Raw genomic sequence first — 288,358 nt, forward strand, 5'->3', positions numbered from 1 at the left:
TTTCTAATGTTCCCCCTGCCCCAGTGTTTAGCAGGTTGTGGAGAAAACACTCTGGATATTTGGATGAGCAGGGGCAAGATCCATGATGAAATTCTCATCCAATTACCTGGTGCCCATAGACTCTGCCTAGGCATTTTCCATTTTAATTGGAAAAGTTTGCAGCTTCTTGCTTATAGCACAAGGGATAGGAAACCAGGCATGCTTATGTGAAATAAAAATAGAAGCAACTCCTCAATTTTAACTTCTGCAATGTTTCCCTTGAAATGGTGCCTACAGGCCTCTCCACCCAATTACTCGGCACCAGGCCTATCTAGCCACTATCCACAGTGATCAAGCTTGAACCAGATTCCACAGAATATTCAATAACTTCATTCCTCAGCTTGCAATCTAAGAACCATCACATTTTAAAATAATTTGACCCCATTGACAAAAGTAAAGGTGATAAAACTGCCAACCATAAATGCTCCATTATGGAGGAAAAGTTTACCTAATATTCATGAAAAAAAGTGATAGCACAATAAAACCTAACTCCATTCTTTTGTCATGCCAAAGAAAAGCTCCACCTGTAAGAACATACATATTAGTCAAAAACTAAACAAGCTCTTTCTCTCTTTCTTTCTTTCTTTCTTTCTTTCTTTCTTTCTTTCTTTCTCTCTTTCTTTCTCTTTTTCTTTCTTTCTTTCTTTCTTCCTTCCTTCCTTCTTTTCTTTCTCTCTCTCTTTCTTTTTTATTAGATATTTTCTTTATATACATTTCAAATGCTATCCCGAAAGTTCCCTGTACCCTTCCCCCACCTTGCTCCCCTACCCACCCACTCCCACTTCTTGGCCCTGGCTTTCTCCTGTACTGAGGCATATAAAGTTTGCAAGACCAAGGGGCCTCTCTTCCCAGTGATGGCCAACTAGGCCATCCTCTGCTACATATGCAGCTAAAGATACAAGCTATGGGGGTACTGGTTAGTTCATATTGTTGTTCCACTGCTTTGAGACCCTCCTCTTAGCTGCCTTGAAGCCAATCTTCTGTTTGTCTTCAGAACCAGAAGTCAAGTTGTCAGCAACTCCTGCACCATGCCTACCTGGATGCTACCATAGTCCCACCTTGTTGATAATGGACTGAGCCTCTGAACCTATAAACCAGCCCCAATTAAATGAGTGCTTATAAGAGTTGCCTTGGGAGCCGGGCGTGGTGGCGCACGCCTTTAATCCCAGCACTCGGGAGGCAGAGGCAGGCGGATTTCTGAGTTCGAGGCCAGCCTGGTCTACAAAGTGAGTTCCAGGACAGCCAGGGCTACACAGAGAAACCCTGTCTCGGAAAACCAAAAAAAAAAAAAAAGAGTTGCCTTGGTCATGTGTCTCTTCTCAGCGACTAAGACAAAACCCTAAGACAAGCTCTTATAACCATATTTATTTAAAGCAAACCAGGCAAAATATTTAAAGTCTAGTATTTACTATTTGACACAGATAAATGATTTCCACTAGAATTTCAGGACTCTTCTCCATCCTCTCCCTTGATAATGTTGCTAGAACAGTGCCAGCACACATAACAGCTGACCTTGCTCATTCTGCCTGTTTGAAGCTAAGGAAATTAATTGGCATAGTCACTGGGCAGAAGTGACTGGCAGAATTAAGCCTGAGGAAAGGGCCAGTGAAGTAAGAACATTGATTAGTTACAGTATTGAAATAATAAATAAGTTGAAAATAATTGAAAGTGGGCTTTCACTGTTGCAGGCATTACACGTACAGAAAAGGTAGAAGTTATACTATTGGAGTTTCCCAATGTCAAGTCATGATTTTTAAACAAACATGAACAGAAAACTGGAAGCGTGCATGTAGATATCTGGGCTCACACAGATTACCTCGACTTCCCTCTGCAAAGATGGCCTCAATACAATAGCATAGGGATAGTTAAGAGATTTGTCTCTTGATTTTCTAAATAAAGGAAGAGTCAAGTGTCTTGGGGAAGGAAGCAGCTGAATCCAGAGTGAGTACACAGAAACAAGGTACAACTTGTTTTTGAGCTTGGAACAACTTAAGCCAGAAAGTAAGAAAGTATTTAAAGAGTTGTTAACGGAAGTCAAAGGACAAAGATTTATCTTGAAGACACTTTCATTAGCAAAATATGGGATAATTCAATCTTTGAGATATATAATAGTAGCAGTAATTAATAATATATTATTAATTATTGTTTTGACATAATTGCCATGATAATTATATGGTCATATTAATTAATAAATAATAAGTGAGATTGATATTATTATTATTATTATTATATGTTATTTTCTTTTCTGTTGCAATGATAAAACACCATGACCAAAGCAACTCATGAAAGAAAGGGTTTATTTGGGCTTGTGGTTCCAGGATGTGAGTGTGGGACTTGGCAAGGAAACATGGCAGAAAGCAGCCAGCTTAACCAGGATGCTGAAGGCTCAGATCTTTAACCACAATCAGGAAGCAGAGGGAATGAACTGAGAATATCACATAGTTTTGAAACCTCAGAGCACATGCTTTGAATTCCAGTGCTCAGGAGTGGCAGGTGGATCTTTGTGAAGTCAAGGTCAGCCTTGTCTACAAAGTAAGTCCTTAGACACAGGCCTGTTACAGAGAGAAACCCTGTCTCTTCACCTTTCTCCCCCACATACTACTGTAAATTATTTGACAGTGTAAAAACCTGAAAAGTACCTTTCTAAACTGAATGCTCAGATTTAAACAGCATTTAACCTGAAGCATACTGACATCCCATACTTCCAGAAAATATCTCTTGAGGAACACATAGTAATTCTATCATACTTTTGCCAAAATGCATAAGTATCAAGTTAAAAAAAAGAGAGATTTAATCTAAATTTCTACATATTCTTCAAAAATGAAGAAATTAATAGGCAGATGTGTACATCTGTGTACAAAAATGAAGAAATTTTCAAGAATATCAAGGTCATAAAAGGCCAAGAAAGAACTCTGGAACTTTCCTTTTTGTGAAGAAGACTGAAGAAACATGTTGGCTAAGCGCAGCCTGCAGGCTTTTTTATAGGATCCTGAGGTCTACAAAACCCTTTTATTGCAAAGTTGGTAAAATTGAATGGGACTCAAATGTGTTAAATGGTAACATTTCCTGGCTTTAAAGGATTATCTGGGATTGTGTAGGGCAGTGACCTTGGACATGGGAAATAGTAAGTAATTTAGAGGTAGTTTCTTTAGCTTCATAAAAATAGCAAGATGTACACATCTGCCTATTATATGGGCATATGAAGAAAAATACAGCAGCAAAGTTATTAAGTGTGCTGGGGCTAGGGATGTAGTTCTGTCGGTACAGTACTTGCCTGGCATGAAAGACACTTTAGGTTGAATCCTCAGAACTGTATAAGTAGGCAAGGTGGGGCACAAATATAATCTCATCACTTGGGATGGAGGTCAGGAAGATCTGAAGTTCAAGGTCATCCTCAGCTACATAACAACTTGAGATAGACACAGTTATGTCACATACATAAACACATGAGTGCCCTTGTGGTAGTGTTGAGAAGTAGGACCACTAGGAGGTGATTCTGTCCTTAAGAAGATTAATGCCTTTCTCCCTGGGCTGAATTAGTTACTACTAGGGTAAAGTGCCTCTCTCATGCTTGAGTCTTCCTTACGTGCCTGCTTGTTCTTCTGTTTTTTTTTTTGTTTTTTTTTTTTTCTGCCATTATGACGTGGCATAGAGTCCTCACCAGATATAGCCATTGGACTTACCCTGTCTACATCTATAATTGTCTATGCTTTATAAATTATCTTGCATCTAATACTCTATTATAGCAACAGAAAACAGACAAAGACGTATGTTATGCCAGAGGTCTGTGTATTCATTTTGTGTGTTTTAAAATAAGTTTTAAAATTTAAAATCATTTCAACTGAAGTATAAGTGCAAAACCTCAATTTTCCCCAGTAGTGAATAAAAGAGGTAGACAAAACAGTTTTAAAAGATGTAAACACACACAAGAAACAATGGCTCAGAGAGTTGACCAAAGAATAATTCAGGGTTATAGCAAACTAAAACAAGATAAAAAACACTTGTCTATTTCATACTGTTTTATCTCCCAAGAGATGAATCTCAAAATTTGAGTTTGAAATTTATATGCACTTTTCTCTATTTCAGTGTATTGATTCGAAGTTCCTTTGAGAATTATTTTGGCAGATGTGTCCTTTTTCTAATATTTCTTAGTGAGGCCACCTCCAAATGCTCTGCTTAAGGTTTTATAAATGTTCCAGTGTGGCACATATATCTCCCCTATGTGAGAAAATAGAGAGATTTTTAAGTTTCTAGAAAATTCCTAGACAACAACTAGCATTAGCTTGAGATAGTGTAGATGATATTTTTTCTCCCACTAGCATCTGTACTTAAATGTGGTAGAGGAGAAGGGCATTGTTAGAAATGGTTCTCAGGAGTCAGACTTAATGTGCAATCCCATCTTTTGTCTACGGTCTTGGCTAATTCTGTATATCATGCTTCATGGTTTAACTGTGAAACTAGTTCTTAAACCTCTTATTAAGAAAACAAATCTTGGCCTCAATATTTATCTACGTTATGAATTGCAATAAGCAATTTTGTCATTTTAATGCTAACATTTAACATTCTTTAAAGTAGTTTGTTTGAGGAATTTAAAGAGCTTCCCCTGAAATAAACTAAATACTGTGTGGGAAAGATAAGACAATTGAATCTCGGTAGAAACCTAGACTGCAGAGAATGGGTCAAGGCGAGGCTATGGCGGCTCACAGCATCGTTAACCTTACATAACTCTATGAAGCTGGTACTATAATTAGGTTTGTTTTATTAAGTGGGAGAACTGGGTTACAGCAAGAACAATCACTTGTCAAAGATCGCAGAATAAATAAAAGGTGATCCAAGCTCCAAATCCAGGTCAAAATGTCCCTCTCACACCAACAGGGTTTGTGAACTACCAGTAGATCTTCCATATTTCCTCAATTTTCATGCATCATTTAGATCTCCCCATCTCTGTTCAAAGGGTGGAGGCTCTAAACTTGGATCTAAACTTAAAACTCTAAAGTTACACATTTTTCAGAGCCACGGGTCCTAGGCACACAAGGACACTTGAGTCAGCACAACTGAAGAAGCTAATCTGTTTTTTAATAGGAATCTATTTGTTTTCTACTATTGCCCCCCCCCCCTTTTTTTTTTTTTTTTTTTTGTTTGTTTGGTTGGTTTTTTTTCGAGACAGGGTTTCTCTGTATAGCCCTGGCTGTCCTGGAACTCACTTTGTAGACCAGGCTGGCCTTGAACCCAGAAATCTGCCTGCCTCTGCCTCCCGAGTGCTGGGATTAAAGGCATGCGCCACCACGCCTGGCTTCCTTTTTTATGATTCTCTATTCGTTTCTGCAATAAAAGGCGAGCCATGGGGAAAGTGAACAGCGAATACGCGCATTCTTCTGACCACATAGGCATTCGAACTGACAAGCTGCTGTTCTTCAACCTTCTCACAGGTTGGGAGAAGCTTGTTTGTGTTTTTGAACAGGTCTGGTGCACCAACCATTACAGCACTCAGTAAAAACACTTGTAGAACGAGTTCTTTGGGTCAAGCCCTTCATAAATATACTGTGAATTGGGCAAAGACGTCCCACTCTAGAGTCAGGCTAGAAAACAATGAGAGCAGAATAGGACCTGGGCATGGGGCAGGTCACATGTGAAGGTAGGAAGTAGACCGGAAGTAGAAAGGCACCACGGAGGGAAGGGGACAGGAAAAGGAACGACAAAAAAGCTTTGCGTGAAAATGCCATAATGAAACCTACTTCTTTAAAGCTAATAAAAATTATTTCAAGAGCCGGGCGTGGTGGCACATGCCTTTATTCCCAGCACTCGGGAGGCAGAGGCAGGAGGATTTCTGAGTTCGAGGCCAGCCTGGTCTACAGAGTGAGTTCTAGGACAGCCAGGGCTATACAGAGAAACCCTGTCTCGGAAACAAAACAAAACAAAAATAAAAACAAAACAAAAAAATCATTTCAAAAGTTTTTCTGTTCTCATGGAGATCAGTGCAGGAGGAGCATGAGTTTAATAAATTACTTATTAATTTATTTCCCACAGAGAAAAGAAGAGTGAAAGGTGTCAGCGATGGTAGGCAAGGGCTAAACAGCAGGCTGGAGTGTGAAGCAGGGACAGCTTCCAGGCGTTGTCATGGGAATCAGTCCAAGCTCTTTCATCTAACCTGTTCCCAGGCTGCTTCCACATGCATTGCCAATAAGTCACCATAAACTTGTGCAGATGAAAATTTCAAGTGGAAATAATTTAACTGGAATGACTTAAATTATTAATTGAATCGTATAACCTTGCATCTGGTGACACAATTGAGTGGTGAGTTAGAGAACTCTGAAGTTCTAAAAGAGGAAAAAGTCTCCTAGAAAACTCGTCCCGGCCGGGCGTGGTGGCGCACGCCTTTAATCCCAGCACTCGGGAGGCAGAGGCAGGCGGATTTCTGAGTTCGAGGCCAGCCTGGTCTACAAAGTGAGTTCCAGGACAGCCAGGACTATACAGAGAAACCCTGTCTCGAAAAAACCAAAAAAAAAAAAAAAAAAAAAAAAAAAAAAAGAAAACTCGTCCCATGGATAATGGAATTAAGGTTTAAGATTTAAATGATTGCCAGGCGTGGTGGCGCACGCCTTTAATCCCAGCACTTGGGAGGCAGAGGCAGGCGGATTTCTGAGTTCGAGACCAGCCTGGTCTACAAAGTGAGTTCCAGGACAGCCAGGGCTATACAGAGAAACCCTGTCTCGAAAAACAAAAAACAAAAAACAAACAAACAAAAAAAGATTTAAATGATTAAGGTCCAAATCGCAGGGCCAATAAATGGCTTAAGGAGAACTGAAACCTTTGTATCAAAAAGTTATTTTGTAAACAAAAGTTTCAATTTTTTTATGACGTTTACTTTTCTGTTTATTGTCTAGTAGGCACTTATGTCTTGTCTTAAAAGCCTGGAAGTAGGCATGTGCTAGCTGTGATTCAGCGGTCTGTGGTGAGCCAGGAACCTGAGTCTGGATTTCTCTTGCTGCCATTGTTCAAAGCAGGCGAGCTTTGTCTGTGACCTCTCAACTGTAAAAGGCTACTACGCTTTTAAGTACTATATGCCTCAGAAGCAGTGTAGGGTGGGTTAAAAGATCCATTCCACCAGCATCTCCGCATCATTATTCAGGAGGGAAAGCCCTACCTGCCAGGCTTCCTGTTATACCACATCACACGACAGATTCTAAACCAATTAGTGTATAAAACAGTCAATCAGCCCCAGGGGCTTGGGGGCAACTCCCACCCTCCCGGGGTCAGCCACCAACCCCTAAAACTCACAGGAGAATTGTGTTTACTGAGTCCACTATTAGCAGTTTGTACACTATGGGAACCCAGAGTTGCATTAGCTGTGGTATGTATATCTTCTTACAACGCCCGCCACTGTGCCATTAGTTAGTGTTTTACCCAGCTTTCTAGCATTTGTAGCAAACACGTGATTTGTCAATTTAGGAGGAGGAAAAGTCACTCTGGCCACAGCTTCTGAGGTTCTGTTCTAGGCTGGGGGTTGCGGGAGGCTGCTGCTTTGGGTCTGAGGTGAGGCATGTTGTAATAAGGACTGCTGTGATGACCCAAACTGCTCAGCCTAATGCATCCTGGAATCAAAGTGCAGAAGAGGGACTGGGGGTCCATGGATCTTCTAGAGCACACTCAAATGTGGCTCAGGGACTAATCTGGGGCCTCATTTTGTAAAAGTTTCCATGGCTTCTTAGTAGCTCATGGGTTGAGAACCAGACATGGGACTTTAGGGACACTTATTCAAAACATACCAATTATCTACTATTTTAATAAATACTTTTAAGGACATAAATATTAAAACATTAGAGGAAAAACTACATGAAATAAGATAATGAAGGAATGAAGTGAATAATATCTTGGATACCACATGTGAGATGAAGCAAAAAAAAAAAAAAAGCCAGGCTCACAAACCTGGTTATATTAAGGTTATTTCAAAATATAAACTTCACAGACTATGAGGAAGAGATTTATTACAATTATCTCAAAGAATAATTATACATGTGTGTATATTTAAGTAGATATGTGGGTATCTATGTATATATGTATATATGCATATATATATACATATATATGTATATATATATATGGGATTGGAATTGAAGGAGAATTTCCTCAAGCAACTTCACAATGTTAGCTCCCTTCTTACTAATATTACAAAGAAAAAAAAAAAAAGCCTCAAAGCAAAGACACCTAGCAGATATGACCTTAATCAAGGGGTCATGTTTAACCTCACCAGCAATGAGACAAATTGAAGTCAGGTGCTGCTGGATAAACTGCAAAGAGAAGATTATCTTGCCAAATGTGAATAACCTGCATCTCATCAAGCCTCTAAATGAGGGGCAGGCCACAAATTGCCTCCTCTCAGTCATCTTAAGTGTGAAGGTCACACAGGTTAGGAGGACGGGATTTGGCAGCAAACCTAAGCCAGAGACTGGAAAGTCATGGCAGCTGAATGCCTTGCCTGTCTTAAGGAAGAACAGAAACAAAATGACAATGTTTGACAGGGATTATGGGAAAGATGTAATGGTCATATTTCCTGATTGTGGTATCCATGCGTTTATTTTGGTGTCTTATAGGAGAATGCCTTTGTAAAAGAAAACACACACCAAAGTGTTCGGAGGTGACAGAACACTATAACAAGAGCATACTCTCAAGTAACTCAAGGGGGAAAATGTACTTTTCATTATTCTTGCAAATTTTCCATGAGCTTGAGACCATTCCAAAACAAACAAACCAAAACCTACTCCTTTACCATTCAACTGGTCCTCACCAATGTGAATCTTAGTAATGTCTGTAGAGTATTCCGCTGTGTAGTAGTAACTAGTTGTCTATGAATGGCATCAGGTTGTTCTCAGTCTTGTGCTGTTATAACCTATGTAGCCATGGTTATCTACGACCTTGTGCTATTTTGCACAAGTACTGCCTGATAGGGTAAATATTCATTCGGAAATCACTTTACCTGATTGTTAGTGAAACACTGCTATGATTTCAATGTATTCATTAAAGTTGATGTATTGAAATATGATTCTCAGTGCAGCTGCCGAAAGGCATGCCTAATTTGAGATGTCTGGGTCACAGGACACTGTCCTCTGTGGGTACTTGGTACCTTACTATGGAAGTGTCGTGGTATGGGGTGTGGCTTCCTTGTAAAAGAACAGGTTATAGCCTCTCTTCATTTCTTTGTCCTACCATGAAATGATTGCAATATAGGCCCTGGCCAAGTTGTAGTCATGTGATACTTTCCAGTATCCAGAACAGTCAATAATACATTTTGTCAATTACAAATTACTGGTCTCTATTATTCTGCTATATCGCTGAGAATATTAAGACAGAGATAATGTTCCAAGATAAATAGCATAGAATGCAATAGAGTGAAATTCACTAGCAGGATTTTTAGGATGATAGATCTGATTGAATATCTCAGTTCATTGATCCATTGACTCTTCCTTGTTCAGTCCTCTATAGCAAACTGTTTAGTCTGGGACTATAGCTGAAAGGAAGTGACATGACTACTCCAAGGTATAGTTGGGGAGAAGAGTTTTATTGTAGAGATGAAGGAGGGCATCCAGAGGCATCTGGAAGGATCTAGACTAAACTGGTATGAGACGCAAGATGGGGAAAGCAAGAGAGAAACATGAGAGAAAGGGGGAGAGGGAAGGGAGAAGAGGAAGGAGAAGAGGAGGAGGAAGGAGGAGGGAGAGGAGGAGGAGAGACTGCAAGCAGATCAAGAGAAGAGCGCTAAGAGCCAAGAGCAAGCCAAAAGCCAAGAAAGTGAGTGGCCAAAATGACTAGTTTATATAGAAATCGGAAGGTGGAGAAAGGAAAAGGAAGGCCATTCACTGTGCTGGAGAGGTTTAGGTAGAGGACAAGGGCAGGGTGAGAAGTGCTGGGAACTGAGAGCCATGGGTACTGAGTAAGACTTGGCCTGGGTTTCTGGGGGACCTGAAATAACCGTAACCTTTTTCTTTTTCTTTTCTTTTTTTTTTTTTTTTTTGGTTTTTTTGAGACAGGGTTTCTCTGTGTAGCCCTGGCTGTCCTGGCACTCACTTTGTAGACCAGGCTGGCCTCGAACTCAGAAATCCGCCTGCCTCTGCCTCCCAAGTGCTGGTATTAAAGGCGTGCGCCACCACGCCCGGCTCCTTTCTTTTTCATTTTTATTGGATATTTTATTTATTTACATTTCAAATGTTATCCCTTTCCCGATTTTCCCCCACAGAAACCTCCCATACCATCCCCTCCTCCTGCTTCTATGATGGTGTACCCCCACCCACTCCTGCCTCCCCGCTCTTGCATTCCCCTACACTGGGGTATTGAGCCCTCATTGATGCCCATCAAGGCCATCCTCTGCTACGTATACAGCTGGAACCATGGGTCCCTCCATGTGCATTCCTTGAGCTGGTTTAGACCCTGGGAACCCTGCTTGGGTTCTTCTTATGTAGTTGCAAACCCCTTCAGCTCCTTCAGTCCTTTCTCTAACTCCTCCATTGGGGACCCTGTCCAAGCTCACTCAGTTCAATGGTTGGCTGAGAGCATCTGCCTCTGTATATGTCAGACTCTAGCAGAACCTTTCAGGAGACAGGTATACCAGGCTCCTGTTAGCAAGCACTTCTTGGCATCCACAATAATGCCTGTGTTTGGTGACTGTATATGGGATGGATTCCCCAGGTGGGGCAGTTTCTGGATGGCTTTTCCTTCATAGGAGCAAATTCGGAGAGAAAGTGGAGCAGAGACTATAATCTTTTTCTCACTGGGATTCTTAAGCTTTTGAATCAAGCAGTCTAGAATGGAATCGTGTTTTCTTACTTAAAGTATGTCTTAACACTAATAATTTTTAATGGAGGTTTAAAAAAATGTAATAGTCTCTCCCCCGCCCCTCCCCCCGAGTTTATAATGAGGAAACTCTTGAGAAGTGGATAGCTTAGTAAATATTCAGTTCTTTGTGTTGCTATTAACACTTACTTTGCTGTTGTGGTGGTCATTTCCAACCAGTCTAGTTTATAGTATGCCACAGGGATTTCTGGATTTAAGCTTTATCAGTTTGGTCTCATCTTTTTTTTCTTTTTAATGTATTTTTTCAAGTTTCCTTTCCCCACATATCTTCCAAAAATAATTCAGGAGCAAAAACATTCATAAAAATATTTCAGACATAAGTGGAGGCCACTGAAGACACTCACTCCAGGAAATTGATACTTAGAGAGCTGACAAATTGCTCAAATGGCCTTTTATGGATATTGATACCAGCTGTGCAGAGGAAGCTCTCCACCAAGAATTTATCAAAAAGAGCTACAAAATAAACAACTCAAATCTCAGAGTATCTCTAGTCAGAGTAGTTAAGGAATAAATAATAACAAACAATTAGGACACAATTATAAGGAAACAAAAATCTCTTAAGGCCAGGAAAACAATTCTAAATCAAGGGTTGCAGTCAGACCTGTCAGCCAGGTTTGCAAGCCGACTATGATCTTTACAGAGGGTCTGGGTGAGGACAGGGTCTGGGATAGTATGCAGGAACACCTTGATGGCTTTATATTTCAGCTGTGGTGACTTAGAGTGGAAGGCTGTGATTATTTTGAATCAAATCTGGGTAAAAAAAACATGGCAGAAGATTGCATCATAGAGGTAGGACACAGACCTGAACAGGCAGAATCACTGGTGCTGACACCTGGGCAGTTTGCAACACTTTATCACTTTTACATTAGGGATCATGTTAGATGACATTTTCGTTAAAGACCCAGATGAGCTAGCTTCTTACCCCATGCCTGTCTTCACACTGCATCTAGTACATAAAACTGTAGAGAAAAGCCCACAACCCCCAATTACTCCCATACTTGTTTTATACTCATGTTCCTTTCAGTTGGAACTCTGCTTCCCTCATATTCAGCTGCAGGATAACGTCTTCCAAGCTTGGTCTTGCTCACTGGCATGTGCCTGTGAGCTTGGAGACGTGTGTGTATTAGGAGTGAGAAGGGGAAGTCCTATTGGAGGAGGGGAGTCAAGCAGGAAATTCAAGATGAGGCTTAGCCTGAGGGAGTCCTTCGGGGCCAGCTTGACAAGAGTGCTATTCTATCTATCTATCTATCTATCTATCTATCTATCTATCTATCTAACTATCTATCTATCTATCTATCTATCTATGTATCTATCTAACTATCTCCATATCTCCATCCTCTCTTTCTCTCTGGATTGAACATGCTGGATAAACACTATACCACTGAGGTATAGTCAAAACTGGACTAAATCTAAAAAACTAAAGAACATTTTAGTAGAAGCAAGACGGTCTGATATTTTTACTTAAGAAGATAATCTGCTGCAGTAAGGACCAATTAGAGAGGATAGCAAAGCCACAAATCCAAATGGAGCCTGACTGACTGATCAAGAATTTCTAGTGAGTTTTCTTCTCTTCTATCTCTCTGGTGAACCTAGTAAGGATGGTTTTTTGTTGTTGTTGGTGGTGGTTTCTTTTCTTTTTTTTTTTTTTAAAGCAAAAACAAAAAACAAAAAACAGGAATCCTGGAAACAGAGAAAGCATTAAGGAATGAGTGCCGTGGTCTCTGGGGTATGAGTCTGGCTGTGACAGTCTGGCTTCTCCTCAGGGTTTTGTCTCTGCCCCTTTCCCTTTCTAACGGAGAAGTCAAGGGGTGAGATAGTAGTGTATTCCAATTTATCATATTGGAGCATGGAGAGATAATTGAAGACTCGAATGAAGAAGGAGCACACTGATAAAGGCAGTTACCACTTTCACACGTGGACTCTGCTAGGAGCTTTCTAGCTTCTGAGTTCTTCAATTTTATCCTGCAGTTATCACTGGGAGGCTTATTAAGCTATAGACTGGGTAACTCTAATTCTGCTAACGGCCAGGGATGTGGCCAATAATTTGCATTTTTAACAAGATCCCTTGGGGGTCCATGATGTTGATCCTTGGGACCGCTTTTGAAAAGCACTGCCCTAATTTATTCTACCTTATTTTCTCAAAACCCTAGCAGGACGGGTATGACGGCAACCAAACTGCAAACTGTCTAAGAATGAGAGAATTAAACAAGCTGTGCTCTTCTGTACAGCAACTTGTAAGCCAGAAGCAGCCTAACTTCCACTTGCTATCTTGAGAAAAAGCCCATGCTTCCCCCACAGTTCCTTTTCTTCCTCAGCTGAGACTTCTTGGAGACGGTGGAGCTAAAAGCTGCTAAAGCTAGCCAGCTCTTTCCATCACTCAAACTGCCTGCAGCATCTAAGGGTGACGTGCACTTAATGGGCCTTCCTGGCCTTCAGTGTTTCCTTTTCTCCAGTAACGAGGCCTTTTCATCATTTCAATGCCTTAAGCTGCAGTTGCTCACTCCAGATACTGAGTGTGCTTTTGCTCTGACACTTCCTCTAACTCGGGTTTAGAAGGAAATACAGTGTGTGGAAGGGGTGGAACCTGTGAACACCATCTGCCTTCCGTGCCTCCTCCAGTGAACCCCAGGCTCCCAGACTTGCCCTGTGCCCCAGGCAGTACAGGCAAGTGCACAGTTGGGGGTGGGGTGGGGGCACTCCAATGTACTTGAGTCTTTCCAACATTTCCTAAATATTTCTGCAGGCTGGGGATGTCCTGCCCAACCTGCTCCTCCCTTTTGACCATTTGAGTGTTGTCTCTTGGCTGTTGTCCACTTTCAGATATACAGAGAGGAAGAGAATCCTCCCGAACCTTCTTTTTGTTGCTGTCGTTTTTGTTTTTTTTTTTTTTAATTGACTATAATTACACATATTCGTGGTTACAATGTGATGTTTTAACATCTGTTCAGTGTAGGAGATAGTTAAGGTCTAGACTTGTACAAGCAGCTTGTACAGCAAATTCTCCCAAACACGTACAAGGGCAAGCGGTGCTGACCTCCAGGGAACACTGCTGAGCAGCTGCCGGCACACAGGTTGGAATCACCACTTTTCTATGTCTGCCCTTTGCTCCTTCTACAGTTTTTGCCACATGCTTGTATTACCTTCACTTCACATTTAAGAAAATAAATACTTAAAATATTTAAATGCTTAAAAATACAAATTAATTGTTTCCAATCAAAATGCTAGAGATATCAGATATCTCGGGAAATCCCAACACTGAATTCTTGTATTTATGATGGTATAGCCAAACACTACTCAAAAACCACAGGATAAAGCAGTGCATCATGGAGCCAGGTGTGGTGGTGAACACCTTTAGTACCGGCACTAGAAGAGGCAGGTGGATCTCTGCAGCCTGGTCTACAGAGTGAGTTCTAGGAGAGCCAGGGCTACAAGAGAAACCCCGTCTCAAAAAAACTAAAACAAAACAAAACAAAAAATGCAAAAGGAGGGAAAAGAAAACCAAAGATTGTATTATAATACAGAGTGAAAGGGGCTTAGGTTCAAATCGGATGCTCTCAACAGCAGTGACTTTGGGCTAAGAACTTTTTCTCACGGATCATCCTTTTTCCTTATCACTAGGAAAGACTTTGTTTGGCAAGAGTTCTGGGTTCTGCTCTCCTGGGGATGAACCCTGTAAACGTCACTTGTTGCTCTTGGAGAAGTAAACGGCTCTCTTCAATCTCAGGCTCTTCATTTGCTATGATTGTTTTAGCTTTACATCAGTATATCCAAGAAGCCATGGATTACTTAAAATGTACATTTTATCTTCTAATAATTTCTAAGAATTACAATTGGAGTTACATCCTGATTTCAAAGATTTTTTTTTTAAAGTGAAAAACATGTATGTTAAAGTCATTGTAATATACTGACATTTAAGGGTTAAATACACACACACACACACACACATGCACACGCACACGCACACACGCACACACACACACACACACACACACACACACACACATGAGAGAGTGGCGGGAGGTGTCCAGTGGTAACTGAGAAATAAAGAGACAAAATTCAAAAAATCAGGCATGCATCAAGACATTCTGGGTTGTTGGGAAGAAAAAAATGGTATACAATGGAGAAATAAATATTTCCATCTTTACCCAATTTTGACTGTAGAAGCATAAACAATTTGCACATGCCTGTAAGTAAATTAAAAACATAACACAATAGTATTGAGATTGCTTCCCTGGGAGGTTGAAATGGTGTCAAGAAGCATAAACAAGAACTGAAAGCTGTTCTGTGTCTTGCAGTGACACGGCAATAGAAGTATCAGATGTGCAGTTTTAAGTTGGGCATGTAACCAGACAGCATCAGGGACTTCGTAGGTAAGCACAGGGACAGATCGTCTTAAGCCAGCATCTTAGTGGAATCATAAGAGACGATAAAATAAGAGGCTTAGAAAATAAGTCAACCATCACAGATATGAACTACAGGGAAACTGTGGGCCTGTGTACTCTCCTGTTGCTCCCATGAGACAGAAAAACTAAAAAGTAATGTAGGAGAGTGTCCAGGGCACCTTTGCAGCTCCCATGCCTGCCTGGTTAGCACCATAGACTGAACTTGAATCTAGAAAGACAGTCATTCATAGGAAGGTGACAGGCCACACCTTAGTGTCTCCAAGGTGACAGGGGTTCAGTTAGACCTGTGGGGAGCAGGTGTGGCAGCAGTCCCAAAGGCGCCAGGGACTGCAGCTAAGTCTTATGACTTGCACCTGACTTCCTCATATAAACCACAAACATCGTGAGAGCTGCGCAGGTGTACCAGGTTACTGGCGAAGCCATTTTGGTGGAGATATGCCCCTGCTGCCCTGATTAGCTGAAGCTGCGTACCTGGTGAGGCGATGTGGCCTGCTGTGAGTGGATGGGAACTGATAGTATATAAGAGTGAGAGGCCCAGGGCTCGGGGTCTTTTGCCTACACAGTCAATGCTCTCCCAATAAACATGTGCAGAAGGGTCCTATTGTGGTGTCTTTCTTGCTGGCGAGTCAGGCGTCCCACATAGACCTGTCCTTAATATCCCCATAGAGGATGGGTTTGGGGAGTCGGGTGACAAAGAGGGAGGGCATGAGCTATTACTTCCTTGAGGTATTGAAAGAAGAAATGACATCATTGTGTTAGGTATATGGTACATGCTCAATAAATGTTATTGCTAAAACATGCCTTTGTTGAGCACAAAATGAAATTCAAATATTTAGACTATATAATTTAAGAATCCCTCACAGTTAAATCTTGGGTCTTGGGGATCACAATCTAAATCTCTAAGCAATCGTGCCACACTATGCTTTTTTTTTCATGCACTATGACTTTAAACTGAACCCTTTTAAAATAAACTTTATTATATATGTTTGTGCACAAACAATGTTTTTGCACACAGGTGATGTATAGCTTACAGATATTTCCATAATACTTACAACATAATGTAACACAAAAAACGATTTTTTTTTCTTTAAAGCGCAAAGCCTCCACAATTCTTTTGAGTTTTGTTCTGTCGTTTGACTGCATTAGATCTCTGATGTTCAATTTGCGCTGAGTACATTATGGACTTCTCTAGGGAATGGAATTTTTTTTAAGTAAATGTAAAATGCTTTGATAAATCAAAACATGTGAGTGAAATTCTTTAAAATTTTCCAGTCTGTTTTGAGACTTAAAATAAAGCTTGGTCTTTAATATAATAAAATCTATTAACCTAACAGCAGCAACAGAAATTTTTTTTGAGAAGTAATGCATAAGGCATAGTTTAAAAGGTTAGTTAGATAAACTACAAGGAAAAACTTGCCATAAGCTAATTGTAAAGAAATAGAACCAAAAAAATAAAAAATAAAAAAAAATAAAAAGCCGGGCGTGGTGGCGCATGCCTTTAATCCCAGCACTCGGGAGGCAGAGGCAGGCGGATTTCTGAGTTCGAGGCCAGCCTGGTCTACAAAGTGAGTTCCAGGACAGCCAGGGTTATAGAGAAACGCTGTCTCGAAAAACAAAAACCAACCAAACAAACAAAAAAAGGGGGTGAAGAAGGGTGGAAGAAAGGAACCACCACAAAGTAGCCAAAGACAAGTAACACTCTCGTGTATTTCTCCAAGCTCTGACCCTCCCTGCTGTCTCAAAGGATGATCCCTCCCCCACCATGTCCTCCAAGTTATTTTAGAAGCTCTATTTTGAACATAATAAAGCTTCATCTGCCAGCATCTCCCAAACAACAATGCAGAAAAGCAGATACTTACTGACACTCCACCAAAGTAGTAGATAAACTCCACAGGTCCTTCATTTTACTGCACACTCGGCGAGCATAAACATTAAATGCCTTGATCCAAGACTATTTCTCCAAGGACATTTGTATAGCAAGCAACGCTGAAAGAGAAAGTCACCCTCAGAAGTAAAAGAGAGATTTGTTTATTTCCAGTAAAATAAAGATCATGTCTTTTGGGGGTGCTAAGGGCAGATTTGGGTACCCTGTATTCAAGGATCCTCATCTCCAATTCAAACTCACTCCATGAATAGCCTTCAACAGGTATGTCATACCAAAAGGACTTGAGGGTCAACAAGATGTTGCTTGCTACAAAATGAGTGGTACAGACATTATTCTCTCACATAAGAGTTTTTTTTTTTTTTTTTTTTTTTTTTTTTTTTTTTTGAGACAGGGTTTCTCTGTATAGCCCTGGCTGTCCTGGAACTCACTTTGTAGACCAGGCTGGCTGGCCTCGAACTCAGAAATCCACCTGCCTCTGCCTCCCGAGTGCTGGGATTAAAGGCGTGCGCCACCACGCCCGGGTTACATAAGAGTTTTGTGTCTTCTTTCAGCTTCCATGAGCCTGGAGCCAGCTAACCTGTGAGCCCTTGGGTAAGAGAACATCTCCAACATTCACAGTTCTTGGCACTGGCTCGCTCTCCCACATCAGAAAAACAGCAAAGAATAGAATAAGGAGTCATTGCATTTTGGTCACCTTTTATAAGCAGAACAGCAGTAGTTACATCCCAGTTTTAAAGAACAAACAATAGGGTATTAGAGTAAAGTACCAATGTCTGCCAAATAAAGAAGTAAAAAAATTAAAGAATACGAGTCTCTTAAATGAGGATTAAAACTAAACACATCTCTCCTGCAGCTCCCAAACTAAAGGGTGGTGCTATGATTTGAATACTTGTTCTTCCCTCTGTTTCTGAAATTTAATTTATCCCCAGTGCAATGGTATTAAGAGGTATGGGTTTGAGAAATAACTTCATCCTGAGAACTCAGCTCTCATAAATAGGAATAGTGACCTTAGAATTGAGCTTGGGGGTGGGGAGGTTGTTGTGCCTTTTGACCTTCATCCTTCTGCCAGGTCAGCAAAGGACAGTCTTGGGAGCAGAGAGCCCTCACCAAACACCACCCCTAGGGGATGTCAAGACCCTGCTCCGAGCCCTTACCCAACACTGACTCTTCTGCTGCCTTGATTTTGCATTTTTCAACTTCTAGAACTTAAGGAAATATGTTCTTACTGCTGATTAAACATGAAGTCCAAGGTATTACCCAGAATGGACTAAGACAGATAGCTTATTTATTTATTTATTTATTTTTAAAGATTTATTTACTATTATCTGTAAGTATGTACACTGTAGCTGTCTTCAGACATCCCAGAAGACGGTGTCAGATCTCATTACGGATGGTTGTGAGCCACCATGTGGTTGCTGGGATTTGAACTCATAACCTCTGGAAGAGCAGTCAGTGCTCTTACCCGCTGAGCCATCTCACCAGCCCCAGATAGCCAATTTATAAAATGTTTGTGACAATGATGTACCAGGTTCAGCTGTATTATAATACTGTTTTTACAATCTCACTATGCCACCCTAGAATCAAAATGCAAATTAATGTATTCATGACTCTGAGAAATCCTGATGTCAACTATTCACATTATTTCTCCAGCAGGATTTTCTAAAGCTTCAATGAAACCCAACTCACACTGACACACTGCGAGAAGAGAACTCAGTGCAATACAGAGGGATAGAATGCAGAGTTGGGTGATATCTGAAATCCCTCTATGATTCAAATGTCTGAAGTATGTAACAAGTGTTAACTTAATAAACAAATGTGGCTAAACACAGGCCATCTGGTGATCTATCTAAAATGTGCATTCAGGTTCAGGAGATCTCCACGGGGACTGGTATTCTGTATTTCTAACTCTCAGGCAATATCAACGTCCTGCTCCACAGAACACTCTGTGAGTAGCAAGGATCTTGTCCATGCAGGCTCTAGAAAAATAATAGTTAAACACTCTTTTTTTTTTTTTTGGTTTTTTCGAGACAGGGTTTCTCTGTATAGCTCTGGCTGTCCTGGAACTCACTTTGTAGACCAGGCTGGCCTCGAACTCAGAAATCCGCCTGCCTCTGCCTCCCGAGTGCTGGGATTAAAGGCGTGCGCCACCACGCCCGGCAGTTAAACACTCTTGATGATGGTTTAAAACTATTTAACACATTCCTAGACAAAGATACATTACTGCAAATACATTGTTGTTGTTGTTGTTGTTTTGAGGGGGTAGAGAGTGAGCCAGGGTCTTCCTTTGTATCCACAGACTGTTTTGGAACTCATTTCCTATCCCAAGCTAGTTTCAAATGTACAATAATCTTCCTACCTCTGCCTCCTGAGTGTCTCCCTGGCTGTCCTGGAACTCACTCTGTAGACCAGGCTAGCCTCGGGTTATATATTTAAAGAACCATCTCTACTAGACAACATGGGAGTGATTTCAGAATTTCTCAGTTACAATTAATGAATTCTGGGGCATTTTGGTTTAGTAGAAAACTTCTTGGATTTAGTATAGGATTCTGCATCCCTATGCAGTCCACTTCTCTGTGAGAAGAGCAAGAAAGGCAGCCAATCAAGACACTAATATGAGCTTGTGAGCAGGCCCACTAGAGAGGGATACTTACACGGTTCCTTATACACTCAGAGCTAAAAATGACTAAAAACTGTTCTTGCCAGAAGACAATTTTTTTTCTTTTGTTTTCTCCTAACTTAACTTTGAACTCCCTTAGCCCTCGTTTCAAGGATCATCTTTCCTGCTCTGCTCTAACTGTTATGTGGCAGAATGTTTCAGTGTAATAGAAGGCATATAAGATCATGTAGAAAGGTTACAAGGAGATGAGCTTTCCAGAAGAATAAAAAACTTAATATCAGCGAAGTGACTTCCAACAATGAAAATGAAGGGGAGTCTGGCATGTGCTAATTAAGGAGTTTGAGATGTGTGAATTTGTTTCCAATTATGAGATCTGAGTCCAATAATGAATTCTTTGAACCTGTTTCCAGAGTAACATATTTGGTCCCAGAATAAAATTTTATACCAATTCTTAAACAAAAATAATTTGCAACCTTTATGACATATAGAAGGAAGATGTCAAAGGTACCCTGCATGATCTTAATGGGAAAAATACCATATTTAAAATTATAAGCATCACGGAGATTCTCAATATAGCAAATGAAAAAAAAAAAGGAAAGGAAATGTACCTTCCTATAATTTTAAAGGTGCTGTTTAGCATGAGGGTCACAACTTCAGGAGAGAATTTCCCTTTCAATCTCATCTCTATTAATATTTTTTCCAGTAGTGGTAGAAACTTAATCATGTGAATGTGCCTCCAGAAATAGTATTATTTTTGTCAGAAGAACTTGGAACAATGCCATGTTTGTTTGGCTAGAAGTTTTTGTTGCTTTTATTTGTTTAATGTATTAGGATGGAAGAAAGGTTTATTGGTCAAAACTTTGTCATAATGCAAAAGACTGAACTACACATAGGGAGTAGATAATATATAGAGTGAAAAGGCACATGGCATACCCAGAATGAACAGTTATTGCCCGCGCTTTTGTGTCCCCCTGGTAAGAACACGCTCAGGGCAACCGGAATCTTCTGCAGCACAAGCTTTATTGCTTACCCCATCAGGAGCCAGTGGAGAAGAGAGCCAGAGAGAGAGCCAGAGAGAGAGAGAGAGAGAGATGGCGGAGCCCCCTCCCTTTTATGGAGGACTGTCCTCCGCCTCGGACGTGTCACTCCCTGATTGGCTGCAGCCCATCAGCCGGAGTTGTCGTCACGGGAAAGGCAGAGCACATGGCGTGGAAAGCTACCCCGGCACATGCGCAGCTTGCTTGTTTACTACTTAGAACACGGGTGTCAGTGCCATCAGCGCCATCTTGTAATGGCAAATGTGAAGGCGGCTCCTTACAAACAGTTGAGAGTTTAATAGACTGTACAGACTAAGAAAGGTTTAGAGTAACCAGCAAGGGATAATGCAGTTCCATGGGAGAAGGACTTGGATGTAGAAAGCTGTTGACATAAAAGATGCAAAAGTGGAGCATCCAGTGGTAACTGGCTTGGAACAGTCAGTGGGACAAACTACCAAAGGGATAGATGTAGCACATGGATAGTAGCTGGACAGGGAGAACCTAAGGAATTGGTACCCCAACCACACATCTCTGCTAATTTCCAGTTCTAGATCCTAACCAAAGGCCACATTTCTTGGTGAAGGTAACCTCCATGCCCAGAGAAGGGCTAGAGAGGGGTAGAATGAACAAGTCGAACACTTGTATGAGAAGCAGAGAGAGCTGTACAGCAGTGTAGGAAGCCAGCTGTGTCTCTGTACACAGGTTCACAGGCAGCCTGTGGCCAAGGACTTCCAGCTAATGCAAGCGAAGAGAAAACAGCTCGTTGCATGTTTCATTCTCCTTGTGTGTGAGAGTAACCATGCTGTGTATGCTTGGCCAAAATAAAACCGTCTCAAGCAGCCTGCACGCATGTCTCTATTAAAATCAAGGGCCAAGGATCTTAAAAATGAGAATTCTATCAGACTGTGATTTAAAAACCTGTCCCAATCACATTTTCTTATGGCATATTTTACATGTATTTTATGTATGATTAATCAATCATGCTTAGTCACCATGGTAACTTCCCCCCCCACACATAATTCTCTTTTGTGTTAATGATCATAACTGTCATATGTTAAATGTGTACTCTGTGTAGAAGTTCCTAAGATGCATCCACTATTATTTTCTCTATTTTAACATTACATGGATAAAAAGCTAAGGTGAAAGTAAGTCCATTAACTACTGCAAATCATATTGCCAAAAATGATTGATGGTTTGGAGTGAGTCAATCTACAAAGACCAGAATTTTAAATACTCTATTGCCTTTCTCTCTGGAAATATATTTTATTTTAATATTGAGGACGACAGTTGATAGCTTTCAAACTTTTTCTTGAAAGGTAATCAATAAAAGATAAAACTGTCGATGATGGAGGAAAAACAAGGGAAATGTCAGTCTAAGCAAGATGAACTGAGCTGAGATGGTAGACAAGGAAGGTCCTAAACTGAGTTCAGATGCTCTCTGCTCTGTGCCCTTCCTTCCATCCTTCCTTCCTTCCTCTCTTCCTTCCTTCCCTTTCTTTCTTTCTTTCTTTCTTTCTTTCTTTCTTTCTTTCTTTCTTTCTTTCTTTCTTTCTTTCTTCCTCTCTCTCTTCCTCTTTCTTCCTTTCTTTCTTTCTTTCTTTCTTTCTTTCTTTCTTTCTATCTTCCTCTCTCTCTTCCTCTTTCTTCCTTCCTTTCTTTCTTTCTTTCTTTCTTTCTTTCTTTCTTTCTTTCTTTCTTTCAGATTTATTTATTTATTGTACACAAGTACACTGTAGCTGTCTTCAGACGCACCAGAGCAGGGCATCTCATTACAGACGGTTGTGAGCCACCATGTGGTTGTGGGCTTTGAACTCAGGACCTTTGAAAGAGCAGTCAGTGCTCTTAACCACTCTGAGGCATCTCACCAGCCTATGCCTTTTTTTTTTTTTTTTTTTTTTTTTTTTAGGTTTTTCGAGACAGGGTTTCTCTGTATAGCCCTGGCTGTCCTGGCACTCACTTTGTAGACCAGGCTGGCCTCGAACTCAGAAATCTGCCTGCCTCTGCCTCCCGAGTGCTGGGATTAAAGGCGTGCGCCACCACGCCCGGCTAAAAAAATTTTTTGTTTTTTTGTTTTGTTTTGTTTTTTGAGACAGGGTTTCTCTGTGTATCCCTGGCTGTCCTGGAACTCACTCTGTAGACCAGGCTGGCCTCGAACTCAGAAATCCACCTGCCTCTGCCTCCCGAGTGCTGGGATTAAAGGCGTGCACCACCACTGCCTGGCCAGCCTATGCCTTTTTATTTAAACTGGATATTTGTCCTTCCCTATCCTTAGTGATTATTGCAAATACTTAAAAGAGGGAAGCCAACATTTTGATGTATCTGTGTTAATGGCCCGTATTCAAAGGTCTAACATAACATCATTGCCATAGGCCTTACATTCATTCTATGCCAGCCTTGTTCACTAACAAGGTAAGAAGTATGATGGAATTGTGTAATTCGAGTACAGCCATTATATCAGTCTGTGTGTTCTGTTACTCTACTCTGTTATGATATCATTTATAAAGCATGAGAACCAAAAACAAAAGTTTTGGGTTTTTTCTAATAGGCTTTTTCTCCCCAGCAGAACAAGATGCTTCTCTATCTCTGAATGGGTGGCTTATTTTCCTACTTATTTCATGGTAATTCAAATAATATGTACAAGTAGAACATTTCAGCCAGTTAATGAATTAAAGCTTGGACAAAAGAAGGTTGATGATGAAATTGAAATACGTATGCAAATGACACATAAAGGTTAACACTTAAAACTCAATTAACCATCGTATCCATCCGCGTGAAGATGAAGAAGTTGTTACAAACTTCCTAGAGCACAGGATGCTTCGAAGTTGAAGTATCCATCAGAAGAGATGAGCAAGAATTTCCTGGCTCATCGTTCATCTGATTTGTCTGGTGGCATTCTGGCAATCTCCATGGCGATAGATGTGTGAACTGTAGCCTAATAACACCAATCTTGTTATGGCACTCATCTTAGCTGCATTTGAGAAGAGACTTCATTTGCTCCAAATCTAAGCTTTTGAAAGATTGTAGTGGTCACTGTCATATTTGCCTCTGTGGCATCTCTGTCTTTTCCCCCTCAGATTTTCAGATTTTCAATTTCCTTTGTAGAGTTATTTTATCCCAATCTCAGATCAAGTTGTTTGAGATGTCTCCTGTGATTGATACTTTTACTACCAAAGCACTGAAATTCCTTGGCCATATTGACTTCCGAAATAGGCATATGAGCTAGACCATCTCTTCAACAAAATTACATCTGTTTGTGTGTATTGATTGATCTGGGGATGGGTATAAATCCAAAGTAATCTAATCACAGTGTTGATTATAAGTATTGAGTAAGTGTAAAATTTTAAGAATATTTTGCTCCTAACATGACTGGCATTACCTATAATATAATCAATCTTAAAACTAAAGGCGCCGGGCGTGGTGGCGTACGCCTTTAATCCCAGCACTCGGGAGGCAGAGGCAGGCGGATTTCTGAGTTCGAGGCCAACCTGGTCTACAAATTGAGTGCCAGGACAGCCAGGGCTGTACAGAGAAACCCTGTCTCGAAAAACCAAAAAAAAAAAAAAAAAAAAAAAACTAAAGGCAATTCACCCAGAGTTTAAGAATGGTGTCCATGAATATAATGGACATAAAGCAGAGAATCATGGTCAAACCTTCCCTGAAGATATAAGCAATACATTTTTAGACTGGCAGTCATTTTTTCTTTTATTTGCTTAAATTAGCTTGAAATAGTTTCATTTTTTTTTCCATTTGCAATAAGAATGTTCTAGAAAATATATTTCTTAACTCCATCTAGTGTCACTTGCTGGCTCTAGAAAAATCTCTCTATTGATTTCCCTTTTGGTCTAGCACTGTTGTGTTAAAGAAAATTGGACAATAAATCTCTGGTGTTGAGCTTGAAGAGCACAGTCTGTTCTCTGCCTTAACTTGGCTGCATCCAACTTGTAGTGTAGTAGCGTGAAGCCAGTTGAGAGACAGAGACAGAGCTTTAGGTGGAAATTGGTCAAGATGCTGTGGTCTGCCTGGGGCAAAGGCAGATTTGGTGGCTAAGAATAGAATATTGCAATCATTTTGAAAATCAGAAGTAAAATAAGTAGGAAATATTGGAGGCACAAAATAAATCTCTTAGAGACATCATTCTTGGAAATCATTTCAGCTCAAAGTTAAGTTTTCCTCCATCCTTTAACTCTTGAATCAGATAGATGGTACACAGAGAGTTAGGCATGTGACTAGGCCACCAGAGCTCATGTGTGAGAGCAACCAGGCTAAATCTACCTAGTGAGGGGATGTAGGCCACAGCCAAAAGCACTAACCCTGTTGATATCTATTCATGAAAATAGATAGTCCTGGGCTGAGCCCACAAACCCTTCATTAGTTTTAATTGGAGGAGACAGAAGTCAGGAAACAAGGTAGCAGCCAGCAGCTGCCACTGGCCTTCCTGTCCTGGTTAGGATTGGATGCTTTGGCCTGGAGAACAACTTAGACCTGGAGTTAAGCCCACCTCTAACTGCCACTTGTGTGATCTTAAGCAAATGCTTGTGTTCTCTGTTCTTTTCATCCACAACTATTTCTTTCCTTAAGTTATAATTGTGAGGATTAATTGACAAATGAATGACCAGTGCTTGGCACAAAGCATGCAGTAAATGCTATTTTGCCCTACCCTGAATGCTTCCATTGTGATCAGCTGGATACACCTTTCCGGTATATTCACAGTGCCTTCGATATCTATGTGGTTTTTTTTTCTTCCTTTATGTTTTCCACTGAAATGTTATCCATCCATTAACATTTAATTCAAAACTCCGTGTTTCATCACGCCTTACTCCCAGCTGGATGCAATCTTTCCTTTGACTCTGGCTCTTTGTGTCAGACAGAAAGTACATTCAGGGCAGTGCTTCTTAATCCTGGCTGCATATTAGAACCACTTGGAAATCTATTAAAAATATTGATGGCTGGGCCCCAATCCCAGAAATTCAGATTTAATTGGTCTGGGGTGAAGCTCAAGCACCAATATATTTATAAAGCTCCCCAGGTGATCCAACTGTGCAGCCAAGATTTAGAGTTACTGATGGGTGAGTAAGTACATTCTTAAATAATGTTTATCAATGAATTCAAGCTAGGATATTAATGGCTTAAAGTTTTAATAGACTAATCTTTAGAATACTTGCATTTTTATTAAAATCAATGCAATGCTATGATCCAAGAATACAAAGGTAAATAAGTTTTTTTTAAAATGTCTAGCCTAAAGGAAGAAATCACAATTTAATTAGATGGATGCAGATAGAATTGTAAACATAAGTGGTATAGTTACCTCTAACATATGTGTGAGGTACATCGGAAGCATAATGAGGAAATGGATGTAGCAGAGAAGACAGGAAAGGGACTTCAAAATGTGGATGACATTGATCTAAATATTGAAGATGTTAAACTGTCCCAGCTCATATCTCTTACTAACAGAGTAAGACCACAGTGAAAAGATGCTGAAAAGCAGCAAGCTCTTCCCCAAGCGCTTCTCATTCTATATATGTAACCTGGGTTTGTTGACGGGCTCCTAAAGACCAGCTCCTAGCTTGCACTGAAAAAGAAAAGAGTAAGAATCGACTTCCAAAACCCATGCATAGGAACAATGGATGAGACAAAGTGTGTGAACTATTGTAAAAGAGACTGGAGAGAGCTGAGGTTTTGTTTTCCCATTTTCTAGGTACTCTCCAGGTGTCAATTTTAGTGTCATAGGCTTGCTTTCTCCAGGAGGCCGTGAGTGAGGTCAGCTCCTGGATTCATGGATTCTCATGCCTCCCACTGTCAGAAGCATTTTAAGTGGCCTTCATTAAGCTGGATCATCTCCTAGGAAGGGGGAAAAAACCCGATAAAGTTGAGCTATGGGATAACCAAGAGTGGGATAGATATCCATCTCTGGATAATCACTATGGCCAGGGAAACAGAGTCTACAGTAAGTTTTCTGATAGTAGGGTCTAGGGTTAAAATAGGGACTTCTTAGAAAAGAGGTATGAGCAGCTTATAAAATAGCAAGACTGTTGAGAATATCTGAGTGATAAAGAGATCCTGCCATCTCTTGGTCACCACCTCTTTCAAATACTCTCTCCTCTTATTTACATAATTCCCCAAGTGATTTTGTGATTAACTGATTGGAAAAAATGTTTGTAGTTCTCCACTTTGCCCACAGTCACAGTATTTACTATATGATTTTGTAGTAACCTCCATCAAGAGGTGGAGGCTAAATCTGGGCACAATTACATGTGCTTATATTGACAGCTACTCAAGAAATTGAGGCTGAATGATTGCAAGCTCAGAGTCAGCCTGAGCTAAATATTGAAACACTCATCTCCCAAATGCTTTATTTAAAAAAAGAAAGTAGAGCTGGATCCCTGGATCACAATATGGGCCAGTCACTGGACCTCCTTTCTCTCAATCTCTTCTCTATTTTGTCCCCACAGTTCTTTTAGACAGGGAAAATTCCGGACCAGTTTTTGACTATGGGATGGCAACCACATCCCTCCACTTGATGCCCTGTCTTTCTACTGGAGGTGGACTCTACAAGTTCCCTCTCCCCACTGTTGGGCATTTCATCTAAGGTCTCTCCCTCTGAGTCCTGAGCATCTCTCAGCTCCCAGGTCTCTGGTACATTCTGAGGGTCCTTCCACTGACTGGCACAAACTGGGATCCAGCTCAAGGGAAGGCTCCAAGCCTGATATTATTACTGATGCTATGGTGTGCTTACAGACAGGAATCTAGCATGGTTGCCCTTCCAGGAGCCCAACAAGCAGCTGAAAGAGTCAGATGCAGATACTTACACTCAACCAATGGACAGAAGCTGGGGACCCCTGTGACTGAATTAACGAAAGGCTGGAAGAAGCTGAAGAGGAGGGTGAACCCATAGGAGGACCAGCAATCTCAACTAATCTGGACTCCCAAGATCTCCAAGACACCTAGCCACCAACTAGGCAACATACACCAGCTGATATGAGGCCCTAATACATACAGCAGAGGACTGCCTCTTTTGGCTTCTGTGAGAGAAGACACACCTAACCCTCAAGGGACTTGAGGCCCCAAAGAATGGGGAAGTCTGGTGGGGTGGGTGGGAACATCCTTGGGAGAAGGAATGGGATGAGGAACTGTTGGAGGGTGGACCCCAGGAGGGAAAAAATGGTCTGGAAAAAATGATTAAAAAATAATAAGAAGAAGAAGATCAACTTAATAGAAAATAAAAAGAAAGTAGAAACTATTTTCCCACATCTTTTGTGACTTGGGAAGGTCAGCAGACTAGGATAGAAGGGATTAATTATAGAGTAAATCTGATTTCAAGAGGCCCTATGTGCTTTCGCTTCTTTCAAAACCCTGCCATCAACATCAGAACAAGCCCAAGCTGGTTTGTGGAGGAGGAAAGATAATGTAGGCAGAGCCAGATGGTTCTAGATGAGTCTATTCTAGACCAGTAAACCACCAGCCAAACCACCAGTTGAGTCACAGACCTATGAGTAAGCTTAGCCAAGATCAGCCAAGCCTGGCCAAGACTAGAACTGCCCAATAAAGCCACAAACTCAAGAGCTAAAGAAAAAGATTGTTGTTTTAAGCTACTGGATCTTGTGGTTGAATGTTAACAGAATTTTTGTGGAAATAGATAACCAATATAGCCATGGATTTACAAAACAGAATAATCCCACATTTAACCACAGATATAATCATTCTACCTCAGTGCTACTAGTGTAATATCCAGAATCAGAGGGTGGTCTGATCCCATCCACAGCATGCAAATGTGATTCTTCCATCACTAACAGTTAATGCTGGTAGAAAATGACTACCATGACAGTCGAGACTGCTCAGTTAGAAATGGGGAAAAGACAAGGTCACAAGTTGCTGATTCTTAATACCAAATACTCCAAAGTAATTTGAGATCTCCCTCTCCCTCTCCCTCTCCCTCTCCCTCTCCCTCTCCCTCTCCCTCTCCCTCTCCCTCTCCCTCTCCCTCTCCCTCTCCCTCTCCCTTTACCTCTCCCCTCTCCCTCTCCCCCCTCCACCATGTGTGTGTGTGTGGTGTAGCCTTTGCAAGAAGGTAATTCCATTTTCACACACACACACACACACACACACACACACACACACACACACACTATCCAGCTTGATGAGAATAATAAGATAAATGATGGCTTTAGTAGGTGTCATTGGCATCACAGTGTTGAATCATTTTCCTGGCAATACATTGAGCTTTTTAATTGGCCAATCTGGAAACTCAGCTTTTGCCAGCTGGGCAGTTTCCCTCCTCCATTTTCTTCAGCTGCAACTGGAAGATAAAGGAAAGGAACTTGGGGAATTTTCATAGCCCTCTAGCTTACTACAGTTGATTCAGGAAAACTTAGAGGACCCTGGATTTCCTTAGGGATTAAGCAATTCCTGGCTCCTGTATTCAGGTTTGGGATTACTCTTGCAACATCACAATCAACTAGTCATCATTGCCAGAAATATAGTCCAGCTAAATATCACCCACACTCTTTTTCTCTTAACCTCTGTTTCCTTGGGGTTTAGTTTAATAAATCAGATCTTTGCCTATGTTGTGTGGTTACGAGGGTGGATAAAGGAAGATGGTAAAAACTAACCTCTCTCCTAACCCTAGCAGAGGACTAAGGAAAGAAAGCCAGATTAGACTTCTCAATTCTCCAGGGTTTTCCATAGAATTCCTTATCACATTGGACTGAAAAATAGTTTCTCAAAATTTGACAGGAATGGCAGATCAGCAGAATAGAACCAGTGCTGACGGATGCAAATGGCTCTGCTTGACAGTGATCTCTCTCTTCTGATGCCAGTGTGCTTTCCAAATGGGTGAAGTTCACCACTCCTTGTAGCATCGAACAGAATGTCCCAAGAGAAAAGCCCTGAAAGCCACTACTGTGACATTTTTCTACCACATCCTTCAGAACTTTAGCTTGATGGATGATACATAGTTTGAATTCCAAGATAGCACAGGCTAGAGTTTAAGCACCTCTAGCCTGTGGTATCTCCACAGATACCTTCATGGTTTGAAGGCTGTTTCCAGAAGCAGGGTGCTCTTTTTAGAACAAGTATATTCTGGGTAAACACAACAAATTCCTGAGCACAGCTTCATATGGAAGACTTCTCCAGAACTGACAGATGAGCTGCATCCTGAGTGGTACTGAGAGCAAGCCCAGATCATGTCCAGGTAGTATGTAAGAGATGCTCTTGATTAGTCAGTTCCATTTGCTAAGATCAAGGGGTAGCAGAGTAACACACTATGGTCATTTTTGATACTTCTGTTCTATATAAATTTAACTGAAGACCAGGACTGTTATGTGGCTTTGTCTTTACAGAATGAGAATTTACATGTTGATAAGCATTTGAAATAAAATCTAGAAAGAGTCTAATGAAAAAGAATCACCTTAACCTCCCAACAGAATACCATCACTTTTAAGAAAACGAATTCACTTGTATAGAAAATTCAATCCTGTTCAGAGTTTGTTTATATTTAAATATGCCATAGCCATTCCCAGCTGAAATTGTCACAGAGGCACACATATTTTTCTTTTTAAGTAAAAATTCAGATAATAGTCATATTCCATAAAAGCAATCTTAATGTTTTTGAGGCTCAAAATCCGTACTCTGTCTGAATCTGTTTGATAAAGATCAGATACACTTTAAAACTGTAAGAATCACGATAAAAGTTACATTTACCGCCGGGCGTGGTGGCGCACGCCTTTAATCCCAGCACTCGGGAGGCAGAGGCAGGCGGATTTCTGAGTTCGAGGCCAGCCTGGTCTACAAAGTGAGTGCCAGGACAGCCAGGGCTACACAGAGAAACCATGTCTCGAAAAACCAAAAGAAAAAAAAAAAAAAGTTACATTTACCGTTCTGCACTTGGAAAACTGTAGCGATGGGTATGTTATATTTACCTCTATGCACTTTTATATTTTTGGTGACTTAGCGTTGACCTGTTCTTTCCAGAGTCTTCCAATCTCCTGTGCCAGTTGTCAGAACATATTTTAGCAAAGTGATGGTTCTAGCACTCTATCTATAAAGAAGAGTGGGTCTGGCAAAGGCTATAATCCTTCCACTAACTCTCTGAAACTGACAGTATGTGGGCCCGTAAGAAAACCTAAAAGAAGCCGGGCATGGTGGCGCATGCCTTTAATCCCAGCACTTGAGAGGCAGAGGCAGGTGGATTTCAAGGCCAGCCTGGTCTACAGAGTGAGTTCCAGGACAGCCAGGGCTATACAGAGAAACTCTGTCTCGAAAAAACAAAAACAAAAACAAAACAAAACAAAAAACCAAGAAAACCTAAAAGAAACAGATGATGGGAGGAAGTTAGCTATGGCAGCAGATTTGGCCTCAGCCTTAGTAGAGACTGTGATAGTGGCAGTGTCCAGTCCATGGGACAAAAAAACATAGAATGTGCTCAACAAATAATTGCTAAAATGCTGACCTTGTTCTCTTTACTTTTATTAGCCACATGCTTATCCCATTGCTCCAGACAATGTGTCTGAGTTAAAGTCAGGAAGTGCTGTGCCAGTTAAACCTGTTCTCCTTGATGAAGGAGGTAAATTCTTTCCTGGAAACCATCATCCAGAAACAGAAAGGAAGTTCTATTAATAAAGAAGAAATAGATAAATGAATATTGCCTTGACAGCTAATGATGTATCCAACTAGGAAAAAGAATACCAATGAGAGCCGGGCGTGGTGGCGCACGCCTTTAATCCCAGCACTTGGGAGGCAGAGGCAGGCGGATTTCTGAGTTCGAGGCCAGCCTGGTCTACAAAGTGAGTGCCAGGACAGCCAGGGCTACACAGAGAAACCCTGTCTCGAAAAACCAAAAAAAAAAAAAAAAAAGAATACCAATGAGGCAAGAACTCTGGTCTCCTGACAGACATCCTGGGAGTCTGGACTAAGGAAATGAATACCCAATAAACATGAGCCCTAACCCAAGGGTCAAGGCCCTTCGCTCCAGCCCAAGTATAGATGTCCCTGCAGAGAATCGTTTCAGCTTAGAACCAGGCCCTATCTCTAGATATGAATGTGTAACCTCTGATGGGAGAAGACCTCTTCATTTCAAAGCAGCAGAATTACTGCAGTTCAGTAATTTTTCCAATCTGGCAGGATTCTTTTGAAGGCAGAGATGGTCCTAGGTGTTCAGAATTAAAGGCATGTTCCCCGACATGTTCCCAAAGTAGCCAGGATTCTTGTTGCTTCATCCTCCACTAACTGCCACCCAAGGGCCATCCCAGGCTCCTGATCTGGATCTGGCCTCTTCTTTCAGTGTGGACTCTCCCATAAGGCCCCACTAACCCAGCAATGAACCTTACCCCTCTAACCTTTCTCTGAGTCCACTTCCTCTGACCACAAGAACTAAACAGTTCCATGCTCTACCCCACAAAGGCTCCAAACACTGGGTCCGAGGAGTAACTAATAGGTTTTTTACAAGCCTCAGATAATCCAGACATTTAAATATTGATGTTCACTTCTGGGTAGCTATAAACACAAAAGGAGGAAAGAGCATATGTAACCACTTCCTCTCATTCATCTCACCACCGTAATGGCCTTCAGTCAATAAGCCCAGCTTCATAAAAAGAGGAGCCATTCAAATTCAAAGAGAAGATCCAACGTGCTCTGTCATCATGACACAATGGGCCATCCATTTTATGTCACTTGCTCTGCTTACCCAACACCTATATACCCAGATATACACAAGTGTACACACAGGGTTGGGAGTAGGAGGAGAACTGGAGGAATTCTGGTCCTGAGCTGAAGGAAAAAAGCCATGCAGATGATGTATATCAAGGCTGGAAGGCCATGATGTCATCAGTGAGGAAGATACGTACGGACTGTTAGGATGCCATGGGTAGACCACAGTGCTAACATGCCCCAAAGAATCCACAGTTCCATTTCTATTTCTCTCCCAATCTGCTCATCCTCTCTGGTCCTTCTCTGCTTTGGCATACTGATCTTAAACACACTTCTCTGTGTATCTCTGCCATCTGCTTATCTTTCTCTAGCTCTATATTATTTCTTGAAAGTTCCTTTGAGAAACAGACATTAATTTGTTGCAGTGCCGAAACTTCTGTTGTCACCTGTAACTGGCAGTTATGATTAAATGTTTATAATCCACTGAAATACCTGCTTGCTTCTAAACTAGGATCAAGGAATAGCATTAAGACCTCACACAGCAATCTTAATACCATCCTTAGGTTCAGTGAAAACACCATTAAGGTTACAGTTGATGCTCACAGAATCACAATTCCTTGACTTATTCATAACTGAAAGTTGATCTGCCTCGCACAGGCCTTCATGTTAATGGACACTTTATGCTATATTGATGTGGGTTTCCCTACTATCACTCATCAGAGTCTTTCCTTCTTGAGAGTGGTGCCTTCATTAATTACTCTGAGGCCAAGAGTCACAGATTCATTTATATTACCAACAGATCTTGATAGAAGCAGTTTCTCCCATTTTTCTATGAACTGATAAATACCTACCTAGGCAACAGAGATTTAAAAAAAAAAAAAAGAAAAGAATATCACTGGATTTAACAATCTGGGAGACTGCATCCTCTCTCTAGTTTCTCTGTATCAACACTCAGCCTGCTTAGGTGAAGTGCTCAGCCTTAGATTTCTGCCTTTGTTCCCAGTTCCTGCTCAACATCGCCTCTGGGTACAGTGGGAAGGCAGGGACCTATGGAGCTTTGTGGCAACAGTAAAAAGAGAATCCTCAGAGGCACAGAGTTTACTATGGATGCTTGTGGAATCTAGGGCAGAATATCTCTGGACTGAGGCGCTAATGACCAAAGAGGCTTAGTGCCCGGCCTTCTAGGACTGTCTGCTGCAGAATGATGGGGAGGCTGGTCAGTCAGCTCCTCTAGTTTGATTATTGTTATTCTCCCCTCTGATGGTTGAGTTCTGCGTTTGTCCTTGGTTATACTGAGCACTCTGAATGGACTCTTCTGACTGCCAGTTTTCAACTGTTGTTCTATCACAGTGACTGTCCTTTTAAATAGCATTTGGAAGTCTAAAACCTTTTTTTTTTTTTTTTAAGATTTATTTATTTGTTTTATGTGAGTACTGTAGCTGTCTTCAGACACACCAGAAGAGGGCGCCAGATCCCATTATAGATAGATGGAAGCTACCATATGGTTGCTGGGGATCTGTATCTTTGGGAAGAGCCGTCAGTGATCTTAATCCCTGAGCCATCTCTCCAGCCCAGTCGGAAACGTTTTATACCTTCTGGGTCTCATTCAAGCGACAGAAAAATAGAGAGCAGTTTAGTAGGCCTGTGAACCACCCCACCCCAACCCTGAGTGTACACGTATGTTTATGTTAACAAGGCCATGTTTGGTTGCCTAGATGGCCTACAAGAGCCCCATGTAGAAGTTTACTTTTTCTTCTTCTCCCCAACTTCACATGCCTCACTGAATTAATGACGTATTAGTTAGTTACACCAGTGTTCTGAATTAGGAAGCTCTGACTCACCCTTATTCATTCTCATTGGAAGCATGAGAAAATGTGCAAATGTGACGTCAGCGGAGTAACTCCTGCACCCAAAGGAGTCCTGCCCCCAAGTGGAAAGATGGTGGCCCGTCTGCACCTGGCTTCCCTTCCCCCTCCATCTCTGCATTTGGTGATGATGCAGTTTCGGGGTCTAATGGTGGAAGAGGAACAGGCTATGGGCTATTTTGGTTCTTGTTATATAGTCCTCATCCAATTTTTCTATCTAGCTTTTCCTCAGCATCTTGTTAACTGCATCCAACTCCCCATGTGATGGGTTTCATAAGTGTTTGATTTCAAAAGCCTGATTTCAAAGAATACCATAATTCATAACAAAGTTCTCTTTTGTACTTAGAATTTGAATATTAGCTCTTTTAAAAACATATTTTATAATTAGTGTTAGAACAATTCTTCCTTTTTGAAATTTTGGATGAGTAACACAATGAGGAGGAATTCAGCTTTAAAACAAACAAAACAAAACACCCATCAGGAGTGGGAAGATGGTTCAGGGCCTGAAGTGCTTGTTTCACAAGCCTGAGAGCATGTGTTCAATCCCTAGAACCTATGCAAAAAGCTAAGCATGGCAATGTGCACCATCGAAGCACAGGGAGGCAGAGGCAAGAGGACATGGGGAGGCTTGTCAGCCAGCCAGCCTACCCAAATTGGCAAGCTTCAGCTTCAGTGAGAGACACTATCTCAAAAAGCAATGTAAAGAATTAGAACAGGATACCTGATGTTGGCATCTGGCCTCCACATACACCTGCACACACCTGCACACATGCATGCACCTTCAAAACTTTCTGTTTCTCTTCTCTCTCTCTCTCTCTCTCTCACACACACACACACATAACAAAATATCAGAGTATATCAAATTCTGCAAAAATTAAAACTAAGCAAAAAGCAAAACCACATAAACTACTAACAAAGTAGTTTTTTTAAACGATTGATTTATTTTCTATTTTATGTGTATAAGTGATTTGCCTGCATATATGTCTATATGGATACCACATGCATACCTGATGGATATGGAGGTCGGAAGAGAGTGTCAAATCCTCTGGGACTGAAACTGTAGACTATTTTAAGCTACCATGTGAGTGTTCGGAACTGAACTCGGGCCCTCTGGAAGAGTAGAAAGTGCTCCTAACTACTGAGCCGTCGATCCAGCCCCCATATCACATGAAAAGGCCTTAGCATGAAGCAATGGACAGAATGGGCAGAAAGTAAGTTCTGAGTGAGAAACAAAAGGCAAATATCTCTCTCCTTACCTTCCCATTTTCTTCTGTAAGTTGGAAAGCAAACCCTGTATCATTGCCTTTCTTAGTACTTTCTCGCAAAGCTAAGTCAGCTCTTGTTTTCAAGGAATACAGCATGGATGGTGATTTAGGTACTGACCTCTTCGTGCTTTGCAAATTAATACCACCTCTCCCATGAAATGGAAGCCTGGGGCCCTAAATGCTTTTGTAGTCTTTGGGTAGCAATCTTTGACAAGAAATGAACATTTGATTCTAGTTGCTATTCAGTACTAATATCTCATAGGCAGAAAGAAGTTATATAAGAAAATTGATACTATATACAAATTGGACTTTTTAGCAGTATTTTGGAGCAAGCCCAAAGAGCTAGCCAGGGGGCAGGTATCATATTGTAAACGTTTTGTCTGCTACTGAAGCTTTTTCTCCTTTGTTGCTTTATGAAGAGACTCTGGGTTTGGAGATGCAGGCCTGTGATGCTAGCTACTCTGGAGGATAGGCAGGAAAACTGACTAAGCTCAAATTTTGCCTGGTCTGTAGAGTGAGTTTAACACCAATCTGGGAACCTAGTGAGACCCTGTTTCAAGAGTAAAAGCTAAGAACGTGCTTGATCTGATGATAATTACTAGATAATTAATCAATTGCTTTCTGATTGGATTAAAGGAATATTGCCTAGGAGGAAACCCATGCCTCCTACTATAATCCTGGCCAAGGACCCATGGCTAGGGCAGTCATACGCCCTTGGGGAGAACCTACTATTACTATTTTTGCAAAGTGAGCATAAGATCAAACTATAAACTGACTGTCTAAATACTTGTCCTATGTCTGTCAATTAGGGCAGCACTCAGCCCTCATCAACGAAGCTTTCTTGTTGTTCAGTAGATGCAGGTAATACAACTGGTCCTAGGGTGAAGAAAAAAGAATTGTGACCTGCTCAGCTCTAAATAGGACCTTTGTACCACAGTCTATTCTTATGCTTAGGGAACATCTTGGCAGAAGGGAAAGAAGAGAGATATGCAATTATCTTAGATTGGGGTTGGGGAGGACTCCCGTGAAACTGTGTCCTCTGGACATAATGTGACTGGTACACAGTCATTTGTGGCTGCCAGCATAAGACCTGTACTAGATCAAGACGGTCTACGTTTCTGCATGGCTCAGAAGGGGCGAGGCCCTCACACTCACCTGAAGAACTATTGGCACTAGGTGGTTTGTAAGGGAAGAGAGGGTCATTTTTCTCCAGGGCTGTGACCCACCCATGTTGTTTGCCTGCATTCTAGTGGGTGGTTCTATACATAAGTGCATATGGGCAGCTCTATTAGACTCAAAGGACTATTCCCTAAAAGAGCCTAGAGATAGACTTCAGCTCAGTGGTAGATTGCTCGCTGTGTGTGTGTGTAAGGGACAATGCTAAATCTCCCATATTACAGAGACAGAAAATAACCAACTAAATGAACAAAAGAAGAAGAAAAAACCCAAACTCTCCTGAGAATCCTGATTCAGTAACAGGCCGAGCTTCTTTTTCCGGGAAGCCATTACTTCGGTAGGAAGAATGTCTGATAAGGCCCAAACGTTTGTACAAGCCTCAGGGCACTGACAACAGAATGTAAACATGGTTCTTAAATTGGCTAGTCGATATATGATCATGGAAGATTTTAGGAGAGAACAGAATAGGATCGCCCAGATTTGTAAAGTACAAAGTCTTTCAAGATGATATGGAGTCTTTCTTCACATTGTGTTCTCAAGCCTCTTTATCATATTTTCAGTTGCAAAGCTTTAATCCTGCAGCTCCCATTTAAAATAGAATGTTTGGAACTGGGTGTAGTGGTGGATCAATGCAGTATGGAAGTTTCAGTGGCAGCCAGAGGATAGCAAGGTCATGGCCAGTTGGGCTACACAGCTAGACACTACCTGAAGCAAAAATAATAGAATGAAAAGAAACAAACCACCACCAACAACAACAAGGATACTTGGGAGGAGCAGATGCCTTTGTTTGTTTTTTCGAGACAGGGTTTCTCTGTGTAGCCCTGGCTGTCTTGGAACTCACTCTGTAGACCAGGCTGGCCTCGAACTCAGAAATCCACCTGCCTCTGCCTCCCAAGTGCTGGGATTAAAGGCGTGTGCCACCATGTCTGGCTCAGATACCTTTGATGATTCATTTGGACATGTATTTATTGGGCAAAATTGTGTGTGTATGTCTGTGTATCGTGGGCATTGCACTGACTCTCATAAGCCTGACTTCAACTAGACATTGTCCAGGATGGAGGTGAGCAAACTCCTAAAATTCACATCATAGACATCACAGAAATTCCTTTTGGATATTGATAGTCAGCTAAGCCACTGTCAGTCTTGCGAACTGATGGTTAAGATCCTAAAATAATGAACATTTTTAGTTAAATGATTGTCACATGTCTGGAAGAAGGGCCTTTCTTTTTTTGGCCACTCTGAATGGCTTCCTCTGGTGGTACATGCAATGTAGCTTTCCCTTATCCATTTCTCCCGCTGTTTGAGAGAGGGCTTGCATTTCCAACCAGCAAGTTAATAGGATGCAAAGCACAAAAAGGGCCAGGGAATCTGTTGGTTACAGTCTACTTCCTGAGGCTGTGGCTTGGGCACTGCTTGCTGAAGTAAGGGAAAAGGCACCACCCAAACATAATCCAAGGAAAATGCAAGCTGATGTAGCACAGAGATGCTTTGTTTAAGGACGGCACAGATTTCTAGCAACTATCTGCAGGATGGGAGGGAGTGTAATCAAATAGCAAAACAAACCCAAACTAAAAGAGAATCTTCATAAACCAGCACAAGGACACTTTGTTTTGAAGTGCACACAATGAATTTTAAAGATCTTTGTTCAGAAGGAAATAAAGTATTATGAAGGGCTGACATATTTGATAGATGGATGGTTTCTAAAAACCACATTAACAATTACTTTTTTTTTTTCTTATTTGGCTCCAGTCCAGTAATTTTTATTTGAACAAGCCACATGCTAGCATGGATTTGATTGCAGGAAGTGCCTGGTTGCGGCTAAAGGGCACTGTTTTACCGATGGGCTTATCTCTGCTGTCCCCCCTCCCCTTGCTGATGGGACTATGATATGAAAGACACAGCTTCAGTTGTTATAAACAGTCTAGGATTGTTTGCTAGACCCGCCTGTGTTTTGCTTGCAGCCTTCTGTGGTACAATCCAGGGGCTGCATCCAGCAGTGCTCTAGAAAACAAAACCTTGAATTCAGCTTCTATTTGTCTTTAACTTGGGGATGAAATTTTGACTCTACTTCTGCTGTGTCTCACAAATCTGTGCTGGTTAGCAAAAAACCCCTGAAGATATTATATCCTTTTAAAAATTTCTAGATTACTCTCTCAAGCGAATCTCGCTGAAGGGGGAAGAAAGAACAGTCACTCTAAAATGTCTTAAGATTCTTTTCAAGCAATACAGTGCAACTGTTCTAGCGTTGTCATTTTATCTTACCAAGACATGTATATTAGAACACTGTTTGCTAGTATAAGACACACAGTTAATTAAATAGTATCTTTAAGTATTAAGTATCCCCTCCCCTCTTTGACTAAGGAAGATCTGAGAACGATCATCAATTGGAAGGAGGTTACCTGTGACGTAACTGAAGACGCATTCAGGAGTATGGGTGTCAGGATTATTTGACCTCAGCTTTATGGCTGTGCTGCTTTTACATCAGCATGCCAGGAACTTACAGCATTTCTAAATTCCCAGGGCTACCAGGGAAACCCTAAGCTTTGGGTGCTTACTTAGGTATGCACCCTAGTTCTTTCTGTATTTTAAACACTAATTTTAATGATTATTCCTCTGCTGAGAATTAAAACATAAAATGATTATCTAGAGAATGGGCCATTTGATTATTCATCAGGACATGAGAACAATTTGAATGAATTAGAATTTAATCCTGTTCAATGGAAGAGGTATAAATTTAGCAGCCATTTGTTGATTTACTCTTCATAGGGCGATTCTGAAAGATCTCACATTATAAATACACACAGTGCTTTCAACTAGGTGTGGTGGTGCGTGCCTGAGATCCTAGTCTTTGGGAGTGTCAGGCCAGAAGTTGATAAATTCAAGGCCACATTGGACTACCTAGCAAGGTTCCTGAGCTTAGGATAACTAGCAAGATGCTGTCTCCAAAAGCAAAATAAAATGTATTAGTAATCACAGGTTAATCTTTTAAAGCAAAAACAAAACATAAAATATGTATATATGTGTTTGTATGGTGTGTCTATGTGCTTGTGTATACATGTATATATAGGATTTGAGTGTTTGCAGGAACTTGTATGTATAAGATTTGGGTTTAGGCAGGAACATGTATATATAGAATTTGGGTGTAGACACTCCATATATATGGAGGCCCAAGGTTGATGGTGAATTCATTCTCTACCTTGTTTCCTGTGATAAGAGTCTCTTACAGAATCTAACGACTGACTTTTGGCTGTCTAGTGAATTTTGGGATCACCTGCCTCCAGCTGTCTAGCACTGAAATAGGCAAGTTCGCCACTCTTTATGTGCCTCCCCTGCACCCCTGCTGTGCAGCAAGCGCTTCATCACCCAGCTCCAAAAAGGTCTTTTAAAAATACAAAATTATGTACAAAAACTGGTCATAATAGCACATCCCTTTAATCTCAGCACTCGAGTGTCAGAGACAGAGTGTACATAGTTTTAGAGCAGTCAGGACTGCATTATAAGACCCTGTCTCAAAAACAAAAATTAAAATACATACATGTCTTCTTCATTTCTGGCAACAAAGAGAGTGGTTTGGAAACCACAGGTAACCTTCTAGAAAATAGTCTCCTTTGAATCTGACTCAGTGATTTGCTAGTTGAGTGAAGTTAGAAAAACCTGTCCCAGACCCCACAGTTTTACTTGTAAAGGCAAGTGAGGGGAAACATAAGGTATTACATTCAGTTTTATTTTATTTTATTTTAGTGTGCTAGAAATTGAACCTTGGGTCTCACATGCTGTAGGCAAATGTTCTGCCATGGAGCTATATTCTTAGTTCTCTTTTTAATTTTTCTTTCTTTTTAAATCTTGAAGCAGGGTCTCACCAAGTTGCCCAGGTTGCGTTTCAATTTTCTGTAGTCCAGATACACCTTGACCTTTCCATTTCTCCCAAGGCACCCTCTTAGGTAGGTGAGATTATTGGCTGCCAAATCCTTGACACACTCTCAGAGACTTGGTCAGGACTGGGGCAGTAAGGGAATGAAGAAAAGACAAACAGATGGATCCACCTGCAGGAAGCTGGGGTCTGTTGGACTTGACTTTCTGATGGAGAAACTGCAGGACCCCAGGCCTCAGCATGTTTATTATAGAGATGAACAGGGAGGGGTGGGGCAAGGAAGTCGATGCTATGGAGTACAGCTGGCAAAGAGACACGGTTGTTACATACGGATAAATGATGAGGAAAGATTTATGATATACAGCTGGATCAAGCAGACAGGTTTAGCTGATGTAGGTGGGTGCAGTTTCTGTTAGGCAAACAGTCTTCAGATCGCAAGAAAGCTCTGGTGGACCTTTTCAGCACACACTATCCACATTTACACGTGGGCCAGAGGACGGCTTTGCCTTTGCCCTCTGAGACTCATGGCAGGGGAACAGCAGGGATGGGAGGCTTTGTTTTCAGCGATAGGTCTGAGGTTCATGGATCCTTGACAAGACTAGGTCCATGACAACAGCACGCAGGCACTCACTCTGGACTTCTCTGGCTCAAGTCTTCCTCTGTTTCCTACAACTGGCTTGTACCACCAATGCGATTGCTGCAGTAGTGCCTTGCAGTCTCAATAAATGTTAGGGATAGCATACAGGTCCTTTGCAGGGGATAGCAGAACACTCTTCCAAAATCCTAGGAAACCAGATCTTCCAACACTTTCTTTTTATACTCAAAAGTCAAAGTAAAATTGCATGTCCTCTTTTTATTACTTTTAAAATTCCCATTGAATCAACTAGTTAATATCTCATTTGACAACCCCTCTTCCTTAAGTGATGACTTGAGATGATTTGGGCTTAATTAGTAAAGTTCTAGTTGTATATGCAGTAGTTTTGCAGATAATAATGTTTTAATTAGAGTTACTTGACACACCGTTTATAAATTTTCTGAGCATTGCATAAATAATTAGAAAATATATGTGCCTAACATACACCATTTAACAAAAATGTAGTTTTCTCAAACTCTCAAAATCAGTGTTAAATACAGTTGTTTACATTGAATTATTGTAAACATTCCACCCTCAATCTGATGAGAAATGTAGTTAGCATTTGTTTTGCAAGCACAGTAGCTATGCGTAGCATGGGTCTCTGAATGTGACTATTCTTTGCAACGGGATTCACTTATTTTGTATTTTTGGAAAAAAAATGTTGGAGAATAGATAGATTGCTATATAGCAGTCTAATGTTACCAAAAAGTCTCCAAATTGAACTTTCAGTAAATATCTGGAAATTCTTTTACCTTGCCACTGTCTTATTAAAGTATATTTATACATGACAATTGCCATCATATTAAATAATTTTTCAAACAATTAGTTGTATTCTAGAAAATTTAAAGAATTTTCCGAGGAGTTAAAAATGAACCGTTTCCACTGGGCGGTGGTGGCACACACCTTTAATCCCAGCACTTGGGAGGCAGAGGCAGGTGGATTTCTGAGTTCGAGGCCAGCCTGGTCTACAAAGTGAGTTCCAGGACAGCCAGGGTTATACCAGAGAAACCCTGTCTCGAAAAACCAAAACAAACGAACAAACAAAAAACAAAACAAAAAACCCTGTTTCCTTTCTAGAAATCCTAAGTACCAGCTTTCTTATGCTTGTAAAGGAAAAATTGTCTACACAGCATACCTGCATAGTATTCAGGTCCTTCATGAACCTTCTTGGAAAGTGTATTATTACTTTCACCATGCCTTTCCTTTTCAAAGCCTTAATTCCTTCTTTAAATTCCTACTGGATAAATTATAAAAGGTATTTTGCTTTGAGTTTCAAATTGAGAGTGGGAAATGAGTGAGTTTTCTTCACCTCTTTTGTATATATGTTGCGTAAGTCAAATTCAGAAATCTATCCTAAGCTATAAAATACACTGCCCGGGATCAACTCTTATCAGAATATGTACACCAGTCCCACGGTCCGTGGATTTCGCCTTGTTTTTAGACATGCATAGGAACCATGTGGTCCACTCTTTGCTGAGTTGTGCTTACCATTTGGTAAGACAGTCACAATTGCCATTTGTTTTTACTTAACAGTTTTATAAGGGAACACCTCATAGCGCACAAGGCAATAAAATTATTGTACAGCCTTAAAGGGTAGCTTTAGTACACTGGAAAGATGTGGATTCTGAAAGCTCAGTCTTTATTTCCAGCTTGTTTGCTTACTACAGTTGTATAAGATTAAAGGGACTATTGGTTTTACAGAAGCTCTGTTTGTTAGGGTGTACAATGGGCATTTTAAGACTTGTTTACCTCTTGATGCTTGGTATATATTGACATATAATAATAAATGGTGGAACTCTGTAAACACTTATGATCTATTCAGTAGCCATCTCTCTTTAAGACATTGTGTTTAACAGATATCCGTAAAAGACCCTGGGAAGATGAGTTAACTGTTAGGATCACATAGGCTCTTTGGGAGAACCCAAGTTCTGAGCCTAGCTCCTGTACTGAGTGATCCAGGACTGCCTGCAACTCCAGTTCTAAAGTATCAGGCACCTTCCTCTGGCCTATGAAGGCATCTGTACTCAAGTTACATACACACTTATATACATTTAGTTAAAAATAAAGCTTTAAAAAAAAACTAGGATAGGACTGGAGAGGTGGCTTAGCGGTTAAGAGCACTGGCTGCTCTTGCACAGGATCTGAGTTCAAGTCCTAACACCCACACAGAGACTCTCAACTGTCTGTAACTGTGGTTCCAGGGGGCTCAACCCCCTCACACAGACACATGTACAAACAATACACCAATGTACATAAAACATAAATATATGATAAAAACTAGGATTAAAAGCATTCCAATTTTGTTCTATGTAAATGAAAACAGTGAAGGAAGAGGGCAGCTCTGAGTGAGAATTCCTAGGGTGTCAAAGCCTTTTCCCAAAGGAGTAGAGCAATGGGATGGGTACACTATTCATACCCATTCATACTCTCGTACAGGGATTGCTGTTAGAGGAAGGCATGGGATTCATCGGAGTCATCCTAAGCGGTATAATATTGAGAATGTGTACTAGACTGAATGATAGCAGTAGGAGCCCGAATACCACTGGCGTGACGATGACAGACCCTTACAGTTTAGGTTACATTGCAAAGCCATCACTTTTCCCCAAGTTGTCTTAAGCCCCACCCCCCCTCCCCGCCCCCCATCCACATCCCAACAGTTTATTTCTTGGGAGATTCGGGAAGATGGGCAGAAGTCATACTCACATTTAAAAAATGATCTTGACTAAAAGTCCTCTCTGAGTTAAGTTTCCCACTTCCAGCTGATGTTTTTAGAAGTGCCAGTGCCTGTGTCTAGGTAGGAAAGGGTGTGGAGACCACATGGATCTCCTCTAAGGAAAGACTCCATGTCCATGAGATCGGAAATGTTGCAAGCTGAGTAGATGATGAAGAAATGGGCTACAGGTAGAGGCTAAGCTATAAGGGACTTCCATTAATTACTTTCTTGTATAGAATGATGGGTTTAGATGTTCTTTCCTACACCTATCCCGTTCTCAAACTGCCAATTTCAGAAAGTAAATATGCAGTTTTGCTCCTGTAAAATCTGCCCTGCAGGTTGTTGTGATAGTTAGCGAGAGCGGGGCGTCTGTGTGAAGGCGCCATGATCAGCTGCACAGGTGTGAACCCCGCTGTTCTCTGAAAGCCAAAGTACTGCTTCAGCACCCGTTCATCTCCCTTGAATCTACTTATCAAGCCTTCAGACACTTTAAGCAGGCAACAGAGAGGGGGTGGTGCTTCCTGTGGCTGTGGGAATACTCAGTTTCTGCTTTTGCCCCGAGGCACCGGCAAGTCATTCCTGGATTCGCCTTCCACCCACATTCCAGCAATAAAACATATGTTTAAAAAGGCTTAAACCAGGCAGGTGAGCTGAATAGTATTTAAATTGCCTACTTGAATTGAATATCCACTTGTGGAGTTTGGGTTTATGCAAGGCGTGCTATAAGGAGGCAGGGGACAGGAGTTCTGATGTTCTTTAAGTGGTTTCAACTTGATGTTCTTGACCTTGGGCGAGTAACTTGTTTAGGGTCTTAGTTGTTTAGCCTTTAAAGTAAAAATAATGATACCGTGTTTGCATACAATCACAGGACAAAACAGAACAATTTATTCAATGTTCCTTCTAGATTCAAGGAAAATGATGATAATGTGAGTTTTTCTCCAGGATGATGGACCTAGAGTGAAGTGAATTTACAGTTCTCGTTAACTAACTGCCCAGGTTGGTGAGACTTCTAAGGTCTCCATCAGATTTCAGAACTGTTGCTGACTTAATGGGCTGTCTGTCTATTGCTGCTAGTTTTATCATCTCCACACACTGAGTCATTGGGTTCAAAATACTCCAATAGTACCAACCTCTTTCAGCATGAGAAAGGTATTTCTTGAGCTGCATAAGAGCCTGGTTCACTAGTCCACTCCGTATTCAATGTGAAAAATCCGATGGCCATTCCCCATCACACAAACCTTGTTGGTACCTCTGCCCTTAGCAGGGAGAAGGACCTTAGTTACCACCAGATGAGAGTGATCTTAAGAGGTTCAAATAATACACTTCAGTGAAGAATGAGGAGTGCTCTTTTCTCCCTGAAGTCTCCTCAGGACCTCTGTAAGTTTGTCTAGTCCATTTCTGTACCATTCCTCTCCCAGTAAAATGGGAAACCAATGTCTATTTGCCTTGCATCCACCAAGTTAAGAAGGAGCATCCCAACCTAAAGGTAGCCTTTCCAACAACACGGAGGCAACTACCAGGATAAAAAAGGTCTTCTCTGTTGGAGCTTGCATTTCTCTACCTCCCCCACCCCCCACCCCCAGTCTAGAAATCTGCCACTCCGAGCCACTGATGTGGTAAGTTGTTTCAAATAATAAGACTACTGTGTTGTTATCTCCTTCTTACCATAGATGAAGGGGTGGCAAATCTTTTGCTGATCTAGAAATGGTCTCCGTGACTCTTGCCATTTCTGAATTGCAGGCAGCCTCAGCTTAAAACTAAAATTTACCTGCCAGTCATTAGTGAGCTAATGGCAGATCCACAGTAGTGTCAGATCCACAGTAGTGTGTGTGTGTGAATTATAGCATGTGTTTCCAAAATCAACTGCCCACAGATAAAAACAATAGATCCATCATTATTGACCTGGACTCCTGAATTAATCTTAAATTGCTCCACCTGCTCCATACTTGTCCTTTGTTGTTTTTCTCTCATCTTCATCAAATTTTTCTGAAATTGAAGCTTTTACATTCACCTGATTCATTCAATGGTGAGTTTATTTAAATTTATTTATTTATCCATATTATAGCCTGATCACAGCCCCTCTCCCTCCTCTCTTCTCAGTCCCTCTCTCACACCCCTCCTCCATTCTCTCATCCCATTTTTTCTCAGAGAAGAGGAGCCTCCTCCCACCCCTACCATGTGTACTAATCCATCCTGGTACATCAAGTTGCAGCAGGACTAAGTGCATCCTCTCCCACTGAGGGCAGACAAGGCAGCCCAGCTAGGGGACTAGGATCCAAAGGCAGGTGACAGAGTTAGAGACAGCCCCTGCTCCAATTGTTAGGGTACCCACATGAATAACACGCTACACATCTGCTATGTAACTGTAGGGGACCTAGGTCCAGTCCCTGCAAGTTCTTTGGTTGGTGGTTCAGTCTCTGTGAGCCCCCCTGGGCCCAGGTTAATTTACTCTGTAGGTCTTCTTCTGGGGTCTTTGATCCCTTCAGCTCCCTCAATCCTTCCCCCAACTCCTTCACAAGAATCCATGACTTCTGCCCATTGTTCAGCTGTGGGTCTCTGCTTTGTTTCCATCAGCTGCAACTTGTTCTTGACACTCAGGTCTGTGCTTTAAACACCATTTCTTCCAAGAATTCTTCCCATCTGATACAGGAGCTGGGGTCTCCTCTCACTTCATTTCTTTGCATACCATTTTTTTTTTTTTTTTTTTTTGGTTTTTCGAGACAGGGTTTCTCTGTGTAGCCCTGTCTGTCCTGGCACTCACTTTGTAGACCAGGCTGGCCTCGAACTCAGAAATCTGCCTGCCTCTGCCTCCCGAGTGCTGGGACTAAAGGCGTGCGCCACCACGCCCGGCTTTCTTTGCATACCATTTGTCTACTCTTCCATGTCATACACCAACAGAGAAATGCAAGATCCAACAAAGAAGACACTTTTTGTTGATTACTGTCAACCTGGGTCCATTCAGAAGAGAAACACACAGTAATCTAAACAAATAAAGTTCAATATAAAAAAAAAATGATCCAAGAAAGAATCTGAGAGAAACGATTGGTAAAAGCTACAGGGCTCTACATCAATTCCTCTCAACCCCTTTTCTACTTGTTAATTTTTTTTTTTTTTTCCCAGAGACAGGGTTTCTCTGTGTAGCCCTGGCTCTCCTGGAACTCACTCTGTAGACCATGCTGGCCTCGAGCTCAGAAATCTACCTTCCTCTGCCTCCCAAGTGCTGGGATTAAAGTCGTGTGCCACCACTGCCCGGCTTGTTAATCCTTTTTGCTAGGGAAATTTTGGGTAACCTTGGGTCAAAAAGTTCATTAAGTAGGGATACAAATGAAACATTTACTGATAATAAGCCAAAAATAAATTTGTCTTGAAATAACTCATTGATGTATATATAATTTAATCATTAGAGATGAAAGGACATTTGCATAGTAATGAGATGGGCTTATTTATTTTTACACAAAGAATTAAATCCCAGTTGAATATTTGATGCTGCTCCAGGACACTTCCACATTTTTCAGAGTCGACAGATATTATGATGATCATCATTGATCCGGAGAGCACCACTTTGCATAAACACATAAAATAAATGGCAGAAGTATGTTTAGGGCCACTTCGGAAATTGTTGGAGATTCTGTCCTAATCTCAAGCCAAAATTCATTGAATGATTTTTTTTTTTTTTAATGAAGCTCAAGTCAGCAATTCAAACAGCAATTTTAAAAATCAAACATTCTAACACAATCCTATCCAAAGACATACTAATTTGATACTTACATGCAGAAGAATAGTGGTAGGAAAATATTAAAAGCCTGTTTTCTATAATTAAATTATTTTTCCATAAGAGCGGAAAACTTTGTACGTACACTAAAAACACTGAAATTTATCACTTACATCAGTCTAGACTCAGAACAACACCAAGGTGTTCCAGGGGGCTTTCAGTGGTTTTGCATGGCATGGAAGCATGTACTTGTGTGTTAAGAATCAAGGCTACAGACCTGCAGGGGAACGTTGGGCCAGAAATACCTTTGATTCATTACGTGTTTGAGTTTTTTTTTTTTTTTTTTTTTTGAGACAGGGTTTCTCTGTATAGCTCTGGCTGTCCTGGAACTCACTCTGTAGACCAGGCTGGCCTGGAACTCAGAAATCCGCCTGTCTCTGCCTCCCGAGTGCTGGGATCAAAGGCGTGCGCCACCACGCCCAGCACATGATTGATTTTGAATTTGTCTTTGGTTATGTGTTCAGATTATTTACTGTAGTCAGTGTGTGTATGTGTGTGTGTGTGTGTGAGAGAGGGGGTGGGGTAGGGCCCTAGTGCAAAATAGGTATAAAGAGAACCATCTGCTCCTAGTACTGAAATAAAGCACCCCTACCCTTCTACCCTAACCAAAAAGGAATTGCTCCTGGAAGACCCTGGAAGCCTAAGGGCTTAGAACCTGACCTTGCTAGAGAGCGCTGTTGTAGAGGAACCAGTGATTCCAGCTGGAAGTCTGCTTTCTGGAACTTGCCAGAAGTCCACACACCAGAATCTGCTGAAAATGCATCTTTTTGCAGTATCAGGAGAAACTGTTGAGGGGGGACACTTGCTCCAAAGCCACCTAACCGTGGACTGTGGACTGAAGGAAGCTGCTGGTTGCTGCCTCCTCCTGCTCCTTGTCCTTTGGGGAATGACCCTGCACACACACTGGACGAGGAGGCAACCTTCTTTGTCTTGGAATCTCTCCAGGGCTCTCTATTGATGAACCTTTTCTCTCAGCTGGAAAATATTTAAAGGGCCCAGATTCAGCTTTCCTGAGCACACAAGGAGAAAGCTAGAAAGAGGGGTAATAAATGAGGAATATCCATGCTTGTTGGTAAATTCTCTTATTTTGGCCCTTACTATATGCTCAGTTGGTACGTGGTAAAATAGTGATTTATAACCTTTGACCTTACAAAAAGGTGTGCTTGGGAAGGCATCTGTCACTTTTGAGACTGAACCCGGATAGGCCTGACTTTTATAAACCATTAGTGCCACCAAAGTCATCTCATATGAAAACTCTGGAGTCATCCAGTTTGTGGTGGAACAGAATAAGCCCCTAACCCATTTTCCAGATTGGCTCAGCAGTTAGTGTTGAGAAGCAAGGGTAGGGCAGAGTAGGACAAGATCAACATTTAGTGCGCTGGAGCAGGGCTGAGTGTGTTGGCCCATCTGACATCTTTCAGATACATGTAACAAATTATGTAGCTCTGCCACAAGGTTAAAATGTGACACATATACACAGGCTGAAGTTTAAAATTACATTTAAAAAAGTCAGAAACGCCCTGTTTTCTCCAGCTACTTTCTCTGGATATAAAACTGGTGAGAGAGGTTAAGAGAAAGGTTTTTCCTCTAAACTGATGTTTCCACCCTGACCCTTTCAATAGCCCTCAGGCTCTAGCACTAAACTTCTTGTTTCCTGTCCCGGGAAATGACTGCATGGAATTTCAGTCAGTTGGGTCCTAATGACACAGCAGCGTTCTATACTGAGAACACAAGGCTTGGATTTGCCAAAGCCATCAACAAGCATTTACTGAGCGAGCACCAGGTACATGCCAGGCCCCATCCATGGCACTGGAGCATAGCCCTGATTAACCAAGGCCCAGTTCCCATGGAACCCACTGCCATTTTGACTGAAATAGTGAAAGAACATGGAACTTCCCACAGAGACACAAAAAAGTTCCAGGGAAAGCAAATAAGCAACCTCAGAAAACCGAGGTTGTTCTTGTTCTGAGACTCAATGTCCTAGTGCAGACATGGTTATCACTCAAGCCTTCTGAGAACCATTCAGAACACTGCTGTACATCTGCGAGCTTCAGGAAATAACTTGGAGCCAGCAAGATAGCTCAACAGGTCCATGCACTTGTCACTTGATCTCCAGGGCTTGTGAACACACACACACACAACACACACACTCAACTCCCCCCACCCCGACTAAAAAAATGTATAAAAATTTTCAAAATTTCTAAGAAGCAAGTTTTTTTAAACTGGCAAAATAAAGCCATTTTGCTTAACTGTTATCTTTAAAAATGTAGTCCTAATATGCAATTATTGTTGAGCTTAAAAAAAAAACCCTCATGTGTTCAAAATCCTCTTTATGTGAATCCCCTTTATTCTGGATTGGCCGCATTTTAATAATTGGGTATGAGACAGAGGCAAGTCCTCCATCCTCTTATTTTGGAAATTAAAATTATTTACAGAACGGAAGCATTGTATGAGCCTCAGTTCTGGATTTTTAGCAAGACTACTGCAGCCTTTCTTTGCTTCGGTGTCCTCAGTGGCCAGTACTAGTGAGGCCCACAGAACGCCTTGAATTGGGCATTAAGCTACCGGTTCCTCTGTCGTGGAAAGCGCTATCATTAGGAAAAACGTTTTTCCCCCCACATTTGTTGAACCAACAGCACCGTATTAGCCTGCACTTCGAGTTAGAGTGGGACTCAGGAATGAATGTCCCAAACGCAGCAGCCTTGACTACAATCCTGCTTGACTTTTTCCGAATTCTTTTGATTGCCCAGAGGTCAGAGGTTCCTTAGCTCAGCCTGAAGGCTCCCAACACCCGCCAAGTCTCAAAAATGCCTCGGGCGGGCTGCCACTCCCGGGTTCTGACCCTCTTCCGTAGGCCATCACCGGCTCAAGGCCCGACCGTCCACACTCGGACCCTCTTTCAACCCGGGAGTAAGTTGACTGGTGCCTCTAAAGAAAGGGAATGTCAGAGTCTGCCGGCCGGGAAGCTCTGGGACCGGCCCAGTGCACGCCTCCCGGCTGCGGCTCTAAACCGGGCCGACGGCGTCCGCGCTCACGCGGAAAATTATGCCGGCTCCAGCAGCGCGTAAAATGGATGTGAACCGCACGGAGTGGGATCAGCGCGATCCTCCCTCTCTTGTCTCAACAGGGGTTTCGGCGCGTTGCACAAGGCCGAGCTTGTCTCTTTACGGAGACATCGGGCCCTAATTAGTGCGCACCCCCGCGCGGTCGCCAGGCCCGGGTTCCGCGTCGAACGGGAGATGAGCCTCGGAGGGCGTCTTCGGACCGGCCTGCAGGCTCACCGCCACCGCCATCGCCGCCGAAACCTGCTTCTAAAGATGCAGCCAGGGCAGCAGCGACAGCAGCCGCCGCGGCTCGCCACCCCACGTTACTTTGATTGACAGCTGAACAAATGTTTCCGCGGTTCGAACGCTCGCGCTAGGGAACAGCGGCCAGGGCGAGGCTCCGCCCCGGGCGGGCCGCTGCGCCCCGCCTCCGCCAGCACCAATTCTTTGCAGTTATTGGTCGGAGCTCCACGCCACGCCCTGTCCCCACGTGGGCCTAGCCTGCCCGGCCCCGCCCTCCTGGCTTGCCATTTGTCAGCGGTGAAATGATGGGCAGTAACACAGAACCGCGATTAATGTTCAGCCATCTCCGATTGGTTGACGCGGCGCCCTCGCGCCGCGGGAGGGCGGGGCTCCTGGAGAGCGCCGCGGAGAGCGCGCGGGGCTAGCCGGAGACTGTAGTCAATCTGGAGGCATCCTTGGCCACAGTAGCCGCGCGAGGACTACATCTCCCGGGATGCTCCTTGGGCCCTCCGCGGATGGTCGTGAATATGTATCAGAATGTTAATGATTAGCTGCTGCTAAATTTGGTCAAAGAAGTCACCTACACAGAGCGCGTTGTTAGAGCTGTTCCGAGCGGGCGTTCGGCTGTTGGCTGCCTTCTTCCCCCTCTTACACACTCGTGTATTATTTTGAGGTGGTGTTCGCAGAGTTTGAAAGAGAATTTTAAAAAGCCGCAAGCGTTTCGCTCTTTTATTTTTATAATCCCCTTCAATTTGGGGCTAAAAAAACAGGAAGGAAGAAAAGGAAATGAAATGTGGTAAAAGAAGCTAAAAGGTGCCTTTTAAAAGATCGTTGCTGTGAAGTGAAAAAAAATCTCCAGAGAACCCCCAAGCGCCGCGAGACCTCTTCCGAACCAAAGGAGTTTGCGCTCGCTCTCAGGGAAGAAGCGACCATTCATTCCGAGGAATAGCAGCCAATTAAAAGACAAATAAAAAAAGTTTGGAGTGGGGCGCGAGCAGGCGGGCGGCGCTCGGCGGGCGCGGGGCTCGGCGGGCGCAGGACGGACGGTGCCCGCCGCCCTCAGTGACGCCCGCGGGGAATGCGGAGCCGGCCGCCCGCGCCCAGCCGCCGCGCCTGCCTGCCGCCCGCGTCACGCGAGACCCGCAGGCCCGGGACGCCGCCGCGGGGCCCTCGAAGCGGATGAGCCGCGCGCCTCTGCTTGGCGCAGCCAACTAAAGCGGCGTGGATGATTCGCGACCTGAGCAAGATGTACCCGCAGACGCGCCACCCGGTGAGTGGCGCCGCGCCCGCAGCCCTGTCCGCGGCCGGCCGCTCCGAGGGTGCGGGAGGCGACCGACTTGTAGCCATTTTCTTATTGTTGTCTCTGAAGCCCCGGGAAGCAGCGCGCCGCCGCTCTCCGCCCGCGCGGCTTCTCCCGAGGGGGGCGAGCCGGGCGGCGCGAGTCTGCGGGGTGGAGGGCGCCGGCGGCCACAGGCCGGACTCGCTCTGCTAGCTGACGGCCGCTCGACGCCATGGCGCGGCTGCCTCCGACGGGCCACTTTCGATTCCGGGTAGGGAGGGATGGGAGAGCCGGGCCGGGGGCTCGGGGATTGGGGGGTGAAGGGGGGGCGGAAGCCAGGCTGAGGAGCTGAGCCGAGGGAGGCCGCCCGGAGGCACCGGGACCCCAGCAGGCGAGCGAGAGGCGGGAGCGCCGCGACCAACCCCCCCCCCCCCCCACCTCTCGGACCGCGGGCTGTCCACCCCCCACCTGCGCTGTGGGCTAATTAAATATTTTATTGTTGTTCTTTAGGCACCGCATCAGCCTGCTCAACCCTTCAAATTTACAATTTCAGAATCCTGTGATCGGATTAAGGAAGAGTTTCAGTTTTTACAGGCTCAATACCACAGGTAACGATATTGACTTTAGCTGATCCTTCTGTTTGCTTAGCTCTTGTCTTACCCCCTTTCCAACACTACCCCCCTCCTTTACCCCCCCCCCCCAACACCACAAAGGTATTACCATTTCCCCCCTGTGGGCAGGAAAGGCAAGTCAGGGCCTCTTTTTCCTTTAGGCAGGTGTAAAGAAATTACGCGTTTTCTTCTCCGGTAAACAGAAAAGGAAGCAGAACAATCGAAACTGAGGAGCCTTGGAAAACGCTGAGGCCAAACTTTCGATATTGATTTATTGGGTCAGGAGGCTGGAAGGTTGGGAAGATTCTGGGGCCCTTTGACTTCGGGCTTCTTTATTACTCTGAGCTGAATGTCTTCCTTCTACCATCACGGCATAATTTAAGAGCCAGGGAGTTAAGCAGTGAGCCATTTCATTACTTTTATTAAAAAAGCAAAATAATAATAATAATAATAAAACCAGCCCACCCCCCCAATGCTTTTGTGTTCAACGCTCTTAGACTTGGAGTGTTTTTGAAACATGTTTGTTTCACCGGGTCCTTAATGATGCAGAATTCTTATTGCAAGAGCCCAAACAAGCTGCTGGACCAGATCAACACCTCCCACCCCCACATGGTATTCAACTTGTCTGTATTTTTTGGAGGGGGAAAAACAATTTGTCGTGAGACCGTGTTGATTCTGATTTTCATTAACCTCATAGAATATTAAAGGTAGAACCTTCCCTGTGGCATTTTCATGGACCTAACTTTGCATATATATATATATATATGTATATATATATATAATTATTAGCGATGTTTATTTCCTTGTTTTAGTAAGTGAATTTAGTGAAGAATATTGAATTCTGGGTGAAGTCTCAGAATTCAATTGGGTAGAGGGTTTATTTCTTTAAAACAAACCCCTCTTTCCCAACCCCCACAGTTTAACCTTATCAAAGAGGCAAGTCCTGGCTGGTTCTTGTCACTCATTCCTCTCTCCTCCCTTTCACTAGTAAAGTGCTGTTTAATACCATTGATTTGACAATAGGAGGTGATGGTTTAGAGGAAGGGATGTGGAGTTGGAGTTGGAAGGATACGCGTTAAGTTCTACACGGTACTTAGTTGATTTTATGTCTTGAACAGTCTGAAGCTGGAATGTGAGAAGCTGGCCAGCGAGAAGACAGAGATGCAGCGGCATTATGTCATGGTAAGAAAACTGTGTCACAGATTCAAAGTGCTCATTAGCTTGGGAGACTGAAAGCAAGAATACGTTTTAAATCGCTGGAGGCCATCACAGTGGCCCTGCCAGTGTTGTTGAGGCTGTGGGTATGTGTCCATTAGCAACCTGTAATTCTAGGTGGTTACAACTTGGCTTCGACAACCAGCTTTGATTTAAATTTTCAGAAAGTTCATTTGCATGGGGTATAATTTTCTGTGCTTTGTTTTTACAGATTTTTTTTTTAAAGTGGAAAAAAGAACTCATTTATTTTTTTGTTTAGTCAGAAGCAAAATGTTTTTGTTAGTGGTTTTCTTTGTTGTTTTATTGCTTTTGCTCCAGTTGTAACCAGACAGCTTTCCTATACACTCTTAACATTGCATGCACTGTATGCCTTTTAATTAATGATTTGGATAGGAAATGACACCAGACCCCGTCTCAGAAATTTTCCCACTCACCATGCTAATCTGTTTATATTTTTCTGTGTATGCTTTCAATTTCTATAGTGTTATTTTGGTTCTTAGGAGTGCTGATTTGAGCTGCCAGATTTTCTGTACTGTAGTTATACGCCCATTCAGACAAATCAAATCTATGTTTACAGAAGATAATGAAGCATTTTTATGATTCAGAAGTATGTTTTGGGTTGAAAGAACTTGCAGGGTGATGCATTAATTTCCTACCCAGTTCCTCTGCTTTGCATGTAAGAGTGAGTAGTCCAAGAAACCGAACTCTGAGGTAACATCACCTTTTTCCAACAGTTCTTTCAAAACCTCAGCATTTGGATGAGATATTTCTGCTGTGCTTAGGAATTAAGTGTCATGTGGAACCAAATTTTCATGACTTTTTCAGTTCATTTGCTTATGATGTAGAAAGACAGTTGTACAAGTTAAGAATGCTGAGTTTTAACATTTTTATTAGTTTTGAGAGTTTTTCTCTTGGGTGTGTCTTAACATGGCTTCTAGTTTTTTAAAGATAGCAGTTGGGCATCCTTTTTATTTATTGACTGGGATATTTTGGTTAAGGTAAGGTCTTTGTGCTAGTTGCCTTGTTTTCCATGTATTTGGGCAATTTGCGTTTACTGGTGAGATGATTTGAAGGGTACAGTTTTAATTGCTTCTCCTTCTTTGACAGTATTATGAAATGTCCTATGGGTTGAACATAGAAATGCACAAGCAGGTGAGTTCTTTCTTTATGATCATTTTGTGTGGCAGTCATACCCATGTACTTTGAAAAGAAAATTGTATATTTTGTGATTTTTTTTTTTTTTCTTTTGTACATTTGAGATGTCTACCTATATCTTAAAAGACTTGGGGGTGAGTAAGAAGGCAAGTCTTTTGTGTGTGGTTCCTCGTGTTCCATATTATCCTAACTTTTAGAAATGTAAAATTATATTATTAAATCAGAATGTGTATTAAACTTTTCTGCACTTTGAAAACCAGCATGCAGCATTTAGAATGTGTATTGTCTTTTTTGTAAAGAGTTACCTTATATATTTCAGGCATCAAAATTCTCTTAGGAAAGAACTTTCCGTGGAAAGTATTAGTGAATAAAATTGTAAGTTGTGTGAAACCTTCATTGCTTCCCTGTGAAAGAACAGAGGAGTGAGCTGGGAGGATCAGATGAAATCTGCAGAGCTATAAAAGAAATTGATGTAAAATCTGTGCACTAGTCCCCGGAGCCTACTTAGTAGATCTTACCAGGAACTCTGGCTTCGACTTCCAAAATTTGTGCAGAGTAAATGAACCTGATAGGAGGATGTGATTAATGTTAAGCCCTGGGTCTTGAGATCTTGCAATGAGTTTGGGGTTGGGGAAGAACGCAGTGGTATAGGTATATGTGACGACTATAGCTGCTACAGGGTTTTGTTTTTGTGGTTTTTTTTTTTTTTTTTTTTTTGGCTAGAGACCAAAAGAAATGATTTAAGTTCCCTAAATGGAAAAGATAGCCATATGTATGTATGTATGTATGTATGAATGTATATGTATATATACACACGCACACACACATATATGTAAAATGCTATTTAGCAATAATTCCTCCAGGAAGCATTTCTTTGAAGTCATCTCCTCACGAAGGACTTCGGGTCTGTCTCATCAACCATTTCAGAACAGATAACATGTATAGTTGCCTGCTGAGAAAGAAGCGATGGACAATTTTCTGTTTTCCATGTCTTATTTATTTGTGGTCAGGGTAATGTATGTACCTTCTAAGATTAAGAAGTGTGAGATGACTGGATCATCAGGCTCTAAGGATTCTTTTAACTTAGTTATTCCCTACATGGTCAGAATGCACCCACATTAGTAGTTCATTAAAAGACATCTCTTGGACAATAATGGCAACCAGATAGTATTTGAAAAAATAAAGTTGGGAAAATTACAACAGTATTTACATTGGTGACTTTATTTCAAGTTCTGTTTTACTCTGTATGCTATTTGGTTATGCTGATGTTAGCATATTATATACAGTATATGATAATACATGCATGTTGGAGTTTGAATGGCACGTAGTTAAATTTATATTTTAGTATCTTTGCCATTTCTGTTTAGGTTAGTAATACATATACTGCTTAAGCAAAATGTGTCCAGCTTAGGAGTGGACTCCCTTTAGGTCTACCTCACAGGAATACTGTTACCTGATTACAGTCTGGATCTTGTAAATACTTTTGTTTGTTTGTTTTTATGTACCTTCCCAGAACTAGTTTCTCTAAAGAATGGATGTGGTGAATGCCCCTCATTTTCCCCGTTGTATCCTTTACTCCCCTGACCACTTAGTCTCACTTAGCCTCTGGCTTTTCTTGGGCTATCTACACCTGGAAGGGTCACATATCTATGTATTCATTTTGGTGTTGGGTAGATGTGAGATCCTTTAAGTTTACACACTTTATATGACTATGAATTTTGTCATCGTCTTGTCCAACTGGCCTCAGATACCATCCATTTAAAACTGAGTAGCGCACACTGTGCCTGCCCCTCCTCTTGCTTTTGAATTCAGCCATATCAAGAACCCCGAGGGCAGTTTATCACATTATGAAATACAGACAGCCCTGCAAACCACCTACTTATTATATTTTCTTTCTTTCCCCGCCTTAAGCGCAGAGGCAGATCTGTCTTTATTTGTTTTCCTAGGCAGACAGCCTTACTTTCTCTTAGCCGCTCTTCCAGATGCACTCGCTGGATACCCTTGTAATGGAAAGGAGCAATAATGCAAGGAAGTTGCCCCGAGGCATAATTGTGCCTATTTCTCAAGATCGGTTTAGGCTTATTCACTTATTAGATTTGTGTCTCAAAGGGTTCAAGAGTAAGAGTCCCAGGAGGCCTCAGAAGTACCCTAGTAATTGGTGGCCCCGATATTTGAAACCCTTGTGTATTTTTTTTCTTTCGTTGTTGTTGTTAATATTCCTGTGTTCCCATTCTTCTTGGCTGCAGCCAGCTACACAGAGTATTTTTAGAGGAATTTTTCACTGGGACAGAAAATGAAGGTTTTGAAGGAGCCATGACTCCGTGACTTAGCAAATGGATAAACAGTGGTAAACAGGGAGGGTCCCCGTCCTTCCCCTCCCGTTCCCCTAGGTGATGCTCATCATCAGTCGCCCTGGGTTGATTCTGATAGAGAACCATAAAATGAAACCTATGGGGAATTTGTCATTCTGAAATGAAAGCTAATGTAATTAGTACCAATTAAAGTACATTTAGTAAATTGGATTTAATCTTAATTAAGCCTGCGTAATGTTGCCAATTTTTAACAATTATGTTTGAGAACATAATTAATTTAAATTTTGGTAACTGAGTAAATAGCATTAGTCTGGTAAAATTAGTGGATTTTTTTTTTTTAAAGGGAAACTCAGTGACATGACATGGAATTGGAGCATAAAATATGAATGTAATTTTTAGTAATCTTTCCTAGGATTGAACAGATGAAGCTGGGGCAAAAAACATCCGGAGAAGTTCAAGTGGAATGTTCTAGGGCACAGTGGGAATTAGTACTTTTCCATTGTCTTCAGTTTTAGCGTGAATATGGTCATGATAATTAGGACCTGATTAGAAATGGCCTGGAATTCATTCTGATGTCTTCAAAGTAGAGTTTTTAAAAATCAAAAAGCATTGATTCCTTCAGGATTTCCCTGTCTGCAGGGCTTTGCTTTAGACAGAACGGTTGGTCCAGGGTTCTTGTTACTTTCTTCTGATCTTTTATATAGTGTGGCTTTGGTTGGGTCAGTGACCCTGGGCAGATAGGGTGTTGTGTGTGCAGTTGATGCCACAGCTAGATGCTGTTTGTTCGAGTCCTTTGCCTGCAACTCTATAATGGAAGAATTCCTCTCTAATGGAGTCAGACTCTGGCTGTTGCTACTCTGAAGTGTGAATATTGGATGTAGATTAGGAGTCATTGATGTGTGAATTCAACCTGTAGAAATGAAATAGGTGAACATACTATGTTGTAAAAAGTGGGGATGAGAGTAACTTGCAATTTCTTCATTGTGTGTTTTATAATTGGAAGATCTCTTCTAAAATTTACTTGCTTGGTACACGAATTTTAAGAACTGTCAGAAAACCTTTGGAATTTGTTGACACTTAAAATATAAGCATGCATCTTGCACAATTATATGAAAATAGGTGTTTGCCATATGTGCATATTCTTGTGTGTAATTTTTTTTGCCCTTAAGCAACAAAAATTTTATTTCATCCCAAGCCATGCAAATTTCATTACAAGATGTGGGCCACAACCATTTGAGTGCTGCTAAAATATTAATTGAATAGAAATGAAAGGCCTTGCCAACTGATAGGATATCATAATCATAGCCTCTTTGGTCAATGGTAAATGATGATAAATGACATTAGGAACCTTTTAGCAAACTGTAATAACTACAGGGGGAAGCAGTATGGATTTGCATTATATCTGATACCCTCTAGTACCAAGTGGATTGCCAATACTGCTTGTTTAGCATTTTCTAAGGGCAATAGGATATTGATTTCTGACTTACAAGGAACAGCTCTATTTTCACCATTGAAAAGTATTGCAGGTTGTTAAGAAGAAATTGACTTGAAGAGGCCGACTGCTGCCCATCATGGAGCAAATAAAGCAAACCTGCCGAAGCATGGTGGAGCAGCGAGACGGGCCCTCAGCAATTTGTTGCTATTAATTTACCATGCTCGACAGCAAATCAATCGGCATCTACTTCATCTGTTGGAGAAAATGCTGTCCAGGGCAGATAAAAGGCTCGGCATGGTACAGAGAATAGACTGGCTTGGCCAAAAGGAGGCTGCAGTTAATGTGTAAATAAGTGAAATCAAGGCCACTGTTGCAGAGGAAGCAGTTGTTAATTAGGTTGGTGCTTTTTAGTGAACTATTTTAGAAAGCAGCCTAGGGTTTGGAGAATAAGGAGGGATTTAGTGAGGTTGAAGTAATATCTATGACTGGCTTGACATCCAGCCTTCAGTGCACTTGATTTTAGGGTGTAGTCAATTTATTTGAGGACAGCGCTTGCAATGGAAGTTAAATTATTTAAAGTTCTGTGTAGAGCAGATTTCTCTTAAGATAATTTTGTCGAGGGTTATTACTGATATCTTAGATCTTGTATATGTTTATATTGGAAAGAATGCTTGGAGAGGCATGTGTCTGAGTATGTAGATAAAAGTAAAAAATTTTAAATAGTGGCTTCTTTTCTGAAACGAGTATGGTTAAACTTTTGCATATGTGTACAAGGGAAGCATTATCAAAAGTGGGGTGTTCTATTTGACAATAACAAACAAACCAATGATAAGTTTTGCTTAAAGAACTTTCTTATATCCATTAAGGAATAATCTACTGTTGGGCATGGTAGCATACACCTTTAATCCCAGCATCTGGAGGCAGAGGCAGGCCTCTTTAAATTTGAGGGCAACCTGGTCTACAAAATGAACAAAGATGGATTCTTCTGGCTACTGGGCTGGGACGTTTTAAAGAGGCACAAGTAAAATTCTGATGCTTAAACATAAACTCCAGCGGGAAGAAAGAAAGGAAAGGGACTCATGTTTGTTTGTGTGTTTTTTGTTCTCTATTGAGGTTTGAACTTTAAGCAGCATTTTATAATGTAAGATTACTGATAATCTGATTAATATTAATGAAATAGAGGTTTATGGTTTTGATATTGTTTGTTTGTTTTACTTACCCCTTTGCTTTGGATGTTTTAGAGTAGGGACAAGTTTACTCCTATGTAGTAAATCTAAATGGGTGTAAATTTAAGTTAAGATTATTTTCCCCCACAAACTGCCTGAGGACCCAATATTGTGGCAGTTAATCCCAGGTGGCAGTTTCTTGGGCAAGACCTAGGAGCCTTTTATGCTCTGCAAGAGGATCCAGAAGGTGAAATGTAACCACTAGGGTGTGTATGTGTGTTAAGAGGACTGTTTTCTGAATGCTTCGTGTGCTTTTTTTCTTTCTTGTGTAGAAGTTTTGGTTTTGAGTTATCATAGGAAAATATCTATGGAATTGTTTTTTCACCTTCAGTTGAGCTTGTTGAGTTGGAATTAAAGAGTTTCCGTCCAATAGAAGTGAACATTTATTATATATATGGCATGTGCTTACCACAGATCTGGGCATGCTGCCAAAAATCTTTAATTCTTATAAAGATCCCAAGAAAAGGATTATGTCCAATCAAAGGATGATTAAACAGGGTCAGATCTGTTCATGGTGATATAGTAATAGGTGGTAGGTTGGAGTGGATTGCCTAGTAGGCTGCCCTGTTAGGAAATGGATTGGCCATAAATAAGAGATTCAGGCCGGAGCTCATTGCTGGAATGGACAAACCCTTGGCTACTAGAATAAACTTTGATTTCTGCCTGTGAGCACCTGAACTTTGGACTTCCACCCCAGAACCCCTTGAAGAGTCCAAGGCTGGAACCATTCAGGATAGGCTCCCTGTCCAGGCTGCCTCAGTTGGTGGGAGGTCCTGGATGGCTTTCTCCCGGACTCCCACTTGTCAGCAAGCAAAGCTACTTGCTGCTGCTTGTAAGGAAATTTTGTCTTCTCTCCAGGCTGCCTGTTTGTTTATTTACGAAGGATTCTTCTGTTTAATTTATCTTTTCCTGTGGCTTCTTAGGCTGTCTGAAGACAAGGGGGCTGTTTGTTAATCATCACCTCAGGGTTTCTGAAGGGGGAAGCTGGGAGGGGAAAATGTGATGTTTTGTGGCCTCTTTGTAGTTCAGAAAGAGGTCCTCAGATGCAGGAAATCACACAACTCAAACTTTTAAATGAAGGCAGATGGTTTGCTTTCCTGTTGAGAAGTTCTTTGTAGCATTCAAAGGCATATTTCCTACTCACTGCTCTGCAGGCTCGGCTTCTATTGTTTATTTTCCTTATCATTTTGATTGACAAATTTGTATTTAGGCAGTGTAGCTCTGAGCTGTGTTGGACTAATGAGCTAGATAAGAGTGAACTGCATCTTAGATGCTTTCTTAGCTGCATCTTAGATGTCTCAGTGAAGGTTCATGGCTACATTTCTCATTTAATTTTACTTATTTTCCTTTGCCTAATAATAATAATAGTTAAAGGGAGTTGGTAGTTATATGTTAAACACCTAGTAGATTTGCTTTTAATGGGAAACTTTTATTACATTTCATATTTGATAGCCTGGGTTGTGACTTTGGGTTAATAATGATTTGCTAGTTGGAGAGGGAAAAGGCGATGTGATTTCTAAAAGGTAGTTTCCTTTATCATTTTCATGCCTTCTTTTAAAATGTTCTACAGGCAGGCACCCAAATCTTCATCAGTTTGAGGTCAGCCAGGCATAGTGGGACACTGTCTCAAAATTAAATTAAATTAATTAATTAAGTTAAAAAGAGGGGGTGGAGAGACAGTACAGTAGAGTGCATACTGCTCTTGCAGAGGACTGCGGTTCTGTGCCCAGCACCCATATCGAGAAGCTCATAACCACCTGTAACTCCAGTTCCAGGGGATCTGACCCTATCTTTTGACTTCTGGATATCTGCAGTTATGCCTCATCCACACAATGCACACAATACACTTAGAGTTTCATTCTGGTAATGGAGACATGCTAGGTTATCCGTTTTGCAAAGTGTGAGGCAGCACATTTAAGCGTGGATACTGATTTACACTGATGACAGTTGGTAAGGTTTAGGACTTCTTTAAAAGTCAGTAGTCTGAAGACAGTTTATGAAATTGTTAGACTAAGGGGGAAGGCCTTACAAGTCTTAGCCAAAGTGAAAGATAAAGCTGTTTTGACTTTGTCTTAGTAACAGCTGTCAGTGGGAGTTGCTTTCTGCCTGTAAAGAGGGATTTAGCCGGCCTTCATCGCTGCAAATCTATATATCCTCTCTGTTTTCATTGGAATTGACCCACAGCACTGATGCCAGGCTTTTGCTATTTCTATATCACAGAGCCATGACTTATCTTCAGAGAGCTCCAGTGTGTAACCTGCATACCATCCAGGGGGACAGATGGGCAAAGCATAGATTTTCTTAGCTGGTTTGTCAAAGAAGCAGAATGGTAAAACTCCAGGTTACCCTTTAGGCACTCTGTCCTCTGGGAGATGAGTTGTCTTGTTATCTTTAGGTGATTTTTTTTTTTTTTCCTCACAAATACATACAGATTTGTGTTGTGTAGGGGCTTCTGCATCTTAGAACAAAGGCATAACCTCTCTCCACCCTGTGCTGGCTGACTGCAGGGCCCTCCCTCTTAACTACAGCCACCTAGGCAGGTGAGAGGTTGGGAGGCAGACTAGCAGCAATTCTTTGACATTGCTGCTAGTTTCTTTTCAGACAAGATCTCACTGTGTTGCTTTGACCAGACTTGAATTCTTAATCCCCCTGTCTCAGGCTCCTGAACACTGGGATTACAGGTGTGAGCGTCCACACCTGATTTTATTATTTTTCCAACTTTATATTCTACTTTGAAGGTTTGTAGGTTCTTTTGGTTCAAGGTCTTAGAAAGGCCTGGAAATACATCTGGAAAGAATAGTGAGTGCTGTTGGAAATTAAAAACACTAGTACCTTTCTTTGCACAGAGCTTAAGGCATTTTACATGCTTACTTCAGTGATCTTGATGTTCCTGTAAAGCGGGTAGCAAGTTCGGATCTGTGTGTTTATTTAAGTAGCTTCTGTCAGTAATGTGCCCTACAGTTTGCCAAGCAGTGTCATTCCTCTGGCCTCCTTTAACAGATGACACTAAAGCTTAAGGGCTTAAGAGACTAGCCTGGTGTGACAGTCAGGAAGGATCAGCACATGGGTGGGGATACCAGAGTTCACGAAGGTCAGTGCCTAGGGCTGAGGTCACTTAGGAAGTCAGCGGTTGGAGGGGAAATAGTTTAACTTCCCTTCTGGAGTTCCTCACTCATAGCCTGACCATTTTTAAATAACAAATGTGCTTTTTTTCTGTCCTGTTCTTGGCTTTCTGCAATAGAGAAGTAAGGTAGCCACAGGTGGCAGCCCATGAGTGAGAGATCTGATTTCTGTGCTTGTGATGAAGTTCAACTGTTCCCCCTTCCCTCCACCCTTCAGTGTCCATGCCCTGCCCAGAAGGAGGCTGGGATCAGCAAACTGAAATCTAAAGCTAAGATCCACTTTTAGCAAAGTGTTTAATCAAACTGGCTGCTCCCTCATTCCTGAACCATGCCATACAAACAGGCTGTTCTAGACACACACTTGTTTATTGCCCGTTTCCCCTTCTCATCGACCATGTAAACTCCACTTTTAGAAGTGCTTTCTGCAGCACACCTGATACGCCAGTGTGCTGGTGCCATGGGATACTTGGAGAAGGAGAGAGCACTAGCATTCAGGTTGTAGTTGAGCCTCCGTGATCGATTAGTACCTTTTCCCCAGGGAATATTTGGGTAGTAGAATAGATAAGCAGTACTGAACCTTCAAGGATAGCATTTCTTACTAGTGAAGTTTGCAGGAAAATGACATGTTTGGAAAGAGGAAGTGAAAACAGCTGAACATGGGGTTCAGGAATGAGAACAGTTACTGTAGAATGTGTGTATTTTGATGTGATCAGTCTTAAAAGTAGAAAACTGGAATTCTAATGGAATTTAAAATTCACTTTGAACACTTTATGAGTCTCTGTATATTTTTGAAATGTTCAGCTATTAATAACTGTACATGTGGCTTGAATGTATGTGAGGGGATAATTGATCTTTACTGTGGGGGTTAGCTAACTTTCAAGTCTTTTTAGAGAGGGCTGGGGAATTGTTGAGATGAGAGTTTAAGTAGTGAGATGGAATAATGTTGAAAGATAATTCTAATAGTAAGTAAGTCTCTACAAATTATTGTGTAGGTGTCTTCGTTCTCTAGTAACCTTATGAAATGACAGAATTATTACTTACTTTTTTCAGCCTGTGACAAGGCAGAGATATATTTAAATGACTGCCCTGGGCCCCCAGATGTTTTGGTTTGGTTTTGGGGATATAAGAGGCTTTGCACTTGGAGGCTAGCGCTCTGGTCCTGAACTGTACTCAGCACAGAACGTTCCTTGTAAACGTTTCTCTTAGTGTTTGACATTTATAATTGCCTGTTAGTCTAAGAAATGTGTATCTGTATAGATAATACTTAATAGTTTGCAAGGTGCTTTCCTTTGTCCATCTCTAATTTAAGCCTCAGTAATATCAGAATTATCCCCATTCTGTTTATGAGTAAACTAGAGCACAGATGAAGCGCCACAGTTAATTAGTAGATGGTTTGGAGTGTTTTGATTCTCTTAGGATCTGTGTTCAGGCTAAAGTAATGTTCATGCAGGGTTAGTTAAAGCCGCTGTAGTCAAATATGTAGATTAAAATGTTTAGGAGCTGATTTAAAGTTGTCAGGTTTTGTATTTTTCCTTTGGCATATACTGCTTGGGTTTCAAAGTTGTATGCATTACAATGTGATTTGCAATAATTTCTTCCCAGGATAAGTGCAAAGGGGTATACAGGAGTTGTATAACTAGCCCTAGGGATTACTTCCTGAAGTCTGTGTAGATGCTGCTGCTCTCTAGCTGAGGTTTATCTCATGGTACTTGTTGGGGGTGTGGGGGGGGGAAGGATGTGGCTGACATTGAACTCAAATCCTTGGATCTTTTGTGCCTCGTCCGCCTCACCAGGAGCCTTTACTTAGGGAAAGTTTAGACTATTGAACTTGGTTAAGACTGAGCTTGTGATTTTAAACAAATGACAGTGGTAAATAAAATAATTGAGGAATGTTAAATCTTGGCTTTATGATTCAAGCACTTAGCAGCGATCAACTTCTTGATGTGCAGAGTAAAGTCAGTGCTATGTTTTGTGTGTTTCTGAGTTCCTAGGGTAAACAACTTATGATGAGCAAAACGACCTCTGCTAGGCAGTCAGGTTGGAATATGTTACCCTAATGCTTTTACAAGTCTCTGAGTGGTTTTTAAAATGTAGAGTTGGATGTAGGGGGAGCTAGAAGTTACGAATACTTGCTTATCTAATGCGCAAGCCTGGGCTTCAGTTTTTACCACCATAAACAAAAAAAGTGAAAGGTAGAATTAGTGGATTATTTTCTATCATTTTTTTTTTAAGTTTTAAAAACTTTTATGTGAATGGATATTTTGCCTGTTTGTATGACTGTGCACCATGTGAACGCAGTGCCCACAGAGGTGACCAGGGTGTCAGATCACTTAGAATCAGAGTTACAGATGGTTTTGAGCCATTATGTGGGTGTTAGGAGTTGAGTCTGGGTCCTTAGGAAGAGCAGCCAGTATTCTTAATTACTGAGCCCATATCTCCAGCTCCTTTTAATTTTCTATTGTATGACACCAGTTCTGAAAGTTAAGGTTAAAGATAATGTTATGTAAAAAGAAATACAAATTGTTTTGTTTTTGTTTGCTTGTGCTTTTGGTAGAAACTCTGTCTGAACAATGTTAGGATATTGTAGACAGTTACAATAATTACTTTTGCCAGTGATTCCTGATCTAGAATCATCTACTATAGTATGGATTGTTTTTTGGTTTTTTGAGACAGGGTTTCTCTGTATAGCCCTGGCTGTCCTTGAACTAACTTAACTCTGTAGACCAGGCTGGTCTCAAACTCAGAAATGCGCCTGCCTCTGCCTCCCAAGTGCTGGGATTAAAGGTATGCGCTGTCACACCTGTATATGGACTTTTTTGTTTAGCTTTGTTCCATGCTTTTATTCTATGTCAAGAGTTGACTGTGTATAGCTAGAGAGATTTAGATGTACATAATTGATCATAAGTCCAGGTTGACTGAGAACCTCATGGGTATCCGGATGAAGGAGTTGATTTTGACGTCTTAATTTAATTTCCCCATTTTAAGGAAGGGATCGAGGTACCCTCACTGTGCTTGAAACCTAGATAATAAAGGATGTGCAGCTGGCATGCTGAAGGATTAGCACTGAGGTCCAGGAAATCCGCCTTCAGAGTTCAATTCTGAACCACTGGCAAGCCTGCATCTTAGGTGAACCTTTCCACGAGGCAAGGTTTTTATATTTTAAATGTACCTGGTAGACTGCTGTTGTGCTCTGTATAGAACTAGATTGAATATTATAAGTGATAAAGAATCTGATTTTTTAAAATTTTTTGTCAACAAGTGTGCTAAATTAGTGGATCAAGTCTTTTACATCGCAGATTCTATAGCTTGTTGTTTACCTGATGATCAGGCTCTGGATATTCTTATCCGTTTGAAATTGTGATTTCTAACAAAAGCATAGTGTCTTTTTAACCACATGAGAATGGCTAGGCAACATCAGAACTTTTGAATCCCTTCCTGGAGTGGAGATGGGATGGAGATTCTTGGCACTTAAATGTTTAATTGCATGCTCTAGCCCCCAGAAAGAGGAAATTGGGACTCAAACGAAAGTTAGTTCAGGAGCTCCAGAGCAAGAGTCTCAAACCAGCACTATTCACCTGGATATATTTGGTGGTACCCAGTGATACTTGAGGTTGCAGTGGCTTAGTTGTAGCACTCACTTCTAGTGGGTGGAGGCTGGATATTGTTGAGCATCTTGCAGTGCATATGACAATCCCTACAACAACAAAGAGTATCCATCCTAAAATTTCAGTTGTGTCAGGGTTAAGAAACAGCTCCAGAGAGTAGAGGATTGTTAATTCTGTTGCAGTTTTATGCTTGGGCGCATTATGACTTCTTTGAATAAAGAGATAACCCAAGAATCAGCCTTGAATGACTACTGAAGAGTCCTTCAAACTCTTCTTGACTTGAGTCTTTTCTCCTTCCTTTCCAGTGTACAGTGGATGGGAGTTTTATCAGGTTCTGAATGGAGGGAGACATTATATTACATGATCTTTTTGTAATCATTGTTGTCCTAAAGAAAGGAAGATAATAAAATCTTTTCAGGAGTGGAGATGTTTTACTTTTTGACTTCTTGTTGGATTCTTGATTTCTTCCAAAAACAACCCCATGGTTGTTATGTTGTTATTATGAAAGATGGAATATTTTTTCATTGACCGTACTGGATGGATCTTTAGAAGGCACTGGGATCACTATTACCCATTGCTAGGTAGGTTTTCAGAAGGATTGATTTTTCACTCATCCTAGCAGTCCTCCCTGGAACACCAGTCTGGGTAGTACCAAGATAAATATTGTCGATTGGACCAGCCGAGAATTCAGTAGACCCCTTTGCCTGATTTGCTGTAGCAGAGGGATCAGGACATATCTTGCTGCAGAATAGCTCTTCTGTTCATTCACTTAGGTTCTGTTTGGAGCAAAGTTTATTGCCCAGTCCTAGTGAAATACAATAAAATCCTGAGTGTTCTAAGTAGCTAAAGTCTAAAACATAGTGAGTGTTAACTTGACACAAAATAGTTATCTGCAAGGAGGGAGCCTCAACTGAGAAAACGCTTCTTCTATAGGATCTAGCTGTAGGGCAGCATTTCTTTTATAGTGATTGATGGGAAAAGGCCATTCTTTGGGTGGTGCCATTCTTGGATTGGTGGTCCTGCATTCTATAAGAAAGTAGGCTGAGCAAGCCATGATGAGCAAGCCAATTAGCAGCGCCTCCCACCCCGCCCTCCATGGCCTCTCCATCAGCTCCTACCTCCAGGTTTCTGCTCTCACTGCTTTGATGATGAACTGCTGTATATAACTGTGAGTGAAATATCTCTTTCTTCTCCAAGTTGCTTTTGGTCATAGTGTATCACAGTGATAGTAACTGTAACTATGACACATAATCAGTGAGCTTGAGAGTTTTGTGTTTGTTTGTTTTTGTGTTACTCTGGCTGTCCTGGAACTCAGAGATCCTCCTGCTTCTGCCTCCAGAAAAGGTGTGTGCCAGCAAGCTCCTGAGTTCTGTTTTGTCTTGTGTTTTTTTTTTTTTCCCCCTCCTGTATTGTGCTGTGAATATGGTGGAAGGCTTTAAAGTTTGGGTTTGATGGACATGTTTAGAGTGTAGCTTTTAAAGCATGTCTACTTTGATTAACCATAATAATAATAATAAAGAAATTAATGGCCAGTAAAAAGTATCAAATTCACAGCTACTATGGTGTTTCGACTTTGTTTGTGAGGCAGGTGCTTGTTTAGAGTTTTTGAGAAGAGAAACCATGGTCCAAAAAATCCCAAACTACTGATAGCTCTCCTAGGTATAGAGAATAGAGCCAACACTGTAGCTTTAGCAGGACTAGTCGATTTGTACAGAGCTGGATTGGACATAGTACATTTCTGTACAAAATCCACATTTTAAGTGTTTGATATAGCTGGTCTGTGAAGGTTTTGCTTTACCCAGATTAAAGTGGAATGGATAGAATTTTTTATACTTTCGGCAAGAGATTGAAGGTTGTTTTGTTTCAGTTTGGGATGTGATTTAGTAAGATAATATCCTGCCTTCAAATTACACTTTTTTTTTTTTTAAAGATTTATTTATTATATCGATGTACACTGTAGCTGTCTTCAGACACACCAGAAGAGGGCATCAGATCTCATTACAGATGATTCTGAACCACCATGTGGTTGCTGGGATTTGAACTCAGACCTTCGGAAGAGCAGTCAGTGCTCTTAACCACTGAGCCGTCTCTCAAGCTCCAATTTACACTTCTAACTCCCCTGCTTGCTTTGGTATTTGACATTCCGTACTTTTGCTGTTTTCTTTTGTTTGAGGCTCACTATTATTTACCATGTGACCGTGCACATCCTTCTGTATACTTCAGACCATCTCTCAATTACTTAAAATACATAATATAATGCAAGGCCCTTGTAAGTAGTCGCTATATTGTATTTAGGGAGTGCTCTAAAACCATCTTTATACTTATAAGTTGACATAGTTAACTTCTTAAATCCAAGTATCTAGGGTTAAATTTGTAAAAGTTAAGATTGTAGCTTGAACACATAGCTTTGTGGGGTTACATAATTCCTCCGTTGGAAGGGTTATTAGATAAAAAATTATTACAATCCTGGGTGCATCAAAGCTGTGATGGCTTTTATATTTTTATCAAACATCAGTTACTTAAACTCATATTGCAACATAGGAGCTATGAGACCTATGGAGTTATGAGAGGCAGAAGGTTTGTCTCCTCAAAAAATACCATCTTTTCTTTTGACTCGGTGTAAACAGTACAGTGGAGAGACTTGTGATAGAAACTGGAGAGTAGGCCACCTTTCTGGCTCTGGGGCTATTAAAGGTGCTGTTCTAGGATGACGTTTAAGGAGGGAAGCCACTTAGGAAGAATAGAATGGGAAGGATTCTAAGCAGAGTCACAGAATCAAGAATGTTTTGTGCATGTTCACACTGGGTTGCCATTTCCAGTCTTGTTTAGTAGTAGAGAAGAGAGTAGTAGGTGTTGGTTTAGGAGGCCTTTATTAAAGGCCTCACATGCTAGGTAGAATGCGTGGACATTTGAAGGAAACAGAGAGTCAATAAAAACCCAGGATCACATCTGTGTTGTTGGTAGACTCTTCTCTGGGTCCAAGAGCAAATACCAGTCAAATGTTGATTAAAGCCATGTGGATAGAGAGACAGCACTGAGGAGGTTGTGTCTGAATTAAAGGAGCAGCAGGAGCAGCAGTGGGACAAGAAAGGAGGGGACCATGTCCATTAGGTCAGGGTTGTGATGGTGCTTTGCAGAGGACCCAAAACACTACAGGGTGGGAGAAATGAGGGGCATTAGCAGAGACATTGAATGGGGAAGAACTGATGACAGGTGTATTGCAGTATGAATGCAATGGGAAGAAGGTGGGAGGGAGGGAGAAATGGAGGGAGAGAAGAAGGGGGTGAGGATAAGAGGGAGGAAAAGAATGAGTTTGTTTTTTCATTTTGCCTGGTATTGAATCTATGCTCTTGTCAAGACGGATTCCACTGTTAGTGCCTGTATTATATACCCAGACCACAAGAGAGTTAGCCAGGCAATCCTTGTGGGCAGTGGTTTGGGGAACGTTTCCTTTTAAGGGAAACATTTGGCTGTTGGGCGACTTTATAAGCTTTTGTGAATTATTTTGTGTGATTGTTGCCATAATTATTATATAGATAGGAATTTTGAGTGATTTTACTTTTGAATTCTTCCTTTTTGGAGATATTCTGAATATTAATATAGGTTCACAATCCTCTAAATTATTTATCAGGCATTGAAGTATTTCAAATATTCTTGTCTTTTTTAAAAGTCTTCTATCCTTGACTCACGTTCCTGAATACATTAGTGATTCTTTTGTTGTGTTGTGAAGTTTAGTAAACATGAAGCTTGAGTTAAATTTGCTTGAAGAACTACTATTTTTTCAAAAGAAATAATTATTTTTTCCATCATGTTCTTTTTTTTTTTTTTTCCAAGACAGGGTTTCTCTGTATAGCCCTGGCTGTCCTGGAACTCACTCTGTAGACCAGGCTGGCCTCGAACTCAGAAATCCACCTGCCTCTGCCTCCCGAGTGCTGGGATTAAAGGCGTGCGCCACCACCGCCCGGCTTCCATCATGTTCTTGATGAGCTAAACAGAAATTATAATAGGTACTTTAGTAAACATAAATTTTTTTGTTTGCTTACCCCTTCCCTCAATATGGAGCATGCGTTACATACAATATACATACCCTTTTAGAAACTTCTTAAGCTGCTGCAGTTGAGTTGGAATAGCAGTGATAGTAAGAAAAGTTGGGTACACATGAAATTAAGAAGCCCAAAGAAAACATTTGGTAACCAAAATACTGCTTGGTGGCATGGCATGAAGCCACAGATCTAGTCTAAAGGGGGACAGGGTGTGGTTTTACTGCTCTGTCATGCAGTCTGTTGTAACCGTCAGAAACATATGTTGCTTTATGGGTGTGAGATGTTTTCTTTAACGTGGGCACAGCTTTACATTGCCTGTCCTGAATTCATACAGCTGCTGGTTTAGTGTCATTTGAATGATTATCAACAAGGTCAACAGTGGTGGTAGAAATGTTTTCTTGGGTCTGCTGCTTATGGCTTCTATGCTTCTCAATGCTTTCTCCAAACACAGTAATGGCCTGTTTGTTTTCAGTCTGAGTTACACTGAGCTCTTTAAAGATAGGGCTTAGATGCTTTGTTTTGGGTATAGAAAGTAATATTAAAGGAATGAAATATTAACAGAATTTCAGCAAGCTAAAGAAGTTACTGTGGACCAGGCAAAGGCTGAAGACAGGGACTGTGCTGTCTTCTGTACACTGGCTGATGAGGTGCTGCTCCTCAGTGAATTCAGATCCCAGTGTGAATACCCGAAATAAGTGTGGTTTTATTTCATTTTAAAGTATCAAAAAATATATGATAAGGTAATTTGATAAAAGACTGTATTGATTATGCACAGATATCTTTATCTTTTCACTGTCCCCTAAACAATGAAGTACACTTGCTACTCATAAAGCACTTACATTGCATTAGGTATTTTAAGTAATCTGGAGATGAGTTAGAGTGTACAGGAGGCTGTGCGTGGCTTAGATGTATGTCCTAGACCGTTTTACACACTTGGATGTCTGTGGTGTTTGGACAGGTACCCTAGAGGTCCTAGAGACAGTTTCCTGTGGATAGAACAGGGCTGGCTGATGCAGGTAGACTGTTACATTGTTACAGTTTCCTGTGGATAGAACAGGGCTGGCTGATGCAGGTAGACTGTTACATTGTTACAGAGAAGATGGTGGTTTTTCATTTCCCCCTTTGCTTTGTTCACTGAGACACCCCACTCTAACCCATGACTTTCAAATACCTTTTTCATTGTGCTATATTCTCCAGATTGACCTCCACATTAGAGTAAGTAACCAAAAACTCATTGTGGAGAATTTATTAAATATATTAACTTTAAGCAAAAAATACCACTTTAGAAGTATATTTTATTGTGGAAGTTCAAACATAATTAAGCTCAAGTACAATAATGCTAGTATTCATCTCTCATTGGCTATGATCATCTTAAATTTCATGTTATTTTCTTTTTTTTTAATTTTTTTTTAATTTTTAATATTTTTATTACATATTTTCCTCAATTACATTTCCAATGCTATCCCAAAAGTCCCCCATAGCGCCCCCCACTTCCCTACCCACCCATTCCCATTCTTTTGGCCCTGGCATTCCCCTATATTGGGGCATATAAAGTTTGCAAGTCCAATGGGCCTCTCTTTCCATTGATGGCTGACTAGGCCATCTTTCGATACATATGCAGCTAGAGACAAGAGCTCCAGGGTTCTGGTTAGTACATCATGTTGTTCCAACAATAGGGTTGCAGATCCCTTTAGCTCCTTGGGTACTTTCTCTAGCTTCTCCATTGGGAGCCCTGTGATACATCCAATAGCTGACTGTGAACATCCACTCCTGTGTTTGCTAGGCCCCGGCATCATCTCACAAGAGACAGCTGAATTTGGGTCCTTTAAGCAAAATCTTGCTAGTGTATGGAATGGTGTCAGTGTTTAGAAGCTGCTTATGGGATGGATCCCTGGATACGGCAGTCTCTAAATGGTCCATCCTTTCATCACAGCTACAAACTTTGTCTCTGTAACTCCTTCCCTGGGTGTTTTGTTCCCAATTCTGAGAAGGTGCACAGTGTCCACACTTTGGTCTTCATTCTTCTTGAGTTTCATGCGTTTAGCAAATTGTATCTTATATCTTGGGTATCCTAAGTTTTGGGCTAATATCCACTTATCAGTGAATACATATTGTGTGAGTTCTTTTGTGATTGTGTTACTTCACTCAAGATGATGCCCTCCAGGTCCATCCATTTGGCTAGGAATTTCATAAATTCATTCTTTTTAATAGCTGAGTAGTACTCCATTGTGTAAATGTACCATAATTTCTGTATCCATTCCTCTGTTGAGGGACATCTGGGTTCTTTCCAGCTTCTGGCTATTATAAATAGGGCTGCTATGAACATAGTGGAGCATATGTCCTTTTTACCGGTTGGGACATCTTCTGGATATATGCCCAGGAGAGGTATTGCTGGATCCTCCGGTAGTACTATGTCCAATTTTCTGAGGAACCGCCAGACTGATTTCCAGAGTGGTTGTACAAGCTTGCAATCCCACCAACAATGGAGGAGTGTTCCTCTTTCTCCACATCCTCGCCAGCATCTGCTGTCACCTGAATTTTTGATCTTAGCCATTCTGACTGGTGTGAGGTGGAATCTCAGGGTTGTTTTGATTTGCATTTCCCTGATGATTAAGGATGTTGAACATTTTTTCAGGTGTTTCTCTGCTATTCGGTATTCCTCAGGTGAGAATTCTTTGTTCAGTTCTGAGCCCCATTTTTTAATGGGGTTATTTGACTTTCTGGAGTCCACCTTCTTGAGTTCTTTATATATATTGGATATTAGTCCCTTATCTGATTTAGGATAGGTGAATCATGTTATTTTCAATGTCTCATAGTAGTATTCAGTAAGAAAATACTATTTCCCAGACTAGTGGGCAAGATCTAGGAAGACGTCTAAATGACCATAGACTAGTAGTTTTCAACGTGTGGACTGTATATCAGAAGCATTATGATTCAAAACAGTAGCAAAAAAAAAAATTATGAAGTAACAATGAAGTAATGTTATGGTTGGGGTCACCACGGCACACGTAGCTGTATTAAAGGGTTGCAGCATTAGGAAGGTTGAGAAGCACTGCTCTAGGCCTTCACTCCCATAGTTCCCAAGAGATGTTATAGCTATGGCCATTTAGCTCCTCTAAGCCAGGAAAGAAGGTAAGAAATGTTTTCTTTCTCGGAACTGTGTTGGAGAAGCTTGCTGCCTGGGAGAAACATCAACTAAACAGTTTGGGGGTTAGAGCTGTTACTGTGGAGTGGGGTTACCCATGGTCTGTGGACTAGGGCAGCTCTCTGAACTTTTGATAAAATTGGGCAACGAGATAAAGAGCTTGTACTGGAATATAAGTCAACACCCAGCTTCTTTTGTGGACAGTGTCTTTATCTTTAAAACAGAAAAGAAGAGAGATCCACCCACCTGAATAGTAATTGATTTACATCCTGGCCAAAAGTGCTTTGTTGTCCTGCTGATTGGTGATAATCTGGGGGGTGGACAGCTTTTTAGAACTTGTAGGTCAATCAAAAAATTTGTCAAGAGTTATCTATAAGGTGAATATGAGTGAATATATGACTGACTGAAATAAAGTGTGATATTGTTTTTAAATTGTCATCTTAAATACTTAAAAACAAGTTAAGTCAAAGATTTGATCAAATTCTAGGTGGCATGGACATGCATAGCATGACCAAGACATTTGACATGTTCACAAGTTGGCAGCTCTGGTGGGCATTGCAGGTTGTCCTTCTGGGAATGTAAAACTTGTTTAAATTCTTCTAAATCCTTATAAGTTCTTCTTTTAGAGGATTCTTCTTTCCCTTACTTTTTACCATGAACTCAATGAAAAGAATATTTCTTTTTTTTTTTTTTAGATTTATTTATTTATTATATGTAAGTACACTGTAGCCGTCCAGAAGAGGGCGCCAGATCTCGTTACGGATGGTTGTGAGCCACCATGTGGTTGCTGGGATTTGAACTCTGGACCTTCGGAAGAGCAGTCGGGTGCTCTTACCCACTGAGCCATCTCACCAGCCCCGAAAAGAATATTTCTATATAAATCTCACATAACTTTTATTCTGCAGTCCTAAAATTTAGGACCATGTCATCATCAAAGAAGCTTTAAAATCACTCCCAATTGTCTCTCCTGCACCCGGAAGCTGCTGTGCGTAAGTTATACTGCACCCTGAGCGTGTATCTGTTTACTGAAAAAACAGAAGAGAGATCCTTTGTCAGTAGCAGAATGTGAAGACCAAGAGTGTCTTTTATGGGTCATGGTGCACCAAAGTGGAGAGACAACAGATTTTCTGGGGCTGGTCTGTGACCTCACTCCTAGTCAATAGTGGAAGCACTGTCTGTCCTTTGTTACTGTAGCAGTAAGTCTGACATCTCCTGCTTTAGATCTTTCTTTAGCCTCTCCCTGAGCCCTACAGCCCTTCCCTTGTGTTGTTGTATAAATTAGTGAGGGAAACTTTCTTAAATGGGAGTTGGAGCCCTGAGCTTCAATCAATACCTAACAATACAGCCATTTGTTTTGTTGAACTACCTAATCTCAGTTTTGTTCTAAAGTAACTATTTACCTTAAAGGCTTTTATTCATACCTAACCCACATGAATACTTCTGCCATTCATATTGAGGCAGCACTCTCAGTTGAGGTTGTGGGAATGGAGTTTGGAATCACTTGGGTGGTTGCTTAGTCATGGCTCCACTAAATTAATAATTAGAAAATAACCTGCAGATCTGGGAATTCATAGCTGAACATGTATATCCACTGTGTTTTCAGAATGCTTATAGTCATCTGAGGCTGAATTGTTCCCATACCGTCCCATAACTGTTCTCCAAAACAAACCCTGACACAAACCTTTGATTTGCCTACCTTGATATGTATCTATACATCCAGCTTCTTTTCTATTTCATAGGCTCCTTCTGTTGTCCAGTCACACATGCGTCTCTCCATGCAATATGCCTTCTTGCCTTATGGTCACTCTGGCTACCATAATTGTTCATTAGACTTTTGTGCTAGAGACTCTTTTGGCTTCTTGACTATGTTTTTGCTGGTAGCCTTTGCTGTCTCTGTATTTCTGGTACTGGGTCATGTTTAAGGGCAATGGAAATCCACTGGCATCTTCAGTATCGTCTATTGATCCGTGGCTGCTTTATCTCATTTACTGTTAAGTAGATGAGCCTTGCCTCCCTGTCTTTCTCTTGAGTGTCTCATAGATCGTTAAACCCAACATGTTTTCAAATGTTGTGCTCTCCCACAAGCTTGCTTGACGTTCAGTGGGCCTATGAAAGGAACCTGCCTACCCAGTTTTTCCAGGCAGGACGTCCTCAGGGGAGGACAAGATCTCTGTCCTTACTCATTAGCCACACCAGGTATCCAGGCCACAGGTTTTCTATAATCTGTCCCCTGCTATTCCTGCTTGCTTTCTTTCTCTTTCGCTATCTTTCTGATTATAATTATTTCTTGAACACTTTACTGTTCTTGTCTTAAAATAGGGATAAGAGTGAAACTCTTAAATTACTCTAAGCATTAAGTAGTAACATACTTTACACAAACAGGCTGTCCTTGCTGTTAGGATGGTTGGTTTGACCTGATGCAGCATTCCTTGCTACCATATTTAGAATCACTCAGTGGGAGTAAGGTAGTGTTTAAGTGGTCTCACCTGATGGGAACAGTCCTGTCTGCTAGGTTCTCTGAACCTCTTCTGTAGCCACATCTCGTACTGCCATAGCTTTTCCTGTGCTGTACATGGCCCGGGCTGGTGTGGTAGGGATCAGTGTTTTCTTGCCCTTCCCCTCTATCTTCATCTTTCAGGCTCACTTGGTCCCTCAGGTAACATTCTTGCTTTAACCTTTGAGAAATACTATCCATCCCATTTACTGTATTATATAGGCTTTGTAAATCCCATCTGTTCTTCCATTCTTTTAGATGTAACATGGAACCTAGTATAGTAGTAGAAAATTACTAAAGATTGAGGTTTTACTATGTTTCATATAAGGCATTTCCCCCCCCCCCCCACTACCCTTAACCCTTTTCCCCAGAGTGGGGGATTGAGCCCCAGGCTCTGCCTGTGATAGGCAGTGAGCTATTAACTATAACTCAAGCTTTTTATATCATTATGTTGTCCAGGCTAGCTTTGAGCACATTTTGTTGCTTAGACAGGCTTTGAACTTGTGATGCCCCTCCTTCAGCCTCATTAGTTCCCGAGATTGCAGGCCTGTGCCACAAGCCCAGCATCTTGTGTTTATTTCTATTTGATCTTCTTCCTTGCTAAACCATAAACACCTCATGAGACCAGACCATTCTCCATTTACTAGACTGGGTGCCACAGCTGCTAGCTCAGGCGATAGCCAAAATCTGAAATCATATTGTTGCATTTCCTAAGTTCGAGGTGCTTTGAGAATTCATTCTGTTCTTACTCTAAAATTCTCTTTCAATTTCCATCTTTCCTTTTGTAGTATGTTTTGTGTTTATATTCTCTTTCCACAGCCATTCAAATGTAATCAGTGGCAAGAAGAGGGTTAGATCTCTAAAGACATTGAAATATCTTAACATACTAGTAATTTGTCATCACTTTCCTAGAAATTGTCCCTGCTACCTAAATTTTGTCTTTTAATTGTCTTTGCTACCTAACAAAGTTTAAGCTCTGGAGTCTGGCGTTAAAGCCCTGCCGTAGGACTGCTTCTGTATCTCTTCCCACTCACTGCCTTTTACTGCATGTATCCTGTGTTCTAACATAATGGTTTCAGCCCTGCCTGTACATTAGAATTACACAAGGAACTTTAAAGTGGAACACTGATACCTGCGTCCTAGTCTTGGAATTTTTGAGTTAATATATCTTGGGTGAGTTCTGGTTTATGAAAGTACTGACCAGCTCTTTCATGGGGATATTGTCTGAGATCTTTTAGGATTTCATAGTCAAGGAAGTTTCAGTAGTATTGCTTTTTGTGTACTTCATTCCAAAGATATTAAACTAACAGTATTAAATGTGAGGCTTTGTGATGTCTTGTAGAGAAGAGAGCTGTTTAATTTTGTTGAGATAAAGAGTGAGGCCATCTGGTCAGAGAACACTTTCATGTATACTTGTTAATGACTTCTACAAGGTGGGATATGGAACCTGCTTTGTGAGATGATAGTTTCAGACACATTTCAACTCTAAAATCACTTTTTTGTCCTTTTCTGACTATCCTATCCAAACCAGACTCATCCTTACCCTAGGATTCTATCTAAATTCTCTTCTTTGTGGATACATTTTTTTTTTAATACTTGAAATTCCCTTTCCTATGTCCATGAACTTTTCTTTGTCATTTTACCCCTGTGTGTTTAACTTAGAACAGCAGGGAATTTCTTGTTCTTTTCACTCTCTTCAGCACCTAAGAGTCCTGACAATAGTAAGTAGAAAGTTAATACTTGGAGAATGAATGAATACCAGGTAGTCATTTATTCATGGCTTAGGCTTTTACTAAGGTGCATGTATTTAAATGTCATGAGTTATATGCAATTTAAAAGTAATTTGAAGTACAGTCAGCGTCTGTGTCCATGGGTGCATTTATGTAGTCAAATGTCGACTCAGTGGATTTGGACGAAACATGCCTGTTCTGAACACATGTTTTTTTTTTTTTTTTTGTCTTCTTTCCTAAACAGTAAAGTGGATTAAAGGTATTTATGTCGCATCTACATTTTGTTTGGTGTTATAGCACCTAGAAATGCCTTAAAAACAGACAGAAAGGATATATGGGTTATTTTCAAAACCCTTGCCATTTTATGAATAATAACTTATCTTCAGATATGATATTTGTGGAGGATCAAAGCACAAAACTCTTGTGGACACTGAGGGAGATGACTGCATTCTTAAAGTAACTCAGATTACAGGAGCACAAATAGATAACAATAGTTTCCTTTACTTTTCCCAATTTCCCTCATGGAGCATTAAAAGGAAACGAATAAACAAACAAACAAAAAAACAAGTAAAAGTTTCTAGATGGCAGACTACAGGGAACATTTGTGGGTTTTATGGTTTTTGGGGCAAAGTGGAGCCTGGTCTGTTAAATTGGACTTTCTTTTTGCTACTTAATTTTTGGGCAAGTCTGTTCCAGATGGCTTCCCTCAAGGAAAAAGGGATTGATATCTCAGTGTGAGCTGTTGAAAGAAGCTTGGATGAGGAGTCAGTGAGTGATGGCTCCCTTTTTGTAGAATATACCACTCCAGCAAGACTCAAATGTTAGGCAAGGTATTTGTTTTCTCTTGGCAAAAATTTGTGATTATTAAAATATTGAGTAAGAGTGTATTTAAACAAGTTTGTCAAGTAGATTGAGGAGATTGTTTGGGTATCAGAAACTAGAATCCCAAGTTGGTTTTCCTGATGCCCAGGGCTGATGGAACAATAAACACCGAAGCTGTTCTTGACCTTCTTAACAAGGCCCCTGTTCTCTGGAGGCATTGTTGTTAGTGCAGCTGTGCCCATGGCTCCTTGGACCTCTCGCTCTCATGGTGTATTTTGAACAGGGTTTTAATAGGTACAAGGTGGGTGTGAATATACTGTAGCATGTGTACTTCATGGGAACTACACCTGCTTCCCATGAACTACACATGCATGTTGAATTAGTAACGATACTTTTACTGCCTCTGAGCTCTGTGAGGCTGCAGCATGACTAAGGCCTTTCTAAGATTGGTTCTAACCAAACTGATTTATTCCAGGTAGGTACTATTCCAGAATTTATTTTGAACTTTCCGTACAAAGTGCTTTCCTAGTATAGCATTCTAGCGAGTGCTGAATGCCAAAGTCTCAGGTGATCAGTAGTCTGTTCTAAGCAACACTAGAAGGAGACCAAGCTGCATCTGCATTCTGTTTCTAAATAATCTTTTAAATTACACATCCTGCCAAGAATTCAGAAAAGAAACTTTAATCATGGACTCACCAGTCAGAGGTTATCCAGAATGAATTTGCATTTTTCCTTATTATCCAGGAAGAAGATATATGTTGCTTTTTATGGCTTCCTAAATGTCAGGAAAGATAATGTGCTAGGAAGCTAAACAAACCAATTTTGAATGTGAGTAGATCTTCAAGATGGATAGTCATTCATGTTTGTTACATTGATATAGCATAGCTCTTCCATAACAATCCTAGGACAAGTCTGTTCTTGCTGATCCTGCTACCTAAAACCACCTTCACCAGGGTCCTAGGATTCATTTCTCACCTCAGTCCATAAAATACCCTCTTACTCCAATGACTGCACTGTCCTTGTAGTACCTTCTGTACCAGCTGGCCAGGGCTGTGAGTCACCTGCCCAGGCTGTCTAATTCAGCACTATAGGTTAAGAATAAATCACAGCTTTGATTTTGGATACACTGGGTCTTCATCACCATGAGAAAACATTTAAAGGACTGAAAAGATGTTTTGCAGTGATGGTTTTAAATAGTTGAAATTTCAACTATATTCAACAGCAGAGGGAGGATGAAGACATTAGAAAAGGCTGTGCTACTCCTGGAAGGAAGAGAGGAAAAGAAACACTCAGGAATACAGGCACAGAGGGAGATCTAGTGAAAAAAAAGGGTGATGGCAAGAAGAAAACAGATAAAAAAGTGCTAACCTAACAAAGTATTGTCTTTTGCATTGAAACGTGATTTCACCTGCAAATGTCTTGGGCTGCATTCATAGCTGTCTTAGGACATGTGTGGCTTGTGGCCCGTGGCATCCAAGATTGACATGCCTGGATGTGACCAAGAAGAAATGACCAAGTCATCTGGCATGGTTTCTGTCTGCTTTCATGGGTTTTACAGTATAGGGATTGTTAATGAGATCTTGTTAAGGACCATAAGTTGGTTTTATTATTTATTCCTACGTTCAAAAGTCTTCACTTTTGGTTATTTCTCACATCATTTTGGTCATATCAGTCCTGTTGGAGAAAACCGAGGTAAATTGTTTCCATTTGTTATCACAAGGAATATTTGTCTCTGTGCCTAGGTATGTAAATGTATAATTGTAAATTAGCATTCAAAGGCCCCAGTATATTTATGGAAAGAAAAGAAAGTAGCAGACAGTACTTGCTGTGACCCTGGCAGAGAAGTATTAAGGAGAGAAGCATTTCAGAGCTTGCTGAGCACAGCCAATCAGGTTCTTGCCTAGCTCTCCACCCTATACTATGAAAGCTCAGGTTAAGTCAGCAGAGAAGTAAATTTCCTCGCTGCCTTCTGCTGATAGCTGACTTTTCTCTCTCATCCTACTTTCTCTATTTCCTGCCCTTCCTCTTTGAGCTGCTGAGCATAACTGATAACATTTGTTACATTGTTTTTTTCAGACTTGAGAACTGCAGTGATTTGACCTTGTATGAGTGAGTGAATGTCAGGCACATGGATCATTAATCTTTCCTGTATAATACAGCATTCTCTGGATCCCTCTTAAAGCTAGAATAGTATTAAATATATTATCAAAAGTCAACTAGTATGGTAATAGGTGACTACGTAAGGTTTTCTTTAAAGAACTACTTTTAGAAGGTGTAGAGGTGAGAGGGAGCAGAACAGTTTATTCTTTGTAGAAAGATCTCCTAAGACACAGGCGTAGACTGAAATGGCTTTGTGAGATGGAGGGACTCTGCGCCTCCCTTGAGGATATTGTCCTGCTGCATATTGCTGCCTGAGCACCACCAATAGTACAATGTATCTTGTTAGTGCAAAGAAATGGGGTACTTGAAAGTGTTCAATTAACCAAGTTGTGCAGTGGCACTTGATAGCACGCATATCATGCATTAAAATGGCATACAAGTGAGTTCAAAACATGAGCCAGGATAACATTGTTGTAGTGATACCATTAGTAGAGACTTTGTTTTAGTGTAAGTCACTGAGGGATGTATGGAGAAGTAAAAAAAGAAAAAAAAATTGTGTGATATTGTTCAATATAAAATACATCGAATATCAACAGACAGTTCCTCTTAATAAAGAAAGTAGAATAGTCGTAGCCTGTTCTACACAGTAAATACCAGGACAGCCAGGGCTAAGTAGGGAGACCCTATCTCAGAAAACCAAAATAAATAAATAAATTTACAAGATTAAAAACAGCTTTATTACTTTGCAAAAAGTCTTTTCTATGATATAGGATAGTAAATAAGTTTTTCAACTTGTCTTGTGTCTGAGTTGAAATAGAGTGGTTTGAGATTTCCCCCTGCATTCTCACCCTTCATTATGGACTGGTGAAACCTGTTCTGCTCCTCATCACCTCTCTAGGGTTAGCATGATGGTATTCAGTATCAGGTGCAGAGTCAAGGCATTTTCATTAAGTGGCTTTATTTTTGTTGTTACTTTTTTCTAAGATAATTTGCCAAAACCAAATGGCTTTTTTTTTTTGAGTGGGGATGATTGTCATATTTATTGATTCTTTTTGTTTGTTGTTTGTTTTTTTGAGGAATATGATACAAAGGTAGAAAATAATAGTATAGTGGTGAATTGAGGGTAGGAAAATATGTTCAACTTTTTTTTTTTAAATTTGAAGGATATTTTCTGTGTAGGGGGGGACTGATATGTGTATGCACATATGTGTGCATGTGCCAGTGTACAGAATAGGGTGTCTGATCTCTTTAAACTGGAGATAACAGGTCTTTGTCACCTGCCAGATATGGATGCTAGGAATGAAACTTTGGTCCCCTGTAAAAGCAGCAAGTAGCCCGTCAACTACTTTTCTTAAATGTATATCTTTATGACTAGGAAAGATGTAATAGAAGTGTCAAATGTTAATGTATTTGTCAAAGTACGAGGGTTTTTTTTTTGTTGTTTTGTTTTGTTATTTTTGGACATGAACAATTGTCCTTTTATTAGGACTATTAATACTGATTTGGAGTATCGTGGGTGTTAAAGGCAGTAGTTTAGCAGTGCCCATAAACCATCAAAGGCAATAATAACACCATGTAATTCTAACAACGAACAGTATTTCAGCATCTTTGCCTGTTTCAATAGGCTATCTGTGAATGCATTGCTCAGGGATGCGTGACCCACATCACCTATAAATTTGATTGGAAGCCAAAGAACTGGCATAGGCTGATGGATAGCAGATTAGAGTCCTGATTAACCATGTGATTCGAAGACTGGAAATATATTGTCTAAGCCAGATTCATCAGATGCAATCAGAATTTCAAGTGGTCAAATGCAATTCAAATGTGTATTGTGGCTTTTCCTCCTCAGTTGTCTTTTTCCTTCTTTCCCCAAAGCTGAAAAATACTTCTTTGATGAATCTGCTTCTTACCCTAAAGCTGTCTGTCTGTTATTCATCAGAAAGCAGGTCGCAGTTCAGTGAGCAGAAGAAAAGATTTTAATAGAAGCTGTGCCAAGGGCTGTAATGCATCATTTTAGGGCCCTAATTACATTACAATGACAAATATCAATGGTGACAACAGCAATAACCTACATCCTTTAATGGCTGTGCTGGAAAAGGAGTTTGGGCCCCACGCCATTAGATTAGACTCAGTTTCAAAACATAGGCCATTAGAAGTGTGTGTCCACAGTATTACTGGTTGATCGCTGAAGCCCAGTAGAAAGGCCTGAAAATAAATGATGCCTCCCCAAAGCTTGGTCCTGTGGGACAAAAGAGGTGAAATTAGATGACCATGGAAGCAGCAGTGTTTCCGAGGCAACTTTAGCTTTCAAAGTGAGGAATGGCCTGCTTAATTGTATGAAATCACAGAGACATACCCCACCCCCTTGCTGCCAATTAGCCTGTCCAAGAAAATCTATTGGCATGACAGCATAAAGAAATTAAGAAGTCTTTTAAACAAAAGGAGACCTTTAAAGAAAAAGTTTGAAGATTTTACTCTTTTTCTGTTGGTATGTAGGTTAATATACATAATTTTTAGTACTAAGACTTGTTCTTTTTATTTTGTTGGGTTTTGTTTGTTTGTTTTTTGTTTTTGCCTTAAGTACGTACTCAGACTTTAAATAGCTTATTAAAGCACCACCAAATACCTCTTATTTTTATTTTTATTTTACCAGATGACTGAGTTTCTTTAGTAGTTTTTACTGCCTACATTATGTAGGCAAATTAAAGAACTCAGTTTTCCTACATGCCCACATTTTTTTTTTCAACCCTCCTAGCAAGGGACTATTTTATTTATGTAAACAACATAATGAGGAAAATATGCTTGGCAGATGGTTCTAAGCACAAGAATCATCAGTTTGGTCTGCCCCAAAGTCTCATTATCTTTTATTTCTATCCCCACCTCTCTATAACAAAAAGCCTAACAACCAATGCCTTTGAGGCACTGAGCATTCAGCCTTCTGAATTCTATTCTGCTTTCTTAACTTACCTTAGAATTTAACTCCCATCACCACTGTGGAATGTTCATCCAGGTGGAGAGGGCCTTGGTAGTTCCCATTGCAGCCTTTCATGGTGGTTTAAGCATTCTTAAAGGATGGCTAAATGATCCATGGGGCCAGGGCAGTAAATTAAATCAGGTCAACACAGTGGAGTCTCAGTCATTGCTGCTTACTGGTACTGGGCTTTGTCTGTCTCATTAGGAGATCTGGCTGGAATGGGAAGCCAAGCCGACACTGGGAACTTCATTGTAAATTGTGTGTGTGTGTGTGTGTATGTGTGTGTGTGTGCGCGTGCTGATGAAGTTTTTAAGGTGCTGGCATTTAAGAAATTGCATGCTTACAAAGTTTAAAGGGCTGCGGAACAAAGCAGGAAGACTAGATTGCACAAGCACTGTTGCTGTTGTATAATGACTTAGCGAGAAAAAGCACGTTTGTGTGCTTTCATAAAACGAACTGATTCTGCGTGATATTTATTTTAATATAATTTAAAGTCTCAGGAATATTAATTGCATTGCATTTTCAGTCTTAAAATTTCTTAACCTCCCCTTTTCACTACCCCATCATTAGAATATGAACAATTTTGTATGTATATATGTGCATATATTAAAAACTGTTTATCACAAGATATACAATATGCCATCTGAAGATGCATATTAAGATGAACACCAGTAAAGCTCTGGTTAAAGAAAACATGTAACAACACATTTTCCTTTTATTGTTTTAAAAACCTTCAGTTCCAAGGTAGGAGAATCGTGTGCATTGTCCCTGTATTTCCAAAGAATGACTTCTATGGTCTCACTTCGTTTAAAACCTCTACAGGTTGCTCTATGCTGAATGTAGACCTTAGCATGCTCTAAATTGTACACTGAAAAATCCTGGCTGACAGATTTACAAACCTTTACTGTTTGAAAGTATCCTATTATTCAGCAATTATTAATTATATCAGTTTACTTGATTGCTGCCCCCTTTTGTTGATTTCAGAAAATTGGGAACTAAGTATAAAACCACTGTAGTGTCTACAAGTAAAGGCTGCCCGGTGCAGCTGCACATGCCTAAGACTTAAGCATTCTAAAGGATGCGACATTGAGCTGGTTAAGTTCAAGGTTTGCTTGAACTTAAGAGAGGGTAAGGGAGTGAGTATTTCTATACAACAATCGTTTGGTTATGGAAACAGTTAGGATATGTAGAGAATAAAAATGTGTGTTATCCCATTAAATAAAGACTTGGGGTTTTATGAGAACAACAGTAGATTGGGCAAGGGTCCCTCCTGCTGAAGGCTTTTGAAAACTGGTTTCTAGTCATGGAGATTAAATTCATTTTTTATTACTCTGGTGCTTGAAGATTAAATTTTAAGATGAATGCTGTTTAATAAATCCTGCTGTTAATGTGACTCTGTTGTCACTGCCTCCCTTAATGGGCTTGCTGAGAAGGTAGTTTTCCTCTTCCTTAGATGTTGCCAGCCAGAGTACAAAGTGCCTTTTAATATCATCTGGTTAATATTTTGGGAATCTATAACCATCTGACTATTTTCTTATATTGTGATTCTCTCTTTTTCGCAGGCAGAGATTGTTAAACGACTAAATGCTATCTGTGCACAGGTCATTCCTTTCCTGTCCCAAGAGGTAAGATTGTTGATCTGATGACTAGGAGTTGTGGCATTTTATTGATTTTTTTTTTTTTTTTTTTTTTTTTTTTTTTTGCAGACAAGGGATTGTAGACCCGATTCTGGTCTCGTCATTTTCTTGATGTCCATATTTCACATTTCTAAAGTATAATGTTCTCATTTCAACTTCTGAACCTTATTAATGTTTACTGTGATGTAATTGAAATGTCTTTATTAATGGGATATTTTATATTAAGTAAAATTTAATTATTTAACTATTTTACTGTCATTTTTCAAACCAGTGTTGCTCAGCATTATACCTGTTTATTATAATGCTATCTAATCATAGTTAAAGTAAAACTACCAGCAAGACGAGATCTTGATCTGTATATCTGTCACTGAGCATTGAGACTCAGCAAGAGATGTACCATATAGGAGGGCTTCACCTAGTGGATAAACTAATGGGACTTTTTGCTGCTGCTTTGAAAAAGTTATTTTTCATTACCTGATTAATTCTTTATGTTGACTATGGATTTGGAAAAGACACCCAAGGTAAATCCAGCATACACATTTCTGTGTCACTTTAGGCTTTTTGATAGGGGCCTTTTTATGTGGCCAGTGCCTGGCATGTGGCTCACTAGTTTTGCTTTGATCATTACTAGGGGTAGTAAAAACTTCAAAAATGCATGCAGGTTAGAAGGAAGGTATGTCTTGCTAGTGTTTGGTGGTTTCCTTTGTCTCCCCTCTCCCTTTACTTTGTGTATTTGCTTGGTTTGGGTAGGTAGAATACTATTAATAATACTGAAAAAGGATGGTTTGGCTTTTAGATTATTGAATCTTTTATTTGCTCTCAATCCTTTATCAGCTGTAAGAAGGAAGAACTATTTCTAACATCTTGTGGCAACAATACTTACTTGGTACTTTCGTTTTAGGCAGAGAAGGCACCTTCCTCCCACTCTTTTTAGTTTCTATGTTCTGTCATTGCTTTTCAGAACAGCTGTTCACAAACTTGTCTAACAATTGCATGGGCTGGGTTAGGCACAAACCAGTTTTCTGAATTAGTATATGCATTACAAACATGTGATTTCTGTCTGACTTATGTTGTCCAAACCAGGATTCGTTTTGAGTAGCTATTATGTTGAAGAAGGAGACACTCTTATTCACAAACTTTGCTACTGTCTTAATTCACAAGCTGGGGATTTTGTTTCCCTTTAGCTGGAACCACTGAACCTCATTATCCTCATTTATCTATTTTTACTTTGTATTTGCCCGTTACTAGATTAGGTGTGTTTTGACTAAGAGTGTCAATGGGACACATTTGCATTTCTGTCTTTCTTCCTTATTTTACAATATATTTTTCTTTATTAATATCTGTGTGTGCCTCCGTGTGTGTGTGTCTGTGTGTCTGTGCGCGCTTGCTTGCTATATATGTGTCTGGTGCTGACAGAAGCCAGAAGAAGTGCTGGAAAACAGGACCAAGTTCCTCTGCCCCTAACTGACGCAGGTGTTTGTAACATTCAGCTCTCTCTCTAATCTGTATTTTCATTTCTTTCTCTTGGCCTCTCCTACACTAGTGAGTGGTTCTTATTTGAAGTTCTACTTGTGGCGATAGAGAGTGAGATGTTCTCAAAGCTGTAACCAGACTGGGATGTGACACCCAAAGGTAGCAGAAAAAAGCTACAATTATTACTAGGGGTGCTGTTAGTCTTTGGGCCTAAGCAGGCGCAGACTGCTGTATGCAATTACTAGGAAAGGTTTGCCCCCATAGCATTTCCAAAGTCTGGATTATCATCAGAAGTGGAAGGTGGTCTTGAGGGTACTGATAAGGTATTTTCCCACTTGAGTCATTATTTTTTGTGTGAGCAGGGCCAGTAGGAACAGAATGTGAAATGGTAGCAGGGCTAAGTAAGACTGGACTGGAATTAATTGCTGAGGATTTTGTACCCTGTAGAAGAAAGCCATGGGGGAAGTATTAGCAACTCCTTTTCTTCTGCTCTAGGCTGAGAGGGTAGATGTTTAACTCTTTGCTTTCCTAAGGTTTTGACAAGTTCTTCATTTTGGTTTTTGGTATACATTATGAGCCTATATCACAGTTTCCTAAGCCCTAATGCTGTGTATATCTTCTTTTACTCTTTCTCATTTTCTGAACTGGAGTCTCATTTTCTGAGCTGGAGTATGTCTCTTAAAATTTAAGCCACAGATATGTGTATTATTGTTTCAGGATTGCATTTATGTTTGAGGTTGAAAACAGTCTACCTTGTTTCTTTGGGGTATTCTGTAAGCAGACACCTCACTTTTTCCCTGAGGACAGATGGACCTTAATCTGGAGGGCGGGGAGGAGGCAGGTTATTAGAGAAAGAAGGATTCTATTTCCTGTCTCTTAAGAAGCAGGAAAACTACTCATGCATGGAGAAGGGCATCACTTAGTGCCAGGACTGAAGGCTCTTAATCTGACCTTTTAACACCAGCTCTCTGTGGGATAGTGTCACTGCCAGAAAGGCAGCTGTGGCATTACTGTTTATTTTTAAATGTTTTTTATTTAAAAATTAAATGATTCTATCTGGAGAAGGAGAGGAGGGGGAGGTAAAGAGGAAGTGTGTGTGTGTGTGAGTTCTCTGGAGACTAGAACATAAGCTACAGGACAGTGGTTGGAGGTGTTTTGAGCATCTGAAAGTGGATTCTGGAATCTGACAGGAACAATAGGTAAATTTATATTCGTGTAGATTCTGCCTTTAATTTAGCTTTGTGTATTGATTGGTTATGCTTGTGTATAGTTTATTATTTTTCCCCAAACTTACAAAAAGTTAGTAGTGAATTATAATTATTAAATAAATTTGGTTGGTTTTAACTGTAAAATATCTTTTTCTTTATAAGTCAAGTTTTAACTTAAATATACTTTAGGTTGATCTACAGTTTTAAAATTACAGAAAAATATTTTTTGTAATATAATTCACTACAACATTAAAAACTAGAGCCAACACGTACAGCTACGACTAAAGTTCTAGGCATTAGACAAAGATAGTGCCTTCTTTTGCTGTCAAAAGTAAACAACAGAGTAACTATTACTTAGATTTTTAGAATTTCACAGGATCCCCAATACTACAATTTAGAAACCATGAACCCTCATCTGTCTGAACCTTTCCTCGTCATGCGTCCCCCCCCCCCCTTTTGGGGGGGGGGCTGTTTTTTAACCTGATTTTCTATGATTTTTGTCCTCATAAGATATAGCTCCCGGTAATACCTTCATTCTCTCTCATATTATATCTCATTTTCAGGCAACAAATTTCCAATATACCACCTTCAAGCTGGCAGTTTCTAAAGAAGAAACACAGCGGCTAGTTTTTGGACCGGAATCAGGTCCTGGGGTCCTGGCTTCCTAGCTACAAATCACATGGCTTTGTCTAAGCCAACACAAGTGTGACTGTTAGCAAGTACTTTGTCTCTCTCAGCCTCAGTTTCCTTATCTGTGTGAAGGGCCTTTTACCTGGGCAGTTAGTATACACACTTCCCATGTATTCATAGTGGCTCTGGCTACAGTGGTTTCAGAAGACTGTAAGTTCTCTTGGGGGAAGATCCGGAACCGCTTCTAAGTCTTTTTGAATCATTGAATTTTGGAAGCATGTGAATTGGTTATTATTTTTTATAATGTCCTTCCTATAAGGTAAAACTAAGCCTAAAGAGTCTGAGTTAGCTGGACATCTGTTTTTTTTTTTTTTTTTTTTTTTTTTGAGCAGTTTCAGGATTATACCTATAGACCCTTAGTCCTTCTGGTCCTCAGTCACATTGAATGATGCCATTAAATGTTGTCTTGATATGGGTTGTCCCACCTCAAAACCACCTCCCCTTTTCAGGAGTTTGAGTCATATATATCTATATATCTCTCTCTATATATATAGATAGATATAGATATATATCTATATATATAAAACGAGTGCGGTGTAGCTGTCTTTAGAAACACCAGAAGAAGGCATCGGATCCCATTACAAGCCACCATGTGGTTGCTGGGAATTGAACTCCAGGACCTCTGGAAGAGCAGTCAATGTTCTTAGCCACTGAGCTATCTCTCCAGCCCCAGCTTGCATCTTTTAAGGCCACTATGATGTGAATTGAAATCTGTGTAATAATGTTGCATCTTGGAAAGAGAGGCAACATTTTTGCTAATGTGTAATCAAATCAAAGCTCTTCATTGATTTGTTATCTCTGTATGCCTTCAGTGTTCCTGTATAAGGAGGAGAACAACTCTGTCTTAAAATGTATATTGTATGTATGGAAATAGCATCTGTTATAGTAAGTGCCCAGTTCCTCCTCTCCTAGTGTTCTTTCAAGAAATGGAATCTGAATCCTAAGACCTTTGGCAAGGAAGAAAAAGCTGGGAAGAGTTGAAGGTGATATTTCAGAAGAGCTGGCAGTGCAATTTCTAAGCTTTACTAGTCTAGCAGTAGGCAGTCAGTTCTGTCATTATTTTGACTTATTAAATTTAAAGTATTAAATATTGAGCACCTAATTGTGTAACCAATTTGGGAACAGTTGTGGGTTTGGTCCTTTTTGTTTTCCTATAAGGGTTATATTGAGTCCATCAGCATATTCTTGATGGTAATCAATCAAGTGTTCTAAGACCTTTGAGAATTTCAGAATCCTAATAGGCTGTAGGTTTATAATATTATAGTTGAAATTCTCTTCTCAGTGAACAGTATTTTGCAGACACTTGCATTGGTAACAGGGAACAGAGGTTGCTGTAAGAGATAGATTATGTGAGAAGTGGCAATGTGATAAGAACCTGAGCTCATCCCGACTTAGGACCAGAATTTTATATTCTTTGTAGTAGTGAGCAGAATCCTTGGGTTTGTAAGGCTGCAGTTCCCAGGTTTCTGAACTAAGCTCCAGGGCTACCTGCATAATAGGGCTTATTACTAAAAATTGGTGATAATGTAAAAAAGACCTAGGTGGATATTTGGCCATCTTAACAGAGCGCAACTTACCTAGCTGATTTATTTCTTAAAAAAGCTTATTCTTTTCAGGTAATAGTTGTTCTATAAGAAAATTTTGGCAACTTCAGGATGCTATAAATTTTGGTCTCCATGTTCATTATGTCTTGTCCTATCTATAGAAATGGGAAAGGAGGGGGGGTATTTTTTTTTCCTTTAAAAGGCAGAATGTGGATGCTCATTTCTACAGTGTTTTTGTAATGTCCCAGATCTAGTTACTGTCCCTATGTAGCTATAAGGAGACTTTGAAGTGGAGTCTTACACAGCCACCTAAAACTTATAGTAAGGTAAATGAAGAGGGATATAGGGCTAGCTTTTAGATACAGGGCTATGCATAACATGAAAAAAATGGCTGCTTTTGCTATTACATGGTATTATTGCTATTATGTGGTATATGTTTATATAATAAATACTCTATCTGACCATATACTCTATCTGACAATATACTTAGCAAAACCCATTTTAATTGATAGCCTAATATATAAAATAATGTATAGTTTTTGCTATAAAAATTATACATCCAAATTTTGCTGTACTGTAGCGTATCAAGGAGTTTATAGTCACACAGTATAGAAAAGATTGGAGTACATATGAACAGATATGGACCATGTAGACTATCTGAACAACTTGTAGAGTCTATATGTGCCTGTTTTAAATATTTACAATCCAAGGATTCTTTTTTTTTTGTTGTTGTTTGTTTATGTTTTTCTTTCTTTCTTTTTCCCAAGACAGTTTCTCTGTGTACCCCTGGCTGTCCTGGAACTCACTCTGTAGACCAGGCTGGCCTCGAAATCAGAAATCCTCCTGCCTCTGCCTCCCAAGTCCTGGGATTAAAGATGTGCGCTACCACTGCCCAGCCAATCCTAGGATTCTTTTTGTTTTTGTTTTTGTTTTTGAGTTTGCACTATTTATTCTGTACACATTGATCATCCATGCAATCATTGTTGGACAGTAGCTGTCTTCTAACTGAGAAAGTAATTTATAGCTGTAGGATACAATCGTATAAATATTGTCAGTATATCCATTTTCAAGAATCATGAATTGGAGACATTGACATCATAAAGTAAGACAAACTCCACATATGTCTTTCTTACAATGTGATTGCCTCTTTTTCACTCTAGCTAGACTACTTTTCCCACTCTTGTCTCGCCTTTGTATGACTTGGTTGGAAGAATAGTTTTCAGAGACGAGAACATGGGAATACAGTTTTCTCTGTGTGCTATCTTTAACAAGATATTCTTTTTTATTTTAGTTATAACAGTATAATTGACATAGATGAATAACCTGTATTACATTAATATATTTTTTTTAATTTTAGACAATTTTTTGGTTTTTCGAGACAGGGTTTCTCTGTGTAGCCCTGGCTGTCCTGGCACTCACTTTGTAGACCAGGCTGGCCTCGAAATCAGAAATCCGCCTGCCTCTGCCTCCCGAGTGCTGGAATTAAAGGCGTGCGCCACCACACCCGGCTAGAAAAAAAATTTTTATTAGATATTTTCTTCATTTACACTTCATATGCTATCCCAAAAGTCCCCTATACCTTCCCCCCGCCCTGCTCCCTAACCCACCTACTCCTTCCTGGCCCTGGCATTCCCCTGTACTGGGGCATATTATCTTTGCAAGACCAAGGGCCTCTCCTTCCAATGATGGCCAACTAGGCCATCCTCTGCTACATATGCGGCTAGAGACACGAGCTCTGGGGGTACTGGTTAGTTCATATTGTTGTTCCACCTATAGGGTTGCAGACCCTTCAGCTACTTGGGTACTTTATCTAGGTCCTCCATTGGGGCCCTGTGTTCCATCCAATAGATGACTGTGAGCATCCACTTCTGTATTTACCAGGCACTGGCATAGCCTCACAAGAGACAGCTATATCAGGGTCCTGTCAGCAAAATCTTGCTGGCATATGCAATAGTGTCTGCGTTTGGTGGCTGATTATGGGATGGATCCTCAGGTGAGGCAGTCTCTGGATGGTCCTTCCTTCTTCTGTCTCAGCTCCAAACTTTGTCTCTGTAACTCTTTCCATGGGTGATTGTTTCCAATTCTAAGAAGGGACAAAGTGTCCACACTTTGGTCTTCGTTCTTCTTCAGTTCCATGTGTTTTACAAATTGTCTCTTATATCTCGGGTATACTAAGTTTCTGGGCTAATATCCACTTATAAGTGAGTACATATCATTTGAGTTCTTTTGTGATTATGTTACCTCACTCAGGATGATGCCCTCCAGGTCCAACCATTTGCCTAGGAATTTCATAAATTCATTCTTTTTAATAGCTGAGTAGTACTCCATTGTGTAAATGTACCATAATTTCTGTATCCATTCCTCTTTTGAGGGATATCTGGGTTCTTTCCAGCTTCTGGCTATTATAAATAAGGCTGCTATGAACATAGTGGAGCATGTGACCTTCTTACCGGTTGGGACATCTTCTGGATATATGCCCAGGAGAGGTATTGCGGGATCTTCCGGTAGTACTATGTCCAATTTTCTGAGGAACCACCAGACTGATTTCCAGAGTGGTTGTACAAGCTTGCAATCCCACCAACAATGAAGGAGTGTTCCTCTTTCTCCACATCCTCGCCAGCATCTGCTGTCACCTGAATTTTTGATCATAACCATTCTGATTGGTGTGAGGTGGAATCTCAGGGTTGTTTTGATTTGCATTTCCCTGATGATTAAAAAAAAAGTTCAATCCTAGGATTCTTTAAAGTATTTCTCAGTTAAAGACTAGACTATGGCAAATTATACTTGGTTTGCTGTATTTGTAGCAAATTTGCTGGCTGGAAAATGCCTTTCTTTCCTTTACTATCTCACATACATCTTGACAGTGAGATTTTCTTCCCCCAAATCATGAAAGAATCATACTGTAGGTCATTGGTTTTAAGATGTCTTTTTTTTTTTTTGAAAGATCTGCTTAAGCTGGGTGGTGCAGACACACACCTTTAATCCTAGCACTCAGGAGGCAGAGTCAGGTGGGTGGATCTCTTTGAGTTTGAAACCAACCTAGTCTATAGAGTGAGTTCTAGGATACCCAGGGTTACACAGAAAAGCCTGTCTTGAAAAAACAAAATAAAAAAAATTAATCTGCTTAAATTTATTGTTTTACAGAATAAGGTTGATCCATTTTAGTGGCTTGTATTGTGAACGATTTTTAATATAATAGTTTTATTCTTTGGGAGTTTTCATCATACCCCCTATGTATCATCTCCCTAATTAATGCCTCCCAGATCCAGCCTCTCTTCCCTAATCCCCAATTTTATATCTTTTCTTATCTTATTTAATAATGGAATCCATTTTGTGCTGCCCAAATATATTTTTTAGCATGGGCTGTCCACTGTAGTATGGTTGAACTAGTAGGGACCAAACCCTTAAAGAAAACTAATTCTCTCTCCTCTAAAGTTGTCATCTGTCCATAGCTACTCAGCTAGTGGGGCTCACTCTTCTTCCATCTTTGTGCTAGATTGCTGACTCAGCTGCTGCAAGTTCGTGAGTGCATGGCCCTGTTCATATCCAGAAGACACTGTTTTGTTCTAGCTCTTACTGACTTCTCATAAACATTCTGCTGCTCTCTCAGGATGGTACTGAACCTCGTGTGGTTGTGATGTAGCTGTCCCATCTGTGTCTGAGTACTCACTGACCTAGTCTTTGCACTTCTGCAAACCATTGGTAGACCACAGCGTGAAATAATCATGTAGAGTGAAAGCAGGCAGTGGTTCCTTATGAGCAGTGGCTGCTCAAATACCATTTCTTAAACTCATGGTCCTTGTTTTAAATCTTGCCATCAATAAATTGAACAGCTTGTTTCTAGTCATTCAGTGCCAAGGAGAATGGATGTTTGGCTCCTTCCTCCTTTTGGAACTCCACAGCTAGGTATTTTGTTTGTAAGTTATTTAAACAGGCAGAGCTCCTTGGGAGCTGGTGGAGGCATCATGTAGGCTGGACCTCATTAACATTAAATTAGTTGTAGTCTGGACTCAGAAAGGAGCAGAGCAGTTTTTTCTGTGCATCTGTTATTTTGAATAAATACTGGTTTAATAAGTGAAATAATTAATTGGTTTTTTTCTTTACAACACTTAACAGAAATGTTCTAATCATTAGACTTTTTAGACCTTAAAAGCTAAATTATGAGTGGAAAATTCTAGTCCTTCCATCTAACATTTACTTAGGGGAAAGGTAACTTTAACTTTTAATGCTTTCTGGTACAAATTAGTTACAGCTTAGAGCTCTCCTTTGCCCATTTCCGTTAGGTTTTCTTAACCAGTTGTATCATATTGCAAATTTACTTTGTTTTATTGTTTGTTTCATCAGAATTTTGAGATTAATTTGTACTTTCTACATTGCATTTACAAAGTAGACAATGGAGGTTAGAGAGATTGCTCAGTGGTTAAGAGCACTGTGTGCTCTTCCAGAGGTTCTGAGTTTAATTCCTAGCACCCACAAGGTGGCTCACAACTATCTGTAATGTGATCTGATTCCCTCTTCTGGCATGCAGGTGTCAATGCAGATAGAGCACTCATATTTAAAAATAAATGAATCTTCTGTATCTATTCCTATATTGAAGGACATCTGGGCTATTATAAATAAGGCTGCTATGAACATAGTGGAGCATGTGTCCTTACATGTTAGAATATCTTTTGGGTATATGCCCAGGGCCCTCAGGTAATATTATGCCCACTTTTCTGAGGAACTGCCAGACAGATTTCCAGAGTACTTGTACAATCTTGCAGTCCCACCCACAGTGAAGGAAAGGCCATCCAGGCTCTGCCCCACCTGGAGATCTATTCCATTTACAGTCATCAAATGCAGACACTACTGTAGATGCCAAGAAGTGCATGCTGACAGGAGCCTGATATAGCTGTCTTCTGAGAGGCTCTGCCAGAGCCTTACAAATACAGAGACAGATGCTCGCAGCCAACCATTGGACTGAGCAAGGGGTCCCCAATGGAGGCGTTAGAGAAAGGACTGAAGAAGCTAAAGGGGTTTGCAACCCCATAGGAAGAACAATATCAACCAACCAGTACCCCCAGAGCTCCCAGGGACTAAACCACCAACCAAAGAGTACAAATGGAGGGACACATGTCTCCAGCCACATATGTAGCAGAGGATGGCCTTGTTGGGTATCAATGGGAGGAGAGGCCCTTGGTCCTGTGACTGCTTGATGCCGGTAGTGTAAGGAATGTTAGGGCAGGGAGGCAGGAGTGGATGGGTGGGGGAACACCCTCACAGAAGCAGGGGAAGTGGGGCTGGGATAGGGATTTCCCCAGGGTGGGGGGGAACTGGAAAGGGGGATGAAATTTGAAATGTAAATTAAGAAAACATCCAGTTTCAAAAAAAAATGAATCTTAAAAAATGTAGATAATAACAGTTATATAGTAGTGGTCATATGAATTCGATAGAATTATAATTCCAAGTGATACATACATTTTTGTCTCAGATAGGTTTACATTTTTTCCTTCTAACGTGATGTGAAAAGAGCCTTTTGGGGCATGTGATAGAGGAGTATTGTCCACACCCTTTATTTTAGTGTGTGGGTACTTCATTTCTCTGAATCACATTTCACTTGTACAGAATAATTGAGAAATGGAAGTTGAAAAATGTGATCAGGCTCTTTCTTACTGTGCCTGAGGGCGGAAAGGAACAAATACAGTGGTTCCATGCACTGCTAGCAGTGTTATTGGTCTGTAATGGCTCCACCCTAATTGCTCATGTTGCTTCTTTACATTTTAAGAAGTCACTGGCTTGTGGTGACATGGTGTGATGTAGGTGGGCTTGGCTGAACCGCTCATAGGCAGGCAAACTAGGAGAACATTTGCGTGTCAGCAGCCTGTATCACATAAGTCTCCCTCACATTATGGAGTCAGTTTGTCAGTTTCGGAAATGGGTTCCAGTGCATTCTATGCGGAGGATGTCCTGAAGGATGTAATATATACATGCATTGGGCTTCTTCAGAAGATTTGGTCCCAGTTTGTGAATTTTACATTTAGGTATATGCAGGGTAAACATCATTTAAAACATTTTCTTTCTCCTCAAAACCCTGAGCTGTCAGAATATAATACTCCCCTGTGTTCTTTTGGTTGACTAATTATCTTGCTTCACCTGACCATGTGTTTTAATCTCAATCGAGTGGCATAATGGTAGCATTATGATCTGTTTGACCTCAGGAAATAAAAGATAATTCTCAGGAGGTAATTTTCTTTTTCTCCTGCAGGTTTAATTAAATGTGGGCTTCCCTCCAAAGGCAGCATTGACAGCCTTGTATGCATGTTTCCAAAATTAATATATGTTTGAAAAACCTACTATCTTTGAGTGAAGATAAACTTCAAAGTACTTTGAGTATAAGCAGAGTTGCATTGTCTAATACAGAGGTAGCAACGTTAATTTAAATTATAATTAAGGCTTAAGAAAATTTAGAACTGCTTTCTCAGTTACACTAGAAACATTCTAAGTACTTAGTGCTTATTCATTTGTGGTTGGTGGCTGACATATTATTAGTACAAATGGAACAGTGTGAACATTGTAGAAGGTTCTTTTGGACATCCGTGAACCATAGAGCTTGGGTATACAAATAGAACGAATTCCGAATACTTTTGAGAAGAAGGGAGGTGGCAAGGCAAAGTGATGAGTAGGGAAAGACTTGAACAGCTTTTCCAGTGTGTCCCCAAGAGCTTACTTTTATGCTATTTTTAACCTTTTAATTGTTTTACAGAGTAACAGGCTTCTTTATGGTATTTTCATTCAGTTGGGTTGAACTCTTTCCCCTTTCTCATTCCCTCTTTTCTCCCATCTTTCTGACCCCATTCCTCCTTCCATTCCTAGTGTTCTTCCTTCCAATGTCCTATGACCCATGCTGTTACCCACCCTACTGTATTCATTAAAGCCCTACCCCCACCTTCTAATGGGCTCCCCCTTTTTTGTTTCTTGGTCTCTCTACACACCCCACAGAAATACACTATATAGAACTAAGAGACTGGTATCTGCATATGAGTGAAAAAATGTAAGATGCTTTTCTGAGCCTGGGTTTCCTCAATATTTTCCAGTTCTACTCATGTTCTTATAAATTCGTTTTATAACATTAGAATAAAATTCCACTAGTACATATTTAGTGCAGTTTCATTATTATCTATTTACCAGTGATGGACAGCTAGTCTGGCATTGTGACTAGAGCAGCAGTAAATATTGATGTGATGGTAACTATTATAAAATAGAGTCCTGTGTGTGTGTGTGTGTGTGTGTGTGTGTGTGTGTGTGTGAGAGAGAGAGAGAGAGAGAGAGAGAGAGAGATAGTAGTTCTATTTGTAATTGTTGAGAAACCTCACACTGATTTCCATAGTGGCTGAGAGCTTACTCTTTGACTAACAGAAAATGAGACTCTTTATTTGCCACATCGTTGCCAGAATTTTTGTCTTTTTTTTTCTCTCGATGTTAGCCATTTAGCCAGAGTGAAATGAAGCCTCAAAACAGTTTTAATTTGCATTTTCTTGATGGCTAAGGATGTTGAACACTGAAAAGTATTGGCAATTTGTATTTCTTCTTTTGAGAACTTTGTTTACATCTGTAGTCTTTGATCCTATGTTTCAAGCCAGAATTGTTTGGTAGGCTATGTGTATGTATTCATCATCTGAACTGTGGCTTTGAAAAGTTCTTTATTTTACCAAATGTTAGTGATATTTATGTTTTTTGTTGTTGTTGTTACTTATGTTTTATATCTTTTTTTGAGAAACAGTTTTGGAGCACTAGGACAGGCAGATTTAGGAGGTATATTTAAATTCCTTATGTACCTGTAAACTTAGTAAGAATTCTTTAGTAGATAAAGTAGGATTTCAGTGAGACTTACAAAGCATGGAGTGGTATTTTCACTTGAACTTGATCTGTTCAGTTGCACCTGGAGTTTTGTGTTCTATCCACATTGAGTATGGCCTGAAGAATGAACAACATTAGAGTCATTGAATGACCTAAGACTGTTTAACCTGAAAGGGAAGTAAGCTGAAGACCTAGTATACTATTTTCAGATGCAAATTCAGAGAAAAAGTTGGGGCCAGTGGGAAGCTTTGGGAAAGCAGATTTTAAATTGTAGTATTAGGGCTTATTATCCTCCAGTAGAAAAAGCTTATTAATAAGGTGTCATGAGTTCTTATCAGAGAATGACTAACAGCTGGCTAGAAAGCTTCAGAGGGGAGTAAACTAGTGGACATTCTAGTGGTTTTTGGCCTGTGGATGATACTGCAGTTCTCCTATACCAACCCAGACAGCATTTGGTTTTCAGAGTCTTGTTCGGGGCTTAATAAAGCCTAGTATCTGAGTCTTAGAATCTCTAAAGGTTCATTCTAGAGCCAAATTATGATAAATGGGTGACATTTATCTACACATGGCTAATGCTTCCGATTAGGAAGAGCATTTGGTTAAGTTCTGCCTGGTATAGTGCATGGCTCTCTAGTTGTCCTCACTTTGTGGACTCCCCGCCCCTGCCTTCTGTAAGGTCCACTTACTAAACTCGAGAAACTGATAGAATTCAGTGGCTTAAAACATTTTCATAATGTCTCACTTTCTACCAGGATAAAGTACAGCTGTTTGTCGTGTCATGCAAAGTCCTACACTGATGGCCATATTCCATTTTTTCAGATTTTAATTCCTACCAATATGTGCATATCGAGAAATACCTCTGTCATACTCCTATATCTCCATGCATCTGCCTTTGTTGTGAATGCCTCTTCCACTTTAAAGAGATTTTGCCTGCCCTAAAGGCCCTATATATCCTACTCTGCCTGTCCTTGGAGTTCCTCAACCCACTCTCCCCCAGTCACTCACAAGCTTCTTTCTACTTCACAGACCTTTGTCATTTCTTCTTTTGTCTGTTATTTTCTTTTTCTTTGTTTCTCGTTCTTCATCCTAAGAAGTCCCTCCAGTTTCAGCTGTCCGGTCAGCTTCCTTAGGGACTCATCCTCTAATACTTAGATTAGATTAAGATACTTCCTTGATAAATGATTGCATAACATCCTCTAATTTTCTCTCGGAAATTATTCCCCTGCAGTAATTATAGAGCTTTTTGAGTATTAATTCTCCATCTTTCTTCATAGAGTTTTTAAAATTTAAATTTATCTATTTATTTTTCCACTTACGAGAGTTTTGCCGCAGTGTGTGTGTATTGTACACGCATTGCCATGGCCAGAAAAGGGTATTGGATCCACTGGAACTGATGTTAGAGATGATTGTGAGCTACCGTGTAGATCCTGAGAACCAAACCCAGTTCCTCTTCAAGAGCAATAAGTGCTCCTAACCTTGAGCTTTTTCTGCAACCCCTCTTTGTAGAATCTAACCTGTGAGAGCAGGGTGTCTGGTCTATCTACCTAACCTAACCTCGGTGCCTGCTGCACATTAGGAACTTTACTCGTATTTGAATGAATGAATGAAGGAATGAAAGAATGAATGGAAAACAAAGGCTTTCCTGATTTCCTTCTAAAGCCTCTTTTGATATTTTATGTATTACATTTCCTTGTACTCTGTCTGTGGGCTGTATATGAATAGGGAATGTGAGTGGTAAGTCCGCTTTTTGTATTTCGGTAGCTAGCAATATGGTGTTCATTGTAAGAATCCTGTGATCATCTTTGCATTTCTGCCAGTATTTTTTCTTCCAATATGGGCAGTAATTCTTAAATTTTTCAAGTTGTAACAATTTTTGTTACTACTTTTCTTATTAACACCACATCTCTTGTCTGCCTCAAAATACTGATAAGACAGATGTTGGCCTTGTTATCCTTTTCAGAAAAAATATCCCTTCTGAAAAAACTTATTTTGTTCACATAACTAGTTCATAAAGGTCTGTTTATCAGTAAGTTATATTGTACCTACATGGGCTTATGTCCTCTCAATTTCATGGAAGAAACATCTGATGCTTCTCTTAATATTAAAAGTAATTTTGTAACAATGAAAATAATTTAGTGTGCAGATTTTTGTCCCTCCTCCCAGCAACACCTGTATTCTTTAAGTCACAGTATTCTTATATACACCATAAGTTCATTTTATTTTACATGTAACTCAGTGGTTTTCAGTAATTTTGCAGTCATAAAGTTATTCCTGTAGTACAGTTTTTTTTAAATATTAAAGTGTAATTTTTAGCTAAAGTGGCTATGTTACCACTTGATGTGTGGTAAGAGGATAAGCCGGAAGTGGGGCTGGAATCAAATGAGGGCAGAGCATGAGGAGATGGCGGGCAGAGTGGAAAAGCCATCAGCATTCTAAAAACGTGTGAAACACTTTATGAATTTTCTGAGTCAGGGACTTTGCTTGCTAACAATGTGAGCATGAAAAAACATACATACATCCTTGTTGGGCCAGCTTTGGGAATATGTGGGTTTCGGTCTCAAGAGGTACCTTCTCCCATTTGTGGCCTTTTTGCCTCCTCTTTGTGCCTGAGTTTTAGTGTCCATGCTACCTAGTGGATGTGTCCAGTCTGTGTGGTGATGCGCTTACCGTGTAGTGGAGTGAGTAATGGTGGAGTGCTGTTGGTGCTTTCAGGGCTAACAGAGGTGGCATTGTCTTAGCAAGCTTATATCATAAAGGTGCTTCAGCAGTGAATGTTTCATGGACTGTGAACAGAAATAAGGAAGGTGAATTTCCAATCTGCAGGTAAAGTCCAGAAACTATTAGCTCTTAGCCATTGCTGTCCAAACAGACAGCTGAGTCATGGCTTCCATTTTAATGTTAGCTTCCTAACAAGTTACTGTCAGGTCTGCTGGCAGATCAGTAGCTAGGGTTTTCTCAGAGCCTTGCTACCTGAGGTGTCTTTACCTGTCTTAGCAGTTGGGATACGACTTATGAAGCTAGAGCTGCACAGTCCTGGTACTAGAAAGGCCTGATGTAGATACGTTTGGTATCTACCCTGTCCCAGGTAATTGCTTTTTTGTATATTTAATTATTAAATAAAGGAGCTATTACAGTAGCTAGAGATATGGCAATGGGAGGAGCTTGCGCAATGGGAGTGGTAAGTGGATGAATGTTTGAGGAGAGCGAATGCTGTGCATTGTGGATGAGTGTAGATGCTATCTTTTGTTTGACTTTCCATTTCAAGACTTTTATTTCAGAAAGAGAGAAAATGAATTATTTCATTTTAGTAAATATGAAAAAGGAAGTAGACAGCTATTTATAAAGATCAAGCTTACTTCTTAGGCTATGGTTTGAAACTGAAACTCCTACAACTAAAAACAATTCATAAGTATATCATTTAATGGTTAATTTCTAGTGAAAACTTAAAAGGTATTAATGTGTTTAATATTTTTGTATTAAGCAAAGGATGAAAAGATCTTAATATGCAACTACTTTAAGGCAGTTTCCTTTCCCACAGAACTTCCTCTCATGCCTACACTCAGGTCAGAAGTAGAAGTTAAGCTATAGTATTATTTATGTTTGAGAGTTTTGAAGTGGAAGCTTGACAGTAAGGGAGAAAACTCCATGTTTGATGGCGAGCCTCTTGCATGTTGTAAGCAGTTTTATAGTTGAACTATGTGAAGAACATATGCTAAAATTTTACAAAGATCAACTAACACATACATGCCTCCTCTGACCACACAGAGAAATGCCTGTAACATAGCTTTTTGTCCTTTGTCCTAAAGCTACTTGAAAGATTTCCAAAGACCAAATGTGAATTGTGTAGACCACACTCTTCATGTGTGCTTGGAGTGATGTTACACTGAGGGTCTTTTTTTTTTTAAGGTATTTTCCTCATTTACATTTCCAATGCTATCCCAAAAGTCCCCCATACCCACTCCCCCTTTTTGGCCCTGGCGTTCCCCTGTACTGGGGCATATAAAGTTTGCAAGTCCAATGGGCCTCTCTTTCCAGTGATGGCTGACTAGGCCATCTTTTGATACATATGCAGCTAGAGACAAGAGCTCCGGGGTACTGGTTAGTTCATAATGTTGTTCCACCTATAGGGTTGCAGATCCCTTTAGCTCCTTGGGTGCTTTCTCTAGCTCCTCCATTGGGGGCCCTGTGATCCATACACTGAGGGTCTTACACAACCATTTGTGTATGTCTAGGTTTGTAAATGTCCCATGTAAACACTTCTCTGTTATTATTATTTTTTTATTTTTACCACTATTACAAAACTCATATCAGTTATTGCTTGTTATCTTTGGAAATGAATCAAGAGTAGAGAGATTTTTCCAGTAGTAGTGACTCTAGTGTTTCTAAAAAAAATAATTTAAAGTTCTAGGTTTTAGCTTTTCTATTGTATTTTTTAAAAGGACATGAGTACTTCCATTTCATTTGCATGTTTGTTTAAGCATGCAACCCTTTATGACGGAAATACAAACACTTTTACACTTCCAGCAGAGATAGAACATGGAATTAGAAATAACCTTTTGATGTTCATGCTAATAAACACCTGAGAAGAATGTAAAAATTAGTACCTGTAGAGAATACTTAAAGACTCGTTTTTTCCCTGTAGGTGGCATAGAGAAAGGGGTAGCAGAAAGAAACGGGGGAGGGAGGGTGGTGAGCTTTGTCTTCAGTATTGGCGGATGGTAGACTGCTCTCGGCCTGAGAGTGGAGTCTGTGCAGACAGTGCAGATGGAGGAGGCATCTTCCAGGAGCACAGAGATGTGTACATCTGACAGCTTGTTATTCCTAATGACCCTGGACATCTTGGGTAGTCATCTACCACCTGGAGGTTTTATTTGGAAGTCTAGAGACCCGCAAATACTATTTTGCATGTAAAGTTAGAGGACATATTAGGAAAAGTTGTTCTGACTGAGTAGAAAACAAATAATTGTATTCTGTTTCTGATCTTCATTTATAGCACCAGCAACAAGTGGTGCAGGCTGTGGAACGGGCCAAGCAGGTGACCATGGCAGAACTGAACGCCATCATTGGGGTACGTGGCCTTTCCATTTTAGCTCTGATCTTAGTGTGTGTCCTTAGCTTTCTTGCTTTTCTCTTTTTAAATTTTGTTCCCACAAAGGGGCAAAATGTAGTAGATGACCACAGTGACTTAAGCTTTTCCCTTCAGTCTCCTGAGGCATTTGCCAGCTTCTCAGAAGCTCTGGACCAGTTTACTAATTAAGTTGGCTCATGTAAACTCCCCTGAGGAGACTGGATAGCTCTTTCTCATGTTTCTTTACTGTGCCATTAGTTTCTGTTGCTAAAGTAGACAGGGGAAAAAAGAAAAGATACAGGATTGCTCTGATGTTACAAATGACCTGATTTTTTTTATCTTTCCACAAATGATCTAGATTGCCTTAATAGCACTTTTAGTAAAATACGCAGTTTTGTATCTCCTCTCCTACTCTTTCTCCTTATGCTGAGTGGCTATGTCCATTTTTAGGACAAATAGTAGATGAACTAAAAGAAGAAGAAAGAAAATCCCTGGCACACTTGGAAAAAAACCCTAGCTGGCAGTAGAGGGAGTGGCCTTTCCTAGAACCTGCTGGACCCATAGGTTTAGGCATTCACTCCAGCTCCAAATGTAACATCTAATAAACTTAGAATAACAAAGAGGAGAACTCTAGTTTGTGAACAGTCCAGTACTAACTGAACACTTTATGCAGAAGTGCAAGCCACACTTAGCACATTGTAAAGAAGACTCCCTTTCCTTCTTCCTGCTCCCTCCCAAATGCTTTCTGTTGTGTATAAATTATACACAAAAGTCTTCTCTTTTTTCTTCAGTGTATCAAACACACTTTGAAATGCTAATTATTCCATTTACTTTCATTAAAATTCAAATTGCTAAGTGAAGATACAAATAAGGGTCGCCTGATAATCAATCTGAAGTGAAGATGCTGCTTCAATTACGCCAACTGTCCTTTAACAAGGAGATCAGAACTCAAGGATCTCTGCACGGGTGTGGATAGCAGTAGTCTGATTGGAGCTTGTTACTTAATAGGCTATTTGAAGGTCTGTTTTCTGTCTCTCTCTGACCACAAGAAAAAAAATTCTGGAAATTAGCACACATCATAAACAAAAAAGAGTTAGAAAAGTGCCCCTTGGAAAGGAAAGGCTAAATCAAAAGGGCCTATGGTCTCAGGAACCTTTGTCACACATCTTTATGCTAGGTGGGGGGCCAAGGACAGTGGAGAGAAAATATTTTATGATGTTTTTCTTTCTTAAAACACTAGAAAATGGCAATATATCTATTTTTTGATTAAGAGAGTTCAATTTTAAGTTAGTCTAAGTGTATTTAGTGATTCTACTTGCATTAACTTTTGTGTGTGTGAGTGTGTGTGTGTGTGAATGTGTGGTCATGCCAGAATAGAATGTATGTGTGTGGTTTTGTTTTTACATTATCTCTCACACATCAAACATGATAGAAACTACCTATAGTTGCTACTTCATGGAGTATAATGTATACAGTGGCATTGTACAGTATGCTGCCTGAGAACCTTGCAGGGTCATTTCATGAGTAGCTAAAAGACAGCGATTCCTACCTGCATCTGATTAGCACCTGTTTCTAGGAAAACAATGCATTTTTGTTATTGCTTTTCTAGTTTCTAGTGACCAAGTTGTACAATTGAAACATGAGCTAAATCAGACCTATATTGTTTTAGATGTTGCTTAAAAATGAAGATAGATGAAAATTACATGTTTCCTTATCTTTATCATTTCACATATATTTTTAAGGCTGTTTTATGCTGCTTCATTTTGAATGGGACAATATATTGCTCTTAGAGAAAGCACTTATAAGTTGTAGCTGTATTGTCTATATAGATTTAATTTTTAAAATTAAGCCAATTTAATTTTGTAATCTAAAAGCTTACTTGAAGAACCTAATTCAGAGAGCTACATGCTATCAAAGCAGCATCTGTTGGTGTTGATGGAGTTTGTGGAGTTTCAAACTATTTGTATTAGGACAAAGAGTGGAGTTTTAAAAATCACACAATCTGACTGTTCTGAAATACAGATCTTACAAAGTGAGTGGAGCCATTCTGGGCAACTAAAAACAGAAGAAAGGAACCTGGTTACAAACTCATGTGATCAGTTCTGCTGCTGACTTCTCTCTCTCTCTCTCTCTCTTCCTCTCTCTCTTCCTTTCTTTCTTTCTTTCTTTCTTTCTTTCTTTCTTTCTTTCTTTCTTTCTTTCTCTCTCTCTCTCTCTTTCTCTCTCTCTCTCTCTTTCTCTCTCTTTCTCTCTCTTTCTCTCTCTTTCTCTCTCTTTCTCTCTCTTTCTCTCTCTTTCTTTCTTTCTTTCTTTCTTTCTTTCTTTCTTTCTTTCTTTTAAAAGCATGGTAATAGTCTTCTATAAGTAGGTTTCAGAGAGAGAGTTTATGTGGGATTGTGGGATTTTAAATGCACCCATGTCTTCAGTCCTCTTGAGTATCATACTAATAGTGGTAGGATTACATTTTTTAAAGGATTTATTTATTTGTGTTGGGGTGGTGTGGGATACTTGGGCCATCTTCATTGGAGAGGCTAGAAGGCAACTTGTGAGAATCAGCTCTCTCCTGCTACCACGTGGAATCCAGGGATTAACCTCAGCTTTGAAGCCTTAGTAACAAAAGCCTTTATTGGCTGAGCTGTCTCACCTTTCTAGGAAATGGTAGTACATTGATTTGTTACCAAAATGATGACTAGTCAGGTTTAGAGTTTTTTGCTTAGATGTTAGAATGGAATTGGCAGTGAATTTCTGCACAGAAGAAAGAAATGACAGCGTTTCATCTAGGAGGCACAAGACCCATCCATGCCACTGCAGACCTTCATTTATTTATGCCTCCATATGCACCTGCTTTATATGTATGCTCACCATCCAGACAGGAGGGAATGTTCCCAGATTTAATGAAATCTGATGAAGCACCTTTTAACTCTGCAATATTATTCTACCTTCATTGGTAAATGAGCCAAACCAGTGATCCATGCAGTTTAAATGCAAAATGCTGAAGTGAGCCTGAAACCTGGAGAGGTGACTGTTCTCCTGACAATAAGCTAGTGTGTTTAATGGAATGAAACAGTTATAATGATTTCTTTCACAGGTCATGTTCAGTTGAAAAGTGTTGATAGATTGAAATAAGTTAAATATCATTTTATCTTTTAATTATAAGAAAGAAAACCAGAAAATTTCCATTTTTGTTTTTGTTTACAGTTATTGTCTTGTATTTTGATTTCATATTTATGCTTTCCTTGAGCTACCCTAAATGGGCTGGAGGAAATGTTATGTATGTAGTTTGGTCCTGCCATGTGTCCTACTAGCCACTGTGTTTTTAAATTAGAATCTCTGTGAGATTGCGCTGTTGGAACAACACACAAATTGCAGTTTTAAATCAGTAATATGATCTAATTAGAAATGATGTTTTCATTTCCTGTATTATTAAATTGAGTCATCTGACTATCTTAAAATGCTTTTTAAATCCATTACACTATATAATCAGTGCATGCTGTGTGAATGTGGTTATGCTTAATAAAGGAGGCTAACGTAGATGCATAAGAATTCCAACAAACTTCTATTAAGAAAAAGTTTCTTAATGTGAGCATTAGAAAAAAAAAAGAGATTCGGCTTATGAAAATAGAAAATGTATTTAAAAAAAAATTCCTCATCCTCATTTCTGTGCTAACTTTTTAAGGGGAAAATGATATGAATGTAAGCATTAAAACCCCCATCCCAATAACCTTTATGAACAGGTATGCCACGGTGTTGCAGGAAAATGCAGTTTAGCACTAGAAACGCTGAACCTCAATTTTTAGCAGTGACATTTTAATGATAGGAAGTCTGCAAAATTATTTGCCATCAATTGTGAAGGCAATAACAAGCCTTGGTGGTTTTTCACACTTTCTGTGTTAAGTGCTTTCAGAATGACAGCGTAAACTGTGTTAGAGAACTCCAAGGAAGGAAAACTGATTAAAATGTTCATGCTTGAATGGTGCTGATGGAATAGTTCATTTGGACTTTCTCTACCTCCTGCAGCTCAAGCTGAAATATTAAAATTCAGTGGATTTAAATCTCTCTCCTCTCAGCTCAGGAAAAAAACATTACATTTTAATAGGTTTTAAACCCATAATTCATTGGTTTGGAGCAGCACTATTAAATCTATTTAAATATTACTTGTATTACTAAAGAAATGATTTAAATGCCATTGCCTTTTACTATCCTATGTGTTTGAATTATTTTTTTTAAAGAGGCAATATTTACTGTTTCTATTTTCTGTCTTAACACTTCCTTGTCCTTGTCGTATGATTGACCCTTACTGAGATATAAATTGTGAGTGCTTACTTTTGCTGACCCTCATTTTGTGTGTGTGTATGTCCACGAATATGCATTTGTTTATTTCAGATTGACATTCTAGGGCTGAGTCCCATACAACAATTTGGAAAATATGTCCCTTCTTTGCCATTATAAATTTCACAACTACCATTTTATGTTTCGAATGCATTGGGATGAAGCATTTTGATAATTTCTCATAGGTCTCTTAAAATAATAAGTCGTTAGGTAAAAACCTTAAGGGCACACGTGTATAGGGTGTGAGATAAGGGCATGCAGCTGGCTCAGCATTAAGAGCAGTAACTATTGTAGAGGACCTGAGTTTGGCTTCCTGGTGTCATCCACATTAGGCAGCTAACAACCACTTACTACTACAGCTCTGGGTAGTCTCATGCCTTTGCCCTTCAAGGGCACCTACACCCACATGTACCCCTTCACGTATACATAATTAAAAATGAAATAAATCGTAAAAACAAGTATGTGTAGGGTATCCTGTAGGCATAATGTTATTATGCACTATGTAACATTTACCCCAGTATCATTCAAATACTGGTTTCTCTTTCCCATTATCTGGTTTCAATCATTGTAATACTTATGTTAAAAATCTCCTGCCTAAAGTTTCTGTAAACAGTCTTCACCCATTTATTCTTTGCCTTGTCAATAAAAGCTGGAAAAGCCAATAATTAGGCAATAAAAAGAATAAGATGGGACTTCTATCAGCCAAGGGAGGGGTAGAGAGGGAGGGAAGAAGAACGGATTCACCATGTGGAATGGGTGTAGAGAGACATCATGAGAGAGCACACCTGAAGCCCAAAGATCCAGACCAATACAAAAATTCAAGTTTCTTGGGGATTTTGGCTGAGAGGTAGCCAGATTAGATTAGAGGATTAGAGTAGAATTATAATACCTAGTTGTTGTGCTTTTAAGTTATAAATAAATCTTAGTCTTTCTGTGTTGTTCTTGGGGAACTAACTAGGATAAAGAAAAACAGCTGCTCTATTCATTAATTTACTGCATATTATTTATAATAATATTATTACAGAATTTCTTCCCTTTTATAAGAATTGTATAGTGTATATTCCTGTGAATACATAACCTCTAGTAAGATAAACCTGAAGGAAAATGAAAAGCACACTTTACTTTTTTTTTTTTGAAAAGTTAAAAATTCCTTAATTTTTTATTCCTGGTACCACTACCACAATTTACAGGGCAATATACCTGATGTAATGAAAAGAAAAAGACAAAGCTACAACAGATAAAAGACCTCAGGAATGTACATCTAATTGACACTACATTGCATTAATCAATAGCTACACTTTTTGCAAACTGTGGCTATGACAGTCCTGAACAAAAAGGGTTTCCTGTTTAAGCTGCAGTAACTTTTCTGACTATGGATCATCGTTCCTTCTGTGGCAGACTTTTACAGTTCCTCTAATGCATTTGGGACGACTGTCTCAAAGTAACCTGCAGCTTTCCTGACAACTCGCTCTCCTGCTAAGAACTGTAGCCGTTTCTGTTTTATTTTAAAACCTTCTGCTACCATATCCACCACTCCAGATCCATAGCCACCACCATAGGGACTGCCTGAGCTTCTTCCACCAAAACTGCCCCTCTTCATGGGTCCATAATTTGATTGTTGCTGTCCACTATAATTTCCAAAGTCATTATAGTTTCCACCACCACCATAATTACCTCCCCCAAAATGTCCTCCTTCATTGTAACCATCATAGCCTCCTCCTCCACCACCACATCCACCCCCCTGGTTTCCGTAGCTTGGTCCACCACCTCCATAACCTCCTCTACTGCTGTAACCAGGACCACCACCATAGTTGCCACCATCGCCTTCAAATCCATTATATCCACCACCACCACCTCCATAACCACCTCTTCCACCAAAGTTTCCTCCACGACCAAAGTTTCCTCCACCACCTCCAAAGTTTCCTCCACGACCCATAAAGTTGCCAGATCCACCTCCACGACCTCTCTGTGATCCAGCAAACTGCATCTCTTGTTTAGAAAGGGCCTTTTTCACTTCACAATTATGCCCATTAATAGTGTGGTATTTCTGAACAACAATTTTATCAACTGTGTCATGATCATCAAAAGTTACAAAAACCTGTCTTCCATAACCTCTATGGTTTCAATCTTGCCATACTTTTCAAAGTAGTCTTTCAGGTTATATTCTTCCGTATCCTCTTTAATACCACCAACAAAGATTTTCTTCACCGTTAAATGGGCACCAGGCTTTACAGAATCCTCTCTAGAAACAGCTCTCTTTGGTTCCACCACACACCCATCAACCTTGTGTGGCCGAGCACACATTGCAGCATCCACCTCTTCAACACAAGAGTAGGTCACAAAACCAAAGCCTCTGGAACGTTTTGTTTGGGGATCTCTCCTTACCACACAGCCTGTAAGTGTGCCCCATTTCTCAAAATGTTCTCTTAAGCTATCATCTGTGGTTTCAAAGCTCAGACCACCAATAAACAGCTTCCTCAGCTGCTCTGGTTCCTTTGGATCATGGCCCTCCATTTTGAGACCGGACTCGCCTCTTCCAACTCGAGTTCAATATCCACACTTTTTTAACAAAAGCCAAAACATAGTAAATATCCAAGAACACCTTTTCTATTTCTTTATGTCAACAACAAGCCACCCAAGGCCTTGATGTGTCTTGGCTGTCCTCCTATACTGAGCATGGCTATCCTCCCATACTGCGGAAGTTGCCTTTCCTAGCTCACCTCATCCCATTAACACACACATTTCTCTATATGTTGCTGCTAAAACATGTGCCACAGTTTGAGGGTGCCAGATACTGAAGGCTTGCTTTCCTCTGATGCATTGTAAAAATCGATCCTTCAAAGAGTCCCAGCAGGATGGCACTGAGTTGCCTACCATAGCCATAAAATTAAGAATACCCCCTTCTTTTCCCAGTCCCCTTTCCTTCAACACCAACACCATTGTTTAGAAGAGTACTACAGCAATGTGTGTTAGCCTTTCCTTTACTAGAATTTGTATCCTCAGGATTTAGCTTCATAGGGATCAGTTTGTGAATGGGCTTTATCATGTAGGGAGATTATTGGGTCACATGTAAGAATTGTGGCTTTTTTTCTGATGCCAGGTTTATGTGTAAACAGTCTTTAACAGCTCAGCATTTACAACTTAAGTTACTTTTAAAATATAAGCAAACCTATGGCCAGTCATTTTGTTTTTCTCTTTACTCTTTACTATTGTTACTTTCTATTGCATATGATATGAAACTTTAAAATGAGCTATAAAGTAGATATGTGTTGTCTCAGAGATTGCTATTTCACCTTGTTCTTGCCTTCACTGAATAGTATTCCTCCTGGACCTTAAAGGCTTTGGAGGCCAAGACTTTTTTCTTTTAATTGTATAAAATAAAATTTTCTCATTATCTTTTTTTATTAGATATTTTCTTTATTTATATTTCAAATGTTATCCCCTTTCCTAGTTTCCCCTCTGAAAATCCCCTATCCCCTCCACACTCACCCTTCTCCCCAACCCACCCACTTCCTGGCCCTGCCAGTCCCCTGTACTGTGGCATAGAACCTTAACAGGACCAAGGATCTCTCCTCCCATTGGTGACAGACTAGGCCATCCTCTGCCAAATATGCAGCTAGAGCCATGAGTTCCACCATGTTTTCTTTGATTGGTGGCTTTAGTCCCAGGTAGCTTTGGGGGTACTGGTTAGTTCATATTGTTGTTCCTCCTGTTGGGCTGCAAACCCCTTCAGCTCCTTGGGTACTTTCTCTAGCTCCTTCATTGGGGACCCTGTGCTCAGTCCAATGGATGGCTGTGAGCATCCACTTCTATATTGTCAGGCATTGGCAGAGCCTCTCAGGAGACAGCTGTATCAGGCTCCTGTCAGCAAGCTCTTGTTGGCATCCACAATAGTGTCTGGTTTAGTGGTTGTTTATGGGATGGATCCCCAGGTGGGGCAGTCTCTGGGTGGAGACCAAGACTTCCTAAACTATATCAACCCCTTTCATTGAAGGTATGTTTATGTAGTTCTGGATATAGATACACAAATAAAGCATTTACTGATTATAAGTCATGAAGAAATTCACCATAAAGTAGTTCTTCGGTGCTGTGTGAATGTAATGTATGTATATAGTTTTACTAATTAGTAAGATGAAAGAATATTTGCATACTAATGAGATAAATATTGGCTGAGTATTTGATAATATATGGTGTAGGGCAGTTCAGAGTGTTTCAGAGTTGATCAGTATTCTGATTTTATAATACTCGGTACTCGCAACCCCACTTCACATCAACAGAACAAAGTGAACAGCGTAGGGGCACTTCCAGAACTATTGGAATCTGTCCTAATTCTAAGCAAAGTTCACTTGGTGATTATTTGTGAACTTGAGTCAGCAACTCCAACAGCAAATGTTAAAATTAAACATTCTAATGTAGTACAATTAGAGATATTCATGATAAGGAAGAATAGGAAGATATTTAAAATCTTTATTTTCTATAATTAATTAGACCATTATGTTTTTATAGGAGCAAAAAAGTTTGTATGTATAGTAAAACACTGCAATTTGTAGCATACAACAATCTCAAGTATGAGATGACGTGTTTTAGGTGGTCTTTACTGGTGGTGTATGACTTGATGATTTAAAATCAAGGCTGCAATGCATTTCCATGCCACACAGTACAGGAGAGCAGTGCCAGAAACACCTCAGGTCCATAATGCATTTTAAATTTGGGTCATTGCTTTTAGAAACATTTTATTGTGGCCTTTTGTTTGTTTGTTTTTCACCCACAGTTTAAGAAGCTTGGTTGTGGGTTGTGCTGGGGAAAGGGCACTGTGTAGATGTCCCTGGGCCTTAGGCACTTATAGGGCACAGCTTATATGTGAGCTGTGATGATGCCTAAAACTACAGCACTTTTGCATTAAGTAGTTCAAGTAGTTTATGTTGATTCTCACTCTCTTTTCCCCCCTTGGAAAAGGAACTACAGTATTGAGTGATGTAGTCATAATTCAATCTTTGTGATGCAGTTTGCTGAGACTCTTAAGAGGCTTTGATTTCTCTTGTAACAAAGGCTCTCATATATTTAAATATTTTTAAGTTCATTTTTCACTTCAGAGCTCACAAACTTTCTATGTTAGGGGTATGATTTCTGATTTGTTGCTTGTGGTGTGTATTCAATTAATTTTTATTGGAAAGCTTCTCAATTAGAAAACCAGTCAATTTATCTTCTCTCCAAACTGTTGGTAACCGGAAATACTACTTATTTTTTCTGTTTAAGGAGGAACTTTCCTTCCTTCATTCCTTCTTTCCTTCCTTCCTTCTTTCCCTCCCTCCCTTCCTTCTTTCTACTAATAACTACATGTATAGAGCTCACTTTGAAATGAGCCCAGTCTCACCAGAGTTATAGAAATTGTCTAGGGTTGAGTAACCAATGAAGCTTAAGGCCAGGTGGGCCCTGGGACTCCACTGGAAGCAAAGCTACTAGATTTGCTAACCTGTGCATAGACTGGGTTCACTATTACACAGAGAAAGCAGGTTTGCTCAAATTAGCTTGTAGGTTGGCAGTTCTGAATTCTTAATCTCTTTATTTCATATACATAATATATGTATATCTACATTTTGTGTGTGTGCGTATATGTGTATGTATATATTTTGGTCTTCCACTTTTCTCTGTTAATTTCTTGTGTTATTTCTCCATGCAGCATCACCAGTTGCCATTCAGATTGCTTGTGGGCTCAGCCTGGCTTTTGTATACCTCAAAAAATTGATAGGGTAGAACAAACATGGGTTCTAAGGGAGAGACTTGCTCACCTGAAACAAGCGTTACTGATTGTGCATGACTCTTGGGACTTTGGGAAAGGTGTAAGGACTTTTAGTCTGAACACTCAGAATTCCTAAGAAACCAATTTTAGGTTTCTTCTACCAAAAAGTGCATTTGTGTCATCAATGCTGTCTTAAAGATTTTTGTGAAAAGATTAGATAAAAAAGATTAGATAAGTTAGTTGCCACATATTTCTGTTCCTCAATTCAGCAGTTGTTCTGATGCCTTCATAATACCCTGTTCAGTATTTTCATTTGAGGTGAACCCTCAAATTACACCCATCTTACTTAGGATTTGGGAGTTGTAAGTTTTCTGGTATTACATTTTACTGCCCAAATCTACTTTAACACATCTTAACTAATTAATTAATTTTTGCTTTTTCCAGACAGGGTTTCTCAGTGTAGCCCTGGCTGTCCTGGAACTCATGCTGTAGACCAGGCTGGCCTCGAACTCAGAAATCCACCTGCCTCTGCCTCCCAAGTGTTGCGATTAAAAGCATGCACCACCACTGCCCAGAATTTTTTTTTTTTTTTATCACCACCATTCTGCCCTATTTTCTTTCTTTAAAGATAAGTATTTTTAAAATTTTCAGGCTTATTTATTTTATGTATATGAACATTTTGTCTGCATGTTTCTGTTGCACCATATAAATGCCTGGTGCCCACTGAGGTTAGAAGAGAACATCAGATCCTCTTGAATTGGAGTTATGGATAATAGTGGGCCATCATGTAGGTGCTGGGAATTGAACATGGATCCTCTGCAGGAGTAATGATTGGTCTTACCAATGATCCATTTCTCCAGCCCTGCATATTTTAGTTTCAAAAAAATTGTTTGGAAGGCTCTTAAAACAAGATAAAAATGAGACTGTAAACATTAATGAGAATTAAAAATACTCATGTATTCTTCTTATATTTGTAGATAAAGTTTTTAGATGTCTGGAATTAAGAATTCAAAAATATACGTTCGTTACTGACTTTTAATGTTCTTTTAAGATTTAGTGTGGTGTACGGATTTTGATAGCTGAATATAGCTGCAGAGCTGCTACCACAGTCAGCAGGGAATGAGCTCTCCCCTACCCTTCATTCCCCTTTTTTCTTTTTGTAGATAGTTTCTTTTCCTTTTGCATTCCCTCTGGAATAAAAGTTGGTTTTCTCAAAGTGAGGTTGTTGGAGAATGTACTACAAGTGGACTTGTTATTGTATAGCCTTTTAAATGCCTCTTCCTTGAACATAAGACCTTGGAGACTTGGCCATGTACTTGCCTTTGTCCATACTGAGGGTCCCCATGTATTGCTGAGTGATTCCCCATTGTGAATGTAGTCCAGTCTGCCTATTCAGTCAGTTTTCAGGGGACAAAGGAATTGTCTTCAATTCTGAGTGATTGAGAATAGTACTATAAGAAATAGTCACATCCACATTTTTGAAAGTGAATGTCTCATTTCTTCTGGGTAATTACCTAAAAGTGAAAGTGATATGCTGAGTGTGTTTCAGTTTGTAAGTGCTAGACTGTTTTCCACAGTGGCCCTGTTGTTCTGCTGTCTTGCTGATAGGTCTAGAGAGCCTTTGCTCTTTATCCTCACCAACACTTGAGATAACAGCTTTTTAAAAAGTTGGTAGTACTCACTATGCATTTCTATTTTGTTTTTTCATAAATGTTAATGATTGTCTTAGTTAGGGTTTCCATTGATGTGAAAAGACACCATGACTAAGGCAACTCTATAAAGGACAACATTTAATTATGGCTGGCTTATAGGTTTGGGGGTTAGATCCATTATCATCAAGGAGCATGGCAGCGCCTAGGCAGACTTGGGATTGGAGAAACTGAGAGTATCTTGATCCAAAAGGCAGACCAGAGAAAACTAACTTACAAGCAGCTAGAGAGGAGTCTCAAAGTCCACCCCCACAGTTACACACTTCTTCCAACAAGGCCACACCTCCCAATAGTGCCACTCCCTAGGAGGCTAGTATAGTCAAACCACCACAATGATGTTGTCTTTTTATGTGTGTTGCTAACTCTGTTATCTAAATGTCTAATGAAATCTTTACCTTTTTTCTCTAGTAATTTATAAGTTTTGGATGCCATTTAATATCCTAGATATAAATATTTTATGTTTTTGTCACATATATTCACTGAGGATGCACCTGTATCCAGATAACCTCAAACACATATCCTGCCTTGGCAGTAACAGTCAGGAGCTGCTATGGTTAAGTGCACACTTTTATTTTTTCAAAATTGAGGCAATTCCAGTTTGATAATTGTTTTTTTCATGTGTGGTTTTTACTTTAGTTTTGTCTCTAAGTAATATTTAACTCATTACAAATAGTTTTTCCTATTATTTTCTTTGAGGAGTTTTAGTTCATGACCCCATTTGTTCTTGTTATGGTGGTGGGCTTTATTTTCTTTGCTGAATATACAAACCTTTTGTTAAAAGTGCTGTGTAATATAATTCCTATCTTTGCTGCTCCAGTCCTTCATAGCTGCTTTCTAATAATGATGGGATTTTTAGGTTTTGGGTGGTGTTGGTTGTTATTGTTATTCCTTTATTTTAATTTATGGACCATGGCTTCAGTGATCTTTGTTTAAAATGTAAATCAGATCTCATTGCTCCTTTGTTTAAAATTTTCTGGTCATTGACTTTTTGGGAGGGGGATTGGGGGGAGGAGGTTCGAGACAGGGTTTCTCTGTATGGACCTGGCTGTCTTGGAACTCACTTTGTAGACCAGGCTGGCCCCGAACTCAGAAATCTGCCTGCCTCTGCCTCCTGAGTGCTGGGACTAAAGGCATGCGCCACCACGCCTGGCGGTCATTGACCTTTTTGCATAGGAAAATTTCTATGGGAAATTGAGTATCTCGCAGTGCCTTCAGACTCCTCCCCTCCTCCCAATTTAACAGTTGATAAGCAGCTCCCAGCATGTTCTTGTTGAGGTTGTGTAGCAGGTCTTCTTTCCTCTACGGTGCCCTCTTCATGTCCTAAGCTTTCTTAGTGCTTTTCTTCAAATGTTGATTCAGATGGCCTTGCCTCAGGAAAGGTCTTTCTTAGTGCTTTTCTTCAAATGTTGATTCAGATGGCCTTGCCTCAGGAAAGGTCTTTCTGGCTGGCAGCCTTTCTTTCCCTTTGGTCTCTGTGCCATTAGCCTCTTGTATTTTCTTCATAGCACTTAGTATTGATTTGTGTGTCTCTTGTCTTGTTCACTTTTATAGCCACGGTGCCAAAGCATTGGGTATCTCATTTTTTCAATAAATGTTTGTAAAACAAATATTGAGCACTATTTTTCAAAAGTAATATGGCTTATAATAATTAGTAAATCTATAGATGTTCTATATTTTGAACTGTTACCTGACTTTTTTTCCTCTACAGCACTGAGCCCAGGTAGAGAGGAAGTGTAGACTAGTAGGGAATATACAAACCACAGTGTCAGATCTTAGTAATGTCATTTAAGGTTTCTTTTCTATAAAATTCAAGGCTGGAGCTGATAGCCACCAATTTGTCTAATTTAACATTACAATCCTACTTTAATGATTATGGAATTGTTATTTTAAAATTTAGGCTTCTTTTTTACTTTAGTTATCTCTCTAGATTTTATTACATTTCTAGGCTTTTATTCTTTACCTCAGAAATTTTCTGGATTTGTTTTTTGTTTCAAGCACTATGCTAATAAGCACTTATATGTTTTGTTTAATTTTTACATGAGACATAGTCACATAACTTTATAATATTGAAATACAACTTGGAATCTAGAAGTAACTTCTGTAGGCGGTTGGTTATACAAGGAGGAAGGGGCAGAACTGGGTTTTCTACTTCTACTGTTTGTCAGAGCGCCATCATCCTTTATTTGTTCATGACTGCTCCCCCTTTTACAGAGAGCATATTTATTGTCTTTAACTTCCAAGACATCATTAAGGTGTCTCAGGCTCAGTGTTGGGAGGGAAGTGGGATGAATGTGACTGATGTACATACTAAATTAGTTAGCACAAATTATCTGATTTATGTCACCTTTATAGCTTGGTTGCATTATCTTGATCCATACCGTGCTTCTTATCTGCTGATGTTACTCTTACATGTAAGAATCAAAAGCTGAAATATATATGTAAATACCACCAGTAAAATAAAAGTTTCTTATATTTAGATGGAAAGGTGCTCATAAGGCAAATGATGTTTGATCCTATGCAGACTATGTAATAAAAGTAACAACAAAAACAAATATGAAATAGTAAAACATTATGGAATATATGTACACAGAATGTTTATGTCCCTACAAGTTAAAGAGACATTGTTGGCATGATCTGTTTGTGCACTAGGTAAAGATTTCCTTAGTACTATTCATAATGCTGATTTGATTTCTCTGTCACAAAAAGTTGAGTGCAGAACCCATTTTGGTATTGTTATTCACATGACTGCATCATATCTTGTAAACTCACTATCCAACAGCTTGTAATTGATGTAATAAAGAGCTGACTGGCCAAGAGGCAGGACAGGAAGGGCGGAACTTCTAGGGAGAGATAGAACTCTGGGAAAGAGTCTGATTTGCCTGTTGATCAGAGAGATTCATCAGTCAGCCAGAAACTGAGCGTGGGAACAGAAGAGGTAACTAACAAGCCATGTGGGGGGACAGTTAGTTGAGGGTCCGTTAAGTCAGGAACAAACTTTCATAATTAATAAAATGTCTCCATGTTGTTATTTGGGAGCTGGCCGGCCAAGAAAATGACATTATAGAACAGTGCAGAGTTTATTCAAAATTTGCTAATTGGGAGTCTATAGTGAAGTTTTCCCATATATTGTCTAGGGAGTTAGAGACGGTAGTGCTTATTAAGGATTGGTGGTTGCTAGCTAATTGTAAGCCATGGCTGAGGAAGCAGGTGACTGAGGGAGAGGAGGACAAGGCCAAGGGTCAGGGAGAAATTGAGTTAGAAGTCAGAGGAGTTGCCTTATGGTTCGAATAGTTCTTTCCTTGAAATTATGCCATTGTCTCATAGTAAGCTTTGTTCCTTTTTTTGTGGTTCTATTTTCTTGTCTTGTGTTTCTATGTTGCTTATGAGTAGCAAATACTTTGAGATAAGAGTAATACTCAAACTTAAAAAGTGTTGTTGACCTTATAGGAGTAAGAGCTACCCGCTACCCTCTTAAGAAAAACTCAAGATGTTCACTCTTGAAACTTTTTAAAAGGTTTGGCCGGGCGTGGTGGCGCACGCCTTTAATCCCGGCACTCGGGAGGCAGAGGCAGGCGGATTTCTGATTTCGAGGCCAGCCTGGTCTACAGAGTGAGTTCTAGGACAGCCAGGGCTACACAGAGAAACCCTGTCTCGAAAAAAAAAAACCAAACAAACCAAAGATACAGAATAGAAAACATAGTGTACACATAGTATTTGTTTAATATGTATATGTATTTGTGCTAAATTAAAAATGCTTACTCTTTTTGATATGAGTAATCTGAGTAAAGTTTTATTTGTTTTCATATATATATATGTGTGTACATATATGCAGAATACACAAAGGTGAAGCAAATATAAGCTGTCAAATTGTTGAAAATCAACATAACTAGAGATAGCATCTAGGGTTCCTTCTACCTCTCAAATTCAGGGAACATGAAATATTTAAGTTTTTTAAAATGTTGCCATTTTAAGATTGTTCAAGTAACTACAGAAAGCTATCTCATCACAATCCTTTCACTTGATGACTTCAGTAACTAAAACTCATAAAATAGAAAAGTCAGTTAATTTTTTTTGAATACTTTATACCTTCATTATTTGCTTAGAATTAGATTCCCTAGTAAAGCTTAAACAATTAAGGGGGAGAGAAAATCGGCAACCTACTTTCCAGTGGGAAGGTTAATAAACCCCCCTAATTGTTTGGGAAACGACACAGGCACCATGTTGGGCTAGAATAGCAGGTTAAGGAGATGGATGAGGAATATGAAATTTTCAAGCAGAAGTAAAGAGAGGGGCTAAAAGGGAAGGGTCTCCTGGCCACAGGTAGAATTAAGAAATCCTACAGAAGCAAGCTGCTCCTTGTACCTGAGGTGATACCATCTTCCATTCTGATATACACACGTGGATGTCCAACTGTAACACCTTTGCTACCTATATATAGCTAGAATGAAATGTTGTCCTAGAACCCCATCGCTCAGTGTAGTAAGCATTGGTTAAGTGCAGAAGCCTCCTCTCGTTTTCTTGAAGTACATCTCAAAAGTGAGAGTATTTCACCATTAATACTTAAATATGTGTCTTCAGTAGACAAGACTGTTGGAACAGTGCAGTTAACATATCCTTTGGCCCGTGTGAGAGTGTATTGTCCTCTTTGTCCAACTGCCTATAGAATGTCCTTCAGCATTTCTGTTAACTCTTTTTCTTTGTGGCGTTTTTCTCCAATACAGGGTTCATATATCTCACTGTTCTTTCCATCTCCATCTCTCTTTATTCTTCTTGTCTTTGAAACAGACCCCAAACCACTTTGCTGGACATTTTGTTTACATTTCAAAGACTTTAGACTTGTCTTGTGTAATCTTCTGTATTCTGGATTTGTTTATTTCTAATTTTTTCAAGGTTCAAATCAGGTTAAGGGTTTTGTTTTAAGTAGGAATACTACCAAAGTGACGTTATATATTTCTATTTATCACATTATAGAGAACCTAACTAATCTATGAAGTGATTCCTGACACTGAATAACCTGTTTAACAACTTTGTACTCCATAATTTTATTATATGTTTTGAATTAAGAATGAAAAGGTAATTTTCATTTTAAGTTAATATCTTATAAAAAAGAGCTTCCCTCCTTTGGTGGCCTTATGATAGCAATAGAAAAGAATTGATACACCGTGTGTGTGTGTGTGTGTGTGTGTGTGTGTGTGTGTGTGTGTATTTTGAGAGGGTATAGATAACCTGTTTTAAGTAATAGTAACAGGTATAGTATTCACAGCTACTTTGGGAGGTAGATGTTGTGACGGTCCCACATTTGCATAGGAAACAAGCTTGGGAACATCAGGTGACTGATACTTGTGCACTTCCTTGGACTGCTTCTTGAATAAACTTCTTTCTCAGATTTATCCCAGCCTTGTAGTTATGATCTGGGTTAACAGTGCTGTTTGTACTAAAACATTTTTTTCCTCACCGTTCACTTAGATTACTTCTGTCCAGCATGGTGCTTCCTTCTGGCTCCTTAAGTCTGTTTCAGTCTGCCTTTCCTTCCTGGTATAATTTCTTCTAGCTAGATCAGATCATTTCATTAGATTAGATCAGTTTATGCTCTGTGAGTAGCTGGTAGGATAGGTGTGTTCTTTGGAGCCAGTGGCCTCTGTACACCTTTAGTCTTTTACACGAAATGTCTGTACTTCCATTTGTTTTCTCAGGTTAACAAGGAAGGATTTGTGAAGATTAAACAAACAATAAACACTATGTTGCAGTGATTTATAGCTGTATTTTAAGATGCTGTGAGGCTGTATCCTTATTGCCAGTGAGTTCGTTGTTCTGATACAGTTTGTCTGGATAGATTTCTTGCCCTCTAACAAAGCTCCCCCGAGTCCCACACACCTTTTACTCTGTTCCCTTTGCTTTGCTTTTGAAAAAGCAAGATAAGAGGGAGTTAGGGGGTAGGAACCAATATGTGGGCATAGTGTTTGAGAACTTTGAGATTTTGGTAGATAATGAAGGGTGGAGTAATGATCTTGGGATGGGCAGAATTCCTGGGGCAGTGTGTGGTAGCTATTCTACCCTAGTTAGCTCCTGTTTCATTTTTGGCTAGTCAAGTCCTGGTGATCAAATAGTTGAGGACCTTTGATTTTAAAAAAAAAAAATCCTCCCTTTTACTAATAGAGAACACATGTAAAATTGAATTCTGCTCTTCTTTCTGAACTTGAGATTATATGGGAATAGTTGTTTATTAAGGAATAGCCAGTAAAATACAATTAACAGAATTGATTGCACACAGCAAGGCTTTGTGTGCCACCTTGCTGCTAGGGTTTTTTTGTTTTTTTTTTTTTTGTTTTGTTTTGTTTTGTTATTTGGTTTTTTGGTTTTTCGAGACAGGGTTTCTTTGTACAGCCCTGGCTGTCCTGGAAAACACTTTGTAGACCAGGCTGGCCTCCAACTCAGAAATCCGCCTGCCTCTGCCTCCCTCCCGAGTGCTGGGATTAAAGGCGTGTGCCACCATGTCCAGCTATTAATATTAGCTTGTTGGTTTTTATTTTTCAGAGCGGTAATTACTTTGATAGCAAATCTGTCAGCATTCTGTATCCACATAGCCCTTCTTTTAATCGTTTAAAGGAGAGGGAGGATAAAGCAGGAAACCTACTTTGCAGTAAGCACAGGTGGGCAGGGATGAAAGGATTGTGGACTCATGGTTTTACAAGGTGGTCATGGATAGTAGCTGCAGAAAGCTTACTCCTTTCCACACATTCTGCTTTGTCGGGAAGAAGCCATAATGTAGATTCTTTTTAAAATTTAACTCTTAAAGAAGATGGTATCTAATGCTGGCTGTAGTTCTAGGTCAGGTCTTATGGTGAGAACTTGGAAACAAACTTTTAAAAAATGGGTACTAAAGTCAGAAAGGAGCCTGTTTTTCTGCTGTGAGAGTCACTGGAATATTTTGGAATATCTACGTTTTGTCGTACACATTTTAATGACATGCTATATTTAATATTTTACTTGTAGTTTTATATTTTAAAACACTTAAATAAAAACCATTCCATTGTGGAGAAAACCATGATGAATATATTTTTATTGTTTAGACATTTTGTAGGGATGAGAGATTTGTGCCATGAGTTTATGGTAGCCTTTTTCAGTTTGTTTTCCTCTCTAAATCTATTCAAACCAGGTGCTATTTATCAGTAGGACTATACTTGATTGTAATCATGCCTAAAATCTTTAAGGGATTTTTAAAAACAGAAGTGGGATGTAACATCTTTAAATGCCCATAGTCTATCACGGTCTGAATTCTGGAGCAGAAAAGGTACATTGGGGTCGGGTAAGCAGGGTCTCGGTTGGTTGGTAGCTTGGGTGACAGTGATGTGCCGGTGTGAATTTTTCTAGTTTGATAAATTTGGTAAAACATTATATATGGCATTAATGTTAGTAGTGGAAGCTAGGCAAAGAGTAAATGGGAATTCCATATATTCACTAGAAACAATAAAAGCTTTGGATATGCAGTCATGACTGAGTATCTGGAGTTCATTTGTTTAAGGAAAGTTTGGTGGTAGTTCTCTTTAAGAAATTTGAAATTTATATGAAAAATAAAAAGCTCATCAATAAAAATAAGCCCATAAGTTTTATGTGACGAGGTACCAAGCTCCTTAGTTTTATCATGATACTATGGATCTTCCTTATTTTAGATTGTAGTTGTTTATTTTTAAATTGTTATAAATGAAAAATATAGTAGAACCAGCTAGCTTTCTTCTGATTGTATTGTAAATTTTGAACTTCATATCATTGGAAGCCCAATATTCATCTGTTTATAGGATGGTGATGACCTTAGTTGATAATCTATTTGATACATACTAAGAATAAGAAATCTCTAGTAATTTGAGATTTTTTAAAAAAGAAATAGCTCTATGAATAAACTTGTAACTAATGTATTTTCATCTAGCTATCCCTATACAAATCTCTTTATTTTCTTGGGTTCTTGAGTGTTATTTATGTGATTTGGCCTCAAGTGCCATCAGAATTCAGAGGCAGTGCTAGAGCACGTACAGTTGGTTATTGATTGAGTATAATCAGGGTGAGGCATTCCCTTCCCAAGGAGGTTAGAATAGAAGTATGGAGAGAATTTCAACACACACAGAAACAGATTTATTGAGTACATGTGTATGCTGGTGATGACTATCGGTGGTAATAATAATAATACATGGAAATTTGGAGCAAACACTCAATCGGCTAGTACTTCAGCCAAAGCTCCCTTGCCGTTGTATAGTAGTGCATAGTCAAATGGATACTAGTTTTATGGAAAATCTGAGTGGGATGAAATCTGAGCTGCTTTTATTTGGAGAGTGGTTATTGTTTTTAAAACCATGGAATACTTTTCAAAGAGGCATTTTTATTAGAGTACTGTCAAGGCTGAAAACCCCTTTTGTCACCCCTCCTGTATTGGGGTGACTTGCTCTTGCTCTTGTTCCTCACGTAAAGGAGGAAGGGGATATAAGGCCCCGTTGGAAGTACTCTGAAGAAGCTCACTGTGCTCTCATGTATAGCAGGACACGCATATTCTCTGTCCTTGAAAATGTCCTGCTTTAATGGAAAGATAAGGCAGCTAAAGACTTGTTCAGAGAGAAGAACAATATACTGGAATCATTGAATGTACCATTTAGGCTATTTTCTTTTTATCATGAATTATGACACAAATATTCTTGAGCATATCAGATGATATGCAAATGCTTCTGTGTCTAAAGGTTCTGTGTCATACAGAGACCCCTCCAGTCAAAGAGGAAATACAGTCTCAGGGGCTTGCACTGCCTTGACAGTTGAACTTAGAGAGATAAGCAGCTATAGGCCCCAACTATACATGGAAATATTATGGAATTTTGAGGAAAAGGAAAACTGGGACAATTTGTCAATAAGTTGAACTAGATTTTAAGGTAAATTTAATATGTATTTACTTAAATTACTATATTTATCAAATATGTATCTCTACATATTTAGAAAATAAAATTTTGCATGTACACTTTGGTCAACTAAATAATATTGAAGGATTGTGGAGGTGACTTAGGTCACTCCAGTGAGGAACCGTCTAACTTTTCTATATACTTCCTTCTAGCTTTATATGAGTTTTTAATATTTTCCTTCCAGCCCTTCCCAACTCCCTTCCCTCAAACCCCTCTCGTGCACCTCTACTTTCAAGTTAATAGCCTATTATTGTTACATCTACATGTATATGTATATATGTGCACAGGTATGTATATGTGTGTATGGGTGCACAATATATATATAGATAGATGTATATGAGCTAGATGTATTTATATGTATGTGGATATCTATTATATATCTATACATTATATATCATATGTAATATGTATTATATGTGTTATATATAATATATGGAATATATTCATATCTGTCTCTGTACTGCCTAGTCCATTTTTGTTGTTTATATGTATATGTTTTCAAGCTAACAACTCTGTATTGAGTGACCAATAAGGGTTGCTGTTCCCAAAGTTCATGCATCTAATTTAAAAACTACAGGTAGAAAAGGCTTTGTGTACATGGAGTATGAGGTTAGGTTAACGGAGAATCTGAGTTCTGCTCCCATTTTCGATTCCTTGTGTGCCTTTGCTGATGGTTTTACTTGCTACATGTTAAGTGTATGAGCCAGATGGTAGATGCAGGTCAGCAGGAGAAAAGAACTGATTCATGATATACTTTAGGTACATACAGGAAGGCACACAGTAGAGGACGAAGAAAGAAAGTAACTTGAAGAGAAGTTTATTGTTTTCTTTGAAATACTGAAAAAGCTACTTAAAGTTTCTCTTTAGAGAATAATTTCAGTTTTTGAAAACTAGTGAAATCTTACTATGAAGAAATCTTGCTATAGAAGTTCTTTATTTTAGATTTAGCATAAAAACTGGTTTATTTGAAAGAAGTAATTAATACTTAGTGATTATAAATGTTAGTCTTAGATTACCCAGCAATTGTTCTGATAGAGTTTTCTTAGCAGGTTTTGAGTTGAAGAGATCCCTGTTGAGGGGTGTATTTAACTCAGCATCCTCCCTGTCTTCTCCCTTGCCCATTCAGCAGAGGAAGCAAACCTACCCATAGTGGCTCCTATAGTCAGGCTTGATTCAGTCTCTGCTGAGGTCAACCTCTTAAGGGCTTTCTCTATGTGTTGCCAGTGTGCTGGTAAAAATGACTTTAAACTCTTGTCAGCGTAGTTACTGGTGCATGCATCACGGTCCCACTCAAATAAACCTGTCACAACACAAAGTCAGCTGCTAGAGAAGAGTACAAGGGCAGGCCTCTAGCTTTTCATTCGAGCATCACTAAACGTGCACAGAGTGCCCAATTATTTCAGCATTATTGAGCAAGCCTACAGGAGAACCCAAGCCTTGCTACATTGGATTTTCTTTAGTAATTTGCTCAAGTGCCGCTGAGGACACTTAAAGGGCTTAAAAAACTGTGGCTGCAACCAGCTTCCTTTTCTGGGTTGTTAATTCAGGTTTTCTCTTTCAAATTAACTCTCCCTGCATGCTGTGCAGTGGTTCTGGGACAACTGTTTAACACTAATTTTCTCAATTTTCAGCTTTTCTTGTTCTACATCACTGCCTTAACAGTTATTCACATATACATTTTGATTAGAAATACATGATAGTTGGACCTTTGCCTTTTGTTCTAGAACAAAATATAGAGGCTTTGTTAAAGAACCTTCAGCTTTTAAGAGGCATTTAAACAGTTTATCATATTTAAAATCTAGGTCATTTACCTTACATATTAAAACAACAACAGCAACAAAACCCATAGATTTTAGAAGAAAAGTAACATCACTTATGCATCTTTCCTCCTTCCCCTCTCCCAACTTTAAAAATGATTCAGGATGAGGGTAACTCCTTCTTGTGTACAAGATTGTTTTCATTATCTATTATACCTACTGTTTTTCTTGTAGGCTATACAAGGGACAAATTCAATATCTGTGTCTGATTTTTCACAGCAGCAACAACTCCAAGCTCAGCATTTATCACACGGACATGGTCTGCCTGTGCCTCTGACACCACACCCTTCAGGGCTTCAGCCCCCAGCCATTCCACCTATCGGTAGCAGTGCAGGACTTCTGGCCCTCTCCAGTGCACTAGGAGGTCAGTCTCACCTCCCAATTAAGGATGAGAAAAAGCACCATGACAATGATCACCAAAGAGGTGAGTGGGCATTTGGGCATCAGTGTGGCGTTATCTACCTTCTAGGGATAGATTCTAGATGCCATCATTTTCTGTTTCTGAATTTTATTTTGCTAGTATCTAAATAAAAGGATTTCCACCAAAAGGCATATTAGTTATTAGAAGGAGTCATTTGTCACATGGAACCCTTGTGGTTGCTGAAAAGACAAAGAGCTGTTTGCAGATTTTGCCACCCCATGCCCTCCACTTCTATCCTGACTTTTCTGGTGATAGAAGCCAGGGTCCTTACACATCTAGTCAAGGGTCCTATAGTGGGGCTACATTTCCAGCTCCTCAGACAATTGGTTGCCTTTGATCCCTTGCTTCCAAAATTTAGATCAGTAGTGAAATCTTGTTTAAAGTACATGTATCCTTAAAAGTCAGCTGTGACCAGATTTTTGGAGAGGAAAACTTAATAAAGGCTTACTTATATTTGACTAAATCAGTTATTATTAGTAAATTAGAAGAATTTATAGAGTATAGTAAGAATTCCAGTTGTCATATTGAGGTGATTCAGTTCAAAAACAACAAGTTGGTGAGTTACTGCTATTCAGAACATGAGATGAACTGTTTTTGATAATACCTACTGAGGAAGTTCACTGTGTTCTCATGTGTGGTCTCTTTTCTCTTGTAAAGGAAGATGTTGGTACCGAGGGTTTTCAATGTTCCTGTGCATTTGTACAGTGCTTACTGATAGTTTTCAGTAGGTAACTAAAAGACTGAAAAAGAAATTCTAGCCGGGCATGGTGGCACACGCCTTTAATCCCAGTACTCGGGAGGCCGAGGCAGTCTGGTCTACAGAGTGAGTTCAGGACAGCCAGGGCTACACAGAGAAAGAAACTCTTGTCTTGTAAAACGAAGAAAGAAAGAAAGAGAAAGGAAGGAAGAAAGAAAGAAAGAAAGTCTTCCACCATTCCTGTATGATAATTTATCTAGCAAAGGGATGGTTTGTTGGTTTGAAAGGGTGTGGCTTGTAATAAAAATGTCCTATCTACAGCTTTTTAAGTATCATTACCAAAGTTTAGAGCATGTGCAAATTGTTCATATTACATAGAGATAAGTTTATCTTCTGTGATCCTAGGAATATTGTAATATTTGTTTTAGAGTTATCTTAATGCTATGGTACAGAGTTGACTCATGATTATAAACTTAAGTGGAAAAGTCAATAAGATACACATAAATAAGAATGGCTAACTTTGGTTCATTTGAAATTGTGTCAAAGGTGAACCAGTGCTTTGTGAATTTTGTTAGAGTAGTATTAATAATTAACTTTACAGTAAAGTTGACATCTGTTCAATTTATTATTTAGCAGGGTCAGGTTTGATAAGTATGATTTTATGTAAACTAACAAGCCTGTTTCTTTTTTTCTTGCCTCTGTTTGCTTGCCTTGCTGCTGTTCTGCCTACAGACAGAGACTCCATCAAGGTAGGACTCAAAGACATTCAGACACAAAGTGTAGCGGGATTATGAGTAATATGAATAAATCTAATAATGGATTCTTTGAGATTTAGAGACCAGTATGGATGACATTTACCAAGTTGTGGTCAGCTTAGTCAACTGGTCTTTTTAAACAATGATCATATTTTTCTGAGGATCAGATTTGTAGAACACAAATGGATTGCTCATATTAGGCAAAAATGTAACTGCTTTAAGATACTGCAGTGAAGTAAATGTATTAATTTATAAGACATATACTCATCAGAAAACAAAGCATTAAACATCTGTTTGGGCCAAATGAGTGGTGTCGGCTCAGTGGGAGAGCTTGAGCTGGGTATGTGTAACCTAGGCTCATGCTCAGCATGAGAGGAGGAGACAAAGCCTGCCTTAGAGTGTTTCTGTTTACCAGAGACAATGCATGCTCTTTTTGTATTATTTGGGTTTGCAGTGTGGCAAATAATTCTTTGAAGATTTTAATCTGTTTCACCTGCCTTCTGTGTTTCATTGTATGTAAACAAAATGTACAGGTTGTAATACAGGAAATGAATAAACTATGAATATATTTCAATCACCTTGAGTCAGGTCCAGTTAAATATGCCATGTGTATGCATAATTGTGTAGCACATACCATTTTATTACCCATCAGAAGTAACCTAGTTCTGGGACACTAACCAGGGTATGGATACTATCATTTTGAGTTTTAAATAATCAAATGTAGTGGCCCATAGGTTAGTTCAGTGGTTCTCAACTTTCCTAGTGCTGTCACTCTTTAATAACAGTTCCTTATGTAGTGGTGACCCCCCAACCATAAAATTGTTTTTGTTGCTGCTCCATAACTGTAATTACGCTACTGTTATGAATCATAACCATGTGGTTTTGGTGGTCTTAGGTGATCTCTGTGAAGTATTGATTCACTGCTAAAGGGGTTGGGAACCACTGGGTTATTTAGACCTTTTGCAGTTTTTTGTGAAGTATATACAATACTAGTCTTTCCCATAAATACGGTCTTTGACTATGAATAGTACTTTACTCTTTGACCTTTTGAAAATTCAAATTGTTTTCATAGTCCTTAAATAACAGAAATTCAATATTGAGTCTATCCATTTTACCCTTTGAGAATCTTTAAATTTAAAAGTGCACTTGCAATCCCAAACAACTGCCAACAAGTAGAACTATACACATTAAGTGTTAATTATGTATATGCAATTGTACATTTTGTTGTATACTCTTCACATCAGTACCTACATGAAAAAAATGTCTTAGAGTTTACATGCTCTCCACTTGTACATTAGAAGTAATTAGTAGATAAGGTAGTCGGGATCAGCTGATCAGATCTCTAGGGAGGCCTGTCTGAGGCTGTACTGTAAACACTCCTGGTGGCTTATGATGAATCCATACCTTCAGGTAGGCCAGTGGACTAAACCAAAGACTCCTCCAGCTCCACTCACAGATGATTGTGAAAATATTTATATACCATGGTACACTTTATGCTATTTACATTTCTTATGACCCCACACAAGAAGAATAAGATGTATATTTTTAATCATCTATAATCCAAGTGAGCCTAAACATGGCAGAATAGCCAGAAGCCTTAAGAAAGTACTAAGGAAATAAGTTGATGCTTTGTTCTGATTTATTATGACTGACAGCTACAGGTCCATGCTTGAAGTGTGCTATCTACGTTCTGGCATTGTCTTAAGGTTTTCAAGTTGAATTAGTTGGCTAAATTTTTTTTTTTTTAACATGTTTCTGTGATGCTCCAGAAGTGGCTGACAATTCTAATGAGCATCCTTATCCTTGTGTAAGGAGTTCCTGTTTAAGAGGGGGCAGTTTATGGTTGTTGGCTGATGTGTGACTGGGGGTGGTTTGTAGCAACCAGTTATCCAGTGGTCTGCTAGTTGAGCTAGAATGAAATAATTTATTCATGCACAATAGTTCTCCTTAACATTTAACAGGTAATGAATGTGACATAAATTTCCTTCTGGCTCTAAATTTTTCCCTTTCCTCTTCTAATCTGCAAACAGGCAGCTCTTGTACTCTAAATAATAAGTAATTTTTGGCCATCTGTCAAAAGGAAATTTCAATACAAATTTAAATTAATGGTGCCTGAAAATTTTATAGCTCCTCTAAAAGCCTGTAATGTGCAGAAAAATCGGAATCTGCTGGTAGTAATTAGTGTTGCATGTAATGAGGATGTGGGCAGCGTTACACAGCTTCATTGTAACATTTGATATGGTAGCAAAGTTTTGATTTACACAAAGTTATGGGAGGGTTTAATTGTGAGAGACACTCTTAAAAAATGTTTTCCTGATGCTACCGATTATTAAACAGGGCAGATTTGAGAACAGCTTATAAAACAGACATTTAGGCTCACTGTAAAGATCCACGTAATTAAGGTGCTTTTCCTTGAGGAACTGAGTAAAGCAGAGCCATCCTTTACTGAATTTTTAGGCCTTTCCCTTCGTTTCCTTTCCCCTCTCTGAAGTTTCTGTCCCACTAAATCACAGACTGTTGGCTTTATTGATCTAGTCGTCTTTAGCTCCAGTAGCCGAGTTCATTCTTAAGCCTGTTATTTGCAGAGTTCCATCTGAAGTTTTTTGACATTGATAGAGAATGTAAATATGGATCTAAAGGAGAAAGCACTATAGGGAGTCCTAGAATCAATTTACTTGGTCATGAGAAACTAAAGCATTGTGTACAGTAGTACTGTTGAAATAAGGGGCCATCGCCCCTGCCACCGTCCTTATTTGTCTTGGCTGTCTGCTGACTGTGACCAGCGGTAAGCCCCTCATGTGAGGCCTGGAAATGGCAAGAAACCAGTTGCTGGAGGAATTTGTTCACGAGGAGATCGAGTGCTCCAAGCCAGTCAGGTCTTACATCACTCTCCAGTTTTCAACTGACTGAAATGGGGTTAATAACTTAGAACAGCCACCACCAAACTGCCTAAGCTTTATAAAAACCTAAGGCTCTCACTATTTACTGTCCCTATATCCAGCTACATACTAGAGGAACCAAAGTTAAGGTCAATTGAAACAGATAAACTCACAACTAAGGAATATTGATCAGGTCCATGATTTTTTCCAAGATGCTAATATTGAACATATTTTCGTTAAAATCCCTTTATTTATGTCCTCTTTTGATTTCTCTTGAATATAGCATTCTTCTGTATCAGAACTGAAGGATTTGCCATTTTTTTAATCTGCAAAATAGAGCAGACATGCAAATTTTCCCCTGTAAGTGGTGAAGGTTTTATTTTTGTTATTTTGTCAAAATATCTTGCCAAGATACTGCATGCTTTCATAGAATATGGTCATTTTCAGTGAGTTGTACATTGTCCAACTTATCTCCCAAACCTCTACAGCCATTTCAAATGCTGAATGCAGTATTTGCTTGTATTCTTACAAATTCCGTCAGTATTGAGCTTATATTTTACAATGTAATAAGTACAGATGTTGTACTTAATTTTAAAGTCTTACATACGATTTTTCACACTAAATGCTTTTCTGTGTGTATGCATATTATGTTTTTATCCTATGAGAATTCTTTGCTTTTGCTTAAAGGATTTTATGGTAATCTCTTCAAGCTGTGTGTAAGGCAATGCCTATTTATTCTGCTTCATCTGTATGTTAGTTGCTTATTCTACACAGATGACTAAAACATCATATGTTTCTGTTTACTTTCCCAGTTAGTCACTGTTGGCAGTAAAGGTTTATCACTGGAAAATTAGAAGAAGGATTTTATGTTCATACTGAAATGTATGATTCAGGCCAGGAGAGTACTGTTGCCTCATTAGCAAGGTGCTACAGGTGAGAGTGGCTTTTTAGCCTGAATTAGCAGAGTGATTACTTCTATTTGCCACTTCACTTTGCACATTAAGATTTAATGGCCAAAGTTCTGTTCCAAGATCTGTAACCTGTGTATGCTTGCACCAACCCGCCCTTTCCCCAAATAAGCATACAATTTTTCCTGTCTCAAAGGATTGTCTGTTTAAAAGGCATGTGTTTTGAACGTGTTTAACTCTTTGAAATCTCCTAAGTGAGAGAAAGCACTGAAGAAGAAACTGGAGGAAATGGTCAGGAGATGGGTAACCATATGCCTCGGGCAGTTTTGTTCTTCATATTACTATATGGATATTAGGCTTTCTGGAAAGCATGGTAGGGCAGTTTACATTACTGTAGATTTTAGAAAGGCACATTGTTTTCCCCCTGTAGGGGCTGGTTTTGTGTGTCAACTTGTCACAAGCTGGGGTTACCACAGAGAAAGGAGCTTCAGTTGAGGAAATGCCTCCATGAGATCCAGCTGCCAGGCATTTTCTCAATTAGTGATCAGCGTGGAAAGGCCCCTTGTGGGTGGGACCATCTCTGGGCTGGTAGTCTTGGTTTTATAAGAGAGCAGGCTGAGCAAGCCAGGAGAAGCAAGACAGTAAAGAACATCCCTCCATGGCCTCTGCATCAGCTCCTGTATCCTGACCTGCTTAGTTCCAGTCCTGACTTCCTTTAGTGATGAACAGCAATGTGGAAGTGTAAGCTGAATAAACCCTTTCCTCCCTAATTTGCTTATTGGTCGTGATGATTTGTGCAGGAATAGAAACCCTGACTAAGACACCCCTCTTTGGTTTGTTTGGCTGTTCTAGAACTTGCTCTGTCTACCAGGCTGCCTTTGCCTCCCTAGTGCTGGAATTAAAGCATGAACCACCACCAGCAGCTCTTTGTTTTTCTTAAAGGCATAAACGAATAGAAAATGAAATTTGAAAGGGAGGAATAGAAGACACTAGTAAAGTACTATAAAGAATAGCTAAAGAACTGAAAAAGTGGTAGACATGTCTTAAGACTTGTTTCCTTCAGTAGTCAGTAATCTAAACTATCCAAGCAGAAAATACCATTTAGCTTTCTGGTTTCCTTTTAGCCACACCCACTCTGTCTACAAAGCTGTTTCTTCAAACCTAGAAAAAAAAATGTGGGTGAGATCCCCTGAGTCCCCAATTAACTTCTTTCATGTCTTTGAAGACACCACCATCTTGTATATTGAGATCCTACTTACAGGTGTCACTTGCAAAAGCAACTTTCCTATTGCATACCCTAGGAAAGAGTTAGTGCTGGGAAGGCCCTGCCCGAGGTCATATTGCCAGTGCCACCCCCAAAGGAAAGCTCTTTGCAATTTAGTCTTATATTTTGTGTTAAAAATTAGAAACTGTTATTAGACACTAAAAATTAGCCCTTTCTTTCACTGAAGTATCTTCAAGCAGATTATAGCTAACATGCATTTGGCCCTTGGGGAGAAGGCGCACATTTTTTTTTTTAAAGATTTGTTTTATTCTTGTGTGTATTTATGTATTGAAGACTAGCTATGCACATGACTTTTAGGGTTGTCAACCATCTGATGTGGCTGCTGGGAATGGAACTTTTGATCAGTTCTCTTAACTGAGCCCTCCCCATGTCATTGAACACTTTTAGGATAACCATAATGTCTTCCATTGTTTAAAAAATAATATGTTTATTATTAGATAAGCAATTTTGATAATCACAAATAGAGTTCTATTTGTGGTTTTGTGTCTACACAATTACATAATCAGTAATTGAACTTGTAAGTATTCACAAAATTCATTTTCTTGAAATATAATCTAAATAGGATTCATTATTCTTCTTGTGATAACTCTTAAGCCTTTCTTCATCTAAAAGATTTCCCTTCTAATTTTTTTCTAATGACACTGTACAATATTTTTAATTGTTGATTTTCATGTGAATGTGTATGTGACTGAATTTATTTGTGTCCTACATTTGTACACCTGCTTCCCACAACAGCTAGAAGATGGCATCGGGTCCTCTGGATTGGACTTAGAGGCTATTGTGAACCACATGTGATATGGGTGCTAGGGACCAAACCCAGGCCCTCTGCAAGAGTAGCAATGAGTCTTAACAGTTGAGCTATCTCTCCATCCCCACAAAGAAAGCCCAGGCTGGCCTTGAATTCATGATTCTCCTGTCCCTACTCTTCAGCATGTCCTACCAGTGTTCACCATCATAACTAGCTACATTTATGTTGTGTGTGTGTGTGCACATATGTGTTCCATGGCATGTGTGTGGACACCAGAGGTCAGTTTTCAGATGGTTGTTTTCGCCTACTATGTGGGTCCCAGGACTTGAACTCAGGAGGTCATTAGGCTTGGTGACAGGTACCTTTCCCAGCTGATCAGTTCTGCTGGACCTGGTTTACTTTAAATACCCTTCTCAAACCAGCCTTTGATTTTTTTTTTTTTTCCCTGCCTCTCCTCTCTCATTGCCTCACAGATTAGATTCTCTCCATATCCTAAAAATTTAGTGAGAGAGAACTTTGTTGTATTATGGAGAAACAGATGTATTTAATGTATTCTTAAAATCCTATTAAAATGAATTTCTAGTTTACATTAAACATATATTAAAATATACTTTAGGTTAACCAATACTTCATTCAGAGTGTAGACTTATATTTTCAGTATATAGTAGTCTACATATAAAAAAATCACAAGTGGAACTCTAATTACTGATGATCAGTATTGCATTTCCCCCACTTCTAGTGTATGTGCTGTCAAAGCAAACACAAGTCTTACTTTTTGTAACATTCAGTTTTTTGTTCATCCCCACATGTACATGCAAATAATACTTCATTCTTTATTTATGTCCTTCTCCAATCATAAATAAAAGGGTCTTCCTGTTATATTTAAAACCACAAGGAAGCACGTGGAAACATCTAGAATCTGAACTAGTTTACAGGAAGCCAAAGCCAGGTTCCTGAATAAGTCTGTTTTTTAGTACCAGGTAAGCTGTGTGTCACGTTCCTTAAGTCACTTAATCTCCCATCTGTAACTCTAGGTACATTTGGAATGTAGTTGTTACTTTTTGTTCAGGCCCATCCTAGAAGTTAATTTGGAAATGAAAATCTTAAAGTATAGGACATAATGGGTAATTGTTTGAGCAGTGAAAGTGGCCGTGTCATTAACCAAATGAACGTATTGGTAATTATCATTCTTTTGGAGGGTGGTTGCTATAAGGGTTGTTTAATACAGTGCTTTCAGCTTTCTAAAATAGAAAATAGTAACTTGAAATGTTTTAGCATTATTGTTGCTTTCTAATTCTTGTAAAGGCACTTGTTTGTTTTTTTTTTTTTTTTTTTCTTTTTACTATGAATTTTATTGTTAACAGGTACCTTATCAAAGACCCATCAGGAACTTTTGTTCTGTTGGTTTATGATGCACTAATTTGTGCAGTATTAATTGATCCCTGCCTCCAGGCATGTAAGCTGTGTGAAATGTAACAGGTGCCCTAATTCCAGAAAATGTGTTGTAATTATTTGTTTGTGGAACAGATGAATGAATGTCTGTAGGGCACAGCTGGTCCTCAGGTGGTGAGCATGAGTGGATTAATGATGTGACGGGGGAGTCACGCTTGTTTTGCTGCACTTGCCTCCACCGATTGCTGAAGCAGAACAAATATTAATTAACAGGGTAGGCTGATTGTCAGATCTGCCTTCCCTTGCTGATTTTGCAAAGGTAGTTTAATTCTTTTGCTCCTTAAACCAACAGTTGCTAGACATTTTCATCTTGATGCTTATTATCTCTAATTTCTTAATTAGAATACATTTTTCTCTTGAAAATATATTATATAATAAATTTATATTTAACATTTAAACACTATTTCGGAGGAGCCTAAGATTGAAGTGTTATGCTTGGCACTTGAATTTCAAAAGCATTTATTTCTCAAAGTATACATAATTTTTTTCTAAAGAGTATTTCCCAAGTACCACTTTCCATGTTTTGTGTTAAAAATACTCATCTATTCAGGGTGGAGGAAACACAAAAATGACCTAGAAGGACAGTTAGTGTTCTCTCTCTCTCGCTCGCTCGCTCGCTCGCTTCTGTAATGCTACTTTCCATCCTTCATAATTTGCTCTGTGGTGTAGTGGGAAATAGTTCAGATATCAGCCCTCTGCATTTGGGGACACCACTAACAAGGATCATCAGCACTGTGAGTTTGGACATGCATAGTCTGTGTCATACTTAGCCGTTCCCATGCAATGCTCTGTGAGAAAGCAGGAGAGAATTGGTAGGCTCAGGAACAAGTGATAAGGAGTTTGCTGAGGGCTAAGTGGTGCTTCTCAACAAGTTTTTGCTTTAAATAAGCTTGTTGCTGCTCATAGAAATAAAACCGTCTCAGGATTGATACTGCTTAGTCAGATAATGCAAGTCAAAGTGTTACACGCACTTAGTATTCCTAATAGTAAGGGCCATTTGTCATCAGAACTAACCGATGTGTCCTCTATTTCCGCATTTAATAAGATGTAGTACTGAAAATCATGTATGTCTTGTGTTTCTGACTTAAGCAATGCCTGTTTCATTGGTGGTCAGTACCACTCTGATGTTGGTGTTTGTGCCTAGGTTTATGTCACTAGAGACCAGAGCAACCTGTCCTCTTCTTTCCTCACACTGTTTAGTATTCCATCCCCAGTGCACTCATCAAATGTTCCTAAAAAGCTTATGTGTTTCGTATCTCACTCTTTACTGAACTGCAGGAAGTGAGATGGACATAAAATCCTTAAGTGTTCTTGGAAGTGAGATTTCAGAATGTGGATAGGGTAAGTGTGAAGAATCCTTTCACATGGACGTGGACTCATTACATAACTGCATCACATCCTGAAGGATTCTTCAATTTTCTTCTTTAACTTGGTACTTTGTTGAGACTCTGATGGTTCAGACCCTTTGAGGGCCAAGTAAACAAGCTTGGATGTGGGTCGCCCTTAGAGAAGTGCCTCTGGTGGGCTAATAACACCACTTTGTATTTAGTCCTCCTTAGGGTAATCTTAATTATTCTTGAAATTTGTGAAAATTCTGTTTAGCTTTTAAAAACACTTCTGTTTCTTGAGTGACATTTGCCCCTTTGAAAAACAAAATAAAATTGGAAATGCTAATGTTTTGAGCCAGCTAAAGGAGGAAAATAAAAATGTCACCATGGTAACAAAGCTGCTTTCTAGATGGTTTCCTAAGATATGCCTGAACTAGAGGCAGATGTCTGATTTGAGAATCTTGCCTCCTTCAATGTAAACAAATAACTTCTGGGCAGGTGTTGGAAATAATATGGAAATCCTATTAAGGGGCCCTGGGTTCCTGTCAGTCAGGAAGCCTGTGCCACAAAAGAGCTGGTTGTCACATAAAGGAGCAGAGTAAATTCTCATTAGGCTTGAGCTTTTCCCAGGAAATGATTGTCTCCTTGTGTTTTTTTCTCCTGTGAATCTGAATGTAAGCTGTTGCTTCTATTGATCTATTCACTGGCTTTTTTCTCCCCCTCTTCATTACAGATCTTCCCTGTCCCTGCCAGCCCATATTCTCCCCTTCACCCACTACTTCCCTCCAGATTAACACTTGATCTGTTCTATTGCCCTGGGAGTTGTGACATTTGTGATTTTAACCTCCCAACCTGGGGGTGGGGGTGGGGGTGGGGGTGGGGTGTTCCTGAAGGAGGAAGTGCAGCTTGCTCCCTGGGCCTGCCTTACAAATAGCCAGGCTAATTGGATGGACTCAGTGCTCAGGGCTGTTTGGAACCAGCACAAATATATTGTGAATATATTTTCACAAATTAAGCAATATTTGAATTATGAAGCTGCATTTTCCAGTACTGTAGCTGCATGAATCATTTTTTTTAACTTAAATTAGTTAAGATAAAAATATAAAACCCAGTTTCTTAGTTGCACTTATCACATTTGAAGTACCCAGTGGCCATAACAGGGGAGACACAGAATACACATCATTGCAGGAAGCTCCCTCTTTTTTTTTTTTTTTTTTGTATTTTTAAAATTATTATTATTATTAGATATTTTCTTCATTTACATTTCAAATGTTATCCCCTTTCCTATTTACCACTCCAAAAATCCCTATACCAACCTTCCCCTACTCCCCCCTCCCCCTGCTCCCCAACCTACCTACTCCTGCTTCCTGGCCCTGGCATTCCACTTAATGACACTGAAGAGGTGGGCCTGATTAGGCTTAATGGTTCTGCTATTCCATCTGGCTGAAGCAGATTGCTGATATTTAAAAGCATGGTCTCCCTGGATGTACAGAAAGTAAGGGCCATGCTGGGCCTGGTAGTGAAGACCTCTAATTCTTGTCACTGAGGAGACTTAAGAAGTTCACCCCATTCAAGGCCGGCCTGAGTAATTTAGTGAGATGATTCCAAAATAGAAAGTAAAAGCTGGGCTGGGCTGGGCTGGGCTGGGCTGGGCTGAGTGATAGAGAATACTTGCCTGGTAGGCTTTAGAGTTTAGGGGACAGAACTGAGGGAGAGAGGGAGGTAGGGAGGAAGCCAGCAGGCAGGTAGGCAAAAGGCAAGCCAGAGGGTGGTCTAAGCTCTATGTGTATTGCCTTGGTGGTCAGTGCTGGTGTGGTGGGCTGCACTAATATGGTGATCTCCAAACTGGTTTGGCCATGATCGGATGATCAATTTAAAGGAGTTTTTCCTGAAATGGAGCTGTAAGATGTATTTTCATGGTTCAGTATAGAAATCTATGGCACAGGCAGAGTGGGCAGTGTCGGAGGTTATAGGGAGGGGTGCTCTTTATAATACTTAAAAGGTTAACAATGTATAAACACAAAACAAGGCTTCAGAGAAGTCACACTATTATTATGCAGCATTTCTTGGGCTATAGTCCCTGAGATGCACTTCATAAAGCCAATAAAGCTCACACTGGTGGTCTTCTGTTGCCCTAGCAACGGACCATGGGGCACAGTGTATGTGAAATGCATGAACATCTGCGAATTAATCTTTCTTGGTTTGTTCTTTTCTTGGCACTGATTGGGCCACTTGGGCTTGGGCCTGTGACACTGAGTGTGAAGGGTAATCTGGAGCTGTCCCCAGGGCCTTCCCCTGAGTGGGTGGTGGAATGAAGAGTGAAGGGAGATTTATCCAGGTAGTATATGCAGGAGTAGAGGGATTTAGCCTGACAGCACTCTCAGGGGGATTTTATTAGCTTACTTTCTGGTGGCATGTGGAATTGAATATTTTTTGGCTAGTAAATCTGGACATCGTTGAGTTCATTGGGCTGCCCTGAAAAAATAATCTTCAGAGAAAATTAAAATAATCACTTGTGTTTATACGAGTTGTCGAGACTTGAAAGCTCCGAAATTGCCTTGTCCTTGGCTTAGCCTTTGCCCCAATATTGGACTATTAGTGGTCTGAATCAGCTTTCTGAATTGGATGGTTCGGCTGGGTTTTGTTTTAATAATAAAATTTGGTAATTACCTAGTGTGACCTTATTTTCAAGAATATCAGAATAGGCTAGTGATGTTTTTGCCCTCTGGAGGAAAAACTATAAGCATGATTAGGTTCCCCACCAGCCATCAGGATTGACTTCTTTTGCACAGTTCTTCCTCTTTTACACACTGCACACACCTTGTCTTGCTCTTCAGACTGCGTAGTTCTTCCTGCTCTTCCCAAATGTAAATTGTTCTGCTCCCCCTGGTCACTGTCAATTCCTTTTACCCTTCCTTGTTTGCCACCTCTGCCCCTGTCCTTCTCTACAGCCTTTCCTATGGCTCCTTTTGGGGAGAAATAAAAGAGTGCGGTGGCAGGAAATACCATCATGATGGAGGTGGGCTTTCTTTTTTTTTTCTTTTCTTTTTTCTTTTTGTTTTTGAGAGTAAAACATCTAGTAAATACATGACAAGAATCGTCACAGTCAATTTGACTTGTTTAGCATTATTGAAGGATATTTGAGAGAGAATTACTTAATTCTTTCAGGTGAAATATCTTCTTTTGTATAAAAAAAAGCATATATGAGATAAGGTCTTTATTTTTGTGAGGCAACTGGTTAAAAGTTGCTTTAACAGTTCCTGACTTTTGAAACCTGATGACATTAATAGTTAAACTTGACTTTCTTATTTATTTATTTATTTATTTATGGTTTGTCATCTAGCAGACCGACTGTACTGTTTTATTGGCTTACTTAGTAAAGGTTAGAGATACTCTTTACATAAATAAACTTTTTGTAGAATCATCAAAACAATAGGACTATGGAGACTTTGATCAGTGTCACTTTCAGCTGATTCTCAGGTTTGGCTGTGGGGAGTAACCATTGAAGCTTCCCCACTTCTCCATCTGTAGTTCAGATGGCCTCTTCTTTCTTTCTAAAGTGAGCAGCTTTAGTTATTGACTTGAAACCAGCCTGAAGAGTAGAACAGTTACAGGAACCACAAGATACCATTAGAAGGAAGTAGAAATCTTCAATGTGGCTTTCGTGTCCTAGACTACTGTTTTTTTTAACCATAATTCTTTATGCCAAAACCTCAAGATTTGTGGTACCTTGTGGTAAGTAGTAAAACCTCAGAATTAAATGGACTTGGCGCCTGTCAGTGAGTCAGCAAGCTATCAGTAAGTATAGTGACAGTGATGACAGGAAATAAATTTGAATCTCTACTGCTTTCTTCACTTAGGTTTGACAAAGTATCTTAAAAGTATAATTTTGTGCTCTGTAGGTTAATCACTAGAAAAAAGAATACCACTGTAGAAGAGATTTGGTTAGCATTTAGATATTTTTATCTCTATTGTTTGTGTTAGCTTGACAAACAGCATTATTTCTTAATCTTTGATTGATTGACTGACTGACGTTCTGGACACTGAATGTAGATCCATGCACATGTTCAGCCAGTGCTCTACCACTAAGCTTTAAACACTGGTAGGTGAACTGTTTCGTGGAAGAGTTCAGTGTTTTTGAAAACTCTTTACATCAGCAATGTTGAGACTGCCCTTACCTTTTGTCAATCAGGGTAAAATCTCAATGGACATCCTAATGCCACATGTGTAAGTATTTTTAAATTATGTATATCATTATCAAGTATACCTTTAAGGATGTAGGACACCAGGTGTTAATTATCAACCCTTTGGAGTTGTCTTAGTTGGAACCTGGTGAGCTCTCCTATATTTTCTTAGAGAAACCTGAGTTCCTCACAGTTTTATTATACCCTAGATACTGCCTTCATGTCTAGGTGCTCCCAAACCAGCAATTTGGGAGGCCTCAGGAAGGGGACTGGATAAATCCTGGAAGTAATATCCAGGCTCATAATTTGGAGGGCATAGTCTTTGTGTACAAAGCCTGTGTGTGGGGGTGGGGGTTCTTGGTGGTAGCATGAGATGCTCCGTTGGCAGAGGGCCCTACCTCAAGTCAGGAACCTTTTTGCCAGGTTCTTTGTTTTCTATTTTATTTCACAAATCATACTCTTCAGGAAGAAAAACGGAACTGGGAACTTTTGCATCTTGAAATACTGTTTTTTGAATAAGCATCATTTTTATGAAAACTAGGCCAGGGAATTTTAAGATACCTTCAGGATCCAGTACTTTTAAACATTTACAGCTTGCTTACAGAGTCTAACTGTACTTAAAAGCACTCTTTTCAAACCCTGAATTCATGTGGTACCCAGAAGGGGAGAGAGTTGAGTGGAGCTCTCTGGGGCTCTGTAGTAACAGACAACAGACACACCCCCACTACACACACATACGCACTCACATACCACCACCGCCACCACCTTACACACACCTCTACACCTACTCCTAGGCAGTGGTGAGAATGCCATGCAAAGGTTAGACCTAAAAGGATTAGTCATAAAGCCTTGGGCTCCTTAGAACAGAGATTATTACTCAGAACTAGCCAGGGTCATGATTTCTGTTTTCATCTGCCTTTCTTCCTTTATGTTCTGCTTTGGTTGGCTAGCTAGAAGTGCCACAGGAATATTTGAAGAGCCTTGTTTAGTAGTTTATGTGGGAAGTTGTTGAATTATTCACATAGCAAATGATTAGACAAGGCCTTGTCCATCTGACTGAATTATTCTACATGTTTGCTGAAGCAGCTAAGAAGGTGAACAGCGTTTCCTCCTCCATAGGGTATACAGTGGCGGTATTGACCCATCTAGTTATTGGGTTTCAGCCTTTTGTTGACATTGTTGTAAATGAAAGCAGCTCCTGCCGATCTCTGAGCAGCTGGGCTGGATAATTGTGAAGGATTCCTGCTTGTTGCTGTTACCCTGGTGTTTGCAGTGGGTTGTTTGCTTTGACTTTTGTTGAACTGTTGACAAAAGCATTAGATACAAATGGGAACAAATAAAGTGGTGAGATGCCAGGAGAGCTTGGCAGGAGTTGCGGTTTTTATCATGACTTAAAGGAGCATGGTGGAACTTACCTAAATGGGAATATATATCTATATATATAGATAGATAGGTAGATATAGATAGTTATTTAGTTATATAACATGTTTTAGAGACCAGACAAGAAAATGATTTGCTGATTGTGAACATAGGCTTTTTTGAAACATCATAGAAACAAGGAGGCTACCGGTGCCATAGCCGTTAAAAAAAATGCCATGTTATATTTCACCTTCCCTATCAGCCATGCTGCTGACCAGTGATGATACATCGGAAATAGTTTCTGGGCTCCTCTTGAACAATTAAGGGTATCATTCCTTTTTTTTTTTTTTTTTAAATGACCAAGGTTGTTTGAATTGGGTGATGACAGACATGATGTCATAATGGGGGAATTAGGAAAAACCGTACATGCTAAAATAGTATAGGCAGGAAAATGGGGAAGTCATTTACTGGAACACTTTAATTTGGTTGAAACAAAATACTCTTTTGTATATTCAAATGTGGAGTAGCTCAGCTGTTAAAAAGCCAGAAAATTAATGGTATTTTTAGTGAAATAGCAAAAGCATGTCAACAACATAGCTGCAGATGATAATGTTGGCATTTTATTCATGAGGAATTATCAATGCACGTTACAGGACAGCATGTGTGACTGACTGAAAATGATTGAGTGTTGGAGAAGCCACCATCCTTCTGCTCTAAGATTTCACTTTGAATAAATCTTCTCTGGCTTTTTTGTATATGTGTTTTCCCTATCAGAACCCAGTATGTAGTCCCTTTTGGCCCTGAGTATTTGCTCAAAAGCCAGTGAGAGTGTTTTCTGGGCGCAGATTGTCAGTGGAGGTGAGTCATCTTTTAGAGAAAGGACCCTGCTCACAGATTCCTCTCAGAAATTTTGTGAAGGTAGTCTGAAAGCATTGGCCAGCAAAACATACCACAGTGCAATGAATGAGAACTGTCACAGAATTTTTTTCTCATTTAGAATAACTAATGAGGCCAGAAAAATGTTTATGAAACACTAGTACACCTAAATGGAAACTGTATTGAGGGAATTAAAATGTCCCTGGAGCAGTACACTTTGATGATGAAATGCTTGTCAAATTGACTATATTTTAGTGAAAATAAGTTAAGTCCTAACTTGGGTTTGTGGTTTGTATGTTGTGGTCCAGGGTGCTCTGGTCCTATCAAGGAATGTTTTGTTGGGGCTGCTGTACTCCGTTTTAGAGCAGGGGGGAAGCTGGGACTCTCTACCTTGTGTTCTTTTCTTCACCCTCAGATATTTAGTTCCACTCCCCCCCCCATCACCCCCCACCAGTAAAGAAGGATTGTATCTTTTTGTCTTTTTTTTTTTTTTTTTTTTTTTTTTTTGGTTTTTCGAGACAGGGTTTCTCTGTGTAGCCCTGGCTGTCCTGGCACTCACTTTGTAGACCAGGCTGGCCTCGAACTCAGAAATCCGCCTGCCTCTGCCTCCCGAGTGCTGGGACTAAAGGCGTGCGCCACCACGGCCGGCTCTTTTTGTCTTTTTGTAGTAAGGCTTTGGCTAACCTACTTCATGAATCAAATCTTAAGAAATCATAGTCAGAAAGTATAAGTATTGACTGAGTGGGCATTTCAAGGTGGACCTTGCAGGTTTATACTTTATGCAATCCTGGAGATCAGTAGTCAGCTGAGGGTCGGAGACTTGATTGCAAAACCAGGTGTACATTATGCACTAGTTCACTAAATCGTGGTGTAAAATAAGCTCTCAGACTTCTGGTTCTCGGATGATGTTTCTTTTTCCAGTAGTGAGAAACAAAAGGATCTATGTCTTGGAGTTCTGTATTGAGTAGGAATACTGTCTCTGAGATTAAAGAGTTATCATTTCTACCAAGTTTAGTATTCAAGGAGGAAAAAGAAAAAGAAAAAGAAATCTTGAAGAAAAAAATAGCAAGACGCGTTTATCATCCTTAACAAGCTTAAAAAAAAAATAAGAGTGGGAGGATATGAAACATCACATGCTTGTCTCAGCCAGATTTCCAAAATTATGAGAGACCTTAGGCAAAGCACAATAAAAGACACACAAGTGAAAGAATGAGTTCAAGGGAAATGTATTTAGACCAAGACAAATAGATTGGGACACCATGCCTAAGGCAGTGACTGGGACTGCAGGGAGAAGCATGTTTTCCCAGAAACTTTACAGCCTTCTCAGTAGGCTTACTCCTCCTGCTGCTCTTCCTGATACTCCTCCTCCTCTTTTCCCACTACTTAAGCAAGTATTCATACTTGCTTTGCTCTTAAAGCTAAAATAACATCCTTGTAAAGAGTGACTCAAGGAAGCTCTTTACATACTGTTTGAACCTGGTTTCTGAAGGTTGGGAGGCTGACCGACACGATGGGGCCTGTCCACTTCTGTGCATGTGTCAGGGTATAAATGAGGAAGCAGTGGAGGGGTGCTTGCTGTAACAACTAAGGGGCAAAATATCTGCACTTAGCACATGCTTATTGTTACTCCTTTAAAATAAATCAGTATACTATATGAATAGTTTAAAAATGAATTGGTTTTCTTTTATTCTTTGGAGTATTTAGATTAGCTTGTGTTCCATGGGCAGACTGACAGCAGAAAGAAACAAACTAGAAATGTGTGAGGCTGTGGGGGAAATTATTCTGGGATTAAATTTTAGTACAACAAATCTATGAAGTGGATCTTAAAGTGCTGATGATAGAGAATTAAATGTAGGTATATGAGTGCTTATTTAATTTGTAAGGGGATTTTGTGTTTCAGGGTCATTCAGCCTCTGCTGAGATCATGACTTTTATGTGTTTTAGAGCAAGATCACTTGCCACTCATAATACATGAAATCAGAGATCACACTGGGAGAACCTTGTAGCTTCTTGTCATTTTAAATCTTGGTTTAAAAGGCTTCATCTTTTGTGTATGTGGTTTCTGCTAAGAAAGGCCAAAACTACCCGTTCACGAGATGAGTGAGTGGCTGAGGAGTGAGGTTTACTTGTGTTTTACACAGTGCCTCTTTTATTTTCATGTCAGATTATCTGTGAAATGGACTTGTCCCTCTAGTGCTATAAAGCTTCACAGTGCCTCCTTCCTCTAATTGTGTGGGGAGGGAGCATACCCAGCAGAGCTTGTTGAGCAGAAAAGAGTCTTGCCTCTTCTCATTATTTTACTACTCACACACCTAATCCCTGTCAACAGGGTTGGCTGTTTGGGGAAAGAGTACACATCCCTGCACTATACTACTGATTGATTTGCAGCTCCTTTTTCTTCAGGCTGAGTTAACGTAGGAATCTCTTGAGGCATTAAGAATCAGTTTGGTGTTGTACATGTGCAGGGAAGGGGCCTTTTGCAGCGTTTAGGGTGCTTGGGGGCAGCAGACTTTGATCCAACAGGGAAGACTAAAGGCTATGCCCCATCCTTGTCTGAATCATGACTCCTTTCTTCAGAGTATTGTCCCAGGCAACCTCAGTAGCAACCAGCTTCACTTTTCTATTATAAATCTATTTGGGGGTGGGGGGTGGGGGTGGGGAAGAAACATGTGAGTTTAGAGAGGGAGTTTTGTGCCTTTTTTGAGGGGTCAGCATTTTGTTGGTTCATTTTGGCATGTGCTCCCTTTAGTTATCATTGTTGTGCTATGAAGCTGTGTCCCCAGCTACAGAATGAGGGAGACCATCTATCATATACAGAATAACCAGAATGTAAAATAATATTGATTAAAACCAATAGGGATATAGCCTGTTCCATGATTCCTAATAGAAGTGCCAAAGATGCCAGAACTTTTGAAAACAAAATGTTGGACGGAGGGTGGTATTTGCCTTTGACATATTGGAGAGCTGGGACTGCAGGTTAGTGTAATTGAATTTTCCAGTGTGGTCAAACTCTCAGAGGCTTCTGAATTATGAAGTTTTTCTCTTCCTACATGAGCCAGGACTGTTCTAGCAAAGATCTATTGTCTAGAAACTTGCCTCATCCGTAAGTGGAAAGCCTTTTTCATGGGTAATCTGGGTAAGGCTTGGAATCATCAGGTGACAATTGGGACAGCCTCTTCTCACTGGTCACTAGACCCTTGTTTTTTGAAAAGTAGGTCCACCAAAACACCCAATAAAAGACATCTTTGTGTTTTGTAGTTGCTCTTCTTTCTACCTACCTGGAATGCTAATTTACATGCTTAGCTAACATTCGGAATTTTATTAAGAGGGGCTCATATTTCTATAGTCATCAAAGTAGGCACCCATTTTGTTTCTTTGAGAATTTGTTTTATGTAAAAATCATAACTTTGCTAGCTCAGAAAATACTAAGAGGAAGGACTGGATTAAGTGGAAATATTATAAATATTATATAACCTTACAGTTTTAGCGGCTGAGGGGGGAGGGGGGCAAGGTTCAAGTGAGAATAGGTAGAGTAGAGAAAACATTCAGCCAAGGACTCAGTTAAATAATAGTGGTGGGATGGCTCACCTGAATTAGTCACCTGCCACTGAACTTGACAGCCTGAGTTCATTCCCCATGACCTACATGATAGAAGGAAAGAAGATGGCCTCTGACCACTACATGCATGCGCACCCACAAACAAAGTAAGTAATGTGATGTAAATACTATATTTTAAAAAATGGATTTCCAATAAATTTAGATAGTCTTAGAACATTGTAAGCTGTATGAAAGTATGCTTTAAATGTCAGCAGCCAGTGAAAAGGGCACTGCTGATAGAAAACTTTGGCCTTCAACAACTTGGAGGATATATCCCTAAAATAGTCAGGATAAATGCCAAAGAGAATTGTCTAGTGTATTGATCCCATAAGGAATGAAAATTTTAAGTTCCTTTTGTTTGGCTTTAAATCTAGAAATTTTTAAATGGTTGTCATGTTTATTTTGGGAGGCAGGCAAGTAAAATCTGATAATAACAAATACCATTATTGTAAGTAATTTCTAGACCTTAACCCATTGTCCACTTAAACCAATATTGAACACAACTCCATTCCATTAGGCAAAACACCATGAGTTAACATTTGAGACTTCCTTTCATGAAGCACATTTGGCAAAAGAGGAGAGTGAGGTGTTAGATAGATTCTGTTGTCAGTTTTTCTACTCAGTTTAAACTCTCATCTCTGAACCATAGCTTAGGTTGTATAAGTTAAAGACACCAGGAGGCCCTGCCATTTAGAAAAGTAGTTAACTATTATGTGAGCTGCTTCCATTTCATGCTTGTCAAATCAACAAAAATTCAAACTAAATAGATGCTGCGATCTTATATGTTTGATTGCGCTCTTTGATGTATTTCATCTATGTGATTGATCTGTAAACTCATCTTGTGTATAGTTCACAGTATGAAGATCTCTCAAACTAGTGAATGAAGACAATTTTTACTTTACAGCAGTTTAGAATGTCATCACACAGCCTTGTGTGTTTTGTGTTATATTTTTCATTTCCAGCAGATGTATCTTTCTTCTGCAGCTTAGAATCTGTTATCTGATTAATTAAAATTTATGCTAATGAAAAAAATCTTGATAGCATTTAACTTATAGCTTTATCAGTTTGTTGGAGGTTAATAGCAATGTTTGTGTTATAACAGAATTCTCTGATTTAGGTTTTATAGTTTTGGTTTCATTTTTATATCATGGACAACCAAGAATAGCTGTTTTGAATAGAGCCATTAGCTGAACTTAGTGGTGATACTTTATAACTTAAGTATCTATACTTAGTCACAGTGTAAAAATCTGTTCGACTTTTCTACTCTTCCTTAAATTCTGTGCTACCAGCATTTTTGCTCGTACTCTCTGCTTGCTAACTCGTGGAGATTTATTTTAGGGCACAGATTAAGTAGCAACTACTTGTGATAGATACTGTTTAGTTTTCCTTTAGAGCCCTTCCTTTCTGTCCTTCTGCTACCTTCTCTTGTCTCTCCACAAAAGGACATCTTGATACATGTAGACTAGAACAGATGGGATAGTTGAGTGGCAGACAAAACGAAAAGCTTGATCCAACACTGTATCAGTTTGTGGAGAATGCCTTGAGGAATTAAGCTAAAGGCTGAATGATATGATGAGTTACACTTTGAAAATACCAAATTGAGACCTGTGGCTTGACAAACACTTTTGGGTGGTTTCTGCATCCATTCCCAAAGAATTAAGACAGAAATTAAGTCTCAAGCCAGGCCTCGTGCTACTTGAGACTCAATCCTAGCTACTTGAAAGACTAAAGAAAGAGAATTTCAAGTTCAAGCTCTGGCTGGACTACAGAGTGAATTCAAGAGCAATTGAACAAGGCCTTCTCTGAAAGCAAAAGGAAAAATGGCTGGGGCTATATATAGCTCAGTATTAAAATGCCTGACTACTATATGTGAGGTCCTTATTTATTTATTGACTGATTGATTGATTGATTGATTGATTTTTTGGGGGGGACAGGGTTTCTCTGTGTAGCCCTGGCTGTCCTGGAACTCACTCTGTAGACCAGGCTGGCCTCACTTTTTTTTTTTTTTTTTAAATTGAATTAACCAACTTTATTTTGGACCAAAAAAATCAAAAAAGGACATGAGAATAGATTTTCTAAAAATATTCTTAAAGTTAATGTTTTTCTTTTTTCCTTCTAATTTTACCTTAATGTATAGATGCTTCGCCTATATGCATGTCTGAGTACCACAAATATTCCTGGTGCCCTTGGAAGCCAGAGGAGAATATCAGAGCATCTTAACTCTCTGCAACTGCAGTTATAGATGGTTATCACCACGTTCAGTTCCTGGGAACTGAACCCGGGTCCTCTGGAAGAGCAGCCAGTGTTCTTAACCACTGAGCCATTTCTACAACCCCTTTAAAGTTCTTAATTTGTGTGTGTCTGCGCATGCGTGCATGATAAAGAGCCAGACAGAGCATGCACTTGAGTTCATGTAACTGGAGGCTAAAGATACCAAATTCCTTGGAGCTGGAATTACTGAGAATCAAATTTTGATTCTGGTTCTCTGCCAGAGCAGTGTACACTAAGCCATCTTTGGATCTGAACTCTTTGTAACTGGGGCCTTAATCTCTGTTAAGATTCTATTTTCATTTATTAAGCACTGTTAGTGCCACTTTTATTATTGGTTTTTGCATCTCTTCTAACCAAAAATTTCAGGTCAATTATATAGGATCCTAAATGATGTGAGAGATGATAGAATCCTACACCAACCACTTTGATCTATCTGTATAACAATCATAATGCAAGATTCTTAAAGGTAGACTGCCTTGGTTGAATGGAAATAGAGGGATTGCTATTTTATATCTTTTTCTAACTTCTATATTTGATAGTCTGTTAATTCCCACTGATACTCATTTTAGATGCAGCTTCAATTAGTGGGATTCTTCACTATTTTGCCAAAAAAAAAAAGAAAAGAATTTGTCTTTATTATCACTGACTATAATCTGATTGAGTTTGATTGTTATTTTAAATAAAATATATAATGACAGAAGCCAACCCGAGGTCGAGGGGAAGAACACTAGACTGAGATGGAGAGTTGTCTGCCATCACTGTTGCAGCCCGTGCATGTTCACAGTTCTCTGAGGAGTCAGGTCTGAGGAGCATAGACTCTCCGCTGGCTTAGATGATGAAGCCTATTGCACATTTGTTAGGTTAGTATTCAGTAGTAAAACTTATGCAAAAGTCCTGTTTTTTGGCTTAAGATAAATATTACTCTTGTTCATGTGGCCGTTTGGAATTAATGAGAGCTACTTCATACATACATACTCTACTTCAGTATACCTCCTGCTTTCCTCTAAATCTATGTGACAACAAGTTACATTCACAAATTAACTGTGGTATAGTAGAAAACATTAGACAGAGTAGAAAGTAGTTATACAAGGTCTTTTATAATTTATAAACCAGAAGTGAGTACTTAGCAAATTACTAAGCATCTTATGTTTCTGTTTCTTTAATGCTATAAAATGCCTTGCAGAGTAACTAGCAGCATAGTCACTTCTCAGTAAATATCCCATGTTCTAGTCAGAATTCTGGCTAATTCTGCTAAAAGTTAAAGTCCTTAGCATGCATCAGTTTATGGCATCTTGATGATTTTCTATTCGTTTGTACATGCATCAGTAGTAGGAAAACTGTTACCATGAAACCATGGATCTTCAGGCCCTGTGCTTTGTATTAGGGCTTCTTTCTATTGTTTCCAAGTTGGTAATTTTTATACCAACAATTAATATAATTGTTTCTTCATTAAACTTTTTAGGAGACACTTCTGTATTTTGGCATGATTAGAGATAACTTTAATTGGTTTCTTTTCTGAAAACAAAGTTGAGACTGATGCTATCAAGATGTGACATCATCTTGGCTCTCCTTGAGAATTGTGCTTGCCCATCGTTAACCTCTACAATGTGCATGCCATCAAACCATGGGTGCTGTGCTCTGCTTGTGAATCAGAACTGAGCTGTCTAGGGTTTAATCCACCATCAAACTCTTGATACCTCATCAGTGTCTTTGCTGTATTTTTTTCTCTTTTGAATGTTTGAGAACGAATATCACATAAGGAGATAGTTCAGTAAAACAAGTAGTGACTGATGTAATTGATAAACAGATGCAGGGAGCTATTTATATTGTTTGTGTATGTGTGTGTGTGTGTGTACACACATACACATATGCATATGTATGTATATATGTATATATGTATGTATATATATGTATATATGTATGTATATATGTATGTATATATGTATATATACATACATATATATATACACATACACACACACATTCTCTGTTACAGAAAATAAGTGTATGAAGCAAGGACGAAAAGAAGTGTATGGAGAAACATAAAATCCCAATGGCGCTGAGGTCCTTTGTCTCCTGACTCTCACTTTGTGATGAACCCGATTAGAAACAGAAGAATTGCACAGGCTTCAGTCAGAATCCATGAAATACACCCGCTGTCTTGTACTCATCAGGAAAATTTGATTGCAGTCATGAGTGGGATACTTACAACACTACTTTTCCTCTTACTGGTTGCAGGGCCTTGTCTCCCATTGTAACCTAGTATATAACACTGAACTAGTAGTGTACTAGGCTTTGCGTAACAGCTAAAGACTAAGATTTAGCCTGGAGGCAGTTACGTATTGAGGAACTAGAACAATTTCATGTACTTAACCACTGTGGTATAAGGAAGTCACCATCAGTCAAGTCAGTGAAAAGTGTACTGCTTTTCTCATAGAGTAGATAGCCCTGCACGATAGAGTAGGGGTGAAAGTCCACCACCGCCCTCCCCAGAATGATAGCACTCCTGTAAGGAGATATCCGGAAGATACTAGCCTTCCTTAGTTTTATGTGTTCTCTTCAGAATTAGAGATCTGGGGGTTGGGATTTAGCTCAGTGGTAGAGCGCTTGCCTAGCAAGCAGAAGGCCCTGGGTTCGGTCCTCAGCTCTGGGGGGCGGGGAATAAAAAAGACAAAATAACAGAATTAGAGATCTGATAACTACATTAAGTGGCCATTGTAAGTGAACATTAACTTTTAACACGACATAGATGCTGGTATTTAGTGATGTAATTTTTTTCTTTCACTTCATAGCAAACTGAACCTGGCCTGAATTAACTTTACTAACTTTAAATTATGGATTGGTACTTCAGACCTTGCTGCAGTATATACTAGCACCGCACAAGTACCAAGCATACTTATAAAAATTCAAGTACATGTGATCTTTAAGGCTTTCCTAGTTTGCATTCTCCAAGTCTTGCTGCAGGATTTTCTCATTTGTTGTATTCCATTGAAGAGGCAAAGAAAACAAACATCTTGTTCATTTCAGCTTTTCACACCTCTGTACTACGGGACAGTTAGTTATCTGCTGCAGTGCATATTTTTTGCACTTTTTAAAAATAGGGACGATAAGGAGGAAAGTTCAGGCAGCTGCTGCAAACCATTTCGTCAGGAGTTTTCCTTTAGGATCGTCTCTGTAGGTCAAGCCAGGAGCAGTTGGCTGTCTGATAAATATGGCCATTGGACAGCAACTTCAGACCTTTCTCATGCATTTCCATCTCAGAGTATGTCAAGGTGGAGTTGGGGGACACCACACTCAGTACAGCCAGCATCTTACCTGTTTAGGGTCTGCAGAGCATGCCCTGAGATCTAGGTAGTGCTGGGAACTTGATAGAGCCACCATGGTGATTGAGTCTAGATCATTTAAAAAATATAAAAATTCATGATACTCTTTCAGACAAGGGAGAAGCAAATGGTGGCCTCAGACCAAATCTACTGCTATTGCTTTTTGTGTGGCCTATAAAGGGACAGTGAATTTACACTCTTAAAGCTTTTGTATAGGTGCAGGAAGGAAATTGCATTGAGTATGATATGGACTGGGAAGCCTAAAAAATTGTCAGCTTTTCTGTCAAGACTTGTCATTCTTTTTTTTTTTTTTTTGAATGAAATAATAACCATATGATAATGTAATTTTATATAAAAAGTTGCTCAAAGGAAAATGTAAATGAAAACAAAATACAGAATTCAGTTGACCATACACACAGAGTTATTTTTCTGATACAGAGAGAGCCAGTGATGGCGCTGCCATGATGTTTGACTGCCAACTTCCAGCTCTCATTGTTCTGGTACCTCTACCTCCTGAGCTCTTCTAAATTACAAAATTGTACGTTTTCAATACCAAGAATTATTTTTAAAAGACCAGGCAGTTCATGACTCTTTAGAGAAATGGTATTTTAACAACTGGGATATGTACCTAGAATACCACTAGTGTAATTTAGAAATTAGACAAAAAGGCAGGTTTTTTTTTCTTTTTGTTTTGTTTTTCTTTTTTTAATTAGATATTTTCTTTATTTAGATTTCAAATGTTATCCCCTTTCCTCTTCCCACCCCCACTCCTGTCCTGGCATTCCCTACACTGGAGCACAGAGCCTTCACAGGACCAAGGGCCTCTCTTCCCATTGATGACCAACAAGGCCATCCTATGCTTCACATGCATCTTGGAGCATGGGTCCCTCCATGTGTACTCTTTGGTTAGTGGTTTAGTCCCTGGGAGCTCTCGGGGTACTAGTTGATTCATATTGTTGTTCCTCCTATGGGGCTGCAAACTTCTTCAGCTCCTTGGGTCCTTTCTCTGGTTCCTCCATTGGGGACCCTGTGCTCAGTCCAGTGGTTGGTTGAGAGCATCCACCTCTGTATTTGTCAAGCACTGGCAGAGCCTCTTAGGAGTCAGCTGTATCAGGCTCCCGGCAGCAAGCACTTGTTGGCATCCACAACAGTGTCTGGGTTTGATGACTCTATGTGGGATGGATCCCCAGAAGGGGCAGTTTCTGGATGGTCTTTTCTTCAGTCTCTGCTCCACACTTTGTCTCTATAACTCCTTGCATGGGTATTTTGTTCTCCCTTCTAAGAAGGACTGAAGTATCCATTCTATGGTTTTCCTTCTTGAGCTTCATGTGGTCTTGGAATTGTATCTTGGGTAGTCTGAGCTGTTGGGCTAATATCCACTTATCAGTGAGTGCATACCATGTGTGTTCTTTTGTGATTGGGTTACTTCACTCAGGATGATATCCTCCAGATCGATCCATTTGTCTAAGAATTTCATAAATTCGCTGGTTTTTGGTTTTTCGAGACAGGGTTTCTCTGTATAGCTCTGGCTGTCCTGGAACTCACTCTGTAGACCAGGCTGGCCTCGAACTCAGAAATCCACCTGCCTCTGCCTCCCAAGTGCTGGGATTAAAAGCGTGCGCCACCACCGCCCGGCTAAATTCGTTGTTTTTAATAGCTGAGTAGCACTCCATTGTGTAAATGTATCACATTTTCTGTATCTATTCCTCTGTTGAGGGGCATCTGGGTTGCTTCTAGCATCTGACCATTATAAATATGGATGCTGTGAACATAATGGAGCATGAGTCCTTATTACATGTTGGAACATCTTCTGGGTATATGTCCAGAAGTGGTATAGCTGGGTACTCAGGTAGTACTATGTCCAATTTTCTGAGGAACTGATAAACTGATTTCCAGAGTGATTGTACCAGCTTGCAATCCCATCAGCAATGGAGGAGTGTTCCTCTTTCTCCACATCCTTATCAGCATCTGCTGGCACCTAACTTTTTGATCTTAGCCATTCTGACTGGTATAAGGTGGAATCTCAGGGTTGTTTTGATTTGCATTTCCCTTATGACTAAGGATGTTGGACATTTCTTTAACTGCTTTTCAGCCACTCAGTATTCCTCAGTTGAGGATTCTGGGTGCCCTTGCATTTGGAGCATAGGTGTTCAGAATTGAGAGTTCTTGGTAGATTTTTCCTTTGATGTATGAAGTATGAAGTGTCCTTCCTTATCTTTTTTTTTTTTTTTTTTTGATGACTTTTGGTTGAAAGTCGATTATCCAATATTAGAATGGCTACTTCTGCTTGTTTCTTGGGACCATTTTCTTGGAAAATTGTTTTCCAGCCCTTTATTCTGAGGTAGTGTTTGCCTTTGACACTGAGGTGCATTTCCTGTATGCTGGGTCCTGTTTACATATCTACCCTGTTACTCTGACTTTTTTATAGGGGAATTGAGTCCATTGATGTTAAGAGATATTAAGGAATAGTGATGGTTGCTTCTTGTTATTATTGGTGTTATTTTTATGGTTGTGTGGTTATCTTCTATTGGGTTTGTTGAAAGAAGATTACTTTCTTGCTTTTTCTAGGGTGTAGTTTCTCTTCTTGTGTTGGCGTTTTCCATCTATTATCCTTTGTAGGGCTGGATTTGTAGAAAGATACTGTGTAAATTTGTTTTTGTCATAGAATATCTTGGTTTCTCCATGGTAATTGAGAGTTTTGCTGGGTGTAGTACTCTGGGTTGGGATTTGTGTTCTCTTAGAATCTGTATGACATCTGCCCAGGATCTTCTAGCTTTCATAGTCTCTGGTGAGAAGTATGGTGTAATTCTAATAGGTCTGCTTTTATATGTTACATTTTCCCCCACTGCTTTTAATATTCTTCCTTTCTTTAGTGTGTTTGTTGTTTTGATTATTATGTGATGGGAGGAATTTCTTTTCTGGTCCAGTGTATTTGGAGTTCTGTAGGCTTCTTCTTGTATGTTCATGAGCATCTCTTTCTTTGGGTTAGGGAAGTTTTCTTCTATAATTTTGTTGAAGATATTTATGGGCCCTTTAAGTTGGGAATCTTCACTCTCTTCTATACCTATTATCCTTAGGTTTGGTCTTTTCATTTTTGTCCTGGATTTCCTGGATGTTTTGGGTTAGGTATTTTTTGCATTTTGCATTTTCTTTGATTGTTGTGTCAATGTTTTCTATGGTATCTTCTGCACCCGAGATTCTCTTCTTTGGCGATGCTTGCATCTATTACTCCTGGTCTCTTTCCTAGGTTTTCTAACTCTAGGGTTGTTTCCCTTTGTGATTTCTTTATTGTTTCCATTTTCATTTTTAGATCCTGGATGGTTTTGTTCACTCCCTTCACCTGTTTGGTTGTGTTTTCCTTTAATTCTTTTGTGTTTCCTCTTTAAGGTCTTCTACCTGTTTTCCTGTGTTTTCTTTAAGGGAGTTATTTATGTCCTTTTAAAATATTTCTATCATCATCATGACATGTGATTTTAAATCAGCATCTTGCTCTTCTGGTGTGTTGGGGTAACCAGGGTTCACTGTGGTGGGAGAACTGGGTTCTGATAATGCAAGTAGTCTTGGTTTCTGTTGCTTATGTTCTTGCGCTTGCCTTTCGCCATCTGGTTATCTCTGGTTTTAGCTGGTCTTGCTGTCTCTGACTTTGGCTTGTCCCTCCTGGAAGCCTGTGTGTCAGTACTCCTGGGAGGAATTTGGGTATGGAGAGCTGTGGTACAATGTCAGCTCTGGGGTGCAGACAGAGACCAGAAGGATCCTTTCCCCATCTGATTTTTGGTTCCTGTGTCCTGATGGCTCTGTGAATGTCCCTCTTAGGCCACAAATTTGAAGAGAAGTGGTGGTCTTACCTGTTCTTACAGGTGTGTAAGCACTCCTGCAAGACCAGCTCTCTCCTGGCGGTATTTGTATATGTGGCTATGTGGCACAGGATCAGCTTTGGGCTCAGAAGAAGTCGGAAGACTCCTGTCCCAGGGAGCCCCTTGATCCTTGTGTCTGAGGGTTCTGGGCTGGTTCCTCTGAGCAGCTGTGGTGGTCCTACCTGCACTCACAGTCCTGTCTGCACTCTTGGGAGGCTCATTTCCTCCCAGCACTATTTGGGTATGGAGCCCTGTGGCAGAGGATCTGCTACAAGTGGAGATGGAAAACAGAAGGCCGAAGACAGTTTTTCTAAATTTTTTAAGTTATACCAGTATATAGCTTTGTAAAAAATCTTGTGCTTTGTCCATGAATAGGTAAAAATGTATATAATCTGACTGGCCTTGTCATTTTACTATATTTTTGTTCAGATATTAGTGAAAATCATTTGGGATCCAGAATTGGAAACCCCTTGTTCTAAAACTCATTTCATTCCTGGTTAGCTTTTATCATCTTAATCAGCCACTTAATCTTACTAGTTTTACTTGCTTAACCACTAATATAATAATACTAATATTCCAATAATTAAGTTTATACAACAGGCTGTGTGTGATAATAACATGGGAAAACAGTAATAAGTTTATAGTAGTTTTATCTTTTCGCCTGTTCCTAGTGTGGATGATGGACAAAGAGAAAGGGGCATACATTCTGGTGATGCATTCACCAAGTTAAATGGCTGTGTCAGTTTAAATTATGTAAAGTTTCTTTCTAAAACTTAGTACTGGAAAATCTCAGCAGTCTTCCAGTTAGCTGAGAGTGTGAATGAGAGGTTTTATCCAGGTTATGCTAAGCTGCATTGACTTTGCTCTTATAACACTGAGCAGTCTAGACTGTCTTCATCTCAAATGGTAAGTGCCCCTATGTATCTTTTTGTTACCCCCTTAGCAGGCAGCTAGCTAAGGCTTATTTTGTTAGTAGTGGGGAAGAAACTCTGTTGGCCTTAGGTTTGTTATTGGATTAGTGCGTGGTGTGTCAAGGCACTGCCAGCTATGGACTCTAGGTAAATGTCATGAGTCATGGATGCCATGACAGCCCATAGCCCACAGCCCACAGTGATCCTGGAATCAGGCAGGAATATCTGACTGGGAACCAGTTTGGAGTCCAGTGTGTGTGCGTCATGGTGCTCTTATGTCTGTGAGGATTCCTCACACAGTCGCAGTGCTCATGGCCCTGTTTCCTGTCGTATTGGTACATTGGCAGTGCCAGCACTTGACAGCTTCACAGATGTAGCTTGAGCCCAACCATACACCTCTCATGTTTGAGATAACACAAAGAATATTGTTTCCAAGACAACTTTCCTGAAACGTCAGCTTTCTCTGGTTGTTAAACTCATACAAGAAGCATTGTTACTTTCATTCATGCTGGGTAATTTGTATAACACAGTAGTTTGTTTGGAAACATGTCTGTTGTTCTTTAAAATATGCTTAATGCTAGATTAGAGAACAAAGTTTGTTCTCCCTGTTTATACAAGCTCATTTCTAAGGCATTAAAATAAAGAGCTTGGGCCTGTATGGTATTTAAAAACCCTTCACATGATGTTTTTAAAACAGATCAATTTCATCATTAAAATGTTAGGAATCCAGCCAAGGAGCATTCAGCATGGATTGTATAGCTGTAATGATAATGTATTATAACTATCTTCTTTGAAAGTGATTGTAGCAGCACAGTTGAACCTGGTGAATTACATAATTTAAGAGTGTTTGCCAGAATACTGTTGGAGAGGGATTTTTAAGCCTTTCCTGAACCAAAGCAAAATGAAAGATGGATTTTATTATGCAGTACTTAAATCAGTCATCACAGAATATCTGAAGATAATTCATTTAAATTGAACAGAAGGTCATATGTCTGGATGTCAGTTATTACACCTAATTGCTTGCCAGAACATTGGGGTGTAAGAGAACATGTTTTGTTTTGTTTTAGCTACCTAAAATTGAATTAAAAATGTTTTGTTTGTTTACTACCTAAAAATTCTGTCAAATCAAAGACAATCTTATGATTGAAACATATTGAGTTCAGAAATTGGTTGGAATTAGAACTTGAATACCAATCATATCATTTAGGTATACTGGTTTTTGTTGTTGTTCTTGTTGTTTTTTAAGAATTTGCTCATTTAGGCATTCTCCATCTTCAACCTAATCCTCATTCTCAAGCTAGTTGTGTTGTGTTTGTTTCTTTCATTGGTTAATTTTTTTGTGATGTGTCTGTTACATCCTGTATGCCGCTCTCTTCCTTCATCAAGGAATCAGAATGTTTTGGATAGTCTCACCTCTAACTTTTGAATATAAAGCAGAAAGACATGTGGCAGGATTTCAGAAAAGAATGAGAGGAAATGGCAGGACTTGTACATAAATTCTGACCTAACCCCCTCCACTCTGATTCTGCAGCTCATACCAGTGTGCAAAGCAGTCCATAAAGGTAGCTGCTGAGACGTGGGGCATATGCCACTCTTAAGAGAAGTACATATGCAAATGAGAACAGTTTTCAAGTTATAGTTCTTGTTGTCAAGAACACATGCTTACCAAAGCTTTGAGCTTATTATGTATATAATGCTGGCTCCTGTAATGGGTTAAATTGCATTCATCAAAAAGATGACATACAATTCTGATTCCTGAACTTTATGAATGGGACTTACTTGGATGTAGGATCTTGCTGGTCACACTGGAAGAGAAGTTTATCTGTCAGTTTTGTTTTATTAATGTAGCATTTGCTGTATGGTGCTAACTTACAGTAATAAACCACAAGTGATACATGTTTAAAGCTTTTATAGTTGTCACTTAGTGCTGAGCCAGGTGCAGGCTCTGTATGATTTGAGCATGTGTATAGTAATGGTAAAAAGGTTAAGGAGTATCAGCCATCATGCCGCTCACGTTTCTCGTTCCTAGGTTCCCTAGGAAGGGATCCTGTGGAAAATTCAACCTATAGCAAATCACCTCAGTCTGCTGTTTGTAGACTGCAGTTTTTATTCCTTCTGAAGCAGTTGGTTCCTACTGTAGGTGATGCACTGTGCTTGCCTGTGGTCTTTGTGCCTTCATGTACTGGTTTGCTGTTGCCATGAACAGTTGGCAATGCCTATGGTACGTTCTGAGTGATGCAGTCTGCATCCTGTGCAGTCATCTGTGGTTGGCCCTGTTAATGCCAATGCTTCTCCCTTCCTGCCTCTCATGATTTAAAAAATAAAATTAAAAAAAAAAAAGTCTCCAAGAGGAAATTAGAACTTGACTTTGTAATTTTTTTCTCGCCTCTCTTTGTTAGCAGTTCCATACGTTTTGCATTTTTTCATAACCTATAGAAAGTACAAGCTTTCATTTCATGTATATTAAGAGTTTTTGGCTTAAGATAGTCTTGTAAACAAACTCCTACACATGCTCCCGTAACGAAGCTGGGTTACAAAACAAAATCCAAATAGGACATGAATTATTGTGGGTGGGAGTGCAGTTAAGCAGAAGAAAGGGATTAGGAGAAGACACAGAACAGGGAATAAAGGCGTGGAAGAAAATGATCAAAATTTACGTACATATACGGGAATGTTCCAGTAAAATTAATTCTGTATAATTAGTATATGCTAATTAAAATATTTCTTTTTTGTAAAAAGATTTTTGGACTCAATCAGATTTGACTCTAGATCTATTAGCAAGCCACCTGAGTATCCCCCTCCCTGTCCATCTCATGTTTGTACCCTTTTTCTGATACCCTACTGCTAAGTATTTGTTGATTTTTTTTTTCCCTAACATAGTAGCTAAGCATCGTTTCCTTCAACTTTTATAATGTAACCAAATCCTTAAAGAATTGTCTTCTGTTATCAGACATATTTGTAGTCATATATAAATTGCCTTATTTCAGGAATTTTGGTTTCCTTCTATATAAAATGAGAGGGTTCATGGATGCTTTTCAAATTTTCAGTGAATAATAAAAAATAACCAAACAGTTTGGTTACAGTACAGATTCTGATTTAGGAAACTGCTGAAAGTCTGCACCACCAACCCCCTTCTTCCTCCTCCTCCCCCATTGCATATGCTAGGCAAATGTACTACTATTAAGCTACGTTCCCTTGTTTTGGGGTGTGGGGGGGACCTCCTTACACATTCTATCAAAGGAAAGGTCAAAACTGTGTATTTGGAGCTTGAGAAGACCTCTTACTTTGAGTTCTTGTTTTATAACTTGTCTGATTTTTTTTTCCTCTTCTGCTAAAACTAAACATGCTACTTAAAGTAATACATAATTTAGATTCCACCTTCCAGGGTTTCCTTCCTAGGGCTATTTGCTTTGTATTTTGCATGTTCTTTTATCCCACAGCAATGGTGACATACAGCTATCTACATAACTATAGTGAGATGTCTCAGTCCTTTTGCTCAATGTGACATTTTGGGCACTTAATTACACTACATTAAATGCTGTTTTGCTGCAGAACAATTGAACTGCTGTGTGGATAGTATCTTTGGATTGTTTTGAAAACATCTCTATTGTATAGTTTGAGCTTGTAAGCAGAAGTGGCCCTTTTAAGGTAATGCATTTTACAGAATTAATTTTTTATTACTGTGTAGTGGACTGATGTCGACACTGAACATCAAGACTTTGATGTTTTATGCAGCATTCTTCCCCACTAATTAACTTCATTAGTATAGCGGGGAAGAATACCATATAAAACATCAAAGTCTTGATGTTTAATAACAATTTTAAAGTCTTAACACTCTTCGATTGCCAAACACATTCCAATTAACTGAAGGAAGGTCAAAGATTCTGTTTCCCCTCTCTAGTCTTCAAAGCTTTTCCAGATTATTTTCTGGTTGGCACTTGGTACTTGAGCCTAAATGTTAATCTAGACAAGCTGAAGTGGCATGTGGAAAACAAAAATAATCTTCTTACACGCTGTAATCGAGTCTCCTTGAGAGACTCTGCTTTTGACAAAAGGCAGTCATGAGTTCTTTTGAGTACTAATGAGAAATGAGCGTAACTGATATAATAATGGGTTTTATTACTTTGTTTTCTGTTGTCATAAATATTGAAGACTAGGGTTTTGTTTTTGGTTTTGAGACAGACTTTCTCTGTGTAGCCCTGACTGTCCTGGGACTCAATCTGTAGACTAGGCTGGCCTCGAACTCACAAAGCTCTGCTTGCCTTTGCCTGCAGAGTGCTGGGATTAAAAGGCATGCACCACTGTGACCCATCAAGACTAGGTATTAAGAAAACAAACAAACAAACAAACAAACAGTTTCTCAGGCTTACAGTTTTAGAGGCTGAGACATAATAATAGGTTGTATTTCTTTGTTTTCTGTTGTCATAAAATACCTGAAGCTGGGTATTTTACAAAGATTTAATTGGTTTACAGTTTTAGAGGTCACCCTTAAGTGGAGTGGATCTATTTGTCATCCTTTGGTGGAGCCTTGTATGACATGACAATGACATGAACATACATGTGGAGAAGTAGGAAACCAGAGGGATTCAGGGGCTGCACAAAGTGTAAGTCATCCCTTTTAAGAGCAGCCTTCTCTCCACTGCCTAATTACCTTGCACTAAGATGGTACCACGACCTTTCAACATACGGGGGACCAAAGTACAAGGATGTAGTCAGCTCCTTCCTCTCTGGATCACTGTGGACTTCATTTTTGTGTTACCGTGCATTTCAACATTTCAGCCAAGGAATCCTGTATTTACATGCATTGAATGTGAATGAAGGCCCAGAAAAATTGTCAGAATTCCTAAATGACCAGTAGTTGAGCAACAAGAACTACTCCTCCTAGGTTATTCCAGTCCAGTATGTGGTTTTTTTTTTTTCTCCCTCATAAGGATTTACAATAGCAATAATGTAATTCAGATAAGCAATTACTGTAATTGACCTTGCTGATAAGTGTCCTTGGCTTTTACCACAGTTTGCTTAAATTCTGAGAATGACCAATTATCTCATAATGCCCACTTCATTCAGATTATTGTTTTAATTACCACATTCAAAATATATCTCGTTAGCATTGTAGAGTGACACAATGTAATAGGAACGTTTCATTCAGAAATGGGTTAAGAGTGCCACACTTTATCTCAGGACAGGGTTGTGGTTGAAGTTTTTCTTCCTCACTGCTCTGAAGTATGGCTTTGGAATTTGCAATTTCTTATCTGTTGTTCATTATGGCAGGAGTGGCTGCAGGGTGAGAAAGTCTAGGATCTCCCTGAGCTAATTGTGTTCTTGCAGAGGTCCCTAAGGTGATCTCATGCCAATGTGTATGCAGTTCCAGTTGATTAGGCATTCTAATTGATAGCAATCAGCAGTGGCTTGCCATTAGCTTATTCTGCCTTAGGTCAGAGGTTGTCAACTGTAGAATCACCCAGGAGTTTTGGAAATATAATTGCTCTGGGATAGGGCCAGGGTGTCATCCCCACCACAACACACCCCATTTCCCTGCCTGCCTGCTTCCCTCCCTCTTTGCTCCCTCTCTCCTAGTTCCCTCCTACTCTCGTCTTATGAGCTCCAATGGCTAAGAGCCAGTACAGAGAACTCAGATTGCTTATTCCTTATTGGTTTGTCTTCCTTGCACAATGATCTGATCCTAAACAAAAGAAAACCTTTTTTTATTCTAGACCTCTAAAACTTGGCCCAGCTGCTTCATATGCTAACATATCCATATTCCAGGGTTTAGTACTGTAACTGCTCAGCATTAGAGTGCCCTACTTACCTTATCGTTGAATGGATAACCTTACTCCTTCAGAAGCCAGAGAACACTGTTTCTTACTGTTGGACTTTGCTCTTACCATCATTTTTCTATTGTCTTAAAAAAAAATCCCCAGCCTTTTCTCATTTTTTTTCAAATTTTGCACGTGTGTTAGCGTGTGTGTTAGTGTGCATGTGCACATGCAAGATGAGGATTTACAGTTTAGCATCTTACTTAGTATACTTGCCACTTTGTGAAAATTCATTCTTGATTTTATCAGGGTGTTTGTAAGCATTTGGGCTGAATTTTTCATGCTTCTGATAAATGTAAGGATGCTGTTTGTTACATGAATTATATGACCCTACAAGCCCTTTGAGGCTAAGAGTATTCTCATGAGGTACTTCAGACTCCTTCTCTATTTAAGATGAATGAAGCTGACATTATTGACCAACGTGTTTCCAGTTTTGTGCTACATACATCTCTAAAGGAAGCCATTTAGCTACAACTCTGACATGTTTTTCTGATCCATCTTCTCATCATTCTTGCTCTGTGTTTCAGCTGCAGGACTTACTGATTGAAGCCTGCTTCCAGCCACTAAAACCATCTTTCATGATCTCATTCCAAGTTTTGCAAATTTCACTTATCATGAATTAATGCATACAAAATTTATATTGTACATTTATATAGTTCCCCTCTCCCTACTCTGCACTCCATGTGCTCCAGTTCCAACCTTTGTTTATCTCCATGTGCAGCACAGAATGTTGGCACTTGTTTTTAATTTACTTTATTGTTAATGTAGGCTATGTCCCCTAATTAAGGGCCTTTGCCTGTTCTTTTTCCTGTTGTCTTGGGCCCAGCAGAGTGCCTGCCACAGAGTAGGGCTCAGTAGCAATCTGTAGGCTTCACTAATTATAATTAACAAGGTAGTGTTGCTGCCTTGTACTTGATTTCTTGTTACAATCATTTGTCAGATTTCAGAAGCTGGATATGCACATTCCTGTTGCCATGAGTCAGGGTTGTTCTAGAGGCACAGTGAACATGAATTCTCCAGATTGGGGAGAAGGGAGAACTTCTGAAAGAAGCACTAAGCTAAGCGTATAGCTACAGGCACAGAGCTGCATCCATCCTTCAGTTATTCTCATCTGGGGAAGGAAGTCAAGAGGCTCGTTCCTAGATATCTTTATATTTTCATACTTCATAGTAAGTCTGTTGGCTTCCAGCTGCCAGAGTCAGTTCTTGGTCAAGACTTGTGGCCTGTTCCTTTCAGGACAAGTTCCAGAAGTAAGCAGAGGAGAAAGGACAGCATACCTGCCTCTTCATGTAGTTATGTCATTGGCTGCCTTAGTCCACTCCATAAACTGGATAGTTTAAACAGTAGAACTATATCTCTGACAGTTAAGGAGGCTCAGAAGTCATGGTCAAGGTACCTCCTATTAAGAGTCTGTACTAAGGGCCTTTTCCTGAGTCATATGCGGCACCTGGCTGTGCTTGGAATAAGTGGGAAGAGCAGATGCCTGCTCTAGCTGTCCTTCCATAAGCTTACTCATTCAACTCTTAAGGGTCTTGACTTAATCCCCCTTTAGAGGCCCCACCTCCAGGTACAAACATATTGGGGTTTAGGTGTTAACATAGGAATTATATTGAAACAGGCATGCGGACTATAACCTGCAGACTTTGTAGGGAATAAACCCAATTTCTGTTGGGCAGCTTTGAAAGTTGAAACCTAAAAGGGTTGCATGACCCAGAATCACGTAATTGATAAATGCTAGACCTGAGACTGAAACCAGAGGTCACATACTAGAGCACATGCTTATTGCATTCTTTGCTTTTTTTTTCCTTGAGATTCTCTGCTATACAAACAAAGCTGGTGTATCTGGCACATAGCCAACATTCAGCTTAAGGTAGCTGGCATTTCTGTGCATGCCTGTTTGATCCAATCTTTTCCCATTACTGGCTAAACGGAAGCTCTGCAGTGAATCTGTCCCTATGCTGTAGCAACTGATGCCCTCTCCATCCTATTGTCTGTTTCCAGTGTGCAGAAGTCGGTGAGTACCTGTTGTGGAAAACTTTCATCAGTGGCCCAAATGTCTGTGAGGTGGCATTTGATTTGCCCTTTGTTCTTGGAGATGCTCTTGAATACTCTAGCCTAGAATTTTCTGAAACACATTACTTCTCCAAGGTACAACAAACTAACTACATGCCAGATCAGTGGACATTGATCCTATTAGCAGAAGGCTGCTTTGTGATGGGATGTTTATACACATATCTGCATGCATGAAAACAGACACTAGAGAACCCAAGTCACATCTGGGTTGCAAAATTCTTATATTCAGTCATTTGCTTAGCAAACAGCATTGTACTTGCACTATAAAGTGAAGGGTGTCCATTGAACCATTTTAGTCTTTAATAGCAAAAGTGTACTCCTGGACTAGTCTTCTTTTAGTAAAATGTTCAATTATCAAATAGTATTTATTTTATTTGTCCATATTGCAAGAGTATTTTCTTCTAGACCATTCCTAGCATGCTGCTATCACTGCACCATTTAGCTTGATCCTGAATTATAGTTAGTTCCATTCAGTTCTGTTTACTGAGTAGCCTTTTAGTGATTAAAATGTCATAGGATACACCAAGTATACAGAAGTAATTAACCCAGGAAGGACATGTTAGAATAAAGGTCAACAGCCTTTTTAGCCGATAGTGCCAACAGCAAGATTAAGTATTGACAGAGGTGTTGCTAGTAGGCCTAGAGAAGAAGTAGAGGGTGAGGGTGTGTGTGTGTGTGCGCTCGTGGGTGCGCTTCTAAGGTTCCTTGAGAAAGTCAGATGAGGGAGAGGAAAAGGCTAGAGGATCATTCACATTTGTAGACTGGGGTGCTAAAATCTTTCTCATCGGACTATAACTTAGCTCTCTACTTACTGTTTGGGAAGAGGGTAAGACTGTAAGCTGCAGTTTGACTTGCCTGTCAACATTTCAGTACTGGTTAATGCCAAGCTCTTTGGTTTAACCAGATTAGTCTTTTCAAAATTAAATTATGTAATTATATCACTTCCTCTCTTCCTTTTCCCAAGTCTGTTCCCTCCAACTCCTTCATGCACCCACACCTCAACTCTCAGACATACAGCCTCTTTTCCCTGTTTTTTGTTGTTACATATGTGTATATGTATTATGTGTTAGCACACACATGTAAATACAAGTGGGTGCGTCTGTTGTGTGTATATGGTAAGCAGAGTAAGCATGAATCAATCTTTCTTCCAGCCAAAACTCTGTATCTGCTAATCTAGCTGTCAGTGAAAGCTGTTGCTTAAAATCATTTCTCTTGAAACCTTTGCACATATTCCTGAGTCTTTGTATCTCATTTGCTTTTATCCCACTATATTCAAGTCACTCGCAGTCACAAGTAATAATGCATTATGTTGTTTTACTTACTAAAACTTTACATAAGACAGCAGGTAGTCTAAAACTTAAAAATCACCCATTAGAAACCTTTTCCCCATAAGGATTCCATTCTTCACTAGTCAGTCCATTAAAATAGGTATTCTTCCTAGTCACAGCACTGCGTTAACAGGGATGAAGCTAACTGGTCAAAAGTGGCTCGTCTTCTCCTAGAAATGTATTCCTTTTAGGGATAATGAAGAACTCAGTGGCCTTGGTTTATTTCTTCAGTAGTACTTATCACCTATGCAGCAAGAGGCACAGACCCTGAAGGAGGACCTGCAGCATGGATTGGGGATCACTTTGGACTTTCTTCTCCCAGCACCATTCTTCCCTCTATCTTAGCTCTAGGGTTTCCACTTCCTCCTCTTACTTAATACCTTTTAGCCTCATACCTTTGTCACTCTCATTTTCAGAATCACCACTTTTGGTGTAGAAGTACACAAACTCCTGCCCACCCCACTTCCTCACACATACAACTATTGAGATGACAGAAGTGATTATATTGAATATCAACAATCCAAAAGAATATGGTCGAACAATATATTCCTGCTTAATGTCCGGCCTAGATAACGAAAAATCACATGAGGCTGACTGAGCATATTCTGTGCTTCTTTGTTCATCAGCTGTAACTGAGGCACTGGTACAGATGCCAGGAGAAGAGTAGATGAGAGGCTGACATGGGATTCACATCAGGTCCTGGCCTCATCTCACAGGTTGAGGACTTTCAGAATATGATAGTTTGCTGATATAGAAAAACTGAGAAATGGGCGAAGAAGAAAATTCTTAGCAGAATTTGCATCAGCCTCTAGAGTAGTGCCTCACAACCTTCCTGGTGCTTTGGCCTTTACTCCAGCTCCGTCTGCTGCTGTGACCCCAACCAGAAGACGGCTTTTCTTCAGATTCATACTAATTTTGCTACGGTTATCAATCATAACATAAACATCTGTGGTTTTTGATGGTCTTAGGTGACCCCTTAAAAAGGTTATTTGCTTTCTGAAAAGGGTCATTCAAATCCCCAAAGGGGTTGCAAGGCACAGGTTGAGAACTACTGCCCTAGAGTGAAGACACTTAGGTGCATCCTCTAAGGAAGAAACTTTGGGTAAAATTAGGGAAAGTAGACATGGCACTGTTTATCTGTCTTGTCGTGCTGGGGGCTTGCAGTGTTAATGGGTGTTTGTTTCTCTTGTGGCTTTGAGAACTTTTGATTTGTGTTGCCTAATACGATACCCACAAGCAGTACACATATTTCAAGCAACAGAAATATGGCCTATCCAAAAATAAGATGAACTATAAGTATAAACTGTAAACCATTCTTCGAAAGTTTAGTTCTAAAGAAGAGAGAGTATAAGATATCTCAAAACATTTTATATTGCTTATATATTGATATGGTGTTTTTATGTCATGGGTTATGTATGTAGTCAAAATTAATTTTATGGTTCTTTTACATTTAGTACTATGACATCTAGAAAAATAAAAGACATATGTGGCTATATTATATTTGTATTGACAAATTATATTCTGAGAAATAACCTGCTTTTTGTTGAAAATCTAATTAGCTGTAATCCTTGAAAACTAGGTATTTTGTCTCAACACGGAGAGCAGAGTTCAGATTAACAATTTTAACTACTAGGCAGCTGGTCTTTAAATTGGCTGACAGTTATTTCTTTCTGTGTTCCTGCAGAAAAGCTATCAAATATTGTATAGAACATTTCCATGCATAACACAGAATATATATCTGAAGTTCTTTGGAGTTTACACTCTTGGAAGAAAAATATGTTAGGCTTTCAAATAGATTAAAATAGTTTACAGGAGAAATAGTAACATGGGAAGACCACCGTGAGTATCTTGCATTTGCATTACATTAAGCTATGGCTTGCCAAAAGCTTAGTGCTCAGTCATTATCCTTTAATTTTTTTAAAGCAGGTGTTGAAATTATATTGGTACACACACACACACACAGAATAAACAATGCCGCCCTGCCCCCAGAATACAGCACAAGATAGTTCTTAAGCCAATTCTACTTACCAGAAAATTCAGGAAAGAAATGTTGCCACCTTGGTTTTCAAAACAGTCAGATTTATATACCCCATTGGTTGAGAATTAGTGGCATTGATAAATGACAGTAGACAAAAGAGTATTGTAGGGTATGTGAAATGTATTATTTCTCTTCCAGGAGAAAATGGCTAATATGTGTAGTTCTTAACTAGTACATAGCCTACATACAAACATTTTAAGTTGTTTGTTGATGAAAACAGGGAATTCATGAGAAGAACAAAAGTGTATGAATATCTTAAACTTTGCAAACCTGAGGGCCATTGAACTATAGGGTGTACATAGAATGGGCTGGACAATTAAGTAGTTGCATTTAATGTAAAGTTCTATGCACTGGCAAATATTTATTACAGTTTCTGTAAAAATTGTTATAATCAATATGAAGTACTTGTGTACACACTCAAACCCCTGCACCTTTGCTTCCTCATGTCGTCCACAACTTGGACCACGTATAGAGTGACATTAAGTGAGGGACACTAAATCACCTGTATAAGAATCAAGCCCCTATCTTTGGCATCAAAACATCATGTTCTTGCAGCTATTCTTGCAAGGGGAAAAAAAATGTATTTAACGAAATTTCAGATGCAGAGCCAACAGCTTTATTCCAGGAAGAGGAAATAACAGTCAAGAAACCTCAAGAGGACATTAAGATAATTTTCTAATTTAAAATCAATTGTATTGATAATTTATAAATTATTAGGCATTTTATCCTGACATAATGCATAATGCCAAGACCACAGAAACAAAGCACAAGAGACTGCATATCAAAGCACTGTCTTTCTATTGCATAAGGGAAAAAATGCATATCCCTTTGTGTTATTAATACTTTGACTTCTGGTGGAAGGGCAAGCAGTGGAATTCACTTCTCTCCTTACTTTTCTTCACTTAAAATATATTCAGTAAATCCTTGTTCGGTGAGCCCATAAGTGAGTGAAGATTATACAGTTTCCACCATTTCCAGTGAGGGTTGGCTTATCATGCAGGCTTATTAGAATAGATAAGATATATAATAGATATCACTATGAACTCTTAAGTTCTTACGGAATCCTTAGAGTCATGCCCCCACCCTATTCCCACCTTCTGGAAAATGAAAACTTCATACATTTTAGTAACTTGTCCCAGATTAATAACAGAAGGGTTACAGGCTGGTCTTGAACCCAAGACTTTATGTCCACACTGTGAAACTGAAAGTGCTGATTCAAAGTCATCTCACTCGTTTGGTGTTATTTTGATTATTAGTAGCACTTTGTCTTGACCCAAGTTTTTCTTACCAGAAGAAATCCAGAAAGACAATAATAACACATGGTTTTTAAGAATATGCCCTGCATGAAATGTTATAAAGATGAAACATTGTAGTAACAATAGACTTTATTATGTGGAGATTGTATTAATTGATTATTTTAATAAGGATAGGTCCTCAGAAAGTTCAGTCAATTTTTGAAGGTGAGTTTTGATTTATGTTAATTTGTAAAAGCAAATTCTGTGAGATTGTCGGCAGAGTGTGCTTTTTATGACATCTTTAATCAAGTAGGTCATTTAAGTAAAAGTCTTGGTGAAATAAGCAATAAGCTAACACTAGTTACTGACTCCGAGCTTGGCCATAGTCAACAAGAGGTACTCTGAATTTTAGTTAATTTACATAAATCTATATGTGATACGAGTTGGTATGTGAGACTTTTGTATTTTGACCAAATATTTTTTATTTTTAAGGTATTATGCTTTTCACAATTGAGTATTATTTTCATTTGCTCTCTGAATGGGAATATTTTGAACAATAGTATTCAATAAAATATTAATCAGATGCTACTGAATATGGTACTGTGTTATTTCAGTGTACATAAATTTATTGGGGCTATCGCCTTTATTTCAAAACCTTGGAAATATTTTTAGAATGTGCAGCGCTTCATTGTTGAGATACAGCAAAACCAAGGCTTTTCTGAATTAAAGGACTGGAGGAGGTGGCTCATAGTTAAGAGCACCAACTGTTCTTTCAATGGACCTGGGGACAGTTCCCAGCACCTACCTGATGGCTTGCAGTCATTCACAGCTCCAGTTCCAGGGCATTCATGACACCAGGTATACCCTCAGGCAAAACATTCATGTTTGTGAAGTAAAAAGGAATCTTTTTGAAAGAAATTAAGTCGCCATTGTTTGCTTTGGTGGAGGCATGAGTCTTCAGCTTGAGGAATGGCTGATTCAGGCCTTCCATTGTAGCATCAATAAAGGACCTCTGGGTATCTTGGTCTTCCCTCTCTCTTTTTCTCTAAGCTAAACTTACTATGACCCACTCATATTAAGGTTTTAGAGTTTTGGAACTACACTGCAGTTAGAGTAACATGTAATTTATCATTCATATGTTTATTGTTGAGAATAAAAGAAGCCCAGAAAAGAAAGCAAACTAACTAGATTTTCATGGTGCCCGTTGACTCTTCACTACCCTTGTTTACCTGTGATATAACTGACTTGCTCTTTAATACCTAGTAGATACGAAGTCAATACCAATAATGGCCAGTGAGTTTTAGGACGTTTCTTCCACGTTCATTCGTGTCTGTTTGTTTGTTGGTGGGTGGGGATGCACACTTGCTACAGAGGAGGTCAGAGGACAGCTTGGAGAAGTTCTGTCTCATGTTCCACAATGAGGGTTCCAGGGATCAAACACAGGTTTTCAGGCTTAGTGGTAAGCACCTTTATCTGCTGAGCTATCTTGCCAGGGCAGATTTTTAGTTCCTTATCTTGGATGCTCATTCAAACTTTAGCATATTCTTTCTGCTTGTAATCTGCAAATGGGTAGTGGTATCTAAGAGTAGTACCTTTTGTGAATGGAAAGGAGAATTACTTTGGTAGATATTTAAAATCAAATTAGAAAATCCCATGTGAATATAGTATTTATAGTCCTTTCTCTGCAGTGTATAATCCAAACTTTATTATAATTGTTGAGAGGTGTGTTTTGGTTCATTGAGACCCTATCATTATTAGCCATTGGAGTATCTATGCTGAGGGGAAGCACTACAGAAGTGCCTAGAATAGTTCTCACATGAACCTTCTCTTTCCTCATCTATAGAAAATGGAATGGACTAACCGTTCCACACTGTGTAGTGACATCAGCGTTAACTCTTGTTGAGGAGCTAGACTCTGGGCCTCAGACTATTTCTTGAGCTTTATGTAAGTTCTTTTTCTTCATCCTCTGAGAAGCCCAGAGTAGATGAAGATAGCATCCTGTTATCCCAAACTACAAAGAGACTGGGTGAGCGTAAACATCATTCCTGGGGCTACAAGGCTGGTAAATGGAAGCCTCCATACTGTCTGACTCCAGAGAGGTGCTCTTGCCTGCTATTACAGGATCCCTGTTATTACAATTAGCCAATTATATTAATATGGCTTTCTTTGGAGAATACTTTATAGAACTCTTTCCCATACATGGCCATCTTTGATCTGGAGGTAGACAGGTATGGGCTACCCATTTCAAGCTGCTGGAGAACCCTGATTTGCCCAGCGGCCTCAATAAAATCTAAGGTGGACTTCAGAATAAGGCCTGGAAAATTTTCCTTTTACAAAAAGCCTGGTTTATAATACTAGGCATACCTGAAATGCATTTGTCCTGCCAGTACAGTTGGGGTTTTCTTACGAAACTTAAAAGTTTATAATTTTTCTCCTGGGTTCTTTTTATGCCGCTATTCCTCCTCATCCCCTTAAACACCATTTTGTTTCTTTCCATGGTAAAAGTGGATGCTTATTTTTAAAGGAAGAGCTTTAAAAAACATTAACATCCAGAGTATTTTTGGCTTCTAAATTGATCTGATTTGCTTATATATATGATTAGCTGTAATGAAAATATTTTTCTGAATAAGTCTAAATGTTTAGATATATACAATGCCATGATTGAGTTCCAGTAAGTACATTAGGTAGTAAGCTATGGAAATAACCAGCCTAACTAAACTTTTATAATAATCAAAGAGATAGGGGAATAATCTTTCCCAGTGTCTTAATCATCATATAAATCTTTCTCATGCTCAGGAAACTCAAGTACCCATCCAGTAGCAAAGTGCTGGACTTCTGAGTTTGTTGTGAAAATCCATCAGTTTAACTCTAGAGCTGTTAGGTTACTAGGGTATTGCTGGTCACCTCGGTACTCAGTGTACAGCTTAACCTCGAAATGCTAGCGATAATTAACTATTTTATTATTTTACTAGCAAAATCAAATGTGTAATTCTGCTCTCCGATAAGATTATGACAGGGGCCTTCAGAGATGGATGGCTCATTGAGTGCAGATTCCCCAAACCCACATAGTAGTCAGGTGGGCATGGTAGACCCTCTGTAATCCAGCGCTCAAATGGAAGACACCCTATTTGTAGAGGAAGCTGCCTAGGTAGACAGACATAAATGACAAGCCCTGAGTTCAGCAAGAAACTTTGCCTTAATGAATAAAGTGAAAAGACATCAAGGAAGACAGCCAGCCTCAAACAGCACATGCCATGTGCCCACCCATGCATACTTATGAACAAGTATGCACACATACCACACACAAACACACCAAGGAAGGAAGAGCTGTCTATACAAAGAGAGACAACAAAAGCTATTTGATTTTACATATGGTAGTAAATAAGCACTAAGATTAAAAAGGCATTAATGTTTGAGGATATGTTCAATATTATTTAGAAGTTGTCTTTTCCTAAACTTTTGAAAAAATGGAAATGACTGGAAGTAGAGTGTCAGAAGGACCAGGGTTAAACATACACATGGATGCCATACACAGACAGACACATACACACCCCAACTTTTTCATCACTGACTTCATTTGTAAGGTACCGCATTAGTAGGAAAATGCATCTTGTTGGCAAAGGAATAAGATGAAGAAAGTGTGGAACTTTTACCCTCCAAGGCACCCAGCCCATTTTACACACATGCTTTCCTGTGGAGTTCATTCAATGACCTGCAATGCAGGTAATATGAGTTTTGTTCTTTGAGAATTTTATACAATATGTTTTACTGAATGTATGAGTAGAAACTAGTACATAGAGTTTACAGAGCATTCATCTAAACCCCAACAAGGGTGGCTAGACTAAGGATGGGCTTAGGATTGGCAGCCTCTAAACAGTGATTGCCTCCTTCCTCAGTAGTTCATAACACAACCCCTAACAGCATCCTTTAGAAGTTTAGGCATGCCATACACTCTGACTCAACCAAAATAAAATGGAACCTATAGAACCAGAAATTCTGGCTGTCACATGGCCTATAGTAGTTTAAAAGCACTGGCAAAGGTTCTGGATCTGTAAATGTTAATTACTACCAGGCTAAGACAAGGAAAAAGGATCGAATGAATTGTTTTTCTGTGAGATATGAGATGTTTTTCTATGAGATAAGTTCTAAATGAGGAGAGCTTTGCTGAATAGTTTTCTGGATTGCTTTTCTGATTTCAGGCCAAAGGATGTTTTTATCATAATTCCTTTTTCTTCCTAGAACTTTTTCCTTGATACTTTAGTTCCAGGTATTCTTTTTACTGCTTTTCAAAATGAGCTGACTCTTAACTAAGCTGCATTGATATTCCCCTTGGCAAACTGTCTCAGTGCCCGTCTAAGGGAAGGGCCTACTCTGTACACCTTTACATCCCCTCAATAGAGTTGTTCAAGTCTGGACCCGCTCGCTTCCTTTCCAACCGCATGTTTACTTAAACTTTCTCTTTGGTCAGTCTGTAGCAGTCAGGATAGGTTGGTTGGGCTTTTATTGTTGGTTGTTTGGTTGGTTTTGTGTATGTATGTGGTGGGGGGTAGGGGGTGGGGGACAGAGGGGTGGTGAGTCCGGTAGGGTGTCCATGGAGCTTAGTGAACAACTTGAGGTATTGGTTCTTCCTGCCTTTCACCTTTTTTGAAACAAGGTCTTTTCTTGTCCATGGCTGTGTACACCAAGCTAGCTAGCTGGCTTATAGACTTCTGGGATTCTCTAGTCTCGACCGTCTATCTCCCTGTGGAAGGGTTGAGATTATGGGCACATGCTCCTTCCAGATTCAAATGGGGTTCTAGAGATCAGCACTGAGACCCTCATGGGCTACCCACTGAAAATCTCCCCAGGCACTGACAAGTTATCAGGGGTAGTTTCAGTTTTCACATTTTCAACCATAGGTTTAAGCTCTCACACACATGCTGACTTTTGTGACCGGGAACCACCAGACTTCAAATCTTGTCACCAGTTATTAAGTGTGTGTTGAAAGAACAAAAATGAAATCTGAGGCATGAACCCTCTTCCTCTGTTCTGGTCACAGTGAGTTGTGGTTTCCAGAAACAAAATGAGTAAGCTTATAAAGAATATGCAGAAATATAGTCAGCGTTTGCAAGGATTTTATTTTTGTTTAACTTCTGAATGTTCTGGACTGTAGATATAGGCTGAGCAAAATATTCTGTAAATATGATCATACAATCTATATATTACATGGCTACCAAGTTTGGTTGTTCAAATCTTTAATGGTTAGTTTTCTTCTTATTATAGTTTTTAATTGAAAAATTATTGATTACCCTTTAAGCTTAACTGTATTCAATTTTTCTGTGGCAGTTTCAAATATGTACTTTCTGTCAGCCAGTAATCTTTTTGAAACAAAATAAACAAAGAAAACCATCCTGTCTTTCCCTCTGTGCTTTCTCTTGTGTCTCCTCCTTTCTCCAACTCCCTGAAAGCCTTGAACAGGTAACATGCTTGGTGTGTGTGAGACTTGATCTGCCCTATCTAATTGCTCTCTTAAGTGAATGATCTTTTTCAATCCTGCTTCTATTTCTAATTCCAGAGCTCTTCCGTATCTCCATCAGCCAGTTTCCGAGGTTCTGAGAAACATAGAAACTCTACAGATTATTCCTCAGAGAGCAAAAAGCAGAAAACAGAAGAAAAAGAAATTGCAGCTCGCTATGTAAGTTTATCCACCTATGCTTTGGGGGAGGCTAGCTTGTCTTGGTTTCTATCAGTTGGTAATTTTAACCATTATCAGACAGTTTTAGAACACAAGATAACAGTATCCTTTACAAGATTTTTTAAAAAAGAATTACTGTGTTTTTATCTGTGTATCAAGCTATCGCCATCAATTATCTGAAGACTATGTTTATGTTTATGTGAATGCAAGACCTCAGTGCTTTATGTAGCAAGTTATCTCAGACCTGGATATACTAAGTTATTATTTTTGTTAGAGTAGATAGAAATGTAAGTGGTTAGAGATGTAGAAATGTAAAATCCAGGATGTTTGGATGGACTCAGTACTGAGGAAAGGACTAGATGTTGTGGACGATGTATGTGCATTTATGTCCTCGACGTGAATTGAATCTTGTTTTCCTCTGCAGTCTGAGCAGGTCAGAAGAGGAGGGAGCAAGCTGGATAGGAAGTGTGGGGGCAGTGTTTGTTGTTCTGCTCCCTGCCAGCTGGTTCCCTGCATTATCTGCAGGCTTCACAAGAATCTCAAACTTTGGATTTTTCCTTTGCAATTTAACCACACGGTGACTTACTCAGATTTTTTAAAAGCTGCCAGTCCAAACCACACCCCATCACTTGTAGGATGTTTAGGTGGGTGTGAAAGTTTGAATTCTGGGTTCTAGAGTAGTAAGCAGGCCACTGTCCTTCAAAAATGGAAAATGGAATCATTACCTAGCTCATAAATAACATAAACATGAAGAATAAAGAAAAGGGTATTTTGCATAAAGTGTTTGACTCTGTTGGGTACAGTTTTCATCAAACATAAGGACCTCATGTGGGCACATAAATGTAGCTGAAATTGACGGTGCTTCTTTTCCCTCTGGGGATGGAAGTGATGCCTCTCCTCCTCTTTGCAGGACAGTGATGGTGAGAAGAGCGATGACAACTTGGTAGTTGATGTGTCCAATGAGGTATGTTAGTAGCTAGCCCTACTTGTGCTGCTCTGCATCTATGGCAGAGGCAAGTGTCCAAAGCACTTAGGAGAGACTATTACCAACTTTATACAAAATGCTGCTCCTCCCTTTCAGATGTCACTGTCCTTCCCACCACTGGAAATAACAGGTGTCAGTGGTCACCCTACTGCTTTTATGTTCCTTAGAGACTCATGGAGTTTTTGATATTTGCTTTTGTTTTGGGATTTCATCTCAATACCAGATGTTTCCTTCAGTAATTTCAGTTAATGTTAATTGATTAAAGTCCAGTTAATTCCAGACATTTTGTACTTTTAAGCTAGGTACTAAGTGCTTTTAGTTAGAAGTGCCCCCAGTAAAGGACTTGTGCTATGAATCAGTTGTCAGTCTTATTATTATTATTATTATTATTATTATTATTATTATTATTATTATTTTTAATTTACTCTAACTCTGTATTTGTCTTCGAAAAGGCAGCGCAGTTGACAGTCTTACTTGTTTGTCATTGTAGGATCCATCTTCCCCCCGAGGAAGCCCAGCACATTCCCCAAGGGAGAATGGCCTGGACAAGACACGCCTCCTCAAGAAAGATGCCCCCATCAGCCCCGCTTCTGTTGCATCTTCCAGCAGTACTCCTTCCTCCAAATCCAAAGAGCTTAGCCTTGTAAGCTACTCCTAACCAGAATTGCCACTTCCAAGATAGTTATTGGGTTTGGGGTTTCCAGTTTTTATGTATTTCCCACTTATCTCTGGGGCTTAGATTTCCAGCTTAATTAAAGATATGTTTGAACCAGAAAGGTTTACTAACTTGATGGTATTTGCTTCCTGAGTCTGTATGCTTAAGAGAGAGATAGGTGAATGAAAATGAGAGAAAAACATCATAGTAAAGTTGAAAAGTACAGATAGAGTTAGTGTGATGGTTCTGATTGCCTGTGGTTTGTGTTGAACTCGCTCAGGAGTTTAGCTGTCATTTTATTAGGTGCTTCACTTGAATTGCCAGGCTAGACACAGCTGAATCAGAGGCTGCTTTGACTCAACACAAATGGCAGACTCAACTCGCCAGCAATCTGCATATCTCCCTGGATAGGGCTGTGGCGTTGGTTGCCTTTGTGTGTCATAAATACCCTTTTCTCTTCACCACTTGTTTTCATCTTTTAAAAAACCATATGTGTTTTTCAGTGACCTTTTGAATTCACAGCTGAAGGATCAGAGGATTCTTGTGTTTGTGTGCAGATAAAGAATATATGTGTTTAGAATGGATGGAAGGCTAGATTAAGGTTTGGATCCAACCTCTGTCCTTTCTTCTGGAACTCTGGTTGTCTTTTCATGGCCTCTCCTTCCTCCTCTGGGATCCTTGGTGATTCATGTGTGGGTGTATCCTGAGAGCAGCAAGTCAGATACGGAACTTCTTAGGATGTGACGTGTATTGGGGACCTGACTTAACCATGGCCACCAGCATTAGTCACATTCAGGATGCATGTTTGGTGAATTTCTTTGGCCTCTGAATGAGACCAGATTCTTAGAAGTAACTTCCTGAGTTCATCCTCAGTTCAGGTTTTCCTGAACTGTGTCCTCTTGGTTCTTTGCTAGCTGCTTTTAACTGATGTAAGATATAAGACAAGCTAAAGAAATTCTCTCATTTTTCTGTTTTGTTTTGCTTGTTCTTTTAATATATAAGTAACTCTTAAAATCATGCTCTCATAGCTGATATATTCCATCTCTTGTTAGAATGAAAAGTCTACTACTCCTGTTTCAAAGTCCAATACCCCTACTCCACGAACTGATGCACCTACCCCTGGCAGTAATTCTACTCCTGGACTGAGGCCTGTACCTGGAAAGCCACCAGGTGTGGACCCCTTAGGTTAGTAAGGAAAAATATATGTTGTATATTTATTTATACTTCTTTTTTTTTTAAATTTAAGTAATAAAATTTGTTAAAAGTAGTAATGACCAGCACACTGACTTGACTGTTAAGAGAAGGTAAGTATTCCAAACCAAGCATGTGGCCCCATCCACATCTAACAGGTCATTAGGTGTTAAACAGAAAAAGGGGGGAAGGAGGTGGATAAATGATTGAACCTCTCCAAAGGCTTGACTGATTTTGAGAGTACTAAAATCAGTTCATTTGAACCATGGCTTGTACTGTTGACCAACTGAAGAAGGTGCAACTACTATTTTCTGTGTGCTTGACTTTCTCTTCAGCATCAAGCCTGAGGACCCCGATGGCTGTACCTTGTCCATATCCAACTCCCTTTGGGATTGTGCCCCATGCTGGGATGAACGGAGAGCTGACAAGTCCTGGAGCTGCCTATGCTGGGCTACACAACATCTCCCCCCAGATGAGTGCAGCTGCTGCAGCAGCCGCGGCAGCAGCAGCCTATGGAAGATCACCTGTGGTATGTTTACATGCATTTATAGTTTCAGAACACACAGCATTTTATTTTTTTATTAGATATTTTCTTCATTACATTTCAAATGCTATCCCCAAATCCCCTATACCTTCCCCCACCCACATTGGAGAATAAAGCCTTTGTTTTTGTCATTAGCCTCAATAAATTAGTATAATTTTTTATGTGTTCCAGTCCTGAATAAAGGCCAATTAAATCCCAAGCATCCTGTCATTTTATTAATAGATACTGCTGTCAATGTCTCTAAAGTCACATTGTCAAATTATCTGTGATCCTAGGCTTTAGGTGCCACACTATGCAAAGCATAACATACCTATTTATTGTTTTGCATATCAACAATTTTAGGTGGGATTTGATCCACACCATCACATGCGAGTGCCAGCAATACCTCCAAATCTAACAGGCATTCCAGGAGGAAAACCGTGAGTACCCTTTGTCCTTTGGATTCATTATCTAAAAAGCTCTGGTCCTTGCTTTTGTTTTGGAATTGGGGCATTGCTGAATAGCATCCAAGTAGTTTTCATTTCTTCTTAGCAAAAGACAAGGCATAATAAGGTTCAGTTTTGTGTGTTCCATTTTAAAAAAATCCAAGCCTTCATATAAAATGTAAGTTGGGAAGGCAGCTCTGGCAGTCAAGGCTTCTCTCTGTCTGTTGCCGATTTTAAGGCAGTTGTTCAGAAAGTGTGATGTTTATATGCAAACTTGCATGATTAGAATTTGAACATGTAGAGACAGTCTTCTGTTCCGTTCTATTTCTAGAAAAGGTAGTTTGCTCATTTGGCGTCTCTGCTGTGAGCTGAGCATTTGGGATGTCTGTTCACACTCTCCTGGAGTGATAACAGACCAAGTACAACACACCTCCTCTAGCCTCTTTGTATAGTCGAATTTCATCACATTCTATTCCACAGTCTTGGTTTCTGTATACATGCGCTCTTCTGTTCTCACTACCTAAGCACAGTTCTAATTGGATTAGAAAATTGGACGAGAAAACTTTTCAGACTAGTATTTCAATCTCAAAAAAAAAAAAAAAAGGAAGAAACTTTTTTCTTTCTTCATAGGAAACATTCTTGCCTCACATGTATACACATGTGCTCTCAAGCACCACTAACCCCCCCCCCCCCCATCTTTGGCTTCTTTTCTAAAATTGAACTAACCACACATATGCTACATTTTCATTCTCCTGTACTATCCAGACTTGACTGAGTAGCCACAGAAGTTTCCCTCTCCTAGCTGCTTGCCTGTTGGGCATTTATTCACACTGATCCTCCTCTATCAACATTTTCTATGAATCACTGTCTCACTTCACATCTCTGTTAGATGCCCTTATAACAGAGCATTCTGCCCTAACTCTTGTCTTTAAATAACATAAATAACATCCCTTTTTGCCTCCCTCCCTTTTGCTATTTTCCTCTACCTTTTTTTTTTTTTTTTTTTTTTTTTAGATAGAATTTCACTGTGTACCCCAAGTGGTCTTAAGTTTGTTGATCCTCCCACCTCTGCCTCTTAAGTGCTAGGCTGGTATCAGAGAGGGGCACCATCATACCCAGCTTTTGAAAGCTTATAGCCATTGTCTGCCTCTTCCCATTTGAATATGAGCTCTGTAAGAGCAGAAGCAGAAGAGATTCTTCCTTGTTTATTTTGATATAATGTTCAGAAATATTGATTAGAGTTGTGGAGTTGAAAAGTCCAGTTGGTATAAGGTACCATATTTGATGCTGCCCCTTTTAAATGAAAGATATTTTGATCATAATCTTGTCCTCCCCAACTCTTCCACCCAACTCCATGTTCTTTCTCAACAAAGTAAACAAACAAGCCCACATACATACAAATGCATATGGATTCCATATTGCATTGGCCAAACTACTCCTGAGCACAAGGCCCACCCTGCAGAATGGCTGTTATATTTAGTACTGCTCTACTGAATATTTTTCCTCCCTTGGTGGCTATCGTTTGTAAACAGCATCTTAGTGGTGGGCCACTTCATCCTTTCCATGCTGGAATTTTATCTGGCTTGAACCACTGCAGGTCATATGTATGCTATCACAGTCACTGTGAGTTCATATGTGTATCAGTTCTGTTGGGTCTCAAAGTGCTGCTCCCTTGGAATCATCTACTACCTCTGGCTCTTAGAATCTTCCTGCCTTGTCTTCGACATAGATTTTGAGCCTTGAGGGAAGGGGTGTAATACAGACATCCCAAGCACTCCAAAGTTTTTCACACTCTGCAGATTGTTCAGCTGTGGGTCTCTATGTTAATTACCACTTGCTACAAGATGTATCTTCTCTAATAAGGGTTTAGCAATGCACTGATCTATGGGTATATAGTAGATTTCCCCCTAAGGCCCATGACCTATCTCATTTTAGATTCTTGGTCTTGTTAACAGTGTCAGGTTTGAGATCTGTTTCATGGTGTAGACCTTCACTTTAATCAGACAGTAGTTGGTTACTTTATTTGTGTCTCTATTGTATCAGGGGGTGTATTTTCCAGGCAGATTGCTGTTACAGTGCAAAGTATTGTAGCTGCATGAAGTTTATGATTACGTTTCTCCTCCAGCCACATGTATACTGCCTTCCAGCATTAGGAACAATAGTCAGGAGGTGAAGCTTCTAGTTGTGTAGCAGCTTAAATTTTTCATATTTTCAATTTTTGATAACAAGTACATGGTATCTTCAGCAACAGGGCCTAATCATCAGGTTGTGGAAGGCTAACTAATAGCATGGACAATAACTTGTAATGTTGAGCAGGGGTGAGGTTGACTATGGTACCTGTACCGGCTGCTTTTGTGTGCCAACTTGACATAAGTTGGAGTTATCACAAAGAAAAGAGCTTCAGGTGAGGAAGCAAGCTGAGCAAGCCAGGGGAAGCAAGCCAGTAAATAACATCCCTCCGTGGCCCCTGCATCAGTTACTGCTTCCTGACCTGCTTGAGTTCCAGTCTTGGCTTCCTTTGGTGATGGATAGCAGTGTGGAAATGTAGGCTGAATAAACCCTTTCCTCCCCAACTTGCTTCTTGGTCATGATGTTTGTGTAGGAATAGAAACCCTGACTAAGGCAGTGCCTTTAGTCAAAAAGTTGCACGGCCACTGCTAGTACTGCAGGTTTGTTTGGTAGCATATGATGTCTAGTTGCAGCATTGTCCCTGCTGTGTACGGTTAACTCCATTTAAATTCCTTTTATATATTTTTATATATTTAGGAAGCTTCTACAATAACGGATTCTGTATGATATTTTTTATAAGAAAGCTCAGGCTGCGTTCTTATAGAACACCAAGACTACTAGCCCAGGGATGGCACCAGCCACAATAGCGCGTGTGTGCGCGCTCCCCCCCCCCCCTCCCCACCACTAATTGAGAAAATGACTTATAGCTGGATCTTATGGAGGCATTTCCTCACCTGCACATAAAAAGGCCTTCAAAGTTAGATATCTCTACCAATATTCCCTTTTCTACTGTGTCCTCCTGTCACCCTCCCCATTTAATCCTCCTATTCTAGTTTCCCCATTATTCCTTTACATTCTATTTCCCCTTCCTTGGACGACCCTTAGTCACTTACTAGATACCTAACTCTAGATATTCTGCATAGAGCACACACATTTAACATTTAAAAGCTGATGTTCATATATAAAAGAACCTGTATTACTTGTCTTTGGGGATTGAGTTATTCTCACTCAGGATAATGTTAATGTGTGTGCTCTATTCAGAACATCTAAAGTTAGGTATCCAGTAAGTGACTAACGGTCGTCCAAGGAAGGGGAAATAGAATGTATTCTCACTCAGGATGATTATTTCTAATTCTATTTATTTATCTGCAATTTTCATAGTTTATTTTTAACAGCTGAGTAAATAGTTCACTGTGTAATGTACCACATTTTCATTATCCATTCATTCACTGATGGACACCTAGGGTGTTTTCATTTTCTGGTTGTTAGGAATAGAACAGAAGTGGATATCGATGAGCAAGTATCTCTGTAGTAAGATGTAGAATCCCTTTGGTATAAGCCCAAAAGTGGTGTTAGAGGTCAGCTTTTTGAGGTACCCACACACTAATTTCTATAGTGTCTGCACCAGTTAGCACTCTCCACCAACAATGAATATTCAGTTTTAGAAGTAACTTCCAAAGCTGGGCAGTAGTGGCACCAGCACTCAGGAGGCAGAGGCAGGCAGATCTTGAGTTCAAGGCTAGCCTAGTCTACAGAGATACTTCTAGAATAGAGATAGAGAGATAGATAGATAGATAGATATAGAGAAACCCTGTCCTGAAAACAAAAACAAACAAACAAAAATAAGCCAACAAATAACTTCAAGTGCCTTAAATACTGCATAGTTTACAGTTGATACTCATAGTGCAAGTTTATTCAGAGAGTAAATAAATATAATATGATATGCTGATGTTTTCCTTCTCTATCTTCCTTTTTTTGTTACTTCAGTGTTAGGTACTTGCTTGCCACCTTAGTGTCTCCTTGTGTTCTTGCTCTCCCTGCCCTTTAGTCAGTGGAAAGCATGCCTGATTGACTCTGTTTTTGTCTTCTATCTGCTAAATAAACTCAAGGTTGTTCCTTCTATACCTAACTTTACTACAGACTAACCCAAATGTTCCAGTTGCATCAAACAGTGCTGGCTCTATAAGCCAAGTTGTTGAGTAAATATTTGGCTTATTAATAAGGGAAACAAGGCAAATTAGACTTTGAGTTCCTTGAGAGTTGAAGATATAAATATCAATTACTATAAAATTCTGTGTACCTGTGTATGCTGTGCAAATAGTAGTTGACTGACTAACAAGTTTTGTTGGCCAAGAACTGTGAAGGTGAAAGATTAGTCTATTTCAGGCAGTGGCTAAATAACAGGGCCATGGGATTAATCAAATAACAGCTCAAATGCCTCTGAGTTCCACATGAACTGAGAGGAGATGGAAGGGCTCTTTTAGAGAAGAGGTACAGTCCTTTCTTTAGGCACTGTTGACAGTCACCAAGTAAGTAGCCATTAGAGGTAGTAGAGTGGATAAGTTGAGGATTCTTGGTGCAGGTCAGCCCCAGGAGTGTAAGTGTGTTTGAATATTTAAATAAGCAGTGTCCACCTTGGTCTAAGGGTCATGGCGGTTAGACCCCTGTAGAATTACAGTCTGTTTGGCCCATGATGCTTCTGAGCCTTGTGCTTGATTCTCTTCCTTCAGTCTTGACTAATGACACTAAGCACCACAGATTTCCACTACCACAGCAAATGGACAGCTGCCATGCTTTCCCCAGAAACCTCAACTCAAACTTAGCTTTTCTGCTAATAAATATACAAGAGGTTATTTTGTTTTGTTTTGTTTTCCCAGTCATTCATGTAGTTGCACTATAGATGGTTACATGGTAGGTACTCTATGTATTATATTGATAGAAAATTTACTAAGAACCTTGAAGAAAAGTATGTTTTTTTTTAATCATTTAAATTCTTAAAGTTCTAAATTCTTAAAATTCTTAAAGTCTCATTTAATGAAACTTGGGAAGAATCTTTTTATTTTTTAAAGAAACTGTCAGGAAGAATGTATAATAGGAGAGGTGAGGAGCTTTAGGAAGCTAGCTTCGTGCTGCAGCAGGCTGTGTACCAGGCCATCACAGAAGGGTACCACATAGTGTGAAAAGTGGGGCTAAGCCAGACATGCCCCACCCGCTGCTTCTGCATTTGGGGCTGGCCGGTTTCATAGATGATGTGGTAGCCCAAGTCCTGCCAGTGTCTGCGGAGGCAAGGGGCAAACATAGATAGAGCTCATTTGAGCCACTGAAAAGTATATCTTCAGATATACTTTGTGGAGGCAGCCGCCCTGATCCTAGGTGCTCATGAGGCTGAGGCAGGAGGATGGCAACTTCCCGGCAGCCTGGGCAATTTAGTGAGACCCTGTCTCAAAAAAGTTGAGTGTAGCTCAGAGTAGAGTGCTTATACTGCCTTTACATGAGTGAGGCCCTGGTCCCATGCCTAACACTGCACACAAAGTATATCTTGGCCAGGCATTGGACAGCAGTAATGAGGGTGACTGTCAGTGTTAACACCTCACTGGCACTGAGTTTGTGCAAGGTATCCTAGGTGCTCTCAAAGGAGCATCCTTGGAACTGGACTGGCATCAGGCTTGGCAACAGCTTGCTCAAGGGCACACCAGTCAGTGTAGCACTAGGTCCTCAAGGCTATTCTGGCAGACTCTTTGAGTGGCCAGAGAGGACATGAGGTAGCTAGAGGACAAATGGACAGTAGCCAGGCAAACATCAGTCACCAGGGGTGTAGGATACACACATTTAGCCCAGCCTGGGCTCTGGTGGGACCCATCCTGCCAGGTGACCACAGGAATAAGGAATACTGGTCACCAGGAAACTGTTTCTGTTGGGGAGAGGGACAAGGGTCCACTCTCCAGGACCATCTCTGGGCTGTTTTGCATCATCTTGACTGGAGACAAACAGGAAGAAATCAGAGAGGACAAGAAAGACATTCAAGGGAACCATCTCCTCACATGCTGACACAAATAAGGCTGTTTAAGGACCAGGGTATGACAACAAGATGCCAGGATACACACTGCAGCTAGTGGATGGACCACTCTGAGGGTGTTCCCTCCCATATTCCCAGACATCTCTGGGCAGCTGCCTACCACAATTGGGTCCAGTCTACAATGTTCCACCTTGGAGAAGGCCCTTAACTCTTTCCCTATTGGGCTGGAGCCCTTAGGCATCAGGGAAGGGAATATGGTCCTGATTGTTGCTGGGAACCCCTCAGCAGGCTCTGATAGACAGATGTCTTGCCACATTGGGATCAGGGGGCTATGGTTTAGCAGCTATTCCCAACTTGAAAAATCAACCTTCTGCCTTCCCTGGGGAGCCTCACTCAGCAGTGTGGGGCACCCATCCACCAGTGAATAGTGCTAGTATCAGTATGGGGGATGTTGGAGGGTGACAGGGTGTGGCAGTGCCACTCAAGCAACAGTTTCAGTGGTAAGCTGAAAGCTCCACTTGGTGGAAGAGGTTGTACACTTGCCCACACGCTGGCCAAAGCTGGAAAACTGGGAGTAGAGGAGTGCAAAGAAAGAAGACTTGGGGCAGTAAGTGGGGGCTTGGGGCCCAGGCTGCCTTTGCCTTGAGTTTTTATCAATTTGGAATCTTTGTGGATCATTGTCCCTTTATTAAGAAAGAATTTGGGTTTGTGGAGAAAATGTCTAATTGCAGGGCAGTAGTTGTACGCACTTTCAACCCCAGAACTCAGGATTAAATTCTGTCTTGAAAAACCAAGAGGGAAAAAAGTATAACAGTACCTGAGCTTGGACTTAACCTTCCTTCCCCTCCTGTAAGACCTAGTCTTTGTGATCCCTTGATTGCTACATCAGTTAGCCTTCTCTCAACGTGGCTTCCCTGAAGTGACCCTTCCTCTGCAGCCCCCCAGGAAAGTACCCTTACATTTCCTCACAGCCTGCAAGCCACCAGTCCAATGGTATTTCTTGAGTGCTTTCCATGGCAGCTTCTTTATGATTTAGATTTCTGGCTTCTGTAAAAACCATGCTTCTTTCAGACCTCTGTCTGGTATTTGAATTCCCCCTCCCCCATCTTCTACCTTGAGGGAGTTTCCCTTAAAGGTCTGACACAAGACTTAGAGTGTAACTAGTTTCTACTATTAGTGAAGCCCCTGAAGGCCTTTTCTGTTCCCAGCATCATCTCTAGTGAAAATCTGCCTTACTCAATTTTCAGTTACTTATACTAAAAGCTCTCATCACCCCAGATGAGTCCACAATCCAAGCATCCTATCCAGTGTATTCTTACCTGGCTTTAGAAGCCAGGTCCTGTCAATTAAAAACCCTACTCCCAGCATTCCTACCAGATCTCATACGTTCCCTTTACTGAGGCCACACATAGGTGTGGCTCCAGGTCCTCTTTATTTGACTCAGAGAATGCTATCTGTCTATTCACTTCCCAGCTTCCCCACCCTTTCCTTATCAGCTGTGGCATCCCCTCAGTGCTGGACTGCTTTTTGTAAACATGACCAGCTTAGACTTTTGCAATAAAAAACTAAAGTATCAATTTCAGTTACTTTTCTGTTACTTTGATAAAACACCATGACTAAAAGTAAGTTGTGGAAGATGTTTATTTTGGCTTATGATTTTAAAGACCTAAGAGTCTGTCATGGCAGGGAAGCAGCAAGGCACTGGTGTAGTGGCTGGAGCAGGTAGCTAACAGCACATGTCTTCAAATGCATGCAAAAAGCAGAGAGAAAGCTGCAGTGGCAGGAGGATGTTAGTGTCAAAGCCCTTCATACTTCTTTCAGCAAGGACGTACCATCTACAACTCCTAAACAGCACCGCTGCTGGGTGACAGAAAATCCAAGTCCCTGGCGACCCGAGGTGGCCTTTCTCATTCAAACCACCACACTAGCTCAGCTTTGATTCTCATCTGTGCCCGCTTTAGTTAAAGCTCCTGTTTTTCATACACAGCAAAAGCTTTCTTTTATATATATATATATATATATATATATATATATATATATATATATATATATAAAATGTGTGTATATATATACACACATACATACATACACACATATGTTATATATAGTATATATTATATGTTATTATATTATTATATATTATATGTTATATATAGTATATATTATATGACATTAGCTATCCTACTTAGTTCTCTGTAAACTATACACTCATCCTTTCTTTTTGAAGTTAGAATTACATTCAGAGAGGCTCAGTAACTACTGATGATACATAGCAACTATTAAACAACCAATGGGTATTTGGTTATAGACCTAGCACCATGTCTTGAAAGGTAATGTTATTGAGTTATACCAGATTCGATTTTTTTATTTTTATTTGTTTCTTTGTTTATGCACATCTCAAGTGGCACGGAGAAAAAGGATTTTCTCTCTTCTTATATTGGATAGTTTAGTAATATTTCCAAGGAAGGTAGTTTAGTGGATAGAGTGTGTTTCTAGTATGCATGGAACCTATGTTTGATATTCATCACTGCTTGAACCAGACATGGTTAAGTGCATACCTCTAATCACAGCAATGGGAAGTAGAGGCAGGTTAGATATCCAGGACCACTCTTCACTATATAGTGAGATTGAGGCTAACCATGCATACATAAGACCCTGATCTAAAAGAAAACAAGCAAAGGCTAATGCTTGCTGTTGTTCCTTTATGTACCCTAGAGCATACTCCTTTCACGTCAGTGCCGATGGCCAGATGCAGCCTGTCCCCTTTCCCCCTGATGCCCTCATTGGACCAGGGATCCCCCGACACGCTCGACAGATCAACACCCTCAACCATGGGGAGGTGGTGTGTGCAGTGACCATCAGCAACCCCACAAGGCACGTGTACACAGGTGGCAAGGGCTGTGTTAAGGTCTGGGACATCAGTCACCCTGGCAACAAGAGCCCGGTCTCTCAGCTGGACTGTCTGGTAAGTGAGCAAGGATGATAAAGACCCTGATGGTGAAAATCAGCAGTTCTAAGAGAATAAGTGGGTGTTTTTCTCTCAGAGTAATCCAGTTGTTTATGTGTGTTATATGCACCTGTACAATCTGCATTTACCCTGTCCCCAAGGTCAAAGGTAAGTCACTTGGTTCAAGAATACTAAGAGTTCCATACATTGGTATGGAACATAACGCTCATACCTGAGAACTTTGAAGTCTAGTTATTTGTGTGGCTACCAAGCCCTTAACTGTTGTCACCACTTGTCCTTTGTTTGCACGGGAAATTGAAGCTTACTTTTCTTCCCTTATATCAGAAGCATGTTTTGGTGCATCACGTAATCTAACATAAGTATACCTAAGATTTCCACAAGCTCATGAACAGGGGAGACAGTTTCTTTTCCTGTCTCGCTGCCTGTTTGTTGGTGCTTCATTGAACTCATAATGCCTGTTAGCCAGACAGAACAATGCTAGGCCGAAAGCCAACTGCCAAGTGACTTTTAACTGATTAATACTGAGACCCTCTATCCTCAGCAAAGTATGACAGGGCTTCGGAGCTTAGAGAACTGCAGTAGTGCACACAGACCACATGGGTCTGCGTGTGCGGATTACGTCCACCCTTGTTTAATTTGGTGTTGGGGTGAGACTAGATCTTTGCATTTGGGTGCTAATTAAGATTAAATATCTTGGTACTGAATTTTGTAGATCAAGTTTAAATACTTCCTTAATTTCATGTAATTTTGTAGCATTAATCTACTTTATCATTGTCATAAGTATAAATGGCTCATTAAACCAGAAGGGAACACAATACTTTTATGGATTTCTGCTCTCATGGTAATGCTGTTTCCTTTTCCTCATGAGTAATCTCATGATGGCTTTTGTCTCCACAGAACAGGGATAACTACATCCGTTCCTGCAGATTGCTCCCTGATGGTCGCACCTTAATTGTTGGAGGGGAAGCCAGCACACTGTCCATCTGGGACCTGGCAGCTCCAACTCCACGCATCAAGGCAGAGCTGACATCCTCAGCCCCTGCCTGCTATGCTCTGGCCATCAGCCCCGACTCCAAGGTCTGCTTCTCATGCTGCAGCGACGGTAACATCGCAGTGTGGGATCTGCACAACCAGACTCTGGTGAGGTAGGTCAGCTGGATTTACTTCTGTATTGAAAGGGAGAGCTAATTTACCACATGATGCTGGACGCTCTGTGTGGATGTCTTACTGTGTGTCATATGTTTGTGTGTCTGTCTGGGTCTGTGTGGATGTCTTACTGTGTGTCATATTTTTGTGTGTCTGTCTGGGTCTGTCTGGATGGAATGTAACTACTTTCTAAAAATGTTATGAATTAGATACCCGTTAGCGATAACAACAGATTTTATATGTGAAATCTAAATCTAAAAATGTTATGAATTAGATACCCATTAGCGATAACAACAGATTTTATATGTGAAATCTTTCTTTCACACTATCTTTGATTTCTGTTTCATTTTACACATGCACACACATACACAGAGTATTCCTGAGCTTTAGAATTGAAGGTCATTGTCAGGACCTTGTGGGCTCACTAGAGGTAATTTGTTATCAGTGCCTGCTAACACCCATCATCACCCCTAGCTCATCAGTGAGAAGCCATAGTAGTACATGGTCATAGGATTATAGGTTAAGTGACACATGGGGCACAACTTCAGCAGTGGTTGTAGGACTCTTGCCAAGGACCCAGTCCTGGTGGTTTGTTGCTTGCGCTCACTTGGCCTAAATTGTCTGTGTTCTCATATTTAAGGACAAGTGAACAGCAGGGTTATAGAAATGAGAACGAACAGTAAGATTCAGAAAGGGGTATGAGAAGATTGGGAAATAGAACTGTGAGGCAAGGGGTGTGAATGGAAGAGAAGAGTCGTTTGCACTCTTATTTTGAAGGGCTGCAATTTCAAAAGCAAAATATTTGTTCTTGTGGCTTTAGGGTAAGAATCAGATAGATACTCGAGGTCATCCTCGACTACGAGATGAGGACCCACTTTGAACTCTTCATGCCTCATGTACATTTCGCCAGAAGTGTCCCTGGGCAGTAGATCACGCAGAGTGTACTTAGGTATTTCTTGGAGAATGGCCTTCCCCCATGCACAGGCAACACAGATACCAAATGAGATCTGTAGATAAACTTGGCACTGAACTTGATCAGAAAAGAGTTCTCAATAGAATTCAAATAAAAACTAACTTTTCAAGGGCTTTCCCTTCATTTTACGTTTTCAGGCAATTCCAGGGGCACACAGATGGAGCCAGCTGTATTGACATTTCTAATGATGGCACCAAGCTCTGGACAGGTGGTTTGGACAACACTGTGAGGTCCTGGGACCTGCGTGAAGGGCGGCAGCTGCAGCAACATGACTTCACCTCTCAGGTGTGGCCTGTGTGTGGGTAATGTGACCTATTAAAAGAAAATATGCTGGCTTTGAATGTGGATCTCTTAGAGATCATTGCTTAGACTTGGTTCTTTCTGTACATTTTGAGTTTTGTTGATTTCCTCTATATTTAAAGAGTATACCTCCTGGTTAATAAGACCTTGTCCTCTGTAGCTACCATCATTTGTTTTCATTCCAGATCTTTTCATTGGGCTATTGCCCAACTGGAGAGTGGCTTGCAGTGGGGATGGAGAATAGCAATGTGGAAGTATTGCATGTCACCAAACCAGACAAATACCAGTTGCATCTTCATGAGAGCTGTGTGCTGTCACTCAAGTTTGCCCACTGTGGTAAGCAAACCCCTTTTCCAGTTTCTGTCAACCGGAATGATTGCTTGGTTCTTCTTTTGACTCATTCCAAACTGAGTCTCTTATTTTGGCAATGTGTCTCTCTTGACAACTATGTAGTTTACTTAACCATGCATGCTTTCCTAGCAAGCTATGTAAATTCTTAGTCTTAATCCACTTTATTCCTTACCACAACAATCAGTGACTCATAAAATTCAGAAGGTCGGTGGGCTTTACTTTTGAAGTGAAAAGATATAAATGGAATGAGATTCTATATTAATTCAGCAGTCTATGAATCACATGACAAAGTAACACAAAGCCTTCTTCCTGTAGGCAAATGGTTTGTAAGCACTGGAAAGGACAACCTTCTGAATGCTTGGAGGACACCTTATGGGGCCAGCATATTCCAGGTAATGCCTTGCTTGCTGAGCAGCCCATGTCCTGTGCTGCCTGCAGAGCTTTCGTGCATCCTATGAGTAGTGCCCCTGCTTAAGTGCTTTGAAATCATGTTGGGGCACCTGACACCATCTCTGCCAGGCAGAACAAGACCTGCCTGGGAGGGGGATTTGTTGCACAAGGGAGGGCCATCTCCTGAGATTTCTGATCCTAATATCACAACCAGGCCTGAATTACCCATGACTCAATCCTCTTTTATATTTCAATTAGGGGTTTTAGGTCTTCTGTGGCATTTTCGTGTTTATGTATACATTTTCTGTTTTAAATCTTGAACATTTTGTGTAAATACCTTCATGAGTAGTATCGGCTCTTTTCTTTTCAAATTCTTTGATTCACTTTCTGTTATCACTTCTTTTTTCCAAGTCCAGTCAAACTGCATTCATTTTATAAACATCTTAGTAGCACAATAGAATTTTGTGTAGTTTTGGAAATTATTTGGAAAAAAAAAACCAAAAAAAACCCATCAGATTTAAACATAGCACAAACACAGACACACACACAAACTTTCAGGTCCATTAATGAAATGACAAGTCATAATAGAGTGGATTGTCCGAATCCAAAATAAAACACCATACAAGGTTTGTGGCATGGCATGACAAAGTAGCTGATGTTACTGTCATGACACTTATACCTCCCTTCTCCCCTTTTTTTATATGACACAAGGTTTCATTATGTAGCCCTGGATGGCCTGTAACTCACAGAGATCCACTTGCCACTGCCTTTGAATGCTGATATTAAAGGCATGCATTACCATGCCTGGCTGAAGCTTAAATACTTGACCTTTTAGGTATACAAACTGAAAGAAAAAGATTAGACTTTATTTTTTTATTAAATACAAGTATTATATCGATGTATATGCTGTCTTGGGTATTTTAATAAATAGCAATTGCAATAAAAAAGTTTGGCATGCAGTATATTAGGTGCTTGTCTTACACGTATGACTGCTGATGCTCCAGTATTCTTGAGGGTCCTATTTTAAGCCTTGTGTGTGTGGTCTTCCCTCATCCCTTCATCACCCTGCACCTCTCTTCAGTGGAGTGTGTTTCTGTTTCCAACTATTGAACTCCTCTTTTCTGTTCTCATGTTCTGTGCTAGTAGTAGTGGACATTTTGACTCGTGTCTGCCTTTAGTTGTTAGACCTGTGCTGTGCTTGCTGCTCTGTGGTACCGCCGAGAGCCAGGCTACCTGGCAGTGGCACCTGAAGTCTTCTTGTATCTTGAATGTCCTACTTGCTCTGTACTCTCTAGTGAAGAAGGGGGGGTGTTGTTTGTTTGTTTGGTTTTTACTTTATTGTCTGTTTGCATGTCTGTCGACCAGGTTGCATACCTGGTACTTGAGGAAAGCAGACCTCCCTAGAACTGGAGTTTAAAAACAAAGAAACAAAACAGTTATAGACTGCCATGTGGGAATCTTGGGATTGAACCCGTGTTCTCTAGAAGAGCATTCAGTGCTCTTATCCAGTGAGCTCTCTCTCCAGCCCCAGGAATAGAGTTTAAAGAACCGGGATTTGCCTCATTGCAGAGCCCACTGACCATTGAGTTACCTCTCTTTGATGCCTCAGGACAGGAATCCTTAGCCTAAGCTAAGGATGATGTCCTACTTCCATGTGCAGGAATGTTGGTGCTGCCTTCTATCTGCAGGCTTACTAGGTGCTCTGTGGAGCACTTTGGTTGTGCATCTGCTCAGCCACACCTACCAGTCCTGCTTCTCAGTTCCTCTATGTAACATTCTTGATATGTTTCTTCTCTAGTCCAAAGAATCCTCATCGGTGCTTAGCTGTGACATCTCTGTGGATGACAAGTACATTGTCACTGGCTCTGGGGACAAGAAAGCTACGGTTTATGAAGTTATTTATTAAGGACAAATCTTCGTGCAAACTGGACTCCTCCTCATAGCACTTTGCGCTGTTGTACTTTTCTGTTCACCCCTCTCCCATTCTAAAACCAAGGATTTCCAATACTCATTGCAGTTGTGGAGTTTAATCCCTTTCCATGGCCCCACTTCCTCCTTGCTATTGAATTGTGAATACTCATTAAGGACCTGTGATACCAAATCTTCAGCTATCGACTTGGAAGAACATGGAATACCTAACAGTGAATGGAATCTTTAATTATGTATTATATCTGTAATATATTTATTTTGTTTAAAGAAGGCTTTCTAACAATGACTGACTAAATAAAGCTGTCCGCTCCTGCATTGATAATGAAGGTGCATTGTATTTGATGCTCCACCCCTCCCTTTTGGTGAGGGAGGGGAAAGGAAGGTTTAAAATAACTGATTTAAATGTCACTAAATGTAGACTATTGACTGTATAGAGATGTGAAATGTATAATTACACACGGAAGCAATATGTTGCTGTGTTGTTATGAGGTTGTTTTGTTTTATTTTCTACTTATATTAAAAACATTTGGAAATTTGGCTGTTTGAACAAGTAGAATATAACAGGCCAAGTACTATTCCTTTGAGTCTATTTGGGCAACTTTAACCAATATGTCTATAACTTTAGATTACATTCAACAAAAATAATTAGATGCTTTTCTTTTTTTATTTTTTACTTGTTGACAAGTATCTTTGTAATATTTTTTAATTCCTTTTTTTATTGTATTATAGACAGATCAAAAATTAAATTGGGCCTCAAAGAGAGAACTTAATTTCTTCTAAATATTTTTGCCAAATTTCCTGGCAGAGGAAGCTGTGTGTCTCTGGGCAGTTGTGATGCTGTGAGACATGGCAGGCTGTTTTATGTCATGCTCTTTAGGAGCTGTAGGTACAGGAGGACTGCTTGCCTACCGCTGTGCAAAGCAAGTCTTTCCCACACAAAGGCCAGCAGAGGAGGGTTTGCAGAGCCCACCCTCTGAAAGCCACAAAGAAGAGCCTCTCCCGGGATGATGGCTTGCTTTATTTACCTCTGGTTCTTTCCATGTCTTAGTTGGATGTCCCTGAAATGGACACAGGCTGTGCCATTGTGCCAGAAACATTGTGTTATCTTTTATGTTGTTGTTGTTGTTGCTGTTAAACTATAACATGTGACTCCTTTTTTATTATTATTTTTTGTTTGAATGCTTTAAAAAGATCTTTTAAGTCTGTGGATCTGCTGATGTACAGTGCCTTTGCTGCTATGGATCAAAATCAAGAACTGTGTAGATAAACTTTATTGTATAAGTAGAAAAATCACTTAATTTCATACTAGAAATGGATGGATGCTGCAAGCTGAAATGGACTGTCATTGACGTTCTTTGTGTGGTAGCAAAACAAATGGTGTCTTAAGTGCTTAGTGTTTGATGTCATTAACAGTTTCATAAAACTCTACAGTGTAGAAAGATTTTGATACTAAACTGTGCATTGTACATAGTTCTAACGCATTGTGTTGGCCACCAGTACTTCTATGATGGTAGATTGTTTGTGCATTCAGACTTTTAAGCATTAAACATAAATAACTTCTAGAATGATTATTTTCTAATTATTTTTACTAATTTCTTTGTCTATGCCACTCCCTATATTAAAATCATTAGTGATATTCAAGTCAGATTGTTAAGTACTATGGGTTTTGAACTGTTTCTTTTTTTTTTTTTAATTTTTCTTTTGAGATAATCCAGAAAGCATGAAAGAAGTTATCGAAGGCAGATGGTTGCCAAGTATTTACTGAGCCTCTCATTTTGTTGACAGTCTTTCATCTAGAAGCTGTCCAAAACTCTCAAACTTGAACCATTTAGATTTTTACTGTCATTCTGGTAAACTAGCCACTTAAAGCTACTTAAACTTAACTCTTGGAACTAATTAATATTAGAAACCTTTTTTTTTTTTTTTTTTTTTTTTGCCAGTAATACAGACTAAATGTCAAGTGCTCAATAGCCCCACAGGAGCTAACAGCTATTGTACTGGACCTCACAGATTTTGGTAATGTTTCCCACACTGTTGTGAATGCTCTGGAGCTAACACAGCATTCAGAATTTGACAGATTGGACCATTGCCAGGTGTGGGGGTTTGAGGACTTTTCAAAACACACAAGTTTCTGGAAGCATCCTGGGCTAGATTTTTTTTTTTTTTTTTTAAGACTAGGGCAAAGAAGAACTTGAATCCCAATTTGTGGGACAGGATTTGGGATCGCCATGGTAATCAGCAGTGATCAGCCATAGGAAACCCAACTGAGTGAATTCCAGCGTTATTCACTCATGTAGACCAAATCAGCAAGTCCAGTGAGATGCCATAAGCTGGCTGCATTGCAGGATGGTATGCAAATCCACTGAAGCTCCTGAGAAATGAGAGATCATTTCTTAAGATAGTGACTATCCACAGAGACCAACGCGAAGTGGGGTGACACTCTTTGTTGGGCGTGGAAGGAATAATGGAGATATAGAGGGCCTTGAACTTCTGTTAGTTACTCGTCAGCGTGGTTCTGACAACATAGAAAGTCAGAAGGAAAAAAACAAGTTTGCACATCAGAAAACACAGCTTATACGTCTGGTAGGGTTACCCAGAAAGGCACAGAGAATTGGCTTTATAAACTGACTCTGTGGCAGTTGATGTCACTAGATAATGCTGAGAGCTTATCCATTCCCCAGTACTGGGCTTATAGGAGTATATTTTTCTTATCTCTGTGACAGAATACCTGCTGGAAACAGTTTAAGGGAGGATAGTTGGGGTGGGGGTGGGGGGCGGGCAGGGGGATTGTTCGGTTGCTTTTTTGCTCACTGTTACAGAGATGTTTCAGTCCAGCAAAAAGGCATGGTAACAGTATTGGCTCGATTTGTGTCTGCAGGCAGAGGCTTTAATCACATGGGGCTGACTGGGAAGCACAGTTCATAGACTGGAACCAGGGGCAGTAAAACCTCCAAAGACCCGCCCCTAGTGACCTCTAGTGACTACTGCTAGGCCTCTTAAAAGCTCCACTGCCTCCCCCAAATACTACTACTAGCTGGGGAGTAAGTTCTAGAAACAAGAGGCATACCTGTATAAGTTGGAGGCCTGTCAGTGTACACAGAAGTTTTGCCATAATTGTTGAACTATAAAGGTCATTTTAAGGGTCTGGGACTGTGCCTCTGGTGTGGCAAATGCTGATGATCTGATACCATTGAAAAGAAGGAAAATAAGTAATTACTGAAAGTCAGTTGCTGCTTTCACCATAAATTATGCTCTTTGTATAGTTCTTGCAGAGTCCGAAGAACAAAGAAGAGGCATATCTCCAAAGCAAGAGAAAATTTAGTTAAGATGGGAGAACAGAGTTGAGTAAACTATAGAAAAAAGGAAAAGCCAGGTCAAAGGAGCCATCGGACCTTCCTAGACAGGTGGTTGTGGTGCAAAGTGACAGACCTCCAGATTTCAAAGCTGCATACCTCTCTTTGAGTTGATACTTAGCAAAATGGTTTCATTGGGATCTACCTGGAATGTTGTATGTGCCTGCAACGCTTAGAAGTGCTGGGAATTAAACTCTAGGTTCAAACTACATCACACAATCACAAGATTCCTGGCATCTGAGAACAAAAGATGGCATTCTGGACAGATATGCCAACCTGACGAGCAGCCTGAACATGAGCCAGGAGCATTGGTTGCTTTTGGGTGCCTCAGTGGACTTGCATGGCCTGGTGCTGTGCTGAAAATTGACTAGGACATTTGTGGATTTATTTCTGGTAACAGTAAGAAACTTAGCCCCGAGATTCATTGTCCAACCTTGAGTAGGCAATTACAGAAATCAGTTTAAAAAAAGGTGCTAATTCAGCTATATTCCAGAGAGATCTAAGCGTTTCAGTGGTGACCTGGATCTTGCCAGTTCTCGGGTTCTGGGGGCATTTGTCATAGAGCAGTAGCAACAGCTGTCTCTCTTCTTTTGAGCTAATTACATTTATTCACTTTGGGGGTGCTGACAGATAATACATTGGCCATGGAAATGGTTTATTTTCAACCGCTTGAATACAGCACAGAGGGTTTTAGGAGAGTGTTCAAACACTATTGAGCCAAGGGCAGAGAGAACTCTGTCTTGTTAAGCTGCAGTGTCTGTTTGTTTTTAATCGGGTGTTTGACAAAAGTGTAATGGATGGTAGAATTTTGTACCTCCATGTTAGAAGTTTGCAGGATAGCTGGGCTTACCCTTCTAAGCTACAGACTTCTCAACTGGGACTTTCATAGTTGCCTGCAGATAATTCCCATAGGACTGACCTTAGTCTAGAGTACTATGAGCACAGGGGCCCTGTTTGATCTCACAGTAGGCCCAGCAAGGAGAGAGGGGCGGTCATAGTTCTGTTTATATAGAAAGGGAAATGTCACAAGGGAAATGCTATTTATCAAAACTGGTGGGAATTTGGGGGGGTGGGGGGGGGTTAGCAGACTCGAAACTGGTCCAGAATCACCCTGTGTGCAGCAGAACTGGACCAGAAATGGGAAGGGGCATTCACAGTGCTTCCACCTAATTGCACAATGTTCCATTTCATCCAAGTCATACAACTTGAAAACTCCTTTGTTCAATCGCAGATTGTCTTTATAGTTCCCGTGCTGTGACCCCTCCATAGGCTAAATGTTCTGGTACCTCCTAGGAAACTCTTGGTTGTGAGTTGAACTAGGGTTAATTATTTTTCCTCTTGGGAGGCCTTGAAGTTCTAGAAGGACTCAGTAGGAATTTGTCATGAGAGACCTGTGATACACAGACTTGCCTCATCATATAGGCTGCTAGAAAATGGACCAGAAGAGATGCCCCCCAGAAGCAAGGAACAATGTGAGATGCCCAAACTAGTGTCCTGCAAGTGTCAGCATTGTCCCAGACGTTGTAACTTCCCATTACTTGAAGAACTGCAAATACTTCAATCCTGGTAGAGTCCCTGGTAGAGTTTAGCTTAATAAGGAGAAGCCAGGGACAGCTGTGACTAAAGTACAGCTCCTCCCCCCCCAAAGCAAAGCTTTGGAGATTCATTGAAATCAGCTGTTCAAGCTTATTGTTAAATACCCATCACATGTTAGTAGTTCTTCATGCTTTCTCTAAGCAGTCATGTTAATGAAATCTGATTTCCATTTTTATGGCAGGGTCAGGGAAATTAGTTATGGTTCCCACAGTGATAGTCAATTCCTCTCTCTATGACAATTTTTGGGCACCATGGTTTGTAGAACAAGAGCATTCCTCTGAGTGCAGGAAGTCTGGGGTACTTGCTGGAGCAGGACCTTGGTTCGCTGCCTGTAGTGTAAGCAATGTTCTTTGATACCATTTGCATAATTCCACAGTGAGTGTTAGTGGGGGCTTGGGTGATCAGGAATGAATGGACTTTGCTGCAGCCCCCAGAGCGTGGGCTCCCATGTCAGGTCACCTTAACTTGAACATGGAGTTTGAAGAGACCGAAGTGCCCTGCTGAGCTCAGCAGATAGTGATTTTTGTGCAGCCCCAGCTTTAAGTGGGAGCTCATAACCCTACTCCACATGGGCTACTTGGGACTTCATACCATTTCTACTTCACTACACATCGTGTTTTTGTGTTTGTTTGAATGCAACATCCCCACCACACCCCTAGGATCTTCAAAAACATGAGGTCCGCAGGATCTTGTTATTTGTTGCGTAAAACTTGGAAGTTCATGACCCCGATCACAGACCTGCAGGGGAAAATGAGATAAGGTGAATGTGTTGCTTCTGCTTCTGGGGTTTTCTTTAATGTTTTGAAGTCTTGTGTTAGATGTGAGTGTGGTGTTGTACCTTTCACCTCAGGCTTCTACATATGCCTTTGCCAAGAGTGAAAATCTCCATGATATTAACATTTCCATATAATTAGCATTTACTTCTAGAAGAACCAAAATGTAAACTTTGACCGAAAACAAGAAATCCAACTGTACTGAACTGTCTATTGCCTTTAATTTCCTTTAAAAGACATTAGAAATGTCCCCTTGGCAGAAAATCAAACAAGGAGCTCTCTGATTTTGTGCTGTGTTCCTGTGCTGTTACTGTTTTCAGTACTGAGAAGCACTAAGTTACCACGACACCCATCACCTGAGGATGCCTTGCTTCCTGCTTTCCTGTCTCTGTCTCTGTTTCAATCCCTCTTCCTGAAGGAAGAGGGTCTCAAACTGCTTTTAAGTCTTGTTTGAATGCAACATCCCTACCACACCCCTAGGATCTTCAAAAACATGAGGTCCGCAGGATCTTGTTATTTGTTGTGTAAAACTTGGAAGTTCATGACCCACAAGTATTTAGGGGCACAGAATGCTTTAGGTCTTTTGAAGAGATGTGATCTAGGCGTGATGGCACAACACCTGTAATCAGCACTTAGAGGTCAAGGTGGGAAGCGCAGAAGTCCAATCCCATGTCAGCTAACATGAGCTTTGAGGTCAGGCTGGGCTACACATGAGAAGAAGACAGGATGCAGCATCTTGTATGGCCTCCCAACCAGCAGCATCCTACAGGCAAGCCTAGTGCTGTTCTAGACAGGACATGCAAACTGCTTCTGCAAAGTGAGGTGCGCACTGACTATAGAAATGTACAGCTCCACAGCTGGTCGCTTTTGTCCCCGGTCATGAATAACTTCCAGTGACCCTTCAGTCTTAATTTGGAATTGAAGAGAAGGGATTTTAGACTATTTGGTTGAGGAGGTACCACATGTACAGAGGTCAAGTGCCTTGATCAAGAGGAAATAATAAGACAGTTGCCTGAACAAGACCTATAAGCCTCCCTGCTTTAGTCTGTGTGCCTCAATTACCAATAAGACTGCTAGAATATTTCTTTTTCTTTCTTTTTTTTTTCAAATGAGGTCTGGCTTTTACCACAGACACTGCCTTCACTCTGAAAGGTTTGTGGCCTGTATGTAACGAAAACCAAAATATGTGACAAAGCCATATACTTCCATATTGATGAAGACTTCTAAAAATACATGACAAAGCCGGGCGTGGTGGCGCACGCCTTTAATCCCAGCACTTGGGAGGCAGAGGCAGGCGGATTTCTGAGTTCGAGGCCAGCCTGGTTTACAAAGTGAGTTCCAGGACAGCCAAGGCTACACAGAGAAACCCTGTCTCGAAAAACCAAAAAAAAAAAAAATCTTTTAAATTTTCTGATAGAAAAGTGTGTTCTTTGTTTTGTTTCGTTTTTGTTATTTTTCTCAATCCAAATTTCAAAATGTGGTAGATTTTCTTTTAAAAGTTTGTGTTAGTGTGGATAAATAGTGTGTTTTGTTCTGTTCTGTTTTGTTGTTGTTTTGGTTGGTTTTTGTTTTGGGGAATGTTTTTGTACTCTGAAACATGTCCAATACTCATATGCTCATATTTGAGAGATGGGTCACCCTAGTACCTTTGATGATTTTTTGGGGGGGCTTTGAATCACGAGCTCATAGAGAGGCCACCATGACAGTTAACACAGATTTGTTTGAGTCACATTAAAATGTTTCTGAGATAACAGAGGCCCCACCCTCAAAGGATTGGTGGGCTTCAAGGCAAAGGGCCTGGTTATCTGCAGACCTGAGAACCACTATTCTGGTTTCCCAAAAGTGTTTCAACCTGGGGTTCAAGTTTAGACTCCCTCAGGGCTTAGCCTTCCACACTTGGGTTAAATAAAGCCACTAAGAAAGAAACTCTTCAGCGAGGCAGAGATGACTTTGAGTTTTAGTTAACATGTTATCCCAGAAACAAACCAACTCGGTTCCTATCGGAATTGTTTTTCTGTGAAGACATGGAGGCTGGTACAAGATGTAGGCTGTTTAGATAAATGCAAAATCGGCTCCCATGAGGAGAATTAGGCATCATCTTTTAGGAGTGTCACCTAAAATCTTGTTCCTCAGTGGTCCCTGGGTACTGTTTTCTGAAATAAATTCTGCCAAATCTAGGAAGGTGTCACATCTAGAACTGAATGCTGGCCCATGGCTAGTCTTATTTTCCCTGTGCCGATAACCAACGACTGAAATGTTAACCAGTAATAAATGTCCCCTCTTTCCCTGATTCAGCTTCTCCTCCCCAGCTGTTAGATATGACAGCATCTTTAGTGGGTATTTGTTCTAGTAACTATTTGACTCATGTGAATAAAAGTTGGTGTGTCAAGTATGGTAGGGATGACACAGGAAACAACTATGATAAGTTTTTTTAAAAGTTTGATTTTCAGTCTAACATTTTAAGAGAGGTCACATCTTCATGTCTAATCATATGCACGAGATAGCTAATGTGTGTGGCCACCAATCATGTGCTACATGCCTTGTGGACTCTCTCCCTCTGGAATGGTAAGCTAAAAATCTTTCTTTATTAAGATGCTTTTGGTCATGGTATTTTATCACAGCAACAGAAAAGTAACAAACAGAGAAGTTGATACTAGGACAAGTGGAATTATTCTGGGACAGGGGACAGTGCAGCTGGAGAGGAAAAGCTGGACGAGCATTGTCATATTGGTGGGTTTGTTTGGTTTGGTTTTTGAGAAATATACAAGACTTTGGAACTTGCGGCTGGAAAAACCAGTGAGTACTGTAACCAGTTTTTCTGATAGGAACATAGTTTACAGTAGTGCTAAGAGTGGATATCAACAACTACATAGAAACGGAGAGAATATTGCTGTCTTAAACTACTACCTAGGGGAGTGATGTGATGATATAGCTTGCAGGAAACTCAGGCCTCATCAGTGTCGTGCTTGAATAGTAACAGCAATCTGTAACCTTGAAATGTTTGGCTTTCCATCAAATTGTTAAACCAGTAATGGGCTTTCAGGGTCACTTGTCAGTTTTGTCAGTTTTAGTCAGGCTTACTCTCGCCTCTCTCCTTAATGGTCATATAATTTTAACTTGTTGAGGGTCTGTTGGTTGTATCACCACAGAGGATGCTGCACTCTGTACAGTGGAGGAAAGAAAGGGCCAAGAAAACTGAACTTGTAGAAAGAAGAAAGAACAGTTGTCCAAGATCGCAAGACTAGACTGCAAGGTTGCTTGTCCTGGGCTCTCCCTGAGTCAAAGCAATCAGCTCAGCGTGGAGCTGCAGCACTTTTCCTCGAAAGGAAGTGAATGCTAGGGGTTTCAATGGTTTTTTAAAAAAAAGCCTTAAAATGTTGATTTTGTGCTGATTAAATTACTTAATGATATTTAAGAATTAGTGGATATTAAAGCTTTCAAGAATGCCCTAAATGCAACGTTAGTACATTTTAAAAATCAGGAATAGATGTGATTATTAATTCAACCTCTAATTTGTTCTTGTAGAAGGGCATAGCAACCAAGCAAATAACACAATTATGTGAATTATTTGCAACATGTGATAAAAGATGTTAAAATATTTTATATGTAAATAGCTTTTGCAAAACAATCGGAAAATGCACCAAAGGAGAATTAGGCAAAGGATTCAAGGGGAAGCAAAATGAGAATTCTTTCATACACAATTTCAAGGAAGATTTTTTTTTCTCCTATATATCAGGGGAAAAATGGTTTCACTGTAAAAAGGAATGAGTATTAGACTTTTTCAGGACTATGGATGAGAGTTAAAATGAGTAAAATTCTGCAAAACTTTTTGGACGGTGTTCCAGTCTCAAGAATTTGCATGAGCTTTGATGGGACAATCCGGTTTTTCTTTGTCTTGATGTGTTTGAGGGTATGGTCAAAGGTGGTTTTTGCTTGTTTGTTTGTTTGTTTGCTTGCTTGCTTGGTTTAGTTTGTCTGCTTTTTGAGACAGGCTATTCGAGACAGGTCTATGCAGCCCTGGCTGTCCTAGAATTCAAAGAGTTCCTCCTGTTTCTTCCTCTGGATGCTAGAATCAAAGGTGTGTGCCACCATATTCACCAAAGACTTTTTAGGAAAAAATAATCATTTTGTGATTTTAAAAAATTGGAACCTAGTTCTAAATAATAACAGTTAAGTGGCTGAGATCGTCGAGTTTGGAGAACTAAGCTGATAGAGTGCAAAGATAGAGGTGTGTGCCTGGAAAACTTGAAACAGAGGCCTGAATAGTACTAATCTCATCCTATTTCTCCTATCTCCTGCTCTCTCAGAACTCTTTTATTAAGACCGATTGGCTTATCCTCATGGTGGGAGATATTGCTTTAGTGGGACAGTATCAGCAAAAGAGAAGTTGGCTCACAGCTTCTCTCAGTTCTAATTAAAAGACAACTCCATAAAAAGACTCTGAGGGTGGAAGGTTGGATCAGATGACTACTGGCTAGGTTGAATGTACTCTCCAAAAAGCTCTCTCATCAGATGCTGGAACCCCAATTCATATGTTAATGATGTTTGGAGACCCAAGCTTCTTGCCAGATGCCTTCAATCTCTACTACTCAGAAGAACAGAAACAGGAAGACCCAGCCACAAGTTCAAGACCTACCTGAACTAGAGAGTGAATGAACAATTTAGTGAAATCCTGTCTAAAAATAAAAAGTGAAAAGAGGTTGGCTATGCATCTCAGTTGCAGAACACTTACCTAGCATGTAGGGAGCCTTAGGTTCAATCCCCAGCAGCAATAACAAACAAATGCATTATATAAAGATCTCCAAAAGTGGGGCCTTTGAAATGTGCTTGGGAATAACTGAAATCAAAAGGGTGTGATCCTTATGATGGCCTCAGTGGCTTTATAGTAGGGCAAGAGATTTGGGTTGGCAACTGGCTTTGTCGTGCCGTGTGATGCCCTCTCCCATGTTATGCTACTGAAGAAAGCTCTCACCTGCTAGACCCTTCAAATGCCAGCGTTATGCTTGTAGATTCCCCAGCCCTAGACCCACAAGACAAGTAAACTTGGATTCTTTATAAATTGCTTGATCTCAGATAACTTGTTATGGCAAGTTAAAATGGACTAAGGCAACCACTGATGCACACAGTAAGTATATTACAATGGTGATGGTCCAGCCTTGGCTCAGGTGCCCACTTCAGAGGAACTGAGAGTGGCCTGGGTGGTGCTGAAAATGTGGGTGTCATGCAGACAAGTTGGAAGAGTAGGTTATAGCAAAACTCTTGATTCCCCACCCCAACATGATTAGCCAATTGCTAAATGAAGCCTGTAACTAAAATAACAGGGGATACACAACAGATACCCATGGGTGACTAAAAGTACTGCCATAAGAAGAGGTCTTGGCAGACATGTCACTAAAGCTGTGACCAGGTGCTTTTCTGGGTACACTTACCTGCATGGGAATGGATGGCAGGGACCATTGTTTTTCACCTTTCTGCAATATGGCTGACCCTGGGGTAGGTGCCTCTTAGTATATGGCTACCTAAATAAACACGCATACTTGTGGTGTGGGTGTGCATGCATGTTCTTTCTGATGTCAATTCTATAAGGTTTAGGAGAACCAGTGTACATAATGAGGAGTGAAAGGCTAAGCCAAGTTAAACATCTCCCAGCAAAGAGTCATACTGATGAGGGCCAGCAAAGCGTGGTGTCAAGCCCTGCCTACAAAACACGGGGTCCTCTGCGTCACTGAGCCTCACTTAAAAGTTGCACTCCGAGATGTGGTGAGGGTTTGCGTGGCCTGCCTTTAACTTCACCAGCATTTCATAGAACATTCCTTTTGCATTTACAGAGCTTGAACTCAGTATAGCTTCTTTCTAATCCCATATAAATGGTATACCATTGTATTTGCATATGTATAAAACCACTCAAAATAATCTATAACTAAATCGACGGCAGACAATGTGGAGCCTTTACCTAATGTAGTTTCAGCTCCCTGGGGAGTTGTCTCTTCAGAAAGGAGGGACATGTTTCTCCTCTAATGCTGGGTCTCTAATGCTCAGCCATTCATTATAGTAGTTGTGACAATTTTCCCAGCCACTACTGCCCTGTTCGTTGCTTTAAGGAGCATGTAGTATGTGTTAGGACTCTGTTTGATGCCAATAGGCTTCTAAGAGGCCTAAGAAATGAGTCATTCCCATAAGACGCCTACACTAAGTTCCCTCCTCCCCAGGGCCTACCTGTCAAGTCAGCACAGACACATGAGAACTGTGCCTTTTTGAATTCTATCTCCACAGAGTTCATCTGCTCTGCAGTCGCCTGCTGATGAGCATTGCATGGAAGAAAGATTCAAGAGCTTTGTAAAATTCAAGCTCAGTTACATCTACTTCATCCCTCTGATCTCACGGGCCTGTCACTCTGTTTTAGAAGGAAATTAGATGTTCTGACAAGACTGTTCTTCACAGAGCAATGTTGATTATTACCCGGTATTCTGTGATCCTATGCCTGTTTGCAAATTGATTTTTTTTTTTTTTTTGATGATTTGTTGTAGTATCTTCCAGGTATGAAAATAGACTGACTGCCCTGTGATTTTCAGGACAGTCCTTTTTCTCAGCTTCAAATGGAGATTGCTCTACCTTTTAACCAGTTTTTAGTGTACCCACTGTTTCCTGTCCAATCTGTCAAATTGCCTGTGAACGACATTGTTAGCCTTGCTTTGAAGTTACCTAAGGACAAACACCAAAAGGAAACAATGGTTGAAATTTTCCAGTTCATTTAAAAAAAAAAAAAAACAAAAAAAACCGGAAAATGTGATAACAGAAACCATGATTTATGGTGTCTTTAGGGCCTGAGGAGTCCTGAGAGCAGCAGCCCAGCCTGTCACTCACAGCTGAAAGGCGGGCCTTAAACAAAGTCAACAATGTGTACAGGGGCCATTCCACATAGCAGAACTTAACCATAAAAATAGCAAGATAGTTAGATGTTTAAGGATATCTACTGAACCCTTTCTGACCTTTGACAAGCTTGCTTTGTTTGAGAACTGTTTTCAGGGATTACAGGATAATATACATGTCTGAGATCTTAAAAAGACACCTCTGGATGAGAATAATTTAAGGCAAGTATAACCCATTTCCTCCCCCATTATACAAGTATAACACTGAACTAGGGACAGTGTTTATTAATTAATATTCTGTGGAATATAGAGAAAGATGGCAAGCACAAGAGGTTGCACGAGAAAAGCAATGGTCAGCCGTGAGCTGCCCCCACCTTCCAGAGCTCCGGATAGAAAGATCATGTACTTAGCTTTTTTTTTCTCGATAGCTTCTTTCTTGGCACCATTGTGGGCTCCTTCATACTCTTAGCTGCGGAGTCTAAAAGGAATAGTTCAGTCAAGAGAGCTTTGCAGCTCCCAGGCAGACAGAGCCATTTCTGAATTGCAGAAGCACTTAATTCTTTCTCACTTTAGGTGTGAAAGCCACTTGGGCGACAGCCCAGGCAGGGTATTGCAGACTAGGAGTGAAAAAAACTCTTGGCCTCTGAAAAGAAACAGTAGGGGGGAAAATATTCAGTTACCATTTACAAAGAGACCAAGGAGGTGGGGGGTGGGGGGAGAAAAAACTTGCATCTAGAAAAACTTGCTCTGGCAACTGTGCTTAAGACTCTCAAATTTGGAAGTTAAACATGGGGAAATGTTCTAAACGGATTGCAGCCTATTTGTCTATCACTCTCTTTCTGAAGTGGCAATCTGGGTGACTGGAAAGTACGAACACATCTCTATTCTGGTACAGCTTGCGGAGAGCTGCAAGTTACAGAACGGAGTGGGTCTGTTGGGCGGCTGCTTATAAATAGAAGGGACTTGGTTCATGCCATCGAGGGGGAGCATCTGTTTGATTGTTTTGCATGTGTGTGAGGGCAGCTAGTGTGTATTTGATAGGACAGCTTGGCTTCTGTGAGCCAGCAAGTAGTGACAGAAGAAAGGGCCCAGTGACTAGCCATGCTCCAGTGTTCTCCGTGGAGGAGTTAGGATGTTTCCAGAGGCAGGAATCCTTGTGGCTTCCTCATGCAAGTGTCTCCACGTTCTGTGAGGAAAGAGAAGGGGACTCTGAGATGCCACACAACCCTAGAGCTGTCTGTAGTTATCTGGCAGAAGTCATTTTACAAAACTAACAGGCTGGTAGAAAGCTTGAGGGGACTGTATTATAGATATAAAGTATAAGGGGATGGTCATATTCAGGGAGAAAATCCTTAGGGAAGAGAAAATAATACAGTCATTATGGAAAACAGCACGCGTATTCTTCCAATATGAAAAGTAGAAGGGCCTCGTGGCCAGGTCATCCCACTACTGTGTTTGTACCCAAAGAAAATGAAATCTGTGCCAAAGAAATATTTACACTATTCATGATGGTCATGACCATTGTGACCTAAGGGAACTGACCTAAGCATCCATCAGTGGGTGACTGGGTAAAGAAAAAGTGATAAAATGCACAATAGAAAACCAGTTAACTCTTAAAAAGACATGAAATTTCTGTCCTTTGTGACAGAATGGATGAAACAAACATGAAGCAAGACAAATACTGTGTGAACTGAGTCAGGCATGGTGGAATACTTGGGAGGTAGAAACAGGAAGGTCAGGTGTTCAAGATCAGCCCGAGCTACATTTCAAATTCAGCCCAGACTATGTAAGGTCTTGATTGTGTTTTTTTTGTTGTTTTGTTGTTATTGTTGTTGTTTGTTTGTTCTCAATAAATGATATGATGTGTGTGAAATCTAAGTCAACAAAGAAGAGAAAAGGTAGTTCAAGGTAGATACTTCAACACAGTATTGTTCAACACAATAACTATAACTAACTATAGTTAATATTGATATCTGATTGAAAAAAAGGCAAGAGAGTAGCTTTTGGGTGTTTTGAGCATAAAACCCAACAATCTGGGAGTGATACATACACTTTAAGTGTACTTTAGCCATTCTACCGTGCACACTTGCATCAAAACATGTTGTCCATCATCAACTACTATTTTTCCTTATAAATTAAAATAATTTTTAAAGAGATAGAAGACAGCCCAGTGAGTTTAACCCTTAAAGCTAATACTAAAATGCCAGGCATGGGGCTAGGCATTGTCATCCTAACAATGAGGGGCAGCCAAGCAGGTTCTTGGAGCTTGATGGCTAGCCAGCCTAGCTAACCAGTGAGTTCTAGATCCAGGAAGATTGCTGTTCTTATGAAAAGGTGGCTGGCTTCGTGGAACAGCTAAAGTTGTCCTCTGGCTTCTGCACATTTACATATATGTGCTTACATGCCCTCACATATGCACCTGTGCACACATGTGTATACAAACACACACACCAAAATAATAATTTAATATTTTTTAAGAATAAAATGAAGTCAGGTGGTAATGGTGCACACCTTTAATCCTGGCACTCAGGAGGCAGAGGTAGGTGGATCTCTGTGAGTTCCAGGTCAGCCTGGTCTACAGAGGGAGTTCCTGGTAAGCTGAAGCCTTTGCTGAGTAGGCTACTACATCTACAACCTTTCACTGAGTTTCTAGATTGATGTAGTTACTGCCATACACAGCGTTTATGAGCCTTGGCTCATGTAGGTCCACTCTGTGATCCTCACTAAGTGACGCAGTCAACTGAACCATGTGGCTCTCTGAACACACCCTTACCGTGAAGCCACATTTGACTTAGTTCGGTTGCTGTTAGCAGGGAAAACCAAGGATTAGGAGAGCAAAGAGATTAGCACAAGTGTCTTTGTGTTGGATATCTCCCCTGCTTCACTGCTCAGGGTGATGGCTTTACCTTCACCTCCTAGGAGAAACGGTGCACTTTGAGTTGCACCTGGGCCCTTGGAGGTCAAGAGCATCAGCTGTTCCTCTAGCTTTGCAATGGATATGAATACACAAAAGAATATATATATATATATATATATATATATCAATAAGGTTGTTGAACTAACTAATTTAAAGTAGGAATCTTTAGTCTATTTGATGATATCTGTATATGTTAGAAATGTCTTTATGTTGGAAAGCCAGCAGAATTTTTTTTCAGAGAGAGAATTTATTTATTTTTAATTAAAACAACAAATTTCAGCTCGGGCTGGTAGCGTACACCTGTAATTCCTGCACCGAGGGGCTAAAAGGGAAGACTGGGTTCAAGCCATCCTGAATGTGTAAGGAGACCTTACCTACAAATAAAAAATAAACATGCATTTTATTTATTTTTCCAACATAAAATAAAGTCTTTGTTATAGCTGATGGAGACAGCAGATGGCTAATGTTTGGGTTTAATGATCTATCTGCCCTCCTCCTGTGCAAATGATCAACTATAAATGTGATGTTTGCTGTCTCATGATCCTATACCTGCATTGCCCACCTCATTAGTGGAGACGTTATAGGGATGTAAAAACAGAAGGGACTAGAAAGAAGGAAACGATCTTATTTGTTGCAGAACAAACAAGCAGACAAGCAGAAGGGAACCGCTGTGTGTGTGTGTGTGTGTGTGTGTGTGTGTGTGTGCCTGTAACTCTGTGTGTATAACACACAGGAAGATGTTTTATATATATGCAGTATGATTGAGATTATTTGCATGCAGATTAACAATAGTTTTCAGGATTGTTTAAGTGCTTAGAGGTCTTTGGGAAGACTGTTAATATCAGAAGTCCGAAGTTTTAATCTCTTGGCATGTGTAAAGTAGTTTTAGTTGTTTTTTGTCTATTCTACCCAAACTCCTTCCTACTCTTCATTTCCCCTGCTTCTCCTCCATACTAAGCCAGGATCAGGTGAGGCTGGGTTTCCAAGCCTCATATCTTAGGGATCCCTACTTCTCACAAGACCAAGGCGGGCTGACTGAAGACCATGTGGGATCCTGGGACTTGAGATCCAGTGCTCAGTGCTGGGACCAGTAACCTTAAGCCACAGCCCTCATCATGCGGGAACCACTTTCCGACCCTCACCTTTTACTTAAATGTCTAGGAATTGCACTCAGGCTGGTCCATCAGAGGCGTGCCCACTGTGGAGTGTGTGAAGATCTGAACCGCAGAGGTGCTTGGGTAAGAGGAAAGATAGGAAGATTCACTTGTCAAATTGTTTTGTTCCGAGAGCAAGAATACAAGAGTGTCTATTGTTCCCAGTTGTGCTAAGCCTCCATTTTCTTATTTATGTTTGTGGATGCACAAGTCACCTACCATTTGGAACACAAATTGAATGGAATCTGCAGAATATTGTCCATTATTTAATAATCTAAATTTTCCTAAGTCTGTAGCTGTATACCTATGACAGAAGTTCTAGCTTTCTGTACACACCTCTAGATATTCTTTATGATATGGTGAAAGTATCTTTTTCTATATTTATATAGAGATGAAAATAGTGTATAATTTTACCAGTGGTAAAATTGTCTACTATGTATGGTCCCAAAACTGTTTGAACATGGTATGTAAGGTAATTTTGTGGATGGGTCTAGTTGGTACTGCATCAGCAGAGCACATTCTCTCAAAATAAAAAAATATTAAAATATTAAAATAAACAAATAAAACTCCATAACAATGATATTTGAAGAAAAATGCCTATTTTGGCATTGCTGTCAATTGAATGTAAAATATGCAAAAGTGTTGATTATAACATAATTAGTGTTGCTAAAACAAAGGCAAGAAAATTAAATTTTATGGGCTGTATTTGTGAATTAATAGCAATTATTTTATAGCTATCAAGCATCACTGGCCCATCAAGGAGACAGGCAAACATGTATAATATAATTAAGACAAGTCATTTTTGGGAGTTAGTTGAGTCTCAGTCATGCAAAACTATAGGATTAAGCACTCTTTTTTTTATTTCATCATCCTGAAAGCATATATTTGTGTGAGGAAGGGGATATAAAGTTTGTTACTTATGGCTTCTGCGTGTTTTTATTTGTAGCCATTTATGCCAGTGTGAACATACATTGTTACTTCTCTGCCTTTTGCCTTCATTGCCTGCTCCCGTCACTTCCCTGGTTATTTGCCTCACTGTCCCTTTCTTTCCTCTTTGTCTTTACATCCATCAAGTGTCTAAGAGGGTGCTATTTCTTTACTTTTATACATTACATCAAATGCATCTCAGTGCCTTCATCTCTCTCTCTTCTCTCTTTTCTCGATCTTCTGCCTCCTCTCTCTCTCTCTCTCTCTCTCTCTCTCTCTCTCTCTCTCTCTTTCTCTCTCCCACCCCCCATCCCCTTAGAGCAAGAGATTTCACTCCTTGTCATTGTGTGAATGGAATCCTTTTCTTTTTTTTTTTTCTGGAGCCACATAAGAATCAGGAATTTTAAACTGAAATCAGGAGCTGGCCCTCTCAGCTCCAGGCATCAGGCTGAGTGTTGAATCCTTGTATCTCAAGCTTCACAGATAAGCAGTCTTGTGGCTTGTAGGCTGCTGCTGGGAGCTTGTGATGATGAGTCCAGACTCACCCAGTTCTGGCGTACATACCATTCTGCCATCTTCCAGGTTGGTTGCAGCAGCAATCTGGCTACACCTAACACCTAACCAGTGGTGACCCTTTCTTACAGTTTGTCATGTTGTGGTGACCCCCCAACCATAAATTTTTTAAACTCTTTTTTAAAAAAAGTTTTTTTTAATTTATTATATGTAAGTACACTGTAGCTGTCTTCAGACACTCCAGAAGAGGGAGTCAGATCTCGTTATGGATGGTTGTGAGCCACCATGTGGTTGCTGGGATTTGAACTCCAGACCTTCGGAAGAGCAGTCGGGTGCTCTTACCCACTGAGCCATCTCACCAGCCCCTAAAAAAGATTTTTATTTATTATTATATGGAAGTACACTGTGGCTGTCTTCAGACACACCAGAAGTGGGTGCCAGATCTCATTACGGATGGTTGTGAGCCACCATGTGGTTGCTGAGATTTGAACTCAGGATCTTCAGAAGAGCACTCAGTGCTCTTAACCACTGAGCTATCTCTCCAGCCCAAAATTATTTTCATTGTTACTTCATAACTATAATTTTGCTACTGTTATGAATTATTATGTGAAGATCTGATATGCAGGATATCTGATATGTGCCCCACGGGAAAGATTATTCTATCTCCAGAGGGGTCTAGATCCACTGATTGAGACCGGTGCCTTATCCAGTCTAGGGGCACTGTCTTTGCTTCTTGGACTTTCATTCAATGCCTCCTCCCTCTTCATCCTTGGGGAAATTCCCTCAGAAATCCTGTGCTTTTGCAAAAACACATCTCTTAGGCCAATCCTGTGAGGGAACTTGTGCTGTTATAGGTCACAAATGTCTCCAGAGCAAAGGACTAAACCAAAATATTTGAGTATCTGCTGGAAAGAAGCGAAACAAGGATACAAAAAGAATTTAAAGAAAAAAAAAAGATGTTTAAAAACATTATGTGACACAGTAGGATTTGTATACACAGAGAAAGATGTGCTTAATTTTTGAGACCGAAGTGGTTTTGGCTCTAAACTCAGAGATCAGCTAATTCTGAGCAATTTAAAATGTCAAAGGAAACTCCAGGTTTGAGTCTACTTGGCTCACAGGGAAGGAGTTAGAGATGGCAACTCAGTACCTTACTGGCCAGAAAGGAAGCCACCGAATCCAGCTGCTGCAGGTTCTAAGGTGAGGAATCTGAGGGAAATGACATTTGAGTCTAACTCTGGTGTCTTATCCACCTTCCACTTCGGCCATCACCCAGACACACAGAGACAAATTCTAATGTGCTTGAGGCATTCTTTCCTTCAGATATTTGTTCAACAGAAATTTGTTATAGTCTTCTAATTGCTGAGCGATAGGTTTGGGTGCACATAAAATAGACTGCTGTCTAGCAGAGCTTATAAATCAAGATAGAAGATACTCAATGACTAAGAACACACATTAGTACAAATTAAAGATTGTGCTCAAGAGCACAAGTAGAGAAAACATCAGAAAATTGAGGAATTGAAAAGTATTGGCATAAAAAGAATGGAAGAGATTGGGAAGATCGGTGGTTTTTTGTTTTTTGGTTTTTTGTTTGTTTTTGTTTTTGTTTTGTTTTGTTTTTACCTTCTTTATAGAAAGCTCAGAAGAACTTAAATATAGGTAAAATGTAAATATTGCTATATGAAAGACTTTTGTTTCATTAGTACTAGGGAACTAAGCAAGTACCACAGCTGAGATTGGATTGACAGAACCAAAGAAGCTTTGAGCTGGAAAAGGATGGAATAGACTCTTTGAATGACCACATTATAAGTTTTCTAGATGATTTCTACTCAATAATGAGAGAGAGAGAATATAGAATAACATAGGTGTATCTCAAAAACATGCCTAGTAAAAGAAGTCTCGACAGAAGGCCAAATACCATCTGCTTCCATTTACTTAAAATCCTAGACTAGGCTAAACTAATCTATCAGGGATAACCAGAACAATGAGTGTCTGGGGACAGCTGGGAACAAAGAGAAAATATTCTTCATCTTGACCGAGATTTGGCTTAGAGAGGCCAAATCTCTGCCAGAGGTTCTCTGCCAGCACCCATCCAATGGTTACTTAATAGATGTGAATTCTATTGTGTGTGCATTTTACTCCTGAGTAAATAAGCAAGAAGGGAGAGGGAAGGAAGAGGAAGAGGCAAAAAAGGAAAGGCAAGAAAAGAAAAAGGGAGGGGGCAGAGGAGAGACGGAGACACCCGAGAGACAGAGACACAGAGACAGAGAATACCAAATAGTGAACTTAGTTAATTACACATTCTTGATGGAGTTTCCAGGGTCAAGGTATACTTATTTCCATAACTTTGAAATACATGCAAAAGACTAGAAGCATGACTGAATGGAAACATAGATCTGACATGTGAGAATAAGGCCAGTGTTAATCTTGCTAGGATCTCGGTGGTGGGTGCATGGCGTCAGGTCATGGCTTTAGATTTAACAATGTTTTGACAATTTTCCTTAATAAAATATTAAGCAAAATTATTTCCTATTTATGGAAGACCTATAATTTATTCATCAGTGTCATATGTATTTTAAGTATATTATTTTTAATATGGAAGACAATATAGTAAATTATATATAAATTTATAATAATTATAATAAATGATTTTTTTTTCTCTTGTAAATTAGGGATTTGGTCAAATAGCTTTACCAAGCCTCAGTGTTAGGTCTGTGCATTTTTAGGCTATCCTGGTATTAACTTACGAACTACATGTGTCCCATGAGCACTCAAAACATGGCTAACATGACTAAAGAGTTGAGTTTAAAATTTTATTTATTTATTTATTTATTTATTCATGTATTTGTTCTTTTGAGATGGAGATTCTCTGTGTGGAAACTTCCTGTCTAGACTAGGCTAGCCTTGAACTCAGGTCCACCTGCCTCTGCTTCCAGAGTGCTGGAATCAAAGACATGTGCTACCATGCCTGGCTATAATTTAATTTAAAGTTTAACTGAAAACCTGATACTCTGCTCAGTTAGTGGAGAACTCCAGGAGAGTGCTGGAAAATGTGTATGTGTTATAGTGTGTGTGTGTGTGCACCTGTGCACATGTGTGTGTATTATGTGTGTGCACCTGTGCACATGTGTGTGTGTTATGTGTGTGTTATGTGTGTGTATGTTATGTGTGTGTGTGTGTGTGTGTGAAGTGAATCTACCTTTCCTTTAATTTGAGCATAAATATTTCTATTGAAAACAGCATCGGCACTGTGTTGCACTGTGTTACACAGACACATTTGGAATACAGTAGAGAACAGTAAAGTGGATTAATAATTTTTATATTGAAAAAATGTTTAAAATTTTGGATATATTGGGTTAAATTTTCAAATATTAAAAGGTTTTTATCAAGACTAGAGATATGGCCTAGTGATTAAGAGCACTTTCTATTCTTGCAGAACACCAGTGTTTGGTTCTCAACACTCACATCTGTTGACTCACAACTGCCTGTAACTCCAGTTCCAGGGAATGGATTCCCCTCTTCTGACATGTACTAGTAAACACACACACACACACACATTTTTTAAAAATTAGTTTTACCCCTCTTTATTTTTAAGATATTTTAACATCATCTATGTTATGCATATTATATTTCTGCTGGACAGAGTCAGTCAGTACCCTTCCTAGTGCTCTTTGAGTGAATGGCTCAGAGTGGGTGTACGGTGGAATGGAGGTACACTGAGTCCCTGGGAAACCTCTAATGGCACTTAATATATACCAGGAACTACTTTTGTGGCTCAGTACGTATTAATCCATAGAATCCTTACCACAACCCTATACATGGGTGACAATCTGAGACACAGAGGTACATGCACAAATATTTAGGAGCGGCTATGTCAAAGTAAAGGAATTTCTGCAGCTATATAGTCTTGAATTTTAAACGTAGTCTTTTGGAACTGTCTTTAAATGGCTTCATTTAGAGCTTCAGTTTCAAGCATGGTGACTCCCGAGAATGTGCTGAGAAGCCTGGCCCAGGTTCCCCGTACAGTGGCACAGTCCGAATTGTGTATCTCTTCCCAGGTGTTCAATGCTTTACTAAACAATGCAGATACAAGTAAATAACTCACCAACAAGGGTGCAGTTTTGTGGTAGAACAAAGGTCGTGTTAGAGGGGCTGCTCATGGAAGCTTGCCCATTTTATTCAGAAGAGCAGGAACACCCGCTCCAAAAGCCCACCCCTCCCAGCAGACAGGTGGAGAGCAATGGAATTGCCTTCCCAGTAGAAATTAGACAGGCTGGAGCTCACCAGGAATAGCTTCCTTGCTCTTTCCAGGAAGTATGAAGGAAGGTGACCAGTGCACAGTCAGAGGCTGCAACTATCCTGCGTGAAAGCTTTGTTTCGAAGAAAACACAAATTGGCTTGTATTCAGAAACTACAACAGAGAAACACAAGTTAGCCCTCAAACGTTACCTGAACCTCTTGGATGGCAAGGCAGTACTGACTACTGCACCAGCGACCAAAGCTTTCTCCTTTTATTTGAAAAGCTGAGGTCAGTACTCGCTCTTGGTAGTCATAAGCCACACCTGGTCCGGAAAGTGCTGCCTGCACGCGTCGTAAGCCTCCCCGCGTTCGGTGCATCAAACACCCACAGATCCTTCGGTGAACAGGCAATTCTATAAAGCCAAGCTTAATTATAAGAGTAGAAGGTGAAAAGATCCGAAAGCCCGTACAGTCAGCCGGTCAAGGACAACAAACGTTACTTTAGCACTTTCCTGAAAGCCAGGGCTATCAATTATAAATAGCTATAGGCGTTGCGTCCTAGGATCACAAAAGGGAAATGCCCAGGTTAGTTAATTATCAGTGCCAGATGGTAGGGAGTGGCTTGAGCTTTGTTGGGTATGTATAGACTTGTGCTCCTCACAGTACAGTCAGGGCCACCGGCAGCAGCATCTGAATCTTTGAGAGGCAAATTCTCATCCAGTCTCACATCCACTGCCTCATACACAACAGCCAAACTAGATAATCAGCCTGGCGCCTATCAATTGAAAAACTGATAAAGAAAACAAGGGCCATACACACAACACAATAGTGTTCTGCCATAAAAACAAGAGAAGCTTTTTGATGTTTTGGGACAACTTGGATGAAGCTAGATGATGTTCTGTTAAGTAAAACAAGCCAAGCACAGACAGATGGGTATCCGGTGAGTTCACATCTTTGTGGAATCTAAGCAAGCTGATTAGGCGTGCGAGAGAGTAGCGTGTGGTCAGCGGAGGTCAGGGAGGCACAAGGGCTGAGTTCATGCAGTTAGGCAGATGCACCTTAGGTCGAGCCCTACCTTAGAGCCAGCTCACCAGAGTTTAGAGTAGTGTGAATATTCCCAAACTGCTAATAGGAGATTTTAAATGTTGTCAACAGTAAATCAGTAAGTGGGCCTGTTAGTTCCTTTGGTTTAATCGTTCCACAGTACATCTGAACAAAACCGTTCAGCCCTCAAACGTTACCTGAACCTCTTGGATGGCAAGGCAGTACTGACTACTGCACCAGCGACCGTTTTGTCGATTAAAAACAAAAACGCCTCATTTTAACAGCCTTCTGCTTTCTAGACTGTAGAGACAGAGAATGAGAGACACTTTCTGTTTTTTTCCCCTCTCACTTTTACAATTTTTTCCCCTGGTATAGCCTTTATCAAAGCTTCTGATTCCACAAGCAATCGAGTGATTTGCTTGCTTGCCAGCCTGTCGTAGCTGAGTCCAATTTCTGTAAGTCTGAAATATGTCTTCTGAACTCAGCAACCTTTCTTATCAGAGGCTGATAAAGCGTGGTCACCACACCCAGTCCACAGACCTCCTTTGAGAAGCCCTAACCTAGATGGTACCTCTCTAGTGCCCTGGACTCCTGACCCACAATGGCCCTTGAGGCAGCCTGAACCCCGGGCAGCCTCACTCAAGGGAACAAGACAACCAGAAGTTACGTATGCATCCAGATTGGTCAGAAAGTTTCTGCACACATATTACACTGCCCCCTTCAGCTGAACTGCATCAAGCAAGGTGTTAATCTGTAAAGTGCACTTTTTTTTTTTTCCTATCAAGATAGTGAATTCCATCGACTTACTTATCACATATCCCGGCCTAGTTTCCCACTACTGTGTTGGTATTATGGATTTAAACCAAGTTTGTTCTCACATCTCCCGAGTTTAAAATCTGGGTTTATAATTTTCTGCTAAAAGGTTAGGTTGCTGACTTTGGCTGATCAGAGCACATTTGGAGTCCATCAAATTTTAATTTATGAATAAACACAAGGAGACTGTCTCTCTCCTGGACATAAATTGTGAAGTTGTTTTTGTCACCGGAGACAGAGATGTTGTAAAACTTTTGCTTTAATCTCTTCCCCGCTTGGCTGTCCTTGTTCCAGAGTCGGGTCTTTTAAAATCTTGTTAAATACATTACAGCTTGTTACAGCCTCTGTTTATATTGGGGACTCACTAAGAGGAGGTGTCAATGATGTAAACATTACATGAAAGTAAGGGTTGCAGAGACGAGAACAGTGCTTAATGGAGCAGTTTTGCTAGTGGGAAGGGCTCTGATACTGACCAGAGCTGCTCTCACAGGGAGCGGCTCCCTTGCCACGCCGCCGCCTTTTAGCAACCTTTAAAAACCGATCTACGCTTGTTTACACAAAAGTGTTTCAAGCCCTCTTCTGCTATAAATTGTGTATGGCTCAGCCTGTGCATTAGGACTCATGCTAAATGTCTTTATCTGGAAAGATAAAAGAAATATTTACGATTTCTCTGAAATGTATTTGCTTTCCCATGGCTTTGGCTAATAATACGATCAACTAAAAGGAGCCGCTTAAGAACTGCTGTTTATCTTACAAACAGTAGCCTAAGGCCTCTGCTATCTTCTAACGGCTAACGGCTAATGAATAATTAGGGCCCCGATACACACACACACACACTTTTAAAATATATATATATATATATATATTATATATATATATATATCTGTTCTCTAAGAAGAGACGTTTGCCTGGTTCTTAAGGAAGAGCCATGATGAATTGTTTTGGTTTCCCAGATTGGTTTCTTAAGTTCATACATGATTAAAGTATGCCCTAAAGGAAATACAAATTAAAAACATGCTGCAATCCCATTTTATACCACCAGGCTTGAGTGTATAAATTCCAAGAGCATCAAGTATTAGTGAAAATGTGCTACAAAGAGAAGTTTCCTATCAGCCGGTGATGATGTGATTTGGTTCAGAAAGTTTGTAAAGACAATTTCATCTTATAAAGTGGAGCTCGTGAATACAGCTGGGCATTTCCCCTGTTAGCTAGGTATATTAGGGCATTATTGTATAGGTATACTAGAATTGAGACAAGAATCTTTTTGTTAATGTAATTTCTACTAGCAAAATGCTCAAACAGAAACTCCAAATGACTATTGTGTGGTATTTGATTCATAAAATGGAATATACTACTGTAGCAAAAACGACTTAAATGCAGCGACATAGGTCAGCATGCATGACGCTGAAAACAAAAGATGAGATTAAAAAGAAAGTTTCATGGGACTGCAGAGATAATACAGGGATTGATACCACTCACTGCTTTTCTAGAGGCCCTGTTTTGGGTCCCAGTACCTATGTTTGGCAGTACAATTGCCTGTAACTCCAGCTTAACAGCAGTCTAACACGGTCTTCTGGATTCTAGACACCTACACATATGTTGAGTATATGTATAACATGTACAAATGCAGATACACATGCACACATAATTTAAAAACATGTTTAAAAAGCAAGTTCAAGAAAAATATAAACAAGAAATTTTCACCTGAATAATACTAAACAAGTATACAATGAGCTAAACTAAGAAAGATATGGTAATATGATAAAAATTGATTAAGTAACATGAAGGGATTATTATTATTAACTCAAAATGAGATAGTGGTTATATTTTGGGGAAGGGAACATCAATTATGGGGAATCACAGTGGAGAAACCATGTCCATTTGTTAACTTATTTAATTACTGTTTTAAATTATATACTTGTGTGTGCACGTTTGTTTAAGTGCCCATAGTGGAGAGAGATACAATATGCCCTGAGAGCTGAGGTAATAGGTGTTTGTGAGATAGATGCCTGAGATAGATGCTGGGAGTCAAACTCTGATCCTCTGCAAGAGCACTATGCTCTCTTAACCACTGTGCTGGCTAACTTTATGTCATCTCGACATAGGCCGCAACCACCCGAGGGGAGAGAATTCCAATTGAGAAAATACCTACATATTGCCAGTACATAGAAACAAACGTTGGCTTGAGAAGCACTCACGTGGAACCAGTTTCTATTTGGTTGCAGTAGGCTATGCTTCAAATTCTCAGTAGCTTTATGAAGAAATCAAAATTTATTTTTCTCTCATGCTACATGCTTTTGACTACTGTGGTCACTCCAGGACCTGGGAAGTCAGAGATGCCAGAGTAAAGCACTGCTGTGGCTTTTCCTGTACCTCTAAGTCATCGCAGGGGTATGTTGAGGGGAAGCGGAAGCATGAAGAGTCAGTCAGGTTGAGAAATGTTGAGGTTATTACTGTGTCTTTTTATTTAGTGTTCCAGAAGACCAAGGCTTATTATTATTATTATTAATTTTCTTATTTTTATTTTTTTGCTGTCACAGCTCTGATTTTGTAAAATCAAATAAATTAAAATAAAATACTGCACTGAAAAGCATCTTTCTTGATGGTCTTGGGAAGGAATCCCTCCTGGAGATAGAATACGTTGGTTTCAAAGAAAAGCTAATACACACCAACTAAACTCTCCTAATCAGGGTAAGTTTTGGGGGGCTCTCTCTGTTATCTGTGGTGAGGAAAGGCTCACCACTCCCCTTCCCCAAATTGGTGAAAAGCATGTCACAGTGGTGTAAGAAAGAGGTGGGCTGGCAGACACAGCAGCAGGAGTCCAACATAGCAACTAGACACCACAGTTACTGGTCAAGAGTTCCCCGTTCCTCCACGGGTATCAGATGGGGCAGATGGGAGGTCCACCTAAACCCACAGAGTAAAAAGGGGTGGGAAAATGCTCAGCATTGTGGCCTGGGAGGTGAGGTCCAGCTCTCTGAGTTCATATCTCCTATATTCCTTTTCCTTCAGGTTAAGGCTGCGTGCTCTGGATAATGGGACAGAGTAGACATACTATAATATCTATATTCCCCACATAAAGTGATAATGCAGTATTCTACAGTTCTCACGCTCTTCGTCTTTTGGCCAGCTATAGAGCAACTACCCTGAAGAAACACCATATGTTAGGAGTTTGAGTATCTAATGACTATATGGAAGGTTGGCCACGGAAATCCAGCGGACGATGGTGGCGGCAGGAAATAAGCTTGGGTGGAGCTTCAATGATCTAGGAGTTGTTAATTTTATCAACTAGTGTTAAGTAACCATAAATCATGTGAAGAATCGCAGCTCTTCAAAGCTACAGCTGGCAAGGTCCTCCGCTGTGCTGAATTTAGATAGTTCTTTGGGACAAGTCTTCCTGGTGCATAAGAATGTCTTGTCATCTTTTCTAGAAAGCCTCAAAGTGGGTAGGCAAGCCAGACTTCACCCACATGGTGAGTGATCATCCAGATTTGGTATTATAATTTGAAAACACATACACGCCTCATTGATTTAAAAAATTTCATCTCATGTAAGACTTTTCTGGTAGTCTGTAATTTTGAAAATTGGCTTACCTTTGCAAATGATATACTAAGAGCCAAGTATTTTTAGCAAAACGTGTGATATGACTTCAGAGTTGGTGTACTAATTCTGTAAATGTCTGTCCAGGATCCTTTATTTTTCTTCAGGGAAAATTAGAAATGATAAACTCATAAGGCAAAAGGATTCAGATATGATTTTATGTGGCGAATCGTGAGAGAGGCATGCACAAAGGAAAAAGTAGACTACGAGAGTTCCAAGTAGTCAGATAAAAATGGCGTCCAATTGTTATATATGCACATCTTACATTAAAGAAGGGGAGTTATGCATGCCAAGGAACTAGGAAGGTGCCTATAAGAGACAGAAGAGGAGACATTAAGGGCAAAGGGGATATGGGTAATAGAAGAGATGCAATATAAAAATGAAAGAGTGAATAAGGGACTGGGTGGATTTAGGTGGGCATGGAAGGTGGAGAGATCAGGGGTAGATGCAAGATCAACAAAACCCAAACACATATGAAAATGTCATAAGGAAACCTGCTACTGTGTATGTCAAGTTGTACCAAAATTGTTCAAAGTTAGAAGTGAGATAGATCTTCATGTTAGTGCTTTGTGTGTTTAAAATGACTTCCTAGTCCAATATAAAAAGCATATTTAATTACATATGTGTATGTCGGCGTGTGAGAAGTCATTGCATATTCAAGAACTTCCAATGTGAATAGCAACAAAACTGCCCCCACTGAAAGAGGCTTGATTAGTGGGTAGATTTATGGTCCCAGACAGTGAGAAGGGAGAAAGCAACAGAACAATGAGGCAAAGATTCACTGACACTCTCAGGAGGTTGGCCATGTCTTTGTCTCTCATATTTCTTTGCCTGGAAGTTCTCACTGAAACAGAGACTGGAAATGTGATGGTTAAAACTTTTCAAGTGAACTGGATGGTGGTGACACAGGCCTTTAATCTCAGCCCTTGAGACAGAGGCAGGTGGATCTCTGAGTTAGAGGCCAGCCTGATCTAAGAGTGAGTTCCAGCACAGCCAGGGCTACACAAAGAATCTCTGCCTCGAATAAACAAAAGCAGGCAAAACCAAACAAACAGACAAACAAAAAATGATTGAAGTGGCTTACATTAATTGGATGAAGAGGGGCAAATATAATAATTTGATGTCCCCTCCACAATCATTCTCCTGAAAGATAGCTTAGATAAGGAAATGGTTGCTGTTATCTATCCAGGACCATATGCTGAAACCGTGATAATGTTAACCCCTTCCAAGTGATGGAGGAGAGAAAGTCTATAAGTATCTCAAACCTTCCTCCAAACTGGAAGCTCCTGGTGGCCTTTAATGGCCTCTGTGATTTTGGACTTTTGTTATCTACACTAATATTCTAAGTAACACAGTGGGCGAGGTGTGCATGTGAGTTTGTTTGGATGTCCGTGAGCTGGGGATGCATAACTATTTTGCCCATGCTCAGTCTTATGTATTACTCACTGGGGAACAGCTAGCCTTTCTGTCGCCTTACTCAGCAGCTACACAGACCGGCAGCAAACCAGTCTTCTTTCCACTCAACTGTGACTTCATTCTATTAGCCTGAAATTTAAATTCGGAGTGAGTTAATATAGCAAACTGTACCCCAGTGGCCTCCAATTCGTTCTCTTTTCACTTAGAGGGTCAGGCCCCATATACTTATGTCTCACACTAGCTGTACAAATTGTACAAGACTCTAAAGATATCAAGCCAATCAGAAGTAATAAGACAATAAAGGGCAGTCTTTCCTCATTGTAGGAAACCTTGGTGTGTGAAAATACAGATACATTTAAAACGAGCATGCCTCTGTAAAAGTATGGTCCCTGTTCAGAATCATTTAGTTTATGCCTCATAATTTGCTGAAACTCATTTCTTAAATGGCGCCATTTTCTTATACATTGATAGCACTATGTCCAAATTCTTTTTACTTCAAATTTTCACAAAATCCATCTGTTACATAAAGTGAGATATGTGGGCTCAAGTGCCTCCTGGGTCCAAATGAAATAGATGGAATTTTACAGTGTAACTGTATTGACATGAATAGTTAGAATAAGGGTAGGGGATACAGCTTGGTGGCAAGTGGGCTTGCCTAACAGGCAGGCATGCCGCCCGGAGTTCAAATCCCCAACACCACAAAAGAAAAAGCAAAACAAGCAAAAGGAGGTAATCAATATGAATATCCTGAGAAAATAACATAGAAATGTTTTCTAAAGCAAAAGTAAAGGGAATGAGTGGCTTTCCAGTTCACACAAGGCCACACCATCTGTATTTCTTCCTTGTTAACTTAGTTCACATATATCCTTTTCCTCTGACATTCTAGAGTCCATGTCTTGTGTACTCTATAGCTTCAGGTCTTGTATATTTTTAATGTCATTTAAAAAAGTTTTAACTCTAGGCAATTTGCTTCTTACAGCATTACTGTGACACTCCAGAAGGTTGGAACTAAGTAATTATGATCCCGTAAGGCAAGGCTTCCAGCTGCTGAAGTAGGTCAAACATCCGGTAAATATCTTTAACTTCTCCCACCATGGAGGGCAGATGAAGAGGCTCTTGTGGGAGGCCAGGCTTTCATGTGGGCTATGTTTGCATCCTGAGTCCTTAGGAGGTGCACTGTCATGAAAAGCTGGAGAGTTAGCTTCCTGGGTTGAAAGGCAGCATCTTTCCTTTCTCATCTATCTATGGAGAAATTCTACTTTCACAATCTGTATCATGGCCCCTTGCTGCGTGCTGGGGATACATGGGAGGAGAGGTCACGGTAATGTCTGAATCCACACCAGGTTAAAAAACCAAAGCTGGAGATGTGCTCAGTACCATCTCCAGGATGTTCTGTCCTACCTTGAGTTCTTCATTCTCAGAAGAAATGGGGATGACAAGTCTTTTGCCTGGACTCTAAAGATAAATCTATAAAAAACAATTAGACAAATGATATCACTGATACAGATGACATATGTTGCTACAAACACCATTTATATCCACAGGCTACAGGATGCTCCCTTCCCAAGATTCCCCATTCATTGTGTCCTCATCCATCAGTTTACGTTGTGACCAATCAGTGAACTTGAACCTACCTACAGCTTCTTGGGTCTATCCAAGTATCCAGTAGGATGATAGCTTCAGGGGTTTTACTTGTTTTTCTTTGGGAGCAGTCAATGTTGATTCTACTTGGGAGGAAAACCGCCCTTCTCATTCATTCTTGAAGCTTTATCTCACTTACTTTCTTCTAGTCACTGTTCTGTTGGTCCTGTCCCTCCTCTATCAATCTCCATGTTAAACAAATTACATATGTAGACAGACAGACAGGTAGGCAAGCAGAGAGATAGACACATAGACACATAGACACATAGACACATAGACACATAGACACACACACACACACACACACACACACACACACACACACACACAGAGAGAGAGAGAGAGAGAGAGAGAGAGAGAATAGTTGTAATCTCTGCTCCAAAAAAATGGCTAACAGAACCTCACCTAAGTGTTTGAGTGACAGATCTCCTTGCAGATGAGCAGATGAGCTCTGGTGACCACTTTCTATTCTGTCTCCCCACCGCCATTTGATCATAGATTCAAGTGGGGGTAGAATTGAGAGAGTATGATATACTGGAAAGCAATGACCTTGACCTGTCCAGCAGGTCCAGTTATTCGAGGGTCTTGAGGGGACCTTCTCCTAAGAACCAAATGGGGGGTAGAGAGAGACGAGAGTCTTGTACAAATAACGACACTGAAACGTTCTGAATTGCATCAAGACCCCACTGTATTGAGAAAGGCCCAAGGCTTAAATGCACAAGCAAAAGGGGAAGTACTTCTCAGCAGGAGGGAAGGGGCAATAGAATTGCACATTCTTTAGGGAGTTACATGGGTTAGCAGGAACTTGGGGGTATCTGGGTATCTTGAGGTCAGGACATCCGGTGCTGACTTAGGGCTGGAACAATCTGTGGTTGTTCTCAGAGCCGTGTGTCGGTGGCCCGCTTTTGACCCCCTTTTCTTCTCGAGGGGAGAGGCCCAATTCAGAGATCAAGAGTTGTCTTAATAGCTCCCAACATGACCTATTACCTCAACATGTGAGTGAGAGTGTGACTGCTTTGAGTTTTAACTGTGTGGGGACTCAATTTCTTCATCTGTGAAATGGATAAAACGATCGACCACTGAGTCAGCAGGAGCCAACAGAAGCCATGAGACTTCAGACCATATGTGCTTATAAGGATGAACAAGTGTTCTGTATGCCAGAGTTGCTTGAGAAAGAAGAAAGGAAGGCCAGCATAAAACCATAGACATTTTCTAATTATGTGTTTGTGTGCTTTAAATACTAGGAAAGCCTTAACTGAGATTAGTGTACAATGCAGGCCTGGCAAAGTTGTTCCCTGATCCTCCCTTGCTATACAATCCTCTACTGGGTCTGATAGCTGTGTTTGCCCTTGTAGATCTGCACAGAAGTTCCTAGGAAATCAGGAAAGAGGAGGCAAAACAGAGCATTCTCATGTTGCAAGACTTGGGTGCAGTTGGGTTTTCCTTCCTGAAGCTTGTTTATTGTTAGGTGTGCATTATCCAAATGTGTTAGGTGTAAAGTTACATTGCATTCTCAGATACTATGATCCAGGCGGATGTGACAGAGCTAAGGTTGGGAAGTGGCTGGAGGTGAAGTGTCTAAATTTCCAACAGCTGCTGGCTTCTTACTGCCTGCCTGCCTATAGGAAGGAAAGTAGCCTGGCCAGCCATGGAAAGAATTCCTGATGTGTGTGGTTCATTTGAAAAGCCACAAAACTATGCTGTGGTCAAGGCTTCAAGGGCTGGGAGGGTTGGGCTTGGATGGAGGAAGGCTGAGGCTTTTACCAACCAGGGATTCTTTCTTTAGAACAGCTTTCCAAACAGCATGCTTTGGATTGAGTCCAGTCCCTGGGTTGCCACTGAGAGATGGATGGCTGCCCTTTCATATGCTCATCCTGCGCTGACTGAGTGCTCACTGTGCATCCAATGGTGCTTTGAAGCACTCTAAACTCAATGCACTCATTTCCCACAGCACCTCCACAACACAACCAGTTTATCCCCCATACTCAAAGGAAGAAACTGAGGCAGAGGAATTTAGTTTTCTCTATAACCTTCCACTGCTAGCACTTGTTTCAGTTTTGTAGCTGTTGACTAGAAAATAGCAGTTTCTGCAAATTTTTTGCTAAATGATTTTAGCTAGAACGAGTTGTTCACTCAGCAATTAGCATGTGTATTTTGATGGACTATTGGTGAGTACAACAGGGAGCCTTTCCTATATTTGACCATTGCATGCCATGCAGCCCATGGCCAGGATAGTACTTACACAGAGCACACCCGGGTAGCCAGGTCTTGTTTCTTGTTAAAGCAAGAACATTACATGCACTTTTCTACAGAATTTTTAAAAGGGGTCCCAGCAGTGTATTCAGTTTGAATACATTTGTGTAACAAATGCTGCGTTTTATTTTGTCCACTGGGATGATTACCTTAAAATAAATAAAAAGAATTCTAAATGCAATTAAATGCCCAATTGCCCCGTTGGCCATCATTAATAATTTTTGCAGGATAGGAGCAGCTTTTATGATGCATTTTAGATCCTTTTGAACCCAGAAGAATCTGCCTCAAATTGAACTGGCAGTATGCAGGGTAGGATGCCTGGAGCTGGAAGCTACAAGAGACATGATGTAATTACCAAAGCATGTCAGATTCTTTATTGTGATGATAAACTAGACATCAGATGCCAGCAGATAGCTTAAAAAAAACTGGAGCAAAGGAAGTTCCGGAGGATCTGGAGGACAGATGAAATTGAGTAAGGCGAGTGGTTCAAAATTCAGTCTGTTAATTCCAACCATCGTCACTCTGCTTTCGCCCTGTTTGTTTTAGTAATAACTAGCACTGGCGCGGGCTGCAGGGAAACTATGCTGGACCATGCCGAACTCTTACAAGCCAAAGAAATAGTCAGTTAGGACAACTGGGAAAAGCATGTGGGAAATGAATGGAGAGCCCTCCTCTATCCTGTTTTTAGCCTGCGACCCTAGTGACAACATATTGCGTTTTGTTTCTTCCCGGTGCCTTTGGCCTCTTCAGATGGGTTAGTTTCATGAAGATGGAAATGTTAGTGGTTATTCTTAGGCAGCCCAACCAGGGTTTGTGGTCCTATTCCCCCTCCTCTCTTCCTCAGTTCCTTTATACCCCCCACCATGCATCTCTGAGTCCATGAGACTTCTAGCATCATGCTTGCTTCTTCCATGTCAGCTACCTTTAATTTTTTTCCTCTTTGTGCTTCCTGTATTTGTGCTTCCTGCACACACCAAAGTATCTTGTAGTAACCTTTATTATTTCTGTTCATGTCTTACCTTGGCCAAAAGCTCCCTGAGGGCAGAATCCATGTTTCGTTCATCATTACTGCCTCCCTATCACCTGGCACAGTGCCCTGTACAAAGTGGATGCTTAATAACTTCTTGTTGAATTGAAGTAGCTTAAAAATCTCCTGTCATCCAGCTTGAACTGAGAACTTGAAATGTTTTTGCAAGAGTGCAGATTATGTAGTGGATGGAGAGAGCTCTCCCAGGGAGGGTGAGTGTGCATATCAAGTCGCTCTACTTCTGTTCCTTCCTTGAGCAATTGATCTTTGTAGAGTCAATTTCTCCTTGCTCCTTTCTCCCACCCCCATTCTCATCCCCACCCCTTAATCCCGCTTGCATTTCCAGAGATGAACTGAGCTGCCTTGTTTTTCTCACAGCCTCTTTGCTTTGAATTAGCATAGCTTGGTTTGTCAGGGACAAAAGGGTGTTCCAGGCTCCAATAGTGCTTCTAAGCTGTAGCCTCTCTCCTCTCGGTGAGGTTTCCTCTGGAATGCAGTACTGACCTCCTCTCTCCACAAGGCAGTATGTTCACCTGTGTTGTACCAGGAAAAGATGGGGGTAATATAAACAATGGAAGTTTCTTTAACATTTTCAGGGTGGGGCTTAGTCTTAGCATCCTCAAGGCAAAACTTGAATTGGCTTTTTAAAAATAACAATTATGATGACTTTTGTACATCTAAGCGTCTAACAGCAAATGGGCACAGAGATCCTTCGTTCCTGCTCAAATGTTCTCATTTTGTCTTGGGGCATTTGTTTTAAGACCTAGGGAATGTGCCATATCTGTAATCTGTATCTTCCACCAGATAGAGTATTCAGCACCCTCTATCTATAGACCTTTATGTTAATTTCTGTCACCGCTACTTACTCAGATGAGCTTGGCTTTTTACCACACTAGAACATTCTTGTGGCAAGTCTTAAAATATATAAATGGAGATAAAGTGTGCTGGCCACAGGAAGGGTTCCTTCTCAACTTCTGGAGACTGAGGGAGGCTCTACTTTCAGAGCCACACAACACCACTCTTGTGTGTGGTGTCAGTGGAGACCAGTGTTCATTAGTTTTTCCAGTTCACGCAGATTTCAAGTGTTCTCTAAAACACCTTATTCTAGGGCAGGTCACCCAACCCATCCCACTTCCATTTTGATAGGAAAAAAAAAAGGCAAACAGCAAACAGCTAAGGTTATTAAAACACAGTATGTCTTTGAGAACTGCTAGAGAACATTCCAACAGTTGTTACTATTGTTTACCCCATTGTGTCAAATTGTCTACAGTGGGACGAGGAAGTTGGAAGCTTGTCTATGAAGAGGATAGAAAAGATCCTCTGCCTTGGCTGCTCCATCACAACTGTTTGCTTCCCCAGTTGAGTTTTGCTCAGTGTTTGTAAGCCCCTGGTTTGATGGTGTTACCTTTGTTCGTTCTCCTAGTCAGGCTATCCAGTCCTTTCTGTTGGGTGTTTTGCCATCTGTCTGCTGCTTCTATCTCTGCCTGTTACCCTTCATTCTTTTGCTCTTGCTTGCTTTAAGCTTAGTAAATCCACTCATTTGAAATGGAAAGAATGGCTGTCACTGATCAGTCTTCAGCCTTTTGAAAGCAAAACATTCAGTGCAACAGGCAAACCTGGCAACGTCTCCCCACTTTTCTGATCTTTCCTGTCTGTTATGTGTCTGAAAGGCTTAAGATTCCTGGAACCATGCTTTGGAGCTCTTTCCTCTAGGTACCAAACATGAAGATGAAGGAACTCCTCTTCGTATGCTGCATCAGTTCTCTGAACCCAGTTGAAGCTGAGACTGAAGTAATTCACTCCTCATATGCTTCACTGAGCAAATCTGATTAGACAGTTATGCACCTTTAATCTGTCCCTTCTCAGAAATATTAAATAAGCTACTGGGGCTGCCATCTCCAGAAACTACAGAGAATAAATCTGACCTTCATCAGGAGTCCTAAAAAAATGCTGATATGTCTACATAGTTCTTGGTTTCAATGATGTGAAGGGCAACAGACATGCTGGGTCTTAGCTCTCTGTATTAAGAGGAAAAACATATAGCAAAAACATTCTCTACACCATGAGTTTCAATATGCAGGGTGAGGTAGGGAGGGAGAATACATGTAAATAGACATTTAGTATCAAGTGGAGGATTCTTTCTGAAGTTAGTATGCCTCTATGTTCTATATTGACATATTTACCCTAAAAGGCTGTACTGACTACTTTTCAAGATGGAAATGCATATCACAAGCAACCACAGATTCAGTGAGATATAAGAGATTATGTCCATTGCTCATGCCTCAGGGGTCAATGAGATAGCTCTGTTGATCTGGGTGGGGCCTCTCATGTGAATGAGGACAGTATAGACTGATACAGATGTAGCTGGTTTGGTTCTCTGGTTCTGTTTCCTGTTCTGCCAAAACTGGGAGAGGAGCAATACTGAACAGAAATATGCTTGGACCCGGGGGGTCTAGGCTTGCAATGGAGAACACCATATTTCCACCTGGGGACGTTGTGTTTTTGTTTACTAAGATTTGCAACTTTATGCTTTATTTTAGTGACTGTATGGCTAATACAAAAGTGAGAGGGTAGCTTTATTCACTGTGGAGGCTGTGCAAGTTACAAGAAAGATTTAGGAATAGAGCGATTAGAACAATCAAGCCCATGGAGTACTTGGGATTTTTTTTTTTTTTTCCTGAGAATCATCACATCTGCATGGTCTCTGTATTTGGATTCCTTGCAGTGATCATGGGTTTTATATTGATAACCAAAATGTTGCCTGTCTAATATTCTTGAAGGAAAATTAATGGGTACATTTCCTTATTAAAGTGACCTCTGATCTCACAATAGTCTTATAATGCATTTGAAGGTTTGTGCTTTAGTGACATGACAAATTTCTTCATCTTTTGATCCTTCATCGTTCCAAGGAGTCAAAACTATAAATGTCATCTCTAAAGCCACTAGGGTATAGTATAAAGGAGATGAGAAAGAAGGGCCTTGGGAATGAAGAGACTAGAAGAAAAAAGTACAGAGTCAAATAGTCAGATGGGAGTGGAAGACTGGGAAGGAAAGACACAGGACCAGCAGAAAGGAGGAGGCAAGCAGGAGGGAGCTGCAGCCATGGTCCTCCGATTGTGTAATCATCTCTATCAGTGTGATGCTCTTAGTTCTTTGCAATACTAGGAGAACAAGAGATACTCCTGACCCAAATCAGTTTTAGAGACAGTGAACTCATCTTAGCTGGTTCCTTTAGAAGTTTATTTATATGCTACTGGGACACATAGCTTCCTTCACTGAAAGAAAGAATGGTTAGAAAATTTTAAGTGAAAATAAGTTGCACATAGTTATTAAACCATTTTCTGACTTGTATATTAATTTCTGATTAAGATTTCTAGTCGTTGGAGATGAAGAATGAAAAAAAATGTATTTGACTCACATTTCTGAGTTAAACCTCTCTCTAAATACTCTAGGACATTCCAGAAAAATATTCTAGAATATTTTTCTGAAATATTCAGAATTCCAAGCATACTTTTGTTAAGTGCAGCACCTCACTTTTTTAAAAGCATTTTTATTAGATATTTTCTTCATTTACATTTCAAATGCTATCCCCAACGCCCCCTATACCCTCCCCCCCGCCCTGCTCCCCAACCCACCTACTCCCAGTTCCTGGCCCTGCACTTTCAATGATATCTAATTGTTTGTGTCAAGGAAATAGTAAGATATGAAAGAAGAAAGGAAGCTCTTCTTCTGCTTTGATTGTATTGCTACTGTAGTAGCAAATATTCGTTGGCTTAAGGGTGAATTGTTAAGTTTTTCTGAAAAAAAAAAAAAAAAGAGGATGCGATGATGGTAGGTGATGTTTTCTTGGCAAGTGTTTTTAAGACTTTCCACATGTAAAGAACCAAGCAAATTCCCAAGGATATGGTATGTTTCTTAAGGATGTTTGTAGGAAGCCACTGTGTCTTCTGTTTGGTATGTGTTCCTTGGGATGCCTTCTCTTTAGATTTTTTTTTCTGCTTAGAATTTAAATTCTGTGTAGAGAAACCACTCACTGTGTCTGTTTTAAAACTTTACTTGGGTGGTGGCACACGCCTTTAATCTCAGCACTCAGGAGGCAGAGACAGGCGGATTTCTGAGTTCGAGGCCAACCTGGTCTACAAAATGAGTTCCAGGACAGCCAGGGCTACACAGAGAAACACTGTCTCGAAAAACCAAAAACCAAACAAAAACAAACAAAAACAAAACAAAACAAAACAAAACCAAAAACCAAAAACCAAAAATCAAAAAACAAAAAAACCAAAACTTTACTTGGTTCCTCAAAAGTGCATTTAATAATTACATTTTGTACAGATTATATTTATGACACTAAATGTTTAAAGTCAGTTGTGGGAAGCCGCAAACGCCATTACAAGATGGCGCTGGCTACCACTGGCCACCACCCATGATTATGGGTAAACAACCAATGTGTGCATGTGCATAAGATTTTTTTGCTGAGTCACTGCCTGGCCTGAGGCATATTAATGAGGTAATGGTAGCATAACCAATCAGTTATGGACACATCACTCCTAGGCCTATATAAGCAGCGCCATTTCTGGGGCTCGGAGTCTTTTCGCCTCTGTAATCAAGCTCTCCCAATAAACGTGTGCAGAAGGATCCTGTTGTGGCGTCGTTCTTGCTGGTGAGTCGGGTGCTCACAGTCAGTAGAGTAACAAATCTGGCATATTGATGGAGTAGAGGAAATATTTAATAGTGGGTACTAAATTTTTACAAATTTTACGAATAAAGGATAAGTATATATTAAATATCTATATATTTAGAAAATACTTAGAAACTATATATTGAAAGTAGTGCCTTTTATTTTCACAGCCTGTAGCCTCAGCTGATTCTTAAAATATTCTTGTGTGGTCCATGCTGGTCAGGTTTCCAGATCCCCAGGTTAGTGATGAGAAAATAACAACTCAGCCAGATTAGGCAACCTTCAGAACCAGATTGGGAATCCCAAGTTCATGTGTTCAACTAGAACTTTTTGCAGAGTAACGTTATGATTGTCAAGACAGAAATGATCCACTAGGGCTAGGCTTGAGCATGTAAAGAAGAATGGGACACCTTGATTCAAGAGCTAATCAGAATTTCGTTTGGGAGACTGAAATGCATGGCACCTTTGCAGTGTAATTTACTGAGACAAACTGCAAGAGCTACACAATGAAGCTTGGACGATTTTCTACTTCTGTAACTTATTATTTTTGGTTTATCTTTCTGGAAGTCCAAGTGCATTATGCCATAGATATTCAGTTTTTGGTTTGGAGCTGTATGCTGTTTTAACACAGGGCAGAAAATAGAAGGCAAGCGAGTGCATGTCAATGGAACGAAACAGGGCCAGATTCCGACAACTGAGAAGCATTGATCCACATATGAAGGCAGATCCCCTGTGACATCAAATGCCTCCTGGAGTCTCCATCATCTCTCCACACAATTACATTGTCAGCAAAACTCAACAGGATGCTTCATAGGGACAAAACATGTTCAATCAGAACTGGCTCTAGGGGAACAATGGCTGGTTCTGTTAAAAGCAGGAACAGAAGAAGTCAGGCCTTCTGTGTTTAGAAGAAGAATCTTGGGTCCATGGCAATATTTTTTTCCACTGTCTGTGGATATGGAAAAGGGAGTTTTGTTTTTTGTTTTTTGTTTTTTTTTTCCTGTAGTTGAAAGAGGACTCATATTGAGGACACTAAATAAAGAAACTAGCTGAGCAAGAAACTGTCAGTTGAAAAATTTGGGGTCATAAAGAAAGGCATTGGGGTGCAGATATAGTAAAAGATAACTGTAGACCATAGACTCCACTTGGAGTTTCAGAAAGCCCTGTGGCAGACGGTAGTTCCTAAAGAGGACTACAATCATGTTTCTTATCTCCTAGGTTTTACAAAGTAGCCTTCTATATCAAGCTGAGTCTAATTCTCTCTTTGCAGAGAGATGGCCTTAGGACTGCCTGCACAAAGAGAGTGTATGGAAGAGATGCTGTGTGATTTTTGAGGAGGCATGCGCGGCAAAGCAGCATCCACCCTGTTATTGGAACACACTTACTTGCCTTACTTAGGTGCTTTCAATAGAAAAGACTTAGATGTTATCAAGGATGAGCCAAGCACTTATACGAATTCCCTTCCTCCTGTTCTATTTTATTACTTCTACTTACGTTATTATCAGAGCCAAGTCATTGAAGGAAAATGTTATACAAAGGAAAAGAATGAAGGCTTAGGTTAAAAATGAATGTATTTGCTCATTAAGAGGAAAACAGAGAAGGATTGACAGGAAAAGATATCAGTGGCCCTGCTCCTAAATTGTCTATAGTTTATTGCTCAATAGTCACTCATTTTTTGAGGGTTATCTCTGACTCATTCACTTCTCCTACTTGGTCTACACTCCCCTTGTTCTACACTCCCCTTGATTATGTTTTTTTGTGGTGTCTTCCAAGGTCCTGCCTCTTCCTTCCTTTCCTTTTTCTTTCTATATTTTCTATTTCTTCTCCCTTCTTCCTCTCTAGGTGATCTAATTTTCCCCTTTGGATAAACATATTGACTCAACAAACATTTTTTTTTTCGACTCCTTCTGAGTGTCATGTACTTTATAAGAGTTCAATGTATCCATGCCAGGCTTTACAAATACTTTTATATCTATCTATGTGAAATGGATTGATCTTTATGTCTTTTAGAATTAATGGCTATCCAGACCTTTACATATATAAATTGCCTAAGTTCCTTTTTATAGATTTATTACAAAGGTATGTATTTTAAAGTAACTTGTGACTGGGGGTGTGGTACAGTGATGAAGCATTTTTTTAGCATGTGCAAGGCAATGAGTTCAGTTTCCAGCATGACAAAACTAAACAAAAATTTAAAATAAAAGTGTTACGGATACAATTACAGCTTATTTCATGATTTTATGCTTGTGAATTTTATTTACAAATGGCAATAATCACTACATTATATAAATATAGATTAACATAAAGTGTGTATTCTGAAGATGAAGATTTAGCAAAGTTTAACAACTTCTTAAAAGCTGGAGCCAGCACTGTTTCCCGCCCCTCTCACCCTGGAGGAAGTATCTGTTTACACATGGGATTGGGATAGCACAATTGATAAGAAAATAGTTTACCTCTTGACACCTATAACACTGGGTCAGATGCCATTGGAATGTTCTCTATGATGGCAGCTATTGATGGCAGAAAGTGTGCTCAAGGTAGGTGTCAAGAGGAAAGATGAGGAAGCACTCTCCTGTTCCACTGGATCTTCTTGGCTCCCAGAAGTTGCTGTAAATGGGATCTTTGCAAGCTTGGCCCCTAGGGTATCTTGGCTGACTTCCTCTTGGGCTGGAACTATTTGTTAACACGAGTAGAGATGTTCCAGAGCAATAACTAGAGAAGTATTTTAAAACCAGTTGCAGAGCTGAAAGCAGGAGCCTTGGCTGTTATTTATATTGGGCACAGACTACACCATCTTCAGGTTATACCAAAGGACCTTCTTGGCATCCATCAAATTCCACTCAGAATGTACCTTGCAAAATTATTTGGTTTGGAAAAATACAAGAAAACACATTTTAAATTGCCACATAGCGCTTTTTTTTTCCACTGAAGGACTTAAAATTGACATAAACCACTAACCCAACAGGGCTAGTATTTATGTATTCAGATAATATGACCATACTTCAAGAACAATCTATCCAAGTGGGGGGAAAAAGTGACGTCTCTTCAACATGACCTCTAGAATGTTTGGGTGCTTTGTGATCATGTTCTTTAGGATTTTTTTTTCCCTTTGAATTTTAAGACATCATCAGGAATTTTGTTCTGAAATTACCTTTCATGAAGTAGCTGAGTCTGGATACAGAGCAAACTTTGTAAAGTTTAGCATCCCCTTATTATCGCATGTTTCCTCAGTCGTCCAGTCTCCACTGGGACACTCTCTTCCCCGAGGAACCTTTTGGCACTAAACATTCAAGTAGTTACCAGGTCAGCCCTCACTCTGACAGTGGCCTTCTTAGCTTGGGGTCCTTTGTTAGCTTGCTTGAGTTCCTTTTGGTTTGACTTCATTAAGAGTTGTCATCTGAGCAGAAGAGAAAGAGCATCTGTGATAGGACCTTGAAAGAGGAAACAGTGGAAACTAACAGGAGAATGGAGTGTAGCTTTAGTCAGGGGCAATATCAAAATCGCTCACAGGATGTACTGCTGAGTATTGCAGAGAGAGGCAGGGCAAAGCCATAGAGGTGCCTGCCAGTATCCACGACAGTTCTTACTTAAATCTCAACACAACACAGTCACTCAGCAAGTCAAAGGCAGAGTCAAGATTTGAACCCTGATTTGAGCTGCTCTCCTTATATACTGTACACATCAAACTCTGTACAATGTCATAGCTTATTTTGTTTAACAATGCCCCGAGAAAGAATATGGTACACTAACTCCATGAGTGCTGCAAGTGTTACCTTCCTGAGGATCAATAACGATAGGAAATACCTTCAAGGAAAACCAGGGAAGCACATCAAAGTCTTCAAATATTGGTCTGAAAAACAGTCTGGACTCTCAGCTTGAAAAGTCCCACCCGCAACAAAAGATAGTCATCGCAGAATCTGAGTCTTTTATTCCTCTATTGAAGCCAAAGAAAGGTTGAGACCGTTGGCTGGCTTTTCCAGGAAGGACTATAATGAATGATTAGGAATATGCTACCCTTGAGGTAACCAGACTCCTGAATGCTTTTCAGTTGAAAGCGTCTTAGCATCTTACTGGATACTTTTGCAATGTGAAGAGGTGTTGTTGTTTTTGTTGTTGGGTTGAAGAGGAAGGGGGAGCAGAGAGAGAGAGAGAGAGAGAGAGAGAGAGAGAGAGAGAGAGAGAGAGAGAGAGAGAGAGAGAGGAGAAAGGAGAGAGGAGGAGAGAGGAGAATGCAGTCAAAGCTGAGTTCAATATGGTTGGGTTCTAATCTCGCATTTCTTAGCAGAGGCACATTTTTCTTTTGGATCTGAAAGCACTGCTGGCTGCTATCTGCGGTAAGAAATACCGTCCTGAGGCAGATGTCTATTTCCTCTGCCAGGCTGGTGTGGAAGCCGACCCTGTTTCCTCTTCCATCTGGATGCTGGGGAAGCAGTAAGGAGGTGTCAAGCATTCTGCCCCAAACATTCTTTCTCACCCGCGTGCTCTTGTGCTAGCTAACATCTTTTAAAATAGCAGCAAATGGCTCCGAAAGAGATAACTTAAGCCTGTGAAGCCAGGACAACAGCGAGGGAAGCGGAATCTCTGAATTTGTGATCCATGCCCATTCTGACATCTAGGCAAGCTTTGAACTACAAGTCCTGGCTTCGAATCTCAGTTCCTAAGCAGCTTGCTGTGGACAGCATTGGAGGGTGTAATCTCTGAGTTGCATTGCAGATTCATTAATATGAATGTGAAACACCCACAGTCTGAAGGAGAGGGAGAGATGTTTTTGCCCAATTTCTATCGGGAAGGAGTCAACTAGTTTTGGCTGTTCCTGCATTTTGGGGCTCTGTCATTTCAGGTGATGAAGAAGAGAGGAGAAGGGCTATAGGAACGGGGGTGAGCAGGTGTTTCACCCACTCTCCTGATCCTTGATCCTCAGACCGTGGTCGGAGAAGGGAAGGAGCATCGCTGTTTTATGCTGCGGCGGCTGCTGCTTGATGATCACAGTGGAACTCACAAACATTTCTTGAACAGACCCAAACAGTAAATAGTTCGGCTATTTTGGGTTGCGGTTCTTTGTTACAACCCCTGAGCTCTGTCGCTACTGAGTGAAAATAGTTGCAGATGTGATTTTATTCAAATTAAATTTTATATTTAAAAAAAAAAGTCATACTGGTGAGACTTGGTACAAGGGCCGCAGCTTTCTGGTCCTCAGCCAATATATTTACCTTTTCGTTATTTAGGTTAAGCTACAAATATATTCCTGAATAGCTGATGATCACTTGGGAAAATAAAAATTAGAATATTTCTGGAAAACCATGTTAAGGAAATGTGAAAAAGTTTAAGACCAGGAGAGAGAGATAGATCTTTTGTTGTTTTGTTGTTTGTGCCTTTCCATTCTGCCATCACCAGAGCCCCACATGAGAGCCAGTTTCCCAAAGTCTAAGTATATCATATATGTAGGTGATGTGTGTGCATGTGTGTGTATATATATATATATATATATATATATATATATATATATATATAAAATATTGGGAATTGAACTCAGGTTGTCAGGCTTGCTCCATTAGGCTTGCTTTGTTACTGCTTTTACCCACTGAGGTACCCGGCCAGTCACCTGCACTTGGGATTCTCATTTTCGCTTGCTTTAGCATCATATTGTTCCCTTATCACACAGACAGTTAAAGATAATCTGGATGCCTGCTGATTTCATATTGTCATGAGAACTATGATTTTTATACATTAAAAAAATCAGTTATCCTAGAGCATCTGGAAAAAGATACAGACCACAGGTGACAGTGTGGTGGGCATCTCTTATGTATCTATTTGCCATTCCAGTTGCTACCAGCACAATGAGAAGACAGGAATCTTCCCCAGACCCAGACTGCAAAGTTTTCACTTCCTGGTTACCGTTTCTTGGCAATGACCTTGGAATCGTTCTTACTCAGTTTGAAATTATAAGGACTTTGGATCGCCACAGGGCCAACTGGAGATGAGAAAAGGGGTTGGACTTTATCTCTTCCCTTGACTCCATTGACCGCAGCTTGGAGTTGTGCTTCATAAAGGCCTGTGATCTATCATGATGGGATGCTTTGACTGACCCCCATGAGAGCCAGTTTCCCAAAGCATTCTGGTTTGGCTTTGGCTTCCGTTTCCCCTCCCTTGCCTGCTCTCATTTCTTGGAATCATAGCTCCAAGTACAGACTAGTAAGCCTCTGTCCTACTTCCTACTTTTGGAGAACACAGCCACACCAAGAAAAGACCTGAACTTCAATTATTTTCTTGAATGGGCTGTCACAGTGTTTGCTGGAAGTGACATTTGCCAGGAGCAGGGCATGTAGGACTGATCTCTGCTGGGACAGCTCAGTGCTAAAGGGACATCTTCTAGGAGGATGGATTCCTAAGGGAAGCATGATTCCATGCAGCATACAAACAAAGTCAAGAACTGAAGAAGAATTGAAGAACCAGGAAGTTACTGAAGACATGTTGGAGACATGTAGTATGAGCCACATAGAAGTCAGGATCTGAAAGGCTGCCGGGCAAGATCCATAGGCAAATGGACCAGACTCTAAGATGGATAACTAAGAGAGGAAGCTTGACTCTTTAAAGAATTTTACAACTTGCTTTCTTTTCCTAGCAATCTACCTGCGGGTCTTGATCATGGATGACTGAGTGGGTGGGTCTTAGGTTAAGTAGGGGAAAGGAAGATACAGCATTCCCTGCCCTCTCTATGGTCATATGCTCCCGTCCCTTCCCATGACTCTAAGCCTACTTTCCTCCCCTTGGCTATCGGCCTGAGCTTGTCACTGGAACAGAAATGGAGTTCTGCATTGGTTGAAAGATTGAAGGTATGATTTAGAAAAAAATTTACCTTACATCTGAAAAGCCATGGCATGGACATCTTCACTCCTCAAGAGACTCTCCACTGTGAGATAACTGCTGGGCGCCACCTGTGCTCAGTGCTTCCAGTCACTCTTGTTTTAAATACTGACCCAATTGTGATTTTTCTTTAGGCAACTCAGTTGGACAGGTACCATCTTAATGTGTTTATAAGTCAGTCCCATTTCTATTTCATATCTATCAGAGGAGCTGGACACTTACCCTTCATCTTCTTGACGGCTCTGCTGTGTAATTTTCTCTTTGTTACCGAGGAATATGAAGGCTTATTCCACCGAGCTGAGAACACTGTTGGTGCATGAAGCTGAGACCCAGACACACACTTTTTTTTTTCTTATCAAATATTGTACTTTCAGCAATTTAATTCTGGGAGCACATACATAAATTCTGCTTTCGTTCATAAACTGTTATTTGTCGCTCAATCAAAATGAAGATGTCGTGTTAAAGATGAATTTACAGAATTGCTAGAACCCCAATTTTTGACAGAAGAAGATGTGCCTCCTCCTCATACTACAGCACTTCTGAGCTACGGTTCATTCTTCTTATTTTAACTCAAAAAAAAAAAAAGTGCAGCAAAGTACTTGGTCCAGAGACTATATCCAAAAATGACTTAAGAAGGTTTTCTAAAAATTCTGTAACCAGTAAGAAAGTGATCCTTCTCTTCTCACCAGTGTCTCCCTCACCTAAATTTACTTTATAAAAATCTCCCCGGAAAGATCAGGACGTGTCGATGTATGCCCATAATCTGAACAGTGAGAGACCAGGGATGAAGGATCTCCAGTTCAAGGCCAGCCTGGGCTATGCAGTAAAAGTGGGCCTAAAGAGAAAGAAGCAGTGAGGGGGAAGGAAGGAAGGATAAAAATTCTGTGGTATGTCTTAATTATATCAATTATCTACAAAAAGTTCATAAAAGAAGGCTTAATATCTCTTTGATTCCATGTACGCACAGGGTGTCCTGAATACTAGCAATAGCTCATCCCTAGCAGGAGTGCTCAAAACACATGCCTGCTTTGTTTAAGAAAGAGAAGTCTGGGTAATGACTCTGGGGGACTATGTGAAGCATCTTCAGTGATGAGTCTCAAGTAGCCTGGCCTATAGTCAAATGCTGAAAGTGTACAATTTTGCCTCGGTAAATTTTGATTATTTTAACTTAATTTTTCTATCTCCAGACTCAACTCCACTATCCCCTGCTCAGATGCTAAGGTGACTTGCTGTCTTGTGGGCCCCATGTTCTTGATACTCACTGTAAGTCAGGCAGTCTGTGTATTGAAATAGCTAACGGTTCACATATAATCTAATGTCATGGATTAACCAAGAAATTAACTGTGTTATTATTTTAGTATAACTATCCTCTTTATATTACTATAAATTATAGAAAATTCACTTTTTTTAAAGTATTTTATTGATACAGAAAAGATATCAATGCTGAATAGATATCTCCTTTACTTGGTTGGTTAGTCATATGCCTCATGTCCTTGAAGAAATTCTTTTTAGAGCCAGAGATGAGTAGCCCACTCCCATGGTTTGACTATTGGGTCTGACCTTTTCTTTGCAATTGGACTTAATGTTTGTTAGTATGCTCACCAGAAAAGACAAGAAGAAGTTTGGCATGATACTGCTTGGTTGCAAATGTTTATAAATATTAAAAGCAGATTTGTGTGAAGGGTAAAGAGCCATGCCCTACTTGAATTCTGGCTCCTTCTGAGAGCGTTCAGTTAATTATAACAGGCCAATAACTCCCCAGTTACCATGGCTAACTTAAAGCTGACTGTCATACTAATTGGTTTTACAGATCCTAACAGTGGATATCAGAATTTCCGAAAGATTGTTTAAAAGACTTTGCTTCTGTGCTGGGAGAAAGAACTGATTGGGAGAATTAAAATGAGGTGGAGAGTTGGCCCCAGCACCAAAATGAAAGCCTGTGTGCTGTGAGAAGCATTCAAATAATTTTTTAATGAACTAGTTTCTTTGACTTCTTTTAAGACCTGTGTGTAGTGGGGGGGGGGGAAATAAAAGCATGACAGGAATATAATAGATGGGGAAAAATTAAACAAGACTCCATGCTATTAGTTATGACTGACAAGCAAAAGATAATAGCCAAAAAAGCAAATGGACTTTATTAGCAGAGAGAGATAATGGTGATGGGACTTTTACAAATATATCAGGGAAGAAGTAGATGGCAGTTTTTTTTTTTTTCAAGTTCAGTGATTTCTAGAGATGGGCATAAACACAAATGCCTCTAAAATGGCTGTGATGTTGATGTTTAATTCTGTATTTACCTGAGAAAGGACAAGGGGACATTTAGGTCAGCAAATGAATAATGAAGACATTTGAAAACTTGCCTGCTAAGAACACCCAGTAAATGATGGTCAATACTTGCAGAATTTGAACTTAGATATATTAGAAACCCGGCTGACGTGCCTCCTCTTAGGCAGCATGAGCAAGGCTAATGTATTTTTTTTTCTATTTTACCAAATTACTTGGAATGCATAATTTTTCTAAAGACAATTGTGTTGATGCAGCATGAACTAAATATTTAAATGCATTGAGCTCTGCAACTTCTAACTTTCAAAGAGAGAGAGAGCAGGGAGAGTGGGGAAATAAATATCTGAATGCACGCTCTGTACCTTGGTCTGCTCTTTCTGCTCACTTCCCTTTTAAATCAGAAGGTCAAAGGTCAGAAAAAATTTGACCCAGTCCCTTACTTAATGTGAGGTTTAAGTGAAGAAACATAGGCATACTTCATCTTCTGTCCTGCCTCCATTAAGAAAAAAGGTGTTTTGTTTTCTGAAGTAAAGGACCTGACAATGATAGGTTGTTTATTTTCTACAGCATATCTCCATGGAAAAATCTATTAAAATTGGGGAAATAATATTTTATTAATATTTTATTAATATGGTAATACATTATCTGAAATAAACAATTGTTTACTAATGTTAGCTTACTGGTTAGCAAGGAGGTGGTGATAGAAGATTGCCCATTTGTTTGCATTTAGCCATTTTTGTTGTTGTTGTTGTGTTGTTTGTTTTGTTGAGATTGGGCTTCTCTTTTGTAGTCCTGCCTGTTCTGGAACTTATTTTGTAGACCAGCTGTCCTCAGACTCAGAGATCCACCTGCCTCCGCCTCACAAGTGCTGGGATTAAAAGTGTGCACCAGGTCAACATTCTGCCTTTTTAAAAAGATTTTATTATTTTTTTGTATGTGCGTACACTGTTGCTGTCTTCATGCACACCAGAAGAGCATCTATCTATGTTGTAGTGGGCTTTGGACTCTTTCTAAGGTCCGGCTTATGTGGAGCATAAGCTAAATCCAAACAATTAAAGAAAAGATATACAGCAACAAACAAGCCACAAGGCTCAGTGTATTGCACCCTGAGGGTAACAAGATTTAGTCTAAGAGGAAAATTCTTTCTCATCTTCTTGGAATCAACTGATGAAATTGAAGTGAAAATAATATTCCTTATTAAGAAAAGAAAACATGTTTGGAAGACCAAATTTAATGTCTATTAAAATCGCTACACAAGCCAGATCTCCTATAAGTATTGATTTAAAAATTTAGAACATATTAAGAGTTTTAAATAATACTCGATTACTTTAAGGGAATTCAAAATAAACAACAGTGAAAATAAGATGAAAAGATCAACAAAAGTCTTAAATCCCAAAGAAATTGAATATTTTCTAGGTATGTTTTCTATTCTGCCTCCCTAGTAAGGAAATTTAAATTAAGACATAATAAACAGAACTATACCTGTCATCCAAGTTTGTTTTTCTTGTTTAGAAGGATATGTAGAGCATTCTATTTAAAGAGATATAAAAGTTTGGTAAATCCCCTATATAGTTCTACCCCATTTGTTTTATGTTCATCTCTCTTTAGTGTGAAAATGAGTGGAGACACAGTAGTTCATCTTTCACAAAGCCTTACTGAATTCTGCTACTGTATATCCAAACTCCAGATTGTGATTGACTCAGAATTAAGGGGAAATGGCCTGATTAATCAATTGGTTATATAAGCCAATAAAGATAAACAGCTGCCCTTTGGTGCCTCAGGCTGATTGGTTCCAGAACACATACTCCTGAGACACCAAAATGCCTTGCCTATAACTGACACCCAGCCCTCCTGCACTGACTTCATCTTTAGATGTCTCACAATGCTAAGTAGGTTATTTTTGCAAGGCAAATGGTTATTAGACTATATTGACAAGGAAAAACCATTTGGGAATGTCCAGTGGAGACAATTTACTTTCCTCAGATCTTTTCAGTTGGAATTTAGTTGAATCCCTGCATGTGGAATCCATGGATACAAAATGTTGATTGCTTTGTGCAATGTCAACCACTCAACATCATGGACAATGGCCCTTTGAAGCAGGGAATCCTTAAGGATTGCAATTCCTCAAAAGAATGGCCATAGACAGAATGAAGGCTGTCTGTATAATACAACAAATCTCCTTACCAAAGCATGAAAACCCAAAAGGGAATCCTACAACAATTTTGATCTGTGCATATGTATAGATTCTATGAGAATTTCTGAGTTACATTTTGCCCAAGAGTTAATAAACAACTGGTCTCTACTTAATCTTATCAGTCTTTTTTTTTTCTTTTTTAATATTTTTATTAGGTATTTTCCTCATTTACATTTCCAATGCTATCCTAAAAGTCCCCCATACCCTCCCCCCCCCCACTCCCCTACCCACCCACTCCCACTTTTAGGCCCTGGTGTTCCCCTGTACTGGGGCATATAAAGTTTGCATGACCAATGAGCCTCTCTTTCCAGTGATGGCCGACTAGGCCATCTTTTGATACATATGCAGCTAGAGACAAGAGCTCTGGGGTACTGGTTAGTTCATATTGTTCTTCCACCTATAGGGTTGCAGATCCCTTTAGCTCCTTGGGTACTTTCTCTAGCAATCTTATCAGTCTTGAAATCAAAGGCACATATCAATAGCCAAAAATTTGAGTATGTTTTTATTGACATTGTCTTTTCTCTCCTTCCCTTCCTACTAGTCAGTGTTGAATTCCTAATGTACTCAAGACTCTACAATCCCATCTTCTGTGTTTTGAAAAACAGGCTACTTTTTAATTTAAAAATGACATCAGATAACTCTAACATTTTGTCAAGTTTACAGTCTCTTTGCTCCTTGAATGTTAAAGATCCCCACCTCTGAAATCCACCTCTGCTAATTTCTGTGGGCTTAGGAGTATTGTTTGAATTTATTTAAATGTTGAAACTTCTCTTATGGTCTTGAAATTAGTTCCTTTCCTACTCAATGTATTTGGTTTTTTGAGACAGGGTTTCTCTGTGTAGCCCTGGCTGTCCTGGAACTCACTCTGTAGACCAGGCTGGCCTCAAACTCAGAAATCTGCCTGCCTCTGCCTCTCAAGTGCTGGGATTAAAGGCGTGCGCCACAACTGCCTGGCCCTACTCAATATTTTTATCTTCAATAGTAGTGCACAAATTTGACTTTGATCCCATGGAAGGGACACACCCAAGAACATATGGACAGTTCAGAGTTACAGTGACAGAGTGTAGAACCGTGAAAGGCAGTCTGGTTCCTCGTTGAGCTAAGTCCTGGCCAGTAGGTTCCTGACACAAGGCCACAGCCCTCCATAGATTTGTGGCCATCAGTCAAGTAAGGCAATGCCCTAAGCTCCTCCACAGATAGAGGATGTGACCCGTGCTCATGTAGCCTTAAGACATCTCCATTTTAATGAGTTACCTAAAGACCTGGAGGCTTAGCCAATAAACTCCCCTTTCCAGACACTCCTCCCTGCAAAAGATATTTAACCTCAGGCCTACCCTGAGAACTGGGGTACAGTTTTATTCATCCACTTTCCGCCATGCCAATAAATGACTTAAAACCATGGACTGCCTCTTTTTCACCAGGATCTGCCATGGGGAGCTATAGAGAAGGCCTTCACCTGTAGAGCCAAGTCTAATCTCCTGTACAAGGCCTCTCTGTGCTCCCAGCCATGACCACCAATCCAAACCAGCTGCTGTAGACAAGCCAAGGACTCCTTCCCATGAGATTCAGCTGGAGCTCCCCTCTTTTCCCCCTAGGTCTGGGCTAGATCCAGCCCGTGAGCCTCCCACTCCTTTCTCAGCTCTTCCACAGCTCCCAGGGCTCTTGGCTCTCAGCTCCTGGGTGCCCAAGAGCCTGAGAACCAGACTGCCCTGCCTCCCTGCAGGCCCTGGGACCCACCAACTCTGAGTCAGTTCTGTCTCCCTCCCACCCCCTGACCTCAGACTGTGCTCTCCCACCCCTGGAGCAGTATCTTGTGGCTGACATCCACCCCCAGGCATGGGGTAAGCACAGTCAAAACTCCCTCATCCTGCCTCCCCAAATGGCCAGAGCCCTGTGGCAGAGAAGACCCAGAACCCCATTAACCCCAAAACAGAGCATAAAGGATATCTTTCTTTCCTTCTCATTTTACTAAGTCATGGGAAACTCTAGAATTCAGTCCAGCCTGGAAATTTTGAAAGGAGAATCCATGAATATTCAGAAGATTAATGATAAATATTTCATATGTCACAATATAATTAGTATTTTTACCCTAGATGATATCTCATCCCATCTATGTTAAATAATTGGCTAAATATTGCAACCATAGCTAATATTTACATTGACCCTAAGTGAAATACTATAAGATTGCTAAGATTATCTTGGTACATATTTTTCTGAGCTGAAGATTATAAAAAGAGACTTCTACATAGTTCATTTATCTTATTTGTCTTTGGTTGAATTTTGAAAATATACATAATGCCTTTTTGGTGATGTTCTACTTTTAAAAACCCAACAAACATTTGTTTCATTATAATAATAAAGGTTAATGAAAACTCTTATTCCCACACTTTCCTATTTTTGTATTTTATTTATCCATATTTAGGCATGCTGGTGAGATTTAAGTTCTTGTTTATTCAATTAAAAGTGAATTCTTTCAATTCAAAATTAGTCAATTAGATAATATGGCAGTTTAATATTGAAATGATTTAACATCAGGAAATTAATCTAATTATGTGATTACTTTATTGAGTATATTTTTTGAGTTGCATATAAACAAATAGATATTGTACTTTCCCCCCAAAGGATGACACTGTGGATAATATGAAAATAAAATCAATTTATGTGAAAGTAAATTTAAATTCCATCTATAAAATAAAAAAAGAATTTTTTACTTCAGATTTGTTTTATATCTCTGAACATATCTAATAAAATGGTTAATTCTCATTATTTCTTTTTAAAACAGTTTAAATTTGGAAACATCTAGTGAAAAAAATTAAGTGGTAAAGTGAGTAATTTGTCATGTTGTTGTTGTTTTATTAGATGTTTTGTTTTGTTTGAGATAGAGTCTGTCTATGTAGCCCTAGCTGTCCTGTCTTACTATGCACATCAGGGTGGTATTAAACTCAGAGATCTGCCTGTCTCTGCTTCTCAAATACTGGGATGAAAGGTGTGTACAACTATGGCATTCTTAGGCTTTTCTTTCAGTTATCATTATAGTTAAGTATTGGCAGTTCTGTTCTGACAAAGAACTAAAAGCACATCCCCTGTACTCAAAGGATAATGTAGATAGGGACAAAGCTAACAATTAAAGCATCCAAACATCAGCTTGATGGAGAAGTGGGACATGTGAATTTATAAGTTATACTATACAAACACGAAAGCCTTTATTAACATTTCACCTTGAGATATAACTTGACAAAGTTTGGAAAGAAATCATCCCAAAGACTGTGTCTGAGAAAATGTCCTGTTTTGGCTTGTGGACTCAGAAATGCTAGGAGCTCTGAAAGGAAAACCTGGCTTTCTCTCCCTGCTCCCTGGGTAGTTAATGTGGAGGACTCAGGAAGGACAAACAGCTCAAAACTTCCCACCATGGAGAAGCCGTACTATCCCACACTTCTCCCATACTCAGCCATAGGGGCTTCTAGAAGGCTGCTCTAATTTGGTAATTCTGCCATGAGTTTTCATACATTCCTGAATTTCACAATAATAACACTGATCTTGAATATTTTATAATCTGTAGGTTCTTTATATCAGAAATCGAAACATTCCATTTCCTAGTGAATGGATAGTAACATCTTCTCAGAGACATAACTCTGAGAGCAGTTACTAAAATCTAAGCAAAAGTGCCATGCTATCTATGTGTGATACGAGCACACGTAACTAAAATAGGCAAACTTCATGTTTCTTGAGTAGAGAGGTAGACTTAGTCATATCAGAGATACACTGAAGTCCTCCTCAGTGTCTTTCAGTCCATGAAAGACAAACAGGATTGATACAGAACACTAGCTCATGCTGAGGCTTGCTACATACAAAGGAAGACAGAGAGGAAAAGACCAGATGTTGCAGAGTAGCATGTGGAGAAAACTTGAGTGACTGGCCCACTGCAACCACAAACAAAGGCATTTCTATCAGGAATGAAAGTAAATTACATAGGAACAATACTTAAGTTTACAATAGTAAAAAAAATTACAAGGAAGACTAATATATTGGATTTTAAAGAAAATTGAGTGGAATTTCAATTTCTGGCAAAATGTAGAAGACCCAATGACAAAAGGACCATAGTAATAATAGCTTTATGATGGGGCTAATTTTCCTCCATCTTGACCTGACAAGTTCTGACACAGAGCTCACCCCCATCCCACTCTCTCCTATGGGAAAAAAAAAGTTCTTTAGAAAATTGCCCAACCCTATGCCAGGGACTTGAAGTCAAGCAGGTAACTGCTGCTCTTTGCTCCTGTTAAACTGCTAGCTTGCTCTGCTCCCTCTTGTAACTGCCAACCAGGATATGATTTTTGCTTTAAAAGTTCCCTGCAGAAAGCAGTCTAGGCTGCCTTGTGAGAACTGTTTCTCTACAGGTAGTCACTGGTTTAATAGAGACTCTCAACTTTGAACTCTGGTTTTGTTGAGTGGTCCTTAGGTTCTTTACCTCATGACAGCCTTGGGGGCTATGAAGTAGGAGAATATTCTTAACAACATGCAATAAACATACTTGTAAACAATGATGTGAACATTCAAGACAAAGAAACACTGGGGACTGATGATGAGGCCACTGAGGAAGGTGGGGTTGAGTGACTTCCAGGGTGGGGAAGGTGATTTGTCTGTTTGACCTGGAGATAGGGCATTAGTTCTGAAGTTGCTGGACATATATTTTAATATCAAATTCTGACTCTCAACTATGTAAAGAGAGGGTGTGAAAGAGCAACTGAGACTCTCTCTGTGTAGGCACTGGGTAGGAATGGGCCAAATAAAAGACATATTGGGCAAAGAAAACAACCATAAGGAAATGCAAACATGCCAGCCTAGGGAGGTTAAATAACAACATTGCTTCTGTGATTTGGACTTGGATACCAAATGGAAAAAGCAAGACTTTAGGATTATAAGTATCCTTAAATGGGCTTATTAAAATACTTGCATAATTTGATAATCTGTGAGCCAAGAATTTATGGCAAAATTGATCAGTGCTTGTCAATCTTTCTGGCATGGTGGCCTGAAAAGCCAAAGGTTTGTTTTATTTTGTGTTGTTTTCAGATTTTCTCATTTTATTTTTATGTGTATGGATATTTTGCATATATATATATATATATATATATGCATCACATATCTGTCTGGTACCCATGGAGATCAGAGGAGGACATTAGATCCCCTGGAATTACAGATGGTTATTGACATAATGGAGGTGCTGAACTTGGGTTCTCGGGGAGAACAGCTAGTGCTCTTAATCACTGAGCCATCTTTCCAACCCCCAGGCATGGAATTATCTTAGTTGAACACTGTATCAATCTATCTCTTCAGTAATCCCATTGTACTACATAGGATTCTCTACAGGAACAGAATAGATAGAATGAACACACATAGGCACAGACACACACACAGACACACACACACACACACACACACAGACACACACAGACACAGACACACGCATACATGTACTCAGACACACACACACACACACACACACACACACACACACACACATCTTAGTCATCCCAAACTGCTGACAAGTCCTAGAGATTTCTCAAAGAAGTGGGGTTGAATACCAGTGAACAAGATCTATGACTTGGCCAGCAAGAGTGAGGGCAAGCAAAGAAACCACAAAAGTTTCCTCGTTCCACATCATTTTATGAAAGCTGCCACCAGAAAGTGTGGCCCAGCTTTAGAGTATGTCTTCCCATGTTAAATGATCCATCCAAGAAAATCCATTACATGCCTGCCCAACTATTTGGGTTTTAGTTGATTCTAGGCATAGTCAACCTGACAACCAAGATTAGCCATCATCCTTACTTACTATAAAGTGAAAGTAAACATAGGTTTATAGTCTATAATTATAAGATATACTAGGAAAAACATCCAGATAAAGAATTAGTAGATTCAACAAGCAACTAAACTTTAAAAAGCCTCAAGAACTTAAGGGAATAAAGTCAACTTTAAATACTTAGGAATGACTAAAATATAATACACACAATTACACTTTATAAGACAAGAAAAGAACCTCAGAGAAACCAGAAAGCAAAGATTCAGTTTCTAAACGGGAAAGATGCTCAGCCAGCAGGCTTCTTGCATGCACCAGTAAAGGACATAAACATGTTACAAATATCAAGGATGAAATAAGAAATAACACAATAAGCATAGACATATGGCCTAAATTTAGTAGTTAGAAGTCAATGACTTCAACTGTGTTAAAATTAAAAAAGCATGGCGGTACATGTCTTTGATCCTTTCAATCTGGAGGCAGAGGCAGAGGCAGAGGCAGAGGCAGAGGCAGAGGCAGAGGCAGAGGCAGAGGCAGAGGCAGAGGCAGAGGCAGAGGCAGAGGCAGAGGCAGAGGCAGAGGCAGAGGCAGAGGCAGAGGCAGAGGCAGAGGCAGAGGCAGAGGCAGAGGCAGAGGCAGAGGCAGAGGCAGAGGCAGAGGCAGAGGCAGAGGCAGAGGCAGAGGCAGAGGCAGAGGCAGAGGCAGAGGCAGAGGCAGAGGCAGAGGCAGAGGCAGAGGCAGAGGCAGAGGCAGAGGCAGAGGCAGAGGCAGAGGCAGAGGCAGAGGCAGAGGCAGAGGCAGAGGCAGAGGCAGAGGCAGAGGCAGAGGCAGAGGCAGAGGCAGAGGCAGAGGCAGAGGCAGAGGATTTCTGAGTTCATGTCCAGTCTGATCGACAGAGTGAGATAAAAGGACATTCAGAGCTATACAGAGCAGCCCTGTGTAAGGAAACAAAGAATAATCTCCACTAAACCAAACCAAACCAAACCAAACCAAACCAAACCAAACCAAACCAAACCAAACCAAACCAAACCAAAATAAAAATTAGAGTCTTTCATTGGCTTGGTTCTCACTGATTAGGTCAGACCGCTTCCCCAGTAAACCCTAGAAAGTCTTCTCTTTATGTCTCCCAACACTGTGCTATTACAAACATGTGCTATCTCATCTGACATTTTTACATTTTTACATGTGTTCCGGGGATTAAACACAGGTCGTTGTGTTTGCTAAATAAGCACTTTACTGACAGAGCTACTGCCCTGGCCCCAGACATTTAATGTTTTTAATATTAATTTTTTATTTGTGTTGCTTTGTTCCTCTACATTCCACACACCCTCTCCTAAACTCTACATCCTTTTTGTTGAAATGTGACATTGGTTAGCATGGGGTACTTCTTTGTATCTGCTGTTGGACTTTTCCTGGGGCTCCATGAACAAATGCCTATTTACCCTACATAGGGCACCACCAGCAGACCAAAGAAACAGCTCCATTCATGTCTAAGTTAATGAACCATTGAGTTCATAAAGATTACTGACAGGAATATAGGTGACGAGTTACTTATAGGAGCACAGTTCCTAAAGATAGCTGCATCGTGGGAAAGTCCACAGAAACATGGTGGACAACTTCTGAAAGCTAAGTCGCTGGAGGTCCCTAACATAGCTGGGCAGGTCAGAGTCTCCTCTTCACAGGAAACTGTTATGCAGCTTTGGGGATGGATCTGTGAGTCTTGAAAGTTTCAGAAACTTCCTGAGCCTTACAAGGTTTGTTTACTTCCTGAGTCTTAAGAGCCTCTCTGTGCTTAGAGGCAGGGTTATTTCAATTTGGAGGAAATAGTTTCATAGTAGCATTGATCATGCATTCTAATATCAATACCTTACATTTTGAATTATTTTTAGAATAATTGTAACCATTAGAAATTAGAATTCTTGAAGGTGATGAAATTTACTTTTGTGAAGAGATTCACTTTTTTTTTTTTTTGAAGTTCTGTAACATAAGTAAATTTGCTCTGGATATTTTTAAACATCCAGGATCTTACTAATTTAATGAAGTTAATCTTTAAATCTTTTAGAGTCAGAATTACAGTCACTTTTCTCATTTGTAAAACAGGTATGATGGTAGTATCTAATTTATTTTTGAGGATTAATATAATATACATGGAAAGTACTAAGAATGGTGCCTAGCACACATGCATTACTATATAAATAATTTCTTTAAATTTTTTATTTTCTCAATTTTATTACTATTATTATCATGGGTGGGCTTTGTGTGTGTGTATATATGTATGTATGTATATATGTATGTGTGTCTGCATGCCTGTACTGCATTTGTGTGCAAGTCAGATGACAACTTCATAGAATTTATTCTCTCCCATCTTTTTATAAAAAAAAAAGATTCATTTTCAATTTGTGCGTATGCTGTTTTGTCTGAATGTATGCCTATGCTGCATGTGTGTACCTGGTACCCTTAGACAGCAAGAATTTTTAGATGCTGAGCCATCTTGTTGGCCTGGTGATTCTTTAAATGAAATAAAGAATGTAAATTTTAAGCAAAAGTGGATGGAGCAGTTCTAGAAGAAGACAGTCATGTCAGCCTGTTTTCTTTTTCTCTGGAGTGCTCAGTAACAGGAAGACGATATGAATGAAGGTTGTGAATGTGGAGGGTCCTCATCTTGACCATTGTCTACAGTGGTACTTGTGGGATTACAAGGTGGAAGGTCAACATTTGCTTCAGAAACATCAGAAGTGAGTTGAGTCCTTTGATGCCTGCTCTAAGATTCTTCAGTAATGTCCAACTAGGATTGGAGTGCCATAGAAAGCTGTTCTTCTCTTTCAATGTTTACATTGCATCCCCCAGGGCAGAAAGGAAGTTGTGCGTTATAGAGATGAATTTGAGTTTAGGTGTCTTAGATGGTCCCTAGAAAAGAGGAGTTCACAAAGAAGTGAACATGTCAACACCTCATCCACTAAGATTCTTTATATAAGGAGCCAGCCAGTAGGCTAGAAGGCTACCAAACAAATGAAAGACAAATGGATGCTTTAATTGCCTTCCTATATTTTAGAAGTATTAAGAGATTTTTCAAATGAAGTCCAAAGTACAGCAAACCATAATCTGTCTGTTTGGAAGGCAGCCATGCAATGAGATGAGTGAACAAACATTACCACCCAGCAATGTGGGTCACAGACATCAGGGAATGTGAGAACGACTGAAGGGGATGTCTTGCCAGCATCTAAGGTTAAACCCAGCAAAACATCATCACCCTCCAGAGGTCAGTGCTCCCCATTGCAAACCCCGACAATGCTCAAATTTTGTTAGTTATTTTTATGAATTGCGTCTTGAATGTGTTTAAAGAAAGCCAGTTTGAACTCATGTAATTTAAAATCTGTCAAAGAATATGAGTCCATTTACATGGACACAAGCACAATTTTGCATGGCCTTTCCTCAGAATGTTTTTCTGCTGACACATTATGAACACTGGAAGTTCCCTAACCATAGACATATTTGACTGTGGACAGTGAGATTGTGGTTGCTTCCATCATCATTTGACAAAGGACATGAACCATAATTTGGAATCTGAAATGTAAACCTTGAAAGAACTGAGCAACATAGCAGCTCTGAACCAAGTGTAAACAATAGAGTGGCATGAAGAGTTGCTCTTCCCAAAATGTCAGGTTCCATGGAAGAGTGCTTTCTCTATTTGATCTGTCACTAGAGCTCTCAAACATGACACTCTTTGAGTATAATATTCTTTGATGATAAACTAGATTAACTTCCCCAGTACAACTGAAAGGCCACCTGTTGCCAGAATGGCCACATTCCTCGTTGGCTGTCTTGTAGCTGTCATCGCTTCAATACAATCTGCAGCTGACATGCTGGAATATAATGAATATGTCAGAAGTTGGAGGTCAGCCATCCAAGTACATGAAAACTTGGCTCGCCTACAGTGTCAGTGTGGAGGCCTCCCCATCCTTTAGTGCAGAGGATTTCTGCATCACTAGATTTATTTGCGCAGGGTTTGTTTCTGTTGGATGGGTGCACTTCTGAGAGGCTGTCAAACAGCCCATTCAAATATTTTCAGTGTGGAAAAACAGGGCTTCCGGTTTCTAGCTCTTCAAATAATAAGCTCTTTAAATAATTTCAAATTAGAAATTTATGGTAGTGGTGTGTGTATGTGTGTGTGTGTGTGTGGTGTAGTTGTGCTGGAGTGGTTATTGGAGAAATAGTCAAATAAATAGTTCCTAGTGTTTTGATTGGTATGGAAGCAGGACTTGTTGGAATTGCAGAGCTACTGAAAGTATTTTAACTGTGCTCATTCTGGTCCTCTCCTACTCACTAAAGTCTAAAGACATCCAGTGGGGTTGGCTCAAGTGGGCACAGATACGCTAGCTCTAGGCATGGGGAATTATAAGCTGGAGTATTTAGGTGTATTTATAAAATATAGAATATTTCCAATGCCTCTTTACTTACACTGTTTTTTTTTTCTCCCCTTCTTCTTAGAGCGATGGTTCTCAACCTCCCTAATGCTATTAAAACAGTTCCTCATATTGTGGTGACCTGCAACCATAAAATCATTTTCATTCCTATTTCATAACTGTAATTTTACTACTCCTATAAATCATAATGTAAAATATGACATTCATGAATCTGATATGTAACTCCCATGTAAAGGTCATTTGACCTCCCCAAGTTGTCGCGACCCACAGGTTAAGAACCACTGCCATAGCGTGCCTTGTTCTAGCTGACAGAGGCTTGGAGAAGTTGTCTGAAGTCTTGCTTAGTCTGATTAAGAAATCATCAGTTTCATAGAGAACATTTGAGAGTAGACTTGGTTATTGGTAAACAGATGCTTGCCCCAAACTATTACAGGATAGCTAAAGGGAGAATTCTGTTCCTGGCTGTTCTGAGAACAGTTTCTCAGTCTTGACACTCTTGAGCCTCCTAATGGATAACTGTTTGTCGCTGCGCAGGTCCTGTGCACTGTTGGAACTTAGCAAACTTTCTGATCTCTAGCTTTTGCATATGAATAACACCTCCTCAGTTATGACAATCAATATGTTTCCAACATGTCTCAAATTGCCAATCCTCTCCTTCGGACCACTGTTTTCAGTTGAGAAACTAAAGGGGACATCAAGATCCTAAAGAAGCCAATCAGATGCACACATACATCTTTCTGACTTCTTTAGTTTTAACATCAAAATATCAGCTTAAAAAGAGTGGAAGATTTATCTCCCTGTATGCTATAATTCAAATTCCTGTGCCTGAGGTGTACTGGTTCAGAGTAATTTGGTAATCAGAGCACTGATAGGGAGAGAGATCACTCTTACTTGTTGAGGGACTTTGCGCTGTGTCAAGTCACTTACATGTGGTGTTTCTTTTGATCTTTAACAAGAGGAGGAGTTAACTACCTTATCATCCAATGTTCTTGTAGGTGAACACAGTGCACCTGAAAACATGGAAAATGTTTTTATCTGAGAGTTTTTGCCCTGGTTTAGTGGCAGAACTCAAATTTACATCCAGGTAGCCCCACCTGGAGCCCGTGTGGGGAATTACTTGCACATAGTAGGCTGGACCACAAGGGAAAGAAGGCTGCTCCTAGGGATGAGCTGCTGCCACAGCTGCTACTCAACACAGTTCATCCTAGCATTTCTACGTAACTTAAGCCCCTGTGAGTCATATCCTATAATCGTTTTGTCTTTTCTTTTCTTTCTTTCTTTTTTTTTTTTATGAGAACACAGTGGCAAATAGCTAATTTAAAATCATCCCTGTCAAAAGAAGATAAGAAAATTACATGTGGGTTTGATTTTTTTTTAAAAATTAAACATTTTATAGCTCTTCTAAAACACTTGTTAAATTTTATCAAACTGTGACCTTATAAACTTGGACCCCTGATGCATGGATGAGCTGTGTGCTCAGTAGCAATGCAAAGTTGCATTTGCCATTCACTCTGTGTTAATTAACAGTGGTTAGACTTTGCCATTGACATCCATGATCTCTAACATGTCTAACATATGTTGATAGGGAAGAACAGCTGACTTCTGTGTCATAGGGTTCTCTGCCAGGGAAAGTTTAAAAAAATTGGGAGGTGGTCAATAGTAAAAAAGAATGGAAAAAACAGGAAGAAAAACAGAGTCTGCAATGAATCCACAGTCTGGAAAACGAATGAACAAGTTCCGCATCATCTGTATTTTCTTAGTGCAAGTCCCAAGCATCTCTGCCTCCTTCCTTTCTTGTGCGCCCTCTCTATTATGACTCCCGTTACTGAATCTGTTCCACTGCCACTCCCCAAAATGATAGTGAAAGTAATACACGAGAGAGCTCTCTCTAGTGTTTCCCTTCTAAGTCTGTGTACTGGGCTTCCTCATTCATACTGGGTCGGTACTCAGGAGTGACCCAGCTTTAGGAGCAGCCTTGGGAAAACTGAGCTGGAAACATGTGGAAACCAATTCTATCCATCTGGAAATGGCCAAGCTTTCCTTAAAGAAAGGAGGGCAGGAAGGGCCGAAGCTTGTTATTGGCAGATTTCACCGATTCCTTTTATAGGTATCTTTGTCATGGGAGAATCTCAAACACATCCACAGTGGCTAGAATAGTAAATGAACTCTTGTGTGCTTGGCACCCAATCCCAAAACTAATGAAGCTATGAACAATCTTGTCTTATACAATATTTGCTACTTGTGAGAGTAAAATTGTTACACTTTGCAGCCATCTTAAGGGTTCCTTAAGATTCTGTGGTATTGGCCACTCTCACAAAGCTACACTCATCTCAAGGTGTTTTGAATCGCTCACTAGATCCTGGAAGTTCTTGGTTCCTCTTAAAGAATTAGCAGAGAGTGCCTTTAGATCTCTTTCCTGGGGACAGCTCTGTACAGTATCTCACTTCATGACAGCTTGCTTCTTCAAAGTGTCCTAGGAAAGAAAACAAAAGAGAACACCATATTGTGGAAAAGGCAACACCCTATATCCTTGCTATATTCTAATTTCTAGAAAAAGATCGCTTCTTTTTGCCTACACCCTAGCAAAAGTGAAGGCACACCAGGAGGCAGAGTCATCTGGGGCCTTTCTAGAAGCCAAACCTGGTAACTATCTCTCTATTCAACTCTTCTTTCCAACAGTCTTTTGAAGCAAATCTCACATTTCACACCATGTCTTCTGTTAAGCTCTGTAGCATGCTTCCCGGGAAGACAACCACACTTCAGCAGATTCAGCCCCGCAGTGCCATTAGCACACCTGAAATGTCAGGACCCAAATATGTTTAAATTTTTAATCAGTATCCAAATTTTAAGTTGCCTCATGGATATCTCAATGCATTAAGATTGACTGACACGTTTCAAAAATGTCTTTGAAGTCACTTTTAATCAACGGTTTCTTTCGTCTCTTTAAAATTCATTTGAAGTGAAGGAAGTGGTTTGTTGACCCAGTTTCCCATAGTCTGCAATTTGCTGATTGGATCCTTCGGCATTAACTTACCATATCCTTTACATTTCTCATAAGTTGACCTCATGAGCATTATCATCTCTAGGTCATAAGACACCATAGCTTTGTGTGTCTTCCTCTTTTATTGTTAGAATTATTATTATTATTAATTGTGTTTCTGTGTTGATATGTGCACATGAGTGGAGGTAGCCATAGAATATGGAGAAAGGGTTGGATAACTTGCAATTGGAGTTACAGGTGGTTGTGAGCCACCTGGTGTGGGTACTTGGAACCAAACTCAGGTCCTTTGAAAGAGCAGTATATGCTTTAAACTGCTGAGCCATATCTCTAGCCCCTCCTTTATCTATCTATCTATCTATCTATCTATCTATCTATCTATCTATCTATCTATCTATCATCAGTCTGTCTATTTAGTAGATATGGTCTGTCACTCAATATAGAGCTCATCAATTTGGCTATGCTGGCTGGCCAATAAGCTTCAGGGATCTACTTTCCCTACCCCACCCCCAACTCCATACCTCAGGCTGGGATTACAAGTGTTTGCAGCTGTGTCTGGCATTTACATGGGACTTGGGGCTAAAAACTCAATTTTTCATGCTTGTGCAGCAGGCATGTTAGCAAGTGAATGATATTCTTAACCCAACTCCCCAGCCCCCCTCCCCTTTTTCCTGGCAGTGTCTCAGGCCAACTCTAGATCCTCTTCCTGTCCTGGCCTCCAAAGTATTGGATTCTGTGCATGTGCTGCCTTGCTGGGCTGACAATCATTGATTTTTAAAATAGCATTGTATTTTGCAAATTGAAATAATGCTACCTCTTATCATCAGAGGCATTAAGGGATTTCTCAGAGGGAAGCTGTGACACTGCTGTCCTTGCTCAGCATGTGTAGGCTAGTCTTGGATATTTATGTTGTCACTTCATTGAGCTATATGCCTTGCTGCCATCGCATGTGTTGGTTTTGATATTTTTGCTTTTCCCAAATGCTTGCTGTACTTCTGTTCTGAGAGAAGTCTTTGCCTAGTAATGCCCTTGTCATAGAAGTTTCTTGCAGGGGGTGACAATTAACACATAACTCCCAAGTGGCTCAAGCGCTGAAAGTAAGTGACTGCTGAGTGCTTAGCACAAAAACGTGGACATCTCTGTTTCCCCCCTCAAGGCCAAGGGAACCGTCTGGGAAAAGGGATAGATTCTAGATTCCTTTCTGTTGCTGTGATAAAACACTCACTAGTAGCAACTTAGTGGGAAGGATTTATTTGGTTTATACTTCCAGGTCATGTTTCATCACTGAGAGAAGTCAGGCCAGCTTAACCAAGTGAACTTGAAGGCAGCCCTGCTTGCTGTCCCATGACGGTGTTAGCTCTGACATGGACTCACTCACAGCCGAGGAGGTACAGCAGAAACTCTGAGGGATCCTGGTTGGTTGCTGGCTACTAGGATGAGGTAGAAAGAATGTGTTTTTTTCCGGTGACAGTTAAAGTTATCATGTGTCTTACAACTAAGTTATCAGAATTAGAGGAATATGCTGATAATAGTACTGGGGAAGCAACTAAAAAGGTGGGGGACACAAAGAATTCCTTCTTGCTGTGTTCTTAAGAGACTGGACGGTCCATCTTCTCTCCTTTCTTGTTGATAGTCCTACATTTCCTTCATATTAGCCTCATATACTTCATACATTTCAACTATACCATGAACTTAACATTAACCTTGCTGAAAAATAAAACAAAGATAGAGTTACCATTTCTCTCTGATAGTTACATATCCTTTAGTTAACAGTTTGACAAAGCACGTGCTTTCATGTATCTAAGGTCCAGATGCTGTCTTGGATCTACGTGGAACTCTCTGTAGCATAAACCTGTAAATGTATTTTACAACTGGCTTCTCTTCACTGCATAAGGAGTAGAAGAACAATTGCAAACCCTATATAATATCCCAGCCTTATGATCAATTGCTGTAGTTTTAAAAGCATTGCTACATTTTTCTTCTCTTCATTAAATTACCTACTGATGAGCATTGAACATTAAAGAGTCAGCTGGAAAAATAACCCCTACATATCTCATGGAACCCAGGGAAGAGAAGTCATTCTGGTCCTTAACTAGAGCCTTCACCCCTCTAGGTGCTCATGGCACAGGAAGGAACTCTGCATGCCAACCTAGCTAAAACCCTCCAATCTACAATGTTGACCTGCCTGAGAGGTATGACATAATAGTAGCACAAAAGTTTTAGAAGAAACTAGCTACTATCACATTGAATTTAAGGCTCACTCCATGAGACAGAACCTATGCCTGACACTGTTCAGGTGGCCAAGAACTTGAGACTACGTAGGCCATGTATCTAGGGGAAAATCAAATACCATTGTTCTGTTAAAGAAACATAGCAATAAAAGTACTCCTAAAAACATTTGCTATACCCATAGATCAGTGTCTTGCTCATCTGATATTGGAGAAGTTTCCCCCTGCAGTATATTCGGACTAATGTAGAGACCCACAACTGGTCAATGTGCTGAGAGTAAGAGACCGTGGAACACTCGGTACTAAATGGGATGTCTTCATAAACTGTCTCCTCTCAGGATAGGCAGAAAGATGGTAAGAGACAGTGTTAAAGGAAGACAATGTAAATACTCATCGGACTGATGCACACACAAACTCATAGAGACTAAGATGGCACCATGCACAGAGCCTACACAGGTCCAAGCCAGATGAGATCCCAGCACTGAGAGGGGAAGTGGACATGAGCTCTTATCCCTAACCCAGAAGCTATCATTAAGTGTTATCCATTCACAAAGAAAAAATTAGTTTTCTGCAATAGTCTTATTAGATACACAGACCTCCCTTACAGGCAGGCCCCATGGCCAGCAGTAGATGACACAAAATAAAAATGTTATTTTTGTTTGTTTGAGAATATTCTTACATTACTGGTCTTTGGGTTATATATTATGGTTTATGATTTTGTATTTGTGTGTGTGCGTATGATTTTCTTGTGCTTTTCTTCTTTTTTTTTTTCATTCTGTTTTTCTCCTTTGTATTAGAGAGAAACAAGGTGTGAAGTTATGGGGAGGGAGGATCTGGGGGAAGATGAGGGAGGGGAACCATGATCAGAATATACTGTATGAAATATTTATTTTCAATAAAAAAGTAATCAGCTGGGGGTTTCTGATGTACTGATGATGATAGTGCATCCCAAGCCATCTGAAAGGCAAGAACAGACACACACAGGGGGAGTGACTCCCAAGGACTGAAGGCACTAGAAGGTGGCTCTGCGAGCTACTGCGTAGAATAAATGAGCTACTAGAGAGGATGTGAAAGTTTCCCATGCAAAGAAACGATAGAGATTTCATTCTATGTGTGTGGCTGTTACCGAAGCTGATCACTACACATTGTTTACGTGTATTGAAATGTTCTCTTCTCCATAAGTATGTGCGATTACCGAGTCAATTAACCATCAAGAGAGAAAAATAACACATATCACCAAATCTCCTCAGTTTCAAGATGCCCATGACCATTCTAAGGGATCTGGCTATTTCTCTTATTTTTAACCACACCATAAAGAGTATGACAATATTCCACAAAGACAATGATCCTTTGTTCTCCGTTAAGTTTAATGTATCTTTCTCAAAGTCATTCCAAGTGACAATTATGATTCCCACTTAAAAGGAGGTTCAAAGCCATGCCTTGCTGGCAAGCTGGGTGTCTCTGCTGAGGTGAGACTCACGCAGCTCTCTAACCTTCCCCACACATGCTGAATGGCACATGTGCCGGTACTGACTTCTCTCTCACAACTTCCTCCACTGCCAAGCTTCTCTTGGCACCAATTAGAAAACTACACGAACTTGAGATATGTTAAAATGTGAAAAGTTCTCATCTTAGATGATGGAATAGCGTAATAAATAACATTCACCTAGGGATTGGAGGGGTAGGTGCTTTCTTTTCTTATCTTGCTTTTTGTAATTGCTACAGACCTCACTTACTGATGAAGAAATGGGATCTTATGGAATTGAAGTCAATCTTGAATTTGAAAGTACATGTCCTCTTCACTCCCACACTTCAAGTCCCCAAAAGCTTTATGTTCTTACATCTTTGGTAAAACCATCTGTCATGGGAACACTGTTAGTCTGTGTTGTCCCCGGTAGTCACTAGCCTCTTGGGCCTATTAGATACCTTAGATGTGGTTAGTGTAATGAAATAACATTTTTTATTTTATTTCAACTTAATTAATTTACTATAAATTAGGCACATGTGGCAGTGGCTCCGACAATAGTCAGGAGAGTAGAGGTGGGTACCTGTACTTGTAGCTTGTCTTTTGCTAGTTTGTCAGTTCTTCTTTCTTCCAGCCTTCTCAACCCCTTTTCTTCCATCTTTTCAACCCCCTAACATTGGATAAGATAGAAAAAAGAATAGAGGAAAAGAGACTCCTGAGTAATGTCAAGAGCTGGAAAGGGAGTGATATTATTGTTACTACTTCTTACCGAATAGGGGCAAGTTTGATCTCTGATGTCAGGATATCTAATTCCCTCTTCGTCATGTTTTCTCTTTGTGCACAACTACTTAATAAACCATGCCTATCAACAAACCAACAACAGTCAACAACAACAAACCAACAACCAACTAACAGTCCACTCAAACTAACAACTTAGTCCACCTCTCTGGGGCATAGCACTTATATACCCTCTGAAAAGTCCTCAGATTTCCAAATGTTACACAATCTCAGAAACTATCTGCAGCTGGCAAAATCACACTCTTTCTACAGCACGAGAAAAATCATGTCACCTGTTGTGGACAATCTGAAGCAGTCCCACATCTCATACCTTGGATTAAAATGGAAACATATTCTTATAATATTTTTGTTTATTTTAACAAAATTGAAACTCTCACTACTGGTACCTCCTCAGAAGAATCTGCAGTCTAAGCAGTTAAGGAGTGTAGTCCCCATTTCTTCCGGCAAAACTTATCTACTCAGAGATAACCTACTCTGAGGCCATGACCTCTTTGACATAATGGGGCCATTTTCATGGCCTTCTGGAAGTTGGTGAGCACACCAACTTTGTTTTTTGTTTTTTGTTTTGTTTTGTCTTTGTCAAACAACAATTATTATAAGGTATATTTACTTAGGACATAGATGTAACCTCAATGGTCTTCTAGACCTTATTTTTTGTTGGTGAACTTATTAACTCTTTATATATTTCAACTATTATACATTTCATTATCAAAATTTTAAGCTTTAACTTATGAAACTTTCCCAGTCAAAAGAGAATTGATACAACTCTCCACATTTACAGAGGGAAAGACTGAGATCCAGAGAGCTTGCATGAGCTAGGGTCTCTAACCTTCAACTGTGAGGACCTACCCTAGCTTCTAGTGTTTTGTGCTTTCCTTTCACGTCAAGAACCATTTATCCAGGCTTGGGTTCAAGGTTGTCTGATTTTCAAAATAAACAAATCTGCGGTTGGAGCATTTGACCTGGATGGAGGTGGTGCCCCAGAGGCAGTTGAAGTGAGATGATATAATTTGAGCAGTTGCCCCTCTCAGGGATGAGGTGTTAAGTAAATGGGTCCCAACCTTCCTAATGTTGTGACTCCATATGGTTTCTCATGTTGTTGTGACACATAGCCATAAAATTATTTTGTTGCCATTTTCTAACTGTAATTTTGCTAGTTAATGAATTATAATGTAAATATCTGATATGCAGGATATCTGATATGTTGCTACTTCATAGTTCTAGTTTTGCTTCTGCTATGAACTATAATGTGAATATCTGATATAGAGGATATGTGTCTGATACGCAACATCTATGAATGGCTCATGCTGTGAGTTGCCTTGATGTTGTTTGTATTTTGGTATTAATTTTGCTTCCTCAAGAAGGGCTGGCCTAATGAGGAGTAGATCACATGCTAAAGTGATTTTATGTGAACCTTCTCCCCATTTTAACTTGTCAAATAAAGGCTAGAGCCTGTGGTTGGGCAGTGGAAGGGAAAGGTGGGGCCGGAGGTTTTAGAGAGTGGGGGAAGAGTAGGAAATTAAGGAGGAAGGAAGATGAAGGAAGAGGAGGTGGAAAAAAAATGGAGCAGAACCACACGGCCTGGAGAATCTGCAAATAGCACGGGATCTCATGACTGGGGAAGAGAGCAGTGTAGTATTGAATCTGCGTGGGCAGCTTGCAAATATTGTAACTGAGTTGTGTGTTTTTGCACAAGCTTATTGGGGTTTGAGATTTACTGTAACAGAGTCATTCTACCATAAGAGGCTCTCAACCTACACGTTGAGAACCACTGGGCTAAGCAAAGCCTGAGGACCCCATCCATGTCCTCTCACTGAGTAATGAGGCACGTTGTCTTAGGGAGGGGCAGTTGCAACAGTGCTAACTCCGAGATTGTCCCAAGTGGCCCTGTGAGCAAATGTTAAGTCTGTACTTAGAAAACCAATATGTCCTAATCCTCATTTGTCCCAGGATATTCTGGTTGGTTTTAAGTACAATTCTTTTTGTAATTATGTGGGAAAGGGAAAACTGACAGTCACTTTGTCAAATTTTGTTTTCAAGTTAAACACACACAACTCTCTTTAATAAAACACTGTACTTGAGACACTCGCCAGCTACCCACAACACCCGCCACAGGATCTTAAGACTTCTGGTGAGTGGAACACAGCTTCTGCTCCAATCCAATTGCGTGCGGGACCTGAGACTGCATTAGTTAGGGAACCAGAAACCGGCCTGAGTAGGGCCACAGGCCTCATCCGGCCGGATCAGCACCAGGGGAGCTAGAGCGCAGGGTCGGCTGACACCCGCCAGCTACCCACGACCCCCCGCCACAGGATTTTGAGACTGCTGGTGAGTGGAACACAGCTTCTGCTCCAGTCCAATCGCGCGGGACCTGAGACTGCTCTGGTTGGGGAGAGAGAAATCCGGCCTACATAGGGCCACAAGCCTCTTCCGGTCAGAAAAGCACCTGGGTAGCTAGGGCGCAGGGTCGGCTGACACTCACCAGCTACCCACAACACCCGCCACAGGATCTTAAGACTTCTGGAGAGTGGAACACAGCTTCTGCTCCAATCCAATTGCGCGCGGGACCTGAGACTGCATTAGTTAGGGAAGCAGAAAACCGGCCTGAGTAGGACCACAGGCCTCTTCCTGCTGGACCAGCACCGGGGTACCGCCAGCTACCCACGACCCCAGCCACAGGATTTTGAGACTGCTGGTGAGTGGAACACAGCTTCTGCTCCAATCTTTAAACAGTGACAACGACAACAACTAACCCCAGAGATTACCAGATGGCGAAAGGTAAACGTAATAATCTTACTAACAGAAACCAAGACCACTCACCATCATCAGAACCCAGCACTCCCACTTCGCCCAGTCCAGGGCACCCCAACACACCGGAAAAGCTAGACACGGATCTAAAAGCATATCTCCTGATGATGATAGAGGACTTCAAGAAGGACTTTAATAACACACTTAAAGAAATACAAAGGAACGCTGGTAAACAGGTAGAAGACAATAAAGAGGAAGCACAAAAATCCCTTAAAGAATTGCAGGAGAACACTGCTAAAGAGTTACAAATCCTTAAAGAAAAACAGGATAACATAATCAAACAGGTAGAAGTCCTTAATGAAAAACAGGAAAACACATCCAAACAGATGATGGAAATGAACAAAACCATACTAGACCTAAAAAGGGAAGTAGACACAATAAAGAAAACCCAAAATGAGGCAACACTGGAGATAGAAACCCTAGGAAAGAAATCTGGAACCATAGATACCAGCATCAGCAACAGAATACAAGAGATGGAAGAGAGAATCTCAGGTGCAGAAGATTCCATAGAGAACATCGGCACAACAATCAAGGAAAATGTAAAATGCAAAAAGATCCTAACTCAAAACATCCAAGAAATACAGGACACAATGAGAAGACCAAACCTACGGATAATAGGAGTGGATGAGAATGAAGATTTTCAACTCAAAGGACCAGCAAACATCTTCAACAAAATTATAGAAGAAAACTTCCCAAATCTAAAGAAAGAGATGCCCATGAACATACAAGAAGCCTACAGAACTCCAAATAGACTGGACCAGAAAAGAAATACCTCCCGACACATAATAATCAGAACAACAAATGCTCTAAATAAAGATAGAATACTAAAAGCAGTAAGAGAAAAAGGCCAAGTAACATATAAAGGCAAGCCTATCAGAATTACACCAGATTTTTCACCAGAGACTATGAGAGCCAGAAGATCCTGGACGGATGTTATACAGACACTAAAAGAACACAAATTCCAGCCCAGGCTACTATACCCAGCCAAACTCTCAATTAACATAGATGGAGAAACCAAAGTATTCCACGACAAAACCAAATTCACACATTATCTCTCCACGAATCCAGCCCTTCAAAGGATAATAACAGAAAAAAACCAATACAAGGACAGGAACCACGCCCTAGAAACAACAAGAAGGTAATCCCTCAACAAACCTAAAAGAAGACAGCCACAAGAACAGAATGCCAACTTTAACAACAAAAATAACAGGAAACAACAATTACTTTTCCTTAATATCTCTTAATATCAATGGACTCAACTCCCCAATAAAAAGACATAGACTAACAAACTGGCTACACAAACAAGACCCAACATTTTGCTGCTTACAGGAAACTCATCTCAGAGAAAAAGATAGACACTACCTCAGAATGAAAGGCTGGAAAACAATTTTCCAAGCAAATGGTATGAAGAAACAAGCTGGAGTAGCCATTCTAATATCTGATAAGATTGACTTCCAACTCAAAGTCATCAAAAAAGACAGGGAGGGACACTTCATACTCATCAAAGGGAAAATCCTCCAAGAGGAACTATCAATCCTGAATATCTATGCTCCAAATACAAAGGCAGCCACATTCATTAAAGAAACTTTAGTAAATCTCAAAGCACACATTGCACCTCATACAATAATAGTGGGAGACTTCAACACACCACTTTCACCAATGGACAGATCATGGAAACAGAAACTAAACAGGGACACAGTGAAACTAACAGAAATTATGAATCAAATGGATCTGGCAGATATCTACAGAACATTCTATCCTAAAACAAAAGGATATACCTTCTTCTCAGCACCTCATGGTACCTTCTCCAAAATTGACCACATAATTGGTCACAAAACAGGCCTCAACAGATACAAAAATATTGAAATTGTCCCATGCATCCTATCAGATCACCATGGACTAAGGCTGATCTTCAATAACAAAATAAATAATAGAAAGCCAACCTTCACGTGGAAACTGAACAACACTCTTCTCAATGATACCTTGGTCAAGGAAGGAATAAAGAAAGAAATTAAGGACTTTTTAGAGTTCAATGAAAATGAAGCCACAACATACCCAAACTTATGGGACGCAATGAAAGCATTTCTAAGAGGAAAACTCATAGCTCTGAGTGCCTCCAAAAGGAAACTAGAGAGAGCACACATTAGCAGCTTGACAACATACCTAAAAGCACTAGAACAAAAGGAAGCAAATTCGCCCAAGAGGAGTAGACGGCAGGAAATAATCAAACTCAGGGGCGAAATCAACCAAGTGGAAACAAGAAAAACTATTCAAAGAATCAACCAATCAAGGAGCTGGTTCTTTGAGAAAATCAACAAGATAGATAAACCCTTAGCCAGACTCACTAGAGGGCACAGGGAAAGCATCCTAATTAACAAAATCAGAAATGAAAAAGGAGACATAACAACAGATCCTGAAGACATCCAAAACACCATCAGATCCTTCTACCAAAGGCTATACTCAACAAAACTGGAGAACCTGGATGAAATGGAGAAGTTCCTAGACAGATACCAGGTACCAAAGTTGAATCAAGATCAGGTTAATGATCTAAACAGCCCTATATCCCCCAAAGAAATAGAAGCAGTCATTAATAGTCTCCCAACTAAAAAAAGCCCAGGACCAGATGGGTTTACTGCAGAGTTCTATCAGACCTTCAAAGAAGATCTAATCCCAGTTCTTCACAAACTATTCCACAAAATAGAAACAGAAGGTACTTTACCCAACTCATTCTATGAAGCCACAATTACTCTGATACCTAAACCACAAAAAGACCCAACAAAGATAGAAAACTTCAGACCAATATCCCTTATGAATATTGATGCAAAAATCCTCAATAAAGTTCTTGCTAACCGAATCCAAGAACACATCAAAACAATCATCCATCCTGACCAAGTAGGTTTCATCCCAGGGATGCAGGGATGGTTCAATATACGGAAATCCATCAACGTAATCCAGTATATAAACAAACTCAAGACAAAAACCACATGGTCATCTCGTTAGATGCGGAAAAAGCATTTGACAAGATCCAACACCCATTCATGATAAAAGTCTTGGAAAGATCAGGAATTCAAGGCCCATACCTAAACATGATAAAAGCAATCTACAGCAAACCAGTAGCCAACATCAAAGTAAATGGTGAGAAGCTTGAAGCAATCCCTCTAAAATCAGGGACTAGACAAGGCTGTCCACTTTCTCCATACCCATTCAACATTGTACTTGAAGTCCTAGCCAGAGCAATTCGACAACAAAAGGAGATCAAAGGGATACAAATTGGAAAAGATGAAGTCAAAATATCACTCTTTGCAGATGATATGATAGTATATATAAGTGACCCTAAAAATTCCACCAGAGAACTCCTAAGCCTGATAAACAGCTTCGGTGAAGTAGCTGGATATAAAATTAACTCAAACAAATCAATGGCCTTTCTCTACACAAAGAATAAACAGGCTGAGAAAGAAATTAGGGAAACAACACCCTTCTCAATAGTCACAAATAATATAAAATATCTTGGCGTGACTCTAACTAAGGAAATGAAAGATCTGTATAATAAAAACTTCAAGTCTCTGAAGAAAGAAATTATAGAAGATCTCAGAAGATGGAAAGATCTCCCATGCTCATGGATTGGCAGGATCAACATTGTAAAAATGGCTATCTTGCCAAAAGCAATCTACAGATTCAATGCAATCCCCATCAAAATTCCAAATCAATTCTTCAACGAATTAGAAAGTGCAATCTGCAAATTCATCTGGAATAACAAAAACCTAGGATAGCAAAAACTCTTCTCAAGGATAAAAGAACCTCTGGTGGAATCACCATGCCGGACCTAAAGCTCTACTACAGAGCAATTGTGATAAAAACTGCATGGTACTGGTATAGTGACAGACAAATAGACCAATGGAATAGAATTGAAGACCCAGAAATGAACCCACACACCTATGGTCACTTGATCTTCGACAAGGGAGCTAAAACCATCCAGTGGAAGAAAGACAGCATTTTCAACAAATGGTGCTGGCACAACTGGTTGTTAACATGTAGAAGAATGCGAATCGATCCATTCCTATCTCCTTGTACTAAGGTCAAGTCTAAGTGGATCAAGGAACTTCACATAAAACCAGAGACACTGAAACTTATAGAGGAGAAAGTGGGGAAAAGCCTTGAAGATATGGGCACAGGGGAAAAATTCCTGAATAGAACAGTAATGGCTTGTGCTGTAAGATCGAGAATTGACAAGTGGGACCTCATGAAACTACAGAGCTTCTGCAAGGCTAAAGACACCATCAATAAGACAAAAAAACCACCAACAGATTGGGAAAGGATCTTCACCTATCCTAAATCAGATAAGGGACTAATATCCAATATATATAAAGAACTCAAGAAGGTGGACTCCAAAAAGTCAAATAACCCCATTAAAAAATGGGGCTCAGAACTGAACAAAGAATTCTCACCTGAGGAATACCGAATGGCAGAGAAGCACCTGAAAAAATGTTCAACATCCTTAATCATCAGGGAAATGCAAATCAAAACAACCCTGAGATTCCACCTCACACCAGTCAGAATGGCTAAGATCAAAAATTCAGGTGACAGCAGATGCTGGCGAGGATGTGGAGAAAGAGGAACACTTCTCCATTGTTGGTGGGATTGCAAGCTTGTACAACCACTCTGGAAATCAGTCTGGCGGTTCCTCAGAAAATTGGACATAGTACTACCGGAGGATCCAGCAATACCTCTCCTGGGCATATATCCAGAAGATGTCCCAACCGGTAAAAAGGACACATGCTCCACTATGTTCATAGCAGCCCTATTTATAATAGCCAGAAGCTGGAAAGAACCCAGATGTCCCTCAACAGAGGAATGGATACAGAAATTATGGTACATTTACACAATGGAGTACTACTCAGCTATTAAAAAGAATGAATTTATGAAATTCCTAGCCAAATGGATGGACCTGGAGGGCATCATCTTGAGTGAAGTAACACAATCACAAAAGAACTCACACAATATGTATTCACTGATAAGTGGATATTAGCCCAAAACTTAGGATACCCAAGATATAAGATACAATTTGCTAAACGCATGAAACTCAAGAAGAATGAAGACCAAAGTGTGGACACTGTGCACCTTCTTAGAATTGGGAACAAAACACCCAGGGAAGGAGTTACAGAGACAAAGTTCGTAGCTGTGATGAAAGGATGGACCATTTAGAGACTGCTGTATCCAGGGATCCATCCCATAATCAGCTTCTAAACGCTGACACCATTGCATACACTAGCAAGATTTTGCTGAAAGGACCCAAATATAGCTGTCTCTTGTGAGACGATGCCGGGGCCTAGCAAACACAGGAGTGGATGTTCACAGTCAGCTATTGGATGTATCACAGGGCTCCCAATGGAGAAGCTAGAGAAAGTACCCAAGGAGGTAAAGGGATCTGCAACCCTATTGTTGGAACAACATGATGTACTAACCAGAACCCCGGAGCTCTTGTCTCTAGTGGCATATGTATCGAAAGATGGCCTAGTCGGCCATCAATGGAAAGAGAGGCCCATTGGACTTGCAAACTTTATATGCCCCAATATAGGGGAATGCCAGGGCCAAAAGAATGGGAATGGGTGGGTAGGGAAGTGGGGGGCGCTATGGGGGACTTTTGGGATAGCATTGGAAATGTAATTGAGGAAAATATGTAATAAAAATATTAAAAATTAAAAAAAAAGAAATGTAAATAAAGAAAATATCCAATAAAAAACAAACAAAACCAAAAAAAAAAAACAAAAAAAAAAACAAAAAAAACACTGTACTTGATTAAATGTCCTAAGGAAGGGAAGCTGGTGGTTGGCTGAGTGTCCTGCATATGCATGTGCTATCTGCTGCTTACACTGCACACTTGAAAAGTGAAGCCCTTGATTCTCATGGTAGTGACATCTGTAATCTTGTCATGTGCAGCAGTAGTTACAACTTCTCTGGGTTTTTCTCTCAGGGCTACACCATTTGTGTTATAGTTATACATATGCACACTGTGTTTTCTGGACACTGTAAGGTGCCAGTACGTCCAGTAGAAGTTAAGGAGCAGAGAATGAGTTCCCCCGATGGCCCCATAGTCTTCTTGTTTCATGTACTTTTGGATATCAAGAACACAGAATGGTGAAGGAGTTAATGAGTCAGTATTCCTCAAGTGTGGAAGCCATCTCCTTATCCATCTGCTTCTCACCACCATGAGGACCAGTGGGAGGCTTTGTAGGGATTTCCCTGACTTTTCTTCATACCTTGGATAAAATAGTAAAAAAAAAAAAAAAAAAAAATGCATGGGAAAGTAATACATTGGGAACACACTGGAGGCATCTGCTGGGCACATTCTGGTGGTTGGTAGAGTTTGGCCAGAGCACTTTTTCACTAAAGCCAGGGGGAATGTGGCCCCTCTGACTGCTGACTCCCTTGAGGGCATGGGTAGTAAGAACCTGACCTCCACCTTCTCTACACACATCCTTGCTTCCCTGCCCAGTAATGTCCCTTGCTCTGGAGATGGAAGAAAATCTTGAATCATCTCTTCTAGAAAAGTACAAGATTTTTGTAACCATGATGCATTGTGTGCCCACCATTTTTGGATTCTTCTGCTTGTTCTAAAGCAGAGTACACTGTGTTTCAGAACTACTGCTATTTAAGGCTTTAATTTAAAACCTACCATTAGTTTAAAAATATGGATTTTTTTTCTTGGATTTATGAAGTCTTCAACTTTCTCCTTGTTTTTGGCTTGAGAGAAATTTCCTTTTATGTTTTTCCTTTTTTATTTTTATTATTTTGTGGCTAGAAGCAAGGTAGACAAGATAATGAAGTCTTTTTTGTTATAAACTTTTTTATAATTGAATAAAGTCTCAATTCACAATAAAAACCATCTTGTACAAAAATGTCATAGTCTTAGAAACTTAGGCCCATTAAGAAGCTTTAATTTTTCTATTAGGTTTTTGTTGTTGTTGTTGTTGTTGTTGATCATTTTGAGATTATGGTTAATGGTTTGATTAATTTGCAAAGGACTTTTATTTAGTATAAATTCATCTTTAAAAATATATATATAATTTGGGAACTTAACCAATAGTGTGTATATACCTTGAAAATTTACTAACACAAAACATGAATGGATTTAAATAAAGTTTGGATTAAAAATCCTTTTTGTTTTTACTTTTTATTTATTGAATATTTTTTTTATCTACATTTCAAATGTTTTCCCCTTTCCAGGTCTCCCCTTCAGAAATCCTCTCTCTCCTCCCCCTTCCCCTGCCTCTATGAGTGTGCTCCCCCTCTACCCCCTCTGGTCTTCCTGCCCTGCCATTCCCCTACACTGGGGCATTGAACACCCTCAGGCCCAAGGTCCTCTCCTTCCACAGATGACTATCAAGGCCACCCTCTGCGACATATGTGGCCAGTGCCCTGTGTCCCTCCATGAGTATTCTTTGGTTGGTGGTCCAGTCCCTGGGAGCTCTGGGACTGGAGCTGGGAGCTCCGGATCTGGCCTGTTAACACTGTTTTAACTAGAGCATTTCCTAGCACCTCCAGATCCCATGCTGAAATGTTAGTTGACAGAAGGAACAGTGAAAAATATATAGATTCATTTTGTGTGTCTCTCTCTCTCTCTCTCTCTCTCTATATATATATATATATATATATATATATATATATATATATACACACACACATATATATATATCACTAGAACCAAGGGAAAAAATTTGAAAAGAAACATCCTTAATTTTACCACTGCTTAGCTGAATATTAGCGCAGAAATTCAGATCTAGAAGCTGATCCATGGATGTTTAATTTAATATATTATTAGTGTATTAATTGACCAAAAAGAAAATAAGTCCAAAGAATGTGAAGGAGGAGACACAGGCAGAATAAATGTCTTTCCCCAGGATCTGGATTTCCTCTGCAGCCTTTATAGAAGGTCCTCCTTACATTATTCAATATTTTTGGCTTATTTATAATTCCCAGAGGAAATGCTGCACAAAGCCACAAATATTTCAAATGTCACTGTTATCATTGAATTACTCCTTCAGACTGCAAATGAAACCAGAAATGTTTTTGCCATTTAAAACTTCCAGTAGAGGAGTGAAGAAAACAGAGTCTTCAAGGTTATGCAGCTGTGGAAAACATACATTCACTCAGCTTCTTATGTTAATGAAAGAGGAGCCTAATAAATACTACAGATTAGTATTTCCCATTCTCTCTTAGTGAACACTTAGTTGGTTGTCAAGTCTACAAAGGAAATTCTAGGAGCATACTCATTTTAAAGATCAGATTCATGGATGTTTAGTTGAATTTATTATAAGGAACTAATTGGCCAAAAAATTCTGAGAAATATGAAGGAGGAGACACAGCCAGAATAAATGGCTTTCCTCAAGGACCTGGCTTTCCTCGGTTCTTAGGAAAGTCCTCTTTGCATTATTCAATGTTTTTGGTTATTCTTGGTTGACTAGAATCTATCTTCCATGCTTTAATGAATGTATTGGTCTATTTGGTATTGGACTTTACTTACTCTGTACATGTGTGTATGCATTGGAGATGGTCATAGGAATTATGAAAATCCTGTTTTTCTTCTTCCGCTTTCATTTTTCTTCTCTTTTTATCCTTCATCCTGCAGGAACCATCTCTGACACAGGCACACACTATTGAGTGCTCTGGCTTGGAATTAAGTTTAACATCTAAGCAAATGTGAGCAACCCATGATTGATGTGCACCTGACTGCTGAAATGTGCCAGGATCTCCCTAGAGAGTTACAATTGTAAATCATCATTTGTAGTGCTGAGAAAAATTACAATGGCCATTTCTGGAAGGTCTCTATATGTCTTATTTGAATCAAAAGGAAAATATCATCAATCTAAGAAAGAAAACCATCTTCTATCCTTATATTATTATTATAATCTTGCTGGAAGAGAAAATTTCTAATTCCTAAATTAGAAAAACAAATAAAGAAAGAGAACCCAAACAAACAGAAAAACCAAACCAAACCAAAAAACCCTAAGGCTCTTTCCAAGATTCTAAGCAATGCATCCTCAGAGGATCTGGCTACTTTCGGTGGACACGTCGGGTTGGTATTGTACGCATGGTAAGTGCTCAGTAAGTATTCCAATTTAAAGCTTTGGTGACTTCTAAAGCCAGGGAAAGATCTTCTTCTTCTTCTTCTTCTTCTTCTTCTTCTTCTTCTTCTTCTTCTTCTTCTTCTTCTTCTTCTTCTTCTTCTTCTTCTTCTTCTTCTTCTTCTTCTTCTTCTTCTTCTTCTTTTTTTCTTCTTCGAGACAGGGTTTCTCTGTATAGCCCTGGCTGTCCTAGAATTCACTTTGTAGACCAGGCTGGCCTCGAACCCAGAAATCCACCTGCCTCTGCCTCCCAAGTGCTGGGATTAAAGGTGTGCGCCACCACTGCCCCGCTAAGATTTTCTAATGGTTTTTTTTTGTTGTTGTTATTGTTGTTTCTACTATTTCCACTAGGAAAGGATTTCTTTTTTCTAAGTCGAGGTACAAATTTAATTGTAGTGCAGAGTACAAGGGAAGATGTGAGAAAGAGAGAGAGAGAGAGAGAGAGAGAGAGAGAGAGACAGAGAGACAGAGAGACAGAGAGACAGAGAGACAGAGAGACAGAGAGACAGAGAGACAGACAGAGACAGACAGACAGAGGTAGAGGAAGACAGGCATCCTGCCTTGACATTTGGTTACTGTCCTGAGATTAGGCCCAGCTACATAAAGGCCCAGAGGAAGCATCATTTTTAACATTCATCTTGCGACTCACTGTGACTCTATCATTGTGCCAGCTCATTTGTCTGCAGTTTAAAATGTGTTACAAAGTCAAAACTTAGAACTAAGATTCCTTCACTTCCTGATACTAGAGTGAGCCTCGTGCAGCTGCTTGTTTTGGATCATTTCTAAGCATTTCTCAAAGGTTAGTTCCACTTTGCAAGGGTGTGTTTTGAAGCCATTGAAAACTGTTTCTATGAAACTTTACCAGATTAGGATTCCTTTATAAGATTTTGTATCAAAAGATATTACCATTCTAAAGGATTAACATTACTCACCTGACCATCTTATTTATAAGGTATCCTTTTGAACTTCCCTGTCTAGGCACTCTTTGCATAGCATGTTTTTTAAAAAATTAATTTATAATTATTATTTTACTTCTTCACTATACATCCCACCCACTGCCCCCTCCTGGTCACCCCCTCCCACAATCCTTCCCCCTCCACACTCCTCTTCTCCTCTGAGCAAGTTTCCCTCCTGGGTATTTCCCCCTTCAAGTCTTTTCTAGGCTAGGCTCTTCCTCTCGCATTGAGGCCAGACAAAGAGCCCAGCTAGAAGACTATATCTCATGCCCCAGTAGAGGAATAGAGACACCAACTGACCCACAAAACTTTCAACCCCAAATTTATCCTGTCTTTAAGAAATGTAGGCATAGGAATGGAGCAGAGACTGAGGAAATGGCCAACCAATAAGTAGCCCCACTCGAGACTCATTCCATGGGCAAGCACCAGTTCCTAACACTATTAATGATACTCTGTTATGCTTGCAGACAGGAGTATAGCATGGGTGTCCTCTGAGAGTCTCCACCCACCAACTGACTCAGACAGACCCAGACACTCACAGCCAAACAGTGGATGGAGCTTGGGGACTCTTATGGAAGAATAGAAGGAAGGATTGTAGCTTTGAAGGGGATAGGAAGTCCGAAGGAAGATTAGCAGAGTCAACTAACCTGAACCATTGGAGATCTCAGAGTCTGAAACACCAACCAAAGAACATACAGGGCTGGAGCTAGGCCTTCCTGTACATATGTAAGCAGACCTGCAGCTTGGTCTTCAACTAAACAGCTGGAGAGGGGAATATCCTGAAAGCTGTTGCAGGAATCCCAGTTGAGCGATAGAGACTGTATATCCTTCACCCTTCCCACCTGGTCTGTTACCAGGTCCTAAGGTGCCTTCTGTTCTCATTTTTCCTAATTTTGCTTTTTACTTCTGTTACAGAACCATTTTTGAAGAAAGCATCAGACAAGAGATTTTGTTTCCTCTCAGAGCTTTTGGTGGTTTTATTTCTTTTAGAGAAATCTTTGGACTGCCTGGCCAGTACTCAAGCTGTTTGATCACGGGCCCTGACTCACGCTTTCATTTTCTCCTTCATTTCTCTATGGGTACTGTGTGTTCATATCAGTGACTCATAATGTTCCCTGTCTTGAATCCCATTCCTTTTCTGCCACTTTGGAAAACCTCTCCTTGAACATATGCTCCCTTCAGGAACATATGTATATACTGCCCAGACAGAGGGAATTGTTCTTCAAAAGCACGTGGAGAAAGTCAATAAAACTTTAGAGATGGAAAACTCACTCAAACTCATCTTGTTACTCGAGAGGCATTGTTTTTTAATTTAACTTTTTATTGATTCTTTGTGAATTTCACATCAAGCACCACACAATCCCACTTATCTCTCCATCCCTTTGTATCTGCCCCTTGCCCTTGCAACCTCCCTCTCAAAAGAAAACAGGAAAAAAAAGCTTGTTGTGGAAGCTGTAGTGTGTGACAGTGTATCTCACAATATACTCTTTTGTCTACACTTACAAATGTTCATTGCAATGAGGCGTTTATCTTGTTTGAGGCCTCTGGGTTCTGCTACACTATCAATACTATCTCCTCACGGGGACTTTTCCCAGATATTATGTTGTTGCTTTCTGTCATGGAGATTCCGAAGCTTTGGATCTGTAGAATCAGCCCTCTCACATGCTCCAGTAGTTCATAGATGGCGATGTTGGGGCTGGCCAACTCAAAGCCCTGGATATGGACCTGGGTAATATCTGAGCTGGTCAGTCCACCAGCTGTCCTGCATCCACACCACTAGAGTGAGTTCTCTAGCACTGCCCAGCTAGGTCACCCAGTGCTGCAGCTGACAAGGGGCAGAGCCAGTTCTCCTGCCTCCTGATCTTGGGCTGGCTCACCTGTAGCCCTGGCAGCAGAGTCAGCTTTATTGTGCTGCCCAGGCAAGATGCAGGGCCTGCTGTCCTGTGTCCAGCTGGGGAGAGACAGGGCTAGCTTTCCTATTCTCATGATCTGGGGCCAGCTCTCCTGCCTGCCTCAGGAGGTGAGGGGTGAGATGGGGGACGGCATTTCTCTCTCACCTACACCACTGCAGGGCAGACAAGTGGCCAGGCGAGCTCTCCCATGATCAAATCCTCAGGGTCAGCTCACAGGCAATGTCTGAAACCTGGGCCAGCTCTAAAAGGCTGGGTGTGGTGACCCATGCCTTTAATACCTGTACTTTGGAGGCAGGTATTAAAGTTTCAAGGTGAGGTGTAGGACCCCTGGGTGGCACCATTAGCTACTCACATCAGGCTGGTCCTCACTATCAGTTCATTGTACACACATCCTTCTGCTTCCTTTCCTATTCTATCTCTCCACCACTTACTTGTTTATCTTAGTGGATACAGGGCCTCTGAGTGTCATCTCAGGAGTGCTATGCCCTGCCTGTGTCATGTGACACTGGGCAGTGCTCATCTCCTGGGTGCTTTATTGAATGGGCTGCATGTTGCTCGCCTGGGGTCACCTTGTGTGGGCATAGTCTGCCTGAGCAGTTTATTTTCAATGAAAGAAACAAATGGGAAGGAAGCAGAAGTAGTTGGAAGGTATTAGTTGAGCTGCCTGAATGTAGTGCAGGCTAATGTTCTCAGGATCTACCGTAACAGTTTTTAGATCTAAGATCTTCCTGTTGAGTTCAGTTATAGGAAACCCTATATTTAAATATGGTAACAAAGTAGCTCGTAAGCCTGTATTTTCCCAGGACATTTATCCATCTTCCTTCCTCCCTCCCTCCCTCCCTCCCTCCCTCCCTCCCTCCCTCCCTCCCTCCCTCCCTCCCTCCCTCCCTTCTTTCTTTCTTTCTTTCTTCCTTTCTTTCTTTGGAGGGGGAGGAGACTATATTTCGCCTTGGCTGTCTTGAAACTTTCTGTAGACCAGATTATCCTCAGACTCACATATATCTATCTGCCTCCCAAGTACAGATATTAAAGGCATGGGTCACCACACCCAGCCTTTTAGCTATGCGTGTGTGTGTGTGCGCGTTCACACACACACACACACACACACACACACACACACACACACACGCATTTGAGATAAAATGTTTATTTTTCCTCTTTGGAAGTTACTTGTTCATATGTGCTTTACTTTTTAATTTTAAGCTTCTGGAGGGCCAATTTTAATAAATAGTCAATATGTCTTAAGTGAATTCAATAAATACCAGTGGAGTGAAGAAACCAGGAGGCAGATGACAAAGTAGAGCCCAAGTTCACAGTTTTATTTAGCTGTTTCAGAACTTTCCAAATCCTCATTAATGATTAAGGTATGTTAGAACTTTTAGAACATGGTGGACAGACTTAATGTTTCTGATATGATAAGATAATCTAAAATTTCAGACCCGAACATTTGACCAGTGAAGATCAATATAAATTGATATTTTTCTTTATAAGATTACTTTTATTTGTAGGAGAAAATATCAGCATAGTTTATTACCATTGCTGAAACACCAGTCAAAGCTTCCATTTTAAAACGTATGGTAATTTGGCAGTCAAATTTTGTTTTATAGTCTTAGAAAGCCTGGTTCTTGCCAAGTAGAGTTTTAAAAAATCTTCGAAATGGAAAACTGAGTAGTTCCTTCTTTCTCCCTTTTCTTAGTAACTTCGGAAAATCTATGTAAATAACCCTGCTTTGCATCCTTTGCTCTAAATAGTCTGCATCTTTATTTAAACCAGTTTCTACAGTGTCAGAATGAGGCTCTGGCAACAGAAGACACATGGCTGCAGCACAGAGGGTACCATGTGGTGAACATTTAATTTGTGATACTTCCTTTTATACGCTTTCAATAAAGCGGCTTCTAGGCATTGTTTTCATCGGTTCTAGAGGCTGTTTAAGGAGAGGGTTAGGCACTATGGATTTACATTTCAGGCTTAAACTGGAAAGAAATCTTTCTCTTCTACCACTTGGCAATGGGCACCTTTGGACAATTAATCACCTTGTAGCACTTAGAACCTCACTCTACTGATCTGAATAATGGAGTTTATAATGTCACAAAATTGGGAACATTAAAGGAGACAATGTGGTAACATGGTTAGAGTACCGGCCCCCCTTTAAAGCCTCAATATGTTGTAAGGCTATGAGAAGTATGGCTGTCATGGTAGAACTCTGGTGTCAATCGCTTTTCTGAGAAAGCCAAGTAGGACATCAAAGGGAGGACATGGGTTGCATTACACTTAATGTCTGTGTTTGAAATGGAAAATGTTTGTCATGTGGATTGGCACTTAAGAGATAGCGCATACCTTATTGGCCCAGTGATGAAAACACTTGCTTTCAATTGAGGAACATACTTTTCTGCTGCCATATTCTCTTCTCTAAATGTTCCTCTCTAACTGAAACCATCAGTGTTTTAGGAGAAAGGATGCCTCCTTGCCTTGGGAATCAGTAGATCTGACCCAGTGCAATGTCTCACCTCTCATGAGATAAAGATAGCTCACCACACTGGAGATTAAATGCAATCTCTTCAGGATACAAATCTGCTACACCCCAACTATGAAGAGCAAAGGCGGAGCAGGACACAGCATGGGGGTGGGGCTCTAGATAGACATCTTCTAGTGCTAGCAAGGTCACCAAGTATGGACTTCACTGTGATCAGAACCACAGCAGTATCAGACTAGTGGGGACTTGCTCAGTATTCTCATTGCTGGGAGCCAGTCTATCACACTGTCTCCTAGAAAGCACAGTTCTATCTAATATGTGCATGTAGCATGTATTCATTTCCCTGTCACTCCCTATCCAGCATTATTCCCAGCCCACAGTGATTTTTAGAAATGTTTTTGTTCTGAAGTAATTTCAAACTTATGGAAATGTCACAAGACTGGTTAAGAGAACTGGATAGCCTTTATGCTTGGCCCCATTCACCAATCTTGTTTTGAGTGAACGTGTGTTAACAGATTCTGGCTCATCATTAATGGAGACAGGTGAACACTGTAACTGGCTCCAAGGTTCACGTACGGATAGGGATATTCAGAGTGATTTTGCTTCTTCTCGAGTGGGGTGTGGGGAAGGCAACGGAACCTGCCTTTAGCAGAATTTATTTGCTGCCTCTGGACAAGAATTATTTTGCATTGCTTGGCTGGTTCACTGACTTTTAAAGTCTACCCACACAGCCTTTATCGTTTCCCTTTTCTCTAATTAAATTTTTTTCCGAAGCTTTTGGGAGTAATTTGTATGCACCATGCTCCTATACTCATTAATACCTTTAATTTGCTGTGAACTGTTTAAGAAAACACATTTTCGTACATAAGTACAGCAAGTTATTAAATTCAAAGAAACTTAACATCCATACCAGGCTTTTCTCCAACCTCTAGCTTATGCTGCGTGGGTTATCCTGAAGACAGTCAGAGTGGGACTTCAGCTTCTAGTGCTAAATTTAGCCTAGGGTCTCAGAGTTCACACAGTTCTCACATCTCCTGAGACCCCCTTTATATTGGTAGAAAAATTTGAAGTTTGTATATGTTGGAAATTTAGAGTCAAAGGCTATGGGATCTTTCTCTCTCTCATGCTTCATTTATTATAATTTACTCAGCTATTATGTCAAAAGTCAACATTTTAAAGATGCATTTCAACTCCAAAGTAAGACTTGGGGGAGGGATAGCAAGCATCAATCAGTACATCAAAGCAAGTCCCGCCATGCCTGCAGTGTACAAATAGCTGCTGACGAGTTTGCCATGCTTAGTGAACTGAGTAAGTATAAAAGCTTTTGGTGTGCATTCCTATTTTCAGGCCCAATACAGTGCGTTAACCTCAGAATATCAAATTGAATCAGGGGTTCTGAGAAGAGCCGCCTGCAAAGCAGTTCAAATGACACTCTCCATTACACTGTCTAGATTCAGATCTCAGACACCGTAACAGGCTTTCCCAACCTGTCACCCAAAGTCACATGTGCACAGCCACCCAAATCAGCCCTGGCCTTTCCACAAGGCCCTGGGCTTTGTAAGCTGTAGAGTCTTCAGGGTAGGCAGCTGAACACAGTGAAGAGGCACCTTTCTCTGTGTTAGGGCCGGAGTCCCCACAAAGCTGCCAGCCACACAGTGTGTCAGCACAGTCTATGCTGGGTGCTGCTGCTGCCTACTGCGCCAGCTGCCCATTAGACCGAACTGAAATAGGATTGCTGGGAGCCTGAAGCATGAAGCATGATATTAGATAAAGTGATGAAATTTCACTCGATTAGAGAGCCAGGTCGGGGACAGTTACCTCAGGAAATTCCTTTTTCCTCAAATATTCTCACAACTTTGATGAATTTATTGTTTTCTTGCCTATTTTTCATTATCGTCTGGGGCTTTATGAACAATAAAATGTGCCCTCAGCAGGCACTGACATACTGGAGTGATCAGAATCATAGGTTATGTTGATTCAAAGAAAGAAAGAGAAAAAGAAGGCTGAGGCCGACTGACATTGCTGTAGGTCAAAAGCCCTGGAACCATGAGATTGATTTGTTTAGACAGTTGTTTGATTTCTTTTTCTTTCCCTTTTCTCCAGCTTTCTCTGCACCCTCCCCAAGAAGAAGGGGTAGGGGAAGGAACACAGAAGGGTAATATTTATATTTTAGGCCAATTGAAGGACAGGGGCATAGGCATATGGCTTAGCAGAAATTGTTATTTGTTCTTAATTGATTTATAAGGACAGGAGAAAAATGCTTCCGGCAAAGGCTTTCTTTTGTCAGAAGGGCTTGCAGGCTGGGAGCAAATGGATGCACACCTGCAATCTTTGTAAAGCCTGGGCTTAGGAAAGCCCTCAGTCAAGCCAGGGGAAAGCTGTCTGGATGGTTGCTTCTTAGACTCGTCACAAAAGTTTCGCTTGGGTATTGCCATCTTACTTATTTAATTTAATATTTAGTACAATTTGAGATGCAAAAGAAAAGATAGGCTGTAACTGAGATAATGCTTGGTTTACATATAGAGCTATAAGAGTCTATCATCCCTCAGTCCCCCCTGCTGGTGAGGAGGAAGTTTTAGGCCAACACTTTGAAGGAACTCAGCTACCTAGGATGGCTACTTGGATCATACCCCAGGTTTAGGTGGTCCTGTTGTGGGTCAAGAAACTCCATTGTTTTAGTCAGGTATGCTGGCCAGAGGACAGAGAACATTCCAGAGATATTAGAGCTCTACTCACGGGTGGTTAGGAGATTCTGGTCCTCAGTGAGTGACAGGGCTGGGCTTCTGTGACTTTCCCATGTCAAATGTTAGCGTTGGGGTTGGGGTTACAGTTCCATTCCATGCATGTAGGCTGCCTGGAGCTTTAGACTCCTCCTCTTTCTTTCTCCATAATATAGGAATATTAGCATATTATATATCTTTTAACTTACAAACAAAGTTCTCTTATGTAGAGTAAGACCACAGAGTACCTCAAAATCCAGGTCTTATTTTTCCGAAAGTTTTTTTTTTTTGTTGTTGTTGTTTTTAGGTATTATGACAAATATTTATAAAAACAAAATTTCTTATTTGTTTATTTATTTTGCATGTGTCTATATATGTGTGTATGAGTGCATACAGGTGCACACATACTCTAAATGGAGGTCAGAGACAGCTCTAAGGAGTTAGATCTCTCCTGGTGTCTTGTGTTGGATTTTAGATAATTAATAGCCTGCGTGCTGCCACTTGCTGGGAGTAGGAACAGTGAGAAGTTTAGGGACACTGAGGCCAGTGTCTTGCCACTGAAACCAAAGATGGAGCAAGAGTGTCTGTAAGGTTTTTTACTTTTCATGGACTCACAGATCATTACAATGAAAGGGAGTGCCATGAAGTGTGTGCCCCTCCCTCATGCTGGATGTGGTGGATTCCTACCTGTTACAGGATGGTGAATACTCTAGACCTGACTTGTTCTATGTTCTCAAGACCCAATTGTGGCTAGCACCACCTCTTCTGAGTACAGTTTTTACTAGTCCCTTGCTTTAGGCTCTTGGTTCTTCCTATCAGTTAACTTGGCCTAATGCAATCCTTCACTATCCTACAGAATGGGGAAAGCCCATATCGAGTGTTGGCTGCCAAGGCCAGAAGGGTTTTTATTTTCTAGACTGTAGGAGAAGGCATTTGATGAAGTTTCCTTCTTTTTACGGGACAACTGGACACAGTCAGGGAAAATCTATGTTCTGCTTCTGCTTACCTTGAGTCTGATGCAATGTGCGTGTTTTATCTTGAGCAGCAGTAAAAGATTACTTTGATACCAAGGCACTTATCCAAAAGCATTGCCGTGGTGCAGCCACTGGTAAGATAGTTATGTTCCTGTAAGTGGCCCTTCATTCACCCACATTTCTGTAAGTGTTCCTAATGACATTTATTATGTCAAAAGGAAAAGACATAAAAATAAAAGGGGGCCTAGCTGGCAAGAAGAAGGGGATCACTGGAAATGGAAAATGGACCTAGAAATAATAGAGGTGAATTTGATCATATCAAATAGCATTATCTGCATGCATGAAAATATCATAATGAAACCCATCATTATATATAATTAATAAATACTAATAAAACATTCAAAAAGAAACAATTATCCTTTTCTTATGACAAATCCAATAAATATTCCATTAGAAAAGCTTTGGTCTCCCATTGGGGATTGTCAGGTCCCATGGGTTACAGGAAGACTGTACTGCAGTCTGAAGTGCGTTAGAGACTTGCTCTAGGGATTGGGTGTTTTCTGTTTTTCAGTGTTTCCCAGGAGGCACTGATTAGCCCAGAGATCATTTTGGGTGCCATGATGAAAGAGAAATTTTCCTACAAACAAAACTACAGAGCCTCGGTTGCGATTGCGATTCCTTGGAAGGATCTGGTGGTCCCATCTTCCAGGAAACAGTGTTCCTTGAGAAACTGCAACGAACCCCTGAAGAGGGTAGGCTACTGTTGTGGAGCACTCGCTGCTGTGGAGCACTCACTGTTGTGGAGCACTCACTGCTGTGGAGCACTCACTGTTGTGGAACACTCGCTGCTGTGGAGTATTGCCAGACTCAATGAGTGTGGAGCTTTCTTGAGAAGCCGCAAAGAACCCCTGAAGAGGGTAGGCTACTGTTGTGGAGCACTCGCTGCTGTGGAGCACTCACTGTTGTGGAGCACTCACTGCTGTGGAGCATTCGCTGCTGTAGAGCACTCACTGTTGTGGAGCACTCGCTGCTGTGGAGCACTCACTGTTGTGGAGCACTCGCTGCTGTGGAGCACTCACTGTTGTGGAGCACTCACTGCTGTGGTGCACTCACTGCTGTGGTGCACTCACTGTTGTGGAGCACTCACTGTTGTGGAGCACTCGCTGCTGTGGAGCACTCACTGTTGTGGAGCACTCGCTGCTGTGGAGCACTCACTGTTGTGGAACACTCGCTGCTGTGGAGCACTTGCTGCTGTGGAGCACTGCCAGACACAATCAGTGTGGAGCTTTACCTTAGCAGCTGCTTCCTTCTTTGTTTAAGTTTTGTTTGTTTGTTTTTTTATTCCACATTCAAGTAAGAAGCTGAAAGGATGAAATGGTGGCTATTCTTTCCTCTAATGTGGTGGAGGGTTTATTTGCTTCACTTCTGAACACTGACACATGTCACCTCAGTCAGCATGAAGGCAGAGATATAATTTCTCTCCCCAACACCTTTAGTGACACGGCGGACAGATGATGGACTATGTGATGGCTTAGCTAAGCTTTTTCTTTTCTTTTCTTTTTTTTTCTGGGGCAATCAGAACTGAGAGCCTCAGTAAGTAGTTATCATTACCTTTTAGATCACTCTTAGAGTGAAGCCAGGATAATTAATGTTTTTATATTTAGTTTGTGTGTGTGTGCGTGTGTGTGTGTGTAGGGGTCAGAGGACAACTTACAGGGATCAGCTTGTTCCTTCCATGCTGTGGTTCTGGCCTTAAGATGGTCGGGATTGGTGGCATGTGCCTTTACCTACTGATCATCTTACAGGCCTAAGAGAAACCAGAGTATTTTAAATTTACTTTTACAATTGAATAACTGGATTCATTGTTCATATTATTGAGCTATGCCAACCCTGTAACCCCAAATGATGATGCTGTAGTAACAATAAACTTTTATAAATATTTTAATTGTTGTAATCATTGTTTAGTTATTATAGCTTTTGTGTGACCTCTCTTATCTGGACACTGTGCGGAAGAGAAATTGCATGTCCTTCAGTTTTAAGGTTGATCTATCTGTCTTGTCACTTTGACAGATTATTTTCTTTCCTGGACCCTACACAACGTATGTTTTCTGCTGCAGTCAGCTAAATTCATTCCCCTTTGGTTCAGCATGCTGCCAGTGGTGTGCTGTAGCAAAGATTGCTTGCAGCCAGAACTGGGTTTCAGAACAGCTTCTGAGCACCTCCTGAGTGTTCAGGAATTCCGTTGAAGCCATAGGCAGGGTTCTTTCAGGACATAGATGGGCCAAAACCTGCTGTTTCCTCTTTTTGCCTTGCTTTTCCAGGGAAGATTTAAAATATAATTGTTTAAGTAGATAGAAGGGGAGATGCACAAAGTCTCATGGATTTTGATGTCTTAAATAGCCCATAGTCCTGTGAAGTGTTAAAAACTGAGCTTCCAGCCAGGGTGGGTAGTGGCACATGCAGCACTCCAGAGGCAGAGACAGGCAACTCTAAATTCGGGACCAGAACGATCTACACACACACACACACACACACACACACACACACAGAGAGAGAGAGAGAGAGAGAGAGAGAGAGAGAGAGAGAGAGAGAGAGAGAGAGAGAGAGAGAGTGTTAGTTTTTCAGGACAGCTCAGACTACAAAGAGAAACCCTCTCTGAAAAACAAACAAAATAAAATAAAGTAAAAGTAAAAATGCTTCTAAGCTTAGCACATATGTAACTCAATAGTAGAATCCTGGGCTAGCATCTAGCATGTATACGGCTCTGGCATCCAACCTCAGCCCTGGGAACACACACACACACACACACACACACACACACACACACACACACACACTTAAAGACACTTTTGAAGTGGCCTTAGAAGAAATAAGCCAGACTAAAGATCCATCAGGAGTATATATTTTTAGGAAAGCTTTAAACACACTTGATGTGGTCCATGAATCCTCAGTACCCCTGTCTAAAGAGATTAGTTTTGCTCAGTGTCAGTTGTTATCTGAATCCAACTGAGATTGAATTGCAGACCATAAGTAATAAGGGAGCGAATAACCTGTGGTCAATGGGGATGAGGGAACAGGGATCCTGGTTGGTGGGAGTTGGAATGAGAGATCAGTGGTGATTGGAATGAAGGGACAAGGATCCTGGTTAGTGAGAATGAGGACTCTTGGTCATAGGATGGTGAGGGTACAGGTCTCCTGGTCAGGGGGAACAGATGGGGCATTTTAAAAACTGAATTGGTTTGAGAAATTATCATTGAAAAAAATGACATTAAGGTCTGAAGTGAGAATATCGAACTCACAGAATCTTCAGGCTGAGTATCAAATCAAAGATTTTATCAGAGCACTCAAGGGGAGAATGAGAAGAAATGTGGGGTGCAAGCATTCTCTTTAAGATTTTTACAAATCTATTTATTTTTATTCTTTAATCCTTTTTTACAGTCCAGAATTCATTCCCTTCCTGGTCTGATCCCCCAACCACTCCCCATGCCATACCTCCTCCTCCATGTCTCCAAGTGGATGTTCTCACCCCCTACCCCCACCCTACCAGACCTCTCCACTCCCTGGGGCCTCAAGTCTCTCGAGGGTTAGGTGCATCTTCTCTCACTGAGGCCAAACCAGGCAGTCTTCTGCTGCATATGTGTCAGGGGCCTCATATTAGATGGTGTATGCTGCCTGGTTGGTGGCTCAGTGTCTGATAGATCTCAGGGGTCCAGGTCAGTTGAGACTGCTGGTCTTCCTATGGGACTGGTCTCCTCTTCAGCTTCTTCCAGCCTTTCCCAGTTCCACCACAGGGATCCCCAGCTTCTGTCCATTGGGTGCTGGTATCTGCATCTGACTCAGCTGCTTGTTGGGCTTCTCAGAGGGCAGCCATGCTAGGCTCCTGTCTGCAAGCACACTACAGCATCAGAACAATGTCTGGGCCCTGGGCCTCCCCTTGAGCTGGATCTCAATTTGGGCCTGTCATCAGACCTCCTTTCTCTCATGCTGTTCGTTTTTGTCCCTGCAGTTCCTTCAGACAGGAACAATTCTGGGTCAGAACTTTTGACTGTGGGATGGCAAACCCATCTCACCACTTGATGTTCTGCCCCTCCACTGGAGGTGGTCTCTACAAGTTCCCTCTCCCCACTGTAGAGCACTTCACTTAAGGTCCTCCCTGCCCTTCGAGTCCTGAGAGGCTCTTACCTCCCAGGTTTCTGGTACAAAATGAGGACATTGTGAGTTTTGCAGGCAAATGGATGGAACTAGAAAATATCCTTAGTGAGGTATCTCAGACCCAAAAGGACATGCATGGTTTGTACTCACTAATAAGTGGATATTAGCCAAAAAAAGTACAGAATACCCAGGATACAACCCACAGGACTCAAGGTTAACAAGCCAGAGGACCCAGGTAAGGATGCCTCAATCCCACTTGGGAGGGAGAAGAAAGCAGTTATGGGGAGGCAGATGGAGGGAGGAACTTGGGTGGGAGAGGGGACAGGGAAGGGAAGGGGAGAACATATGTAAGATATTGGGGAGATTGTATAAAGAACTGTGAAGTCACCAAATATATTGGAGAGGTGGCAGTAAGTCAGGAGATCAAACTTTGGAGGATTAGGAAAGTGGAGCAGTGACTGGCAAAGAATAATAACAGGCTACTCAAAAATGAAGACTTTATTATTTTGCAGAACGGGAGTGCAGCCAGGAAGCAGTTTTATGAAATAAGAACATCTGCCCCTTTCTGCGGGCCTGACATTGGCAGAATCTTGCAAGCTACCACAGCCACCACTCCAGGCTGCTGGGTGAAAAGTAAGTGGTCCCACAATAGCAGTCTGTCCATGCAGAGTGAGAACCAAAGGGGAAGCTTTGAGGGAGTGCAGATGACTGAGGACTAATTTCCCAAGGCCATGTGAGAGGTTAACACTGGCACTATGTTAGAGATGAAAGAAAACAAGAGAATACAGATATTGTTGAGGATGAGAGTACAGAAAGATGAAAGTTGATTGGCAGTCTGAGCCTCTCATGGAGACTGACATTCATCAGAGAACAGGTCAAAAGGAGGTGTACCTGGATGCTATCAAGGCAGACCCCTGAGTTTCTAGATGGCTGGGCGTGCTGGAGGGCAATGAGCACACATATGCCCCTGCAGAGCATCCTGCTCTGGCCTTACTCTTGATTAGAGTGAAGTAAACTATGGCCTGAAAATCTTGTCCTGGTTGTCTGGAAATGTGAGTACAGTGTGGGGGTCAGGAAATACTAACCTCTTCTAGCTAGACTTGTGGATGGCTCTCCAGAGTGCTGCAGAAAGTATCTAAGGGCAAGCAGGACTGGGAGAGTATATGGGCCAAGGCTACTCTAATGTCAAGGTCTTTAGTGGGCCTAGTTAAAAAATTCATAAGTGGTAATGAAGTTTCATCATTGTGTTGGTATGTGTGTGTGTGCACATGCATGCTGAAACACAGGTCCATGTTGGGTGTCCTCTTCAGTTACTCTCCAGCATATTCTTCTTCTTATCTTGTATGTATGTATGTATGTATGTATGTATGTATACATGTATGTATGTATGTATGTATGTTCATATGGGTATGGGAGTACATGTGTGTGCATACATGCATATAAGACCAAGGTTGATGTTTAGGTGCCTTTCTTGACTTACCTTACTGTATTCACTCGGGGAAGGGCCTTCCAGACAAACTCTGGACTTGCCGATGTGGCTAGTGATTTCTAGCTAGCATTCTCCATCTCCACCATCTGAGGTGGAATTACATATTCAGTGATAACTCTACTGGCAATTTTTCATGATTTCTGGGAAGCCAAACTCTGGTTCTTTTGCTTGTGTGGCAAGCATTTTAAACCCCAGCCCTACCTTATTTATTTATTTATTTATTTATTTATTTATTTATTTATTTATGAGACAGCTCTTTTGATGAACCCGTGGCTCAGTGATTATCTGGATTGGTGAGTGTTTGAGTCCCACGGAATGTCCTATCTTCACTTACCTAAGATCAACCTTGTCTAAATCCCAGGGCAGATGGGGGATGATGTCTCCTGAGCACCTGACAGCTGATGGGTTCTCAGAGAGGAAGGGTACTTTAAGACTATGGCCCTGGTGGTGGGCTGACCATGCTAGAGTACATGACTGCATACCCATAAGTACATGCAGCACAGGGTAGACTTGAAAGTCTGTAAAAACAACACAACAAAGTTGCAAGGAGGTAGAGGAGCAAGGAGTGAATTTAAGAGAATCGAGGAAGTGCAGAAAGTGACTATGAGCAAAATACATTGTATCCATATAGGACATTGTCAGAGAATTAGCAAAAATACTGTATTTAAAAAAAAAAGAAGTGAAAACTGAGGCAC

The 288,358-nt window shown here is 40.2% G+C and overlaps 1 protein-coding gene and 1 pseudogene across 7 annotated transcripts; one reads left to right on the plus strand and one right to left on the minus strand.

Annotated features, from left to right (window-relative positions):
- Positions 1 to 51,608: 51,608 nt before the first annotated feature.
- LOC110285992 (TLE family member 4, transcriptional corepressor) lies at positions 51,609 to 193,513 on the plus strand. Of its 7 annotated transcripts, none has more exons than XM_021152454.3 (20): positions 51,609 to 52,319; positions 52,839 to 52,936; positions 54,058 to 54,121; positions 55,262 to 55,306; positions 85,880 to 85,942; positions 103,699 to 103,773; positions 126,524 to 126,728; positions 128,155 to 128,171; positions 175,197 to 175,316; positions 176,227 to 176,280; positions 176,792 to 176,944; positions 178,009 to 178,141; positions 178,483 to 178,676; positions 179,034 to 179,110; positions 187,857 to 188,106; positions 189,007 to 189,254; positions 190,366 to 190,513; positions 190,714 to 190,864; positions 191,195 to 191,271; positions 193,068 to 193,513. In XM_021152454.3, exons 1-20 carry the CDS (start codon positions 52,275 to 52,277, stop codon positions 193,173 to 193,175), a joined length of 2,325 nt encoding a protein of 774 aa, XP_021008113.1. In that variant the 5' UTR covers positions 51,609 to 52,274; the 3' UTR covers positions 193,176 to 193,513. The 7 variants fall into 7 exon arrangements, with proteins under 7 accessions (XP_021008113.1, XP_021008114.1, XP_085690135.1 ...); XM_021152455.3 differs by having other exon boundaries at positions 126,527 to 126,728; XM_021152456.3 differs by lacking the exon at positions 51,609 to 52,319 and adding an exon at positions 52,371 to 52,599.
- LOC110285993 (heterogeneous nuclear ribonucleoprotein A3 pseudogene) lies at positions 109,577 to 110,648 on the minus strand (annotated as a pseudogene).
- Positions 193,514 to 288,358: the final 94,845 nt, after the last annotated feature.

Source organism: Mus caroli, unplaced genomic scaffold (assembly GCF_978045245.1).
Source record: "Mus caroli unplaced genomic scaffold, Mus_caroli_1 scaffold_20, whole genome shotgun sequence".
NCBI classification, from domain to species: domain Eukaryota; kingdom Metazoa; phylum Chordata; class Mammalia; order Rodentia; family Muridae; genus Mus; species Mus caroli.

Coding starts and splice junctions, on each gene's coding strand:
- LOC110285992 (XM_021152454.3), top strand. CDS start 52,275: ATGATTCGCGACCTGAGCAAGATGTACCCGCAGACGCGCCACCCG. Junction 52,937..54,057: donor TTACAGGCTCAATACCACAG/GTAACGATATTG, acceptor TGTCTTGAACAG/TCTGAAGCTGGAATGTGAGA. Junction 178,677..179,033: donor CCTATGGAAGATCACCTGTG/GTATGTTTACAT, acceptor CAACAATTTTAG/GTGGGATTTGATCCACACCA.